The 239,313-nt window shown below is 41.6% G+C and overlaps 1 protein-coding gene across 9 annotated transcripts; it reads right to left on the reverse strand.

Moving 5' to 3' along the window:
- Positions 1-78,074: 78,074 nt before the first annotated feature.
- On the reverse strand, positions 78,075-214,234 carry HIVEP2 (HIVEP zinc finger 2). Of its 9 annotated transcripts, none has more exons than XM_059467968.1 (11): positions 213,824-214,234; positions 182,050-182,157; positions 153,036-153,097; positions 129,406-129,503; positions 103,540-103,584; positions 96,681-102,300; positions 95,782-95,936; positions 90,485-90,660; positions 87,779-87,880; positions 86,355-87,265; positions 78,075-79,750 (listed from the first exon to the last, which is right to left on the reverse strand). In XM_059467968.1, the coding sequence occupies exons 6-11, from the start codon at positions 102,090-102,092 to the stop codon at positions 78,932-78,934; spliced, it is 7,575 nt and encodes a 2,524-aa protein (XP_059323951.1). In that variant the 5' UTR covers positions 102,093-102,300; positions 103,540-103,584; positions 129,406-129,503; positions 153,036-153,097; positions 182,050-182,157; positions 213,824-214,234; the 3' UTR covers positions 78,075-78,931. The 9 variants fall into 9 exon arrangements, with proteins under 9 accessions (XP_059323951.1, XP_059323957.1, XP_059323952.1 ...); XM_059467974.1 differs by lacking the exon at positions 213,824-214,234 and adding an exon at positions 211,405-212,173; XM_059467969.1 differs by lacking the exon at positions 213,824-214,234 and adding an exon at positions 151,863-151,924.
- Between the last annotated feature and the right edge of the window lie 25,079 nt (positions 214,235-239,313).

Below are 239,313 nucleotides of genomic sequence, written 5' to 3' on the forward strand. Positions count from 1 at the left end.
ACTTCCTTTTTTTGGAGCATGGCTGCTGTGGCTGTGGGAAGAAGGAGCAGTGGGAAGGGAGTCCCACAAAGGGTCAGGACTTGGGGTACACAGCAGAACAGATTAGTGTGACAGATGTCATTACACCATCATATCTCCAAAGACTTGTGGTGTAGCACAAGTTCAGAGTTACAGCACAGCTCTGTTCCTGGTGCATCGTCTTTTGGTGTCCTTACAAGAGCACAGCTCTAAACAAGGCAGGAGCCAGCATGAGCTCCCCAAAATTTCTCTGTCCTCCCTACAACTAATGCTCACTTCCCAGGAATGCAGACATGTCACTATTCCTCTCAGTCTAGCTGCAAATATCTCATTGCTCAGATACAATAATTTTCTAGAATTAACCAAGGTGCAGGGTAATCTGGGAATTATGACCAAGATCTGCCTGGGTCACAGAACCACAATCAATTGTATAGGACAGTGAGGATGCTCCAAAAGGGAGAACAAGCATGGAAAAATAGCATTTGTAAAGCTTTACAGAGGCTGAGTTGCTGTGGTTTTCCATGCAGAGTGCAACTAAAAGAGCTCTCAGAAAAGTTCTCTGTTTGCACAGGCCCAGGCCAAGCTCTGTGGGAAGAACAGATCAAGGGGCTGGAGTTCCAGCAGCCTTGATGGACTTCAACCCATGAGTATTGTTTTCACCCTTTCTTTGGTGTAGCCTAGAGATGGTGGTAACTGTGGAGCAAGATTTGAAGCAGTGCAGCTAATACTTCTCACATGTTAGGACGACTGAGGCTTAAAATTGCTTCAGGCAGACTGGGGCTTAAAATTGCCATTCAAAGCAGCCCCTACTCCTTGCTACGGTTAGGTGGTAGTTTTCACCAGAGGTTAGAAACTTATGTTTATTTTAGCTAGATTAGATCCTCCAGATTTTTGCACCAGTTTCAGAGGGAGGTATGGTGATGTGAGTCTGTCATGGTACTCCTGATGTGGCTGGGCAGAACTGACAGAAAAGCAAAATGCACATTTCATTGCAGAAAAGATCAACCAGAAAAAGATCAGCACAGGCAGAAGCAGCCTGTCCCTGAGAGTGTGACTGTTGGATACTGCTGCTGGGTTACAGCCAGCTGATTTTAACACATCCTGCTCTTTTATTTTCATTGATTTTTCATTGATTTTTCAATGTCTTTCAAAGATGGGTCTTTTTCACTTTGTCTCTTGCTTTCCCTAAACTGAAGCAAGCTATAGTTCAAAGCAAATAAGCAATTCCCCAATCATATTTTATCCTACCACATGTAGTATATGAAGTTTCCTATATTCACCAAAGGAGATCCTCTCACCGCAATCAGACTGGACATCACTTGGGGACTAATCCAAAGACAGTCTAAGAATTGCCTCCTGAGCAAGGCACAGGTGAGGGATATGTCCTAGTGAAGCACTGGAAGACTTTCAGGAGAAGACTCTCTGTCACTGGAGATGGCTAAGAACAGGCTGAACCTGGGCTTCCTCAACCCACTCATGTGGATGCCATCATCAACACTGACAGCAGTATCAGGTGACACAGAGACAACCTCCTGCCCTGTGATGATCCTCTTTAATTACATGGAGCTATTTTTACTAACACAGCACACCATTTGAGGAGGAAGGTGCTCCCACAATAAATTCATCACTACCCTCTCTCCTGTCTTATTCACTCCCCTCAATTTTTTAGCTGCAAACCTTTTGCCCATAACAACATCCACCAAGTAGCTTCACCCCTCTGAACAAGGACCCCATCACACTGCCACACTGCCAATAACCTCTCCAGTCACCAGCCTGTCCCCACTGCAGCAACAGCCCTTCTCCCTTTACTTAGAGAAACACTCTCTGTAGGGTAAAGCAGAGATGGCCACACAGCAAAATCTCCCAGATCTCAAGCAGCCTGGCACTGGCATGGTGCTGTGGTGCAGCTGTGACTTGCACATGTGCTGGAGGAGCAGGTGCAGGCACCATTGCCACATCACCCCTGAGCCCTGGTCCCTTTTAGAGGTGGGTTGGTAAACCTCTGGGTTAGGTTTTTGGGCGTATGTATCTCAGGCTTGATTCTGACAGCGATTTTAAACAGGGAGGAATAATAGACACCCTCCTGAGAAGCTTTCTGGTTCCATTTTACTTTAAAATAATACCCAGTACAGACTTCTGTGGGCTGTTTTCACTAGAAACCAGGGCTTCTCACTGCCACCTTTATGGACCAGGTTAAATCTGTGCCAGGGCTTTAGGTATTGGTTTTACTTTTTAACCTTTGCAATGAATTCATGCAGTTGCCTCTGTGAGCATGGCAGCTGTTACCTCCTTTGACTCTGCCAGGAAAATCAACAGGCCTTTTTTTACCAGTCAAAAGAAATAAATCCATTACTGAAGATGCTGCAAAAGGCATTTCAGTGTTTTCCTTTCGTTAGGTTAAGAAAAGAAGGTGAGAAAGAAGCTTCAGGGATAATGTTCACACAAAGAAGTTTGACTTAAACTATTGAGTTGACTCAAAGGTTGACTTTGCCAGGGATGGCAAGAATTAACTTCTCCAACACTTGAGCATGTAGTCACAGAGTCTGCTGCAGTTTAAGCAACAGTTTTAAGCAGCCTGTTTAAGCAGCCATTTCGGCAGGTAGTCAGCAGGCAATGGGATAGGAAGGATATAAGGAACAACACAAACTGCACATACAGCACATGTACACATCCCAGACAGGTCTGAAAAATGGGCCGTGTGTTTGTTCTCTGCTTTTTTTTCTGAACCACTACATACACAATTCATCACAAGAGCAAAACACTAGCTTGAATTGTCTCAAAGTCAAGCCACAGAAACTAACAGATAATTTTCCAGGATATTTGCAAATAAATGTATCAACCCAGCCCCACACATTGAGGCATTTAATTAAGTTACTTGATTTTATTTTTTTTCATACCACAGGAAAAAAAATCCCCCTTTGGCAGAGAGTCCTTCCTCCTTAGATCTCAATCTCTGCCTAACAGGATTTTTATGCACACAAACCTTGAATTGTCTTGGCGCACACAAATCACGACAGATTTGGCTGCCTGATGATAGGAGCTGCAGTAGCTTATTCACATAAACCAGACATTTCAATGTGTGTAGAGCAACCCCTCAACTGTGATTGGCATGTGGTTATTTCAACCAGCTTGTTTCTCCCATGGCTGGCACAATGCCAAGAGAAGCATTTTAATATTAAGGTGGATGTGGAAAAGCAGCAGATGCAATAACTGAGAAACAAAAAAAAATATTGCTTTATGAAGTGTTTTGGCTCATTTAACTGCTGTAATTAATTATTGATGACTAAGTGCCTGAGTTCAGGAAACAAAGGTTGTTTGTCTTGTACAGTTTCATTTGTCCAGTTTGGGATGGATAGGATCCACTAAACCAACACCCACATGTGAGGTAGGAAACTCACAGAAGTAGTTTTCTTCATATCAGCTAAATCAGGACCAGTATGCTTTAACTCTTTTGCCCTACACTTGCGATTTATTTCTTAAGCCACACTATGTAAGAGGATGAGGAACATCAGCTTCACTCAGGTTGATCAGTGCCCTCTTACCTTCCCCAGATGTTGGTACAGCCAGAGCCAGTATTGTGCACAGCCTCACTATACAGTTTTGGGGTTTCTACCATGGGTGGGGCATTAGTGCTGTGGTTTCCCAGAGCTTGCCCATCTATTGCAACAAAAATGCACAAACAATTACTATGGATTATCCGCTTTACCATTTTATCAGGATCCCTTCAGCTGCACAGTGATAACTTTTAAGTTGGAGTCATACACGGCATATATTTTCACTGCAGAGGTAGCAGAAGCTTAAAGCCATGGGTGGATGCTTCACCACATGTATTCTCCTTGGCTGGCCTCTCATATCCACAAAATTGGACCTTTCCTCAAGCGCTCAGACTGACCTTTCCACAAATCTCGAGTCTCAGACTTAGGATGAAGTTATGATCTTTTAAGAAGTTTGCCCTATCCTCCTGAGTCATTAGGGCTGCCAAGGTGAAGGTTTTTCATCCACCTCTTTTTCTCCAAAATGTTTCCCCTTTCAGTTGTGACAAGTTAAGAATTGAGCTCCCTGCTGCCAACCCTCACTCAGCTGATGCACTCTGAATTGCTGTAGCAGAGCTTTGTACTCAGGACCTTAATGCACTGATTTATCAATTGTGACATGCTACTGATGGCTTCTTCTTGTGCCTGTGAATCTGGGTGTACTTGGGGTATAAAAAACAATAAAGGATTGCTTGTCTTTGTGAGGATTTTTGTCATAAGAATAAATTATTTCAGGGTAGTTGAATGAGGAAAGAGTATTTGCTATTTGTACCCTTTATAGCTAAATTATCTCTGAATTTAAATGAAATTATCATTTTTAAAAGGCAGAACATCAACTTACAAGACCATTGGATAATATATATGTAGTGTTTAAAAATACCTGAACATTTTGTGGGAGAAAAAATAAAGAAAGAACTCCTTTATCATATGGGATTTATCATACTTTTATCTACAGATGGAATGCTGCTTCCAAGTTTATGGCAGTGGAGTTTAAGATGAAAATCCTGAGTAAAGAAAAGGGAATTGCATCTGATCAGTTACAGCATGAGAGAGAATGAACAGCACATCTTGCACTTCTCTGTCTGAGAGATATGAAAACATCTGCAAGTACGCTTACTGAAATCAACCATCTCCACTTGCCCTGATTAATGCACCAATTGCAAGAAACTGTCAGATACCTTAAACCAATAGCAAATTTATAGTAAAGACTCAGGTATGAGCCAAAACTGAAAAATCAAGGCAAAAAGCAGCCTTAAGTTACGTCATTTATCTCTTGAAAACGTGAAACTCTGATGTAAAAGCCATCTCAAATCTGATCCCAAAGGCTATCCCAGGAGGGTGGCAGGTGGCTCCTGTGACACTTCACCAGGCAGACTGGGTCACTAATCAGACTTACAGTGAGATGTCCAGGCTGGAGCATGATCTTGCTGGGACAATTTGTATTGGTGAGGGACTTGGCACTCAGCCTCTGAGGAAGGGACCTGCCACTGCACTGCTCTGAGCCACCTTTCTCCTGAAAAATGGGAAGTGAGGGAGAAGAGAGCTATTTCATGTGTAGCTTGATTTGAGGATACTGTGTAAATCCTTACTGGAGATTTGGGAGAGCTGCTGCACTCTGCACTGGGACCAAATGGGGCTTGGCAAAGGACAGGTGTCACAGCATTAGCAGGGCAATAGAGCGCTAATAAATCCCAAGTCCCATGAGCCCAGCTCAACCTGCTCAGTGGGAGCGTTCCTAGAGCAGCACAGGATTTCGCCCACCAGGAAACTGCATTAAAGAGCAGGACACCATCTCCCCTTTCCCTCTCATTCCTCGCTCTTTTCATCTTGTGGTTGCTATGCCGCTGAAACAAAATGTTCCTCCTGACGGCAGCGCTAAGCAGAGCTCAGTTTCTGCAAGATCATTATTCCAACTCTCATCTTGCCCTCAAACTTGCTGTGGATCTCCCGGTGAGCGCACCGGCACCTGGAGGCAGACAGAAAGCAAAAAGGACACGCTGCTCTCCGAGCGCCCCACTGGCACCCTCAGATCCTCCTGCTCTTTATCCCGGCCCCAGGCTCCATCCGTGACCCTCGGCACATCCCTCGCTCCCCATGCTCCTTGGGGCTGACTCGGGAGCAGGGCTCTATTCTTAGCTGGCCCTGGTGGCAGCTGCAGCTGTGGGCACAAGGCCGCCCATGGGAAGGAGGCCGAGCGTGGCCATCGCGTCCCACCGAGCAGGCCCGGGCCTGAGGGGAGCTGGGCGTGCTCAGGCATGGGCAGATGATTAAAAATAAGTTACCTCGGGCCTGGGGGACTGAAACAGTTAGGAAAAAAATCCTGTCTAGAAGCGTAGAGGAATAGTCAGTGATAAGCAGCCACAGAGTAAGTAGTGATATGTGGGAAGCCTCTGCCACCAGAAGCCATGCTGCTGGTTGTCTGGCTGTACTCGCTTTCCTGCTGTAGCCACAGAAATGTCAGAAATGAAAAAATGGGAATTTTATCTTGCCTTGCTTTAGTTCATCTCTGTGAAAAGGGCTGCCACATGCTTGGCTCAATAAATCCAGTTCAACTTCTGCATGCAGCAGTTCATGAAAACACTCATTAGAGAGAAAGCAAGGCAGAAGTCACTAAGATTCACCCATGACCCTAAAGAGATCCCAACTCATGACCAAAGCTTTTCCTAGGAAATCTGTCACACAACAAGTGAGAAACACCTCTGGTATAATTGGCTTCAAATCCAGGTAAAATTGGTGCGTAAGCTATAGGGCAAAAAAGACACTAAAAAGAAGCCAGAGAAAATGCTGAAAAGGTCTCAAATTTTTTTACTGGAATATGTTAACAAATTATATACTTTTAATTCTTCAGCATCTCTTTTTAATTTCAAACAAAAACTGTATATACAAAAACCCACAGACACTGACAGATGTTTCTCTTTTACATATTTATGCTTCTGAAAAGAAAACTACAATGTGAAATAGTGATCAAAACAACTTTTTTTTTTTTTTTTTGTCAGAAATCCCTATTTATTCCACATTGATTTCAAGCCTGTGCTCTCCTGAGTTCAGAGAAGCCCTTCTGTGCGTGAGCAGTGCCACTGGACAGCAAACAGTGCTGAGGATAACACATTTTTCCTGTTCTGGAAATTTTTCCTGCTTAATAGAGGGAAAATCTATTTAAATAAGGCACTAGCAGAAGTTTTTTCTGAACTCAGTGCAGAGATCCAACAACTAAGGGCATTGCAGGCTGGAGTCTATGGCTGAATACAAAATAATAATTTTACTGTCCTTTGAGTGGACAAGTAAGGCTGCAGTAGTCAATCTCAGAGCTACCTTTGCCTCCTGCCATCACCTCAGGCAGCTTTTTGAGCAGTCTTATCTATTGATTAGGGTTTCATATGTCTTTGTGCTTGTATGAATTTTGTCTCACCTAGTATCTGCAGAGTTACTGGATTTAAGTGTTGTACATGCAAAACTCAATTCCCAACACATCTGTAAAACCACTGCCTGCATCTGATTTCCACGTAGCACTAGGACTGCCACCTAGCTCCTGTAGCAGTGTGACCTGCAAGTCACTCTTCAAACTTGTCACCCCAAAACATATTTTGACTTGTAGGGCATTCCTTGGGGCACTACTATTTGGTGTTGGGGGAAGGGGTGGGAGTCAACCCTCTAGCTGCTACCTCCTGTTGGATAACTGTTGGGCTCAGAAAAATTGGAACATCCTCAAGAAAAAGCAGGGGAAAAAGAAATTCATATGGAGGAACTGAATAATAAATAGCTGCAGCAGAAATGATCAGTTGCAACTGCAAGGTCCCCCAGTTCTTGAGCACCTGGCTGTGATTTGAAGGTTCCTAACTACCTCAGAGTCAGTTTTAGCCTTTTTCTTCTTTTTTTATTTTTCTTTAATTCTCTAAGAATATTAGACAAATAAGTTTTAGATGTCTTTGTGATGTTATTGATCATCTGTAACAATTTTTGCCACTTCACTGACTCTTCTTCTGCATTTGCATAGTGTCTGGGGGTTTTAGCATACCAGGTAGGCCGCTCTGTGCAGAAGATGGGCTTCCCATGACAGCGTGATGCACAGAGGTGCAGAGCAAAGCTGCTGTGCCCCCCACCTCACATCCAAGCTCTTCACTGAGTTCACCCTCTTTAGGTTTACATTCTTTGAGCAGGATGAGAAAATAATTGCTTCTCTTCCTTAATTGTGGTTATCAACACCCTTCTCATTCCAAACTCAAAACACAGCTTTTGTAACAGCTACTGAGAAGAAATTAACTCTACCCTAGCTGAAACCAGGACAAGAGCCCAGAAAAAACATCCATAGGAAACAGACATTTGCAATAGTCTGACTCAGCAGCAAGAGCAGTAACTCACTGAGCATTGGCACAATACCACTTAAGACAAGCCATAAAAGTAAGGAAAGGTTTGGTTGACTGTACATGCTTCTTTTTGCTCTGTATATGGCTGGTGAATGGAGAATTCAGTCTCTAGTATGGCCAAACCAGCACATTCTACAACTTTAAATTGCTTGGATAAACTTCCTCCTGAAAAGAATTGAAAGTTTGCAATAAATTTCAATGCGGTCATGCATTTCAGTTCTTTTCTTTCTGGTCATTAGGTCAAAAGAGGTTTCAAATATTTTGGTGTGAAATTCTGAGAAATATATTTGCAAATTCTAGGGTCAATTCCTAGGAACTTGTGCAGGGTGCAACCAATCAATTCCTCCAGATAAGCAGAGCATAATTTGCTTACTGCATTCACTAGATCTGATTCTGTCAAACTTGCCTAATTTTGAAGCTAAAGATTTCTTACCTTAAGTAATGTTTACTGCTTTTTGACACTGTTTGAGAGACTCACCACAAAAATGAGGGGAAATTACCATTATACAAAACTCCAATCAAATTCTCAAAATAGTCTCGTCAAAAATAGGAATAATTTTCTCTAAGTACCACAAGATTAAATAATAATACCACTAGGTTGTCTTCTAATTGCATTATGCTTCTTTGAACAATTAGATGAACTTACATTTTCAAGCACTTCTCTGCAAACATGAGGATTAGAAATGAATGCTTTACTTTTTAAATGCAATTAAGACAAGCAAACAAACAATCTCAGCTTCAGTTGGCATAAATCAGTATAGTCATACTGGGAGAATTAGTCTATGCTGGACTGTTTCAGTTAATAATCACAGGTTCTTCCCATACATCTCTTTCCCACTTCATTTATCTCACATGCTGCTTCCCAGTCCTGTAATAAAATCTAAAGAACTAAGGTATGACTTGTTGCAAAGAACAACAGATACATTTTTCCTCAGCCTGAACCCTTTGCCTTGAACAATAACTGATGCATCTGCAGGCTAAAATATTTGTCCCTGCAAGTGGTCTTTCCCAGTGTCTATAGCTACTTGTAGCAAATATTCTCAAAACCTTAAACCCTTAAGCAGTTAACTTAGGGTCTCACTGTGGTCTTGCAACACACCAAACTGATTGCAGTGTAACAGCAGTGCCATAAGATCTCAGGTTAGGTCAAAATTGGCCCCACAGGCTCCAGTGACCGGATAGGCACCTACACAGGGCAGCCAACACAGCTGTAGGAGTCCAAACACACCCATTTCTATCTCTACTAATTCTACCTTGATTTTGGTTGTCTCACTCTACTTGCTACTTTTATGGGTCACTTGGGAGGCCAAGGTTGGGGGGCACAATGCTGGATCCCAGCCTGGGAAAGCTGTGGCTCCTTTCATGTTTCCCTGTTTGGACCCAACGATTCTCAAAAGATTTTGAGGACTCCATGTGCTCTTTTCTTGTTGGAGTCCAGACCTGTTCCTTCTTCTCTCATCAAACAAACCAGCTTAGATGCAAGATTGGAAGAACTGAAGATAATTTGTGATCTTAGCACTGCTTTTCCCCCATTTTAGGGAGTTTGTTCTTGGTTTCATTTCTCTATCACATTTATTGGGGCAGGAGCCAGTCTAAGTCGTATAAGCAAACTCCTCACAAGGTTTGATTTCTCAGCTTGATGGTCCTATAACATGATTTTATTGCTCATAGCATTTTATAGTCACAAATAATGTAACTGTCTCTTGCTGCCTGGTTGCCAGAATAGCAAAGAAGTGCTAAGTGAAAGCCCTATTTTGCATTAGCCATAATACCTTTTAAACTGAGTGCTTCAATTTGTAATTTCCTGCCCTAAACTACTGGTGTTTCTTTTTGTTTAACTTCTATGTTGAAAATACTTCATTTCAGATATTTTAACACAGTAATGCTCCTACATAAGTTTAAAAATTCCAATTTTAATATAATTTTAGAGTCCAAAACTGCTTTATGGGCTGGCTCACTACATCTTTTCTTCTTCTTTTATTCTTTTATAAAAACCAAATCCCAGTTGTGAGTTCATGAGCTGTAATAGAAAGAACATGCATATCTGGGCTCAATAGAGTACAAGTAAAATTTGCAGTTTATGAAGGGGAATTCTTTCCATAGATTTTTTTCTTCTAATTCACCAGACAGAAGCAATTTTCTGGTTTATTCTTCATCCCTTTCCAGAGGTTCTGTTTCAGCAATAGACCAGGTTCCCCTCACTGCCACCCAAGGATCGCAAAATGTTGGCAGCACTTCAGCCCCTGATAATGCTTTTCAAACATGTGCAGCACATTCCAGTATAGAACTGATGTCATTTAGGGGAAGAGCATGGAGAAGAAATAAAAATCTCCTCTAAAAATAAAAGAAATGGGAGAGAAGATAACTGTCACTTCATGGTACTGCCAGCCAGAGTAAGCAATATCTCTTCTACTGTGGCTTTTCATGTGCGGGGTGTGGTCTAGGGAGAAGCTAGAAATTCCCTGTCTGAGGGTCTTTGATGTCACCTTTCCACAAAACACTGTGCAGGGGCTACAACAGAGGGGAAGGTAAAGCTGGGACTTTTCTAGTAGGCAGCCCTGAGGGAGGACTGGAGCCCTGGAGTGGCCAGTCCCTCCCACACTCCTCCTCCTTTCACCATCAGTGCTGATGCATAAAGGCCACAACCAGATGGGGTTTGGTGTATTACAAATTGACAGCATGACACTGAACCTGAACAAGGCACTGACGATTATGTTTTTCACTCTTTCCCTCCAGAGAACCTTGATCTTTCTCAAATAGCACAAAAAGGAACTTCTTAAAGCAGCAAGGGACTATAATAAATATAACTGCAATACAGCATCTCTAGAGAAACACAAAAGAGTACTGTGAGAAAAAAAAAACCTAAGAGAAAAGGTTAAAGCTTTATATTTACATAAATAAAATATAATATTTTATGCTAGATTTAGCCATGAGAGTATTAAAATTAATTTCTTGTCCAAAACACAATATTTTGCCTATGTTTCACAACCATTATTTTTTTTTGCCTTATGTAAAACAGAAGCATTAAAGTATTTATATATGCTTCTATTCCAAATCTTATTACCTTTGCAACATATCTGACTTTCCTCTGCTTTTTTGATTGCATGGTGAGAAAGATACAATTTATATGTATTGGCCTGTACTTATATGTATTGCCATTGTTACAGTAGCCAGAATTCAAACATTTTAAGATTAAATTCACCAGTGCAGAGGGATTAAGAAAGCAGAAAACATTTAAAGTAGCTTCATGAATTCTGCATCTCTTCCCAATTTAATCACAACAAAATGCCAGACTGACTATTCATCCATTTGTTGTCTGGCCAACAGAAGATACGTACAGGTACTTTGGGAAAAAGAATATAAAACAAGACATATCGGAAGTGAGTGCTGGTATCCCCCTCCTCCCCATACTCTCTGGGCAGTACTCTACATTATATTTAATCTAAATTTTATTCCTCTGTTGTCCCATACTGTGATATCACACTCCAGTTTCTTACTGTCATCTTTCCCCTGAGCATCTCAAATCACCTTCAGGCTTCACCATCTCTGTTGTGCTCACAAATCTTGTATGGGTGTATTTAACAGTAGAGCCTGCAGTAATGTGTCTGTCATGGGGCTGCATTAGTAACCTCGTTCCACTGCTAAAAGTTTTCATTCTCCATCTTTTAGCAGTTATCTCCCCCAAAGGGGCTTCTTTCCTAGTTGGAGGGAGTTTTAAGAGTTTTTAGGGTTTTTAACTTGGCTAATGATCTTGCTGAAAGTTTGTAGAAAGTCCATATATACTACATGAATCCACATATATAGCTTATTAAGGACTCTAATTGCTCTGTGAGGCATAACTGCCATGATAATATGCATATTGCCTGTTCCTTTTTGTAATGTATTATCAAAATCATGTATTTATTATCAAATATCTGTTTGGAGCTTATTTACTAATTTTCCAGAATGAAAAATTAGACCCACTTGTCTACACATTCCAAGATCACTCTTCAGTGACTGAAGTTATCTTTGTCAGTTTTCCTTTCTTTGGTATTGTGGAAAGTTTAAACTACACAATATTCCCATGTGCAATAGTTTAGTAATGTTATGTTTGACATCCTTCAGAATTCATGGCACCATCAGTATCTAGCCACGGTGATCTGTAAATTCTGTCCCTCTTCACTCAAAAGCCTGAAATGGAAATAACTCCAAGAAATTGTGTTATGATTTGCATAGTAGACTGACCTGAAAAATATGTGGGGTTTTCTGCTTTTACAGTCTTTCTTATTGTTTATGTCTAAGGCATTCTCCAGCCAATGAAAGGAAAAGGCATCATGTCTTTTTCTGGGATCCTCCCCTCCTTCAGGCTGTGCCTCGATGCACAGACAGCATCACCCAGCACGCAGTTGGCTGCAATGGATGCACAGCAGCAATCCATCCCTGGGCCCTTCACCATGTCTGGCCAGCCTTCTATCCATGGCTGTTACCTCATGACATCCATAGAAAAAAGGTTTAATGACCTTCTCTATTCTAATCTAATTGCTTTTTGTTTGTGGCTACAAGGCACCCCAGGCAGAGCCAGCTATTTAGCATTGCACTCCTAAAAATCTTTATATAATCTACGCATGCTGCCATTCCAGCCTCAGCATTATCTGTAACGTCAGTGAAGTCTGTGCACGTTGAGGTCTGCTACTGATGCTGCTCCATAGGTGTCTCACAGCCAACTGGGTACTGAAGGAGTCATGCAAAAGCCTATCCGAAAAACCATGATCTAGGCATATTTTATGGAGTATTGAAAAATGAAGACTTTTGAGTAGCAGGAGGAAAAAAACATTTCATTTTTAAATTACAAAGGAAAAGGGAGTATTTTTCTGGAGCTGAACTATGCACTCTGATGCAATAAATTTCCATTTCTTAAAAATTAAGCCTGGATTCCCACTTTCCATGATTAAGATTCCTGAAAAGCAAGAGGAAGTAATAGCCTCATAGATATGAATTTAAGTGAGGCTAGATGAGTCACTAGAAATATCATCAGAGAGCCCTCCTGGAGTAAAAAGTCTGAATTAGATGGATTAACAGGATCTTTCTAGCTCCAGCTTCCATGCTTTAACTAAGACTTTCCATAGTTAACTAAGAGTGCTTATTCACAACTTTCTCCCACATGCACACTCTTCTTTAGAAAATCTAATATTGGCTATGCTGGGAGAATGGATGCAGATTTTCCTGAGTCTTTGTCCTCATTCAGGTTCATCTGCTCCCTCTTCCTCAGAGGTGTGTGTAGAGCAGCCTGTAACTTTACTATAAATGACAAAAATGCATAATTTTGAACAACACAGGGGAGCTCATTCTGGACTTTGCTCAGCTCTTTTCAATATTTTCCTCAACTTCCTTATCATCTTCAGTCCACGATAATTTGGCTTTATTTTTTACTGCCCTGAAAACCCCTTTACTTGGGGAGGAGAAATAATTCACAGCTGGTATGTTCCTTAGTGCTGTTGCAAATCAAAACATAGAGCTTGCCTTTTACTGGCAACATGGTTATCATGATTCAAGCCACTTGGCTCTCCTGTTAGCTCTCTGGCGTGTAAAGGAAAATTCACACCAGTGAAGAAGAGAACCATCGAGTCATTAAATATATTTATTTGAATATTTAAGTCTTTGGCTGCAGAGAAGTGTCTAGGGAGAGCTCTACATTTTACAAGGGGGTTTACTGAAACCATGCCCACAGACAGGACTTTTGCAATTTTCTGACGCCTTTGCTGAATACCCTTCTGTAAAAGAAAGGGGCAATTCTGCATGGCAAAAGACACTTAAGTATAAAACCAATCTTTTCTAAGGTGGGACTGCAAGGTGTTACTGGCAGAACAGGAAATCCAATTCCCAATGATAGCACATGTGGTTATGAGGAAATTATTCTCCTGTTAGTCAAAGAGACTCCAGGCAATAAGCCGGAAGTCAAACACAATGATCCAGGGCTTGACTGGAAGTAGCATGTGACCTGTCATGTCTCACACATCAAGCACTCTCAGACTTAGACAATCCATCCACTTTGGGATCCTCAGGCTTTAGCTGAACCTTGCCTTTTCTCAAAGAAACTGTTTGGAGCACAGACTCAGCAGCTGAAAGATCACTTGCCCACAGTGTTCTAAGAGTTATAGCACAAATTAGGAGCTCTGCTCATCACAGGTGATCCTGGTAGCATGGTGCCTCCTCATTCCTTCTCCTTCCTGTAACTGCCATGAGCCAAGGCAGCATCCCTTATGTGCCCTTTTAGGACACTTTCCTGTCATGAAAAAGAAGAAACCTTACAGGCCTATAAGTGAGATAAAAATGAGAAAGATGAAAATCAAGATCATTCACTAGACATGCAGAGCAAAGAAAATATTTTTTATTCTTTTTCTTCTTCCCAATGAAATATACTGTACTATAAGAATTATTGCAACATTAAAAAGAGAACATAGATAAAATCAAAACCGAGACAGGAAATACAGTAGAGAAATAATTTTTAGATCCTTCCAAAATATTTCTGTTTGAATGAGGTTTTAAACACAAAAGGTTAGGCAAAACCCCAATAATTTTTCAGCTGTAATATTTTAGCAAATCAAATGGAAAAAATTCCTAAAAATAATATTTTCCTAAGGGATGATCAAATAAATAAGTCAAATACGTGGAAAAGGAGGTTGTTTATTAAGAATTGGGAAAGTCCTCTGAGAAAGACTTCAGAGGATTCTCTACATGAGAAAGACCAGTATTAGGATGACATAAAATCCTTTCCTTTTTCCTTCTGTCCAAATGTAAATTGTAAGGGAAAATGTGTATTTTCTATGACAAGGTTATAAATTCATCTATACAAATCTGAATTGACATGAGTGACAGCTGTCAAGGTTCAAATCCATTTTCTAATGAACCTTACTAATCACAAGGAAACAAGTCTAACAGGAGAGACCTATCCCCTAAAACCATCACTCATGATTGGTTAAAGTGCTCAGTTGTTCTTAGAAAATTATACCTGATTTTCTAAGAAAATACACAAGATGTTTGGTCACTGGCACCAGTGAGTTGTGGTGACCAACAGTCTCCGAGCTGTCATTGCCCACAGGAACTGTCAGTTTTGTGCTAGACTAACTAGTCAAAAAAACCCCAAAAGCACTATGTTCAAGGACTCCTTACCCAAACACTTTTTCATATTTATAAGGCCATCTCTATACTAATGCAAATAAGGCCTTTTGAAAACTAAGTTAAAAGTAAAATATCCCTAACTCAACAGAAGAAATATTTTTTTTAGTTTGCTTTATCCTTGGCCAAGGTCTAGTCTTTAGCAGGCCAGCAAATAAGTAAGTTTATGTAAGTTAAATAAGCTTTCAGGATCCACCTATTTTCTTCATCATTAAAGGGAAAAACATATTAAGTTTGGAAATATTCCCCCATGCCCTAAAACATCTCATCAATCACAGACTTGTGTTTGTGTTGACATCTTTTTCTTTTCCCTCCAAAGAAAGGAAGTTGGCTAAGCAGAGCATCTGCCTAGAGCCAGTCTTTTCCCTGAAGGAATTGGTGCTTATTTGAGTGAAATGAAACTACCAGTCTCCAGTAAATACTTTTGAGAGAGGCACAGGAATAAAGGCATTAAAAGTAATTGCTTGGTCAATTTAAACACTTGCACAAGCAGAGCTTCTCTTTCACCAAAATGGCAATAATAATAATAACTTTAGGCCCTTTGATAGTAAATCCTTCTTTTTGATGCCCCACAGTTCAATCTAGGGCTATAGATACGTTTGCTATGTGTTCAACATACATCATGAAAAATTGTACTCCTGAAAAAAATTTTCAAACACTGAGGGACCCAACTTGAAGAAAATGAGAAAAATAGACAGGAGGGAGATATATTTTTGCCATTTCTGTTACCCATTGCACATAAAAGAGAAGTAAACTCCATTGGAGAAGGGAAAGGAAGGGTTAGGATAGACTGCATAACAGCATTTAGCTGATTTGGAGGACCAAACCCTGCTTAGTGACTTAGAATCCTAAACGTTACTGTATTCTTCTATGGTGTGTTTTTAGAGTTAATAAAAAAATATAAAGTAAAAAATTTAGATAAGAGAAAATCAGGGATACCTCCATTTTTGTGCAGGAAAATGCTAAACAGTCCATTAAAAATCTTTTTCAGTTGCCTCTGGGAAAAGAAGTACTTGCAGGTAGCAGTGAGCACAGGTGAGATACATAGAGAAAAAGCAGAGGCTCAGTCTGTCATGTTACATTTTCTTAGCTTTTGCCTGTTACCACCACAGCCTCTAAATGTCTGCCTCTGGGCAATGCAATGCTCCCAAAGCCTTGGTCTATTGAGCTTGCCAGCACCCAACCCACCCCCAGGTCTCCTGGGACCCACAAAAAGCTAATTCTGGCAATGGGTATCCTGCAGGCAAATTCAGTTTGGCAGTTAAAGCACATGGGAAACATGGGGCTGTGCTTCAAGGTTCTCTTGGCTTGGACAAGGTGAAGACCATTTTTCTTCATCTGAATTCAGCTTCCATGTGAGCTATTTTCCTGTTGGTCAGGGCTGGGAAGTTTGAGGGTCCTGTATCTGATCCACAGCCGCTCCATCCAACCTATCAAAGTGGTTCATGTGTCACTGCCTCTGTCCTTTTTTCTTTTTCTCAAATCTGTTCCCTTGCTCCATTTGCCTTCTCTTGGTCTCTGGCTACTGTCATGAGTAGCAGCTCCACTCATGACCACCGGTTTATTTTCAGTGCAGAGAGTTGAGGATTGACAGGGAATGAGGAGGGACAGAGATGTTCTCTGCTGCTGCTGCTGTCAGCAGTCTTGTCCATGCTTTCTTCTCGCTCTGCCCTACCAACTGTCACTTCTATTCCTCTAGGCCTTGTCCTGAAAATCCACTCCAATGGAATGACTGCCAGGGAGCTGAGGTAATATTCAGGCTTTCACTTACAAACTAAGTGTCCTGTGAACATCTTTCACATTCCATGATGGCCATAGAGTCCCAGTGAAGGCTTTACCTCATGCTTGATGTTGGAGCTGAGGTCTCAGCTGCAGTTGGATGCAAGCAAAGGGGCAGGGAGGGAAGGCTGTGTGACAGCACTGTAAGGAAAGCATGAAAAGATGTGATGTAATGATTTTGAAGTCTACAGTGCATCAAAATGCAAAGCATATGTTGAAGAAGTTTTAAATTAAAAAAACTCAAGGATATTCAGTACTTTAAAAAAATGCTTATTTGCCTTTTCTAGACAAAGAAATGTTTTTACTACTGCCATCAGCGAAGAACATGTTCATGAAAACAAATTTTCCATGGACCTTTGATGTCATCTGAAAGCAAGATGAGAAATTGCTGTTCCTATTTAGACTTCAGTTTTTGTGATGCAAGATGTCACTAGCAATGATGTCATACCCCCACTTCCATGGTCTATATTTATTCAGCACTCATATCCTGACTGGGTTTTACATTTGATTAATTCCTTTTGCATCCCCCACAAAAATGTAAGCACCACTTGGGTCATGAGAACACAATGACGATTTCTTGCACATTGTTTGTACTTTTATAAATGAAATTAAATTCCCCGCCTCACTTCTTAAATTGTCCACCAAGGCATTGGAGAGTGAATTCATACACTTAATACAATATTTACAGTATTCCAGAATGTCTTACCTAAGGCTTATGTTTCAATGACTTACTTACAATATATGTTTAATCACAAGCAGCGATGATTACCATTGCAATGGACAGCAGCAAATGTAATGCCTTATAATGAGGAAAAAAATTGGTAAGCAATGTACTACTGAAGTTAACTTAGCTTTCAAAATGACATTTTTAAGTAATTCATATAACTTCATGATCATTGCAGTACCATGAAAGCTGAGAAAATCTGATAAAATATACTTTGTAAAAAATCACCTTATTTCCCCGCAGCTGTATTTTTTATTCTTACTTACTATTTTTAATGGCTCTGGAAAAATATTTCCTTTGTATTTATTTGCATCCTCAACCATAAACCAGAATTGCTGATGATATCAGGACAGACTTTGGAACAAAGCTCATTAAATAGTTAGCTTAATTCTGCAGTCCCTAAATGGCTAAAGTTTCTTTTAAAATTAATGTGAGGTTGATCTGTAAGAGAACTTAGCATTATTATTGTACTGCACTGTGCTTCATTGTTCCAGACATCACTAAGCATGGTGCACTAACATATGGCAAAACACTTGCATGAGGAGCAAGTTCCTGGAAAGCCACAAAAATACTTATTGCTATCAGTGCATAACTATGCAACCCTAATGATCATTATAATGATAGGTACTTGTTAGAAATTTTGGGTTATCGTTTTTATTGCTAGGCTTAGCACACATGTAATGAAGAGTAATTTCTTTCCTTCTTAAAGGAATTACAAAACAAAAATATTGCAAAAACAAAAGTATTAAATAAATGCTATGATTTTAGCTAAAGAGAGAAACAATCCTTCACTGCACCAAATGGATAGATGACACTGACCCTGCACAGTGCTGTTAGAGGTTGGAAATATGGAAGTATGAATTGCATGGATATCTCTTGACCTGGAGTGCTTACAGCCTGCAGCTTGCCTTCTCCAGTGAAGCAGAAACAGAACTTTTGGTAAGTTTCCAGAGATAAGATGCAGACATTCACTCAAACAGCCTATGCAATGTCTTAGATAGGATAAGCTTTAAAATCAGATAGTCCTGATGTGCCAAAGTTTAAACTGTTTGGATGCTATTTAGGCCTGGAGAATCTGGACCACTTTAGACAGCCATAAGTTATATGATAAATAGTGCATAATAAGAAACCAGAATTATTTATGAAAATAACAACTTGCAGTTTGTTTTATTTGATGATGCTTTTATAAAATGGCAGGTTTTCATGATTTAAATAATTAGAAGTATCTCAGATTAAAAAAGTACAAGACCTACTGATTCAATAAATAGTCCTGGAACTTCTGTTCTAAAATGAGCATGGGTTGAAGACATCTCTGACCTAGGGTGGGCTTGTCAGTTCCAGGCATTGCACATTGAAAACTAATTCTAAATCAAAGGAATTTGTACCTCCAGTCATAAACTAAATCTCCATTTATGATTGCACAACTCTGGAATTCCTGAATGCCAGACTTTGAGTTACACAGAAACATTCATTTCTGAGTCACAATCTTAGTTGACTGTGAAGTGTCACAGTGTCACAAAATGTCATATCATAATTAGACTTGGTTTGTCTCAACATACTCTTTTCTATGTAAATGTCTAAAGAATCAATAGACACAGGAATCCATACCAGTTTCTATAAGAAAATGTTCTATTTTAGAATATTGTCTTTTTAAATTATTAGTTGTCATATGTATCACCACTAAACAGAGAAATCTTCCAGTGACTTGTGTATTAAATTTTATCTAGCAAACAGTGTGGTTTTGTATGCATTGTCCTTCATAATCTACTGATTAATTAACATTAATTGGATAATAAAAGCAAGGGGCGGGGATGTTTCTAGAAATTATGTTTGCCATGGAATATGTCTGATTCAATGGGTCTAATATGCAGTAAAAAATCTCATAAATCTACACCAAAGTAATCCTTAAAAGTAACCTTCAAACAAGGATAATTTAAAGATAAAATCCTTAAAATTACATAATTCTTAAACTGAAGTCAAGGAAGATGAGTAATTTTCTGGTCAATGATTTGAGCTTCTACTTAGTTCAATATAACCATAGGTGCTACTTTATAGTATAGGCCATGATAGATTTCCAACCCTGTTGGAAAAATAATAAAGTTTTATTCTGAAATGTCCTACTGACATAAAGGGTCCAAGGTACAAGAGAGGAATTTAGCGTTCAGTATTTTTCCAAGTAAATGTTTTTGGAAACTGATCCAGAGTTGATGTTCCTCCACTGACTGCATAGGAGGTTGGTTCAGCTTTAAGTGTGTCATAGAGGTCCTCAGAGCTAAGACTTCATTCAACTGAAAAATAACAGACTGAGGATTTAAAAGGGTACAATAATTTGGTTCTGCTGGGATTTTTAAAATATTAAAATAGGAAAATGCTATTAATAAATATTTGCTTTTGCATCATATTTTCACATCATATTAGCTTCCTATAATTCTTTTCACTTGAAAATTTCAAACTACTAGAAATATATTAATCAATATTAAAAGAATAAACAATACAGAATCTCACTGTCTGAACTGGAGTCAAATATCTGATTGCAAAAATTGAGAGAAAGAGTTATAAGTAATTTTCTACTTCAAGAGCAAATGTCTATCACATTTTGAACATTGACATTACAATTTTGGATCGATTCGGAGTTATGGTTGCATAAGTATGTTAAAAGAAAGGGAAATGCCCACTCTGCTGAAAAGACTGTAGACAGATTGAAAAATTGGATGCAAAGTTGCCAAATAATAAAATCTTGGACCTTTTCTGGTTTGCAAGCTCACACATAATGTAAATTGATTTTTATCTGTTTGGAATAATTTTAGTTATTATCAGTTTGAATGGTCACTTTACTACACAGACCAATTTACCAGTACCAAAAGCCACTTGTGTGTTTGTGCACAGAACATTTATTTGACCTCACTTCCAAAGATCTCTTTCCAGAAAGACACTAATGATAGTCATCATATTATGCTGTCCCACAGCTGGACCTGATGGGAAAGCAAAGAGAATTTCCAGGGCCTGTGTCACTGGGATCACCAGCAGTGCCAGGGCCCTCAGGCATTCTGCCATGGAGATAGGTACTTGCAAGTCCACAGAGTTTCCCTAGCTGAAAAAAATCCACATTTGGAAAAAAAAACAACCCTCTCCTTTTGACCAACTACTTAAAATAATGATGAGCCACAAGAGAAAGTTTTCTAGAGGAAATTTCTTCCTAGAGAAATAAAGTTTTAGCAGAATGAGTGAAAAGGACCAGGCCTAAAGACCCATAAAAACAAATTTGATCCATCCCCTCAAACTTAGAAAGTATGATATTACATCTTTACCTGTCCATGAATTTGGTCCTCTATATCACAATCTGCCGTGTGATTCCTGATGTGTTTGAGGAAAATTGATTTGATAAATAACTAAGTGTGTGATTCAGTGGTTTTGGGGTGATCTTGGTTTCTTTGGGGTATTTTGAAGTGTTTGTATCAAGACATCAGTGTCTATTTGGAGGAGATGTTTTGAAAATTCTTTAGTAAATCTAAGACTCTCAAGACGATGGATCTGCGTATCTCTCTTTTCTTCTCAGAAATTAAGAGACTGGTAAGGAGTGATATGAAAATTATTTATTAGCCAGCAATAGCACTATCAAATGATGACACAGTCATAGAAGCCATATGGGACACATAAATGTGATAAAATAATATTTAACAACCATGTACTGCTGCAATTTCCCTCCAAACAACTTTCTGAGCGAGCTGGCTCAGTGGAAGAGAATGTAAAAAAACTGAGCACAGGTTTCCAGAAAAACACTTGCCACTGCCAATGAAAAACCTGGATGGTGGGAACTTCCCCTGGCTGAACCTCTCCGGGTGTACTGTACCAAAGAGTATCTCTGGATACCAGAGCTTCCTGTCTAATTTCACTGTGTAAAATCCTACTCACTGCAAAGTGCCTCTTCTGATTTCCCTGGAGTTACTGCAGATTTTAAAAAATGTAAATGCTAGGAGAAGCCATCTGAGCCTACTGGCATGGTGCTTCAGAGAGATAATTTTGTGGTTTAAGATGTTTGTTCCAGAAGGGGATTGTGTATGAAAAATTGTTTAGCATTTTAATCTCCTGAGCAATTTTCATGAGATTATTGATTGCTGTGTCTCACTGAGCACTGTAAAACAACAAAAAAAAAACACCAAAGAAAAAACAACACCAGAAGGAAGTGGAAATTGCCCTGAGATAACATAATGCAGACCAAGGGATGATTAGAAAATACAGCTGGGTTTTAATATCTGTCAAAAGCAAGTGAAATCTAAGTAACAGGTGATTCTTTGGTCTTCCAGCAGATGTAAATGTGGAATGTTAAGTCAGAGAAAAGAAAATAGAAATGCATTTTCCGCTGCCTCATCTGCAATAAGTTAGACTGGCAGCCTAAATCATTAAATTACTCAACATGATGAGAATTTCTGCAATGGGCAGTTGATGTGGGTCTTAAACAGCCACTGCACCAAGTAACATGTTTTGAGCTGGAAGAAAACAAACTGTTCTCAAGCAATTTCTTGTGTTCACCTGCCACACATTTCTGTTGTCTTTACTCCAGGCAAGCTTCCCAATAAATTCATTGCATAAATGTAGATACTAGTGGTAGAATTCTGTCTATCAAATGCAACCAAAGTTATAACCTTCACTTCAAAGTAACTGTGATTTTTTTCCTGAAAGTGATGTTTGGATTTCTGCTGAGTTTGCCTTTTTTTGGTTGATCTGAGTTGGTTGCTCCTTCTTTTTTTATGCCCAGGGAAAATATTTGCATTTAAAAATTCTTTCATTTTTATTGAAAGTGCATCCTACATTATTGCTTGCTAAAGTAAGTTTTTACCATCTTTGCATAGCCAGTTGAAAAAGTGCACTAGCAAACAGAACTGCATAAAACCAAGCTACTAATGCAGAATTTTGACCTGACCCACAGTAATACACACAGCAGGTCACTGTGCAGATGCTCTGATTTACAGTGTTGAACTGAAAGGGGCCAGAAAATGCCACACATTCACAAGGCAATTATTTGTGCCCAATGGATTCCAGCTGACTGCAAAGTGTCTCTGTAAAGCTCTCTGTCAAGGCTGAGCGCTGATGCTAAAAAGTAAAGGACAATATGTGAATAACAACAAGCTTGGTTAAGAAGAATAAACAGAAATAAGAGACGAAAACTCCTAATTCCCATTTGGCCTTGGATTTCTGTACAATTTTTGGCAGATTTCTTCATTCCAGGCCTTGACTTTTCTATTTGCAATGCAGAGGAAACAATTTTCACCTATTCTATTCCCCTGCTTGTCCCAAAGAATGCTTGATGTTTGTATCACACTTGGGAGGCATACTTGTTTTCTTTGTCCTTTTCTTTTTCTCATAAATCTTGTCCTCAGCCACACTGTGCAGTCTAGAAGTTTTGAGCTCCTTTTTGCTGTAACACAAAATACAATAGAGAAGATATGAAGTAGACCCCAGAATCTGGCCCAAATTTGGTCCTAACATCAGCCCTCAAGAAGCGACTTGGGAGGCAGCCTGAAGAGGACTGACCGTGTTGCACTGCAAAGCTGGACAAAGGGAAAGGACCACTTCTACCAGGGTGTCCCAATTTCTGTGGCTAGGAGAATGCCATGGGAACTGCACAAGGAGATTGGTGCCTCTGCCTTGCACAAGCCTTATAAAGATGTGATGATCACAGCACACATCTTACAAATCTTACAAACGCTCTTACCTGGCTGCATGTCTGACTAGGAGTGTGAATGGCAAGAGAGACGTCCATCAGTCTTTCTGAGACACTGATTTTCTTAAGCACGTGTAGCAGAAATCTACCAGGAAATGTACAGTCTGACATTAAGATTGTGTCTTCATGAGCTTTGCACACACTTTAGCAGAGGGAGAACAATCTTAGATACTTACTAGGATTCCATTGCAGAGCACATCAATGGGAAAATCCTGTATGAGCTTCTGACAACCTTCTAAAGCAACCATGGCATGTCAGATATTGGGGGCTTGAATTAAAGCTGCATGGTTCATCTTAGTTCTACCATTTCCTCATTTCCTAAATTTTGCATGCTTGGCATGGCAGTCTTACTGTTCCTAATGAAGTTTTCTCATTTGAAATAAATTATTTGCTTAGATAATGTTATCTAGATGATTCATAGCAGCAGAGCCATCACCCGTACTAGCACTCAACATGTTGCCGCAAGTGCTAGTAAGAGGCAACCCTCACTGCCTCAGACACTGAAAGGTCAGAACACAAGGAAGAGCATTTTAATGGCCTTGCTGGCTGAAGCCAGATTTTATACTTTGCAGCTTCATTAGGTGGAATTACATCACAGGATACAGACAAGCAAAGCCTGAATTGATCCTACTTGACCGAATTCTAAATGAATAGAAAATGACTGCATGGTTTTGCTAAGGAGCAGCAATAATGGCATGAAAAAGTTATGATTTCTATGAAGATTTATATCTTTATAGCTCTTCTTCTCAGTTTATGTGCTTCAGCTGTGGCCATGGGACATGAAAAATGAAGACCCTTTTGCAAGATGTTTTTTCAAGCAAAGCAAAACAATATATTGATTTTTCAGTGAGTAATTTTAGAGTTCTTTCATTTCACTTAAAGAATCTTGCCATATCCCCAGCACAGAAACCTCATTATATTTTGGAAGCCTATTTCATTGCACTGATAATTGCCAGTTATCAAAACATCCTCATCCATCCCCCTCCTGAAAGAGATTGGAGCAGAAAAGAAAAAAAAAATGGGCCTATATATTGTAGGAATGTATCTAGAGATTATGAACCCTTTAATGAGCTGATATTCAGTACAAAGGGTTGGTAATCTGTAATCTTGTTTTGTGGATTTTTCTAATTTTGAGGAATTCATCTCACCTCACTGATTTTACACTTCCCCAGAAATACTCATAAGAAGGATACACTTATAAAAAAATGTCTGCAGTAAACCAAAAAAAACCCCAGTTTATTCTAAGGATGTAGAGAAAATATATCTCAGTCTCTTCCATTTCCTGCCATGTTTCAGTAGGCAGATTCTGGTCACACAAAGTGAAAACAGTGGCCTGAAACCAGTTTTATTAAAGACAATAACTGGGACGTTCACTTGCAGAAAGTCATCTAAATACTCAGGTCTGGCCACAGAAGAGCAAAATAACCCTCTCTTTTGACAATACTCATTGTCAGATAAAATCCCACCTTTTTTCTCAAAGCAAAGAATAATTGGCTTTGGAATTCAGGAAGCAATACTTCTTAACCACCTGACACGGCAGAGGATGGTTTGGTAAGAACAAAGCATTAAGGAACCCCTCCACTGCCAAGGTGAATGTGCTTTCATGTGCTGGGATTTGGAATTCTACATTTTCTTTGCTGGTCTCTCTTAAAATATGTTTTGATTGGACAGGGTGAAAAGAAGGAACAAAATGCCATTTTGTCATGTCCTGTGGGTGTGTTATGAGTACTGTAGGTTCTGTTAATAGAAAGTTAATGTTATCTCCTGTATTAAACTTCCCTCCTTTTTCTATTTGATGTTTGTCCATCTCAAGAGCATTACTCAATTAGCAGACAAGTCTAAGTAGATCAAATAAGAATCTGAGTCCACAAATCTGACTCTGACTTACAAAGTTTGTGTCCAAGAATATGGAAGAGTAGGAGTAACATACTAGTAGGGGTTCACATGAGGATGAAGGAATAGGCTTTTCTTGTAGAGTAATTTTGATTAAAAAACAGATTACACATTTCAGACTGATTATATTATTTATTTGGCCCTCTTTTTCAGCACTCTTCTGGTATTATAATTCAATTACATGCATTACCAGAGCCTACTTCTGTGGCATTTGGCTGTCTGTTTGTCAATATGCATTTGCAGCAAAGAAGTCTTGAAAGGTTTAGGGACTGGATTTGCTTCAAGCAACCATCCAAACAGCTGAAAGATTATCCAATTTTCCTGCATATTTCATTTCTTGAAAAAGAGAAAAAGACATTAGAAATCTTACAAAGACAACCCTTTGCTGAGATTTCTACCACTTCTGATTCTACTCTCAAATGAAAAACTGGAGGAAGAAACATTCATGTCAAACACATCAGAAATATATAAAAGTTTGTTTCTTTATTATTTCTGTAATTAATTCAAGTGAGTGAACTCATTTTCAGTATTGAAGACATGAGCAGATGAAATAGAAAAAAATAACTGTAAGAATGAGGCTGGGCTTTTTGCTGTTTGTCCCCCACTGACAGCAAAGAAGCTCTGCCTCACAAAGACAGCTCTGCTAAACCATTTCCTGATAGGGAAGTCTCTGGCCAGCCCTTCCCCTCCTTCTCCCTCCATGAGTGATTCTTCTGTGTTCCCTATCCCAACTCAGAATCTCCTTTCTGCTTTCTGAATATACCTCAAAATCCTGATTACCAGACATCTCCTTTTACTCCACTGCATAGATACCAGATGGACCTTTGGACGTCATAATGCTGACATCCAGGTATCCTGCTGCTCTTCCTTTCTGTCCAGCCTCTCTATAACCTATCTAGAACAGCCATTTTTTTTTAATAAAAAAAATCTTTGTGCAATCTTTTTTGTGTCTGTGACTGGGATGAAAAAAATCCTTGGCTGTTTATCTATTAGAAACACTTCTCCTGAGCTGCCCTGTAATGTCCCACAGGGTATTAACCATGTATCCCTTCAGTGAGTTCCTGCAAAGCCCATGGAAACAAAGAATGGGGTGAACAAAGAGTCTGCCCCTCACCCTCTGTCACTCTGTACTCTGCATCTTCTTATGAAATCATGTGCCCTTTCCTTGTGCAGGATGCACTGCTCCTGTCTCTGAACACAAAGATGCAGTACAACTCAGCACGAGGCAAGAATCCTTATGGAGTACTAAAAATATCTGGCATTACAGTATGAGTCTGTAAGATACTAGTTTTTTAATTATTTTATTTCTGAATCTATGGTGATGTGAAAACTAAGTCAATCTTTTGAGAATTTTCATCTAAAACATCTTTTTTCTTTTGAAGATAGTGTTTCCTTGACAGTGACCAGGATTACTGCCAGAACAAACATGGACTTTCTTTTTCATTGAACCATCTGTGTGTGATTCAGGAAAATGGATGCTGTAGTCCAAAGAGATGTTTAATACTTCAGCTATTTTCTTTTGATATTTTACTCTTCTTTCAGAAGGACCTAACTGGGACTTAAGAGGCTATGGCCTAATTGCAAATTCTGGGCAACAAATAATGGAGAAATTTCTTGCTGATTTTTGAAAGAATTTTTTAATCTACAAGTCCTTCAATTCTACAGGACATAAGAAATATTAAATACAATCAAATGTCAGCTTCAAAGACAGATGGCTCAAGGTGCTTCCAGTTCCACCCAAATGAAAAATTTTCTGGTGGTTCTGATACACAGAGGATTCACAGAAGATTCACAGAACTCAGCTTGGTAAAAAACTGTCTATATAATGTGCAACAACAGCAAAGTCAATATGGTAATAACCAATATTGATTGAGTCAATGATTACTGCATCTTTCCTGTTCAGAAGAGGGAGAGAAAACCATGTGTGTATATATATATATATATATATATATACATACACTGCAAATTCAAAATGCAGTAAATACAGACCAAAAGAATTACTAAGGGAATGCATCTAGAAAATAAAACCAACAGGAGTGCAAGAGGGAGAACTAAGGAAACTCTTTATTGAAACATAACCTGATCCATATAGTTTAAAAAAGTGGTTTACCCTTCCCATGCTTTATGGTGCTTATTGATTTACTGATTCAGGTCAAAAAAGTTATTGTTAGCTAAAATTTTTCTTCTTCAGTTTGTATCACATTAAAGATCATGTATGTATTTCTTCTAGCTACCATATTTGTCTGATTAGAGATTTTTTCTGTGTCACATTATTTTATGAACAAAGCTCCCATTCAATTTAAAAATAAAGCACTTACATTAATTGGCTTAACTTAACCTTTATGTGACCTTTGAGCTTATAAAATATTTTTTAAAAAAAATTACCAGCCTCTTTTTGGATTTGTCAGAGATGATTTATGCATTTTGCACTTTCACACATCTGCTTTTAAAATTTTCCAGACAAATACTGATTACGAAGGTTTCTACATGTCCTGGTTTCAGCTGGGTTAGGTTTAATTCCTTCTTATAGTAGATAGTACAGTGCTGTGTTTTGGATTTAGAATGAGAATAATGTTGATAACACACTGAAGTTTTGGTTTTGTCTAAGTTGTGTTTTTTCCTAAGTCAAGGAATATTTTTTTATGTCTTATGCTCATGACAGTGAGGAGGTACAAAAAATCAAAAAACTGGGAGAGGCCGTAACCAGGACAGGTGACCAAAACTGGCCAAAGGGATATTGCACATCACAATATGTCATGCCCACTACACAAACTGATGTAATTTGTAAATATAAAACCCTGAAGAGGGTCTGATCTGGGTTTTGAATTGCGACATAGTGTCGGTCAGTGGATGGTGAGCAATTGTATGGTTTTGTCCTTTCCGATACTTTTTGATTTTTTACTTTGCTTTCACTTATTAAAGTTTTCATATTATTAATTAATAAATTTTCCCTATTGTTAATTGTTATTTCCTATTTAATTGTTAAACTTTTCCTAAAAGTAAAACCTACAAGTTTTACTTTTGATTCTACACGCCATTCCACTGGGGGGGAGGGGGCAGAGGGGAGCACTGAGGCTGTGTGGCTTTTATTTGACAGCTGGGCTTAAGCCATGACTGTGTGTCTGATATTTCAGTACATCTTCATATAAGATGAGCAAATGAGATTAGCTCCTGTTTATAATGTGCTATAGAAAAGTATGAATATAAACATACACATATAAATGCTAACCTTGCTCAGTTTTAGTTACTAACAATCTGTAAGTCCAGAGAAAGTCTTGCCAATATATACTTAATGGGTTATGGACTTCAGGGACAATCAATAATGCAATTGAATTGCACAAGGTAATTTCCTGGGATATTTCTCATACTAGAAATGACAGCCCATATTAAAGTGATCATCTGACTGTTGCCTACCCAGGTTGTAAGAGGTTGTCCAACTGCTGGACAGAGATATCTTTCTGAAAATAATTAGTTAAAAAACTTTAAAACCTATTTTAAATACTATTATAATAGAAGATGAATTTATCAATGGCCATGCCAAAGCATCCAATGGCTTAATCATCTCCACCGATGGGACACACATCTTATTTCAAGACCTAACATATTTTTGGATGATGATATTTGTATGTCACTAACAGTTTATTGTGACAGTGGTACCCAAGGGAAACTCATCCATCTCCCAAACTCAGAGCCGTTCTCTGTGAATAAAGTTCCAAAACTTCTTTTTCAGTTTCCGTACAAAGAAGTATGTCACCCATGGCTCCAACTCTGTGATGAAACTAAACCAAGAAGAGGATGGTGACATGCAAACAGAGATTCAGGGTCTGAAACTCAGTTACCCTCTTCAGTGTTTCATTTTTCTGCCTGTAAAATAGAGAAAAAAATTTACAATTGATAATGATCTGTTAGGTGAGATCCACTACAGAGCAGTAGTTGTTCAGTACCACAGTAGAAGCAGTAATTTAAATTCAGAGAGTAAAAGGAGAAAAGAAGTAGAATGATTATATTTACTGAGGGCGCATTTTTCTGGCACAGAGATATGTATAATCATGCAAACCAAGATACTGGGTGCAAACCAAACATGTTGGGCAGCTCGCAGTAAGGCAGACCTATATCATCCCTTAGCTAATGCAGCTATGACAGGTTTGCTGCTGGATACACAGTGCTAACTGCTCCCAGGTACTTATAGCTCAGAGCTCACTTGAATAGCCATAATTTGTTTGTAGCTTAATCTAGTGGAGACAACAAATGTTTTTTCATTTACCCAAGAAGCTACGTCTACTGAAATAAATCACTTTGTCCTGTTAAACCATTTCACCGTGAATATGCACAAAGGGGAGTAGCATCTATTCCAAAGGACTCAGCAGTCAGCCAAAGTGACGTCTCTGGCTGGTGACACATTCCTCCTTGCAGGTTTAGGAAATTTAACACACTGTGTAGAATGTTGTTTGATGGTTATGTAATGCTCACAGCTCCTAAGGGAAAAACTAGAATATCACAGAGAAGGAAAAGTTCTTCTACGCATAAAATAAGACAATATTCAGATTCTGTCAATATAAATGAGTTAATGTCTGTTTCTTATTCTGTTGTAGGAAAGAAACATTATGCACACAGCCTCTTCTCTAGCCCCCTCTTTTCAGCCAGTCGGCAAAACAGTACCATACCCAGTGACCTGGACTAATTATTTATTTATGGCAATTGTTCATATATTAAGCAGTCAGAAGGTTTAAATGGCAATGTTGCTTCTTTTCACAACATATTTACCATCTGAATTAAATGGATTGTAAAAGGAAAGGATAAGGAAAAAAAAAAGAAATAAGCTTACATAATTTCCCAATAAAGCTCTGATTCTGAAGGGCATTTAAGCATCTAAGTCCCAGTGAACTGTCTTCCTTAAACTGTCTATCTGTTTATCTACAGATACAGACCAAAGTTTTGGTGCCAGAATCCACACATACCTTTTTGTTTCCCCACAATAGCTTGCTTTTTAATGTTTAAGTCAAAGAGAGTAGAGGAATTCCGAAGAACAGTTTGGATGAATCAAAGAGGGATGTTGGTTAAAATAAGCTCAGCAGTTCCTGCTGGAGAAAAGCAAGTTAAGAATGAATAGATTGAAACATCATGTCCCCCAAAAAATGCTTTCCATATATGATCAAATGTTCTCCTTAAGCTTCAGTTTGGTTCCCATTTCTCACTTCAGCATGGACATTGGATCACTGACTGCTGTCAGGAGGAAGAACTAGAGCTCAGTTTGCTGTTATTGCAGCTATGGCTACAAGCATATGGTCAACATGAAATGGAGTAGAATTGCTCAGAAATGGTGGCTGACCTGCCAAGAATAAGTCACCAAGGTTCAGCTGGCCTCTGATAGCTAGGAAATCAAAGAAGTCACCCTGGAAAGGACAACAGCCCCTGTCTCCCTTTTCCTAGTTATGTTAGATATTTTCCATATATCCAGGCACCACCACAGATGCTAGATTTCTTAGCATCTCACTGAATGAATCATAGAATCATCAGGGTTGGAGGAGAACTTTGAGATCAAGTCCAAACATCCACCCAGCATTGCCACTGTAGCCCCTAAACCATATCACCCTGTGCCAGGTGCAAACACCTCTTAAACACTTCCAAGGATGGTGACTCCACGACCTCCCTGGGCAACCTATTCCAGTGGAAAAAAATTGTCTAATGTCTAATCTGAATCTCCCCTGCCTCAGTTTAAGGCCATTTCCTCCAGTCCTCTCACTGTAGGCACAGCAGGAGACACCAACCCCGATACGGCTTTCTGGGAGCCTTCTCTTCTAGAGATCAAACAAACCCACCTCCCTCACACATGTTTTCTAGTCCTTTCACAGGGACCCACAGCCAGTCCAGCCCAGCCTGAAGACCACTGACCTGGACAATAAGCCAGTTGGTGGGATCCCAGACCACTGGGATCATCCAGCACTCAAACTGCACAGATTTAAACTGTGACAAATACGCTGAATTTACAAGGAGAGGTTCTCCAGGTCAAAATAGTGGGTTCTTAGGCAGAAATAAAGACTGAGATTTTCAGTGATCAAATCAAGTGAATAAATAAGAGAATCAGAGAAAGTGGGTCCCTTAGCTCATCCTGTTGACAGCCCAGGACATCTGGGACAAGACTGTTGATGTCAATCTCACTGTACATTGGAATTAGCACAGTACAGGGCAGGCAGATAAGCAGGGAACTAGACTTTGAAGAGTTAAACCTCAGGAACAGCCAGGCACTCAGAAGATTTACTGTAGGTGGAATTTCATTACACAGAGAAGCTCATGGCTAGAATAAGCTGCCAAAGGAAACAATAGAAGCTACTACCTTACTTTAAAGACTTAAGAAAATATTTAAAAGAAATAAATATTTGGTAGTACATCTGCCATCTCAAAGGATACCTAGTTTCCTTTAATCCTTGCAGTGTTCTCTGTTCCAGCTGCTGTATATTTTCCTCATTGCACAACTGATTTCTTTTTTTTTTTTCTTTTTAAGGCTTAAAAGCAGCATCTGCTACATTTTAAGCTAGTTTTCTCTGCTCACCCAAGATACTGCCATCCCTGTCTCAGCAGAATGGACATAAAAGTAGCTTTATTCTGCCTTTTGGCCTCTCTTCATCTTGAGGATGAAAAAATGGCTGTGTCACTCCTCAGGTTATATCCCAGCCAGCTCACAGCTTGTCTACGGACTGCCTGGAAGCTATGGAATATAGGGCACCCCAGCATCACTCCAGGCTGGAGAATAACACAGCCATTTCTTTCTGCTTGCAATTTTGTCATGTAACACTGGAGTCTGGCTTATTTGTTCTGCTAGCAGGCAATACATACGGCACTTTATGGGACCTTGAAGGAAGACTCTCTAAATCTCTAAACTCAGCTGCAACAGCAAAAAAAAGTTAAAAAAAGTTCTGAATTTAGAAGTTATGATTAATTCTTAATGGGGAAGGAGAATTAGATATGTATTAGTTTCACCATGTGAGGAACATATTTTTGCCATTACCTAAGTAATGAAGTTCCAAGGACAAGGAAAAGGAACCTGGAAGCCCTATTTTTCCCATTTAAATCCAGCTGCAGCGGGGGTCGGTGCCTCTCATGTCAGTTTGTTATGATGATGAATTACTAAGACGTTTTTCTGCTTGTCAGCTTTCTGACAACTCTTGAATGTGGTAAAGGTGGGCTAAGAGATAGATGATTAGTCACCACCTGCCTCTAACAAACAAGTTCTCTTGAGTAATTCATGCGAAATGTTTAACTATGAATAAACTCATTTAAAGCACCAGGTCCTTCAAAGAGCATCTGATGGCCATCAGGCCACCTTCCTCTTCCCAGGAGGTGTCCTCAGCACTGCCCCACAATGCAGCTCCACAGCCACGTGCTCCAGTCCTGAGTTCCTCTGGGTGCCAGTGGGGAGAAAGCTGGGGAAGAGGCACTTAGACCAGTTTATACTTCATGCATGAAAAGCATTTTGCATTTTGGTCTGTGTCTCACTAGGCATATTTAGACAACACAAGAACATCAGGTGTGAGGTCCTGCACACCATCCCTTGACCCCCAGCTGCTTCCCCTGCAAGGACAGTGTGTGCACCCTGGAGTGATGTGGCAACCACAGCTGGGGCACTGCCTGTGTCTGTCTTTTGGTACATCTTGCCCCTTGAATGGTGCAAGGAGCTTCAAGTGCCCTTTCTGGGTGTTTTAGTGCAGATATGTTTCACATAGACATACTCTGTGTAGGAACAACAAACACAATAATATATATTGTTCTGTTACTTACTGATTCCATTTTATTCACCCTCACTTGCATCATTTTGAGTTCCCAGCCTCATGCTTTGAATCCACTGCACTTCTTACCTTCTTTCTCTCGTCTCCTTCATTTATGCTTTCCAGCCCCATTTTATGCAGCACATGTATTCTTCCCAATCCCTAACATGAAAGCCACAGAGCACCTGCTCATCTACCCTCTCTTTCCCTCACACACAAAAACATAATAAAAAGAAATCTTACATCAGAAGAAGTCAATGCTTGTCTTTAGACTTCACACTGTTCTGGCAGAAAATGGTTTCCTAATCTGTTACAATTCTTGTCTAACAGTAGCACACAGTCCAAAAGCCAACCCACACAAAACACCGCAGTCTGGGCTGTTGGTACTTGAACTAATCCTTTAGCATTTTGTGCCTTGGGCTGTATTCAAAACAAGTTTGGCATAATTCTTTTGTCATTTAATTTGGAGTGTCTCACTGCTTTTCTCTGCTAGACTTCTAAAACATTTCATAAATACTCTGGACACCAAGGGAAAGTTGGCAACATTCATTCAAAAGGGCTGCTTGAAAACAAAGTGGAAGATAATAATTGATATCTATGTAAGACAATGAAGAAAAGGCTTGAAGAAAAAACATGATGATAAGCGGAGGAGTAAATGGACCTAGGTGAGGAGGCTGAACAGAAAATTGTCTTTGAGGTGTTTACAGTTCTCAAGAATCACATGGTTTCATTTAGATAAAAAGGCTAGGTGATTTTAAAAGGACAAGTGAGTACAAAACATGATCATTGCACCAATGCCAATTCCTTTTGAAGCATAAAATCCCACAGCTGCTGTTCTAAGTTTTCACACCTGCTCCAGGCTGGGAGAGTGTTCTCAGATCATAATGGCAAGTGAAACAGCTAAAGAAGAGCAAGATACATCCTTTGGCAAAGACTACAGGTGCAGGGTGGGTGGAAGCGGGGGCAAGGAGCAGAAAGTGCCATACTAATTTCACTATCAAGCCTGGGGAGATGCCTTGTTTCTCTGCCAGACCAGTCCCTGGAACACTTGCTCATGAAACAGTTTGTCACCCATTTTTTGAGGAGGAAAATTCATTGATTCCCATCAAACTATATGTTAAAAACTTGATGATATAATTTTGCCTTTGTGTAAATTGTCATTGCTCCATATAAAAAATATTTTCAGTATTTTCTGTATTCTACAATGGAGTGAGGTTCTGGACTTTGCTGTCAGTGTTTTAATTCTTCAGGATGATTTATTTTTGAATAATCCGTGTTGTATCTGTTTTATAACATGTTGGAGCAGTTATTTATTTAAAAGTCTTCAGTTCCAGTTTTTCTCCCAGATAAGCAGATGCAGATGCCATTGAACTGTAAGAGCACATGAAAATCAAATGATCCTGACACCTACTCCTCTGTAATCCATCCCCATCATCAAATACAGGACAGGCAAATAAGTGTTGAGTCTGCTCTCAGATTATTCCATTCTTGTTCTAATAGGCAGAGTAGCCCAAGTAGCTTTTTCCTGAGACTGGATTTCATATTTTCAAATTTTAAAAAATCCATTCTGTTCATAGGAAATGGATCAAAGAGATGAAGAAATCTTCTTTGCATTGATTAGAGAAGAAAACTTCATTGCACAAATCAGATCCCTTTAATTTGCTGTTTATCTGAAAGATTCACAGATATACTGGATAACATCCAGGGTCCCAGTAAGGGCCCACAGAAACATCTCTAAAAAGATTCATTAAACAAAAACATTAGTACATTTCAGTGCAGATGAGGGGAAATTTAATTTTTGCTTCTGAAACCATGAATAACTTTCAGAGTGAATGGAAAGGGCAAACACAGGAAAGAAGAAGCAAATTAAGAAAATCTCAGCTATACTGAATCCAGAAATGCTGTGCAGTTTATGAACATGTGGTGATTGCTGCAGAATTTAAAATTATATTCACTTACCAATGATGCTTTCAACTGTAAAGCCTCATCTTAATCCTGGTGTCAGGGAACTCTTTATGACAGAAGGTGAAGAATTTGTTCAGCACAAATATAAACCATCACATTTTCCTTTCCTACCAAAACTTCTAAAGAAAAGATAACCCAACAATCAGGAAAATGTCTTTTCTCTCTTCTGTCACCAAAAGTGAAAACTTTATGGAAGACATAACAAGTCTCCAGGAAGACTTGAAATAAAATTTATAATTTGGGAAGAGAAATGCCATCAGTCAAAATTTCCTTCCCTTCTTCCTTCTTCCCCATACTTTATATACTGAACATGATGTCATATGGTATGGAATATTGGTCAGTTGGGGTCAGATGTCCCAGCTGTGCCTGCTTTCAACTTCCCTGCACCTCCAGCCTCCTCACCAGTGTGGCAGTACTAAAAAAAGAAAAGGCCTTGGCACTGTTTAAGCTCTGCTCAGCAGTAACAAAAACAACTCTATATTGTCAACCGTGCATTCAGCACAAATCCAAAACACAGCCCCATACCTGCCACCGGGAAGAAAATTAACTCTAACCCAGCCAAAATCAGCACAATATTCCATATACAAATTGAACTACCTGAAGAATAAGAAAATTGGTTTTATTGAAGATGAAGGAAGGAAAATATCTTGGTCTAAGGTAATTATACTGTATAGATCTGAAGTAATTTTTGGGTGACTTTAAGTAATTGTGGTGTTTCTGGCCTAAATTGATATATCTTTTCTGGCTAGCTAAAACCAGTACAACCTCAAAGAGAGCTAAAATCTATTATTATTGCTGTTGTTAATTGCCAACTGCTTGTTTTAAAAATATGTAAGGTATTTTCTCTCTTTCTTTACAGTTAGAATATCCAAGGGGATTTCTTGTTTCTGGTAGAAATTTAATTACCTTCAAATGCTTTTCATGTCTTAAAAAGAATTGCTGGAATGTAAGAGTATTCACTAGATGAGTCCAGGTGTCACAGCTGATATGTGTGAGCATAACTCAAAGCCACAGACTTCAGCAATATTCACATGGGGCCGTATAAAAGGATAGATGAGGATACAAGAACTCTGATCTAAACTAAAGACTGAAGTTCAATGGACATAACTGCATCTACAGTCTTACATGCAGACTTGTGTTGCCATACTGAAAAAAGAAATATAAATACTAGAATTCAAATGTCTCTTTTGTCTTCAGTACACCAAAATGCTGCATGCAGTACACAAAGGTAATGAATCCCTGGTCCTTGATGCTGAATGTTTTCCTAGCATATTCTTGTGGTTTAGGAATGGTACTCCCCAGTTTAGTGTTTCCACAGAGATACTCCAAACCATGTGCCACTCACTCACAGCCCTGTCTGCCCTCCCTGTGCCCCTGAAGCAGGAGAGAAAGGGGAATTGGAGTCACAAAAGGATGTGGAGGATCACAGGTTGAAATAAGAACAATTACTGGAAAGAGCAGTGAGATTAAAAAAACACTAAACAGAAACAGTAAAAATATTAATAAAAGAGTGTAAAAGAAAAAAATTACTCACACATGAGTTCTCATACCTGTCAACACCTGACGACTCCCTTCATCATCCTATGTGCCCAGGAAGGGACCCCTTCTCCCAGGAAGAGACTTCCTTTCCCCCATCCCCAAAAAACATTGTGAGAGGGTATAGAATAACCTCCAAGTGCTAGCCATGACCCTCCTGGCTAGTGCAAAAATTAACCATGTCCTGGATGGGGGACATGACTACATTATAAGTGTAGTACTTCTGAAAAGTGCCAGAAAAGTGCCTAAAGTTGGAAAACATGTAAATGAGTTAATTTTGTTTCTTTTCACAGGAAGTCACTGTGAAGATGATTCAAAGTTGGTGTTCTCCTCCACAAGGCCAGCTAGGACATGAAGTGATCCAAATTACATGTGGTGCAATTCCTAAAGTAGCCACATTCCAAAAGAAGTTACTTTTGGTCCTTTATGCTAGTTTGCGCGTATGTTCAGGATGGTGAGGGAAAGATTTTTTTTGCTAGGAGTAAGTAGATCTGAGATACAAGATAATGCATCTCTCCTATGATAAAACATGTCCATGCTGTTCCTTTCACTGAATAAAAAGGAAGATGGATGATTTTTCATTAAAAATCAAAAGAGTCCAATCCAAGCCAGGTAAGTGGTGATGGACCAAGTGACAAGTTTTTGGTGGATTTAAAATAAGTTCAATTTGTTATTGTGGACACAGCCTATGCAATTGCAGCATGAGGCAGTGTCAGATCAAAAGCCAGTTTAATAACCCACAAGAGAAACTCCTTTTAGAGGTGAGTTGCTGGCTGGAGGGAACTGGGGAAAGGGGATTAGCTGGGACCTCTGTTCTTCCTTCTTCCTTGCTATAACTGCTTTGTGGATCAATGGAAAACCTGTTTCCAGTTTTGTCAGTTTGTAATTTTTCAACCTAAGTAAACAGATCCTTGAAAGAAATGTCATTGCATCGCAGGAGCCCAGGACTCACCCTGCTCTGCTAGCTCTCTCCAATGCCAAGATTAACACCTGCGGTAGGAAAAGTAACATAACCACTAACACTGCCTGTTGGCATTCTCAACAGATCAGAACAGGCTTTCACTGGGTATAGCCAAGTGCTCTTTCTTTCCCCTCATCTCCTTCCCCCCAGGAAGGAGAGGTTTTTGAAGATTTAGAGATAGAAAAGGACCTTCAGCTAAGTGCAAACTGGTGCAGCTTCTCTGACTTTATGTAAAGAGGCTGATGGCAGAAGCAAAGAATAGTTTTATATAGGGAAGCAGGACAATATAAATGTAATCCTTACACTGTGTTCCACTGAAGCTGGCATGAGCAGCCACTGCTGAGTGACTGCTGTTTATATGTCCCACTTCCAGCTGGTTTTATGAGCATATGTTATACCTACAGGAGATATGTGTAGGGAGCAGAAACAAAGACACTATGAAGGAATCTGTCTTCATCAATGGGAGAAATGCTTAAAAAAAAGACATTTTACTCATGAAATCAGAACTGTGCCAGTGCTGAAGTACGAGTTTTACTGGCAAATTTGAAGACCAAGGGGGCACCACTGGCAGTGAAACTAGAGCAGTTCTGCTCAGGGTGATATAGCAGAGCAGGGATACGCCAGCTCTGGCCTGTCAGGAGCCTAGGTCCCTCCATGGAAATGTCCTCCCCATCGCTTCACTGAAGGCAGAAAGGACACTGAAGCATGCAGGAGACCTTGAAAGTGCAGGGTCTGCCAGGGTGGGGACCATTGTCACCCTGCAGTGTGCTGTGGGATTGTGCTGCCCCCAGAGCCCACGCAAGCACCAGAGCTCAGGCAGCGGCTCCAAGCAACCTCCCTGCAAAACTGCAGAGGAGCCTGGAACAAAAAGCAGTTTCACAGTCTCTGGGGTTGTGAGCAGCCAGCAAAGAGGAAGGTATTCTGCCTCTTTCCAAGGTCAAAGCTTGTCTGCAGAAAAATCTTAGTGAAACCAACTCTTGCAAATCATCATAATTTTTCTTTCCCAAGAATTTTGTTACCCTTGCTAGTAACAAGACCATTTAAGGTTTCAAAATGTTTCATGGAGAAACAAAACCTAAGATTTTTCATCTGGCAACCAGTTACTCCTTACAATGGGCATTTGATTTATATTGTGGCATCATGAAACACTCAATGGAAAATAAGTGAATCACTCAGGATAGTTAATTTTAGATACAAGAGTTCTAGCATACCTTGATAAACCCACATCAACAGTTTCCATATTTCTTTGGTTCTCACTCCCATAAATCAGCTTCACAGGGACACAGAGATAAAGCTTGAAGCAAAAAATTGTATTTATGTTACATTCAAACAATGGAAGACCACCACTGTGAAGCTTTACTAGAATAAGTTCTAAATCCTGCTATCTGATATCCAGCAGAATTTAGGAAGGAGCTTAACTGAACTTACTGACCCAATGAGCAGCTTTAACATTTTGAGCAGGCACATAAAGCACATTTTCACCTCTTCTTATCCTCCCTGCCCCCACCAGTGAAAATACTTTCAAATCTTTTCCCACACAGAGTTAATTCAAGATTTTGGGGAAAGCTAGTGAAATGATTCATTGGACAAAAACCCAAACATAAATGCCTTAGTTTAGGACAGATTTTTAAATGTAGCCAGACAACAGCATCCAAATTCCCAAATCAGTGCAGGAAAAGAGTACAAGACAAGGAAAAGAGGCAGTTTCTTCTTTCTGACCTTGTTTTCCACTTGGAGTAAAAAAAATCAATGCTTCTAAAAGACACAGAACTCCCACTCTCTAGTCAAACAATTAACATAAGAACAGATCTGACATATGTAGAGAAAACTTGCCAGATTTTTCTCCTGTACCTTTCTAGTAACTGCTTCCAGTTATGTAGCATGGCTGCTGTATCTGGTAAATTAAGTCAAAAGTAACTCTTAATTCAACAAAAATCTTCTCTATTTAAAATGGCTTGTTATGCAATCCTCTTGCAGGAAGATTCACATGTCATTTAGTATCAACTCAGATAACTGAAAACCCTGATCCAGGACTTGAAATCCTATAGTCAGGCCCCTTTCAGTCTGTAATACATTCCCATGTTCAGCATATTTTCCTTCTCCATAGGAACAACTCCAATGTTTCTGTCTACACCTACAATTAACTGAAATAAAGTTCAACATGGAAAACTCATCTAGAGGGGAAGTATATCTTTAAAATATTTAACTTAGATCATTGCCAAATTTATATTCTCTAATATAATTACACAGTCACAAGGGATGAGACTTTTAAACTACTTTTAGATATTTACAGATCAAAAGATCTTTTGGAAAACATCATTTGGCATTCAAATGCCTCTGAAACTGAATTTTGGAATCTACATTTCTGTGAGCATGCAGGTGATGCTTTTGCAGGAGGTGGAGTAAGCAGTGTCCAAGATCTTGATTTTCTAGTGCACATGACTGATTTTTTCCAATGAAATCCATCTGAGCCAGAGATTTGCAGTGGCAAAAACCAGTTATCAGCCTCTGATACATCAGCATTAGACTGTAGCTCAGAAGAGCTTAACTCTGAAAGACTATACATCTGTTAAACATATTGGCATTTCTGAAAAGCTGGCTGAGATTGCATTCCTTGAATCAGTTTCTAGGGACTTGTCTTGAGGCTCATTTAACCCAATCTGGGCAGTGCTCTGAATATAGCTAATCTTAATTAGGTATGCTCAGATATTCAGGAACCTGCTGGCAACATGTGGGCCAAAGGAAAATAACTTAACTTGCATTTCTCAGTAATTTCTAGGAGGGAAAATAAAATACATTGGAACTCTGTAGCATTCATGTACTTCCCTTTTGATTCTTTTTCACATACAACTTGCATGCAAAAGTGTCAGCTGACATTCTCTAGTGCTCCACGATATGAATCACCTGCTGACTGACTTGGAAAATTTCTCTAACAATTATATGTAAATGATCTCTGTCAGGTTTCTTGTGCTGGGATTCGAATGGTCTCATGAAAAACAGGTGGAGGGAAAAGTTCCTGCTGGCAGGACTGGTGCTGGTGCAAGAGTATATAAGGTATTGGCTGGTGATGCATTTTTGCAGACCCCTTTTAGATCCACTTATGGTGGTGGTAGGACTCTATTCAATGCATTGTTCATCAAATTTTTAAGCACAAACTTGTGGTTTCTTTTCCTCGAGGGAGAAAATACAAGTTCCCCAGTAGATGGACACACAACTTTTTCAGTTTAACATCTCACATCTTGCTGCTCAGCTGATAGCCCTCTGGCTCAGCAATGCCCTTCTTTGTACACCCTTCTACATTATGATGAAAAACTAGTTTTACTCAGTCTTGCAAAGCTATCAGTATTGAAACCTTAGTCCATTCCAAGTATTTTTTGTGGTGCTTAGTTAAAACACATAACTGGGTAAAAACATTCTGGATGAAAAATATGGCAAATTCGTTAGGTTATGACCATCAACCCATTTAGTTTTCCAGGTATAAAACACTCTGTTGTTCATTTCTCCAGACCAGAACTTGAGTTGAAAGCCCTTGAACAAGCAACTTGGAGAAAACAGATGAAATTGTGGTCCTGCAATCTAAGCAGGACCTTTCCTGTCCAGGCAGCCAGAAAATTACCTATTATCTCAGCTTCCATAAAGACAGTAGTCAACAAGTCCTTATTTTTGCTCTGTATTGGAGGTTTTTAGCCTGATTTTCAGTACTGTGCCTTTAAAATTCAGGGCAGAAAATTATATAGAGTGAATTTAGGAGAATTTACACCACAATAAAGACTCCACTTCTCAATGTCACCACTCTCAAACCTGGCCTAGGAAGAATTAGATGCCACCTAATCACAAATCTCCAGTCTGTTGAAAAAGCCAAGAACCCCAGAAAGATGTGTCAAAGAAAATGCACAGAGACCACAACGGGATTTACCTAGGTTCAGTCAGGAGGAAGCACCAGGCAAGCCTGCTGGTGGAATTTAGAATATCTGAATGTGGCCTAAGTCAAAAGTGGCGTACTTGACTTTCAAAGGGAGTAAACAAGAGACACTAGACTCTGACTCACAGATCATCTTGTTGATTTGAATTTTGTGACAGAAACAGGCCCTCAGGCTTCGAGAGCTGGGATTAGTGAAAGCTCTGTTACCCACACAGTCACTCTCAACTCCTATCTGCCACATCTCCTCTGGAACTGATGGTGGGTCTGTCCCAAGTGGGGCTATTGCTGGTGCATTACACATGCTTTTCAGAGGCTAAAAAAATGCAGATAGGTTGAGGAGGTGTTAAAGAGACTTTTAAATGCAAAGGTATAAATCAAAAATGGAAGAATCATAGCTGTTTCAAATTATCTCAAAACATTAGAAAAGGCCATCCGCTGAGCATCTCCTGTACACAACAGGAGATTTTATGGATTCAATTTTGGTTGAATCCTTCACACAGAACTAACATCTTAACTCCTGGTGTGCTGGATGACTCTGTTGCCAGAACCATAGCTCCTTTGCAGACCCAGGCACCTGCCTTTCTTCTGCCAGGTTGGAGGGAGAGCACGCTGTGCAGAACCACCTGTACTACCCAGTGGCTGCCCTGCCACGCATGGAGATTGGATTAGCAACTGGGGAGCTGAGCTAATAAACTGTAGCTAATGTTCCCCTGTGAGCCCACTAATTTGAGTTTAAAATGCCACTTTGTTAGCATTAAGGGCCTTGTGTGCAGAAGGGATTTGCAATGATATCAATGCAGAGGTTATAACAGCCAGAAACTCTCTGACAGGTACTATAACCTTCAAAGCTCTGAGATAAAAATTCTATAGATAAATTATATAAGCCTATAAAATTAGCTAAGGTAAAAGAGATGATGTGTACACGTCTGTGTGTCATGCAGAATCAAGGAGAACAAAGGAGAAAATGGCTTCATGCTCTCGTTAGACCTCTCCAGATAAGATGTCTGGTTGGGAAAGAAAGGGGACTTTATAACCTCTGTCAGTGAAGCAGCAGCCCACCTGTACCAGCCTTTCTGTCCCAAACACTGCAGAGCCATGGTGACAGAGACCACTTCCTTCCTGTGTGCCTCGGACATGAGAAGCCTGCAGATGAGATCCACAGCATTACCCTTCTGGTATTTTCCTGCCCTGGACATTCCACACTTGTACACAAGCACAAAGAGGCTTTTTCAAAAGCCTGTCTCAATGTCTAACTATCTTTGTATGCAGAAAAGCCAATTTTTAATACTGTTCTCTTTAACTGAGGCCAGAAACACTTCTGTCTTCCAGGACCAGAAGTGGATGCCAGAAGTCACTAAAAGTTGCACTTCTGAGATACATTCAAAATTCAAATTTTGCTTTAAAATAAACCAGCAGACATGGTCCTATAGGACTGTTCAAGTCAACACAATAATACACAGTGTATAAAGGCCTGCATTGCTGCCAGCTGAGTCCACAACAGAAGCAAGCAGGGTACCTGTGGAGACCAGCCCAGATCCCCTCTGGCAGCGCAGTGCTGCACTTGCCCTGCAGCTTCTGGACCCAGCCTGGCAGCAGCTCACCACTTTGGGCCAGCATCAGGATGCAAAGATGCAGAAGGTGCAAAGAACGCAGGATCAAACCCACTGTTCAGGCCACTTTTGGATCACTTATACCTGAAATGTTCCTAAACATTTCTGAACAGGTTGATACTATATTTTGCTACACCTGGGATTGATACTGCATCTGTTTGCGGTTAGACGATGTTGTGCAAAAACTACAGTTTTTATTGAATTAGGCCATGCAGGGAAGGTGTTTATGATCCTGGGTGAGGCCTATGCTGTTTCTAGGTTGTGATTAAAGCACAGAACTGTCAAAGAACAGGAAAAAGTCCAGCTATCTTGGTAGGTCTATCCTTCTTTTACTGAATTTCTCCTACTCTTTCTTGCTTTTCAGCATATTCCTCACCTCATATTTCATTCATAAATAAGCCAAGGTCACTCCTAAGATTATTTATGCTTCTTGCTTCAATTTCCTTTCTTGGCAATTTATTCCAAATGTCAGTCGAAATTTTTGAAGTTTCTTGGATTTTTGGGACAATTTGTTAGATTTTGGTGTTGCCACAGTAGTGGAAGTCTCACCTGAAAAGGGAAAGCAGGATTTGCCAAAACCCCAAATTATTATTTCCAATTTTACCTGCCTCCCTTTTGTTCTCCAAGATATGAAACTTTTTGCAGCAGCTTTTGTCTGTGATGGATCAATGGCTTTTTCTGAAGCCACATGACTGGTCAGACAGAAAAATACCAATTTGGTAGTGAGAGATGCTATGTGGAGACCAGGCTCACATTTTTCATTGCAGACAGTCTTGGGATACCGTTCCTGCTTCCTAGAGTAAAGTGTAACACTGCTAACACCTTCTCATGAAAGCATTTATTGTCCAGTCAATGTTATTTAGAGGCAGATTCCTCCAAAGGGAATGTAAGATTAGGATTTGAAGATCTTTTAACTTTCCATTCCTCCAGGTCTGATTTCTTAAAGTTGGCTCTTGGGCTCTCAATACAGCTAATCCAAGTACTTACAGTGATATTTTTATTTCCAGAATTGACATTCTGCCAAACACAGAATGTTTTGTGAATCAGAAAGATTTCCTAGAGGCTATCAGAGAAGAATGCAGAATAGCTGAAAGTGTAATTTATAAGGTCTTCACTTTAGCAGGAGATGGACCAGCTGTTGTTTTCCCATATGTCAGATTAATGCCAGATTCATCTTTTTGCTGCTTTCTCTCTCCTGATTCTTCTCCTAGCAATTTGTTATTCCCAAAAAAACTCTGAAATTACAATTTCTATTCCACCACTTATGGACCAAAATCAAATTTCAAAACCTTAGAAGTACTCACCCAAAGAAAATGCTGTTTTCTTGCTGGGGTAATCAACAGTCTTAACTACAAATACTCTTAGCACAATAACCCAGTAGGAAAGAAGGGGAAAGCTCACATGGAGTGTAAACAATCTGATGCTTGCAAAACAGTCCCAAATGTATTTTCAAATATATTCCTTCGTCATTGCTCAGGATGCTGCCTAATGAGTTGACAGTAAGCCAGTGACAGTCTCACACAGCAAAAGTTTAGTGCTTCCTTTTTTGTACATTCGAGTATTCCCTATTGTTTTGAAACTGTTAGTAATGCTGCTGCTTTGCCTTTGCCATCAAACAAGCCCTTCTCCAGCAGTGACTCATTCAAGTTCTGGCACTGCGTAGGATAAAGGAGAAGTGTTAATAGGAAACGCTTGGTGACATAGATAGGAGGAGAAGGGGAGGAAATATGCAAAGCAGAGTTCTGGCTCTGTCATGTTTTCTATAATTTGCAGAGTTTTCCACTCTTTTTGGAAACTAGATGCTGGGGGTCACCACACTGCATTCCCTGGATATGCAGAATGCTGAAATCCCAAGGAGCATAACTTAGTGAACACCACATGTTTCCATGCTGTTCCTATTAAAAAGATCATTTATTTCAATGCTCTGTGTTACTTTTGTTCTCCACAATGCATGTTGGGTTACTTCACTCTCTGCTGAAGCTTCACAGCCATGGAACACTATGGCTGCTAAGTAACACTGCTCTTCCAGGGATCTATTGGTACCCAGACTGTGATGGCTTCACCTGATGGGGATGGGCAAGAACAAGAACGTTGGTCTTGAAATGAAACATCTACACTTCACTTAAATCCTCTCACACAAGAAGCAGGAGATAACTCCCACTGCATTCATCTGTGCCAGTGCTTCACTCTAAAAATGTTATTTCTTTACAGCTTCATAGAGGCATCTGTCCCCTGCAACTTCAGAGCCTTCAGCAAGATAAAGGGGTGTGACTAGGAACACGAACTGGCCTCATGAGTTTACCTTCTTTTCTTCTCATATATTCTCCATGTAGTTTCAAAACTCAGCCCATCTTCCGTTCCCACTTCTATTTCTGCAGGACTAACACTTCTGTGTTAAAGAGATACATCTAACCTGCACATTGAAGGGGTTCCCAAAATACCAGTAGGACAGAATTCTTCAGGAAACATGGACAGGGTTCTCCTTCTTGATGTAGTGCCGACATTTTAATGGAGCTCTGTAGGTAATGGAGTACAATAACCCTGACATTGCCAATCTAAAATTGATGCAAGAGCAGAGTCAGGTTCTGTATTTTTTATTAGCTCTTAAAAGTAAAACAGTAAAAGTAGTTTTGAAAACAGACAGAGAGGTGAAGAGTCAATCTCCTCCTGAGAGGAAACTAAGTTCAGTTTATTTGCAACGTATTTCTTGACTGTATGTCACCTTGAACTCCTATGAAAAGCATACTTTTCTGTGCCATTGTAGTTTTTCTCATTTCTGCTTTACAGTCTCTTGGGACACCCACTAAAAGCATGCCAAAGGGGTGGTGGGAGGGTGGGGACTTAAATATTTTAAATCTATTAAATAAAATAACACTTTTGAAATACCCAAAAACATATGAAAATATGTTTCCCCTCATGTGGGAATTCAGCTGTTCCCAGGAACAGCCTGGGCGTCAGGAGACCAGAGTAGCATATGAGGAATGTATTAAACAAATGATGGAAGAAGGATTGAATAGCTCGGGGAGCTGGAAAAATAATACATAACTTTTCATCTTGAGTCTACCCTGGACTGACAGAGCAAATGAAAATCATTAGACTCTGAAGACAGTTTGGTGGTCCATGTGGAATCACTTGGTGGTTTCTCTGGAGTTACTAATAGACAGCTTTCTACATCACAGAAACTTCCATGCATTTATCACCCTTTTCAGCAGTCCTAGTGGAAGCCAAGAATAAGGGTTTAAGAGAGAAAAGCATTTAAGCATATGCTTAAAATTAAGCACCTGCTCAAGTACTTTTCTGGATGAGAACCTTAAAAACTGCACAGTTAATACATGTGGTAAAAATATGAAGAACAGAAAGGAAAGGCGGCTGCTCATATGGTACCTGTTCTGGAAAAGGTTTTATTTTCATTAAATAGCTTTTAGCAGCATCACATTTTATTAAAAAAAAAAAAAAGGAAAAAAATTACAAAGGCCATCTGTAATGGTCAATCAGAAAGTAGCAAGTGTATCAGTACCTTGTGCTCTCTCACCAGAGGATGAGAATGTTAAGTCCTCTCATATGCTTGCATTTCAATGTGGAATTAATTAACAGAAGCCATCAGATTTTCCATTTCTCTGCACTAGACAATGTTAGAAATACTGAAGCAGCTTCCAGGTAACTTACAGTAGAAGTACCCAGCAAAGTACAATACCAAAAATCTCCCTGGAGTCCTGCCAGCACACAGTTGTGTTAGTGCAGTGCAGGCACATCTGTGTGGCTTCCAGTTTGGAAGGCAGCTGAAGGATCCCAGATTAGTGTGGCATTGCATGGGACCAACAACCTTCCTTTGCTCCCAGTGCAGACCGGGAAGTGTAGGGGATGACAGAGCAAGGTGTTGCTGCAACTGATGGAAGCAGAGTCTCATGGTACAGAGATTCCTTTTTTCATTTATCATATAAATGTAAGGGAGGCTGAATCCATCCTCAGCAGGCTGATCATACTTGCCTCCAGTGCAGAACCCACACTAAGACCAAGCTGAGAGAAAAACCTGACAATAAATAAAAATGAAGTTTTGTCCTTATCTCGCCCAAAGACTGCACTTAATTACACTCCTTAAATAAAACTGAAGAAAAATAATTACTTGGCTCATTATTATTTTTGACTGCACTGAAGCTTCATCAGGAATTTGAAAAATGTTCTGTAGTAAAATGGTTTTCATTTGAAATTAGATGCAAACTTTTCACTAGCAATGTTAATTGTGGCAGGGTATTCCTCCACATGAACTCTTTCTGTCTACAATTAACTAGACACTGAGGAGGTATATTTGCTTCCACAGGACCACATTACTTATCACACTTGTGATAAGACAACTTTAGATCATGCTTCTTTTCATTACCTGACAAAAGGATTTAAAAATCACAGTGACTACCACATTTTATCATTGTGGAATGCATGGAAATATTGAAGCATGTCTCAATCAACAGTTTTTATCTGTGTTATCTCCTAGAAATTTCAATAAGGAAAAAATTCTGCTACAATTTTTAAATTATTTAAGAGTAGTAAAAATTGATAATATAAAACAAGACAACACATTTAAGTTTATTTAATAATGTGCTATTTCTATATTATATCTTTCTAAAATTAATCTACTCAAATATTTGCTGAAATGTATAGACTAATGGATTAATTACATGACAAATTAGGAATTGATGACAAATATTTTGGTCATAAAATGGGATTTTTACTTAAAAATGCATCATGACAAAGCAAGAAAAAACCCCACAAATTTGTTTGCATATATCGTGGCTCACCTTCCTGACTTCACTTTTCACCCTAGCTAGCAAAGTTATTTTACACCATTTCAGCCAAATTCTCAAAAAGTTCACAAAACTCCTGAATCTTGTCTCAAAGAATAGGTCTGAAAGGTATTTGCAGGCAGTGGTGGGTCTGCACACAGTCCTCTTGGGTCAATTCCAGCTCTGGAGGCTGGAGCACACTTGGGGGGGTGCAGTTTTCTGTCTCTGTTCCGTCCCAATACAACGCCCTTCAGCTTTTTCCTCCTACTCTGTTTCCTGACCCCTTTTCTGACCAGTGCCATGATCCATTTGCCAGATTTCTGGATCCTTGTCCTCTTCCCAAACCTGAGACAAGCCCAGCCCCAGAATAAGACTTTCTCTCTGGTCCCCATCTAATCTCAGCCTCTCCACACCCTCTCTTCCTGGCTTCCCCTCCCAGTTTCTTTGCCAAGTCCACATGTCCCCACCCCTCCGTCCCCAATGACATTCCTCAGTCCTTAGGTCAGCTTCCCACTTCCCCTGACTCCAGCTACTCATTTCATTACACGGTGTCCTTATCTGCTCCCTTCCTCTCAACTTAAATCACACGGCTCCCTCCTATCCTGCTGCCCAGGCTGACCGCAGCAGGGGAATACAGGGGCAAGGGGCCAATGCTCAGGGTTGCTCTGTGCAGCCTCCTTGGCAGGGAGCCGTGGGAAGCTGCCTTCCAGAGGAAAGCCCAGCTGCTCAGCTGCAGGCAAGGCCTTTCCCTGCTGCAGCCAGGATGTGAGCAGCCACAGGCACGGAGAGGCTCCCACCTGCTTCCTGCAGCTGCGGTTTTCAAAGCGCTCGCTGGGATTGTGGAGGTCTGTAATGATCAGGCGTACAGAACATTTCTTACCCCAAACCTGCATCTCCATTGGTTTCCACAGGGGTTTTACTTGGCATCAGGAAGGAGCACATGGTGACGGGTTACCCACCACAGACATGAGTCATGTCATCATGCAGGTGATGCTGCTGCTCACCCATGGCTGTTCCAGGCTGGCTGGTTGTACTTCCTGCTTGGGAAATATTTCCTGAGTCTAAGGGAACTCTGTCAACCTGTCTCCTGCTACATGGTTTCATGTGTCCAAGTGTTCACATAGGTAGGCAGCCCCCAGTCCTCGTCATTCTGCAGTTTGTCAAAGAGATTCCACAAACACTGCAACAGAGGCTTTACAGATTCAATTATAAAGCCTGGAACAAACCAAATAAAGCTAAGCCATTGCAGAACACTGTGGAGGGGCAAGCTAAAAATGGGAAGTTGCAAAATTAGGGGAGCATGAGAAAAGTGTAAGAAATCTAAAAAACTCCTTAGAATTATCAACCTTCAGTTCTCTTGCTTCACTGAAATTAGTCCCCATTTACTCATGGCAGGAATGGGAGCACACAACTGTGCTATTGACCTGGCAAGAGAACCAGGAATTTCCAGCACTGCTCTCTGTGTTACAGGTCCTCTATGCATGAGGCCAATACACCTTCCATCTCCAAGGGTTAATAGATACCACTCACCAGCTGACAATACACTAATTTCTGTTCGAATTTTGTTCAGTACAGGAGGGTATATATCCCTCTAAATATTCTCTATTTAATTTTTTTAATATTAATTATATCCTCTATTTAATATGAATCTTTGCTGACCTGAACCTGCAGTCCTCCCTCAAAGTGGACTACAATTCTCAGGAGGAAGGTGTTGAAAACAATAGGGAAAGGTATAGGTTTACAGCACTTTAGCTGACAATCATACCAGTTTGCCTACCCTTTCTTTCCTTGCTCCAGGTTTTGCCTAAGGGAACAAAGAGCAGGGCAAGCCTCAGGTGTATCAGGTATGAAATACCTTCCACCAATGCAGCATTTGCCTCAAGGACAGCAGACCTGGCAGGGATTAGCAGCTTCTGCAGGGAGCTAATGAGGATGCTGAGAACTTGGTCTCCAAGCCCTCTCCCCCTTCCCCACCTCCCCGAGCAAAGCCCTTGAAGATCCCAGAGCTTCAGCAGCAAAAAGACACACTCTGAGAAAGAGAGAAATGCAGCCCTGGCCTCAGACAAATACAGGATGGTAATTCCAGGCCATTCAGGAAAGAGTTAAGCACCAATACATGAGTGCCCCTGGACACTGTGATTTTATTACACTCTTCTCTGAAAGTTGGCAGGCTGCATGCCAAGCACTTTTTGATTTGATTTTATCTTTGTTTCACTTTCTCACACGCAGAAACTGTCCTCAAAACCTCTTACTTTTAAGCTAAGTGCCAAAAAATGCTCAAGTGCCAGCCAATGACTCATCTTTTAAAAGCCTGGCTTTTGGAAGGTGGTTTTCATTTCAGGAACTTAGGATTGCTTCCTGGATACTAAACATTGTGGGATCAATAATTAGACTAGAAAAATGTTGGAAAAGAAGGATTTTAAATATTTAAACATCACTCATGTTTGGGGGTTCTGTTAACTAGAGATGTATGGGAGTTCCAAGCAAAGGAAAAAACAGGAAGGCCAAGATTTTGGCTGATAACTCAAAATGGCCAACATCCACCTCCTTTTTTTAACCCTGAAACATATTCCAAATAATTTTGATATTTTTTTAATAATGGAAACAGACACATACATCACATTGTCTTGGAAAGAGTAGAAACACTATCCCTTTTTTTTTGTGTTGGTGCAAATGGAAAGCACATGATGACATTCCATCTCTTCCTCCCCTGTGCTTTGTTTCACCCATTTCTCAACACACAACAGACATGCAGCCCTTATCAGTGCTGTGGCTACATGTCATCATTTTGCCATTTTGCCATGCAAGCCCAACTTCTGAAGTGCTCTTTTGCTTCTAGGGATTTCCTTGTTTACACACCACATAAAACCTTACTTGCACCACAGTAAAGGCAAGTGGGAGCACAGAAGCCTGTACAGAGGTGAGGGTATCTAGCAGGAGTCAGGGTGGAAGAAGGGCACAGATCTCCTCCTACACCTGGATCATTCCTGTTTGGAGGCAGTAGTGTTTATCAACTCCAGCAAGGTACTGACTGGATGAGTCAAACAGCTATTTTTCTAGAAGGAATAAACAAAGTGATAAAATAAAAACTGGAAATCTGAGAAAAAAATTATATATTTATTAGGTCCAAAACTAAACATGAACTACCTCTTCCTATGTTTGATGCAGGCTCCAGCACAATTATTCAAGGTAACTGTCTTTTTTTAAATCCTGCTGAGATCATTCATTCTTTATATATCAAGGCTAGCAACCATGACTCTCAAAACTTGCTTATAAACACACTTCACATCTTACGTGGAGGACAATCTGCCAGCACGCAGGTGCCCTTGTCCATGGGTGTTGGGTGAAATATACATATTTATATATAGCTATCTGGTTATTCTGGGATTGGTACCATCCTGGACTGACACTGCAATCTGTTAAGAAGCAGTTTTGAACAAGTCTAATGAGATGGTATAGATTTTCTGGGAGCATCAAAGGCTATCAAAATTTTCTCCCACCTAATCTGCTCTCTGTGTCAAAGACAAACCAGCACTGAATGTTTCAAAGTAAGGTCAAGAGTCCTTGGTTTAGCCCTTAGTCTTTTAGTTACACCAGTAACTGGCACTAGAAAAATTATTCCTAACCACTCAGCTGAAGCATATCTATGTTTAGAAATTAGAGAGCTCACCACAGCTTTGGATCCTTTTTTATCCATTGGCATGTTTTGGAGCAACTCTTAATGTAAACAAAATGGCTTTTCTCCTTACACAAATCAGCCAAAACCCAGAAATTTCTCTATCCTGTTGAAAACAAACAAACAAACATAACAAAACAAATCAAAAAACAAAACCAAACATACAACTTTACCTAATATCAACTTACCCAATGCACAGTTTTAGTCACAGAAATGAAGAATCCAACCAGCTTACTAAGAGTCAAAATGAAAACATCCCATGCTATCTTCTTCTTCTTAGTGTGTCAAGAGCTTCAAGTTGGGTAACCTTACTCTTTTTCACTTAAAATATGTGAAAACACCAGCAAAGCCATTCTCTCTAAAACCTTTGAGTGTACCACAACACGAACACAGCCAGGCAGCCAGCGCCGCTCAGTGCCATGGTACGCAGGGAGCAAGTTTTTACCCCCATGGTTTATACAGAGGCAGACTTCTGATCCTCACTTAATTTCCTGCTAATCGCCGCGGCTTGCGGAGCCCAGCGTGGCTGGATGCGCGGGTCCTGCCTGGAGCTGCTGCCAGGAGCAGGGAGCTGCTCAGCTCGCTACACTAGGTGGCATGGAAGGACCAGGTTTGGCCACCCCCCGCGCTGCCCGATGGCGATTGGCGCTGTAATGTGCCTTGCAGTCCCTCTTCCCTGGGCTCTGCAGAAATAACTATTTATTTATTTAATCTCCTGGCAAAATTTTTTCCGGATAAATGCTGAAGTTGTTCCTGGAGGGGTTCGCTTTTGGCTTTTCCATTCCAACAGAAGGAGAGCTCTTTAATGTCCTTGGTGACCTTTCCCTCTCAACTTTCCCTTATTGACTTTCAGCAGTTTTATAGACCCTAACTCTGTACCTTACTCAGTTAAGTCTCGGGTTTCCCATTAGTTCTCCTCATTTCCCCATTACTCTAGAAGGAGAAAAAACAGCACTTTGAAATTTTGCAATTCACAGGCCAGGAACTTGGCGCCCTAAGTCTGAACACATTTTTAGCACGGCAGAATCAGACCACTTTTGATGTCTGAAATAATCAAGATTCTTGAAGAGGTCAGTTTGTTTCTTACCTTGCTCAACTACTGAGCTGATTACTGCAAATTACTGACCCTATAAAGCCGCCAAGCTGGATCCATCAGTGCTGTCACTGGGAAGGGCAGCATTGCTCAACACTGTGATTGCACTAACAGCACAGCATGAGCAGCTTCAGTCCTGCTGCAGCCCTCCTAATCCTTACTCCTATCCCACCACGGATACAGAGGTGCAGTGAAGAATGTTCCAGTCAGTTCAGGATGCCTACACGGCCCTAAATCATGTGGGTGAGAGCACTTAGAGCACAGTCATTAACCTGTATTATTGCCTCTCCGCTGTCACTACCAAGTGCCTCATTTCTCCCTGGCAGATTCCAATACCACCTGGACGCAACGCCATTCCCATTACCTCACCGTTCTCCCAGCATGTTTCTTCACAGCTTTCCAGCAAATAAGCCCTGCCCATGCACCCAGCTCCCCACGCCCCAGCCCATACATGTAATTTGCCTTCCATTGCCTGGGGCAACAACAGGGGGTAGATTATCTCTTGAGGTGTTTTCCATCTGTGTTTTCTATGATTCCCTGGGGACAGGCTTATCTCTAAAGTAACATCTTGCAGGATTCCAGGGTAACACCGGTGAACATGTTAAGGCCAGAAACGGGGACGGAGATGCCTGGTATTAATGGCAGAGGCATGGCTTTTCAAAGTGGAAGATTTTCCCATTATGTGAATGAGGCTGAGTAACTCAGGGTTTTTTTTCAGCTTGGGATTCAGAATGTAGGTCTCAAGACTATTTGCTGTATTTTTTAAATCTGATTCTGCAGTCCCAGCTATTTAACTCTGTCTTGCCCTGCTTTCTGCTTTCCTGTCCATACTGAGGTGATTTTTCTACCCTCTTCCTCCATGATGTACTGAGCTGCCACCCTCCTCCTTCTTCTCTGCCTGTCCTGACCTTCCATGACCCTTGCCAGGACACCAGAGAGGTATTGCCAGGAGAACCAGAGAGGCCATCTGTATCAGGAGCAGAAAAAGAAAATACAAAAACAAAACAAAAAAAAAACAACAACAAAAAAACAACCAAAAACACCCAACCAAACCAAACAAACAAAAACCCCAAAACAAACAAACAAAAAAAAAAAAAAAAAACCCAAAAATAACACCCCCAAAAATAACACCCCAAACCAGCCCTGGAAGCAGGTTGAAACCAAGGAAGGTTAGGGTCAGGCACAAAGCTCAAAAGTATGTTTAAACCTAGTTTTGGTTCAAGGAGATGTCCAACAAATGCACCCTCTGGCCATTACAAACATCTGTATTTTATCTCTTGTTATACAGTGTTAAGTACCATCGATATATTTCAGTTTCCATGGCATCTACAAAGTATATTTCCTGAAGGATAAGAGTTCCTATGAGGAGCTATAGACTGCAGCACTGTCAGTACTTGGCACAGAGCAGCTCACTGTGCAGCACAGAAGGAAGAAGGCAATACCACCACACAGTTTCTTCCCAGCTGCATACCTCCCTGTGTTTCAAAATAATACATAAAACATCCAAGTAGCTTCAAGGAAGACCCATGAACAAACTAAATGAAACCATGCCTTTTGGGTGACTGTACAGCAACATGTACTATCCTCAGTTTCACCAGTGCAGGTGTAAACAAGAGATAAAAATTATACACAGTGCACAGACACATGACAATGTGAAACACTATAAAGTTTTAATTGCCACTTATTTGGTTAAGCCTTTCATAGCTCTCTGCTGGTGAGTCTTGAGCAATGTGGTCATTCCATTCTCAGGCTCATAAAAATTTACAGCACGCCTTCACGTGTTCTCCCTATATAGCTCCACTTTATTTCACTGGCAAAATAAGGCCAGCTGGAGCTGCAGCTCTGATTAGCTGAATGCTTGGGATGCAGAATGCAGTCCCCAGAATACATCGTATTCATGGCAATATTCTGACTGTAAAAAAGGCTTGACTTTTTAAGCTTCTCCAGAGATGCAGATAAATGTAATGTGTCAGAAATAGGGACCACCCACACATCAGATCACACTTACAAGGATAATGTATGCAGGCATATAAAATTGCCAAGGAACACGAAGCCACACAGAAAGGGGTACTTCCCCAGGCTACTGACTGGTTTATTCCACATTTCACTGACTTTATTAGGCAGCTGAGTGACCTTTGGTATCATCAGAACCACCTGAAGGGATGAAATTGCACTGGTTTTGGACAGGCAGCACCAGGGACATTATGATTTTAAAATATGCCAGAAGACAAAGTCACAAGAAAACAGCATCGCACATTCATACCTGCTTATTTCCAAATCATAATCAAAACCAGTGAATATAATTTTCCTAGTAGAGACACTGAAACAGCTCCATTAATTGTTAAGATTCCAGTTATTATTATTGCCAAAGCACTTTTACAGGGAGGGATTTGAAACATTTTACTAAAGGGAAAGAAAAGAAGGAAGAAATGCAGCTTTGTGACTCAGAGGTGCAATTGAAATAAAAATCTAAACATTGTCACAAGTGGCACCACTGAAGCCCAAAGCAAAACACTACATCTTGGAAATTTCCAGAGGATCTTGGAAAAATTCTGTGCTTTTAAACAAAGAGCAAAAATGAAAAGAATGTCAAAAAAAGAACTTGAGAAAAAAATTGAATAATTAAAGGTAAATCATTACTATTTCTACAGCCCAGAGAGCAGCAAAAAATAATTGATACGCAGCTTGGTATTGCAACCTTGTATTTCATCCATACTGCAATTATTGTGCACAGCTAAAGAGCAGAATAAAGGAAGAGTGTGGGGCTTCCTGGCATCAGCGTTCCTGGCAATTTATCACTTTCCTCAATAAACCTGAACAAGATTCTTGTTTGGGTTCCTAGAGTTCATCTGAAGACCCCTCAAACAAAAGTAGCCATCTTTGCTTAGTGGTGCTATGATCAAGCCCTGGGAAGAAAGAGCCTCGGGAGTGGAATAGGCGCAGTTGGAGCCCAGCTCCACCTCAGACACATCTGCCCACAAGCACGGACTGTTCTGTTCAGATGCAAACCTTGGGCAGTGCAAGATGTGAAGCTTCAGCCCTGCATGCTCTGCAGTGTGGCTGCGCTTCCCAGGTGAGTGTTCCAGTCCCCTGGGCATGATTCCCACTCTTGTCTCAGCACCTGGAGGTGGTCCCAAGGTGCTGCCGGGGACACAGCATTTCCCAATGGCTTGGACACTGGGCTGGGGAGCACTCAAAGCTCTGGTGTGTCCTTTAGAGGTGGATCAGCCTTGCAGATGCATGTCCTACAAATCCCTATCCAGTTGCTGAATCTCCTTAGGTATTCCATTTAAAGCCATTCTGCTTGGAATAAAGTACTTTTAACAGGAGCTGAAGCAGAAAACAAATGCGAAAATGATTCATGCTTCTGGGAAGTGGCTGTCTGGCTTCTAGAGCATGTGGCAGTGAATGTAAAATGCTGCACACACACAGAGCGGCTGTCTCATCGGGAGAGACCAAGGAGCAATGCTTCAAGCCTTGCACATGCACAATCAGCTTGCAGGCTGCTAGTGAAAACACTGGCCTATTGCTCTCAGATTGCTTCAGAGATGGAAACTGAGCTAGCTCTCCTAAGCTTGATGCATGCTGGAGGCTACTGGGCAATATATCCTCCCATAGCAGCTTTTGAGAATCTAGCACTTCTTTTTTTTGGTCTGCAAGGACCTCAATCAAAATCTTTTGAACACTTTAGATGTTCTGAGATTTTGCTTCACCAAGAAACGAGGTTTTTATAATTTTTTAAAAGTTTTTTTTTTGTCTTAGAATGAGGGTGTGAGTTGGCATCTGAGCCAAAAAAATCAGTGAAATGCACAGCTCTTCTGGTGGCAGATTGTTCCCTGTAGGAGGTCTCTGGTTGTTCTTCACATCTCATGGGTGTTACAGAAGTAGTTCTCAGGGAGCTATAAAAAAGGAGAAAGGAAGGTTGTTTGGCATATTCAGAATAGCGTGCTAATGTAATCAGAAGAAAATATTGCATAGAGTTCTGTGAATGGTACACAGATACTATGGGCAATTGGAGCTTTATACATTTATGTAACTTGTAATTAATTAATTCAATTATTCAAAGAAAATTACTTCACACCCCCACAAAATACCCTGTATCTTACTAAGGAGACAGATATGCCTGGTTTTACACTCAAGTAATGTCACTTCCAGCAGAAGCTCATTTATTAGAATAGCAGAATACTGCTGTATGATGCCTATCGTAACACCCACCTCCCACACAGGCAGGGCAGCATGCGCCTTGTAACAAAGGAGGCATTCACAGCTATTATCTTGAAAGGTACTGGGGGGATGAATGCATTAAAGGGACGGGAGAAATCCTCACTTCACCAAAGAAAAGCTGAAATAGCTTAGGGGTGTTTGCACTGGAAGTTGTGGTGCCTCCACATTTGCTATCCCAGGACCAAGTTTCCCTCCCATTGCCAAGAACTTCATTGAGCTTTGAACTTCTTCAGATTTGCAGCTACCAAGAGCTCCAAAACTAAACATTTCACTCTGTGCTTTCAAAAGGTCCAGACCTGAATTTGGATCTCAGCTCTTTGGCTACGGTGTTGTGGCTAAATTTCTTTGCAGTTTCAGCTGGACTGGTTGCCCTTGGGGCATCTGCTGTGGATTTGAGCTCTGTTGCAGGCAGGAGCAGGAGAGGGCTCCTGAGAGCCCCTTTGGTTTGGTTGGACAGGTTTGGTGACTGGATTCACTGCTCCTCTGCAGCAGGGTACTAGCTGCACTGCATTTTTGTTTTATTATCACTATAGCAGCCTCGAATCTATTAATACTTATTTTGTGCAGAAAAGAGTCTGGCACTTTCAAAAAGGGAAAGGTGGTAATGAAGAGACTCTTAAGCTTCTAAACACACTCCAAACTATTACAAAAATTACACTAAGAGCTGCAAAGTCTTGAGACAGAATTAAATTCAAAAAAATAAAAAACCAAAACTCAACCTGAGTGCTGTCAGGTCACTCTAGGCAAAGTGAAATCTCCAATCTTAACCCCCTCTATTGCTGTTGTTGAATACTTTAAAAAGATTTTCAGTGAAGCAGCCTGACAAATGATGCTTTGGTGTGGGGGTCAGCCCTCCACAGCGGGCACCTGAAGTTGGCCCCAACCTGTTTGCCCAGCTGGCAGTTGAGGGTGCTCAGCAGGTTTGGCTGCCAAGTGGACAGCGCTGCTTTCTTAGCTCCGACAGCGTTACTCAGAGCAGCCAGCCCTGCCTCTGGCGTTGAAACTCACCAAGTCCCCTGGGACCCAGCCTGGGCACAAGTGCCTTCCAAGCCGGAACAGCCAGATTGGGGGTTTTTCCATTAGTCACAGGACAGGGATCAGCAGTCATGGGGTTTGTGTAGGTTACACCTTCACCTTTCCTTCGGTGAGTTTAACTCCTGAAGCACAGCCGACGCTTGCTTCATCGCATCGCCTCGTCCCGGACAGCGCCCGCAGGAAGCAGGAAAACTTAACGCAGGCTATATAAAGCAGCAGAAAGACACACATTGTGTAACAGATGTCTGTTGAAAGGAGATAAAGAGACAGCCTGATTTCTTTCCCTTTTTTTTTTTTTTTTTTTGTTTGCCTGTGTCCTCATTCCCCTCCGCCTGCCCGCCTCACTGTCTGGGGGAGGTTTCAGATTGCATTAGCGTTCCCTCCCGTGCCTCGGCAGTGCTGCAGGGCCAGCCCCCACGGGCACGACAGGGACAGACCCTCCCAGGGACAGACCCTGAGCCTGAGGGCTGCCACAGGCTCTGGAGGCAGATCTGCTGGGCAGCAGAGCAGCATCGCAGCTCTTCCCAGGTCTAGCTGCCACTTCCAGTAGCCATAGGTAGGGTAGCTTTAGTAGCTCCCAAAGCCCAGTGTTTTACCACTGATTACCCCCAGTTAGAGCTCAGCTCTCAGCAGGGAAAAGGTATCCTTCTATTTTTTTCCCTTCAGGGAACTTCACAGTACTGCGCAATGCCTCTGGTATCTAACCTCATTAAAGGAGCTCATCTAATTCCACCATACTGAGGAAACTCTCACCTCCCTCAAAGGCAATGACTCAAGATACTAATCAGTGCAACGAGGATGTCTGAGGGTTTTTCTATCTCCTGCTTCAGTCTGGGCTATATTTTTCCTTCCCCCTTTGCTGTAGCCACAAACACTGTGCTCGCCTTGCCGAGTGAGGCATCCAGTCTCTTCTTGCATACGATGCCTCGGGTACATTCAAATTTAAGCCAAGCGCCAAATAATTAAAAGAGGCCCTGAGCACACCCAGAAGAGACTATTTTCTGCTTTTCCATACTCTTCCCTCTTTACTGCTCTCTGTTATTGCTTTCTCTGTTTTCTGTTATCATTTTTCTTTGCAGCCTTTTGGGGTCTGAGCAGAGGAAGACACCTCTCCTGAAGAAGAACCTCAAAAGAGATACGTTTGGCCCTGAAACCTAGTTACAGCTGCTGACCATCACATCTTTCCCCCTGGCTGTTAAAGGGATGAGATAGGATCACCCTCAGGGTTCAGGGTATGCCGTAATAAGGTCTGACCTAACAATACGACACTGGCTAAAGACGCTTTGCTCACATCTCCGGAGATAAAGTTAGGAAGATCTGACCTTGAAATTATGAGTCATGAAAGGACTGGCAGCAACCACGCACAGAATATTCAAATTTTCTGAAAAACTGAGGACACACCCACTCCCGCTTACTGTCCCTGATGGTACCTGTTCCCATCCTTCAGGCTGGCACAGCAAACCCTTGTCAGGACCAGAGAAAGATCCAGAGAGTCAGTCCTATGAGAAGTGGCTGAGGGAGCTGGGGTTGTTTAGCCTGGGCAAAAGGAAGCTCAGGGGGGACCTTATCAAGTGGGGATTGGTCACTTCTCCCAGGCAACCAGAGAAAGGACAAGATGTAATGGCCTCAAGATGCTCTAGAGGAGGCTCAGGTCGGACATCAGGAAGATCCTTCACTGAAAGGGTGGTGAGGTATTGGAATGGGCTGCCCAGGAAGGTCGTGGAGTCACCGTCCCTGGGGGTTTCAAGAGGCAATTGGACATGGCACTGAGTGCTATGATTTAGTTGACACGGTGGTGTTTGGTCAAAGGTTGGACTTGATGATCTTGAAGGTCTTTTCCAACCTTATTGGCTATGTGATTCCATGAGTTATTGCTAACAACACTGAACCACCTCCAAAAGGTTATTATTAAAAGTCATTCATTACATTAATTTGCAACCCTCATTTAACGTCAGCAGACCTTTATCTTTCAGCCTAGGGGGTTATGCTAGCTCCTGCAAGCCAAAGCCCAATCACAACAAGTGTTTCAGGTTGTAATTACAGGGTGATTTCCAATGATACCAACTGCCTATTTTGACTCTATACATTTTCAAGTCCAAAGGTTACTTCACTGTTTCAATTCCTGTATGTCTGCACAGGGCGAAAAAATCTAATAAAAAGATAAATTAATGGAAAGAAAATAATAAATTTTGAATAATAAATAGACTGGATGGCCTGTATGTGTACTCAATGCAGAGGAAGAAATGGGGGCTGAGATGGGCCCAGAGAGTGCTCTTGACAGGCAAGGAGATCTCTTGAGCAGCACGATGCTCTCTCTTTCCTTAGGAGGGGAAAGGAGCAGCACAATTTCAGACTTCATTCCTCATTTCTTTGGGGCTGATAAGTTGAAATCAGTTCATATTCCTCCCACATTTCTCCTCCTCCACAGTGTGTTAAAATTTCTTGACTCAAAAAATTATGCCTGCTACTCCCCCAGCTCCATCCAGCACCCTTCAGAGGAGGGGGAAGATAGCTCAGTGAGCCACTTAGGCTGAGGCTTAAAGCTGCATAAGCAGCTAAGTGCTTGGCTTGGGTCAGGAAACTCTTCGTTTGGATAAATATGCTTTTGCAGGAGGTGTTTTAAGAGATTTAGGATTATGTCCTCACCAAGTTCCTTCACAATTCCTGAGCACAGAGCTAGAATCTCTGAAAATGAAATTACATTCTTTTTTTAATTACTATTTCTAAAAACAAATTGAGGTGAAAATATATTTCAAGAAGCAAGCACAGGAAATGAGATATTCTTATTTACACAACAGTTAATGAGAAGAAACATAATGAAATGCTAGGTTAATGGAGGAGAACACCATTATGAATATAAGCACTGCTGAAACATTTTTTATGTATGTTTTCGGATCAGTATGAGCAGCTATATTTAACCCAAGCCAAGTTTCAAGACTGCAATAATTTCCATTGAAAATAACATAGTGTTTCACATTACTTTTTTTTATGGTTACGCTATTTTTTGATAAACACACTGTCAAAGGACTACCAGAAAGAAATTTTTTTACCAAGAGAAGAAGTGTTGACCCTAAGCCACAAAAGAGAAAATGAATTATTACGTCAGAGAAAAATTACTTTCCTTGGTTGTAAATTAAGAATTATCATTTTTTCTAAAACCTGTTCCATATACCCCTGTACTTACATCAACTACAAGCTAAATAACTCTTTTTTTAACCCAAGCTCTAAGGAAAAAAATTAAATTGCCTAGAAAGTGGAAATAATTGCAAGAAATTTTTGTTAACTATAGGCATAAGGAATGTGGTCAGATGTAGGAAACACATCTGACAAGACGGTCCCAGCCTATTTAAAAGTTGTGGAATGCATCTCTCCCTAAGAGAAACTGTTGACAAGCAGCCAAAACTCTGAATTGCAAATCCTCCAGCCATGAATAAATCAAAGGAAATTCCAAGAAATAACTTAAGGCAGCTTAAGTGACTTATTTTGCTATAGTAACTGCAAATTCTCTATGAAGATATATGGGATCTGCCACAAGTCAAAGGCATTCAAGCCACCCTCAGTGAGTATTATGGCTCTGCTGGTAAAAACATGTTGTATTGAAACCAAGCATGTCTGCATGGGTCTGATGAGGTACCCGCTGGAGACTGAATTTTGCTGGAAACTCAATGAGCTAATTAGAGTGAAATGGCCAGTAGGCCGCACTGTTGGTCTGGGAACACCAGGTAATTGTGTTCCAGGGGTATTTATGTGGCTGGGGAAAATCTTTTCCTTCCAGGGAAGGGACCTTGGGAGTGCATTCAGGGAAATGCATTCCTTGGAGTAGCACACTTATTAAGCAGGCTTTAGCAAGCCAAGCTAACCACTACCACCCTGAAGGGTCTCTGCTTTGCCCTGAGCAGTTAGTGCCTGGAGCCATGCAGGGAGCTCCAGCTAGGATGACTGGCTGGCAAAAGCCAGGTGTTTCCTGAGCATTGACTGCTTTCTTCACAAAGAAGGTGCAAAGATCTGTTTCACTGAATGGGGAAGAAACAATCCAGAAAGCCTTGTCACTTATGAGAAATTACAAGGGGATGTGCCCAGTCCCAAAACCACAGTGGTTCACCCTGAAGAGAGATAAGCCTCAATGAACTCTTCCTCCATCTGGTGAGATGCTGCAGTGGGTAGGCTGCCAATTCCTTGTAAGCTCATGGAATAGCTGTAGGTTCAAAACCATCTCTGCAAATGCCTTTATCAGATCTGGTCAAAAATTTTATTACTCTCAGAGTCTCTTGTCTCCTTCGTGGAAAAACTTCCAACCACTTCGTAAGAAGTTGGCTGCTGACAGCAAATATTGATTGCCTACTTCTGCCTCAAGCAAAGGTTTACACACATCAAAACCAAAACAAAACAAAGCAAAACCATGATCCATTGATGATCCTATGAGATACAGCTGCACGAGGGCCACTCTTGTCTTGCATGTATCCTTTTCTGTAACACAAACATCACCTCTGCTGTACCAATGCTCTTTACCCTGCCTGCATTTTACACAGTTCTTTATGTGAAGGCAAATCATTAAGGGACTGCATCGAGGTCGTGGTCACTGGGGACTTTTTAACCAGAATGCTGGGAGGGAAGCTGAGGGACAGGGTGAAGTTAGGCCACTTCCTATTTCGAAGGGAGACATTTTTATCTCTTTGAACTTTGTGGCTGTCTTATAAATAGTGATCTATCAAATCTACTGACTCTCTTTTTCTTTTGGGTTTGTCATAGTTTTCTTTTATAAAGCACATAAAATGTTTGTGTGGGTCCCAGATATTGCAGAAAAAAGTAGGAATCCATAACCAGTGAAACCTTCTGATAGTTAAAATTTAAAACTCATCCTAACCTAGACTTCAAAATCAGATTCAGTTGACAACTGCTTTTTTTCTTGTTCCACTCTTTGCTAGAATCCTATTTCAATAAACAATTAATCATATCTTCTGCTTTCTGAGGCAACCCATTTTTCCACAGCAGACCATTTGCCTATAAACTATTTGCTTGATGTTTTCACATAGAAGTCCCCTTTTCTGGCATTTAGGGCATGAATCAACAGCAAAGGAATGTGCTGTCCAAGTTATTTAGACATTATTTTTCTAACTTCAAAACTTCACTTTCTGAATTTCCCCAGATCTGACCAGCTGCACAACTCCATGTGACATTCTGCACCTAAGACTAATATGAGGCCTATTCTGGATCTCTTATCTCCCAGTATTGCTCTGCATGACACTTGTCACTGTAGGTATGTCATAAGTGAGACAGTACTCATATTTCTATGCAATTCCCAGGTGTTACTACCGCATTTCAGTCCTCAAATTTTCATTCTCAGAGTATCTCACATCTTCCTTCTTTTCCCATTGCATTGGGGTACAATTCCCTCAAGTAGTCTTCACTAAACTTTTGGGATGTTCTGTTGCGAACATCCTCAACCCAATGGAAGTCCTTTTATTATCTTTTTTTACTCATTGCACCCAATTCATCCACTTGCTTTAAGCTTCTGAAGTATTGCAAATTTCCATGGGTTTACTGAGCAAATATAGATACAAAAATAAAGTCTTCACAATATGACATCCTAATTTTTGATCCTTCTTTCCCCCATGTTTATTTGATTGAAACTTGCCCTTGCCAAGTTTGCAGTGATGAGCTGCTGTCTTAGCAGGGGCTCCTTCCCCTTCCACTGGGCCGCTGCAGGGATCCACTGGTGCATTGCACATGTGCATGGCAACTCCACTCATCCCATTCTGTCTGCCTTTGCTCCAAAAGGCAAAATCTAGCTCCAAACCTAATAGCTGTCCAGAGTCTGTTTGTCCTGCAAATCCACACTAAAATGGGTAATATTCCACCCAACACTGTTTCATGAGAAGTGAGACCCACAGGAAAAGTACGTCTTCCTGGGGTCCAGAGAGACCTCACAGAGCTTCACTTTCACAGAGTTTTAGGGGAGAAACAAAACATTCTGGTTTATGTATTAACTCTTCATGAGCACAGATACAGTGTGTAACCAAACATGCAAAAACTAGCAGATACATACACATAATTTTCCTGGGCTTTTGTTTACCTTTTATTTTAGGCTTCAATTAAATTCCAAGGAAAAACATCTTCACTAAACAGCTTTTGTCTCTAGCCTGTTGTCTCATTCACTGTCTTGGGTGTCCTTGGTAATTCACGTGCATTTAACAGTGCTGGGATTTCCCTGTCTTAAGGATTTCCTCCTGCAGGCTGTTCCTCAGCTGTATGAGGTGATCGAGCTTTAACATGATCCAAGAGTGTAAATTCTCCCTCCTTTGTCAGATTGGTTTCTGATTCAGCTCATTTGATGACAACAGTCCCTTGCCAGGTGACAGCATTGCCAAACAGAGTTATGCAGCCATGAACCAGTCTGACTTGCCATTGCTCAGCATGTGTGCATTGCAAGACATCACTAATTATCAGTGCCAGCCCTATGCCAGCTCCTCCTAGGAACGCTGGCTAGTCCGAGTCACAGGGTGAGAGGGAGAAGCGACACAAGGATCTGATATCTCCTGAAGCAACAGTTTTCCATATCACACAAATTTGCAAAATCCATAACCTGTAAACTTTTCTTAAACAAATCCCCCAAACCATCACATCTGCCATGAGACACCAGCTGCCTCCAGCATAACAAAATATTACAGTACCTAATTTTTTGTATGTCCTGACTAATATATCTCACTTGGTTCATTAGAGTGTAGTGCATATTAATGTGCCACAAGCACAATGCAGAGAAGAATCCAACAAAATAAATATTCTGTGGAAGCAACCTATCCTCCTACAATATTAACAATTCCATGGGAGAGCAAAGACTTACACCTGTTACCCATGACATGGATACTTTAGGATATTCTTTTAAATTAATTAATCTTCTCACCCAGAATACATAAAACTAAAGGCTGAATTTTCTAGTTTGCTCCTGTTGCACATATCTCATTTTATCCTTGAAATTTTAATTCTTCCACTAGTGAGTAAGAGTCTTAAATTAAACATTCTAAACACAGGCTTGGATGTTTTCCTGCTTTTGAGCAGCTGAGTTCCTTCAGGAACATTCAGTATACCCAAAGATTCCAAAAAGCAATTCATTACAAGTTAGAAGTTGCTTTCAAATATTCTACCTGGCCTCATTCTCAGCAGCATCCAGGTGCTCACATACAGCTTTTTATTAAAATACCTCATTGAAAGTTTGGATATTTGAACTTGGTGTCCACATAGACCTCCTGTAATTTCATTGTTTCGGGGAGGGACAGATATCTGAATGCGAACATCACAAATTGATCCTGTAACAGGAAGTGTAACCTGCTATAAGAAAAGATACTTCTGGCCTTTTTAGGTCTGTTTGCTGTTTCCTTTACTATTGTCTCTCCCTCTTTTGGTTATTAATTTCCAATTTAAAAAAACAAGGGACCTACCTCTGAGTCTTGGGAAAATGTGAACTTCATCCTTTTTTCTAGCCTTCCTCTGGCCTGGGAGTTTTGTTGCCTGGGGCTTTGTCCCCCCAGGCCACCTGGAACAGCTTCCAGATTTCTGGAACAATCAGGCCAAAGCTGGTGGATTTTCCTTCCATGTTGTTGCCAGCTGTCAGTAAGCTGTCACTAGACCGGTGATGAGGGGCAACCATGAAAAATTGTACTGCTAAGACATAGGAAACTCTTCAAAAAGATTAAGCTTGCTGTGGCACTGTGAGCGTGCAGCACTGAGGGTTATGAGAGCAACTCATCATCACAAGTGTATATTCAGTGAGGTGGAACAAATAGATTTCTAAATACAACTGTCTATGGTTTATTGTAGCCACATATAGTCTAAGGACATATATATTTGGTCTGCAGAAGTACAGTCTGGTTTTGATTGCTGTTAATACATTTTGTACTCACCTGGAAACCTCAGAAAGTCAAAGCAAAACTCAGCTCCAGGCATTTCTTTTTCCATCCAGCTGCTCATGAAAATCATGCAAAATTAAAAGCCAAATTCTCTGTAGAATTAAATCAGGGTATCTCTGTTATTGGATCTACACCAGCAGAGATGAGGCACTCCAGGGAGCTGCCTGTGTACTGGGGACAGGCTCAGTCTCGCCAGGGGCAGGACACATGCTCCATGAGGAAATTTGGACTCCAGTGCATGCTAAAGGGTTATCTAACCCTCAAGCATGGAAAAACTGCTGGGTTTCCTGTGCTTAAGAAATAGGGTTACCCATTTCACTGCCACAAGTGTTGTGCTTGGAAGGATGCTCTGTCTGAAACAAAATCTTGGCCAAAGAGGCAGACAAAATCTGTGACTAAAAGAGCTTACAAGTTAAGGCAGAGACCATATGATGATTTTAAATATATTTAATCAATGGGGCCTCTCTGGGTGTGTTAAGCACATACTTGAATCTTGGTAGGACCAAACCCCTTGAAATACCTCTCTGTGGGAGTGTGCTATAGACACAGACTTTTTTCCATTCCCTTGGTCTTTTCTTCTTATGGAGCATCTGCACACAAAACCTCCCACAGTCCTTCCTGAGGTAGGAAGCCTTTGGAGGATATGATGGAGAGCTCAGTTTTTCCTTCACAATGAGCAGGACTAATACAATTAATGCACAGAAAGTAAAGCCTTTCCCCCCAGGAGCTGGAAGCTCCTTTGCTGGCACTCCCAACTCTTCTTAGCAAGCACCAAGAATTAGTCATGAACATGAACTCCCAAACCTCCAACAAACTGAGGTGCATTTAATGCTACATAGCACAGCTCTTGTTCATGTTTAATAAACACCCGTTCACTTAAGTAATCCCATTGATGTCATCAGCATGAGAAAGAGTTGCAAAATCTATCTGCTTTTAAGTAGTATTTTGTGTTATGAGGTTGGTTTTAGCACGGGTTTAAATTTTTGTCCATTCATCTTACACAGCCTGTTTCATTAGGTCCCCAGCCAAGGTGACAGGTTCTTGTTCTTCCCAGAAGCCAATGCAGTCTTCTGAAATTCCCTTAACTTCCCAGAGGATTTCTTTGAATACAAAGCAACAGGCTTACAAGTAATTTTCTCCTCAGTTCCACTCCCTGATATCACTCTAAAAATTATTGACACCCAATTCTTCTCTGTCATGATCTCAGACATCAGCAGAAACAAGGTACAAAAGAAGGAAATAATATTTCCAACTCAAATATGCAATATGAATTCCTGAAGTGCAAAGGGTTGCACATATGCTGAAATGCAAACTCTGGGAGGTAATGTTTGCCTGTAGTTTGACTTCTCACTAAGATAAGAGGGAACAAGCACACACCTGGTTATGAGTTGAGCCAGTTCCCCCTCTTTAGCTCAGCCAGCCTGCTCATATTTGAGGTTATGCTGTAGCTGGGCAGTAGCATGAGCTGCAGTGAGAGAGGCTGGAGCTGGCATGACTGTGACTGGACATTTTGGGCAGGCTATAGCCACTGACACCAAACACATTCCCACTCAGAGAAGCAGGTGACTCACCAACCTTGCGGATCAAATAAGGTGAGATGCTGGGGTATCAGACAGCCACTGAGTCAATACAACAGCCTTTTTCCTAAGAACGAGGAATGCCTGCCAAGAAAAGGGCAGTGGTTCAAGCTGTGGCTTAAGCGCTGACTTTCCAGGTGGGGAACATGAACAAGGCTCTGGGCAGCTCTTGTAAATCCTTCTGGAAGAGGTCACAGCACAAAGCAGGTGCCTAGCAAGCTCTTCAAGGGCCTTGTCCACTCTTGCACAGGACTACACCTCTGAAGAGATACCTCAGGGCTGAGCCACAGGACATCCCTGTGCTGCCCTGTTTTTGCAGGAGCTGTGCAAACAGGCCCACACTGGAGGAGCATTGGCAGTGGGATGCAGGAAGAGCCAGAGCTGGGAGAACACATGCAACAGGACAACATGTTCCAGTGGGTTGTTCACTGTTTAGTCATCATCTGGTGTCCACCACTGAGTGAAGGAGACTGATTTACAGCCTACCTTACACCCTGGTGTTTGTACCTGCAGTGCCTGCACCGTGTGAATTGTGTCACTGTTCAAGGGTGTGTGGCCATCTTCTTCTACAGGGCTTGAGCATGTAAGACATTACTTGCTTTTAGACCTGGGCTGGTTAGGCTGTGCCCAGCAGGGAGACACAGAGAATCTGTTCCACCTGTAGTATGAGAGGATTTTATGTGGGAAGGAAGGGGATCTTGATGAGTTAAATTTGGACAAAGTTCTTGACATACTTCAAGAGAAATGGGGAGTGAAGGGCTGGAGAAATTAGGAGAAAAACAACAGGAATACGTGCAATATGACTGGCAAAAAGAAAATAGTATTTAGGGCTCAAGAGTCAAACTCTTAGAAACTTATGGACCCCTGTGCTAGAGGCACACCTTCACTCTGGGTACTCAACACAGCAATGGGTGTACAGGCAGGTAGTTCTTTTTGTGGCTTCAGAAAGTCCTTGACAGCAGTTCTACAGCAGCAGCCACCAGGCAGAGGTGGGAGGCCAGCTATTGGTGCCAAAATGCGCCCAGGCTGCTCAGCCCCATCTCTGCTCTGGTTGTCCCCATGTTTACCTGCTGCCTCGCTGCTGGCAGCTGAAGCTCTTGGCAGAAGGCAGCCCCTGATGGCTCCCCTCCCCTGCTGGTTGTCATTTTCTTGGCACTTGGCTTGGCTGTGTGTGTACAGGCATATGCACACACGCCCTCCCCGCAGATATGCACAGGGTGTGGTTGCAAAGCATCCGTAGGGTTTCTTCCTAGGCAAGGACATACTTCTATTAGCCTATATGTACACAGGACTTGGAGAACAAACTAAAGGCCAACCCTGCATATGTTAAGAAACACCCTGAAACCAGGAGAAGAAACAAACAGTACTGGGAACTGTGTTTTAATAACTCGCAAGAGGAAAACAGCTTGTGTAAGGTATGAAGTCGCTGCACGAGCAGACTGAGTGGACTTGTGCCACTGAAGAGCTTTGAAACAGGCAGCAATCCATAGTGGAAAAAAAATTGCTCACCAATATGCATGTGAACATTTTTCACATTGAGGTGGAAACATCAGAAATAACAATAGTAGCATCTGTCTGAGGACAGTTCCTACCTTTTTATATTTTTTTTTTTTTGCATCTGGTTCCATTTATGAGTCATACTTCCCAAACAAGCCATATGTTGCTGCAGAAGGCCTTTAAATTTGCTTGATTCGTATTGAGCTGTATTCCTGGCTGCCAGCCAAGTAAATGTAACAAAACCACTTTTTCCATCAAAAAAATAAAAATGAAATCCTATTTGCAGTGAGATTTAATTAGCAGCCAGTAAGTCATTTTGGTGTTGAAAGCATGCACACTCATGTTTTGTTATAGCCTGATTTGCACCTTCAAACTCCATGGTAGCATTTTATTTGTTATAATGCAAAAAGATTTCCTCTTCCCCTGCCTCAGCCTTCATTCCAACTGCAGATGCTACAGCATTTGAATGATGGCAATTTTTTGGAAAATGTGGCACCCTCTGAGCTCTTCCCTTCAGATGTCGCATTGTGCATCATCTATTTAGAACACTGGGACAGGTATTGGATCTGCAAGGCAAGATTTTGGTAGCAGGAGGGGCAGCAGGGCTGCCTGCTGTAAGAAGCTGCCAGAAGCTTCCCCTGTGTCCAATGGAGCCAATGCCAGCAGGCTCCAAGACAGATGTGCTGCGGTCAAGGCTGAACCCACCAGCAACATTGGTAGTGCCTCTGGCATAACAGATTTAAGAAGAGGGAAGAAAACTGCCCAGCTGAAGCTGGAGAAGGGCAGAGTTAGAATATGTGAGAGAAAGAGCTCTGCAGGCACCAGGGCCAGTGAGGAAGGAGGGGCAGGAGGTGCTCCAGGTGCCTGAGCTCAGATTCCCCTGCAGCCCCTGGTGCAGACCATGGGGAAGCAGCTGTGCCCCTGCAGCCCATGGGGTCTGTGGTGGGGCAGAGATCCACCTGCAGCCCATGGAGATCCATGGTGGAGCAGAGACCCACCTGCAGCCCATGGAGATCCATGGTGGAGCAGAGACCCACCTGCAGCCCATGGGGTCTGTGGTGGAGCAGAGACCCACCTGCAGCCCATGGAGATCCATGGTGGAGCAGAGACCCACCTGCAGCCCATGGGGTCTGTGGTGGAGCAGAGACCCACCTGCAGCCCATGGAGATCCATGGTGGAGCAGAGACCCACCTGCAGCCCATGGGGGTCCATGGTGGGGCAGAGACCCACCTGCAGCCCATGGAGATCCATGGTGGAGCAGAGACCCACCTGCAGCCCATGGGGTCCATGGTGGAGCAGAGACCCACCTGCAGCCCATGGGGTCCATGGTGGGGCAGAGACCCACCTGCAGCCCATGGGGTCCATGGTGGGGCAGAGACCCACCTGCAGCCCATGGAGATCCATGGTGGAGCAGAGACCCACCTGCAGCCCATGGGGTCCATGGTGGAGCAGAGACCCACCTGCAGCCCATGCCAGAGCAGGGGGATGCCTGAAGGTGGCTGTGACCCTCTGGGAGGCACACTGTGGAGCAGGGTCCTGGAAGGGCCCATGCAGAGAGGAGCCCACACTGGAGCAGATTCGCTGGCCGGACCTGTGATCCCACAGGGAATGAGCACTGGAGCTGCCTATTCCTGAGGCACTGCATCCTGTGGACCCACACTGGAGCAGGGGAAGAGTGTGAGGATAGTCCCCATGAGGAACAAGGAGCAGCAGAGATAGTGTGTGATGAACTGATCACAGCCCGCCCCCATTTCCCATCCCCCCGCACCACTGGGGGAGAGTAAATGAGGAGTAGATGGGGAGTAAATTAAGCCTGGTGAAAAGGGAGGGGTGGGGACAAGTGGTTTTAGGATCCAATTTTATTTCTCAATATCTCACTCTGATTTTATTGGTAATAAAAACTTTTTCCCCAAGTTGAGTCTGTTTTGCCCATAACTGGTGAGTGACCTCTCCCTGTCCTCATCTCAACCCAGAACCTTCCATCATAACTTCTCTTCCCTGCCCAGCTAAGGAGGGGAGTGACAGAGTGGCATTGGTGGGCACATGGTGTCCAGCCAGGGCCAACCCACCTCAGACACTGACAATTTTAGCACCCTGAGCACCAAGCTGAAAACAGTAATTTCTGCTGAAATAGACAGTATATCACAAAACTTGTGTGTAAAATCAGGAGCTGGCATCCCATTAAACATGCAGAATACAGATGACTAAATTGTCGTAACAGCAGAAGTTTCTGGAGCAAACAGACTAAAGTTAGAGAAGGAAAGAGACTCTATCCTGACTATTTAAAACAGTCAGGGAATTTCTTATTCACTGCTCTTTTTCATTTGCTGAAATTCTCAGGTAGTGTGCATTGTGACAACATATTTTTGGTTCCTGTCTCATATTCCCCCAGGGAGGAGCAATGTTTGACACCATCAGCATTATTTTGAATACCTTAAATTTGGAAAAAACAGAAACCAAACCATCAGAGGGTTTAGCTTGTCCCCTTTCCTGGAAAATAAAGACTACAGGAGCCAGGAAACTTTGCAAGCTCCAGCTCCAGGACACAGAATTTCCATGCGCTTTTTGGGAGCTCCTGGGACACTGACCAGCCAGAGCAGCCTCAAGCAGAGCACTGGCCTCAAAGGCCAGCATCTCTGAGCTCCCCAGCCAGCACTGCTCCACCAGTGGCTTTCATAGCAGGGGCCAAGGCAGCCCACAGCTGAGCAGCTAGAGAGCAAACCAGCCAAAGTTGAGGCTGCCCAGCACAGCATTAACTCTCACTTGGATTTCTGCATGGAAATGCAGCAGGTTAGTGCAAGGCAGCGCTCTAGACAGTGGCTGATCCTTTGCTCCCGCGGTCTGGCAGGAATCCAGCTCTGCAGAGAGCCAGCAAAAGCGTTTCACAGGATCCTGCAGAGCAGGGGCAACACCACAGGGGCGTTATCCCCCTCAGCTTCTTCCTGCTGCCTGTGTTAATTGATGAACTAGGCAGCAGGACTTGGCTTATAAAATCACCCAGTTCCCCTCATCCCCCACCCTGACCGATCAGCTGGATCTGAATTCCTTTTGCTCACAGTAGGGCCAGAGGAAATGCAGATGGAAAAAACTATTAGACTATTTAGCTCATCTTCTGCCAGAGAAGGACTGCTCCCTGCAGTACTCCATCCCTCTGACTTTCTAATTTTTACCTTTTTTCCTCAGAGTTAAAAGACCCTCTCTCTTCTGTATGTCCAAGGAAAATTTCTGAAAGATTAAAAATCATTCCAAGATGTTGCACTGTGCCAGACCCATGTGTTAAAATGTCATCAAGAAATATGAAATGGAGGGGAAAAACTTTGTCACAAAACTGGTCTGCTTTATCATTTACATTTTTCTTGGCAGTAAAAAGGAACAGGGTATTTCAGCCATGAATATTGGCTCATTGTTTCATTAATTTGTTTTTTTCCTCCTTTTTTTTTCTGGCTAAATTAAGATGTTGTGGTGGAAAGAAAGATTGTGGAAAATAACAAATGGAGGTGAAGTGCCAGGCATCATTAAGTTAGTCATTAAGTTTTTAAGGGCCAGATTTTCACGTGTGGCCAGAAACCAGCAGTTTCTGCTGATAACAAATGCTCAGCACTTCTGAAAACTCTGACCACTTCATCTAAGTGCCTCAGCCAAAGTCCAGCTCTTCAGAAAAGCTGGCTTTTCTAAGAGTTGCTCTTTCGAAGTAACCCCTTAGAGATTGTAAGTGTATATCTTTTTAGGAAGAATAAGCACACAGGTTCTTCCCAAGCCTTCCTTTTCCTTGCAGACTACTGCTAATGGGCTTGTGTGCTCAGAGGATTCAGGGTGTTTATACCTGAAACAAAGACATTCAGGCAGCACCTCCTGCCATGGCCCAGAGCTGCCACCCGAAGCCCTGGCAGAGCACAGCTGAGCTAGGCAAAGACCTTTGCTTCTCTAGGAACAGATGGGAATGAAAGGGGTTGGAACGGCAAAATGCCAAGTACTCTGACATTCCTTTGCAACTTTAGCAGCAAGATTTCTCATCACCTCATGGAAACAAGCCTTCAGAGACTACACCTCCTGCTGTTAAAATGAATGTGGGAACTCCATTAGTTTCTATAGCAGGGTGTCAGCCTCTTCTTATATTCTGGCAGGAGATGGGGGAAAAAGAAATGTTGTTCTTCGGTACAGAGCTGGATCTGCCTCCGCTGGCTTTCTGCAGCTCACTGGGTGCTCATGGGGCCGTGTGCTGCCATGCATATTCATCCCGGCTGTTTCGCTTTGCAGCGCTCCTGTCAGTTCAGAGATGTCACTCATCAGGGAGGTATCTGAAAAGGCAGTTTATAAAGTAATATTGTTTGGCTTTTTTTTTTTTTTTTTACTAAGCCTCCTGCTGACCAAGCTCCCCTCAACATGTCAGCTTCAGAATGAATATTCATACAATGCAGAAAAGCAAGAAAACTCACTAGAGCAGAAAATTTTTAAGGTTTTCAGAAAGCTGCTGTTTTCTTCTACCACTGTTCCCACCAGCCTGCAAGCAGATCTTGTAGGCTATTTGCATTCTGGAACAGACCTTGGAGGTGTTGGGCTCCCAGAATCCCTTGGCTGCCCTGCAGCAGAGGTGCACTGGTGCCTGATGTGCCATGGGTGAGAGCCTTGCCTGTATAGGCAACATAGGATTTTGCAACATATACAGCAATGCTCAGTGCAATAGAAGACCATCCATATTTCTTAAAGCTCAGGGAAAATGACAGCAAGGCAGCTTGTGCAGACACTCGCCAACATGGACAGACAACAGTCCTGAATGCCAGTTTGTTCTTTATGGGGATTCTTGTGGTTCATGGTCTTTGCTCCCAAGGATGGGTTTTATTGAGTTCTGCCTCCACTTAAGATTATCTTGTATGAAAAGATGGACATATTTCCTTAACTTCTATCATATGCCTACTAAAGCCCTACACATATGTACAAGCCACCTCTATACCCACAAATCAAAGAAACTCTCAAAAGGAGTTTTTGTCACCAAACACAATCACTTGGAAAATACTTATGTACACACAACAAATCAGCTTATTATATCTCATGTAGGCATCATCACAGGGGCAAAAGCCAAACATTTCGCAATGAAAGCTGTCTACCCATGTTCCTGGTGCTATCAGGGGTTCCAAAGCCAGTTAAAAGCAGGCATGTTAAAGATAGTTGCAAACACATGTGACAGATGAAGCATATGTAAAGACCCCAAGAATAATTGCAGAACAAGTCAAGCTATCCAGCATTTTCATCTTAAATTGACCTTACAGCAAGCATATGTTCAGGGTCTGTGTTTAGTGTGTGTAGTCTGTGTTTGAGAAAAGGGCACAGGAACATTGTCACTGTAATAAACTCAATTAGTACACAGACTCCTGATTTTTTTCATGCAGGCATCTTAACTGAAAAAAGCCCCACCAAAATAGTGATTAGACTAAAAATATATGATGTGCTGTGCAGGTTTTGCATTGAATAGCCTGGATTTACTTTAGAGACATTCTTTAGAGAATATTGATTGGGATTTTCAGGGGGGGCTGCATGACTTAAAAGGATAACTTCCATTGACTTGTTCCACTGGACAATGAAATAAATCAATAATGCTTGTTGTTCCTGAGCTATTTAGGGCAAAACCCAATAAAGGATTCAGGCATTGTAACACCTAACTTTTGGGATTTGTTCCTCACTCTGAAGCTCAGAATTTTAAGTTTTGGCCCACCTCCACTGGACATAGGAGAGTCAGCCACCTCAGACAGGGGCTGGATGCTAAGTAGAAAGCACGTTTGGAAACTGTGCTCTCCAAGCTGTCTAGAAGACTTCAATCAGGGAGCTGCTTGAACTCAGCCCTTGTCCTTCTAAGTCTCTGTCACACCACTCCAGTCACCAGCTTTCCAGGCAGCTCTCTTCCACTGAGCAGGGCACATCCAACAGCTGTTTGTCTTGGGGACAGTAGCCTACAGTCATGATGATCCAGTGAATCCTGAATATTTTGTTTCACAGCAGGAGAACTTTGGCAGAAAACAAAAAACTTCTTGTGGGGCATTTTAGGGCACTCTCCTAGGAGACTGGAGGTGTTGATCTAGCTGGTTTTAGCACAGATTTGGGATGGTTTGGGCTTTTTTTAGATATCCATAAATGGGGACCAAATAATTAAACTAATCTGTGAGAGGTAATGACAGCACTTGCCAAAAGTATAATTCAAGAGGGAAGCATATTTCATCATATTTTCAAAGACCCACTCAGTAGGGCAGGTCCCTTGGAGGCTCTAGGCAATAAATACATACCTTCTGGTGCCCAGGTCAAAGTGGGAGGGGAAGAGGCATGAGGCAGTTCCAAGAAGAGAAGTTCACCTCATGCCCAAAAGCAGGAAACAGCTTTAAACAAGGTGGGGCACCTTGTAAATTGAGGTGCCTCTAGGGGTAAATGGGAGTTGACTGCAGCACTCTTGAATTGAAATTTTCGTACCTAAGTCCCTTGACTCCATTGGGGTCTGCTATAGTTAATGATGTCCTTTATTGGTGCTAATTATTATCCACTGCTGGCAGTGTGTCCTGCAGTGGGGAAGTCCACACAGAAGTATTTAACATGCAATAGAGTTACTGCCCTGAGTCAGAATCTAAAGCTTTGTGAGAGGATTGTGCAGGCAGTTATATGAGACTGATACACCCTCTGTCTTGCTGACGTGAGTAAGTCCTGAAGTGACTCTAGTGACAGTGTTCTGAGAGAAGAAAATAAAGAGAGCTTGCCAGAGCATCTGTATTTCCCTCGTGCTTTACAGAAAATACATATGGGTCTTCATAGAAAATTATAACCTCCTTGAACAATATAATAGGTAATTATATTCCTGACGTGGAATTTTTTTAGCGCACTGCATGTAAGGATCCTTGTTGGGCTCTGCAGTTTCTTCTAGAGTGCCCTGTTAAATCTTTTCACCCCTTTTAAAAACACAGAACGTTTACATCAGAGAGCTCAGGGTTACACTTTTTTTGGTCCAAAGAGCCCTCCCTGCATCTGCTGCACCGAGTGTTGTGGAGCAGCCCGCTCCCCATCACCCTCAGAGGGGCTGCCTCACATAGGAACTCCAGTCCTGCCCGGAGACCGGCATTCCCAGCAGGGAACCATGCAGCTGCAGTCTCCCAGCGCGGAGGCTGAATCCATAGGCTCATCACAGGGGGCACAAACAGCCCCACACCATCCTCTGTAGGCTTATCACAGGGGGCACAAACAGCCCCACACCATCCTCTGTAGGCTCATCACAGGGGGGCACAAACAGCCCCACACCATCATCTGTAGGATCATCACAAGGGGCACAAACAGCCCCACACCATCATCTGTAGGATCATCACAGGGGGCACAAACAGCCCCACACCATCATCATCTCTGCAGGCAGCGTGAGGGGGCTGCACTGGGAGGTGCAGGCAGAGAGCTCAGGGAATTATTTTTCCCCCCAGTCCCTGCTGCTGTGCTTGCACAGTTGATTCTGAAAATTGCTCATGCCTGGGAAAATTTTGTCAGATATGTTTGCCATTTGTCCTCCACACCCTTTACAAAGCATGAAAAGTCATCATTGATGCCTATGCCCTGCATGAGGATATGTTTTTTTTCAAAGCACTGTATACACATTATCTCATTAAGAAAATACAATTAAGATTGTAAGTACCTGAAACCTCTTCAGCATTGCTCCATTGTAACCCAAAAATATCACATGTAATTTCAGTGATACTTGCTCACCGATTATAAAAAAAAAAAAAATGCCCCAAGGCTGAGAAGGTAGATGGCAAATTGCAGCTGCAAATTAATTAAAATAATCAAACAAGTCAGAGGTAACTCCCACAGTAAGAGGGTTGCTTACAATGGCAATGTTAATAGAGCATTTACCATCAGGAGTTGCTTGGTTCCCTTTTAATAAAATATCTGTGATTACCTGATTAGCTGATCATTGTGCAGAGCATTTTGTTCTCAATACAGCCATGAAGCCCAGGAGGAGAGAGGCTTTTATCAGATGGAGCTTGTTTATTTAAAATGTATAATTGAGTTCTCCTTTTTTTTATGGAAGCATGATCCAACAGGCTGCTCATCTCCAACTATATATACTGTTTCTCCTCTCTCCAATCTGAGATGAGCCAGTTTTCTGGCACATGCTTTTCTTGGCAAGGTTACCACAATGATCTGGAATAAAGGCAGAACATTGCAGTGGGTATGAGAAGCTAAGCTTTAATGTTTAGAAATGGTCACTGTCCATTATGGTATTACACTAATCATATGCCATCATGCTAGAATTATGACAACATGCCACCTGTGGCTCTGCCCCCACACAGAGAAATAAACTGGTTTAGTTTGGTAATAGGTGAGAAAGCCAATATATGGTCCACATTTTTCACTGCCACTCACATTTTTAAGGGTGCTTCTTGTGCAGAATGCTGGAACACCAATAAACTTGGAAAATTCAAAGAACACATGAAAACTAGACACCTCATGCATGTAACTGTATATTTATTTCTTTTTAAAGAACACTCCTTAGATGTATTTTCAATATACAAACTTGTTTTCACAGATTTATAATCCACTAAATAGCACAAAATATAATCCAGGTCGTTGGTTTCTTTCATCTGTGCGTGTGCATGCGTGTGTTTGAGTGTGTGTGTGTGTGCGTGCGTGCAGGCACGCATGCTGCTGGTGGTAGTGGTAACCCACCACACATGTTCAAACACAAGCCCAGGCTCCTCCTCCCTTCCCTCTGGAGCAAACCTTGCCCAGGTGAAGACCCTACACTGGAAGACTGTGACTTTCTTGCCCATGAAACCCATCTCAGAAGAGGCCAGGGTGGTGGTGCTCTCCGCCTTGCCGGCAGGGCCACACACCTCCATCCACAGGACAGGACGGAACGGGACAGAACGGGAGCCTCCCCCGAAGCTGGCACAGGTATTGCAGTAGGGAGTGGCCAGCTGTGGAGTTCAAGAGCAAGGAAACACCTTTTTCTCCTCTCCAAACGCCTCTCTGACACTCCAGGGCACTTCTTCTCCATGACACCTACGGCCCTTGGTGAGCCCTCGGAGCAGGGGACTGCCAGGCTTGGCAGGGCGCCGTGTGTCCAGCCGGCAGGCCAGCTCCTGGCCCAGCCCCAAGCGGCCGTAGGGGCCTTGCCACCCTGCTGCTGGAGGCCAGGCAGTGGGTCAGGGCGCTGCTGGGCTCTGCCCTCGGGCAGGCAGCAGTGCCCCAGCCCGCTCCTGGAAGCACCAGCACAGCAAACCCTGCCCGTCCCGGTGAGCTACACAGATGGCACCAGTGATGCACATATTTACATGGGGTGGAATGTTTTCCCATAGCTTTTTAAGGAGTATATAGATCAACATGTTCACATAAGACCAAATACTTTTAATATATTTATAACTGTTTTATAAAGCTTTGAAAAAACTCACAATAGCACATTGTTTTACTTTAATGCTTTACGGTACTATCAGTTTAAAATCACAATCAGCACTTAAGTTATAGTCAATCCGGCAAACAAGAGACAAAAAAAATTACAAGAGTTAAGAACTGACTGATACATCTTTTATCTTTTTTTTTTAACTAATGCATAAGTGCAGAATAATATAAGATACTCTAGTTTAAATATCTTGTTTTACAATATACATTTTGTTCTAATTACGCAACAGTAAATCCCATGCTTCACATAGAAAAGCAATCCACAACATTAAGAAAAAAATTTACAATTTATGAAACAAAGTAAATAAATATTAGTATTACAGAATCAGAGCTGTACATAAAAGCTGTTCAGTTTTAATCATATAAAAATATGTTTTAGTGCAACCTCACATATATTGATGCTGTTCTGTTTTACATCATTTAGATCCAAGTGTCCAAAAAAGGAAAGAAATTACATTTATTACAAAGCAGATACACAAATTCTAAAATATGTACAAATTACTGCTAAAAAAATGCTTATAAGAATATAAGCAAAGTAAAGAAAAGGCACAAACATCTGTACAATTTAAAAGTACCAGACCCAATAAGAATTTCAAATTTAGTTTTGGTCAGGCTCATGATGACTTGTTACTTTATCTAATTCTTTTGATATAACAAAAGTATATATAATAGCAAACTACTGTAACTTAGAACAGGCATGCTGTAAATTTGAATACTTTTTCTATCTCTAGAAAAAAAAAAAGGTGGGGTAAATGTATGGGGTGAAAGTCTCCATGCATCTCAGATCAATGCGGCTTGCTCTTCTCAGATGACGGATCTTTCCTTTCCTGTGTGCTTGACGGGGGCTCGCTCCTGCTGTGAAAGCCCAGCTGCTGGACATCCACAAAGCTCTTGCTGTAAAAGGTGGGATGGGCTGGCGCAGTCTGTGATGTACCAAAACTGTCCTGTTCACCACCATGCGAGTCAGGATGGGTGGCTGAGGCACAGGGCTGGCCCGGCTCAGATCCACTAAAGTGTTTAATGCTAAAATGTGCACTTTCTAAGGGTTTCTGGTGAGGCTCAGAAGGCCTCTGCAGCTGCTCCGCCCCGTGCAGAACGGCTTCTTCTGTGGCGATTCGCAGAGAGGCTATGGCTTTTGTACAAGTCTGTATGTTCTCCTCCTGCTCCCTCTCGGTAGCCACCACACTGTCCTCGGATGTGCTCTGGGCCAGCAACAGCAGCGGCGAGGAGGGGGCGCTGGGGGGAGCGGCGGCGTGCAAGCTGTGCGGAGAGGTACGCTTCTCGTGGGGCTTCGAAATGCTGAACGGCTCTTTCGCCAGGGCTTCCGCAGCTCCTCTCTGCTTCTCCTCAGAGACCTGCCTCTGCAGGGACAGAGTGGACGGAGAATGTAAACCTGAAAGGGCCACGGGGACTGAATGGACCATCTGGATCCCCCCGATGGGCATCATGGGGATAGGTGCTCGGATCTGCTGCTGGGAGTGTAGTGGAAGATGACTGAAGACGTAGTCGCTCGGACCTTCAGGGAACAGGCTAGACCTGCGATGTTCCATGCCTCCTTTTTCTCCATAAATGTTGAAATAAGGTGCCTGAGACAACCCCCTCCTCTGTAACCAGAAGAAAAAAAAAGAGATGTCAGCACTGTAACTATCAGAATTCTTGTCTGGCTGCCAAACCACCTATCTGCTTTCCTGTCTAACACAACCTCCCATTCACGAAGCACCTTTCATCCAGACGGATCCCAAAGCATTTGGAAAACTCCGCTAATTGCATATCCAAACAACAGAGGAGGTTTTGCTTAGCTCAGCCCTACAGGGCTCATGACTCTGAGGTGAAAGCAGTGGCTAGTTAAGAGAATTCAGCAACACAATGCAGCAATTTAGGTCAGGAAGTGGAGGGTATTATATTCAATTGAAACTTTGAACAGAATTTGGGGTAGATAGATTTTCATTCCCCAAGAGAAATTTGGCCAGGAGATCCATCTTACCCTCTCTTTTGGAAAAATGTGCTGGTATTTAAACTTTATTGCAGAGAAGTACACGTCTGAACATCCCCTGCTCAGCACCACTGCTGGGCATAACAGGGAATATCTGACAGCATGTATGTATTTACTGCCTTCTGAAAAACCTGCTCTTGAGCCCCACAGAAGGCACTTGCTCCCTGGGAGCTTTATCCAATCCTTGGTGAAAGCAGATGGGTATTTCCATGCAAGTTCAAGTGTCTTTGTGTGATGAAGACACAAATTTTTTTAGTCATTGAGACAATGGAGTACCCCTCTGGCTTATCTGCAGTGTAAACAATAAATAATAAAAAAAGCAGAGGCATCAGCTGTGAGCAGAAGTGATGATTGTGTCCCAGGGAGACTCACCCAGTCATAATGGGGTTGAGAAGAATGGGGGATTTTGTGATGGGTAATAAAAGCCAATCTCGCAATATTGACATTTTCACTGCCTTCCCATTAGCTCCTGCCTTGAAAGAATGAATAGCTCCATCTCCACTCAGTATTAAATATGCCCTGGCCTTTTGGGTTCCTTTTTATTTTCATTCCTAAGTTTTAAAATTTGTTTGCTATCTGATGATCAAGTATCGTTTCTTGCTGACCAGACGAGTAATGATGACAGAAGTGCAGGATGACATTTTCATAATTATATGTGGGATTTGGCCACACATCTCTCAGGGACTCTCATGTGAAATTAAATGAATGAAAATGCTCATCTCTGCTCTGTAAATTGACCAAACATGGATCAATTGCCCCAGGGCTGCAATGCTACCACAGCCTTGGTGTGGCAGCCCGAGGACTGCGCTGCTAAATGCCAAAGCACTGAAGTGGCAGCACTTCACTGCTGGGAAATCCTAGCTCTCAAGGCATTAAGCAACCTCTTGATCCCATCCTAGGGAGCTGGTTTAGGGGGCAATTAAAGATTCAGTTTCTCTGCTACCCAAGGGCTCAATCTCACTGTGCTCAGATGCTTTGTCCTGTTTAATATAAATCAATGTCGAGACAGGAAAGGGTGACCCATAATCATCAGAGTCAAACTTCAGAGATATTATTCAGAGACTAATCTATGTTGGGAATTTTCCTATTCAGAAAGTGAGACACTTGAGTCTCATAAAAGAGAAACTGTCACAAGAAAGCACAGTGACAGCACATTATATTGCTGAATGGGGAAAACTATACAAAATAAACTGCAACTGCCAAGCCACAAGACAGTTCACCTACCCTGTCAGTCCTTCCTATCACTAACTTCACCTCTGCACAGCTGCTTGCCCCTTTTTTTTTATCCATCTTTGGTCTGTCAACCAGCTTCTCAGTCATATTGTCCTTTTGGACATTTCCAACACCATGACATTTATTACTATTACATCTGATGTGAACTTGGGCTAAGGGAAATTGAGCAAAAAAAAAGAGTAAAACCCATCAAAGAATAAACCTAGTCACACACAAATCTCTAATTGAGAAAGACATTGGCTTCATGTTTTACCTTGCCAGAGTTTCTTAAGGGAATAGAGCAAGAATCTGTCCTTGCTGGATAGAGGTGCCTAACATGACAGAAACTGCTCTGTGCTTCAAAATCCGCCGCATCATCCAATATATGTCTTGTATGCCCAACTTTAACACAGACAGTGACAGTGTGTGCATGTCACTGGATACCTTCCAAGCCTGGCTGGGCACATACTGGATTATTTTTCTCTAACCCAGCCAGGTAAGTTTGGAAACAACACAAATGGTTATAATCACTAGTAACTGTTCCTACCTCTTTCCCTGCTTTTATTTCCTTTACCAATATCTAGCATTTTCATTCCTACAAGCAGACACACAGAGAAAGACTGCCTCTTTTCAACAAGCATCCTGAAAATGTAAAGACTTTCTGCAGTTGACAGGGCAAGGATTAGATCACAGAGCACAGAGCACGAAGTCATGGCATCTTTTTGCAGTCAGAGTGGGCTGCTGCCAGTGCTGCGAGCTGAGCTCTTCTCTTTGTCAGGTAATGGGAATCCAGTTAGTTTTCTATTAATTCTCATTTGCTACAGTTTAGCATATTTCCCTTCAACTCCAGGTAACATATAATTTCCCAAGCAACAGTATTCTGTAGCAGCTCCTCGCTAAATGCTCTGACCTGGTCACAAAGCTAGACTGCCACATCACACCCCTGAGCAAAGCCAAACCCAGCTTCACAAGTCCCTCAGAATGCCTCAGGGATGAGATAGGGTTTACCCTGTATCTGGTACATCACCCAAATCAGGCTGTGCGAGATTAGGAGGAAGATCACATTTCAAAGCCAAGCACCCTTCACAGACATCCTCTGGGCAGCCTCAGACCACAGCTTGCAAAAACATGTTGGGTGGAAAACAGTCTCTTTGATTAGCATGTCATAATGTACTTGAGGTTTTTTAAAATTGAAAACCAGAAAACACTGAACTCTACAGTGAAAATCTGTAACAGAGCACATTACCAATGTGCCTCCTGAAAGACATGGTGCCCAATAAAATGACTGTAACTCTGTGTGGCCCTCACTTTCAGGATCAGCTCAATTTGCAGCCCAACACAGAATGCACCACAGTAGCCCAGATGCACCAGGGAACCTATTTACAGTTTACCTGGAATTCAGAATTTCTGGCTCTCTGTACAAGAATGCATTTCACTCAAGATGATAAAGTAGTGAGTGTTTGGGAAGTGATTTAATATCCATGTTTGGGATGATCAAAGGACCATAAGTCCTATAAACTTTCAAGTGGTCATAGAGGTGCCTAATTCCCTTCAGCCCTTCTGAATATATCAAGACAGGCTTCAGACTTCAAAATGAATGAGATGAGCAACAAGATGGAAGCAGAAGCAAAATCCACTACTGCCTAGAAGCTAAGATAGTTGTGAGAGACCAGTCTGTGCCACTCCCAGCAAGACACCTCCTTGATCTCTTTGTGTCTATCCTGGGACTGGAAGAAGAGGCAAAGGTTCTGGTCTGCACTAGGAAGTAGCAGGGTGTACTAAGGTTTGGGACAAGCTGGAATGGAGTGAAAACTGCTTGTGCTGGATCCCATATTCACAATACAAGTGTCGTGGGTTTGGAAGGAAAGGTTGCTTCAGTCTAGCCCGGTGTGGCCTCTTTGCAGTCACTTGGATGGCCACTCACAGTTCAAGGGCACCTGCTGCCCTCCTGGTGCACATTTTCAGTTTAATTCCATCTGACAACAATCCAGGTCACTTACTCCCAGACTGAAAATGTGAGTCAAAACACAAAAAATGTGACAACAGAGACATATGCTTCAGTCAAATGAAAATGATAAAAGAGATTCACTCAGGGCGAACAAATGAAGCCTTCCTATTACTTCTTGTTCTCTCAGGACTGGCAGAAGATGACTTGGAAGAAGAATCTGAGCCCTTTGATAATGGCATCAGCCTCCTCAGTAAGGAAAGAAACCTCTGCAACTGACAGAAGATCCTGAATGTATTTAGAGAACAGTAGAAATCTGGCATTAATTTTAAAGACACCAACTCAACTAGTCAAAGCCAAGTGCGACCTTGCATACACTAGAGACTTAAGCTACTTTAGAGAGAGTATTCTGTTGCAAGAGTCTATCCTGCTATTGCTTGCCAAAGAAGAAAATAAGTGTGTATTTTCCTGTATTTTTATACAATCTAAAAAAATATTTACTTTCACCATGCTCTTTTCCACTTCCTAAACAAATAATTTTAATTGCTTTCTATGTAGTGCTTTTCATGCCTGAGCACTTTACAAGTCTTTTGCAAGAGACCACCAAAGTGCATGGACATTCAACAGGAAGCAAGATGAAGGGCAACTAGACCAGCACTGGCCAAAGAGACTGAGCAAATACATCGATTTCAGCTGAGAAGAAAGAAAACTGGCCTCTTCTGAGAACTGCAGGCACTGGAAGCACAAAACTGCCCTTATTCCTGCAAGGACTGGGAACCCAATGCAGCTCTGAAAGTACTTTAAGGATTGTAAGCCAGCATGAGCATCACCAATGCAGCTGCTAATGATGTTCTGGTTTGCTGGATTTTACTACTCTAAAAAGTGAAAAACAACCTTTATTCCTTTTTTTTCTCTGACAGCTTTCACTTATTGCTAGCTCAGGTGCTATTTGTCTTCCCACATGCTGAGTATAATAACTTGTGTTTCACTTAAGCTTGTCTAATGTTTGGCTAAAGTCCATTTTCCAGAAAGGCATCAAGAGACAAGGAATGCATCTTTCCTTCCTTGCAGTCATTTGTTGCAACAGGCAATCATCCTCACTTGTCCTTTTTTTCATTTACATTTGCCTGGGCTCTGCTTCCAGTGATGCCTCCTCTATTCAGGTTGTAGTGACTCTACTGAGGTCTGGCCTTCTCTCCCAAACACCCAATATGCCATCAAGTTACTGATCCTTTCTGTAAGACAACTGAACTGATTTTTCATTGTGTTTTTCACTACCACATGCCTGACTCTCAAAAAACAAGGTAAGCACTAGAAGTCTATCTGGCATGGTGGACTCCTTAAAAGAAGGAATGAGAAGTGCTAAGAGAGTCCTTACAATGTGCTAAACGCCTTGCTGGAAGGTGTGCATAATGCATAAGAAAAATATTACAGCAAGAACTGTCAGATGGTCAAGGATTACCATTTTTGCTAGCATCATTAACATCTAAAATCCTTTACTACAGGATGCCAGTGTGCATCATGTGGGGCATGAGGGACTGGGGCACCCTGCACAGTGTCAGCTGTAGAATCCCATATGATCCCATTCATCTGATACTAAGACATCATGACTAGTTAAACTGGTGACTCTTCACCCACTTGTGCTTCCTCACACAGTCAGGAATGCAGAACTGCTGGTGGGATTTGTACCCTCTCTCAGCTGTGCAGCGATCACTCCTGTCAGAGAGCAGCAGGGTTTCAGCATGCCCTTTCTCAAGGACCATTTAGTCAATCAGTCACCGTCTAAGATGTGAGAGAAGCATCTCTGTTGCTCTCTCCTATAAATACAGCCACTCAAGTTGCAGCTTTCCCTTACACCCCTGAAATGCTGGGAAATCACTTATGGATCTGCCAAGCTGGCAGCATCTCAGCTCTTTTTGGTCCACCCCAGCTCCAAACATCCTTGCCCAGGTGCATCCTTCATCCCTTATCCTGGGAGCAGATAACACATCAGCCTGACTCTACAGAGAAAAATACACCAGAGCTGAGAAATGCGGACTGTATGAACTGAAGGTTCAATTCTTCTCCTCCACAGAGGAACACTGCAAAGACTACACGGAGAGCCAAGAAGATTGGGAATGGGGAAGCAGGAAGAAGAGGCCAGCCAGGAGAAGAGCAACGAGTTCTGAGGTAGCTTGCCCAGGTTGAACCCACATATAGGCAGGAAGTGAGAGGGCAGCCACAACAGCAACAGGGTGAGGAAAGCATAGTTAATAATTAAGTAAATTCACACCTAGGAAGGCCATTCCTTACCTCTAAAGGAATCCGCAATCTATTTGTGGAGGGAGTGCTTTGTGAATGCTAGAGCTGGCCAAAAGTGCCAATCAGGCAGTTTCTGGGAGCTGATTTACCAAAAGGGAAGAGCACAGACAGCAGCTGCGCAAATTTTGCATATTTCCACCCAAACGGTTGTGGCACTTCCTGCGGGGCATACAGCTGCCTGCTCCTCTCACACAATAATATCCTTTAAATTCCAGCCACAGATCATAATTTCAGTGTGCACTCTGCTTTTCTAAGAGGTTCCATTATCTTAGCATTTTTATTCCATTAAGGAATACTCAGTGGTGGGCACCGTACCACAAGAACTGGGCTTTAAGCCTTGATTTTGGCTGGATCTCACCTGAGAGTCCAGAAAGTACAATATTTCTTACAGTGCAGAAGAAGGCCTCACAAACCATGTAAGCTTTCTGGGCCATTTAAAAATTATACACACATATATATATGTAATGAATATGGAGGCAGAAAATGCAAACCAGGCTAATTTCATTGAAGTTCATGGAGCTACTCAGAGTTCTACCAAGTGAACACTTGCCCCTTAGGCTGATTCTAGTGCATCAAATTAGCATCCTGACTTGGTCTTTGTCTATTCCAAATTTCTTGCATTTGTTCCAAGACTGCCCACCAAGACTCGAAGTTTATGTCTTCTTCTTCTACAAAGCTGCAAAGATTTTTGAAATGCTCAAATTCAGTAAGAGCACAGTTTTCTACAGGAGGAATGAAAATATTCTTTCATACTTACTGAATGTCCCACTGGAATAGACTCAGACTGTAAATATTGACCCATGGACAATGCTGGGTTGTGGTACAAGCCCCTCCGGGGAGACGCAGCTCTAACGGAGGCCATGTATCGCCTCTCTCGCCTGGGAGACAAATCTCTTCGAACAGACACATCTTTCCCTGGTGACACTGGTCTCCTTGGCGACAGGTGACGTCTCGGGGACACGTCCCGTCTTGGTGATAACTCTCTCCTCAGCACAGCCTCCTTCCGCGGGGAAAGGTGCCTCATGGGTGAAATATCTCGTCGGGGTGACAGATGTCTTCTGGGTGACAAATCCCCTTTTGGCATCAAATACCTCTTTGGTGAGTTATCTCTGTAGGGTGAAGAATCGTAGCCAGGTGACGATTGTCGACTGGAAGGTGAGAGGTCCCTCGGAGAAGAACTGGGATCCAACGAAAGCGTGCAATCCTCATCCATGCTACTGGGTATGTCCAATCTGTCTTTATCAGGCTCTGAATCCGTACTCTTGCTCTGGAAAAACCTCTGATATTCTGTCATTTGTGTGTCGTCACAGGAGTCGCTTGGTGTTATAAGCTGAGTAACCTGAATGCTAGGTAAGGTGACCAAGTAACTGATGAGGGAAGAGTGTCCCACGGAAAGGGAGCCCTCTGGGGAAGCCCCCTGCGATGCCCCAGCTGAGTTCACTGACAGGGAGGAGAACCGAGGGGGCTGCGGGCTGGTGCTTCTTGATCTGGTTTTTGGTGTCGAGTCTCCCTGAGTATCATCAAAATCATCCTCATCTTCATCATCATCATCATTGTCATCGCCGTCCTCGCCATCCGATTCCTCTGCGTCAGAAAACTGGTGCTCTGCTGACAGCCCTGCCAGGCTGCTGCTCTTCTCTGCTTCCTGCTGCATGTCCTCCATATTTTCTGAAACAACCACAGCAAGTCCAAATGATTAGCACATATCCCACCTCTCACACCACAACCATTCCCCGCCCAGCACACTCAATGCCATCGCTGGATGCTCTTCACCTGGGATGGCTGCATAAAGCCATTCCTCATTGATTAAAACCACATTTTTTTTCAAAATAATGCCTAAAATTCTAAACTTGAAGTATGGAAGCAAATTCAACCTATAGTACTTTGCAAGTTCACTCTTGGGAACCTCAAATGAGACAGATGACAACAGGCCATATTTTTATTTCTAGCATCTCTTCATGTAAAAAAAGTATAACCCAGACAACTAGATAGGATTTTTTTTTTTTACTTCCTGTTTATTAAAACATTAACTCTCAATAAAAAAATACCCCAAATACTCATAATATATTTTCCCATGCCCATCACTGTGCTAAAGTGCAGTGAGTCATTTACAGACTCCATACTTTCCATACTTTTGTTGGAATGAGGCCGTTCCAACTAAATGAAATCATTTTGACATACCTGCTTCTTCAGTTTCAGCATCATCTACAGATGTCATTGATACTCCAAGCTCCAAGCATTTTTTCATGTGTGCTTTAGACTTCATATGTTTTGTCAGATTTCCTGTGGATCAGAGATTAATGTAATTAATGGACAACAACAAAGATCACTCTTCAAGTAAGGTTTTGGTGTATCTTAGCTCCATTATGCTGCAGGTAATGGGGTTTAGCTTTAGAAAACACCACAACAGACAGGGCTGACTCATCAAGATCACTGGCCTCAGAGCCTGTTTTAATGAGAGCTGGTTTTTATATAGAAAATAAAAAAATTAAATACACTCAGGGCCTGAGACGTACATAGGCATCTCTCCAATTTTCCGCATGATATTTAGGCACCCCTACAAAACCCACTTTTGGATGTTACCTGTTCCTGGACTCACTGTTCATAATATATACAGATTGCCACAGCACAGCAGCCATTCAGGTCTCATGCTCCCATTTACACAGTGGCACTTTCCAGGTAAGGGCTCTCACATTTAACTTCGCACATGGTTTCCAAATGCTCCATGTATTTGAAGCATTTGGAGGCAAAAGTACCCCACCAAAAAAAAAAAAAAAAACAAAACAAGACACTTACAGGAGACTTTTCTATGCAAATATACCATCTAGCTGCAGTGTCTGAACTGAGAGAAGCTGTGCTTACAGCACCCACCTGGGACGGGGGAAATTCAAGTTCAGCTCCCAGATTTAGAGTACGGATCTAAACCAGACACAGCAGAGATTTGAAAGCAAATCTCCCACTCCCCTGAGGGAGCAATCTAACACTAGACTATTGACTTTCTGGAGTGCCTGTCTTGGTCTGTTTTTTCATAGATTAAAAAACTGGGTTGAGATTGGCCCCAAGAGACAGTTCATGACAAAGAATCTTGAGCACAAAGCACAAGCTGGAGAATATTGCTCTAATCCATTTGCCACTTCAGCCTCATTTGCAACACCCAAACGGGAAAGCATGGCACAAGCAAACCCAACCCACTACCAAGTCATGGTGTTTCTTAGTTCAAGGAAAGCCCTCTGGAAATGCATTTATGCTGCTTCTAGGACCCCAACCAGCATCTCCAGATGGTGTTGTGGTACATGCCATCTGGGGTCAGGAACACTGCACTCTTCTGCTGAATAGCGCAGGTGTGCTTAGAAACTCACAATGCTCTTCTTCTCTGCCTTTCAGCTCCAGCTAGTTTGAATAATTCCCTTCTCACTAGGAGTTTCTTGAGTCTGTGCACTGCATGAAAAATTTAACTTGGCCATTGATGCTTCTGGATGGCTAAATGCTCGCAAAAACTAAAAACATAAGTACTTCTGAAAGTTTGTCCTCACTGCTCACAGCAAAGTAGCAGCAGTAGTTATGAGGCTGACAACTGCTTATAATCAGTAATGAACCAGTAAAACACTGCTTGTACTTCAAAGGCTAACCTAGTCTCTTGCTACTCATGCCCCTTCTGTGCAAGAGTAAACCACCTCATCCATGTTTCTCCTTCTTTGTCAGAAATGCCAGCCACAGCAAGCAATTTCTCTCTTTTTTTTTTTTTTCCATGCCACCTCTTCTTCCTGGAATGTCCTCTCTGAACACAGGTATAAAACCACAACCCTGTCATGTACTTCAAGTCCCTACTCAAGACCCATTCCTCCAGCAATGTCAAATGTAAGCAATGATATGAGAGCAGCTCACCAGATGGTCTACTGGGACTACAAACAAGCAGCTCCTTGTCTTTCTCTCTTCATGCCCATGAACATTCCCATCTTAAATTAGGCTGATGGGTCTACTACCATCCATCAGCTGTTCCCATCTTTGGCACAGAAAGAACTGCTGGAGTCATGGAAACTATTACAATTCTCAATCCTCAAAACAGCCATGAAACTGCACGGGGATCTTGGGAGAAATTTCCTTCAGCATTCTTTCTCCTCCTTTGAGTTAAGTTTCACTGCACTGGGACTAGAATCCATTCTTTTGTCTGCCAAAGGGAAGCTAAGAAACTGAGAATGTAAGGCTGATTTAGGCTGTGCTACAAAGAAATGATACCAAGGAAAGGATTTTTTTTTTTCAAGGAGATGGTTGCATCACGAATCTGAATTCCAAAGAATACCATTATCTGTGGCCACAGGGTGACAAATGGAAGCTTTTTTTTCTAAGCTGATAAATACATGTGAACAGAAGCTATCAGATCTCTATTCATAATTAATGCCACAGTGGATGGACTGGCCCATCTAGGAGACATATATTATTTATAAACTTGAAACTGACCCACTGTAAAGCCTGTGAAGGCATGTCTTCCTCAGCAGCTGATGCTCTGCTTCTACATTATGTCATAAGAAATATGGTCTCCTGGTAGCATTTAAGTGCTGCTGCAATTAAAATTTGCACCATGCAACAATATTGGCAAAGTATTATTTTTCAGGGTGGTTCTTATGCTACTACATTTTCCCTGCAGACAGAAGGACCATCCAAGAGTCTCTAGGTTCTCAATGAAGCTATCCAAGGAGTCTCAGAGTCTTACAAAATCCCTGGATTAATTGTACAGAAGAGAACAAGCTTTCTTATATAGTCCTGTATATAGAAACATAAAAAATTTATTCTGAAGAAAATATTCTTCTTGATTGCAATGGGTGATTGAATCCCAGAGGGTAAAATAGCTCCAGAAGTGGCAAGAGCTCAAATGAAAAGGTCAGGTACCTTTAGTTTTGAAGGCAAAATTGCATAGCTTGCATACATAAGGCCGGACATCAGTGTGAGTGCGGATATGTTTTTTGAGCATGCTGGGCTTTTTACAGCGAATGCCACATTCTTCACAAATGTACTTTCCTCGGCCACGACCTCTGACATAGACATAATCCTCATTTGATTTATACCTGTGGGAAGAGAGCAAGTACTTAAGTCATTCATATTTTAGGTCTGATACATGTACAAACATCACTTCTATGCATCTGATCCTCATAATCAATGCAAACTCACAGAAGTCCAAAGGAACTACTGAATTTTCAGTATGGAACTCATAAAGTATTTGGCTTTCAGAGAATGTGCTGGCCCCAATATATTTAAGCAATATGAAACCAACAAGTTGCAGTATGAGTACAGTATAAACACCTTGTCAGGAAACCAACAAAGAACCATTCCTATAGACACAACTCCAAATATAAGCCTATAGGTTGAATTTCAGCTCACTGTATTCTTGTACAGCACAGACATTTACCACCACTGAAAACAGCATTATTTTGCAGCACCGTTCATTTAACTATTTTAGTGTATTTATCCCTTGGGATCAGATAAATCACATCCTGGAAATGCCCGTTTCTTCCCATTAAGCATAAAGGGAACATGGATGACGAGCAAGGATATATTCATTCACATTACACATGCCTGACATCCCCAAAGATAAATTGCTCCCCAAAGAGACATGGAGTTGATTTCACTCAGGTATGTGATGCTTTAGAAATAAAATGGTCAAACACAGATACTTTGAAGAAAGCTATTACTGAAATTTTTCTTATGGCATAGAACTGACACACAGACATAAGGTTTCGATTTTTTTTTTTGCTGATCACATAGTGTGTAGTTAGAAAATAAATAAGATATTAAAATCTATGTAAAGCTGTACATTGCCTTTATTATCATGTAAATTCTTAATACTGAAATCTAAAGGAGTCCAGGGAATCTACTCCGGCTGTTCTGAGGTTTGAAGACTGCATTCCTTTGGGGAAGAATTCCATCCTCATTCACTCAAAGTAAAATCCAGGAAGTGTAAGAACTGAGAAATAATATTTTCTCTGCTCTCTATCCTCCATTGCCCTCATCTTAAGCAGCACAAAGTGCTTTCAGTCATTCTGTGGATGCACAACCCACAAAATATTGTTGATACTGACATTCAGTACTTCAAATAAAAAAGGGACTATGTGAAAGATTCTGTTAATGCGATGATAACTCTACAAGAAAAAAAGTGGCAATTTTTGGGTTACAGAGCTGGAACATTTTTCAAGTGTGCTGTTCTTAGATGAACACTTACCCATATGTTTAGCTATATCATAGGCAATATAAATTCTGAAGTTAATATTCTAGAAAAACAGTGTCCTGTTCTGAAGTCAATCTTCTTATCTTTTAAACTCATTAGCTCCTCTTTCAAATGCAGATGCCTAAATTCAGGTTTTTTTCATCTCATTTCCAACAAAGTTGTACTTCTCCCATATCCTTCATTGTCCCTGGCAGCATGGACAAAACTGGAATAGTCTAAAATAATGTAGTATTTAGTCATCTCTCTAGCAGGTTTTCTGTACAATATTTTTGGGATCTTGGTTGCCCCATTTCCCAGGTTTTCCTTCATATGCACATGTCAAGGACTGCTAGTCATCTCTCTATCCACTGCTTCATCAACTTCCTCCAAGCTTTCTCCCACAGACAAAAAAAAAGAAAAGTCCATTATTATTTGAAATACTGCTATTTTATCTTCTCTTCATCTCTCCTTACAGTCTTATTTTTCTGGGATGGAGTCTACTGTACCACCCCTGATTGACACTGGTAAGATAAATGCTGTGCTATTACATGTGCTTTTCTGTTGTTCCATCTCTGCTCTTCTTCTGCTTGACCTCATTCCACTGGCTTCTGTCACCTGTCAGATCCCATTGGACACAAAGAGAATGATAAAACATGTGTCTCTTCATCATTCATATAGATGATTTTTGGCCACAACTGACCTTGACTCTTTAAGTATGCTTCATCATAACAATGACTGTAAGAGAAATGACACACACAAACTTGACATTTAAAGAAGGGCTGGTGCAAAAACTAAAAGACCAGAAGTCAGAGTCATGGTGATTACCTTTTAGACCTCAGGAATATTGGATCTTACTGCTAGTTTGTGCCTCTCTCAAAGCTTTGAGTAATTTCCCCCTTCCTACTATGTAATCTCCATGTAAGGACTTTGGCCACTGCTGCTCAGAGTTTGACTAGGATGGGACTCTTGAGTTAAAAAGTATTAATAACTCTCAGAGTCCTGCAATTTCTATTCAAAACTGAATTATTATTTGAGTTATAATTGAGTTATTTTATTTGGGTTCTTCAATTAGAGTCTATTACTGGTAGATATGAAAGTACAAACATAAGCAAATGGTGAATTCTTGCTGTCAGCTAATGTCATTAAACTAGGTGTCAGATGAGCAGGCATGCTTGTCCTGTCCCTTCTTTCTTTGCACACCACTAGTAACTAACTGTACTGCAGCAAGGATTGAACCTGAAATTACCACTTTTCTTTGAGAAATACTGTTTCATATCCCATCAGTCACATCTGCAGTCAAATGATGGAAGGCAGATTTTGTGATTCAGGTAATTTCACTTGAATCAAGCCACCTGCCAGTGGTAACAATGCAGGGTTTAGTTTTTTCCTTCCAAACTCCCTCTGCTATGATGCTTACAAAAAGCTCTTCATGGGCTTTCTGCAGCGAGGTGGTGATGTGCTGTGACATCTGGTGGCACTGGCTGACATTTGGACTCGATCTCAGAGGTCTCTTCCAACTGCAACAACTCTATGATTCAATGATCTACTTTTTGCCTCGATTCTGATTCTGCTCCTTCAGCTTCTCACTCATCCCCAGCCCCAGCTGTCTTGCTCCAGTGGGGTGGAGCATTCATGTGGCCCAGCTGCCATATGAATGCTCCACCCCACTGGCACAAGGCAGCTACAGAGCTCCACTTGCCTGCTAATTTCACACAGACAAAAGCAGACAACCACAGATCTTTCCCAGCTAATTACCTTCTTCACACCTATGAAACAAAAGCAATCACAAAGCCTAAGGAAACCCATTGCCCATGAAAACTGAAAACCAAAATGAAAATATGCTGCTGAAACAAGGTACAACCATCCATACTTGTCTATCCAGGGGAGAAAATGTGACATGAAGACAACAGACATTTGCTATATAGTTCATTGCACTATGTGCTTAAAGGAGATGAAGGTGTGCTTGAAGAGAGAGCAAAATAGCTCAACAAACAGCCAAGAAGCAAGCATAGAAACCCACCCACATCAAAAACTAGCTTTAAGAAGTGATAGACAATAGATAGCTTTAAGTGCGATAGACAACAACTTGAAGAGAAGGAAAAATTCAATAACCCTGACAGAAAGCAGTGCTAGACATGACAATAATGTCTAAGGTATATTACACCGATTTAAAAAATAGCCAAATGAATGTCAAGAATGGAAAGAATTAATCTGTTCTTCCACAAATAATTGTTGTAAAATGTACCATGAAGTTATGATGCACGAGGAAAGAGTGCATCACTGCATCACCTCATTTGCTGCAGTTTTGCAGTTTTTATGTTTCTATTGAGGAAGTCCCAGTCTATTGCACAGACTATTTGTTCTCCCCACTCCAGAAACTGATGTGCACATCAAGGTTTCCTATGTTTTGTTTTACTCAAAGGGTATCTAAACATAGCTAAGTATTACTAGGAGACATTTCTAAGTGAAGTGTGAATTACATGATTTTACTCAAATAGTTTCATAAACCTTATTGATGTACAGGAAAACTTAAGGTAGTGCAATTAACACACAAAATTTATTGACGTAAGTATTAGATAGTAGAAGTTTTTTATAGAGTGATCTGCTGCAGCTCACACTCATCTGAATTCTCCTTTAAGTTGCTTTTCTTAACACACTTTCACTCTTCTGACCTCTCATCATGTAGCTTACATCAAGGCAGACTATCTTCACCTGGGTCATCCAAATTCAGAAATGGTACAAAGTGGGAAGCAACTTCATTCTTCAAAGTGGGAGTGAGTTGAAGCACCAGCTCTTTACATTTCTTGTAAACTTAGGTTTACAACTGAATTTGGCTCACTTTTGTAAAGCCAGTCTACTGGCTTAGGTACTAGGACAAGGTACAACTACAGAGAACAGGACAAGAGTGTCTGGGCCAGCACACCTATAAAAATCTCCAAAAGAACTTTTTCAGTCTTTCAAGCAAGATGTAGGCTATACTCCTTCAGTGTTGCAGACTACAGAGAAATGGCAATGGTAATTTCATGGAGATTATTCAATCATAGAAAAAAACACATCAATGAAGGACAATTGAGATTTTAAAGGGTACAAACTGACAGGAAAAGGAAATGGATTTATGAATTTCTCACATCTCCCTCCTGACCTATTTAGTCACCCCAATAAAACAGTGCTTTGGGACCATCTGAGTTTGGTAAGACTACAAATCACATCTTGTTTAGCCACCTGACTATGCACAACTAAAAACTAGCAAACTAACTGCATTGTGTCAGAATTCTGTAAATGAAATTCAACAATATCTTCCATTTTAGAGAATACTGCAGAGACAAACAAGTGTCTTTTTAATTTTCCTTTCTTAACAAGTTTCATAAGGCTCAAAACAATGTTAATTGGCTTTCCCCTCTTTGTTATTTGCTTCTGTTATCACTTGAGTGATAGATTGTCATAGTAAAATGAAACAGTATTTTATCAACCATACATGACAGATCTATGGATTAGCCTTAGATACCATAGATTTCATTGGCATTTTACATTTAATCTCCAAAAGCCAACCTCAGTAAATAGTACAATATTGCAAGAATAAGAACACCTTGTCAACCCGTTCAACTGAGTGGAAATACACAAGTGCCTAAAAATGGAAACACATCCTCATGAAAGTCATTAAATACAAAGAAATGGCACAGAAAATATCAACATGTTAGCAGTTCATCCACTTCCTTATGACTTAAGAAATTAAAGTAACAACTTCAAGCAAGTGCTCTCACACAGATGGAAAACAATTGTCTTAATAGCAAAGTAGCAAAGTGAGCATACAAGTACCCTGTGGTGCATTTTAAGACTGACAAATACACAAAAAAGAAGAGACTTAGGAGCTACAGGACATGGCAAGAATACAAAAGACTGTTCACATTCTAATTCATTCATATTCATTTTCAAATGTCTGTAAAATGACAGGCTGAGCTTTAAATTTCCAGTTATATTTTCTTACCCTCCTTCAAAGATTTTAATTCGTATCGGCTCAGTTTGTTTGGATGTAATGTCTTTATCTCCATGAATGTCTCCTTTTACTCTTTCTTTTATAATATTCCCCACTACTTTCTTTTCAAGCTTGCTGCCAAACAAGAAGAATGGCTCATGTTTCATCTGTAGAACAAAGTCAAGCAAGGGTGTTACTTCTGGAGCATACAATAAATGCACACTTCATTTCAAATACTTTTAACATACCAGGTCAAAGCCAAACTCTCATTCTGGTCCAACTCTATACGATGAATTAATCTGTCCCATTTAATTTGACAGAGAATAAAAGAGGAGGCAACACAGACAAATTTTTACAAGTCTTGACAGAAAATACAATACTGTATCTTTCCTCAGGAAAAAAAAATAATGGAAAATAGATATGAAAAAGCCTCAGAAGGTAATTTATTGCCATTACAGAATTTTCCCTGGCACTATTAGCAAACCCTTTATCCGTGAGGAAGAGTCAATATGTAAAAGACATTAAATGGATCTGAAGATCCTTACTCAATTTTATCTTAATCTTTTCTTACAAAAGCATGTGGATGTTTGTGTCTGACACACGGTTTATCAGGAAAAACAAAGGGCAAAATAAAAGGCGATAATGTGTCAGACTCTGGCACACATAAATGGAAGGCTTTAAAAGCCTCACTTTTTACATCTGATTTTGAAAATAGAAACAGAGACAGAGACAGTAGCAGTAGCAGAGCTTGCAGAAGGATAAATTGAGGCTCCAAAGTTGTCTTGGGAAGATGTCACTGGCTGATTTCCCAATAGGGAAATTAAAAAAAAATTAACTCACATTTTATAGTTTACTAGAAATTTTTCACATAAACATATATGCATTTAATTTTATTAAAATTTCTTATTTACCTGAGCAAACTGCTTCCATGCACTTGATGATGTCAGTTTACCAGCTCCAGGTCTGTGCATAGCAGCCAGGGTGTAGATTTCCGTGGTGTTTTTTTGCTTGGACCTTAAAAGTGCTAAAGTGGTCTTTGTACTTAACCCAGATGGGTTTGGGTTACATGAACTTATACACCATGAGGCATAAACAGAAGCTTTGAGGGTTGGTTGCTGAGTGTAATTGGGTTTTGTATAGTTTAAGAAACACCAGCTCACAGTAGTCGTCGTACGCAGACTTGGGAACTGAAGGATCTGTTGAAAATCTGCTACGTCTGTCAGGAGAATGGTTGAGGCTGTGACTTTCCCAACAGCATTAGACGACATCTGGACCAGCATGCCAAGAGGTAATTTTTGATGTTTCAGTTGGTCTTCTGCCTGAATTTCTCCTGGTGGCAATGAAGACCTCTGTGGACTCATGCTCATATCTGAGGCTGTTTCATCCACATCCAACTCTTCTGGTGAGTCTCTTCCTTCAGATGGGCCACTGGACTTCTGTCCCGGGGATGCGGAATCAAAACTGGAAAGTTTCTCTCTGCTCAGTGGGAATGCATCAGCTCCCGCCATGCTGACAGGTGGGAAATCTTGAGATGTTGAGGATGACAGCGATGAAGAGGATGACATGGATGGCAGACTTTCTTTTGGCTCAGTAGCACAGCTCTGCCTTACTAGTTGAGGCTTCTGCATTCTTGGATAATCTTTCTTTATATCTGAGTTAGTCAACTCAACTGCACTTAGCTCCTCAACTATCTGTCCATACATTTTTTCTTCTTTGACTCGTTTCTGCTGCTTGGTCTCCATGAAGAGGTCCAAGCTGCTGGCAGGGGAAAGCATTCGTTTGCTTCCTCCCAAGGTAGAAGCCATGTCAGAAGTGGAAGGCAGACACAAGGGAATTGGTGCCTCCAGTCCAAGTGGAAGTGTCTGCGGCACTTTCCACAAGGGATATTTTTCTAGTCCTCCATGATGACCCAACATTTGAGCTATGTTAAATCCAATTCCTTGCATGGTTGCATTAGTTGCCAATGTTCTTTGAGAAACTGTCTCATCAACTTTACATATTACAATTGCAGGACTGTTGCTCTGTCCAAGGATCTGGGAAATGCTTGTGTACATGACACTACCATAAGATGGCACGTGGGTTTGTATCCTGACGGGAACAACTGTTCCTGGCAAAGACTGTACAGATCCATCACTTGGGGAGTCAAAATCTGTCTGAAGAGGCTGCTCAGAGGATGTATCTGTTGGTTTAATGCTGTGGTCTGACTGGTACTTAGCAAGAGTATTTTTTGAATACGACCCAGATGTTCCTGAGTAATGCTGGTATGCTTGCTCTTTAGCGTGCACATAATCAGCTGCTTTCTTTCCAATAAGCTCAGGTGCATGTTCTAGGTGATAACTTGGAGGTACATCTATTTGGAAAGCCTGTTTGACATAAGATTTCTGCAGCTGTTGTACAAATGGATGCTGGAAGTGCAGAGGTTCTGTGCAGGACTGCCACAAGATAGGCTGCTGAGATGGTGGTAAGTGAACCATGCAGACAGCCGGATAGGGGAACTGAAACAAGGTGCTATGAATAGGGGGAAACGGGACTTTTTCCTGATGTGCAAATAGCTGCTGCTGCCCTGATGGATGTTTGCTAGGAATATAAGGTGCTTGCTGGATTAAGGGAGTCCTTAACATTTCTGGGCTGTCTGCAACAAGAGCCTGTTGCTGGGCAAGGTGGGATGAGCTATTACTAAGCTGAGCACAAGAGCCAATAGCCTGTTTTCCAGAGTCATCCACCTGAATGGGCTGGAGAACAGAGGAAGGGGAGTGATGCCAGACAAACTGGGAAGAGCGAAGACCAACCTGTGAATGTTCCATCTGCTCCTGCTTTATACTTTGTTCTGCGCTCTGATCAGTCTGAGAAATCTCTGGAAAACCACTGAAGGAAGCTTGGCGAACCAAGAAGCATTTCTTCCTTTCTCGGGATGGAGACAATGCCACAGTAGGTGTTCCAGCTGAAGAGGCATGAGACAGGTTCCCATAATCAAAGGATTTACTTCGGATCTCTGGGATTTCAGCAGCATGAGGACAGGGCATCTGTTCAGACGAACAGCGTCTCATTTCCCTCTGATGGTGATGCCCAGGGACGGAAAGTGAGTAAGCACCTGCTGGAACTGTTAAAAACTCGGACTGTTTTCCAAATTCATCTTGTTTGGAAGGTGTGATGAACTTCATATTCTCTTCTCTTTCAAAGGACATTGAAAAACTTGAACTGTGGGACAAATTACTTTCTTGGCTAGGGCTGCGAGAGAGACTTGTACCTGTCGACTCAAAGCTGGATTCCCCAGAGGAGTGCTCCATGTCAGCCAGTCTTAAACGCTTCTTTTTGGGTGGTAGCTTTTCAGCTGGAAGCTGAGAAAGGGTTTCACTTCTCTGGGGCCACTGAAATTCTTCAGTGGGTCTCTCCGGCTCTTTACTCTGCACTTCTTTATCTTTCTCAGGCTTATCTGGCTCCTCTGTGACACGAATTTCAGGTACCTGTATGTTGTGCTGGCGAACCAGCCTGGGCTGGATATGACAGGGCTGAGGCTGCTGGGACGGGGATGGCTTACAGCTGTCAGCATTTTCCATTTGTGGAGCTCGGTCTGGGCTCATTGGGGACTCACAAATCTCACTCTCACATGTTTCAGATGGTGAATACATCTTTTCCTGCTGGCAGGCAATATGTTCTGTAGATTCAGACCTTTCAAATGAGTTTGGCCGACTCAATGAATTTGTGTGCTGAATGACAGAGATGACATTTCCGGGGGGCTTTCTAACCAGTGATTCCGCAGCCTTTTCTTGCTCTGCAGTAAGGGATGAGTCTTCCAAAGAAGCTGCTGGACTTCCAGACTGCAAGTAAGGCCTGCACATTTCAAAACGTTCCGCATGGCAATGGGGAGCGTTTTCCAGGCCTTGAAGGGCAAATCCACTTCTTGGCACTTCCTGAATTTGGGATTTGGGATCAAAGTCCAAAGGTTGAATTCCCCCAGGGGTGCCAGTTGTACTGCTGCAAATCATAGGACTGTCTTCCTCATCTCCAACACTCTCCTCTTTCCTGCGCTTTCTGTTTTCAAAAGTTGTTCCAAGCATGGATGGCACCGACTGGGATTGTCCAAGTGCATCAACAAAAAACTCTCCCCCTTTGTTCATCCCACTTAAGGATGGTGAGTCCCTGTAGTTCTGCTTCTGAGCTTCAAATTCCTCCCACTTTCTGTAGTGCTTTCCACTGGCATCATAGTCATAAAAGGTCTTGTCTCCTTTCTTCTCCTTTAAGGATGGTCCTTTGTCACCTGCTGTCTGTCTGCTCGAAGCAATAATAATATTTTTCCCTTGTCTTCCATGATAATCTGAATCCGAGTGTCCCTCCTGTACAGATGGCAGTTCAAAGGCAGCCTGCCTTCTCAACATTCTTTGGTGGGATATTCCCACTGTCCCAGGATAAAATACATCATCAGAGCCAGTCATCTTCTCATCAAATGAATGGCTTCCTCTCAGAGATGGAGGAACACTTAGGCTGTTTGCAGAAGAGGTTGGCATGGAGTTACTTCTAATAAGAGGAGATGAATCTACTGGGGGCTCTAGAAGGACAGGCACATCACCCTGCTGACTCACTTGGTACAAGTTGGATTCACTTTTGATGGATGATGTGGTCTGGGATTGTCTACATTCTGTATTGCTGCCTGGATAAACTTGTGTAGATTTAATAGTGCTCAAATTATTGGAGTCAATGAGTTCCTCTTTATTTGGAGACAGGTGAGAAATATGTTCCTCAAGCATCTTGATATCTAATCTGTTATTTAAAAGAGGTGATGGGTCTGTTTTGCCCTTTCTACCCATTAAACTGTGTTCCTGATTTGTTGTGGCTACAGTTAGTGCTGTTCTTTGATTAATCCTATAGAACTTCCCAAAAATTATTTCTTCGTAAGACTTTGCATTAGTATTTGGTGGGCTAATTTGCTGCTCAGCGCTTTCTGAGCGGGAAAAATAGCCAGAGTCAGTGCTTCCCTTACTGTGTGGGCTCAGGAGGTTTAATGACTGCTCAGAATCTTGTCCTTTTTTCTCTGACAGTCTTAGTGCAAGTCGCTGTTTAACTGTATGAGAGTCATCAGACTTGGTACTTAAGGATGAGGTTTGCAACATATCAGAGCTAATATATGGTGAACTCTCACTGGGTAACTGAATCCCACTTTTAGGGATAATCAAAATGGGGACTTTCATCGGCCCCACCAAGGACTCCTCCATGGAGGAGTGAAAGCCACTCCTGCTGGCAATGTCCAGCGGGAGCTGTGAGACGGGGCTCAGTTTGTCAGAGCCTTCCACCAGGAGTGAGGTCTCCTCATCCGTGTCTGTGCTCTGCTCTCCATCTGAATGAATTTCAGCTTCCACATCGATGTAACTGGCATCAAGGTCCAATTTAGAGACTGCTGACTCTGTGAAAGGTACCAACCCTGCCTTAATTGCATGGGCATGTGACTTCCTGTGTTTGTAAAGGTTGCTTTTCGTCTTGAAGGAGAAACCACAAGGGACACAAGGGTACGGTCGCTCACCAGTATGAGACCTAATATGCTTTTTAAGTACACTAGGTTTGGCACAGGCCCGATTACAGTAAGGACAAATGTACTTGCCCGGCTTTTTGGGTTTGTGCTCTTTTTTGTGAGCATCTTCTGATTGTTCTAAAGATTTCTGTGAAAATTGGCTGTATGCAGGGTTCAAACTTGAAATCTTCTTCCTGGAGAAACCTCCACTATGGCTATGCATATGAAAAGGAAACAAGTCCTCTGAGGCAACTGATTGCAAGTGGCTAGGAAACTGCCATGGAGGGCCTTCCAAGCTCTGATGTGGCTTTATGTTGTGCAAGAAGCCTTGTGGCAACGAATGCTGTGGAAAGGAAAGTGAATGTTGACATGAATAAGGGCTTGGACGATGCTGCGGATATTGCTTCTCTGTGACTTGCTGTGCAGCTTCATTTGATGATACCAGTTTCCCAGAACTAAAAAGTTGTGCTGAGGCCGTGTTTCCTACTTGCTCGTGGTCTATTTGTGGTTGCCGCTGTACTTCTTGACTGCCGAAAGTGCTCATCTTAATAACAGCTGAATGTTCTTGCCTCCATCTACTTGGTACTTTAGCAGGTTCTCCAGACCTTGAGGTAGCTTTTTGCCCTATAGCTGTGTCCCCAGAGTCCATTTTGTTACACAAGGTCTTAAGTGCTAGTTCACTTGAAAGCTGTGCAGACACATGGAGTGTGCCCAAAGCTGTGCTTTTCAAAGTCTTGTTGCTCCCATTTTTCCAGGGCTGTTGCAAGTTCACAGACTTTTCTTTCTCTTTGGAACTTTCCACGCAGTAGTCTATAGGCATTAGATTTGTGTCTGTACACTAATGAGAGTATTACACAGTTCTGTTCATGGCATGAACTTTCCTAAACAGTTTATTGTACATTTGCAAAGATTTGTTATAGCATTTGGACATGTTTCATTATTATGAAATACTGAGATGAAGAATGATCCAGAGATTGTGATCTCCTAGAGCAAAGTCGTCTTCATCTCTTCCATGGTGACACAGCCATCTGTACAGAAATATAAAATAAAAAAGAAAACAAACCCGCACACACCAGTTAGTACAGCCATACTAAACAACATCGGTGCATTCTATTTATCCTTACATGGAAATTACTGAGGGACTTCAGCAAAAGTAACTACATTTCACTAAACTCCCTTTTGTGAGCAGACACAGTAAAGACTGGCTCCAGAGACTGCACACAAGCATAATCACTAGTCAATAGCAGCTCTAGGATTGGAAAATAAAGACCTACACTTTCCAAATTAAACAGTAGTTTTGGAAGGCTTTCAGGGGACAGTTTAAAGGCTTGATCTCAAAAAGTCCACCACATACTTTCAAAGCTCTTTCAGCAAATCACTGCTGAAAATAGAAGCCTAACACTGTGAGTGGGAATTACCTTATCCAGTATTACTCACTTAGGGTTCAGACATGCACTTTAGTCACCTGGCCTTCCTCTCAAGTCAAAGCAGGTTGATCAGAGAAGAAATATTCCCATATCATGACAGATGCTTCTGACACAGAGGCTGTCCATGCACAAGGCGCTCCACTATGGAGATGCTTGTGCCTAACTAGTCAGCTTGGGATATATACTTAATATTGCTAAAATACTGCTGAAGCGAGGCACTTCTTACCTTAGATAATATAACTGGTTTTATAAGAAGGTCTTGTTTGCCATTCTAAACTACTTTTAAACAGTCAAAAAAGAGACATCAAAGAAGCATTTCAAACCCAGCACTACTGGTACCTTTCCCCAACTCATCTTCAAATCACTAAGTTAAATTCTAGTGAGAATGTCTTGCCAGATGTAAAGGATGTATTAGAGATTTTTGTTTATGTGACTTTAGCATTTTAGATTTCACTGTTGAAACAATTCCATGCAGGCATACATGTATTTTTAATGCTTAAACACAAAAAGGTTTCCACAGTTTCATTAAAAAGACCAAAAGCTCAGAGGTATGATTTTCATAGAAAAGTATAGCATTTGAATTTGAAGTAGATCTTCCTCTCTGTTTTCATGTTATCCAAACACAAAATATTTTCTGGATAAAATAGTGAGAATTATACAGACAGCCATGATTTAACTACAGCAAGGAAAAGAGTTAAAAAGTCAGTATTACAGATACTGGAATACTTTTCATTCCTACAGTGGACAAAATGAATTTGCCTTAAAGAAACAACAGCAAAGTGCAGGAAAACACACAGGTAATAGGCACTTCAGATTTTTATTTCAGTATAAAGTAATTACCTGCATCTTCTAAACATCTAATAGGCATGACTATCTTCAAATTCCCTGTGGGGAAAAAAATACAATTATAAGAAATTTTTTATATTAGGTATAGATGATGATGAAAATCTTCTATTCTTTACAGTAGAGGTCTGAAAAGTTCATTTACCCATCCACTAGAAAATTTTATGTTGTGTCTTAGAGGTCTAAGTAAGTACATTTGAAGACTCTAAGCATGAATAGTAGTAAAGGACTTAGGTTTCTAATGTGTAGATGAATAACAGCAAGTCTAAACTAATAAAGTCTCACCTTCCTGAATCAGTGAAAAGAGAGCTGCCAATGTACCTCTTCATTCCTATGCCTTTGTTAAGCCTGGATTATCCCTGAATCCCCTTGGCAAATCCCCTTTCAATGCCTCTCTCCAGCTAATACTTTTAGACTACAGGCCTCTCATTAAATGTTTCAGGGACCAGCACAAACTCCTGGTCAGGGTGTCACCACTGAGGGACAAGAAAATGTAGTGAAACAGGAGTAGGTGTCCAAATTAACACCTGTGTGATAGTACTACAGAATGTATGGCTGCTTTCTCAGAGAAGAAATTCACAGAAGAAAATTACAGAATACATGGTTAAAAGGCCTCTGTGACTGCCATTATTTGCCACTTCTCTGACTGCCACCACACTGCAGGCTACTCTGTATTGTTGAAAAGACCAGCTCAGAGAAGAGGGAGCATGAGCATCATCTCATTGCCTTAAGACCGTTGCTCCCACAAAACGATGACTCTCAGTTTTTGACAAATCTTTCTTCAAAAAGATTTCTGCTTTTGTTTCAATAAAAAGGATATATGTTCAATTGTGACAACAAAAGCAACAATGACAGTGTTTATTGGTTTTATTCATGCCAAAAGTCAGAGCATCGCTAAAAAACAGATCTTTAGAAACAGCTGGAACATTAGCTTCAGAGTAGGGGATACAGACTATTGTAATGATCCTCAATTAGCAACTATCACAAAGAAGCTGGAGTACTCATGTTTATTTTTCATTGAATGACACCAAAAATTATCAAAAACTAACAACTATAAAGAAAAAAAGTCAGTAAAAAATTGAAAAATATTTTTTAGTTCTTTGTAATTATTATCACTTTCCAAGAACAAATGGACATTAGCAAAGCCTAATAACTTGACACAAATAGAATCAGTACCATGCCACCTGTTATGAATTAATCATTAGTAGTACAAATAATATATCAGTAGTTAGGCCAGCCATAACTGATGGAATGTTGGTGTAGTCAACTATTTTTTTAACTATAGAGAAATCCCCTGTAGTACAAAATAACAGCAAGTTATGAAATGCAAACCAGAATGTTTTAGACCATAATGTAATTTAGCTTTGATGTGCTAATGGCTTCTTTAAATAAGTCTGTTGTCTTATTCTCTAAATTAAAAAAGAAAAATACAATGCAAGTTTTTTATTTCCTTATCCACTTCCTCAAAGAAAAAGTGTCAGTCCAAATGGAAAAAGAAATCCTTGTGCACGAGTTACATTGTACCAGAAGCGGTTACTGCAGAGCAGCTCGGCAGGGGCTCATGAGGAAATGGCAGGGAAGTGGCCCAGCAGTTCCAGCAGCTGAGCTACGCTGAATCCCAGGCGGCTAATGATGCCAATATATAAGCACAGATGTAAAGGAAAATATGTGGCTTGAGAAAGCAGAAACAGGGACAGGAGTGAATGGTCCTCGCTGAGAGAGCAAAAGAGTATTTTCCATCTTCAAAGAAAAATATTCATTATTAGGCAATTTTGCAAATGATGAAGGAGAAATTTCTAGAAGATGGCAGTATTCTTTCTTTCCATATTCCTTTTACTGAGAGCACCTTTAAAGAAGAAATCTGCCAGTCACAGCAATGGCTTTATTTCAGCAAAAGATGATGCTAATATACATCCAAAAGTTTTCTGCTCTGCACTGAGAACACTGTTGCAGAGTGAAAGCCCTTCTTCAGTCCTGCAACTTCAGAACATTCTATACAATTTTTCAGCCTCCACTATGAAACAGGTAGAGACTAATTACAGGGATTATTGATGGCTTAAGTATGGCAAGAGCCACTCTCCTGGGAAAAATAAATCCCTTTCCAGAATGAACATAGTAATTTCTGGTTTGGTTTGAGCTGCCATCCCTCCTGTGTCAAAGATGGCTTTAATATTACTTCTCTTGTTCCTTTTCTCCTCCCTAATGGGAGACTGACCTAACTGGAGAAATGTAAGACACTGCAAAGCTAGTTGGCATTGTGTCTGTTTTATCCAGTCAAAACTCTGTCTCATCTGGCTGCATTCAAAGGCTAGCTTAAACCAACAAAATACTTCAATTTTTCCAAGTGATCAATGTTTCTCCTTTAGAAAAAATTGTAAATACACTTTTAAATATTGCTTTTCATCAAATACATACTACTCGATAGGCAGAAACCCATTATATTTCAAGTACTGCCTATTCAAGGAACTAAGGATGATAAAAGGGCACAATTTTTTTAATACCTTTGGCACGGCTCAGCTCTGCTGGAATGAGTGAGAGCAGCCCACCTACCCGGATCAGAAGCTGTATGGGAGTTGCACGGAGCACATTGTTTGACAGGAACTGCAAAGTCCTTCCTGGCTGGTGGCCAAGCCAGGTTTCCTGGCAGGAATGGGGCCCGAGAGCCAGCTCCCCTAGTCACATTAGCTGTGCTATCTGCCTGCTTCAAAACAGGACATTTCACTCCTATGAAAACTTTGAACATGAGAAGATTACTTGGAAACCAGGAGCTGTATTTATGTCAGATGCACCTACTAAATCAAGACTTTGAAAACTTTCTAGAAAGGAACATTATCCTTTTGCTCCTTTTTTAACGAGAGTGCCTTTGTGAGCTGTATGCAGGGGATGTATATCTGATTGACTGCAGAGCTCCAAGATTATTCCTTCTTTTCTTTTTTTTTTCTCTTTTTTTTTCAGACCATTAAAATGGTTACACTCAACAGCTTTAAAATAAAATTTGGCAAAATATTACTTTTACTGCTTCTCAATTTGTAGATCATATTACAGTTCTTGCAAGTGAACAAATTGGAAGCTTATGTCTTCCAGGCTAAATCCTGAGTACACCATACAGAATAAATATTGACTCTAGCATAAGGACTAAGGGTCAGATCTAGCCTTGTTTTAAATCTTTTCTGTCCAGTTCTGCCAGCACAAAGCTGGCCTAAAACCACAGTAACTGGCCCCTGAAGAATTTGTATTCTATAGGGCAAGTGTTAGCTCAGACAAGCTGCAGTGGCTCCTATGAAATCCTCACACTCATGCACAGACTTCTGCCAAGACCCTTATTAGGCAAGTCTAGTTTATGTCTGGGATAAGCACAGCAGCCTTACTAGAGAGGCCACCTCTGAACTCCTCCCCACCTGCAACTGAGAAGAAAATTGCCTTGGCTTTCAGGAAGAAAGGCAGCATACTTTCAGCTTGCTGTCCTACATGTTTCCATCTGTCTTACTAATGAGATTCCCCAAAGAACTGCTTGGTGTTGATATCCCAGTGAAAAATGTAAAAAGACTGAGATCACTAGTAAAACATGGATTTAAAGTTTCTCCTGCATAGGCAAAGTCATAGATGGGCTAAGTCTGAAGAAGACCTCTCAACCAGCACCCAGTGTGCACCTCTGAACTGAAGGATTAACTGGTATGAAGTTAAGATAAGCATTTGTTCCTCCTTCTTTCCAAGTTTATATATTCATTCATGGGCTGAGGATGTTATGTAGCAATATAACAAAAAGAATGCAGTCCTTGGGGGGTACAGTTATGGCATTTTACATAAATGAAAAAAAAGATGACTAACTGACACTTGGCAAGGTCTGAATTACTGGTAATGGGAGCATGCTTGTGCTTTTGCTCCAGTTTGGCAGGAATTGTAAGACATCATTTTGCATATGCGAATCAAAAAAGGCAGCTCTTTAAAAAGAGGTTAGATGTATTTATTTTAGTCTACCACTTTCTATGTTATAACTGCTGTTGTTAGCTCTTCAGATTTGAAGATACTACTCTAATTTGTTAATTTAATTTCACCCCAGATGTTCTAACTGCCCTCTGGATTTCAGTGCTTTACTGAATGTATTGTCACTCTCCAAAATCAGCCAGAGAACCACAGTTTTGGAAAAACTAAAATATTTAAATTAATACTTATGGGTTTGGTTGGATTTTCAGGGTTTTTTGGGTGGGTTTTTTTTGAGTAGTTTTTTGGTGGCTTTTTTTTTTTAATTTGGGCAGCTGAACTAATTATTATAATATACTTTTAAAAATGTCATTTAAAAGTACCAATCCACTACAAACCCAAACACTGCTCAGCAAATGCACCCAGTACACAATGATCTAACAAACTGTACTGAGTTTACCTGAGGTCAAGTTCCAGGGCAGGATCTGTTCTCCATTGCTACACTGTGCTCACACGGATTCCTCAAGAAGCCAGGAACTGAGGGGTCTCACTGAGAGGATCCACTTACAGATACATCAAGGGCAGACTGCAGCCTCACTGTGACCAAAACAACAACTTCAGGCTTTTGGGCACATTTGTGTCCCTGGTAGTTGCTGGTTTCAAGGGACAGATTCTGTGCATGTAAAACTAGAAGTGGTGTAAAACCTGGCATTTTGATTTGTGCAATTATTATTTCAGTGCTTGAGCTGTATTTGGATTATACTTTGAAAACTGTTCTAGAATCTTAGCCATTGAGAATTGGCATCTAACACATTTTAGACAATTGTAGTAGAATTGAATATTTAATTAGTTTTATGTTTTTACCAAATTCACCTCGATCATAATTATTTCATATTATTCAAAATATTACCTGAGACCATTATGAGAGTATGCTGAAGAACGTACTTTAAAAGCACAACCAAGATGACAATCAACACCTACTAAGAAAACAATCAAGTAATCAAATCTGTTGTACCCTAACACGTGATAACCTGAACTGTAGGATCTTAGACCTGTTAGACATTTCATATAAATGTCTGTATGTACTTGCTGTGATGAAGACCTAAACTCTGAATGTGACCCTACTGAGTAGGAGGTCAGGCACAGACTAAGATAAAAATCAGTTTTGAAACAAGAGCCACTCATTACAAGATTTGACTCAGAGAGACTGAAAGGACACAAATTATTCCAACAAGAAGGAGAGCCAAATTCTGCTCTACATTAACTTGGTACGAATCCGAAGCAATGAGCTGCAAATCCAAGGACATCATTCCAGATTTATTCCTCATAAAAACAAACAGAATCAGACCACTTAGGTTTAGGCTTTTACATCCGACATACAAAATACCTGAAGTTATTTGCCAGAAGGTGAAAATAAACTAATCCAATACCTCTAAGATGTCTAAGAGAGAATTGTAACATATATTGCAAGAAATGCTCAATTACACAGTAGTAAGAAAACATGGGTGATTTTCACTAAAAGATGTTGGTTTGTATTATAAATGCTTTAAGTACAGCTGCAGCAAAATACTCAGTTTTTGCTATGTTAGATATCTCAAATATAATTTTAAACTGCTACTCTCTGTAGAAAACAGCACCAACCAAAAACCTTAACTTCAAATTGGATGTATTTTAGGAAGCCATATAGGAAGTCTAGAGTAGAAATGCTTTAACACTGACCTTTTAACTATAATGACCAGGATTTCTCACTTAAAAGTATATCACTATTTCCTTTTTCAGCATCATACACATTACTATCAGATGGAAAAAATGTATAAAAAAAGCTTTAATGTTGCCAAAGACCAGTTGAACAGTTATTTCCACAGGATGAGTATAAAAGGAAAAAAAAAGAGAGAAAAAACTATGCAGGAGCCAAATTAATCTTAAATGCTTCCTTTATAGGTAGGAATTTGAAAACAAATCTCAATTCTTCTCCTTGAACTGAACAAAACCCTGCTATCAAAGAGATGCCAAAACAGCCAACAAGTCAAAGAATCTTGTAAACCAATTAGCAGTTAATTGATCCCTCTGATCCCACTGCTTTTAATGGATCAGGTAAATATTTTGTTTCTGGTTGCCTCATCTTGCTGTGAACCTCAAGAGTCTGACAGAGCATGTCAGATAACACAAAATCTACCTGTTCTGTCTGACTGCCTTCTGACATGGACATCCTGAATCTGTCTCTACACAAAAGCAAAGGATTGGGATTATTCAGATATGAAACTAAACAAGAGAACTATATAAATTGCTAATCATTTCACACTGGTACTTATTTCCTTGGAGGAGCAAGTTAAAAAATGAAAACAGTTTAATAAAATACCAATCATTTCCCATGTGGACCTTAAAATGTAATGGCAGAGCAACAGTAGATCTGACAGGCAGTACTTCCAGGATTATTAAAATTTCAGAAGGTAACGAAAATGCCACCATTGTTTTGCCCTGCCCATCACCCCACCCCCACTCCCCCCTTTCTTTTGAACTGTAGTACGCAGTGATTTACAAGAGTGAGAACAGCTCCCATGCAGAGAACAGTTAGAAACCAATGCCCACCAAGGTCCTCTTTAAACACCATTTTGATGGCTGAAACAAGGTTTATGTGATGCCTAATCCCATTGGTGCTATCTGCAGAACAATGAGTGTCTCTCAAGAGTGAATTAAGTAGTAAGCAACAGTATTTACTAAATACACATTAACAATGTACAGGGGTATCCAATACAGTGCTGAGATACAAATGAGCTCTTAAATTCTTGGACTATTCTCTGTCAGCAGAAACTCAACTTTATCTCGCTTTCTTCTGAGCCACAGCAGTCAAACATAAGGACACTGTGCCAAACCATAGAAGTGTCAAATAGTTTCTAATCTAAGAATTACTTTTCACCATGTAGAAAAGAAATGGAGCTTTGGCCCTGCCCAAAAAGGGCTAAAAACCTCTGCAAAGCAAAAGCTCGGACACTAAACAGTGATGCTATGTGATGCCACTGGGATTGCAATGGAAGTCTTGCATTTGGAAGAACTGGTGAAAATTACTGAGATTAAAGAATTTTTATTCTCAATTCAACACAAAGGAACGTGTTAATCAGAAAGGGAAATTTCACACCCAATGAAGGACAGATTAAGTCCTGACTATGAATTTAGCAGCACTTCATAAGGATAAAGTGTATGCAAAAAGCCAGATTCCCATGCAGATGTGGTTTGTAGCAATTTATAGACTTATAAAACATCATCTACAGTAGGAAGGGTAAGAGTTCAAACCATTAAAGTTGTCAGATATAAGAATTTTCCCAACTGAAAGACAGGCAAAGGCTGAAATGCCTCATCATTTTCACACAAGGACTGCAAAAGGGCAGCCACTGGGGAAAATGCAGCTGCACTGGTAAACCTCTGTTAAGATATCATACAGCTTTCCCCCAGGTTTTCCCAGGGGGAAAAAAAAAATCAAAATTTGAGTAAATATTGCAACATTTTTTGGTACAAAGTAATTATTCTTCTCATGCCAAAAGGAAATACTAGGCAAATATCAGGCCTTAGCCTAGCATTTGCACCTCAGAAGGAAAATATAACTGAATTTTCTGGGAAGTGAGGTTTTTTAAGTTAAAAAGTTACACAATCCTAATTATGCAACCGCAGCAGATTTTGTGAACAGTCATGCCTCCTTTCACACCATGTCAAAAGAAACCACTTTCATTTCACATGAAAATATCAGTGTCTTTCAAACACCTTTTTGAATGAGCAAATGCACTGCCTCAGACTGAAACTCTCGCCCTGGCAAGAATTACATATGAAGACATTTATAGTACCTGAGCTTGCATTTGTTTTTCACTCACACCAATTATTATACAAGCTTATTTTAAAACCTGTCTTTGTTTACTAAGCTCTGTGGTCATCACATGTCAAAACAAAAAGAGGCACATGCCAAACATCAACATTATGTTCTTACTAATTTTTTTCCACTTTTGCCCCCAAAGTAGAATGGGTCTTCATAGCAGTTTTATTTCAATCCATCCTGAATACTTTTTAAGAGTTCACCTGAGATCAGCTATTAAGCCTCAAATCCTAAATATTGCATAGATGTCACAACAGCCACTACTCAGCAGCCAAAATGTTTTATTTTGACAAATGACTCAATACAGGCATTTTGGTGCAGCAAATCCAGTCACTGAGCATTGCCTAAAGATTCTGATCACTAGAGAGGTAATGTAGGATACATTAATTAGACTGCATATTTAAGAATGCTGCTTTCTTTATAACTCTCAGGACGGCCAGCAGAGGAAAAGAATAATAAAAAAACTCTTTAAAATTATTTGGATCATATTTTACAGTACTTTGTTCTTTTTTACTGTATGAAGCATTGAAAGTCAGTATGTATAACATTCAATTTCATCAGAACACCTCTTAAAAATTCAGCAAAATATGTGTATGCTTTTTGCTGCATTTTGTAGTTATACATGAAATTTCACTCTTTGCATTTAAGTTTCTTTTTGCAAAACCCAAATCAACTGTGTTTATTAACATTACCATCACTCACAAGCAAACACTTCTAAAGAGATGAATGTCTACCAAAATGCCTGAAACTGCATTTAAAACCTCTGTTATTATAGAGCTGTTGCTACTTAAGGCACAGACCAAGCTGACAACTAAGTCAAGATTTCAACAAGAATAACATAATAAAACCCAAAACATTTTTGAGGAAAGACACTGGTCAGATTTCATGATGGCTTTTTACCAGACAAGGATAGTACGGAGGGCATCACCACAGCACCTTAAAGTTTTATCTACGCGTCCCACATACCACTAACTTTTGTAACTACTCCAAGGAAACCTGCAATATGAAACTATTGAACACCAAATTACTCCTGTCCATGAGAAGCTGAAGTAAGGGCAGCAAAGAATCCTAATTTCAGCCACCAGGCAAGAGCTCAACAGGCTCTAAGAGGACATTCTCTCTTGAAGATCCATCAAAAGGGAAAGCAACTGTAGCTCAGCTTTAAAAAACTCCAGACAACTTCATACTGGGTTCTCCTTCTCCTGCATCCTGCCTGGCTCATTCCATCAAGTTTAGCTTTTATTTCCATTGTCAGAAGTGGAAGAGAAATCACCTAACAGTCTGGCCCAAAAGTAACTTAGGTGCTTGTGATACACCAATGACACTTGCACACAACAAACAAAAGAAAGCATCACCAACACGCAACCCAATATTTTGAGTTGGAAGAGACCTTTAAAGATCAAGTTCAACTCCCAAACATCCCCATGTCTAGCCCTCAACATTCCCTTTATAAACAGGGAAATTATCACATAGAGTACCTGTACAGGCATGCACATTTGCAAAGCTAGACTTGAACTAATTATTACTGAATGCTCCTTAGCATAGCTCCTAACAATCTGAAATGTTGCACTGCCAGCCAAAAACATATAGGGCTATTTTCCTTTAGACCACATTGCAATGTTTTATCACTCAGACCACCTAAGATAAATAATCCACTTAATCGACTTGCTCATTCAATTGAACTCTTCCCCCTCCTTTTCCCTTCCTCCCCCACCGTCAGGGTTTGAGGACAGCCTGTTCGCCTGGAGATGGTGAATCACTACAAGCCAGCAGGCCCACTCGGTTCCTCAAAAGTCACAAAAGGTGTAAAAATAGCTCGTACTAATGAAGCAAGTACAGCGTCAGCAGCCAGATGAGCGTGGGTGATCTGATAAGGGTCTGCTGTTGCAAAGGGCAAATTATTAAGAGAATGCTTCTGCCTCTCTCTCTTTTTATTAAGCTTTGTTCTTCCTTTGCTGAAACCAGCCCTCTGCAACGCCTGATAAATGACATCTGACAAGGCTGGCTGTAATTGCCAGTTTCATACCAGTGCAGGAAGTGGTGCCTCTCTACGAGCCGAAGGTACAGTAGAGATGTCACTAAAAAAAAAACCCCAACAAATAAAGAGAGGCACAAATAAAGCCTAAAAATAGCCAAGACTACCCACTGAGTATGACTGTGTGGGTATATTTAGTCTGTCTAACACCAACTTTCCTTGTTAAAAACACAATTTTACCTTTATGCAAAACAGCTTCCTGTTTCTAACTTGAGAAACTTGAGAACACAAGGGGGGTAAAAGTCAGATTTTAAAATCATCCCCTTTTCATTGACATCATAACAAGAGTAAAGGTGAGAAGACCAGGCAAATCTTCCATGTGGCTTTTGCATCCTGACATGCCATAACAAATAATCGGAAGCTTTCCATTAAGACATCCCAATAGACAACCCATCGACCTATGGGAACAGATTCAGAGGCAAAACCAGAGCTGCACCAGCAAACTGGGGAGCAGCAGGAGGTGAAGGCAGGGGCAGGTCCCACGCCCTGGAGCGTGGCTGTGCCCAGCCAGCAGCAGTGGGACACGGTGGCTCTCTCACAGCCTGGTCCTGCATGCCACACCTGCCCTGGGCTGGTGCACAGCCCCTCCCTGGCACCAAGGACCTGCCAGGAAGGGAGACATCAGGTGCTGCCATTTCAGGTGCAGCCAAAGGGTCGCCCCTTGGCCGAGAACAGGAGGCTTGGCCTACTGCCACTGCCGGCCAGCCTTGCTTGGGCTGCCACAGGAACCATCCACTGCTCCTCCTGACAGCAGCCCCGAGCCTCCCGTGGGTTTGACTGCAACAGGACAAGCACAGCTACACTCAGCTGAGATGTTCAGACGTGTTCAGCCAAGTCTCCTGCCAGGGAAACTCCGTGCTCCTGCAGGCCATGCGCTTCGCTCCCCGCTTCCCTAAAGGAAGGCAGGGACGGTCCCCCCAGTCCCCCTCAGAACATCTGCAACTATTTAAAGCCTGTGACTGGAATACCACTACTGAAGCAACACTCATGCCAAATTCCTAGTGCTGACTAGTGCTCTGCATGAGCTGTGCAAAGAAATGGTCTCTCCCACAATTTTGCTTTTTCTACTTGATATCATGAGTCGTTTGGCTGACGCACACAAGAGGGGTTTGTTTCATTATTATGCAGCCTTCCTGTGTGCCTCCAAATACCGCCCATCACTTCTACTAGGCTAAACAAAAACACACACGTTTTTACCAGACTTTTTCTCTCATTTACAACAGGAAAAAAAAAGCCCACTGTAACATACTGCCAACTTCACATGCAAGATCCAATCCAAATGATTATTCTGAAATTAGAATTTTTATTTTCCTCTGATTTAAACATTAAACAAAATGTAATTGAAGCTAATAAGATTAAATTTTTAACATTAACTACAGTGGGAAATTGAGACTGTGTTCTTTTCTTGATATGCTGTGATTAATTCCCACTGATGCAAGAGCACTCTTTGTGCAGCATCATAGTTTTGTCTTTTAATTCTTTGCCTTAGCAGTAAATTTAATAATCACTGATTTTTTTCACTAGAATAGATAAACATGATGATGTAAGACAAATCAGTTCATGATACTATTCTTCAGACAATTTAATTTTCATCTGAAATGAAGAATAGATGTTATTATATTAGAGGAAATACGGATGTAAAAATAATTTTTAGTAGGCTTAAATACTGAAGACCATATTCTGGATGTATATTTCCATAAATTAATAGGAAACAGGACCACATATTCTCAATCACTTTGTATAAAGTACACAACCTTCAGTGTAGCTCCCCACTCAGATTTGGAACAGAAATTCTGTCTAAGCAACAGTAATATAGTACCTGTCTTTTTAAGATTGCACCTATTTAAAGAAACATACAAAGGAGAAGATTAAACTAGAAAAACTACAGAAAAGTGTATTAAGAAAACATAACATTTACTATTATATTGCATTTTCTAAAATTCTGTAGAATAGACTGAAATTCCAAAATCAGGGAAAGAAATCTTTTTTGATAAGTTCCTGCCATAGGCTTTCTCCTTTGGACAGTGTTTAAACTATGGGTGCTGGAACCTTCTTGTCCCAAATGCAGAATCATGGAATCATTCAGATTAGAAAAGACTGTTAATATTATTAAGCCCAACCATTAACTTAACACTATTAAGTCCACCATTAAATCATGTCTCTAAGTGCCACATCCACAAGACTTTAAATACTTCCAGGAATGTCGACGCCTCCACCACTGCCCTGTTAAAGCAGCCTGATCCAGTGCTATGAAGAAAGTTTTCCTAATACCCAAACCAAATCAAACCTCCCCTGGTGCAACTTAAGGCCATTTTACCTTGCCCTAAAGTAAGTCCCCAACTCACACCTTCAGAAACAGATGGCACAGGTGGGGTGGGAGACTGGATATAGTGGTGTCCTGCACTTCAGATGGGACAGTAGTTCCACAATGACATTTCCCACAAAATGAAAGCCTACAGGAGGTTAAAGCACACCATGGGCAAATGGAGGCAGTGGGCACCAGCACAGGACAGCAGGGGAGGCTGCAACAGGAGCTACGGGAGGCAGTAAGGAAATACAGCATTAAGTAGAGTCTGCACTATCTCACATCATCCTACATCCTGCTGCAGGTTGCTTTTCCTGCCACAGCCTTCTCCCTCCCGCCCCTGCACGGTGTCATTTTCCCCAGTGTGCACTCCCCTCCCACTCACCAACACATAAGGCACACCATGATTTATGTCACCTCTCAAATCTGGCCCAGCATCTCGGAGGTGCAAGCATAGATGCAGTCTACAAAGGCTTAGGATTAATTTGCTTTATTGCCAATTGCAGCAGGCAAGTGGCTCGGCTCATAATGCAATTTTGTCCTCAGGAGACCTGCAGGAGGTGGGAGCAGGTTGCCACGAGCCTGGTGCCTTCTGTGCACTGACATATGTCCTTGTTGCTGGGCAAAAGGGCACATCCAATTAGGTGTCTTTTATTATTAACGTTCTGCTGTTTCATCTCTTGATCATGTATCCTCCTCTTGGCCCCTCTGCACCCCAGCTTGTGTAACGCACCAACATCTGCAGACACACTGCTCTACCTGGGAAAGCTCAAGTGGAAATCTGGTGGTGGAGACCAGCTATCTTCCTCTTGTAGACCCAAGCAATATCACACTAACTAGGATCCTCAAGCTAAAAGGATGAGAAATATGAGGTATCTGCCTTGCTGGGAGTAATAATTACAATGTATTATTAACAAAACTCAAGTTTCATCATTAACTCGACTCAGGTTTCAAGAGCTGATCTCACCCTAATGATCCTCCAAATTACATCCAGTCTTTCCTTCTGAGTGGATCTAGTACCAGCAAGGAAGTCTGCTGGTAACTGTTACACTGAAAAGAAAGCAGGGGTAAAAATGAGCTATAAATACCACAATCAAACAGGTGCAAAGAATTACAGACATTTTAAGTTGCCTGAACTCAGGGCCATCTCACCACTTGGATCTGATCCTGCCAAAAAGATAGAGACTGTAACTTCAAAGCAGCTGAGAGGAAAGGGCTCACTGTCAGTGTGTGCTGCATACGGCACAGCTGACCTGACCATCCTTCTGCAAAGGATTGACTCCACTCCCCTCAAAGATGTCAGTTAAGTCAGAGCTCCTCTCTTGCATCTCAAAGCATGAGAAAGGCCACCTACGTGTTTGCTATAATGAAGTAGCCAACTGTCTCAACTCCTGCCACAAAAAAACCTTGTTTGATTTTGTTCCTCGCCCAAGCTCATCAGAGGAACAAAGACCTTCAAAAGCGTTTTCTCAACCCCTAAGTGAGAGATGAAAATGCAACTTTAATTGTGGATTGGTGAGGTCTCCTTGAGTAAAATAAACCAAATTGCTCAGATGCAACTGCGTAACAGGGAGCCTAATTGCTTGGCTAGCATCAACAAAGGGCTGCTGGTTCATTAGAGCAGCTGGAGGAGCTGCTCTTTGCATCTTCACAAGCTGGGAGTATTTGATTGCAAAATCGCTACGGCTGTTTGATCCAAAACTCAGCCTCTGAGTTCTGATCAGGAAAACTTAACAGCAAAAAGCCATCACTCTGATATTTTTCTTCACAACTTTCTTCAGGGTGACAATTTATTTTTCTCCTTGATCTGTTCAAGGATGTCAAATCTAATCATAAGATAGGATATGAACTTTTATATTCTGTATATGCTGCTTAGAGAAAGAACAGAACTTATGTGAACCAAATTGCAGTTTCACATGACAGCTGGAAGATGCTGGCACTTAAGCTGCTATCCTGAGGTCTAACTGCAACAGGACCTTGCCAGAAAGAGCAAAGGGCAGAGTAAGGCCAGGAAAAAGGCCAGTGGAGGTCAAAGGCACTCACATTTTCTGCTTACTGGTCAAAGCAGATTTGGACAGCAGGCAATCGGGCAGACGGCAAAGGAAGCTTACTTCCATCTTATCCAACAGGGAAATAATTTGCTAAATCACACTAAAGGGGAAGCAGTTAGTGGCAGCTAGTGCCATCAAAATGTTCGGAGCATTCTCTGCCTGGGGCAGTTCTACACCCCTTTTGGGAGACCACACTGCTCTGCTTAAATTTGCCTGTCTACCACTCACCATGAAGCTTAGATAAACCACAGCCTTGCTTTATGCTTTTTCCATCACAACCATCTTTAGACTTAAAACCTGCTTGATGAAAAACACAAATGTAATCTCAGGCAGATAACTGCCTCAGCAAGTCTTTTAAGAGCGCCTTATTTTCTCCAACTCAAACTCCACATGTGAATAGGTCCACATACAGGCTCAGACACATCTGCATAAAGAGGTCCATTTGCCTGAGTGCTTACTAATGAATGCTTGGCAGTCAGAGAGACACCAGAAGTGCATCCAATTGTTTTCATTTTTTAAAGAAAAGGTGGTTTACATCTCTAGGAACAAAGCATCGATGAACTTGCTTATAAAATGCACCATCCATGGCTTCAAATCTTTGGGTGTGCATTTTTCCCCCCCTTTTATGCAGTCTGAATCAGCTTGTGGGAAAGTTATTAGAAATATTCCACCAATGAATTGAGAAGTGGATCAAACCAGGACAACACAAACCTTCAATAAAGCAGAAGACTCCACATGGGGTGCTCTCAGGAAAATCGCTCAAATGCAGAACTACCCATTGTGCTGAGGGCTTAGGTAGGTCAGCTCTGCTTTGCATGCTCTGCTTTTCACTCAAGTTGCTCATCAGGAGTGGAAACTAAAATCTTCTTTTCTGACACGTTATGAATTAAATAGATACATCTGGTTTCCAGGATCTCTTACCTGCTGCTAGCAATTTCACATAGAAATAATAAAAAAGAGTCCTCATAGAGTAAATTATTTCTAGAGGTATCTTTTTAATCACAGACTGCTGTAAGATATTTCTTCTCCAGCAGCAGTGAGTCCAGGAAGCACAGAGCATCTGCCAGCATTTAAAGAAGAGCACATCTAAAACCATAGCTCCAAGTTGTCAAAATACTGCTTGTTGCAGGAATTTCCTCTATGCTAACACTCTGCTAGAGCAGTTCAGGTAATAACAGCAATAACAAACAAAGAAAAAGTTATAGGCCTGCTAATATAAATGGGGCAGCATTGCTCACAGATATTTTTAAGTCCCAGTGGTATTGATCCACCCATAAGCAGGTCTGGATTTATAGAAAAGGAAAGAGTAAGCGGATGACTACCCCACAGGAAGTTTCTATTTTAAAAAGTGTCTGCCTTGACTGAAAATCAAGATAACACCTCTGAAATTCCCACCTGTCAAATGCATTCTGTTTCCTCCTTGGTTTTCTTTTTCTTTCTACAGTGAACTGAACTACTCTAAAATTTTCTTTCTGTGATTTTCAGCTAAAGTAGATATGGAAGGAACTGCGGACAAGCACTGAGGGCATTAAGCCTACAAGACTTAGCCTTTGTCTCCCTTGAGAAATGGATACAATGCCAGCTTGAGTGGACTCTGAATCCAGGTTTTAATTAGACAGAAGGTGAAATCAGAGAACCTACCTCTTGCTCAAATATTATTCTTTCCTTAGTATCCCAGTGCTCTCCAGAAAAAATGCTCTTCTGACCTGTTGGTCGCCTGTTGGTCACCACTTGTGCAGGCACAGAATCCAAACTCTGTCCGCAGTGTGTCCTCACCATCTGCATATTGTCTACCTCTCCATCGAGAGCCTCCAATAAAAACTTCCTATAATAGAATTGTCCTGACTCACAGGTAGGGGGGGAGGGAAGCTGACCTCGCTGCAGCATCAAGAGTCTCTGACGCATTTTGGGAGGCTGTGGTTTCAGGTCTGAAAGAATTCAGCCTTGTTTTCAATGAGGTTTCATACAATTAACTTCCAAAATATCACCCTATAGCTCCATGTTCATTTGAAACTTGATATTGTTTAGTGGTTCAAGTGAGCACTATTCAGGGCTTTAGGCGTGCGCTTGGCGAATTAGCAGTACTCACCAGCAGAAGAGAGTTTCTCAGAAACGCAGCCACCCAGGCTCCCGACTGGCTCCACCTCTTGTCCGCCCACTCCCAGTTTCAGACATTTCACATTCCAAAACTGGAAGTGTCTATGCAACGTAAGGTCAGATTATTGCACAACATGCTCTTTTCCTTCTAAGAGCCACTGCATCTTCAAAAGTACATCTACTCTAACAGCAAGAGAGCTGTTTACAGCGAATTTCTATCTGAGTGGGAGTATTTTCTCCATGAATCTTATAACAAGGACATGACGTGTAAGACTCTTCCCTACATTCTGTAAAATTGTTACTGAGATGGCATTTATTCAATACTTCCACATCAGCATGCCTTCCCCTTTAAGCTGCCTTTTGAGAAATTGAGAATTCATTTTTACACTTCCTTAAAGTATTTCTGTGCTGGATAATTTTAGGACACACTAAACAGAACAATTTCTGCCTATCTTATATTTAGAACCAAGGCCTTTGCAATGCAACCATGAAATACAACTGATTGTCACAAATGTAGGTTTTGCCAATTGTTTTTTTCCTGCCAAACTGTGAAGTAATTGCTGTGATCATTCCTTCAGTTAGTCTTCCAATTCTAACAGGTGAATGAAAACTCCAGTTTCAATTATACTTGAAGAAAACCTTCCTTTTTAGTATAGGGGACTACAAGTGAGGTGGGGTTTATTGTTTTTCCCAAAGAACAACACACAGGTAGAAATTATGGTGATATATTGTATTCTTTGAAACTGTGTTCAGCTTTCAGTACAATTAAGTCTTTGCTGTTAGCACAGAAGGCCTATTTGGTGTTTCCTTGAACGCCAGCAACTTATGTTGGTATCACCTAAAGGCAACTGTTGACATATTTAAATAAAGAATTAATAACCAGTCCTTATGTGTCCCTTCTTCTTTCTATTCAGATCGGTCACCTTTGTCTTCAGCATCACTGGGGAAGCTAAGCAGTGGGGAAGCAGAAGGGTTTGGGGCTGGGAGGGTTCCCACCATCACCTGGTAAGAATGGGGATGCTGGCAGGATAAATGACTAAGGCAGCACTCAAAAACCCTTCCTGATTTCACAGTCAAACAAGATCTCCATAAGCTGTCGGTCCTATCCTCCCAGAAGGAAGAAGGTTCATATCCAACAGTCAGCATTCAGAAATCTAATTCAAGTTACCCAGCAAAATTATGAGAGTCTAAACAAACCAGTGACAGAGTAAGGAACTTGAGAGAATCCTATGAAAGGGGCAGAAAAAGGGACAGAGAAGGATGCTTTAGATGTGTGCTGGCACCATGCTTTCCTGCAGGTAAAGATAGCCCAGGATTTCACTCCAAGTCATTCATTTGGAAAATATGATTGAGAGTCAACTGCCCTTCATCCAGTGGAAGAGATACTTAAAATGGAGCTAATGGCTTCAAGTTACTTAGCTCCTGTTCAGTCTGTGAGCAAGTAAAAGGCTAGACTGTAATATTGAACCACAACTCCCTTGCCTTTGTGAGAAGCCCAGGGGAGGCTGCCTAAAGGAAAGTCAGGCATCAGCCATGCTGCTTCCTGTGTGCACCAGGTGAAAAAATCTGCACCTGCCTTCAGGCTCATGTAGATAGCGAGCTTCCTCTGGTGCAGTGGCTGTCACACACAGCACTTTCTGGTACAGCCCATTTCCTCCTGGGGGACATTTCCCTCGGGGACAACATGGGCTAGTGCTCTGTGCGTGCCACCAGTCACGATCACAAAACTGCCAGCCAGTCGCCATGCAATATAACCAAAGTTCTAGTGCTGTGACTAGAACTTGCTCCATGTGCCAATGAGAACAGAATGAAGAATGGATGAGAGACAGCAAGACAAAGATTCACAGAAATCTGGGGACACTGTACCATAAGAGAACCCAGCACCTACCAAAAATATTGGTACTATTCAAACCGTTAGTTTAAAAAGTAAAAGTGGTATTCATTCTTTTATAGCATTCATCCATAAGAGGTCACTGTGTGATACAATGAACACCTTGGTGTCAGCAGCATTCTTCTCCCTTCCCATATGCTCAGCACCAGGCGTCCAGTCACCTCCAGTAATGTCTCAGCTATTACCCAGCTGACCACAGTAGGGGCTACCAGGGAAGGAATTAAAACAAGACAAGTGGAAGACTTCATGTTGATTGTGTGATCTTAGTCAATTTTACAATCACTTAAACATATTTTTTATTTCCCATTAATCTCAAATGGAGTCCAAGAGTTTAACAACCCCCACAGACATGTTAAATAACCAGTATAATATACAGAAAATTTTGGGAAACTGAGTTTAAACAGAAAGACATAGGCTCACAAATGAACAAGGCTCCTCTGGTTTCCCAGGGTTTGGGGCCTCTATTTTAGAATTTGTTTCACTTTGACATTGTTTTTTCAGTAGTAAGTAGACTCTTTCACCCAAGTGATGACAACCCAGTGTGGGACACAAAGACTGTCAAGGTGATCTGCCCACACAAACTTCTTAAGCATAAAATTTTTGTACTGCCATTCATAATGAAATGAGAAACATAACAGGCAACTTAACAGCAACTGAAACCATTTTAGCCCAGATCAGCTAAACAAAGGTCTTCTTCATGGAGTAAAGTGACTTAAAGGGAAGTATTTAATTCAGAGATTTCCATGGGAAAACAAAAAAATAAAAATAGCAATATGGAAATTTTCCAGTGGAAAACTTGTTCTTGTGGAAATTCCGCTTTCAATTGACAAATTGTTTTTATGGGAAATTCCTCAGCAGCTGTAGGCACAGCCCTCATGCTGAGAAGTTTAAAAGCAGCTCATTTTTGACCCAGCACCCTCAGATTTCCCACATCAGATAAACTGCAAAAGCAAAGCCCTCATTTTTCCCTTTCTCCCGAGCACACCCTGCAGCACACAAGCAGTCTCACTGCGGGCATGAGAATATACTGACTGCAGTGGCAGCAGGCACATGGTTACTGATGGAGTGTTTGCAGGACTAACCTTTTAATGTCCCAAATCAAGACTAACTAAAGGCTCTTATAGGAGCTGTCTTCATATTCTGATAACTCTGATACTGGTAAAGCTGTCACTGACTCCAGCAACAGGTTTACCTGCACTAGGGATTGCAGGCTTGGGAGAATCTAAAATGAAGCTTCTCACAGTGGACTGCATCAAGGAGAGAGAACTTGGTGCTGACTTTTATGTGCTTATGTGAATGGTCACAAATCATGGATACAAGTCTGTCATTATTAACTGTCTTACACTGGCTTAAACCTGTCAATAAGAACTATTCACCCTACAGCTAACATTACAGAGAGCAAGACAAACATTTTTAGCAAGCTTGCTAAGGGTCTTCTAAATTTGCAGTGGAGCATTGAGTAAGTGTCACCTTTACAGAATGATATTAGGAAAGCATAAACCATTCATTATAACACATCTTCTATCCACCACTTTAGCATGAATCATCATACCGTGTAAACAAGCTGGAAATCATATTTATGGTAGGACTCAAAGTATCTCAGAAAGTCAGAGGAAGAAAAAAGCAATTACAGGAGGCAAGCATGTACAAAACCTCACAGTCCAGAAAGGTACTAGAAAGGTACTGAGCACCTCAATCATTCACCTGAACATTTGCAGTGATTTACATGTTTCTGTACCAGATCTGGACATTTCACACTAATGCATTTTTCACACAAAATAAAATTTAGAACCCCTTGAGTAAAAAAGTTAACTCTACTGGCTGTACGGGACCGGTCTTCGTAATTTATTCTCAAGAATGAAACTGTCTCTTTCCCAATCACCTTCTGCCCCATACAGCCTATTCAAGCACAGAGAGGATCCAGCATACCCCAAACTGAGTTGGGCTGGAGGAGCTCAAGCACAGTTGAGTTTTGGCAGGAGCAGGAACCCCAAGGTGCCATTGGAGGAGGATTTTGGCAGCTGGTTGCCTGCCAGAGGCTGCGGGCTACAAGGTGAAGGAGTGGACAAAGGCCACTGCTCAGCTGCTATAGTGACCTTCAGCTATGCTGATCTGCAACAGGAATGCACCCTCTGGCCATGCTCGTGTTTCCACATGCTTTCTTGGCTATCTGCAGCGCCACATACACACGCCTGACACCGAGCTGGCACGCACAGCCCATGTCTGTACTGCACGCAGGCCGGCAAGTTCCCCTCCAGCTGCACTGCTGCTCCTCACCCACGCAGCTCAGCACCCAGATGTGCCCACCAAGGCCTGCTGGTGAGCTGCAGGCATGGTCAGCATGCAAGGCCTGCTGCATGGCTATGACAACCAGACACCCTGAGGTCGAATGGCAAGTAACGTGAATTTCAAAGATGGGTAAAAAAAATCCTGTCTCTCCACCTGAAGGAATTAGTCTTTTCTGATGTCACAGTAATAAAATTGTAATGAAAGCCTTATTAATGCAAGCTTTGTTACTGAAGCGACAAGAAGGGCATTTATTTTCAGAGCCAGACACTCGAAGGAATACCCCACATGGTAGATAGTGTAAGTATCCTGCATTTCCAGTATGTAACAGAGCTACTTCTACTACACTGAAGCACATGTGATAAGCGAAGAGGGCCCAGGTCTTTCTCCATATTCTCTGCATACCTGTTACTATCACACAGCTGCTCTCAAGTCTACAGTTTCCTGTGCAGTACAAACTGCATACCACTTCCCCTACGGAAAAAAAAGGGCCTTGCTTGTTCTTAATTGACGATGGAAATACTGTCATATTTTCCACTAGCCAAGCTCGAAACCATTACTGAACAAACCTTCATTAATTTTTCCACAACATTTTGCAGAAATGTCAGGAAACAGCTGCACCAGAATGATTAACTGTCCTTATCACTAAGGCTTCATTGGCCAACTTCAAATTATATAGGTTTTCTTCTTTCAAAATCTACTTTTAGTGGTATTTTTTGCTATTCTTCAGTTGACTGTTTCAGTACAACACTTTCTCTTCAAAAGTATCTGATTGCACAGGTTCAGTGGCAGACAGACATTTTACGACCAGTGGAAGAATTTGTACAGTTTGGAGCGGCATACTTCTAGGAAAAGATTGCTTCCTGCAGATTGCTCAGCTGTGTCTTTCTTGGATCAAATTCAATGAAATTCACAACTTGCAGTCAGATTGTATTTGCCAGTCAGGCTGAATTCATTACACTGACATAAACTTCTCTTCCTGCATTTTCTTATTCCTTTCTTTTCCCGTCCTCCCCTTTTCCTTGCCCCTTCTCTCTCCCCACACTCTCTTTCTCACCTCTTCTTTGAGCTATCCCATGTGTCAAAACTTATCATACAATGCCCTGTACATTTTCTGGCAAAAACAAGTGGAACAGTACACATCACCATCCCAAACATGCAAACTCTGAGATGCTAGAAGGCTTAGTATCAAATGAAAGTGCAGCCATCTGGAGGTAACTGCTAGTGTGGATCTGAGCTTCCCAACTGTCTGAAACTTTGCAGTCTCAGAACTTTTTAGCAAAGTGTCAGTGAGCAAGAGACTCCACTCACATGGATTTGCACGGGGCATTGGACTTTTCAAAACTCTAAAATTCTTCAAATTTTGTTTAGAACACAGCCAGGTTCATGGGATTACTTTTAAAGACTGACACTGTAGTATAGAATCCTGCTTGTATTTTGAAATTATTTAGGGTTACTATAGCATGGTGTGTAACAATAATTCTGCGTATATGTCACTGGCAGATTTAAAACTGCAGTTGCTCACTCCATGTCTTAATTAAAGCTGCAAGCCTCGAATATATAACCTTAAGACATTTTTAGACAGAGGGAAATATAAATGCAAAAAGGTATATACACATCTTGGAAGCTAAATAAAATTAATGCCATCAAGTGGGGGGGTTTAGTGATTCAAGTGTTCATGCTGTTATGACCCCCTATCCCCGAGCAAAAAGTAGGGTACTTGCAGGATTATAAAGAAATGAAATATATCGAGGTTTATCTAGGTCTTATAAAGAATCCATTTGCATGTCTTGCTTTTTAAAAGTATCTCTCCCACAGCAGTGTGCATTGCAGCACACCATCCCCACACAGCTCTGCTCAGGCAGACCCAGCTGGGTCAACTCGTGAGCTCCTGCATTGCCTTCAGCAGGTATATGGACACCTGGGAGCCCCTGGGCCAGGATGCCTGCCTAACACAGAATGCTGGCCTTGCTATTTAATTGGTGCAGTGATGGCTACGAAAAAAAAAAAAAAACAAACAAAACAAAACAAAACAAAAAACAAACAAAAAAAAACACAACAAAAAAACCCCCACCAACAACAACAAAAAAAAAAACCAACAACAAAAAAAAACCAACCAAAAAAACCCCCAGCTATGTTTTTAAATTACTCTACCAAGATATCTGCTTAGATGGCAGAAATTGCAGTACACTATATTCTGCTTAAAATACGCATGAATATATATGGGTTCTATTTACGAGATACGAAATACTGCCAAAAGTACGCAGGTTCTTTAAGGATTCAGTTTCATAATGTGCAACGCCAAATTTCTCCTTCACAATATCCTTATCTGTCTGTGCTCTAGCTGGAAAGCAGCAGCTCTCGGTGCCAGAGCATTTCAGGGACCGTGTCCTTCCATCCCATGGGCGGGATGTCAGCGCACTGCCGGCTGCGGCTGCACCGGCCACATGTTGTTGGGCGGGGGGGAATGAAGTTGTTCGATTTCATTAAGCAAGCGCTGATTTTTATGGCTCTGGGGGTTGGTTCCGGTTTTTCGGGGGTGGGGACGCTGTGCAATGAAGGGAAGCCGAACGCGGCCCCGCCGGCGGCAGCAGGGTGATGAGCGGGGTGCCGCAGCTGCCCGAGGCCCGGGGCTGGCAGCGGCAGCTGCGCCGGGCGCGGCCTCTCCTCCCTCAGCCCGGCCGCCCCCGCCCGCCGGGCCGCTGCCTCGGCAGCGCGGCCTTCCGTGCCCCGCAGCTGCGAGCCTGCAGAGCGCCGTGCCCGTTCCCGCCTCCTCTGGGCCTGCCCGGGTCTCATCCCCCCAGCCCGGCACAGGCTGTCAGGGAACTGCCGCATGGATTTGCTGTCCAGCCGCGCTGCTCGGCCGCCTCCGGGACGGGAAAGGAGAAACGTGTTTTGCCCCTCTGTGGATACTAGCGGGACCAGAAGCAGGTGCTCCCACTTATCCGAGTTTGCACATCTCGAGCTCAAACCTACAGGAAGATTCAGCCTCGGTCTATTCATGCTGTCAGCAATGAGCAGCAGGATCTAGGGGCAATGTCACAACAAAGAGACCTTGAACTTGCTTCACCCTTTGCATAGTCATTTATATTTGGGCAAAGTGGATAACAGCTCCTTTAGCACCAGCGTAGTGGTATTTTATGCTCGCTCGGCATTCACTTTACCCAGGTATAAATAGCAAAAGGTTTCAGGCAGTAGAGAATCAGGACCAGTATCTTCAAAGGATTCCTAGCCAAAATAAAGCAGCTAGTCCTCCACACCACAGCTTGCAATCTTGCTCAGCTGCAGGAAACATTCCCTGAAGGATGCCTGAGACTGTTTGGCAGCCTTGCATGCTCTGGTCCCTGGAGCAAATGTGCCTTTCCTACCACCCCGTGCCTAGAGGTGGAATCAGACTGCAAGCTTTTACCTGTACAGTAGGCAGTAATAGGGTTCCATTTCTTCATGGGAGCCTTTTATTAGCTTACACAGTGTATTTACTACCCTACCAGTATTAAGTGCTTGCCTTAATATCCTTAGCACACGAGGTAGTGGTACATATCATCATAGCTACAATAACACTGGTTTGAACTACATGAATTGAGAGCATCTATTCTAAAATTTAACTGTTCCAAACAAAAAGTGAAGTGTGCTATTAATCGGCTGACACATTACTGGGGAGAGTTCTTCTGTACAAGAGCCACGGCAAAAAGGGCCCAATGCACACAAGTGCCTTTAAGTTACACGCTGACAAAACCTGAAAGCTGTATGCTAAAACCCCATTTCAGAGCATGGCAGCCATACTCTTGTGTGCCAAAGTTCTCCGTTTTCCACTTAAATCCTGCCTGGTGAGTCAGGACATGGCCAGGTTTCCATACTCCAGCAGTGTTCCATTACTCCTCCTTATAAATTTCACACGCTGTTAATGCTTTCCAAACTGGCAACACAGCTCAGGGGTGCATGAGGACAGTTTATTTTCCTGCTGAACTTTAAACAGAAATTCCACAGGACCTCTGGCGGGGGTAACAGCCCTGCTGACAGCCATCAGTTCACACCCTCTCGCCCACCCAACTCTGATCCCAGGCTGCACACAAACATCTCGGCTGCTCTCAGAGGCTGCAGGGGGGAGAGAGAACAATGCAGATACCCACGACCCCCATTGCAAGGACCCTGAGAGGGATCCATAAGAAGAGATATCCCATATAGCACCATTGTGGACTGCAGAATATTTGGGATCAGTTCCAGGGTTGAGCAAAGGTTCAAGGGATTGCCCTTCTCAATTTAACCCCTTCTTTCACTGAATTCATACATAGAACGAAACATAGGTCCAACACTATAACACTATTTACATAATCCTGAAAAATCTGGTGCGGTTATCTCAAATCTGTATTTGAGAAAAATCTGCGGTTATCTCTATGTTCTGTATTTTCTTTGAACACCTCATGTGCTCGTGATATCACATGAGAATCTTCAGGGTCTTCCTTATACACCTAGCTTCTAAGGTTGAAGATAAATATTGGATAATTAAAAAAAAAAAAGAAACTCAATGAGAGAGATCAAACTTTCCTTAACCTTTCACTCTTTCAAGCTTGCCTTAATAAATTCTAAGGGCTAACAATTCTTTGACCATCAAGGATGTGCGAGAAGATGAGAGCAGTTTCTCAGTGCTTCAGGTCTCCTACAGCAAGAAAAGTAACTTTGTATTACTGCATATAGGCACAGTTTTTGAGACTGTGAATAAGAAAACTGACCATCTTGGGACTACCAACCCTAATAAACATGGTGCTGCAATCAGTAGCTGAAAATTGACTTTTTCTTGACAAGATAAATTGTCTTCTGAACTGATGCCACAGTAAGACCTCTGTTGGGGATCCACTAACTTTAAGCTTGGGTGTTATTGCATACAACAACATTAGCACTTTTATAACTGCAGTTTCTAAATGCCCAAGTGTTCAAGACCCAGAGGAAAAATGAAACTTTGAACAGTACTGTCCATGGTGCACTTGAAATGGCAAGATTGTCAAGCATAAATCACCAACTTATATTTTAGGACAAAGTAAATAAACACCCCCAGACATTTCAGATATAAAAACCTCACCCACCATATCTTCCTGTATTTTTACAAGCACACTTTTCGGTTAAGTTCAAGAAGTGGAGTCCCTGGATATTTGATATAAGAATTGCATAGAAGAAGGGAAAGTGGAAAACCAAATATGTGGACAAAACAAAGACATCACTTCCAAATTAACAAAAACCTGCCCCAAAACAGAAATGTCTCTAATTTTGGCAAAAGCTGGCTTCAGTTGTAACAAAAGGACACATAATGAGGAGTTGAATGTGGGTGACTTCCACATGAAGCCTTTTCAGAATTACAAACTGTGCTCTCAGACCCACTCCCTCAGCTCATGCAAAACCACCCTTCCTTTGCTCTCCTACCTGGCTGCTGCCATCAAAGGTGCACATGAGTAATGGTTCCAGTCAAAGCAATTTGGTTCACTACTCCAGCAAATATGGCTGTTGACTCTCTCTTCCACCTGTTTGGAAAACAAATATTAAAGATTTTTAAAGTCTGTGATCAATTCAGCCTGCTGTTTGATTTTATAACCTGACTTTATGGTGTTGGCTACATCAATACATGTAAGAACTTCAGAGATTGTCACAGTCCTTCTTGCTGCCTTCAGAGCAATGTGGCATCAGCAATCAGTAGCTCTCCTGTGGTTTCCAACTTGCTGTGGGCTAGAATACACATCAACTAATGCATGTCAAAGTGAAAACAATAGACATACAAGGCCAATAGGTGCATACAATGACATATTTTCAAACATGATATATACAAAAAGCAGGGTAAGCACAAACCATGAATTGTCTTTTAGGCCTTGTCATTCCAAGTGTTCTGCCTAATTTCTGTCCCATTTTGAAAACATCATGCCCAAATCCTAACTTAAGAGCACATAATTTTTAATTAAATGCAAATACATTCCTGTTATTGAACCAGAGCAATGTGATTATCTTTCATCCTGCTTCTTTCCTATTTAGCACTTTAAAAGTGAGACCACCTATAGGAATTCCCTTTTCCATATGATGCTAGTTTGTTTTAGAAAGTAAGTTATTAGCATACAGTGTGAAAAACAGTCATAATCCTTACATTTCTCCTTACATGTGATGGCACTCTGGGAAAGACCACAAAGAAAGCACTTTCTGCACACAAAAGACCTGCTGTAGGCATGTGTGCAGGAGTGTATGTGCATCCAAGGCACAGAGCACCAGGAGATATGTTCATTAATGTGTCAGACACGTTAGACAGCCACAGGCTGCTTTGCTTACACCTTGCAGGGAGTGGGTTATTGAATACCCCTAACTGGGGCAGACACACAAGGCACCGGGAACTGGAGGCTCAGATCTCATTTGTACACAGCAGAGCTGACTGAAATGCCCACCTTGTTAATACTCAGGCAACAAACCTTCAGTGATCTTGTATTCAGTGAACTACATACTCCAACAGGCCTGGCTGTTCTGACTTTGCAAAGACTGGTGTGAAAGACAACTACAGCATGCATTTTGCTCAGGGCACTTTCTTTCAGGCTTCCCCACATCCCTGAATACCCACATGTGAGATCCCAAGCAATGTGACGGGTAGGAAACAAGTGTGAGCATCCCAGGAGAATGTGCTCCTGCACAGGTCAGCACTCCAGGGTCCCAGCAAGAAGTGCAGCTCATGTCACCCCTTCTCCTGCTCTTTTGCCCTGGCTGTGGCACTGGGCTCTGGCTGGCTACCATCTCAGGTGATCAGGCCACCACAGCAGAAGGTACATGCTCCTCAAGGCCTTACACGTCATGGTAGAGGAGCATGTCAGAGGACTTGGACAGGAAAATCTCAAACTTAGCCCACCTAACTTGCAGATTTGTGCCTGTGGCCTGACCACAACATACCCTGAAGCCAAAGCAAATTTCCCTCTGCTTCCAGCAGGGAACCTGTGCTCTGAGGTGTGGGCAATACATGGTGCTTCCACTGCTAGCAGAGCACAGATGTGAGCCAGTGCAAACAGGGTGCCAAAAGCTGAAAGGTAAAACAGGGCTGGAACTGGCTGGCAATAAATGGACATGCTTATGCTGGTTTTCCCTGCAATGTTTGCTACCAGCAACAAAAACAAATAGTAAATGATAATGTGTTATTGACCAGCAATATCAACAGCAGTCTATACAGGCATCTGAGTGCATAAAATAACACATGCTCTGGCTGCAGCCCCTGGCACTTTATCACACCAATCTACAGCTTTCTAGGAAATGATCTGGATGTGAAGCCAGGAACCACTTTTGAACCTTTGAACAGACAGGGCCTAATATGGTTTTAATCGGTTGGTGAAACCTTGGCACGTCTCTACTCAAGGGCAAAACTCTGTACTTAGCACGGCCAGCATTTCAATCACTACTTTTACAATTGACCTGAAAAATGTCCCAGGCAAAAAAGCAAAGTAAAGCAATAAAGAAGTCATGAGTCCTTATTCTCCCATCCTTCAGTAGGATCAAGGAGTGATCTGGATTGTAGCCTCTTCCCCCTGGTGTGGCATGGATACCTTCCAGCCCTAAAGCAGATCTCCTTGTACTTTCACAGGCTGCAGTGGTTTTAGTGCTGCTGGCTACACTTGCACAGTTATTTCTAATTAATATGCATCATGAACTTGTTTATCCTATCTGCAACCTAAAGACAAGGGTTTTTATACTCATTTATACTCAATCCTCTCTATGGCATCCTGGCAGAAGCAGAGGAGAATTTCAAGAAAAGAGAATAAAGCCATAAGTGAAAGATGTCATTTATAGAACAAATTCACACTTCTTCTTCTCCAGCTTCATGGAGAGGGTTTAAATTGAAATCCATGAGGAACACTATATTCCATTTTGCCCTAACTTATTTTAGCTCAAAACTGAGCTAAAATAAGTTAGGGCAAAATGGAATATGTCCAATGTCTTCCCTCTTGCTGTGGTAACCTCACTGTCTTCAACATGGTTCCTCAAATACTCCAGCATCTGATCTGTTAAATTCAGGCTGCATCAGTTTCTGGGTATTTAAGAAACTTAATCATTGCTTACAAGGACGCAAAATATTCTTCAAACCAAGACCTAGTTAAGGACAGTAGGTTTTCATCCTGGCAGTACTAGTGCATCTCCTTGCTACCTTAGCACCTCATAGCAGCACTGGTTCTAGCAAAGGGGAAGTAGTCTGAAGGAACAGCCAATCTGCAGAGTCTCTAACAAGCCCAGATAACTCATGTGTCCTCAAACAGGATTTTGCTGCCTAATTAAAGCTCAAGAGTTATTGTTTGGATAGCAAAACCAGGAACTTTTCTTTTTATCACCATATTAGTAAAAAATTGAGCGATCCTTTGTTCCTTTGCTGCAGAAGAAAACAAGCATGCCTCCAATGCCTACCCACCAAAGACAGACAGCAATGCAGCCACCACTGCTAAGCATTTTCTAGTGTTTATAAGTTGCTAGGTCTCTTCTTACAACTAACAAATTGTTGGGCAAAAGGAAATTATTTCTAGTTGCATCAGAGGAAGTTTGGATATTAGGAAAAAACTTCTTTGCAGAAAGAGTTGTCAAGCCTTGGAACAGACTGCCCAGGGCAGTGGTTGAGTCACCATCCCCAGAGGTATTTAAAAGACATGCAGATGTGGCATTTGGGGATGAAGCTTACTCATGGACTTGGCAGTGCTGGATTAACAGCTGGACTTCCAACCTAAATGATTCTGTGATTCTATTTGGTCACACCTGGTCATGACTCTCCTAATCTCTTCTGCAGTTGTTTGGCAGCTATTGGGACTATGAATAGACAAGCTCATCAAAAGGGAAATGAGAGTATGAAAATCACAGCATGTCTCACTGTTTGGAAGAGCTTTTTCAGTTTGAACTTTGCCTCTCAAACGCTCTGGGAATAGCCTTTTACACAGGACCTGGAAACACAGGCAGAGGTGCTCTGATAATGACTTACACCATCTGCTTTTGAAAGACTCCTAGCAGCCTTGACAACCCCTGTAACTATTTTCTAGTCATAAAACTACACCTTCAGTGGTGACACAAAAATGTAACAGAGACATCAGCATCATCTGATCATAATAATTAAGTAATGTCATGGATCAACAGCAAGATCTTTGCTTTATATCACTTTTTAAATATTTGTTAAACTGCCACTGTAGGGTCAGTTGAGGGTAGGGGGTTGACTGGGACATTCCTGTGCACCTTCCAAAGCAAAAAAAAGTCAGAAATCTCCTGTGTATTTTAATCAGAAACTAAAATTTTTGGAAAGCAACTGGATAATATTTTACTGCTAATTATTCAAAGATTCTGAATTAGTACAGTAAACAGGTGAAATTGCTTCAAGAGTACAAAGGGCTAATAAAGCCATGCCCATGTTACTCCTTAACTGGCTTGCAGCAGATAGCATTCCAGCATAGTCTGTAACTAACCATGGTTTGGGAATTTACCTAAAGCCTCATTTTGACTAGGTCTGTAAGGTACCATTAAGCTGCAGCCAGGTTCTAGGATTATACAGAATAATTTGTACTAAAGAAGAGTTAAGCAATATGGGTAGAAAAATGTGCACACTTCTGCAGTGCATTGACCATCAACTTGAATTCATGGCGGGTAACACAAAACAGGGGGGCTATATGCAAATCTCTCACTTGGAGCCATCTTGCATGAGCTCTCTCTTTACAGATGTTTTCTTACTTAATGCAATGAATTGACCACAAAAACTTCTCTAATATGTATAGAGTGTGAAGCCAGTCAGAGTGGATTTTCAAATATTTTAATTTTTTAATTTTCTCATTTTTCTCTTTTTGCTCCTTTTTCCTTTCCAAACTCAGAAGGTTCATAGAACTCTGTGAATTATCATCTGTTATAGGAGAAATAAGAAGTCTAAAATTTGTTTGATTGCAGCTATGATACATTAAGTTCCAGGCATCAATCTCAATCACAGCACTTTTTCTCCAAATGGGCAATATTTTACAGTTATCGCTCTCCTAACAAAACACAATTTATTATACACACAATTTGATAGCTATGGCAGCTAGAAGCAAAAAAGTATTCTGAAGAAGAGAAGGAAGGTAAAAGCAATGTCATACTTTAAATTGACTTCATATCATCAATGCCAGAAGACAATCATCTGTGAAATGATGTTCATGCCTTGATCAAATGCAATCATACCATATGCAATTGAATTTGGAAAAAGTGGAAGAAAATTATTCCCATTAGTTTACGGGTGTTCTTAATATGTTCACACAAATCATCTTTGAATAGATGAATTAAAATACTTAAAGCAACCCTACCCTTGCCCTCTTAATTCCAGGTCATTCTGGCAGCTCCCGATACTGCACAAATATGTTTGCCTACAACCAGTTAGATAAAATTAATGGATCAAATCTTGAACTACTTCCAAACTAAAAGGTATAGAATTCTTTTTTTGAATCAAATGTTGCTATGCTGTAAACATTTTTGTCTTCATTATTAAAACAGCAAGGGATTTGAAGCCTGCTTTATCTTTCGATATATATATGCTTCTTTTGTTTTCCACAATTTTCTCAATAGGACTATGATAGCCCATTTAAATCTTTTTTATAGACAGCTTTTCTTCATTTTGGTATCCTGCTAATACCATGTTGCAGATCTCAATGCAAAGAGCACAAAGAAATCTTTGAAATATTTCAGTTTGTTCAAATTTGTACATGCATAAATTTATGTGCATATATAAGTGTTTATCTACATAAATATATGTATATATCCATATGTACATATATGTACATATTATATAAATAAAAATAGACATATTTACTAATGCATGTGTGTCAGTGGAGCTGGTTCTATTGTTGCTTGGGTTCTGCAATCCAAACAAAATTTAACTAAAAGGAACATCTATGAACTTTGTTTACTTTACACATAGGTAATTCACTTTATTAAAACCAAGAACCTAATTACTTCTTGGGAGCCTCCCTATGTTACCTCCTTTATCTTCAGACCCCAATCTGCACAGGAGCTTATTTAGCTGCTGCCACTGAAACTATGATTTTGGGTTACTTTTTTTCACTTCAGCCAGGAGCTAAATTAGCAAGAGCACATCCCCCTAAGTACAGGTCCATAACCTCACTGCGAATAACGGTTTGGATGCTGCCAGCTGAGACCTGCACCCTCACTAACCAGGTCTGATGCTTTTAGACAATGGTCAAGCTGACAATTGACACAGTGTCCTCAAACACACATTGCTCAACCCATTTGCCTAGCCTGCTGCTGCCAAGAGGGCTGTTTGTGCGGGCAGCTGGCAGGAAGATGGGAGTACATCTGGAGATCCTCCGAGAGTAGGCAGGGAAAACGAAAACATCAGATCTCAGCCAAGCCCAAGATAGGATTCTAGGTAAAGCTCATGCTCTATGGGATCCAAACATGCTCTTTGGCACAACAGACTTTGGCAAAATCATCATGAGGAACCTCCCACACTGAGTGGCCTTGGCTTCCATTCTCTCTTTGAATGACTACCCTGCTACGACACCCATGCATTGGGGAAAACCAATGCAGCAAGGTGCACGGTGAAGAAACTGAGGCAGAGGTAGTAAGCAGACATTAAGGCCACTAAGCAGGTAGGCTACAATATGGCAAGTATCCCATTAGACCATGCCAATCACCTAGCTGTCAAAACTATCTCCATCTCCATGGAAAGGCCATGGCAGCATCGAGCCCATGGCAGAGTAACAGCCATAGGGCTGAACAATCTCAGCAGCAGGTGAAAGCTAACTCATTCCCAAGAAACTGACAACAGGGTCAGCTGTGCAGGATAACAGTGGGATTTCTGTAAGCAACAGAATTTTGTAAGCAGGGAAAATAATCTAAGGACTTAGGGTCTGTTTACAGAGTTTTGGTTGTTATCTGCAAAATCTAAGCTAAGGCTCCCTCTAAAATAAAACTAGAAGCTCAATGAGTCTGGTGTTAGTTAAAAGTATAGACTTCACTCAAGGCACTCTGAATTTAGCCCAGATAAGCTGAGATCAGTCTCAGACAGTTGCAGAGACAGCTTGTAAAGCACAGGATTACACAATTGTTGTTTCAGGTTGGCAGCCCCAGTGTAACACCATCACTGGCAACTGACTATTTTTCTTGAAAATCTGATGGTTTGGGCCACCAAACCATCTCTGAGCACACACTTTCATAGCACTTCTGCTGGACATCATGTGACCTCTCGACAAGGAAACGACCTCACTATCCCTTGTAATTGCCACATCTAGAGAGGGACTGTTTCAAGTGTCCTCTCTCCCAGCCCCTCCACTCTGGTCCTCCAGGTCTTAAGACTACCAAGAGAGACAGCAGTGAAGACTCTGGTGCTCCTCAGTGAGGCAAGATCCCTCTGCACTGATGTCACTCTGCTCAGTAATTTGTCATGAGCGTGGGCTCTCTCCATACATGGCAGGCTGGAGGAGGAATGACCTCAAACTCCGCTTCTAATCCAGGGGGCGTTGCCAAAGCACAGTGTTTGAGTTTGATGCATGAAGCGCAGAGATATTTTCAGCTACTGAATCACACTTTTGGCTCCACAGCTAACTTGAACTTCTCCTCAGTTTTGTTTGCAATTTTTCACATTTTGCGATCTCAGAAAAAGAAAAATAGGTGGTGCTTTAAAGAAAAAAAAAACCTGCATAATCATAAAGGTGAGGATTTTTAAAAAATATCCATTTTATTTGAGTAACTTCTATTTTTCTCTTACATGTGTGGAGGAGTGGAGTTAAACAGATTACTAATAGATTATGGTGCATCACTAATGTCTGGCTTCTTTATTTCACGTTCTAAATATATGCTATTAAAGGCTGCCAGTGAATGTTTTCTAATGATTTTTGTGTCAACAAAAGAATGAAAGAGTCTGAAAAACAAGGCAGTGCAACAGCAGTTAGCTTGGACACAGCTACACAAGAGCTTTTAGCTGAATTCCTATAGCTGCTCAAAAATATTTTGCTATACTTGCCCCATGAAACCATATTCACTTGATTACAATTCACAACCACAATTTGAAACTCCAGTAATGAAAAAACAAAATATCATTTTACAATACAAAGGGCATAATTCTTAATTGACTTATCCTGCCCGTTACAACTGCATCCCTCTCTGTCCCTGTGGCCTGAGCCTACTACTCTCACTAATTTGGGAGAAGAGCTCCAGCAGAGAAATTATGCAACCTCATTCACAGCTAAACAAGTCATTTAAGCAAGTCACTTAATTCCATCTCTAATCAGTAAAGTCAATTCAGCAAAGCAAAGCATGTGCTCAAGTCAAAAGTGAATAGGTAGTGTGCATCTTTTTGAATGTTGGTTTTTCACAGAGTGAGGATTTTCCACAAAACTTCCCTTGATTTACCTTTGGAGCTCATTAGGCTGGAAGAAGGTAGAATTCAGCTGTTAATCAACTGTCACTCATGCATGTAAATACTAATCTTTTTAACTCATCCATAAATCAGTTAAGCAAAAACAAATTTTAAAAAGGCCATGGGACATATCCTTGGAGTGGACATAGATATATATACGTATACATATGGATTACAGGGACCAGAGAGGCAGGAGTCAACACAAAAAAAGTGAGGTAAGAAGCTACCATAGGAAATTGTGTACATACATTGCTGATGAGCCTCACTGAGCCTTTATACAGAGTGAACTGGGAAATTATCTGCTGGAAAAAGAGTGAAAAATAATGGGCATTTCTACTCTTCATTTCAATTTCCTCACGTGGCAACAAGGAAAGAGCGGGGATAATAAGCACACTACTTTGATAGTAGTGTGAGGAATGTGGATCATTTGATAAGGAATGTGGGTCTTCCCTTGATGGACTGAAGTAACAGGGCAGCCTCTAACACCATCTGAAATCTATTATTTTCCTTCAAATTTCTTTCAGTCTTAGCAAGCATCATTAATCTAACAGAGATGACTTCCAGTCAAGCACAGATCCCCAGGAGCATTCCTTGACTGCAGACAAGTGGGAAAGGAAAAGCCTGTTGCAAAGAGCAGGGCTGGAACCAGTCATGGGGAATTTATGCCCAGCAGCAGGCTGCACCATTTGCCTGCTTCTGCCCTTCTCCCCAGATGAAGGAGCCTTATCTGCCTTTGCAGATACCAAAATCAATTACAAATACCACGGGCCTGCCCTAAACTATGCTCTGCTGCCTGAGGCTGCTTTCTGCCAAGCTCCCAAGCAAGTCCCCATAGAAAAAGGCTGTGGGGAATGTGGGGAAGGGAGCACTGAGGGCCAGGCTCTACCTGTTCTTCCACTCCTCCAGCTGCTGTCAACGCACTGACTTGTTCTGTGTTTGAGATTGCAATCTGTCCCTGCCCCAAAGGTGCTGCCAACTGTACAAATGTTTTCAGAAATTAACTCCAGAAAAATACACATTATGCAAACATCATCTCTCTTCCCAGATGACACAACATGGAGCACCAAACACGAACAAAAATGGACCAAAGAAAGCACAGAGGCATTGTGGAAAAAAGCTCATTTAGTGAAGGGCTTCTCTGCCCTCTTTACAGCCATTGGGACAGTAATGCTGAACTGGCTGGTTGGCCACAAAAACTGGATAAATTGAGAAAACAGAAGAGACAATTGAAAGCAAGGGGACAAACAGCAAAAATAAGTGAGACAAGAGATGGAAAGCAGAAATGCAAAGTTTAAACTGCAGCTGTAATTCTGAAGGTAACAGTCACATTTAAGAGTAGTTCAGTTTGCTTTCCAGTTTTGGAGAGGAAAAGAGTTTTCTTATAAAAAACCCCAGCTTGTCAGCTGAACTGCTGTGGGTTTTCCCCGGGTATTTTGTGGGACAGGAAAATTATTTTTCTCCAAGCCTAGGAATGCAGAAACGTCTAAGAAAGGGCAAAATTCTGACAACCTCTGGTGTTGTGCTAGGACTGTTGGGATGGGAGAGGAAGGTCACATCAATAAAATCTATAGCCGCAAGTGAAAGAGCTGTGTTTTAGTTGCTGCTGGCCAGGGGTCAGTCCCTGGCACTGTTCAGAGCTCTCCCATGGTAGCACTACTTCCTCAGTCTTTCTCCTTTACTAGCATGACTCTTACAATTAGGCAGGAAAAGGGTAGTTATTGTTGTAGCAATGTTTTTGTAGGCTTATTTGGCAGCTTTTCTAGCAGGATTTTAGTACAGTTTTGATAACATGCAAGTATGGGAAAGAAGGATTTCCACATTGGCCAAAGAAACACTTGTGGCAAGACTACCTATTTTTAACATGGTTTATTCCTAGCACTATTTCAGACACAGTATTTTCTCTCCCATCTGTTGACACAGTTGTTTTGTTCTTCTGAAGACATAGTTGTCTGTCTCTTAGAGAAAAAAACGAACACCAACACCATGAATAGTTGCAGAAAAAAACATGAGACCAAAATCCAATCAAGCAGTGATCTGGTCAAAAGGTAACACTGGCAAAGCTTTATGACTGCAATGTACAGCAATTTTTCAGATGCCTCTTAAAATTTACATCAGGTATTTCAAGTGTGACTGCTAATCTTTAAAATTCAGGTCTGGTATACTCAACAACAAAGATGGTTTATTGATCTAAGGGGTCTGACTGCAGAGCTGCTGTTGGAGCAATGTACCAGTCTGTTCATGAGGAGTGCAGACACAGAGTAAGGTGCAAACACTTTCTTTAATAAGGGAAGGAAAATGTAATGAGAACACCAAGGGGAAAAACATAAACCCCAAAGGCTGATAAAAATTAAACTGGCAAAACAGGATGAAACATTAAGCAATCCTTCTAACACTTGGGTTCCCAGGCTGTTCTCTCTGATTTTTAATGATAATTTTTTTGCCTCACTGGAGTTCATGGTCATGATCTAGTAGGCAATCTGAAAACCTTATCTCCTCTCAAAGGCATTTCAGGCAGCTTGAGAGCTGGTAGATGGGAGCAAATAAAACTGAAGCATGGCTAAGGTAGGACCTCTGCAGATCACTAAAGCACCTCTGTTCTTGTAGAACAGCCTATTTGCTGGAAAAGCTGCAATATGAAAACCTGATATATTAAAGGTCAAGACTCCAATACAGAGGAGACTCATCTGTATTGTGTTTTAATTTCTTTTTATGCTGAGAGGTGCCTAGGGTTCTGAAGAGGTGACAGAAAGATAAATCATGCATGACAAACTGGAACAGAAGACAAGGCTGTATCCAGAATAGGATAGCTCTGCTGGTGCAGCTGTCCGAGCACACTGTACTGACAGTGTTCCCAGCACAGCCTTCCTTCGTACCAGCAAAGTTATGTTATTTGCTGGCACAGCTTTTTCCTGAGGTCCATCTTCCCTCATCCAACACACTAAAAGTGTTTCAGTAAAAGTAAAGGTTTGTTCTAAGTGTATCCACAGTGAGAAGAGTTTTTGTGTGTGTTAGAGATGAAGTCAAGGATCATGCCTCTTTATACCTTTGGCCAAGACAGCAGAGACAGCAAAAATCTGTAAAACAGGCATGTTCTTCATTTGACTGGAGTAAGAAGTCCTTTGTAAAGGTTTCAATACTGGCTTCTGCCCCCATTGGAAATCTTACCTTCTCATGCACTTCTGCAGAAATGCAGAGATAAAATGTCTCACCACATGTGCCCTTATCAGAAAGGTTATGGTATTTCCACAAGCAAAAGAAGTTTCCAGCACTCCCATGACTGACTCCAGCTCCTGCTCCACCCCCATTCTGCAGAAGGCTCACCCACCTGGCCCTGTCCCCATCAGTGAGGCTGAACCTGGGCTAAGTACTCTTCTCCCCAGAGCCACAGGAAGGGGGAAGCAGACAGTGGGCCTGGTGCTGCTGCCTGCTGCAGGCACAGCCTTCTCCCAGGATGGAGAAGAGAGGACCATGATGTGCAGAGACATGGGGGAAAATTATGCCAAACTAAGTGCCTGGTACTATATGGGCAGTTTAAGAAAACAACTGATTTAAGATGTATTTTAAAAATAATTTTATTAGTAAGCTTCCAGGAGCCATGTGAAAAGTTGCTTTCCAGGTGTGCTATATGGTATGACCTACTGGTCACAATCATTTAAGTGATTTGAGATTTTAAGACTGTTGTCTGTGATTTTCATAAGTGACTTTAACAGAAAGCAGAAATGAGGACCAGCAAAGGATCAGGCAGCATACTCATACACGGTTTTCAGCCTGTTAAAAGAGCTTACCTGCCTTTGGTTTGACGATGTCTACAGCTGCAGCCATTGGCCACCCAGTATGATCTATTTTTTTTCTAAAACATACAAAACTTCCTATTTCTGGAAGGCTGGACTTACTCCAGGCTACTATGGTTTCCATAGACAGGAAGCTTGAAGGTCTGGGATTAAAACAGCAGGAGATTGAAAAGAAAATTGAGGACCTGGAAATAACAGCTGATAGTTCTGACGCAATCATCACTGAGAACACTGCAGCTCTGAAAAATGTAATCAACAGCCTGGAGAATAATCTCAGATAAAAGGCTAGGTTTCGGAGGCCAGTGGAAAGCTCCTGCAAGGACAGTTACAAGGCAGGTTCTGGTATCCTTTTCCATAAGGGTTTCAAGACTTTTTCCTCAGCATCATGTAGGAAAATGTGATACAAAAGCTCATAGCTATCCAAGCTATCCTGGCATATCTCATTTAAAGGAAAATGTTGCTGGCTAAGAGCTATGACAGCATGTCTTGCTCTAGCTATGGAAGCCGAAGGTCCTTCTGTCCCTACTTGTTCCATGCTGGCTGAAGGCTCACATTTCTACCTCATTCACTGCAAGCCCTCACTGACCTTCAACCAAAGCCAACCCAGATGGCTTTGCCTGGAGTAAGAAGCAGAGCACTTCCACAGCTCTTCTGACAAGTAATCTCCAGCCTGTAAGCAATGATGATCCATGGGCAGAGGGTCATCTTTAAGCTGTGCAGTCCCTTGCAATTCCTGTCCACTGTCTGAGATCTGAAGCATAGATGAAGAGTTATGGAAAAGGCAAGATGGAAAGTTTAACTTGCTGCATCACTAAAGTAACAGCTGAAGAAATAAGCTTACCAGACACGCTACTGAACTTAAAGCCCCAAATAAAAATTATCTATGATGTGGTACTTGACAGAAGACTCATTTCTTCAGGGCAGACACACAGGTTTTAGCCTGAATTTTCAAAGCTCATAAATGTTGTTGTAGACAAAGTACCCCTCTTGAATATCATTTTGTGATAGTCAAGACAAGAAAGAATAAAATGCAGACTCCAAATAGTGTACTAAACTCATCCCTCTCTAAATTGCCTATTTTACTATGCCCAGAAAACTCATTAAAAAGCAATATATTTTAAGAAAAAGTTACTGACCTTTGGAACATAAATGATAATGCAGGTGAGCAGAGCCTCCACTAAATTTGATGCCTGTGTTCCCAAAGCTAGGTGCCAGCTCAAACAGATACTATTGCACTAAATGGCAGAAAGAGACTGGCTGACTTAAAGGGACTGGCAGGGATTAGCTAAACCTGGTTTCTGAGGATGTTTCATATTAACATATGGTATCTTCAAGACCTGGTTGCCCCAGGAAACAGAAATGGAAAAACAGGTTTTTAGGCTACCTTTGCTTTCATTGCTGCATTCAGCTGAGCTTTGGGGCAGCTGCAAGCAAAGACTAAGGAGTATAGGGTGGCAATTTCACCAAGACTCATACCCTTAAACCCTCAAGGTTTGATTTTATGTAAGGGCTCCAGCTCAAAAATTAGTAAAACCAGAAAAATGGTGAGAGGCCACTCTGACTGTAGAAGCTCCAACCAAGGAAAAACTGGCCCAGGAAAGGAGACAAGAAAAATCCACAGGACTCAAAAAATGCTTTTGGATAACAGAATCAACACATAAGGCCCAAAAAATTGTTTCTACCAGGAAAATATAATGCTACTACTAAGAAACATAAGAAATCAAGCTAAAGGCTTCTCACAAAGAATAAAAGACACAACAAACCATAGTGGTCACTCAGAAATTCAGATACAGTGAATGGTTAAGAGAAGTGATAAGGTAGGGAAAAAGGACAAAACAGATCCCTACTGAATTTTACATCTCCAAAGAATTATTCAAATTCCTACTCGAGCATTTCTGAAAATTAATAACATCATTTTTGATTCAAGCAGTTATAACAGATATATAAAAATTTAGTCAATTATGTCTCAAACCATTATTGCCCTGTTCTAAAGCATTTGTGACCACCATAAATTCCTTACACTCCTTACTGCTTCTTGATAGAAAAGCAAGCACTCAAAGAAAAGAAGCTATTTTTTTCTGTCATGACTACTTCATGGGAGACAAGGAGAATAACAAGATCCCAGGAAGAGGCTCCAGGCAGAGCCTGATGAACTTTGCAATGACCTTAGGACACTGCTCACCTCTTCTCTAAGGATGGCTAACTAATACACCAATCCCACAGCAGTTTCAAATGTGATTAAAAGAGGATAAGTAAATGGAGTCAGAATTAACTGTGCTGGGGCTACTTCATTTCTTTCATTCTGACAAGTCAAAGAAATTCTTAACTTGAATGGCAGATGTAGGTTTTGGCACCTATGTTCCAATGCTTTTCATACCATTTCATAACAGCTAGTCCTGGCAATGAGCAATGAAGTCCTCAGTGGGTTTGCAGATCATCACAGCAACATGATTGGAAAACTTGATCCAAATATCGTAAAAGTCAATGGAATCTGGATTGAGACCAAAGAGAAATGCTCTTCCGTGCCAGGTGTGATTAACTATACATCATGTTGCTCCTGTGGGTGAAAGTCAATCTTTACCCATGCACCAATTTTAATTAACACCAGAGCCTGCTTTTGAACAATGAAGTGTCATGAAAGAAAACATAACCTGGCATAGAGGAACTGTGTCTTCAATTAAAAATTCCACTGACTACAGTAACTGCTGGGTAAGACTATCACACCATTACTTAAGGGTGTGCACATACATATGAACACACAGAGCTTACTGATCTCTTAAGTCCTCTAAACCCTTCCCTGGAAACTTGCACCACGACAGACATTTGTAGCAGGACAGATGTAGCTCATGTGGTCATGGGGACACAGATTGCATCTCACCTCCTGTGTGAGATTATTCTCTAAAATGCTAGACATTTCCTATCTTTAAAATATGGAAAAAATCCTGTGAAAAAAAAGTATAATTCTAAGGAAAAAACACAAATGTTTTAAGTGTAGCCTAAATATTGATAAGATTTTATTTTTAATACCAATTTCCAGAGATTATTCATAAACACAAACACACTGTATTATGTATTGTAATATATAATTTATGCAATAATTATTTGGCATTTTACATCTGCAATAAATGCAAAGTAATATTGGTCATATTTTTATCTTACATGCAGAGGGCTTTTTTGCCAATAGGGCTGTAACAATTCACAAACCAACCAGAAGAACAAGTCAGTCTGACAAGAGTTGAATCAGAAGAGAACAAAAATCACAGAAACATTTAGGATGGAAGCCGCCTCTAAAGCCACCTAGGGTCATCCTAGGCCACCTATAATAGTCACTTACCTAGTCTAGCTGTCACTGACCCCACACCTTCCCATGGCAGTTTGCTCCACTGACCTAAATGTTGTACAGTAGTAACTCCTTTCCAGTATTGAACAGTCTGGAGCAAAGTACTCCCTGCTGTAGTTTAACCACAGTATTTCACCCCAATTTCTCTTCAGCAACATATGAAAAGATCTTGCCTTTTCATTCCAGCCCTTGCAGATACATGTGTGCACCCAAAGCTCTCACTTAGGCTCTCTCCAGGCCCAATGTACCTAGATTTGTTCTCTCAAGCACACTTTCAGCTTGACTTTGGGTTTTCCATCTTCCTGAAGAGTCCTGTGAACTCAAGTTGCCCTTTGGCTCTTTGATTTTGTGGACTGAAGAGGATTTTAAATATTTGCACCAAGTCTACCTAGGAATTTAATTTATGAGGCTTGAAGTTAAAAATATGTCATTGCACAACTCCCTGCTTTCTAGTGGCATTTGTTCTTTCAAATTTAATATTGTTCTCCCAAGAGATACCTCAAGAAAATCCCACATACAAGATCAATACCGATATTAATTAAATAGCTGGAATTTAATACTGCTCTTCTTCAGCATGTGCCCTGTAATTCCAGAGAACTTCCACCCAAACACCAACCAAGAGTGTTACCTCCCACCATAAACTTATGCCACCCCCATTAGGGATTGCTCAGAATGAAGCCACATCAGCACCAAGATTACCTAAACATTTGCACAGAACATCTGGAGGCTGCTGAGGCCATACTAAATTCCAGCAGCAGGAACTTAAAAGCTACTTCTGCTATTCCTGGTCTGCAATCGTGGCCCATATACTTTGATTTTTAAGTAACACCCCTCACCTCTTACATGTGACACACCTGTGCTCCCAACACAGAGGAGGTCCAGGAGCACAGGAGAAGCTGGTGACCTCCTCGTGCTCACAGAGGGTCTTTGGCTGAGCTGCCTGGAGTCACACACTGTGTGTGCAAGGCACATGCCACCAGACATCCACTGTCCCATCTCTGCCAGTGCCCAGCACAGATCCCTCTGAGTGATGTCTGAGCATCCCAAAAACACAGACTGGGGTGGTCAAGCTCTCCATCTGTGATAGAACACCTGTGCTGCTTTTGATACCTGAGAAAATGCAATTTCCACAACTGTGGATTTAAATTCATTTTGCATATCATTTTATCATATATCTGGGACTTTAAATCAATTATCTGCCTGTAGCATAAAACAAGTCCATTTTCCCAATGAAAATACATGCCTGAAGTGCTGAAGACACATGAAGAGGGGACATATTTTCCTCTGTTTAGAGGAAATTGGCAGAGTGCATCTGAATGGCTCTGCTCCACTGTTACTTCAAAGGGCTGCAATATAAGACTCATCCAGCTTGTTTTCAGAATCAACATGTGGAAGGTTTGGGTTTCCTAGTTTTTCACTGTTTCAACAAAGAGAGGACACCAGTGCTGGGACTGCCTTTGCCTAGTGCCAGCATGAGAAGCTGAAAACAGGTTACAATAGCATGGCACGAGCAATTTCTATATTAAAGAGAGAGATATAAACTCTGATACAAACAGACAAGCATTATGTTTTCTAACATGCAGCTCAGAAGACAGGCTTATTGGCCATAAAATGAATTATATAACCCAACTTGTATTATGTCATCTGAGACCTTGGTTAGGCCACTATCTTTGATATATATATATATATATGTGTGTGTGTGTGTGATATATATCATATATATAATTATTTCCCCCAGAAAACTGTCAAGTTACATTCCTTATGTAACACTGCTGCAGTGCTAACCTGAAGCATAATGACTGTGCTCATTATAGGGTTATTATGAGTTCTGAGATGAAGAGGTGTCAATAATTTAATTTTCTCCATATAAGGTAAAACACTGCCTGTTGAAAAGGGAATCCCAATTATATCTGTTTGAAACATTAATTTCAGTAATAAACAGGTTAAGAGCAGTAACCACAGGTCCCCTCTGGCAAGACATGCACGCCTGTAACTCAGGGGGTGTGCAGGACAAGGAGAAGGGATGCTGCAACCTCAGCTGCTGGACCTGGCCTCAGTGTACAATCCTCTTCATCCTTGTACTGAAGAAGATGGTTCACAATCCTGCAGTGCTTATGGCCAAACAGACTCAATGTTTTTTGTATAAAATATATAATACCTATACAAAGTATATCTTCTGATAATTCAGTCTGGCCCTTTTTTTGGTCATTTTTGCTGTCAGTTCAGTTCAGCCTATTAAAGACTGTGAAAAAAAATGGTCTTCAGTGGGGATTTATATTCCAATCACATAATCTCAAATTTCTTTCAGAAAAAGAGCTATTGACCTGGTTCTTCAGTTTTCAGGTAAGTGTGGTCCAACTTTCAGATGCTGCCCTTATGTTGTGATTAGGTTTGGCCAACGACTTCCTATTTAATATACTGCAAGATAAACTGATACTGTGCACTTGGGTTCCAAATGTGTTAAATCAATTTGATAATGACAGACCAAGTAGGTAAGTCTCTACCTGTCCATTTGTACAGTAGAGGGGGGTTTTGGTCATCTTTTCTTTTAAAGACCTGTGATTTAAAGATCTTTTAAAGGCCCCATCTCTAGTGAACCACCTTTTGTTGCTACAAGTTCTTGCAGTAAAAAAGCATAGGTGTTCCTTTTCAAGGATTCCACTGTATCCCTTACCATCAATATCCAATTAAGTTGCAAAGCATACTCTGGATTCTGTCAGACCCCTTACTGGGGCTTGCCCTGGTTTGTTCCTGATGTTTGCCTGCACTGGTATTCCCAAGAACCAGCTGGGCTGTGTTCAGTGCAGGCCGATGGATCAGCAGGAGGTCATGGACCGCTGCAGTGCTCACAGCAGCTGCCTCTGCCTGCTCAGCCTCTCTCTGCCCTAAAGCCTGCAGTCTGCCTCAGTGCAGCCAGGGCTCAGGGCTGATGGATTATACCCCCCTGCTATCTAAAAGAGGTTTCAATGACTGATGTTCAGGTGTAAAGGTCACTGAGGATGAAATTAAAATCTTGGGAACAACTCGGAATGCAGGCAAGTTTATTTCGGTGTATGTGTGTTACCAGAGTTTTAAAATTGTTAACAACCTAGCAAAAGAGAAGAAATCCTGACTTTAGGGCTTCTGCTGCATCTAGTTCATCTGCCTGCTCCAGGCAGTTCACCTAATGCAGCAAAGTACAAGCCAGCCATAGTGAGACAGCCCTGTTTCACAAGCTCACTGATAAAATGCACTTCCATTTCTAGGGCTTAGCCCACAGTCTGCCACCTTACAGAGCCTCCTCCTGACCCCAGCCCTGCAGGGTGAGCCAGCATTCCATCCTCTCCACTGTCAGACAAGTGACATAGATTTGCAGCTGGAGGTGAGAGAACAGCTGCAAAGAAAGTGCAAACCTTGTCACGACCACGCTGTCCCTACATATCCCCTCCCTACATATCCCTGCCCTCTCCTAGCGGCACTCACAGCCTGCCTGCCCTTTTGGGCTCAGCTCCTTCTTCCAGTGCCCCCCAAGCCACTGGGACCAGCACAGGCTCCACTCCCTGCCTGAGATGCTGAGGAGTGACGACCAAGAGTCTGCTCCTGCACAATCCACCCCAAACCATAACTCTAAATGTATCTTCAATTCTACTCATGTATTTATAGGCCCTTGCATGGGGACAAATTATGCTTTCAAAAATATTACAGGAAAACGCTGCAAGTGGTTGTCATAAAAAAAACCCATCATAATTTCATTAAAAATTAACAAAAAGAAAGCATTAGTGTTGTCCTGCCAGCTGGGGGTTGGGGGGTATCTCACATTATTAAATTGAGAAGGCCAGCAATGGAAAGCCTTTTTAGATTGGTGTTTCCATTCCTTCCTCTTTTGCTTGGTTCAAAAGTCCTGCATAATTAATACTGTAGTACTTAATAAATGCTTATGAACCTACTACCTCTCTGCTTTTTCCATTTAATTAGGTGATTGACTTCAGGCATACTATAAATTATAATGACAATTTAATTACTTTTTTAATGTGCACACTTAAAAGATTTATAAACAGAAATAGGGTAATACAGTGCACTCAAAATTAGAAATACCATGAACTGGAGAACAGCACAAAGTAATGACATCTAAAGTATCTCCTCAGTGGCTGAGCAGCTGCAGTGACTGGGAGGTAGGATATTTAAAGTGTCTGGTACTAGCACAGAAAACTGTATATTTCTGTCCAAATGCCCACGTACACAGCTTCTAACTTTTCCTTCCAGCATTTGCGCATCCCACTTGACTTCATGGCAGAAACATAAAGGAGTTCCAAGGACAAGTCTGGCTGTGTACTGCAGTGACTCTTAGGTCAAGCATGCACAAGAAGTGGAAGACCCTTTCTCTTCTTTTAAACAAATCATAAAACTTCTGCATCACTTCATCATAACACAGTCATTGTTAAAATTTGCAGGGGGCCAAAATCTCTTACAATATTCCAGCTGACACAGGCAAACTGCCAAAGAGCATGGATTCCATCCTCTCATGAACGGACCCTTCCTAGTCAGGAGGCAGAAATGTCTAAGAATATTTCAGAGAATATTTCACACCACATCCTACAACAATCCAAGTTAACTCTTCTGATATTGTTGTTATGCCATCTAGGGCTCATTCTCCTGTCACTTACAGGAATTAAAAGCTAAGAGGATTGCATATATAACAAATCAAGTAAGAATCACATCCTTCAAACTAGTGCTTTAAAAAAATTGCTAAACTAAAAATTAACTTTTAAAATTTGAATAGTTTAAGATAATAAAAGATCAGTTAACCTACTTAGTTAGCCTACCTAAATGTCCAGACATTCCCAAGCCCTGGTTGGTTGTCACAAAGAAAGCTATATTTTCTACAAGTTACCTATCACCAACAGAGAGAGATGATAGCATTTGTTTTAAATCATGCAGTCTGCTACACTGGTGAAAATTTTTCATGTAAAAAAGTCATTAAAATTTGGTCTAGAGGAGACGCTTTCCCATCTGGGAGCTGAATCTGGTTTGGTGTGACTATTCCTGTCTGTTAATTTAGCAGTACAAAGTATAACTCTACATTCTTAGCATACTTACTGGGAATGCTGGCATCTCTGTAACCAGAAATGCTTACAGAGAGGAAAAAAAAAAGACTGGGCAATTCACAGTGTGCTAGAAAAATTATGGGCAATTCCACGTTTTAAGCATCATCTATCAACAGTGTTGAATAGTTAAAAGGGGAATAAATTTGAATGCATTGCCAAGGCAAATGCTGTGATAATTGTATCTGCTTCTCCTTTTCAATACAGAAAAAAAAATCCCAGACGCTCATCTCATTTGCGCCCAGTAGAAGCTGAGTGGAAAGCGGATCAATCCCACAGCTTCATCGTGGCTGCCTGTCCACCTTGGCCAGCACAGAGCAGGAGAAGTACCAGAAAAGGTACAGGTAAAAGAAAAACCACCAGGAGGCTGAGCAGCGTGGTGAATCACAGGGAGCCGCTTTGTCTGCAGCTTCCGCTCTCTGAGGAACTGTGCAGGGCTGAAACAATGGCTCTCCTACGGAGCTGCATCTCATCTACCTCATCTGCAGCCAGTGATGAATGATGGGTCAAGAGGGCAGCAGACTTTGGGTGCACAACCCTAAATACTTTATCAAAGATGGCAAAAGGCCATGTGCTTCAATAACACAGCAAATACTTCCTTTTGCTGTGTAGCAGACAAATTCCTTCCTCTCTGCTGGCTCAAACTGAAGCGTTTTGGTTCACAGCTCAGAGTGTGTGCAAGTTTTACATTCATAAAACATACACGTAAAAAAGCTTCAGTTTTATTCCTGAGACCATTCAACTGTAAACATTCTCACAGAAATGGAAAGTCAGTCCTATCTGTGCTGAAATCCTATGCTTTCAAAAATACGTAATTCTAGGGATTGTGAGGCTTATAGACAATAAAAGAGGGCACGTTTTACTTATTTTTAAAACAGAAACTGAACAATAGGAATTGAAAAAAATTTAAAACTGTAACTCATTCAAACTTTTCCTACTGGGGTTTCCTGAAAGAAAAACATACTGATTTGATAGAAATTAAAAGTTCAATAAAATATAAAAATTTTGTCCCTGGTGTAAATGAAGAGAAATGAAAATAATAGGCCTTGTGATATAACAAGATACTTCAATACTAAAGTTTGACAGTATTTTGCTAGTTGATGAGTTGGAATACCGTCATGACATAAAAAATATGCAAAATAAAACTGTAGCAACATTTTAAATGTTCTGAAGTAAGATATCTTACTGCTTAAGAGTTGTCAAGGTTTTGTCCCCATTAGAAGAGAGGTAAAGTATTTCAGAACCTTCTGCCATCTAAATTTTCTTTCAACCACTTTTGTCTTCTGCTCCTCCTTAGCTGTTTCTTTGTATTTTTATTCCTCTAGATATCTTTAAAATTTCATCTAACTGCTCTGAATTTGACAACAAAACTCAATGTTCCAACAGGACAGAAAGCCGTGGGCTCTTGTTTGGTTTCTAAAGGAAGCGGCAAAAAGCAATCTTGGAAAAAAAACTCCAAATCAGCTGTGATCATTTCAGCTCCCTTACGAAAAACATCAACAACAGAAGAAGCCCACTTGTGTTCCTGCCCACCCAGCACCAGAAGCCGAGGTAACTTTGGGATCATTGTTTAATGGCAACAACACTTAGTCCTGGATCATAACTTTCCCATTTTGGAGGCTTTGAGGAGTTGGTTGGCACCAAAACACCGATGTGAGCAGTGGCACGTGGGCAGTGAGTTGTGCCATCCCACCACCCATCCTGCAGCGGCACAGGAAACCTGAGCCTTTCACCTCCAGACACGTCAGGGCAGAAGAAATGGGTGCTTTCCCTCCCAAAGATCTTACATAATTTTACACTACTGCAATGGATTTGCATAATTTCAATCAAACGATGTATTAAAAATCTTACCAAAGGTTTTGAATTTGAACACTTCAGAACTGAGCAAAGTAAATGGTGCTTATGCTCAGAAAATGGAAGGTCTTGGAGGTATCTCAACTTCCCTGTAGCCCTGCTGAACCGATTACAAGCAGGCCTGACATCTCTACTTCAGTCAAGTGAAAATTTCAGATTAAAAAATGAATTATTTTAATTGATAGCCATACTGAAAATTTTCTAAAACAATAATAGCTTTTACACAACCACTGCTGCCCAAAAAGGAAATCAGCACAGAAGTAACTCACCCTCTGAGTATTTTCATTCCTTTTTCAGAGTGTGAAACTAAGATTGGCACCAAACTGCATCACCTTTTTAATGCATTTTCCATCCAAACTGAGAGGCACTTGAGGAACCACAGTGATGTCCCAGAGAAAACACATTCAGTACAGCTTTTCTGCTACACCCACCTTCAGTTCATGGCCCAGCACTCTGCTCCCATTTAGTCATCCAGGTGAGGAGAAGCTGACAGCTGGGGGAGGGAAGAGATTGGGAGCCATATGGAGCTACAGTCAATTTTTGGTATGTATTTGTGAATAGATACAAAAGAGATAAATGCTGGCATGCATAAATTCATATTTTATCAATACATATTTTGGTACTTATTGTCAGAGCAATTTATTCCAAAATCAGTTTTTAAAAACGTACAGCAGTTTAAAGAAAATTCCAATCCTGACTTATTTCTTGCCACAAATCCAGGATCCCAATGGCATGAATCTGCATGAAAGGAGGCAGAATCCCACTCAACAGGGTTTACCTCATGATGCCAAAAGGGAAAGTGGTGCAAATAACCAAGAACCCAAGAGAGAGATTCTCCATGTCCCTGCTCCCCAGGAATGGGGATGCTCAAGCAGGGGTGGGCAGCCAGCTTTGGCACAAGGAAGCATTGAGTGTCCACATCTGAGCTGCTCACACAGAGGGCAAGGAGAGCTGATGGTTTTGCATGCAGCATCTTGTGATAACAAAGGTTATCAAAATTACAAGATTCACTAGATTGGCTGCCTGTAATTGCTTGCTGCACCTACAAATGTTCAGTTTCACTTCTCAGACTTATTCAAATAATCCAGCCCCCATGGGCCTGCAAACCTGAGCTGCAAGTCTGAATACAGAAGGGGATTTATTAAAAGACTGCTGGTTCATCTGACCATGACAGAATGCTAAAATATGAAAAAGTAATGAAACACACAGAACATTTCTGAGCCCCTGATTATGTTTGGCCTGGATCCAGTGGACACGTTTGATATCCACTGGCTCCCCTATTACAGAGTGTTATCTCCCCAAACTTTGATCTAAGGCCACCGCAAGAGCAGAGGAGAGAAAGTATCTGTGAGAGTCACTTATTCCATTAGTCAGAAATCAAAAATCAAAAGAGCCACTTGAAACACTAACAGAATGAAAAAATTCATCACTTCCTTCAGAGAAGGGCAAAAGACCTTATTTGTAATTGTTGATTGGAACATGTGCCATAGCAGAAAATTTCTGGACTCTATTACCAGCTCTTAAATAGTTCTGTGGCTGGACTCCAGCAAATGGTTTGAATTTTTTATACTTTTTCAAAATCATAATAAAAAACACATACCCACCTCACAGAATAGAGGCTTCATCAATGTTCCTAACTCACTCTCAGCTTCTTAAGTAGACAGTCCTGCAAAAGTGCAGAGCACCATTATTTAGATTTGATTTTTTTTTTTTTTTTAATAATCCTGTCTATTACTTTGTTGGGTTTTTTAATAAGTATTTTTCAGGTAGGAACAATTTTGGATGCAAAATCAGCATCTCTGCCTGAAGACTAGCCTCAGGCTCCTGCCTCATGCATATGTGTACATCATATTCCTACATCTTCCACAAAACAGAAAGTGAGTCTGTGAACAGGTCAGTAGGATAAGCCAAGCAATGTACATCTAAATCTGAATGCAGAACAAACAAAAAAAGGGGGTATTTTTAAGAACAAAACTCTTTCCTAAGAACTTCATTTCTTCATGGTCACACAGTCTGGGTGCAATGTGTAAAAAATGGCTTTCTGAGGTACTGTGGTGTCTTCTGAATCACTGCCATTACCCGAGAAAACCCCAGGAAGTGGTTTGGATGAGAAGCTGGACCCAGCTTGCGTAGGTATCAGCTGATGTCAGAATACACACAGCACAAAGCCCTAACAATATGGACATTGTGAAACCGGGAATAACCTTCTCTTATCTCCTGCAGTTGGGGAAATCATTTCTAACCCAGTGACTGTAGAGCTTAGCAATAAGTCAAACAGTTAATTATTCACTACGCTTCCTAATTAATCTTCATTTCAGGCCAAATCTTTGTATGCCCATAAAAACATGAAGATCTCCAGTGAGGGAAACAACAGCATGAGCTTTTGGACCTCCTTCTGCAAAGCAATTCGTTTTTCCATAAACAGTTACTATTAAGCAAGGACAAAGCAACAAACCAGACAGCCATCTGTGTAAACCAATTTTAAAGGATGGTGACCTCATAACATTTTTCAAACTAACGCTCTCCATTTAACTTCTGCCACCCCGTCCTGCCCCAGCAGATGCTGGGTTCAAGCAGGTCCTCGGGTGAGCACGGTGCTCTCGCTTCAGGGAAAGCTGGTGCTTTAAAGCCACAGTGATTTCAAACCCGTGAAAAGAGCATGTCAATGAAAATACCTCGGCATATATGGAAGCAGGGTAACCTTAGTGGCTGCCCACGCTCCCAGAGGGTGTTGCCACAAAGGTCTGTGCTATGTTTGCCAGCTGAGCTTCCTAGAGCTATGAGGTCAAGCGAGCACAAAGGTTCAGGCCACCGATGGTAACACAATCCCTGCTGAACTGTGTTCTTTCTTACAACCCAGAGACAAGCCAGAACAAGCACAGATGGCAACCACATTAGAAAAGAAGGCAAACTTGATAGCCTTAGATCCACACTTATGAATCCACATACAGCACGACTATGCTGTGTGTGCCCAGGATGGCCACAGCATCCCCGGCTCATTCTGCCTATTTAGATTTGAACCCAATGAAGCTTCAGGCAAAATATGCAAAATAAAATCCCAAGTAGAACACCTACAAAGAAGTGCAAGTAATAAACACCCAAGGACATGTCTTGCACAAGGTCACTTGCAGAACTGTCCTTTATTCCATTTACTAAAGTCAGTCACAGCCACACAAGAGCTGAGAGCAGAGTGCATCAGATGATGGTGACATCAGACCATTGGTAGCACAACAGAAGTGCTCAAACTCATTTACAAGGGCATGTGGACTACAAACATTTCAGTATCAAAGAAGGTAACTGAAAAATGTATATTCTGTATAGTCTCTTTATATTTCCAAACATCAGAACAACATAACAGCATATAAACTGTATTTCAAGTGGTGGAAGAAGTGTGTGCTTCATTATATAAAGATGGTGTTTCTAATCTACATAATGCAGACACAGTAAAAATTACCTTCCACAATGCCAAGGCTTGTTACATGGACTCTTTTTTCTTTAACCTGCATTTTCAGAGTCATTACTTTACTGCCACAGCGCCTGATGTTTGTGTGCCTGGTATTTGTGTTTGCTTTAAAATAATGGCTGTGAGGTGAAGGTAACTTGCCCTTCTGACCCAGTGCATAATTGTACAACTGTTTGTGCAGTAATAACCCATGGTACACATAAAGTGACAGTTCTCTAATTGGCATTTGCTGAACACAAGGGCACCCTCTGCAAACACAGTGGCTTTTTTATTGGCAACCTCTTTAATTATTTCACTCTTCTAACACAGAATCTCCTTTCTGTCATTAGAGAAGAACAAAATGTTCCTCACCACAGCCACAGTAATACTATATATTTCTTAATACGTATCGCTGAATACTATTAAAGATTAGCCTTAAAAGACAGAGTAGTATTAACAGCTGTCCTGGGAATTTGTTCCAGAAAACGGAACACTTCTGACCTTTGAGTCTATGTTTCAGTGCCTTTTTGAGATGCTTCAGAACAAAAGTTCAAGTGGCATCTCCTTTCAGTTTGTCTCATCTTGTTGCATGTTAAAAGTGAGGATAGAAATCCAAGAGAAGCCTGGCTGGTGCTGCTTTCCCTTGCCTTCAGTTCTGCCGTGTCAGCTGATGCTGGCACATGCAGCATATTTCTCTGCTTCCTTTGGTTTTGTCTTTCCTTGGTCGCTGCTTCGAGTCCCCACCCAGCCATCTCCACAGCTCTCCCGTCACTGCCATGTTATGTAAAAACTCAGAAATGGCTTAGGAAACATTTAAATCTGTGCTATCTTGGCAAGCAGCTAATCCTTGAAGCAAATGCTACTTACACAACGGAGTGCCTGCATTTCCTACCCTGGCGTGGAGATGTCATGCCTCATCTCCTAAGGCTGGAAGAAATGCACAGTGCTTCATAAAATAGCTCTGACTTTCCATTTCTACTATATAAGCATCTTGTTATCTGTTTTCATAGGGAGGGAAAATGGGAAAGGGAATTCCTGGAAGAGATTACAATTGTCAAACTGGCTTTTGATATCTGTTAAACAGCTGAAGCATTAATTTTTTGGCGGCACTGTTAAAAGCCTATGAGAGCTTCCTGACTGAAGTGGAGGAAATAGTACATTTAGTTCAACTACAAGCTGTACTTTTTAAAAAATCCATATGAAAACAGACTCATTATTCATTTTTCTGTTAATATGTGGTTTTGCCCTGCAGTTTCAGTAATATTTTTTGTAAGACCTGGCAGTCTCAAAAAAGAACTGTAACTTAGAGCTAATGTTTTAATAAACTCTTGTTTATACTATAGTCAAACCAGAACAAACAAAATACAGCTACAAATGACATTTTTATAGGAAGTCAAGAAAAAGATTCATGTGTCTGAATATTTTAGTTACAGTGTGGCAGGCATGACTATTATTTCCTGTAAAGCCAAATTGTATCTTTAAGGAACTGGAAGAAGGCTACCCTGGGAATAGGACATGGATATGACTTGGGCCTCTAAAGAGCAGCTGGATAAAAATACCTTGCAATTTAATGCAAAACTCCCATCAAATATTCTGAGAATTTTACAATGGGGCAATGGCAAGATATGGCCATGAGAAATGTTTGGAGTCTTCAAAATACCATCATGCTGGATTACTGCAAATTTCAGTGGTAATTTACTGTGGTAAAACTGATGAAAAATTTCACAAAGATGGTTTGCAGTGAGACAGGCAAGAAAATGACCTTTTTTAAAAGGTGATCTTAGAATCCCAGAAATTAGATCAAAAAGGAAATTACATAAGTCTATTAGATCATATTGTATCTAAGTAAGAAAAATCTATGTAGTATATTTTTCAGCATTTTGTCCAGTTCACTTTTTAGTTGCTCCAACTAATCAGGTCCTCTAGTTTCCATCAAGAGAATAGACTTCCACCATAATTTTTTTTTCCTAGTAGTTAAAATAATGCTCCTTTTGCTCATTTGCATCATTTTACTACTTCATACCTCTTTGAGACATTCCCTTCCAGGTGATCTTGTCTCTGATACCACTCTGATATCTAATTTAATAGAAATCAAGGTATAAAATGCTAAACTAAAAAGAGCATCTGACCTTCTGATATTCAGCCTTGCTCCCTCTGTAACCAGCAGCAAGCTCCTGCTTGCATGAGACTGAGCTCCTGGTCAAGAGTCAAGAGGGTGGAAAATCACTACCCTGCTTCTAAAGACAGGCTGTATTTCATCAGTGCATGCTCTGAGCTTTATGGAGAATGGAGAGCTAACAGCAAAGTAGCCTCAAAAGGCTCCTATTTTCTTTAGTCAATGTGATGCTCCATGATTTGGTTAGACTGAGAAAATTTGGTTACTATCACTTTTCCCTTCATGTTAGTGAAAGGGGGTTTAATAAGTTTTCTGTTTCTTAGTTGTAATAACCCCTTTTTATTCCCAAATTGCAAACTTCCAGATTAGGATGTCTGGCTGGCCTATGTCTAAAGAAACAGAATTCCTTGAAGGAGAGAAAGGAGTTGCACACTGCAGATTGTTGTCCTACCTCCCAAGCAAGGGACAGAAGATGTCATGACCTCATGGACTGACTTTGTATGTCCTCTGTCCCTGAACAAAGATGGTCCCAAGCAGCACCCAGAGCAATCCCCAAACATTCGTTCACTTCACAACCCAAAAGGATAAATAAGTGTGCAAGAAGAAAAGAGAGTCCATCCTTGAGGATGCTGGAATAAGTTTGTGAAAACAAAATGAATAACTGGTAAGGAACTTAATTTTTTAACTTAGTTGTTATTAATTTTAACTAGCAGGGCAGCAACTGGTAATTATACTAGAGAAAGACTGGTTGAGTTTTTGGAAAACTCCTCAATGCTAAAGGCCTGTCGGCAGAGGGCCAAAGTCATGTCATGAAACTACAGACACTTGGCAAACTCCTCAGCAATTTTGAATAAGTACCTTGTACTGCCCTTGTGTTATTAGCTATTGCAGTATCATGTAAATCCTTCATGACAGTGCCATTTTTGAAGTGCCGCTGTACCATCAGGTGTCCTGACATTATCAAGGCTCCTGGGGATGTCAGTATGAGGTATCTCTTTCTTGCCTCCTTTACAGCAAGTTTCCAAGCCAGGATGTGCAAAAGGCCAGCATGTGACTCAGAAAAAATGTAACTTGGATTAGAAAGAAGCTTCTTCCCTCACTGTCTCCTTGGAGTCCAGGATCCCTTTATCCAGGATAACCCTGTCCATTAGCCACTCCTGCCTCAGGATGCACGTCTGGCTTTTCATCTGAGAACAGTGGCTGATAGGGAGTGCTGGTGGCTGCAAGCAGATGGACAGGGACACTGGGCTGAGTCTCTGGAAGCTCACCACTTGTTGAGCTGTTTGAGGTCCTGCAGGAAAAATGCTCACTTTGTGACACTAAAGAGAAATACTTCCAAGAGCAAAAATTGCTAGAAGAACTACTGCTCCGTGTAGATACAGGGAACGAGAACAAGAAAAGAATTTGCCACAGTTTACAGGAGTTGGTGCCAAACTACTGACATAAAGGAGGCACCTTCCTGTCTGCCACAGTACACAGCCTTCACCTGCAGTATATTCCTTCTCTCTTCTGCCCACGTGCCAACAAACAGGTGGATTTCATGGATTTAATTTAAATTAACTGTTTGGTGCCAGGGTAACATTTATAAATCTATGAAATTTCTGACAACCTAGTCCTGGATCTCCAACAATCTATTAAAGACACTAGCCACTTGCAAGGAGGATTGAGCTGATGACTAGAGGTCTCAGGACCAAGGTTATCAGGCACAGAACACACAGGAAGAGCTGAAGTGTATCTCACTCCATTCACTCACATTACTGTATACACTAACATCAAAAAGATGGAAGACTTTCATTCACTAGACCAAGTGGATTTAAAAAATTATATTCACAAAAATGAAACAACTTTTTCCACTGTTCCAACTTTTCTTTATACTGTATTTTTCTTGTATTTTTTCTTCCTCTTCACTTTTGTTAGTCTATCACTACAAATATGAGCAATGTTTATGAGTAACTCCTTATTTTTCCCTACAGAAAACTAATGTCTAAATGAAGTGATGGCTAACCTTTATTTCTTCCACGGTACCCAAAGGAGCAAAACCCAAAACAAACCAATGAAACTATATAAGCTATTGCTCACACAAACTGACCAAAACTGCAGTTTCCAAGCATCTGGGAATTGCTTCACTCATTTCAACTGGACTTTAAGGAAACACAAACATCACCTTGAGAGATAAAGTATTTATGACTATAATAGATGATTTTGAATGAAAACAAACAAAATACACCATGTCCGCTGAAAATGTCAAATCACACTTTGCCTCATATTTCAGAGTATTTTTACAACCTATAGCCAGCTCACACTAATAATGTATATTTACTTGTGTTTGAGATTTCACTAACAAATGAGCAGCACTGCCTGCTCTGTACAGTCACTCTTCAAACAAAATAGTGCCGTCAAAACAGTGGGCCATGGCAAGGTGAGCTTTCTAATTTTTTTCTCTTCTTTCTATTCCAGAGCACCTCTTTACACTCAAGAGTATTTAAGCTCTGAGAGTACTTTGTGTAAAAATGATCCAAGACTATTAAATACCAACTCATGACCCTCAACAAATACCCAACATACATCAGCTGTACAGGGCAGTCATAGATTTAACAGGTGGGAGAGGTGGAAGAGAAAAGAATAGCATTTAATCATAAAACAGATTTCAGAATGAAGCCCCAGTATTCCTGTGTCAGATTCAGTCTCCGTTTTTGCCTCCCAGCTATGGTAATTACAGTGCTGTGCCCACTGGGAACTAGCTGCACATTGAAACACCAACACACTTTGCTGGGGGAGGGAGAACTTTGCCGATGGAGATATTACAAGATGCAGCAGTGAATACTCTGACTTTCGGTCAATGTGCAGTATCCCTTGCTCACAACACCCAATTATTTTAACTAAGCAGATGAATATCTGGTTAGCCACTGTGCAGGGAAAGTTTCAAGATTTTAAAGGCGGACACTGAATAAATGAGCGTTCTTCTGGAAAAACAAGGCTTTAGTTACTGTGATCATCATTCCTCAATTCAAGCTGTGCCAGCAGAACTTGGTGCCTGCTCTTAGTTGCTGAAGGCAACAGGGTGTAGGCATGCAGACCCAGGCATCCATGGGGCGTGACTTCACTGCAGGCTCAGCACCTAAATTAAGTTTGTCCCCAGTGCGACATCTCTGTCACAGCACACAGGGAGGTACCTACACAGCCTGCCACATGCCAGTTTGGAATTCATCCCTCTGCCTTGGCCTCAGTGCCAAGCATCAGGAAACGGCAGGCAACTTGCCAACACTTTTTCTTAGAAAACGGCAACCCTTTCTGGAAATGTTCTGAAGGTTTGGAGAGTCTTTCTGGAAAGGTGGTACTGCTGAGCTTTTGCACAAATACTGTAAATGAAAGCTACCCCAAAATGCTATCACTATCCTAAAACATGATACCCCTAAAAATGGGGGCAAATGAGGTCAATATTAGCCAAAAGATATTACTGTGGAGCCAGGCATTTTGATTCCTAGAGAGCTGAGGTAAATGACACATATAGTAGCATCAACCAGTTAGGGAGCTTTACATTTGCAAAGCACACCCTAGGAAAATCCACTGATTTTTAATGCAAATGACTCAAGATTCATCAAAACATTTTGTGCTCAACCTTCTACAGATTTTGCATTATATAACCAGTTTGTCATGAATCCCAAAATGTTACTGAAGCAACTGAAAAAAACAAACCCAAAAATAAAATAAGAGTATACTTGTAAATCACAGTTCAATGAAGACCTTTCCATTCCCTCCTCTCCCCGTCTTGATTTTCCAAGCTTCTTTTTAATTGCTGCTTCTCTTCCTACTGTTTCTGCCAAATGCAATTCTTGACCAGCACTCAACCAGCCAGAGCAGATGAGGAAATTTACTTCAGCCCCAGTGCATGGTTGGACCAGGCACCTGTCTGAAAGGGGCAGAGAGGTGCACACAGCCCGTATGGCCCAGGGCACACCTGTACGCACTGTGCCAGCAAAGGCACAGACAGGGGTTAACCGCCTCCTGCAGGAAGCCTGGTTCCATTCATTAACTGCGACCTCTGGGCTAGTACATGCGGAGGAGGGAGCACACAGGCGAGTTCAAACAAAGCTGCTGTTTTCCCTCCGAAACTTTTCAAGTCTTAGAATCTTGCACAAAACCCGCTCTGCTGTCACCTGAATGGAAAACAATAGCAGGCGCTCAAACAAGCGAGACCCGCGTGAGAGTTTGCAAGCCCAGCCTGTGCGGAAGGCCACCTGCCAACAGGAAGAAGTGGTGAGAAGGAATTTGGATCCAGCTGCTAGCCTCCCTCAGCCAAACAATGCCACACGATAAACAGCATTAAGGATTTTTTTTTAATCCTCAATCACACTGGGAACATCTATATCTGTCATTTTTACTCCCTGGTTACCAGGAGAAGGGCTTGAGAGATTTCTGTGCACAAGTTTGCAGACAGCCAATCTCTTGTTTCCTATCATAGCTTTATCAAAGGGATAGAGACAAGAGGAACAGGAGGGAAAGAAGAAGAAATGACAAAGTGCCTCGCCGTAGGGCTGACTCAAGCTGCTAAATTCATCACAGGTAACACAGAAAATCTTGTAGCTGTCTTGCAGCCCCATTTCGCATGTCAGACAGAAAGGCAGAGTGGACACAGAAAGAGAAGATAACTCAGTGTCTGCAGTCCCGATTTCCTTAAAATGAAGTACTGAACACCAGGAAATGAACTACGGCTGTGTGCTCAGTGGGTCACTGTGGCAGGTGCAACTTAACCTTAAGACCACGTAGCCTACTGCATCTCCAGATTTAGCCCAGGCAGCACCTGGGTGAAGCATGCCAATAAATCCACTCGCCGCCGATGGCAATAAAAAGGGTTAAAAACCAACCAGACTGCAGCTGAAAATTCCACAGCGTTTCCCTCCACAGCGCTGCGAACTGCGCGTCTCCCTGGTTTCAAACGCACGGGAACGCTGCCCCTAAGATCGGCCAGGCGAACACATGGCAAGGCCGGTGCCACCGGCGGGCGGGGATGGCCGGGGAGCCGGGAGAGCGGGAGCATCACGGGCGGGACGCGGCGATCCTGCTTCCCGGCGTGCGGGGACGCGCCGCTGGCGGCGGCGCCGCGTTCAGCGCCGAGGAACCCCCCTCTCCTTCCTCCCGCCCCAGCCCCCGGTGAACACCCAGGATCTGGGCACTACCTGCGGTTATCAGCAGAGCCATGCCGTGTCTTCAGTCATTCAAGGAATTTAACAGCCTGGAAATTCCCGTTGTCCATTATTTGAGGTCACAGATAAAAGCTAAACAGCAGCCGTGACTCCCATCAATCATAAGTCACTCACTGATAGAGCGTATGGTAGGAGACCTACTGATGTAAGCTAGTCACCAGAGAAAATACCCACTGATGACGCATATCCAGGCACAAAAATAGTTACAGGGCCCCCAAAGGGATTATTCAACAGCCTACATTTAGATATTCCTTCAAGAGACCCGCAGTCAATTTGCTGCTATTAGATGGCTGGGGAACATTGAAGTTTAAGTTTCCTCAGCAGACATAACCACAAATAGCTGGTTTAAATAAGCTACTGCAATTACAAGCTGTTTTGTAAATTTTAACACTGCATTATAGCGATTAAGTCTAAACAGAACTGGGTAAAAAATGCTGTACAGCCTTTGCTCTCAATATTTACCAATCCCTCCTGCATATTAGCCAGCAATGAAAAGAACAATTTAAAATTCATTCACAAATGTTTAAACTAAGCCCCTCATGCTAGCCTAGAGCAATGTTTCTTTATCATAAAAAACCAAAACAATATATGCAAAATGGTACGGGATATTTCAGTGCTGCTTAAATGCTATCTTGACCAACTTTTGCCTTAATTTTTATCCTTCTTTGGTATTTGGCTCTGTACTACACAAAAATACCCAAATAGTTAATTTTCTTGCACAAATCAAAACCATGCAAAGGTAAGTGATTGCAACATGCAAAACCACGTACCGTGCACCCGCTTTGAGCAGGGGCTAGAAAGAGGATCCCCAGAAATCCCTTTGAGCCTAAATTATTCTGCAATTCTGTGCAGCTGGATTTTTTGGCATTAAAAACATAATCCTCTAAATTAACCAATCAACTGATAATCCTACAATACTCCTGCCCCCTTCAACAGTTTCAGGATCCTTCTCATGCCCAGACAGCAACAAAACTTACGAGGCTGCAGCTGAGCCTACTAACACTGCTGAGCATGAAACACTGACTGTGCATTTTTGGCAATATTAAAATATTTATTTTTTTTAATATTTGATTTTAACATCCAACCCCCCTTTTTGAAAGCAATTTTGGTGCTTAGGAGTCTAAAGTTTACTGACTTTTTATTGCACATTTAGACTCTAAATATAGGAAAATATTTTATGGCTCTGATGCCTATTTTATTGACATACTTTTGGAAAGCATTACCTAGCCAAACAAACACTCAAGGATTTATAGTGTTTATGCTGTAAAGCAGGAGAAGGAATTGTCTCAGGCTATGAACTTCTACCTCACTTTCTTCATCTGTGATAACATTATTAAAAATAACACCAAAAATTATTTTTAGCACAACTGTTTCGTAAAGCCCTCATGTTTCTCTCATGCATCCATATGCTGCCAGTCCACATGGCCTAATTTAAGGGCCCTAAGAAGAAATATTGGTGCCCTCTAGCTGATTTTCCTCTCCAATTTCCTGCAGACACTGAGCAGCAGTCTCTCTTTTCTCCTGACATTCCTGGGTCTTTCACTGGTGCCTCCAAAATGCAGTGCCCCGGAATAAAATAAGGCACTTCCTACAGAAGGAACAGGAATCAAAACACTCAAATCCCTCAGTGCCCTTAACTGCAGGAGCTCTTTAAATAGCATAAATGCTGTGAAAAACAAAGGACGTATAACTGTGTTCCATACCACCTTACCAAGAACAGGTGAAGCACCTAAATACACTTTGTAGCAAGTCTGCACATTCCATGGGGAAATACAACCTGCAATTTTGCATGGAACACAGGAAGCCCCTCACCCATTCATCAGTAATTCTGCAATTCCCCTCTGTCAGGAGCCTTCAAAAAGCTTGTAAGTCTTTCACTGTGTTCTGCCACACATTCTGAGGTTACTTGCTGATGGATCAGACAATTTCACAGCTCAGAGCCCAGGGCCTCCCTTTTGCCATCACACAAGCCGTGGCAAGCAGGGAGAGCTTTCCTCTCCTCTCACTGATGTCAGTCAAAAGGATGCACTGCCTGTTCCACCCTCCCTGTTCCCAACCCCTCTGCCTCCAGCCCCTCTCCTGGAGGCTGCATCGGGTCCCACTGAGGTGCAGGGCCTCATCACCTCATAGCTGCATGTCCCTGTCCAGCAGGGACCCGGCTGGAGCACAGCTCCAAAGCTGGGAAAGCCACGAGGCAGGGATGCTAACACATACTTTGAACACCATCTCCAGTGTGACAGGTGACGTCAACAAAACAGTGTCCAAATCCCAAAGAGGAGATCTCTCCTGGCTGGAGGAAAACCCCTGCTGAGGAAGAGCTGTCTCAGGACACGCTGAGCCTGTGGGGGCAGGCAGCTGCCTGGCAGCTGCTGGAACAGCTCTTTGGCACCTCTGAGGGACTGCATCTGCTCTAAGCCACACCAGCGGCTGCCCAAAGGATGCAAGAGAACAGGAGTCTGTGTGGAAAGCAGGGTTAAAGCTCTGTTCTCTTCCTCCTTGTCCAGCTGAAAGAGGCAGAGGTTGGCCGGAGCTGGCTGTCTCTGTGTTTAATTAAAGCCATAAACCTCTGTGGAGAACTCTGGATGGCCCTATTAAACATTAATCAAATTAAACATAGAAGGGAGATCAGGATCTGAAGCTCAAAATAAATACTGTGAGACAGACTAACTTTTAGGGTTGCATTCATAATCCTCAGAAAGTCTCTTTAAACCTTGATTGGGAAAAAGGAAGCTGCAGCATATACTGTTCACTTCTGTGTTTGAACAGCAGTTTTAAAGCAGAAACTGCTCAAATGAGTGGGAAGCATCAGGCTAATCCTGCAACTTCCAGCTGTCTTTGGAAACTTAACTTCCCATGTGCTATCTTCCTTTGGATGACAGAATGGGTTAATCACAGTGGCCAGGCATTTTGGAAGGGTCCTAGGGCTCCACTTCTCTAGCACCTTACTACAACATTCCAGCTAATGTTTCTTTCACATACACCTCTAGGAAAAGGATGCTATGGACTCAGTCAATACTCATTAGGTGGTTTTAATCCAAATCTCTACATCAATTAAAAGATGGGCTTATTTGAACTGGAACAAACCCTTCGTTCACATAAAAGAGGCATTTTATGCCATTTGGAAAGTGAAAATTTTGGCACAGTTAATTTTTCGGCTTGCTTGGGGTTTTTTAGTTGGTGTGTTGTTTGGGGGTTTTTTGGGTTTTTTTTGGGTTGTTCTTTTTTTTCAACCAGCTGTGACATGACAGACCTAGAACAAGGCTGGTTTGTGCTATTTCTTTTCTGGAAGGCAACAGACTTTTCAAAAGCTTGATGTCTTGAAACATAAAAGAACACATCAAACCCTTGAAGAGAATAGGTACAGATGTGGTAATGTGACAGATGGGCAGTGAAAGTGGTATCTCTGGGATAGAAGGAGATACGGTGGAAAAATTAAGATCTGGCAGGAGCAGCTTTTGCTTTTTCCAGTAGTAAAAATGTGTCACCTTCCAATACAGAGAAAATATAATGACAACAGGTGAAGGACAGAACAGGAATCATGGTTACAGTGGTAACTAAGTATTCCCATTTAATTAAGTCTTAAAGAGTTTAGAGATGTCCTATTACCTCAAAACTTCATGATAGCTGTGTTTGAAGTGGGAAGCTGATGAATTATCCCTTACTGGCATCCAGTTCTGAATATACATTAATGTAGTGTAGGAATACTGTTTATGAAAAGTAAAGAGATTATGATTTTTCCAAAGACAGTAAGAGAACATCTTACATTAGCAATTTTTTATTTGAGATTTCTATGATTTTTGAAACAAGGGGCAGTATTAGAAAATATTGGCTCATTGAGGATGGGACAGTATGGTGCATTTCATCACTATATCATACAACATTAGATAAAGCAGGGCACTGATGTCAGAAACATAAATATAGTTCATGCTATTCTCAGTCTGGCTGCCCATCAATGTCTTAGGGCCTTTCTCTCACTGCTAGCATTGGTAAAACAGGTAATATTGGTTATAATTGGAAAAAAAATTAAAATATTATAGAAGCACAGGTTTCTGAGACTACAAATTGATTTTTATTTATTTGGAAGCTCTCCTTGCATTCAAGCACCCCTGAAGAAATCTAAGATGAATTAAAAAACCCCAATATTTTTATCTGTGGAAATAAGTACACTTGAAGTTAAATTTCAAATTAACACTACCTTTGATATAATCTAAGCTAGATACATTGGTAGCATATTTAACAGTAAATTACAGAGTTTATACCAAAGCTCTAAAATAAATCAAACCACAAAACTAAAGAAAGCTATTGCCTGAGCACCCGAAACCGTGTTTTCTTGAAATAAGAAACTAGCATTTGATAGCAATAGCCTTGTCTGTGTACAACCCTATTCCAAGATAATAACTAAAGATATTTTAACATCTATTCTTTACCAAAATTCCTTTAAAGTATTTCTAGAATATGGTGATGAAAAACAACTAGTCTCTGGTTTGTTCACATGGTATGTAAGCCACTTGAGTTGAAGGGACCAAATAACATCAATCATCAAAACATGACAGATTTATTCTATATATTATTCTACAGTGCCTGCACTGGTGGATAAGGAAAGAGAAACTTGTTGGATAACTGGTGGATAAGGAAAGAGAAACATTGTCTTGCCTTCTTTAAGGTCTCTGATACAGTCTCACTCAACGTCTCTGTCTCTCTGCATTGGGGAGATAAGGATTTGATGGCTGGACCATTCAATAGGAAGGGAACTGGCTGGATGGCCATACCCAGAGAGTTGCAGTCAACCTTTCAATGTCCAAATGGATCTGCATCAAGCAGTGCTCCTCGTGGAACCTTATTGGGACTAATTCTGTGCAATGTCTTAATTAATGGCATAGTGGAATTGAGTACAGCCTTAGCAAGCTGGCAGTGGACACCAAGCTCAGCGGTGCAATTGGTACACTTGGTGGAAGGGATGCCATCTCCAGGGACCTTGACAGGCTTGAGAAGTGTCCCGGTGTGAACCTCATCAAACTCAACACGGCCAAGGACCTGCACATGGGTTGGGGCAACCCCCAGTATCGGAACTGGGAATGAATGGTTTGAGAGCGGAGGCACTGTGTGGTGCGTTGACTTGACAGGACACCAGGAGCCCACCACAGCTGCTCTGTCACTCCCTTCCTCAAATGGACAGAGGAGAAAAACCACAACAAAAGAGATAAGGATGGAGGACATCACTCACCACTTACCATTACAGACAAAACAGACTCGATGTGGGCAAAGAAGTCTAATTTCTTGCCAAAAAAAAAATACCAGAGTAGAATATTGAGAAATAAAACAAACCTTAAAAAAAATTTCCCCTCACCCTTCCCTTCTTGCCAAGCTTAAATTCACTCCAGACTTCCTCTACCTCCTCTCTGCCAGTAGTACAGGGAAATGGGGAATGAGGCTGTGTTCACTTCTCCTTCCTCCTCAGGGGGAGGACTCCTCACACTCATTTCCCTGCTCCAATGTGGGGTCACCCCCATGAGAGGGAGCACAAGCTTCCCATGGGGTCGCAGCCTCTTTCAGGCATCCCCACGCTCCAGTGTGGGCTCCTCCATGGGCCGTAGGTAGGTATCTGATCCACAGTGGAACCTCATGGGATGGAGGGACACAGCTGGCTCACCATGGTCTGCACCCCAAGAATCTGAGCTCAGGCACCTGGAGCACCTCCTGCCCCTCCTTCCTCACAGGCCTTGGTGTCTGCAGGGCTGTTGCTCTCACATGTTCTCACCCTGCTCTTCTCTGGATGTAATTGTTGTTGTGCAGCAACTTTTTTTTTTTCCTTCTTATATCTATTATTCCAGAGGTGTCACCTCTGTTGCTGATGGGCCCAGCCTTGGCCAGAGGCACATCCATCTAGGAGCCAGCTGACATTGGCTCCATTAAACCCAGGGGAAGCTTCTGGCAGCTTCTCACAGAAGCCACAGCTGTAGTTCCCTGCTACGAAAACCTTGCTACACAAACCCAATACATGGTTAGATGAAAAATAAGATAGGACCCAGCAATGTACACTTGCAGCACAAAAAGGCAACTGCACCCTGAGCTGCATCAAAAGCAGTGTGGCCAGCAGGTCAAAGAACATAATTCTGTCCCTTTACTGGGCTCCTGTGAGACCCCACCTGGACAGCATATGCAGCTCTGGTGACAATGACAAGTCAAACACAGACCTGTAGGAGTGGATCCAGAAAGGGCCCCAAAGATGATTAGAGAGCTGGAGCACCTCTCCTGTGAAGCCAGGCTTTGAGACTTGGGGTTATTCAGCCTGATGAACAAGCTCTGGGGAGACCTTGCAGCAGCCTTCCAGTACCTACAGAGGACCTAAAAGAGAGGACTTCTTACCAGGGCCTGAGATGATAGGACAAGGGACAACACTTTTGAACTGAAAGAGGGTAGGTTTAGATTAGATATAAAGAAGAAATCTTTGTTGTGAGGATGGTGAAGCACAGGAATAGGTTTCCCAGAGGAGATGTGGATGCCCCATCCCTGGAAGGGTTCAAGCCCATGGCAGGGGGGTTGGGACTAGGCAATCTTTAAAGGTCCCTTTCAACCCAAACCATTCTGTGACTCTGTAATTCCAGTGCACAGAATTAGGAGTACCTCAGAGATACTGGAAAGCAAAAATAAAGACAGTGACTGCAAAGAGACTATTCTGAAATTACATTTATTTCAGTTTGATGTTTAATTGTTAATCAGTAAAACAATCTTCATCCACAGGTACTGCCAATAAAAAATTAATTCAGAATGTATATCCATTTCTAACCCCATCTGGAAAGGGAAACACAGAGAGAGTGACTAGGGATATCCCCAAAACTGGGGAGTGGGAAAGGGCAGCATACAGACACTCCACTGTCTTCACTTTCTCCATCCCTGAGCACTGTGATAACCAAAGATCGTATTTAAGTGTTAATGACCTCGCATGCACAGGATCTGACCTGCCCTTGAGGATGAAGTTTCATGCTTCAGTGAGGTCAGTGCAGTGGTAAGCTGCCATCCAAGAGGGGAGGACGCCACTTGGCTTCTTCCTCTCAATGCCAGATGTGTGTTCCTGCCAGCTCTAGAGCTTGCCTGTGCCCATGGGGACCCAATCCAAGGCTCACCCATCAGAAATCCCTGGCTATCCAACATCTCACTGCCTGCCCAGCTGCCCAAACCAGCCCAGTGTGGGCTGCAGAGGGCAGGTAGCAGGAGCAGCCCCTCTGGCACATGAAACCACAGCCAGGACAGTGGGAAACCTTTCCTCAATCTCCAGCCACCTGCCCACTCACTTCCAGCTTTGGCAGCACTGGAGAATCCAAGCCAAGAGAAAGGAAAAGCTGACCTCTCAAAGTTAGGAGGCACTTCAGACACTGATGCAGACAATCCAGCAGGGACCACCAGAGAGCCAGCAGGGCCCTGAAGGAACTGCAGGGGGAAGAAAGGGGAATGTCCAAACCACTCTATGCAAAGGAGAGAGACCCAGCCTGGCTGCAGCCCCCTGGCTGGTCCCTGCCACCAGTGCCTGCCAAAAGGGGAGCTCACCCCAGAGGTGCACTGAGCTCTGCATTGATTTGCTTACTGGGCCCGTTGAAACCCAAGTATGCATGCTGTTTCAGAAATGCCCATTTGTGATACTTTTCCAAACCTTTGTCCATTTTTTTCCCTTTGTGGCAAACTGTACAGATTAAATCTGTGAGTAGTTTCCTCTAAAAGAGATGGTTTCTTTTCTTCTTGCAAGGTTTTTTCATATTGCTCATCAATGAAAAGAACGCAAGGATCAAACTCATAAAGCATTCTTAAAAATCTGATTTATTAAAAAAAGTACAATTACCAAATTACATTGCTTCATCTTTTATATTTCTTAAACAACACAGAAAAAAAGTATGACATCTCATAGAGACTCTTCAGGGATTTCTCCTCAAAAGACAGTTTCGCTTGTTAGTTATACCCAAATTTCTCTCTTCCTGGACTCCCTCAAGCCACCAGCTCTTATCTCTCATCTCTGGAATATGTTAAACTATGAAAAAAACATTATCTTGCCAACTTGGCATAAGAAGAGGGGAGGTATCTCTCCTTGCTCTTATGGGAATGCCTACTGAAATGAAAGTTTTTGGATTACTCCAGCTTACGCACTGATTAATATAACTCTTCTGTCACTGACATCTCCTTTTCCTGTGAAAAGTTCAAAAGTTCAGCTAAGCAACAATCTGATATCTTAGCTTGCTACACAAGCCTCTGGGTTATTTAATAAAGAAATTAGATTTCTACAACACATAGAAGTCACTCACCACAGTCAGACTAGGAACTGTTGCTAATTAACAAAAATGCCAACATGCAATTATTTATTATATTAATTAATGAAAGCATATATAAGCAGCCTATCTGTAAGAAGTTAGATGCAATCTCTAACAGACTTCCTGCTGCTGTGCTGCCAGTTTCTCAGTGCAACTGTGGCCATTCCCAATTAAATAAATAATTTACCCTGGAAGATTTCATTGAGTGCCAGACACAAGCACCAGGGCTGGGTGAAAATAAATCACTGTTGGCAGCATGCCAGTACTTGTTCCTAGAATCTATGGAAAATGGCTACTTCCCTACAGCAAACATTTTGCATAACCATTCTGCACAGCTTAATTGATCTCTGCAATAGCATGATAGTAAAACCTCCTCCATTTCCATGTATTTTAAGACAGTTTTTCATTTTCTTTTTATTTTATTCTCTTCACATTTACTGGCTTTTTGCATCAGTTGTGCAGCTTCTGGTACAGAATCATATTTTTTAAAATTTTTTTATTTAGGGTGAAAGTCTTCCTCAATACCAACTTTTAGTATGATGCTGACCCAAATCCATCCCTTTAAGTCAACCTGCTAATGCTCTGAGTCTATCACCATCCCCTGCTTTGATTTCTACCATGCTCCTATCAAACTGAAGTTACTGCCTTCTCTACCAATGTCCTCTAATCATAAACTCATAAACCCTGCTTTTAATGTTTAACATTTACTGTGCTACACTGCTATTTAGGCATTTTCATAACCACAGAAAAAGTTAGGAAAATTCTCACTTTGTGCTGTGATGTCAATCTATTTTAAAACCTATTTCAAGATACCACAACAAATATTATGGTGTGACTTCAATACCTGACAGCAGCGTAAACATCAGCAAGTTTTCCTGGGTAATCGCAGGCATCTCAATTATCCTGATACTGTCTCAGCAAAAGGGCAGCCTGACTTACCGCATGGTCAATGACTTTCTATGCATTAGTAATTTTAGAAAACCTAGACAGGAAAAAGAGTCCTTGGTTGCTCCTTCACAGAAAATTTCTCCATACATTTTTGTGGTGAATTTATTGTTCCTGTTCAGAAGAGTTCAGGCATTCTGGGGGGAAAGGGTCTGTGCTCACCACTGCCTGCCCCACGCACCAGATCCAAAAGATGAGCTCCTGGTCTCTCTGCCCGGTCAGGTTTCAGTTGCTATTCCCCAAGTCTTTCAGAGAAATTGGGTTTTTTCTTGCAAATTTTGGCAACCAGCATGTGACAATTCTAATATAAAAAAACCCACTGGCATTTCAAGGAAAAGCCAACCACCTTGATGGGGCTGCTCCCCTGAGGAAACAATGAAGGGAACACATTCCTCTCTGCATACACTTTACCCCAAGGCACATACCTTCCCAAGTGCCTGCAGTGTTTCACAGCTCCCAAAACTCTGCTCGACCACCTACCCACTTTTTGGCCAGCTGGCTGACCCAGAAAAGCAGCAGAGGAGCAGCAGCCAATGCAGGGAGGAAGCAGCAAGCACAGCTTGCAGAGCAGCACCGCGTGGGAAGGAGCTGCTGGCTGGGCACAAAGAGGGTCAGCTACGGCTTGCCCTGGAATGAGCAATCCAACGGGAGCCGGACACAGAGGTCATGAGAAGAAAGGACAGGGAAGAAAGAGCACACCAAGGGAAAGAGCTTTCTTCTTCTACTGCAGTTAACTCCCCTAAATTTCCTCCCTCCTCCTGGTTCCCCAGTTTCCAAAAATAACCTATACAAAAGCAAAAACTGCAGAGGCAGGGAGCCTTAAAAGAGCTGCAGTTGGAAAACACAAAAAGGTGGCAAGGGAATTTATTTAAAAGAAAAAATCCCAAGAAAAAAGAGACACGCTCTTTTTGGAAAAGAACAGTGACATCTTTTAGCGTGAAGCCATTTCAGCAGGGATGTAGGTCAGTAGCTGAAACCAGCCCCTGTGGGGTCTCAGGTCCTGGGGCTGATGTGGGCAGCCAGAGGGGCCCAGGGGTTGTTTGGCCTCTCCCCAGGAAGATGGAGAAGTCTTGGGCTGGTCTTGGTCCCTCCTTCCCTCATATAATGCAGCTCAACAAATTGTTCCTCTTTAGGCAGCCACACATTTCATGTTTCTGGTATCCGAAGATGCTTGACATTTGCCCTTAAAAGTAAAGGCACCTTAATGTGGAAAACATCTTTTAATGACTGAGAGAGCCAAGAGCAAATATTTGCACCCAAAGAATTCAGTTCCTCCCACATCAAAGCAACCTCCTGGAAAACTGATTATAAACAAATTAAAAAACAACTAGCGTGCCTATCAAAAATAATTGTTTTGCTGCTGGCAAAGAATTACAGACTCAGAGGGCCTGAAACAAACACTGGGGGTTAAATTTAATTCCTAATTTGCTAGACTGGACAACAAGGTGAGAGAAGGGGAAAAAAACTCCTCCTGTTGTGCAGAAATGGTTGTCCTGTTCACATGGCATCTGTGGGATGGATGGTGTTCCTCAAACAATTTAGAAGTTAATTCAGGCACAGGTTGAGAGATTTGGGGTTACACAAACATCAGCCATCATAATTTCCACATCACACCGGCTTTGATTTCAGGTGTATTACAGCACTCCAAAGCCACATGCAATTCTTTTGTCTCTGCTTTTCAGCCCTGATCAAAATAAGCAAGTATCAGCACATCTCTGCATCACTACAGTGAGATACAGGAACATCCCCACTCACGCCACCAGAAGCAGCAAGACAGCACTCACTGTCAAAAGGTCTGTTTTCACCAACATCTCCTTCTTGTGCCTTTCACCACTTGATTTCTCTATAATAGGAAAAATTATTAGGGTCTCCAGGTCTCCCCATGCTTTTAACATGAAATACTACCACATACTGCAGAGTATCTCAGAAATGAGTGCCCAGAGAACCATTCCACTTCCTGTACAACAAACCCACTGTTTTGAATGAACATTTCCCCACCTCTGCAGACATCTGTTATCTTCTTGCATTTCACTAGGGACATTCCAAAAAGTCTGGAGAAAATTGGTAGCTGGCTCTGAGGAGGAGTTCCAGACTGATGTCCCAAGCTCAGTCCTCGGGTGCTGCCTGGCCACTGTGGTGCTCAGCCAGGGTTTGAGCCTCAGCCTGGCACACACTGCTACCACTGCCCACAAAACAACCTGTTTCAGAGAGAGGATGTTTCTCACCTTGGTGGTTCTCAAGAAAAGTGTAAAAATACAAAGCAAATATCACCTAAGTCCTTAGAAAAGAAGAAGCCTAAATGGCAGAAATGGTTTGGAGCTTTGGATAGGGTTTAAACCTCCTAATTTCTGATCTCTTTCTTCCCCTTTGTGCTTAAGTAACCATTTTCAAATGACACAGCTAGCGGTGCCAATGAGTTTTTCCACAGCAATCTTCTTCAGCCTCCTATCAAGATGGAAGTCACCACAATCCCAGAAAACATCCCCTGGCAAGCGATGGCACTAAGTGGGCCAAGCCACTCAGAGAAGCAGCAAAGCTGTTGAGAGAGCAGCATTTTTAGGAGCAAAGTTTAGGAGAGTGGGAAGAAGACAGCTTCACACAGCCTTAGCTGTTTTTCCCAGCAGAGCAGAGCTTGAGAAGGAAAAACACCACAAGCCTCTTATCTTCCCTGGCTTGCCACAAACCAGGGGTGTATTTTTCAGCAGGATCCTCTGAGTCTGACACCAAACTTAGCTCAACTGACATGAAACGTTAATGTTTAGGAACAAGGTAGGTGGAGAGGAGGAGGAGGAAAGAAGACATTCATTATTTGATGCAGAATTCATTCACAAGCTTCTTTGGAACAGCCAGAACTAAAATTTCCATTCAGCTCTTTATTTCTGGTAGCCTAGATAGCTTGAACAACTGGAAGAGGGATCTAGAGGGAGCCCTTACCCTTGCCTGCATAGCAACAGCCCATCCTCAGATACCTTCAGAGAAAAGCAGGCACATTTTTATGACTGTGAGTCTTCAGATGCAGAATGAGAAATTTTCCTTGGGGATATTCATACTGGCTTTAGGCTTCCAGACATGGTGCACAGAAAAGATCTGTCTCCAACCACTCATTCTGTTGCCTGCAGCAGCCACCCAGTATGGCCCTACTGCTCCACACCAGCCCCCAAAACCTTCACAAGAAGAAGGTCACAAGCTCTTGGTGCACAAACTTAGCAACTACTATTTAAAATAGGCTGGACCATGCTATGAAATTCATCTCTGTATTTTATGTATTTTCTCCTCTTCATGTCAATCTGAATTCTCCTCCCTCTGGTACCTTCTTCCACTTTGTGTATTTTAATTTTTTGCTCTGTTTTTTATTTGGTTTGGTTTTGTCTACAAATCACCTGAAAAACAGCTTTTCCCTCATAGGCACCAGAGGAGCATCTCTTTCCTTTGCTGCTCTCTTCCCAGCCCCATTTCTTCTCTGATCACCCTTCTGCCTTTGCTCTGTTTCCTTTCTCTTCCCATCCTTGATTTCTCTCCTCCTTTTTTCCTTCCTTTGATGATCCCCTTGGTGCTTTCTCCTCATCCTTCCTGTAAAGCTGACTGAGGCACTCCCCTGGGAAGGCGCTGACAAACAGCAGCTGGGCTGTTTGCAGGGCTGGATCAGGTAGGGACACCCACAAAGGAATCCTTGGGCTCTCTTGCTACATTGTTGACTGGAGTGATTCCTCCTCGTCATTGCTTACACAGTGCCTTTGTCAAAACTCAGGAAAATGAAGGTGCAACACAATTTGGGAGGCATATGCCAGTATTTAATGAGCTACATCTGCTTCCTTGTTTTGGGGGGCTGTGCAGAAATCAGAAGCCACAACAACAACAGTAAAATTGTGAGGATGTCAAATGCAGCACTAGCAAGGGACCTGGTCTTACCAGCGCTGCTCTCCCTAAGAAAGAGAACATTTTAAAATGACACCTTCTTACTTTGCAGCTCTACTGCCTGGAGGGTGAAATCCACCCCTTTGTAGAATGCTGAGACAGGATCACTTCAGTGCTATTTATTCCCTTAGAAAAGATTCACCCAATTGCACTGGTCTCCTGAAGTGGGTGAAATTTCCTCCAAGCAGAATCTCAAACTCAAGGTTCCCACTGCAATGGAAGCAAGACTTGTTTTTAAGAAAAAATATATTCCTGCTGCTATTTAACAACAAAAACTCCAAACGAAATTTTAAAAAGGGAAGAAAAGAATACAGATTAAAAGAGAGATTCATTTTATCCCTCCTCTCCTCTTGCACAGTATAACCACAGTTGGAAGTCGGTCAACTGCTTCCTTCTTGCACAGCAACTTCCAGCTGCAGAGCTATATTCATCCCCCAGTCAGACACAGAAACCTTGCTGAAATCTCTAGGCTACAAGCACTGGTATGTTCAGGCTGCTTTGCCTGTTTTAGCAATACAGAGCAGCTGTAAATCCAGTTTAACTTGCCACTTCTGTCAGCTTTACCATGCCAGATTAGCATTGCTGTTAGCCTCACAAATATCAACATCTGGAGGTTCTCCTACTGCCCAGTCTGACTTTAAACCTTGCAAATCTGCAATTCATCCACCCTTCAGCACAGCTGGCAGGATCAGCCTGAGGTAGTTCTTCACTCTGAGAAAAATCAATTTATCACAATCTCCCATCCCACATTCCTGCAGTCAACCAAGCAGATCAAACAAAATTCACGTAATGATCAGCTCTCAGTTATTCCCTGGACAATTGCCCAGTTGTTCTGGAGGGTGACTCCTGACCCTCTCTGGAATCAGGTGCCTTTCTAGTGCAGGTCTGTGAATCCAAGTCAGCTGGGAAAACAAAATGCACCATTTCTTTGTACTTTTATATTTCTTTGGATGTCAGGAAACAGAGCTAAGTCTTGTTTCCTGCTCCTCAGCCAGGGGAGGTAGGGGAAACTGGAAGTAGATTCAGAGAAAGGCAGAAAGAGGGCAGATCAAAAGGATCAAGGAAAATAATAATAATAAAAAAAAATCCACCAACAAACAAAAACCAACCAACCACCCACTGCTTCACTCTGCTCTGTAAAGCAGTACGTCTTGGAAACAATATGTCCCTCCACCCCCATTCCAAGTCTTTTTCTCTAGGGATATACAACCATCTCTGGGATTAATATCACTTTCTTTCAACATTCAAGTGCTGCTGCACTTACAGTCTTAAAAAAAACCCTCAGAAAACCCGGCTTCTTCATTTGCTTTATGCCTGAGAAAAATGTATGCAAAGAAGAATCAGAGAGAACTGGGGGGAGTGGGGGGAGCAGGTGTATTCATGTAACTTTGATTTTCTAAGGACAAAGGCTCTACTTTATATAAAAATAAGTTAAGGGGAAAAATTTAGGTGCATTTTATTTTTGCCCAGCTCAATCCCAGCCCCTCACTCAGAATGCATTAATGCATCCACCTTCAGCACAGTCGGGCCCTCCGTGTTGCCATGGAACTGAAACCTTTGCAGTTTGGATGGAGATGTACTTATGCTGTATTTATGCTTTGGAAGCATACTGTTCTTACACTTCCTATAACAGAAGCAAAATCACTGCATAGCATTAACTCCCTTCGTATTTAAGGCATTCAATGTCTCTCTTGCCTGCTCATCTTCACACAGAGTTTGCTTTTCCTATCTTGCCACATGCAAATGAAACACATTTGACACAGCTATTCTCGTCTTCATGAACTCAACAGCTTGCACGCTGAGCACATTAGAGAAGGGCCACAAGACTGTGGTCTTTCCCTCTTTAATAGGAGGCTGCTGTCAGGCCTGCAGCAGCCGAGGCAGGGGCTGCAGAAAGCATAAATATATGAAATATACGTGGATACAGAAAAGTATTACCTTTCAAGGTGGCATTTAAGTAGACTTTTTAAACCTAATAAACCTATGTGTTGCTAATGCTCTTGATGCTCTCAAATATTCTTTTGTCTGAATAAACAAATTAGATTATAAAGATCCTGCAGTAGGGATGAATTTTTTCAATACCTTTCTTTAACAACCTAGGCTGGTGGGATATCAGTGGTGAGCAAAGCTTTGGGCACTTCAGTTAGAAAAAAAACAAAGTCAGTTTTAAAGATTTAGCCTACATTGATTATCTTCAGCAGATCTGAGCCTTTTGCCAATGCTTCTGAAAATGCCTGTACACGAATTGCAAATACATAGATTTTTATGCTGAAAGCAAAAGCAGAGTATAAAAATATCCAAGTTCATTATAAAATGATTACCATAGTAAATAAATAAACAAACAAACAAATAGCCATTCATGTATGTAAACATTGGATCTGTACCTGCAGAAACAACTGGAAGCCAGTCCCTGGTCTGAAGCCAGCTTGAGGCTTTTTTTGTCCCAAGTTAAATATTTGCATAGTATTAAGCTTAAAATTAAAGCATTTGCTGAAGAAACTTGCTGACTTGTGTATATGGAAAAACAAGAGGGAATTTACTGTCCCTGCACACTGGGGCAGATTCTTGGGATGCCTTCTCCTTCCCATGAATTCCTGGACAGCAGAGAGACAGACAGACTACCGACCGGGGAATTCCCCTCTTGCTTTCCGCAGGATTTTGTGCCCAGGCTGGACAGAGAGGCAATAACCCAGGTAGTGACTTTATGAAGGCACCATTTGTTGCTTTGGTGCCTGCCCCTCGACCACCTGGTAACACTCCTTCCTTTTAGCATTGTCCCCAGCTCAGAAAAGCCCCATTCACGCAGCACCTCCACCCGTGCAGGTTTGCCCGGTCCTTGTGCCGCTCCCTGCTCCCCCATTCCTGGTGGCTGGGCCAGCGTGCCGGGCTGCTGGCCACTCACTGCCCCAGGGACACGGGCTGGGGGCTGCTCACAGAGGGGCCTTCTGAGGCAGGCTTGGCTCCTGGCGCCCACTTGCCAAAACAAGGCACAAAAGCACTGCTGTGCCTGTGTGTCTGTCTGTCAAGGCAGCTGATTCCCCATGCCCAGGTGCTAGCGGTGCACACAAGACCCTGTGAGTGCCTGTGTTTTTGGGTACCCCCTTCTGCCCCCCTCAGAGGCAGAGCTGTGCTGGCAGCATGAGCTCCCTCTCCTCCTTCCATCCTCAGCACAGTCTGACAGTCACACGTCCCCATCGCTGCGCCCATTACCGCGAGCCTACGTAAGGCTCTCGCCATCACTTTCCTAGCTACAGGAAAATGTATATTGAGCTGTGATGAAAGGCCAGCGCAATGTCAAGAGAATTAAAAGGGCTCCAGAGACTGATTAGAGTCAAAAAGGAAAGGATTTATGATGGTTAATAAAGTTAAACCTGCCAGAGTTCTGCTTATTCTTTCCAACTGAAGGTAATCAGATCTTAAAGGAAAAAATATTAAGGTGTAAAATTATTAAGTGTATTACCATCCCCTCTGAAAGAAAACCTATGTGTTGCTGTAAAGCACCTGGCCAGGAGAAAGTCAGGCTCACTGTGGCACCTACACTGACCCCAAGGAAGAGAGGAAAAGGAGATAACATCATCTGCCCTGTGCCTTGGGTTAGCAGCAAGGACCTCAGTACCCATCATGAATGTCACCTGAACAGCCCCAGTGGCACCTGCCACTCCACAGGTGGTAGCTGGGACAGAGCTAGGACTTCCACAGACCATGGAGCACCATGGCACAATTCAGCAACAAGCATGGGCAGACAGGGAAGAAAAGCTTCCCCCTCTGCTGGCACTTCACATCCACAAGGGAAAAGGACAAAGCAAAGAAGGAAGCTCTTGCTTCTCCCTGTCTGGTGTCACATATGCACCTTCTGCTGAAGAATGCAATCTACCTGGATGCCATGGGATTGCTCTGAAACTTGATTTAAATGTTTTATAATCTAATGCGCCTAAAAGTTTACACTGGAGCTAGTTGCCCAAAGCAGCTGTGAGTGTCCCAACCCTGGAAGTGTTCCAGGCCAGACTGGATGGTGCTCTGAGCAACCTGGTCTAGTGGAAAGTGTCCCTGCCCATTGCAGGGGTGCTGGAACTAGATGGTCTTTAAAAGTCCTTTCCAACTGAAGTTGTTCTATGATTCTAAGAAGTTAATGATTTTCCACATTGAATAACAAAGCTGAGAGAAGGCAAATCAAAGTGAAGGGCCAAAGTTTAAAAAAACTATTGGGAATTTTCTATCCATATCTAAATTACATACACTTTATTGGATCTCAAGTTTTCATTTTTCTACTGCTTAATAATCACAAATATGTTATATATACCCTTTCCATTTTGTCATTCTTTCGCTATATTACATCAAATTTAATTTCCTGTGGAAGTGTGTAATCTTTTCAGCTGTCACTGTCTCAGAAGCTTTTCTGTAATAAGCAGAGCCTCGTCCTCTGGCAGGTCAATCTTTTATGAGCTGTGCTCCTGCAGATTAGCTTCCTGAAATGTTTGCAATGCTATATGAGAACTGGCAAAAGAGGAGAACCAAAATAACAGCCAAAAGGAAAAATAAACATGAAAACCTTCACTTCCTTCTGACTCCTGTGTTCACCAGTCAAAGGAAATTTCATTTTGATGTGTGTAGATGGCAAATCCGCGAAGGTTATTGCCGTGTACACGCAGCTTCATGAGGTGTGAGACACAGTCTCCCTTGCCCTACAGCTCATTAAAAGCACAGCTGTGAGATGGCTGCTCGCCCTTTGTGCTGGGGAACATGGAGATCCACGAGCAGCCACCACTCCAACAGCCGCCTCTCCCCACCGCCGGCCCTTGGCGCTCCGAGAGGGGCCCAAAAAAGCCACATTCCACCAGAAAAGTGAAAATGTCAACTGAGACGCCTTCATGCTTTTCATGATGAGATACCTGTGATGGCAGGAAAGCAACCAGCTGGCCTGCTGGGTCCTTTCCAGACCTCTGCCCCTGCAGGACATGAAAATCATTTTCTTCAAACCAAATCTCCTTTACTAATTCTTATACACACACCAAAACAACTTCTTTACAAAAACACATACCAATAAATTCTTTTGAATGTTTGAAAATGAATCAACTCACAAGAAACATAAGCAATAGAAATTCTTATTTCTGTGTCCCTCCTGAAAAGGTGCTTAGGTATGGACAACAGAAGAGACATCTGAACAAATACAGTGTCTGCAAAGGGTCATGTTAATGGTGTTTGGCCAGCAGAGACTACTGAGAATGGCTAAAGAGCCATGCTAGAAGCCCTGCCAGCAGAAGAGGTGCAATGCTTTCCTGCTTCTGTGCTAGATGTCACCTCTGAGAGCTTCTCTTTGAACAGTCCAGCCAGATGTGGAAACCTTCACCAACCAACACACAGGCTGCCAAAGGTGTGAACTGCTTTCCCAAAACACACTGCATTGATCAATGAAGAATGATCTTTCTCTTCCTGCTCCCTGTAAGACTTCTGTCTTGCTTTCCCGCTCTCGCATCACTGCTGTAGCAGTGGATCATCCATATTTCTGACAGTCTTCAAAATTGCACATAAGAACACAGTGCATTAAACCCAGATATATACTTTTAGAGCAGTCATCTCTCCTTATCACATGTAACAAACATTTCGCTAACTGAGTTCTCATTATTTTGTCTATCCATTTCCTTGTAATTCTGTTTTACGTTTGTATCTTTAATACTTAATCTCTATGAAATGGCTAAGAAGTAAAAAAAAAATCCAAGCAGGGAACATTACTTTAACAGAACGTGTTAAATGCAGTGCTATTCCACTCCCATCAGCATGAAGAAATTTTTTCATCCAGCTTCGATGGAAGTTGCATTGGGGCCATAAGTCAGATGCTCCATGCTAGCTATGTGGTGTGCTCTGAATTGCTTTAGAACCTAAAACAACAATGTAATCACTCTCGTAAAACCATTTTGCCATAGTCTTACAGGATCTGAGTGTGTGTTAAAAATATCAAGTCAGAATAGAAAAACATGCCAGCTATCAGTGACCTTAAAATTTTTGCCTTGTAGGCCATAAATTGAATGGCCTCCCTTCACCAGATGTGGATCTCAGCCTCCATTTCCTTATACATGCTGAGGAAAACAGGCTCAAATATGAATTTACTTCCTATTGAAATCTTGGTCAAAGATAGTGGGTGATGTAAAGACGAACATCAAGGGAATAACTGCCATCATCTGGTTGAGTTTGGTAAAATGGAGTTAATTTACACTTCTTTAGGGACTCACTGGTGTGTGAAATTAATCTAATTTAGACTAACCAGAAACTGAAAGTGGAATGAAGAAAGAAAGCAATTAAAGACCTTTCCTAAATGCAAACAAAAAGTACTGCTGTAAGTGCAGCATACAGTTAAAGTACAGAACCCTTCATGCTACTGCTACCACTGCCTCCTTCTTGAGAGAGAGAATAATCATCTGTATATCTACATATCCTCACTGTACCAGTATAATCTCGTCCAAAGGAAACATTGGTAGAATGCTTCTACCAATATCTGTGAATAAATACATGTTCAAGTTGAAACTGTTCATTATTCTGCATACAGGCCAGGCCTAGCAGATAAACATCTGCTGGAACAGCTCCATGTAACTGGTTGTACATGTGGCTTAACATTCACTTCAATGACTTTTAGCACCTTCTTGTTATTGTTCCTGTGCTGTTCCAACAAGCAATGGTTAATGTAAGATGCAGACGCTCACATACCGTGTACTTGTGAATAACTGGTTCCCAGAGATGTGGCAGTGATAACATTGTCATCATCGTAGGAGTCAAAGTAGCTCAGGGTAGATCACATGTCAGAAGAGGTCCCACCTGAAAGTATAACAAATCCAGATACTAAGTTCATCATATTCACGGGTTTACAGCAAGCTCTGCCAATGCATTTGTGCATTTCACACATTCATCCTGTGCATTAACAGGGTCTGTGCTTTTTCCAGGCTCACAGAAAACATTTTGCCATTCACAGGGGCAAGCAAAAGTGCCCTGCTGTAGCCAAACTGTTTTGGCCCACTGCTCCAGACCATATTTTAGGCATACTATCAAAGCATAGAAAACTAGTTTTCAACATTAAAGCAGAAGCTGTTACTGTCTGGTGGACAGATACAGAACTTCAAATTTCCCATTTGTCAGGTCCTTGAAAAGCATGTAACTCCTTTCAGCAGTACACCAGTGCATTGCCAGTTTGGCTTTATCTTCCCTTTTTTTTTCCTCCCTAACATTGTAAACTGATGGTTTGGAAGTAGACACAACCCTGGAGCTCTCTTGTAACCCATTTTCTTGAGATCAAGGGATCTTAAGAAAGCATTTACTTTCCACAGGTCACTACAATGACCTTATTTATAATAAATAAGGTCACCTGATGGGTGAGTCTGTTTTTAAATATTTTGGAAGGTAACCAATGCAGAGATGGAAAATGAGCTTGCATTAGCAGTGCTATCTGCAATGACGAGAACACTGAAACAAACAAACAAACTACCCAATTTCTTAATCAAGCCTCCCCAAAGAGAAGTTGATCTTTCTCCTACTCTACAAGCTGCATCTAATCCTAGAGTAAGTGGTTTTCAGGAAGAAAGCCTGGCAAATAACAAAGAATTTTCAAGAATTTAGATTTTAGGCATAGTTTATATTTTACAAATTACTCTAATGCTTCTTTGAGTTTTCATGCCCCCAAAGTGGCTTGGCTCTTGCCTTTATTACATTTCAGTGAGCAGCCTCAACACCTCACAGTTCACTAGAATCATGTACACCTTCATTTGCTGCCACTTAAGCAAGTCAGTGTCTCGTATATTCTGCATTTGGTTTTCAATAACAAGTGTAAAACCATGTAAAGACTAAGTTGCAAAGAACATAATCCATGGGTCCAAAACATCAACAAAAAATTACAGGTGAAGGGCGGTATACTGCCCGTGGGTATGATGCTACAATGCAATATCTAAAGTTTGCCTGCTCTGAAACAGTATTAACAAAAACAGAGTCGTGCACCTATTTGTGGGCACAGGCACACTCAAATGCCAGCCACTGAGGTGAGCTGCAGAGCCACAGCCTGGACCCAGCAGCAGTGAGGAAAATAGGGCAGCAGTGACTGCCCTGAGGCAGCGCTGGCTGGCAGACAGTGCAGAGATCTATCTGAGTCTCAGATAGATCTGTTCTATGGAACTGCTGAAATTTTCTTTCCCAATAACTCTCCTTCAGTGACAAAAGCAAAATTTCTCAACCTGTTGAAGCCTTAAAAACAATCTTCCTTCCCAGAGGAATTATTCGTGACATACCCCCCACAAAAGGATAAACACAGCCAACTGCCTTCAACAGAAAAACACAGTAAGACATGCAACACATTCTTCTTCTGCTTGCAGATTTATTTGGAGTAATTTAATAATCTGTGCCTAATGATTGCATTTAATCATTTACCTACCAGGACTTTTCAGGCGAATAATTTAAACATTTTTCTTTCTTTTTCTTTATGTCTGTTAAGAGCAGTGTTAGAAAATGAAAACTCTTACAAATACTTTCATTTTAAAGTTCTAAATTACCACAAGAATTGAAAAGAACGATCACCAGATAGCTACATCATGAACAGAAATATACAGCACACATGGAACCAAGTGAAACACAGTCTATCATCTTTAGGGAATCAATTCAAACCTAACTCAAGTTGGTAGCTGTCACCAGCTCCCCTTGGCTTCCTGCTCTTCAGTGTCCTGTAGGAAATCAGTTTGTAATTCTCCATTTGATTCCCATTTGCCCTTTTGATTTCTTCACTGAGTCTTTATCTTGGCCAGGTCTAGATTTTCAAGGCCACCAGTTATGCCTCCTTTCAGAGCCTGCTGTCTCTCTGCTCATAGTTGAGATGGGAGGGATCTCAGAGATCGTGTAGAAGAAAGCCAAAACTGCTCAAAACAAACCACTTTTAGTGGAGCCAGAGGCACCAATGAGCAACAGCTAAGAACTGATGTAGTTACTCATGATCCTGACAACTTTCAAGATCTTTTACAAAAATCTTTCTGTCAGAGGCCTCCTAATTCCAACCTGTGGTGAGAAACAAACACCTAAGTCCCAAAAATTTACCTAAAAATTGCAAGTCCTAGAAGAGCTTCTTTAAGGCAAAAGGAAAGTCTTTCTAGGTGAAGCAGAAGCATGGAACCCATTGTGAAATGAAATGGAAATTATATGGGAGGTATTTAAGTACGTGGTTCTAGCAATTATGGAAATAGTGTTGACAGAAATCCACTGGGGACTCAGTGCTTAAAATCTCAGTGGGAGGAAGACTGGGAACTAAACATACAAATCAATATAGTCTCTACAGAAAGAGACACTGCTAAGAAAATGAATACAGTTCTTGTCCAAACTGTTTATTTTCTATATCTAGACAGTGATAATCTCTAGTGCTATCAATTAAAACCTTCATTTTCACAAGCAATGTTTTAAGGAAATGCAATATAAGGTACCAGTTAGAAAAACTAATGGAAGCTGTAATTAAATTTTTGCTTCCAATTTAATTCCAGATGTGTGCCATCACTTCTTAAAGTTGAGGCTACATGTCTTAGGACTATCCTAAAATTGCATTTATACATACTAAACTACAGATAAGTAGTTAACCCAAAGTTACTCCTTTCTTACAACAAAGTACATCACCAAAGAAGCAAATATGCAATCTTTTGTATTATAAATATTTATATCAATACACATAGCAAAGTCACACCAACAGAGCTACAGAGGCCTAACCACCACAGGTATTTGAAAGGCCCTATAAAACAACTGTTGTGCTCTAGGACTTACCAGGTTTTTACCCCATGCTAATTTGAAGAATGAATGATGACTTAAGAAATAAACAAAGCAGCTAAACCAAATGCTTAGATTGATTATATACAAGCATCAAGCTCTTTACTAAACCCAGGTCAGGAGGTATCAAGCCTCAAAAACTTTCCAGACACATACAATAAAATATATTTTATTATTAATTTGACTAAAAACTAAAGCTTCTAATTTCAAAAAAATATACCTCTTAACAGCCTTCCAGAAAAATAGAGTTTAAAGTTAAATGAAAATATGCAATTAATGATCAGAAAACAAAATTTCTGTCCTTTCCTCTCAGTAAATCTAAGACTCAAGTATTACTTTCCTGGCACCTGTTTTCTGTTTTACAACTTCAGCATGATTTCAGTAAAGGTGAGAAAGTTGATATTTTGTTCTCTCTGCCATCAGAAGCCACATTACAGACACAACAGCACTTGTATGCTTTAGTATGAAATGCAAAAAATGGATGGATGGATGGATGGATGGATGGATGGATGGATGGATGGATGGATGGATGGATGGATGGATGGATGGATGGATGGAGTGAAAGTGAAATATATCAAACTGACATCCATGCAGACTGAAGCCTTCTTCTCCATACAGAAGAGTGCTTGACAATGACACAGGCTTTTCCCCAGTCCACATCTCCACACACACTGCAGCTGCGCTCTGGGAGGAAAACGGGAGCAGTGGTTTCTCCACAGCCGGGAATTACACTGCTGATACTCAGCTCTGCCTGTGTAACGTCTGTCTGAACACAAACAGGTCACACCAACAAGTGGCAGGGCAAGCAGGAAGAGAGTGAGAGAGAGGAGATGCAGCTGCAGACAGGGGGTAAACTGCATAAGGGGGTTCCACAGTGATGCACAGCAAGCTGCTGCCCAACAGCACTGGGGAATTCAGAAAGCGGAAATTGGAAGCAGTCCCTGGCACAAAGCTGCACAAAAGGAGTGAGGGGCATGCCAGAGCTGTACAGAAAATAAAGCATGAAAATCTCCAAATAAATTACTTTTTCTTTGCCTTTTTTGATAACCTGCAGAGAAAGCCTCTAAAATTAAAAAATACTTGTTAGACTGACATGATATATTCCATAGCACTACTTAATTAATCAAGTACATTATTCTTTGTCACTTTGTCACTCTATGACTTGCTTTGACCTTTCTCTCTTTTAGACTAATCTTCTTTTTATTTTTTTAAATTCTGTCCCTTATTTTCATGAATGTTTGTGATCACAAAATATATTGAGAGTGACAGACAGTAAACATTACTGGAGGCTGTTGCACTTGGACTGTGACTTGGACTGTGATGTGAATGATCATCCAGAGGCGGGTATATGAGCTCAGAGTTAGAAGGTCACTCCAATGCCCATCCCTCCAAAGATCAACGCTTTTGAAAAACAACCTCTAAAATCAAGATCTGACACCAGGAGAATTTCACAGTAATTCCTATTTCTCTTCCAGCCACAGTAATGAAACGCATTTCAGAGATCAAAAGTCATTAAACAGAGAATGTTGACAAATGAGACAGAAGATGCTGGGGATATGAAAACACCCTATTCCACCCCATATCCCACTGAGATATAACATCCCAAGCACTGGTGAGAGACACGCAGAAAAAGACAGACAGAGTCAGTCTAGAAAGGCACAAAGAGATTTGATCACTAATCAGAGACAGAAACCCGTCTGAAAGTCACAACTGTCTCTGCAGGCTCTGAAAGACAGAATTAAATTGGCTTAGTACTATATTCAAAAACGAATTTAATTAGCTGACATTAAGCAGGATAAGTTTGCAGTACCATGTTGTTCTGACAAGCTGTCTCCAGAAGGGTAAGTGGAAGGTAAAATCTTATTTTTCAGGATGAGATTACGGCCGTGCACTGAGACAGAAGGTAATGGCATGTCTGCTGAGGGCAGCTGAAACTTGGTGCTGGACATTTCATCTCACACTATAAAAGGATGGTATGTGATAGACGAGCCAGAAGTGCAAGTTTCAGATTCTGCACGTTTATTCATATGGCTGTGCAGCTTCATCCTCCTTCTGCTGTTGCCACTTACATAAAAGAGAACCCGGGTGTATAACCTCTGCCAGGAGCTTTTTCTCCAGTTTCTCTCAGTCAGAGCTGCTCCCTGGAAAGACTACGATACCCTAGGTGCAATTTATTTATTTTTGTTTATAAGAGAGCAGGTTGGTCCCTGCTTGGAAGAACGAGGTCTGTGCAGGGGGCAGTGTCTGTGCTCACCAGGCAGGCTGACACATCTGTCAGCTGCTGGTGTGTGTTTTATGTGTTTTTCACCCACAGCAGCCCTGCTCTGCTCTACCAGGACTCCTCCACATGTACTGGAACCTGCACATCACAGTGCAGCCTGCAAACAGGGCGGTGGTGTTTGACAGCAAATAAAAGCAAACACAAACTATGGCAAAAATGTAGCTGCACGTAATGACAAATTAAGAATCAATGGTAAAATGCATACTAAATCCAAATTGTTTCCCCAAGGAACACCTGGAGGAAATAGAACAACACATTTCAAAGGAAAAGTCCCATGAATACAGGACGCAACAAGCCTTGCCTTCTCATGCCTCGTTGTATTGATAAATTTAGTTCTGGAGATAGGCATCTCACTGTCAGTGCTAGAAATTCTGCTTATTGTCAAAGCAGGCACATGCATCCCAGGGTGTGACCAGGAAAGCTATTGCTCACATCACTTATACTAATATCTCAGCTCTGTCACACCAGAACCAAGCCAGACTTACCAAGCAAGCTTCATCCATCCCATTAGCAAGTCATCAAGGAGGTGTTCTGCCATCCCCTGACAAAAGTGCACAGCAATATGAGATCTTAATTTAGGCTGGCAGTGCCCTTCTTCCTCCCGTGACTCCTCTCACCAGGAGTGTATTTAGGCTGTGTGACCTTGTGTGGCAGCTCACAGATTTTGAGTGCAAGCACAACACACTGCATGCCCTTCTGGCACCACATTAATCACCCTACTTTAATGACTGCAGCTGATAAACCACCCTGTGTGCCCAGCCATCCTCCCTAGTGCCTGCATCCACAGCAATAAGCTAAACACGCCCTTTCCCATACCCTGCCACCGTGTCATCCCGCAGTAGAGAAAAAGTCACTGAGACTCTCAGCTGGCAGACACGGGTGAAAACTCAGTTTTACTATCTATTTGACAGCTGGCCCTGAATTTCTCTGGTTTTTTCACATGGAAGAATCCTATTTCTTTTCAGCTACAATGAGAACCACAGATACAAGATACCACTTATTACTGGGAAGTATCTACACGACCTATTGCTCTGCATAGCTACACATCAGAACTCCCTTCAACTAAACAAACACAGCTACAGAGAACATATGATTTTGTAGTAATATTTCTTAATTATTTCACTCTCTTCCAGGAAACTCAAGTCCACAGCTGAGCACAAATAAAGACACAAGATCTTTATGATAAGAAAAGCAAAACAATGGCCTGACATGACCTAACGAAAGCACAGGATACTACTCCCCCAGGGTAGAAATCTCCTTATTCCAAAACTTCCTTTCAAGTGTTTTGAATATGTTACTAAACAAAGAAAACATGACATTCACTTTTGCAAGGCAGTAACATTTTTTTTAAATAGTGGCATCTGACATTATTCCATAACTCATCCACAAAATCAATGTACTTTATGTCAGACAGGACCTTTAAACTTAAGAATAAAACAAGTTTAGGACTGAACTGCAATGCAAAGATACATGTAATAAACTAGATATGTCAAAAGCTTCAGGGGAAAAAGGGTTGCTGAAGGTTTAGCATGGTTTAACACAGTGCACAAAGGCACACAGATTTACCTCTGTGATGCTAAGTGATGTATGGTGCCAGGAGTGCCACCAAATCATAGGACTTGAGAAACAGACTGAGTTCTTAGCCACCAGTGATTTCTTATCTGACCATGAAGGGCATCTCACAATCTGTCTCCATCTTTGATCCCTGTGATAACATTTCTTTCCTCTCCTCATCTGTCAGGTACTTATACTGTAAATTCAGTGAGTTTGAAGATGTAAAGACAAGGAAGGCTACATCTTCATGGAAGACTTTAGATATTACCACACAGACAATAAGAGTCATGGTAATAAAAACATCACTTACATGACACAATTCCAACATTTTACCATTTTCACACAGCTTCCTATCCAGAAAGTATTCTCAAAGGAATTAAGTCAACCTTCCTCCCAACATCTCTTTTGTAACCTTGTTTCCTATGTAAAAAAACCCCGCAATCACAAACTGTGTGTGATGTCACGCCTGTGTCTATCTGCTTCCTCTTAATAATTTCTCTAAAGGCATGCAACAAAGAGGTAGCAGTCTCAAAATTACTCAGTTGCCAGGAGGTCCTTCCAATTACAACTTAAGCTTAGACAGGAGAAAGATGGGCAGCATTCATGTAAAGAGAAAAATCTTCCATGCTGAGTCAGAGTGCAGAACTTGCAGATAAAACAGATGTACTGAGACACAAAATGGTGTCAAAAGCTGAAGCTCACAACTACAGGTGCACCCATATGGCTAAAATCAAAGTGGGAAAGGAAACAAATTCACCCACATGAGCACACTGGCCCAGCTACCCAACCATGGTGAGATGGACAGTTTGTATCTGTGCTCTGTACCCCACTAGGAAAAGCCTACAAAGCTCCCACCACCCAAGTGTCTCCCATGGAGTTTTCTATGGAGGACACAGTGCCAGCATTTGAAAATTCCTGAAGCCCTCAGTGAGAAGATACTGCTTTAAAATGGTGAGAGAAAAGCCTGGTAGTTGTTACAGAAGAAAATATGCATACACACACCCCTGAGTACTCATTACAGTTGCAAAGACAAACTTCCAAACCTGCAATAATACAATATTGTCTCTCTTGTTCTATCACAATTGGCTGTTTCAGCAAAATGTAACAACAAAATCAAAATAAACACCACTGATGAACTTCATGCTGTCCTCTCAAAAAAGCAGTGCCTGCCAATAGTTACATTCATGATACTGCCACTGCAACACAGGAAAGAAGGATCAGCAGCAGGTAAATCATAAAATTATAACCAGCAGCACTGAAATGATAATCTTATTTTGCTGTAAAAACTAAAAAAAAAAATAATTTAAAAGGCTATATTCTGTTATACATATGTGTGTCAATTATATCAAAACACATCTAGATGTTGATGATACTTCAAATATACTGTGTAATGAAAAATATCATGAAACAACTTTTGAAGTAATTTATTACTCATTCCCACACTTGATAAGAAAACAAATATTTTATTTATTTATTTATTTATTTTAGGCTATCAAAAGTATCATATTCTGAAAGCGGTCATTTCCTTCCACTACCAGTTTGTAGCATCCTGCTTCCATCTCTGCAGTTTAGTAATTCAGAGTTTCATCTGCTGGTGTGAGGGAAAAGATTTAAATGCAACTACAAGAAATGGCTTGTAGTTGAAAGACAAATGACAGCAGGATGGAACACATAACAGAATATTTTAGAAGTCTAAAATTTTTCTTCATATTGATAGAATATGGACAACAGATGGATTTTTAAATGCAGCTCTCAATACAACTTTGCATGTGAGAAGGAAAATAATTTGGAGTTCACGGGAACGGGAGCAGATTGTTCTGTGAATCCAGTTGGTGTCATTCTGCACCCTTAAATTCTCCTGCAAAATACTGTAAGCAGAACAGCAGGAGTCCCAAAATTCCCCATGCTGGCTCCAGCTCAATAAGCCATTCCTATTCACAAAGTATATAACCATATACTTAACTTCAGGAGAATGTGTAGGACCCAGTGATTTCACTACAGCTTAGGAATCTGTCTGAAATTGAAGTTTCTCTTAGAGGCTTTGCTAATGAAACACCAGATTCATCTGGCAGATATTTGTGCTGCATTTCTCTCATGCTTTGGCTGCTGACTGCACCTTGGTTAGGCTATTTTTCCTCTTAAGTAAAGGAGATGGAACTGGACTCCAAAGCCACATGTAGCCTGACTTTTGCAATGACTTCTATGTTTAATACCATAAATAGTATGAGCAGACGTGCCCATAGTAAATGGCACAAGTATTGGTCACTCTGAGAATGGTTACTTAAACACAGACACAAACAAAAATAAAAATTAAGGAACAAACTCCACAGTCAGTTTTAGCACAAAACCCCTTACTGGCTCCCTATGGATCAATGGCATCTGTCTACAGGACATCTCTGTAAGATAAGGAATGGAACTGACATGAAGAGAACACTGCACAACAGTGACACTGCTGTGTCTCACTCATATTGATGAATATAACTCACATGAAAATCAGTGCAAGGTGGTGTGAATCTTGCCCCAAACTCATGAGCTGTGTAGCAGAACCAGCTGTGGGTGCTGAGTCCCCACCCAGTGCTAGTCACTAGACCATACTTCCTTGGGTAGAGGTACACTTCCTTGACAAGTCAGCTGTGTACTGCTGAGCTCCTGTGGTCACACGTCACAGACAGTAACACATGCCACCACCATAAACTCAAAGGTCTACTCCATGCATATGATTCTGTCATTTCTAGTTTTGATGCAAAGCATTCAAATTCCAAGTGCAAACACATGCATTTAAAGCAGTTTTTCAGATGGGATAAAGTATACATTGAAGCTGTGAGTGTTATTCTAGTTTTCAGAGTTTCTTTGCAAAATGGTTATAAAAAACCTGTCATTACCATTTTGAATCTGCAAGAATGACACGTCAGTAGAAACAAAAAGATTTCTTTCTCACTATTGCAGTCAGGCACCTTACTGCATGCAGTATGCCAGGAAAGCAGACTTGCTGCAGGAGGAATTGAACTGGCACAAGCACAACAGAAAGGATTTTAATCTACAAGCACTGCACTGTGGAAAGCAACTGCACAAGGAAGCATGCTCCATGCAGATAAACCAAATCTTGCTTGATGCACTCAAAAAAACAATTCCACTCTTGAAGTAAACTTTGAGACAGACATCTCCAAAGTTTGGGAAGGTTCAAAACCAGGGCCTGCCAAGGTAAAGAAAGACAGCACATACTTATGCAGGGTGAAACCTGTTCTCTACAGTAGAGAAGGGTGTTATATTGGTGCTTCCAAAGAAACATGCACCATGGCAACACCACTAGGGTGTTGAACTCGCTTTGGTGAGACTAATGGTGTAATCAACACCATCCCACAGCCAGCCTTGGCTACAACTGAACAAGAGCTTTTGCTTCTCATCCCCACAAACAGGGTAACCATCCTGACTTGTGATCTGCCTCTCCCAAAGCAGTGGCAGGTTCATGAGGGACTGGCTGAGGGGCAGCAGGACTGCAACAAGCACAAGAACCAGGCTAATGCCCTCAAATCCATTCCTGTGACAAGGAGCTAAGACCACACACCCATTTAGGCTACATACTATACAAATTTTAATACAATATTACCTAGGCTCCAATTTTACACACACGGCAGCTCTGCAGAGGTTGTTTTGCAGCAACACAATGTGGAAAAAGGGTGGCCTTTGCATGGCTCCAGACACAGTACAAGGTACACAGTACAGCCAGAGTTAAAAGAAAATAAGTCTGCAATAATGAGAAGATTTGTTTAAAACTCTCCCATCTTAATCTATTCTTTATTTGTATCAGACTTACTGTAAATTTGTTCGAGTTTTTTTTTAAACGCTTCAATCTGCTAAGAAAAGTCTTCCTGCAGATGGACTGGTAATGAAATACAAATAGAATGCTTAATATGAAAAATGTAATGCACAGAATATTTTTTTCCTTTACTTATTTCATCTTAATTTGCACCTGGTCATTTTCATGCTGAGCATCTCATTTGGGTAAATAATTAGTGTAAATTAAATTTCACCTTTTTTAACAGGCAAAAATGGCGAAACTGGGTTGGTAATTGTTTCAAGTTTTGCCACAACATGGAAACAACTTGATAACCTGACAACACTTAAGCGTTTGAAAGAACAAGATACACAAAAGCAAGGGAAGTGAAACTGTGTACAGCAACTTGAAGGGCAAGAAATCCCTCTGTGCAGAGCCTTAAGACCTGGAGGGTCTCTGAATAGATCTGAGGATCTATTCAAAGACTCCAGGATGTGAGAGTTCACTGCCTGCCCATGCACAGAGATACACCCCCTCCTTGTCCGTGCATCAGTGCCACTCGTGGCAATTTACTTTCTTCCATCAGCAGCCCCATGCTTACCCTACTCTGCTCACTCACAGATTTCAACAGAAATTGCACCAGAATCAAGGCCAGCCCACACCTCCCACAGCACATGGTGAACAACCCTCACACCTCACAGGCACCGATCCCAGCTATGCAGGACAGTGCCACAGCACCGTCCTGTGCCTGCACAGCCCAGCTCACCCCCCAGCTCACCTCCCCATCAGCCCTCAGCCCACCCTGGCTGCCCCCCAGCAAAATCCAGCAGGCACAGGCAAGGTATCACCTGACAAGATAAGGCAGCAGAGAACCACAACAACCCCCTCTGCAGCCATGCTCATCTCATGGATCCTACCAAAACGCAGGGTGGAAACTCCCATGGGTCCCGTGATGCTCCCTCTGACTCTCCTGTCTTTACAAGTCATGGCTCTTAACAAAGCCACAAGGACTTCTCATCCAAAAGAGTAAGGGAAACTCAAGCAAAGTACACCCAAGTAAAGGACACTCAAACCCTCCTAAGTGGCCATAACAGCAAAGTGTGCCAAAAAAATTTCAACAATTTTATGTGATGTCCCCGCACAATATTCAACTGTATCAAGTAAATGATGGAGTTGCAGAAAGGACATGACCATTAGTCAGACAAAACTCACTAGAGTCAAAAGTAATAAATATTGGAGTTGATAGAAACAGAAAGCATTTAATAAACTCTAATTTTGGTTTTCACCATGCAGGTTCAGGAAAATGTCTTTCTCCACCTACAAAGCCGCGGTGCCCTCATGTGCTACTGTTTAGATTCCCAGCTCTAAGCTTCTGCTGCTCTAACAGTAACATGACTATTCAAAACTAAGTCAATTCAGTATAATAAACAAAAATTCTCCAGAAAACTGATTTTTTTTTTTTAAGCAAGTTTCTTCTGAAGGATGTACTGGCAGTCCAAGAGAAATCCTTCATTTGTCTGGGAAAAGAGGACATACCAAGAGCAACATGGTTCACTTCCTTATAGCGCCCTTTTGACATCCCTTGGCCATGACCTGGATGGCCTCCAGTGTGAGAAAATACTCATTTCCGTCTGTGTTTGTTCATCCCCTGTCTCTGGGCTGAGGTTATCAGCACTGGTGCTGGCTACAGCAGCGGTTTACAGAGGCTGCTTGTCACTGCAACATCTCAGCTGCCACCTGTGCCAAGGCGCCACCAGCCACTGTGCTCATGCACACATGGCAGTGCAGGAGAACATCCATATCAGCACTCATTTTTGGCCATCTGTTGTTAATAACAATAAAGTTTAAAAGTACAGGAGTTTATACCCCTATGCCACACTTTAGAGCTCTTTCATTTATAGATAAGACAAAGGAAAAATACATCATTATTTGGTCAAAATGAGAGGGAGAAGGACAGGTTGAAAGGGGATTCAGGAGCACTAAACCATTCCTTTCCAAAATATCATTATTCCTAATCCTTACCTAAATACCTGATATTCTTGCACCTTTATCTCCTGACATTATTATTTAACATCTGTATACATGCCACTGAAGCAAGAAGTCATCCCAGGCTTAACAACTCAGCATGACTTTGAAGATCAAGCCTAAGTTACAGCAGAGAAAATTGTCAAGGAAATATTATTAAAGGAAAAATTAGCTTAAAATCAATTGATTTTATTCTAATGCATTCATATAATCCCTTGCCTCTCCCTTCTATAAACTGGTTGTAAAATCTCTTGAGACAGAGGACTGTTGTGTTGCACACATGCCTAATGATACTATAAGGGCATATTAAAAAAAGGAAGGAGAAAGATTCATATAACACTTTACAGGGGCAACCACAGCTCATCAAGATATTTTCTTTTACGTGTGAAATCAGGCCCACTTAAGGGAATTTTCCCATTTTTTATCCCAGAGGAAAAAGACGGTGGGGGGTGGGGAGAATTTGGTGTGCACATATACAAAACCTTTCAAGAACTGCACGTGCTTGAGTAAATTCACTCTTCTGTCTGTTAAACATTCCCATCCCAAGACTTTGTTTCAAGACACATCCTCCTAATGAATAGCTGGACCTTGTCTGTACAGCTGGGAGTACCAACACACAGCATGTCATCTCAAAACCCAGTCATATCCTATTCTGCAAAAGGCTGAGTGCCATTATTCTTTGCCTATCTTGGTTTTTCCTGCTAGCACCAGGCATGATCCATGTTACATAACTCCAGCTTGTTAAAAACAACAGTTATGCAGCTAGGTAGTACGGAAGGTTAATGAGGTAAATCCTGAAGTCGCTTATTACAGAACCCAGACAAAAGCTGCTCTCTAAATAATATGCCTATGCAACTTTAAACAAATGAATAAGCCACTGCACCAGCACTGTTTACATTCAAAGTTAATTAAATCTTTCCAATTCAGCATCCTGTACACTAGACTAGTCAGTGCCACTTCTCACACCATGATATGCAAACTCCCTAGGGCATGTGAGTTTTAGTTTTCAAAAGTGACCCACTCCCCTCCCCAATCATTAGAGAATAACAGCTGAATACTGACTCAGTCAATTTCACTCACAAAAACACTGTATTGCTTTAATTAATGTTCTGGATGACTATGCTGAGATAAAATCTTCCTCCCTGAGTTAGCAGCAAAATGCTTGTGTTTTGCAAATAACCATTTTCACTCATACCCCACTTTTGGTTATGATGTGTAAAAGCAGCAGCCAGAGAGGGTTAAACAGGCTTCCTGTCAATGCTCTGCAAGAAGCCAGCCTCTGTACTGCAGCAAGGCAAAGAAATCTGTTCAGGCCCAGTATATTCAGCATCATTCAGCACTATTGGGACCATATTCCAGGATCCCTCGATGCCCACCTGACAGTGTCCTCTGCATTCAGGCAGTGCTATGGTCTCCCCAAGGCAAATCATCACCTGACCATCCTGGTTTTGCAGCTCAGCTGTGTCCAGTGACACGCTCCGTGGAGCAAGCCATTGCCACATAACTGTATTCTCTTCTCAGTCACTTCTCCAGGAGGTAAAAAAAACCGAAAACTAAAAAGAAAATTACAAAGCTCATATTTCTGGCATCACCACCCCAGCAGAGCAATAGGGAGGTGAGTGGCTGCCCTGGGGAGGAGGCAGCAGCAGTGGGGGCCTGTGCGAGCACCAGCTGGCTGCCAAGCCCAGACCTGAAACTAGGTCTCAGCCTATTCGACTGCAGGGGAAGGGAGGGGGGAAAAAAAAAAAAAAGAAGAATCAAAAAAAAAGGCAGCAGCACTTTCTCAGAGCAGGAAGAAGGGGAGGCCACGAGCGTTTCCTGTTGTGCAGCTGAAACAAGCAAAGACGTCATTACACTTACGCTCCCTCAGGGTGTCAGCAGATTGAGGGCCAAAGTTCAGTCATTTCCAATGCACCGCAAGGAGGGAGGTTTGGGAGGAGAAACCAGCAGTGGCTTTATTGCTAACAGTGTTCTCTGCACTTGCATAGCAAAACAGCTAAGCAGTCAGCTGCAAAGTATCGTATGTGACTAGAAACAATATTTGCTCAGGAGCCGTGCTGCTCTTGTTTTTCTTGTACAGCTTGTTAGATTGAATATTACTGCAATATAGAAGTAGAATGAAATATTACTACAGTATCAAATTGTACTAAGCTTTTTTCTGCAGCCCATACTTTTACAAGCATCTGGAAATCAAGCTTTACGTTGCTTTGGACCCCATTAAGTAAAACATGTTTTGTAAATGCATCAGAGGCACAACTAGCGGGTAAAATTCCAGGATTCCCTTGTCAGATATGGCCAACATCCTGGCAGAGTGAATACAGAGGCTTCTTTTCAAATATGCCTCCGTCTTTCTGAAGCAGGTAAGGTCCCACCTTAAGGCAAACAGTGAAGATGCAGGAGTTGGATAGTGGCATGTGGATGTCCAACATTTGGTAACTGATTGTCAGCCAGGCTGTCCATCTAAATGTAAGAGAATCGGTATAGCTGGCAAGCACAGGGGAAATCTGGATTGCAGTCCTACCCAGCATTACTACCTTCTTAAGCTAAATATTAAAAAGACTTTTTAAATGGAAAGCATTGACAAGAATCCAAACGAGATTCCTGTCAGAATTTCAGGAGGTTTCAGAGTCTCCACCAATCACTGGTAGCTTTAAAGTGCAGTCTGAACAACTACCTGCAGGAAATGCTTTGATTATGCTGATCCTCTCTTGGGGCTGAGGGATGCTCAGGCTTACAGTACACTCTCACTCATGAGATACATTATTGATCCATTTTTGATAGTCTCTGAACAATGACTTAAAACACAGTGATAAATGCAGTCATTCCACAATAAGCATGTCCCAGCATACATGGAATGTGACAGATTGGGCAGCACTGCTCCACTTGATAGAAGTTGTTTTTCAAATGAGGTACTTAACAAACATCAGTGAAAAAGCTTACAAGGAGTTTGGAAAATGCTCTTCTAAATTCTCATACCATCATCACTAGCAGAAGAGAGTATTTTTGCCTTATTTCTGCAATAACCACCCTGTGGTCACACTGGAAACTGAAGCCAGTTTTCAATCCTAGTAATTCAGCTGAAACTAGAGAATCACCAGTATATCTTGGATATACTGTATCTTTCATGGGACATAAGCAGTAAGCAGTGTCACTAGCTAACCAAAACTGATCATCTAAAATAAGGTCAGATATAGTATTTTAATTATTTATAAATGAAACATTTGGGATATATTTTCAAACACATTATTCTACAAGGATACGATCTGGCTTGGTTGCTTTCTACCCTATCCTTTAAAGGTAAATTTTTCAAAGGTAACTTATCTCTAGAATTCATTGTGGCATGAAAAAACCTCCATTGCTTCTTTTTCTGACATTAGCTTGAAAACCTAATCCTGAAGGTTGTCAATCTGGCACTAAAAATCAGGACTCTTTTCAATATAAAAAAAAAAAAGCAGGGAAATTAGACTTTGGTGTTGACAATGATTTGTCGTACACAGGCATCCACTGCAGCGAAGACAGTTTGGATTAGCCCCGTCAAAGTGATCAAAATCTCACCCTTAAAACTGTGGTTGCTGGAACAGAATCCTGTCCATATTATACACAGCAGTGGCTGTGAGTAGTGAATAATCTCCTGATAGAAGGAAAAAGGGGGTGAATCTTCAAAAGTACTGTAAGGAAGTTTCCACTGGGCGCAGCACCCTAAACAACACACACAAAAGCCATTCGACTTTCTGAAATCCAACCACTTGGTACTGCGCTCACTCAGAACAAACTTGGCCAACTGTTTTGAGACCCGTGTCCAAGAATGAAGGAAATGCACCAACAATTTGTACTTCTGACCATAATGAGACAGCTGGCACATGGCAGAGCAGCAGCACAGGGCCAGGCACCGCCATGCCATATCACAACAGGCTTTTGCCACACACCTATGGCTGCCTGTTGCAACAGAGTGTCTGCTAAAGAACACAGAATATAACAAGGAATAGCAGTGGATTCACACACCCATCCATGTCCTGAGAGTTAATTTTCATGTAATTACATCTTACTGTCCCATTAGTTGACAAGAGAATTAAGCCATCTCTGCCATGGTCGGAGGTCAGAAAGTGGAATATGCTCTCTGCAATATTCAAATATGACCCTAATATTTTTTAAAGAGCTGTATGTATTACATTGGGTTTTATTCACGAAATGGTTGAAACTTACAGCAAAGAGACAGGTGCAAACTGTGACCTGAACTCACCAGCAGTGCCCTGGCTACCCTGATGAAAACACTTGCCTTTTCACTCCAGAACCGGTAAGGGTTGTGGTAGGTACAAATACATGTGGAAAACAACTCTTAAAGTTGGCTACTTACAAAGTATCTAACACCTTTAGTGATCCCCACAAACTCAGTTACACTTTTACCCTTACAACCCATATGCACAATGACTTTTAACAAAGCCACTATAGTGTATCACTTGGAAATTCAAATTATGTACAAGGTTTTTATAATTCTTTCACTTCCATTTGAAGAGAAGTGCAAGTGGAAAAGCCATTATCTTGAAATTTTTTGTAGTTGAATTGTCACATCACTAAGTGAATTCTCTCAAACGATCCTACAAGCAGAAAATTCAAATATCCTGCACCAATTTTATAAGAAAAATGAGGCAAACAAAGATGACTAAATCCAAGCTGCCAAAACACCTGATAGCAGGTCATTATTTATCTTCAAAATATGTGTGGCAAAAACCAGAAGTGGGAGCAGGGAGGGCTTTTTTTTCGCTGTGAACCTGGTGTTCAGCCTAAGTAAGTAGTACAGAATGCAGGAGAGTCTTACCATTGCTGAAGGGCACCATCCAACCACCAACGAAATTCCCAAAGTATTCCCCAGCATTTTATCTCCTCGTTTACTGCACTGAGCTGCCCCATGCCAACCTCTCCTGCCCCAGCAGGACACTGCCACCAGCACTGGTCTCTCAGGCCAGGTACCTGAGGGGATCTTCAGGCATAGGGACGAGCAGCCTCCCTCCCATTCAGAAGCTACTGGGAAAATGCTACATTGCCAAGAGGAACATTTTAATTCTATGGTGAGGATTCGGTTGAGGATGAAAACATTAAACTTGAAATGGGATGATCTCATATAGTGCAGATGTGTGTGAGCGTCCATAGAGACAAAGTGTCTATACACACTTACATACACACTTGTGCACATGGGAGGGTATAGATACAAAACAACATGTAGACATTTAAATATATAATTATGTCTATATTCACATTAGAAGTTTATATATAAAGTGCTTTGGCTAAGTGGTACCAAAACCCTGTGATTGTAACTATCTTTTATAAGGAATGGCTTATGGAGATTCTTTGGGCAAAACACATTAAGTCCTGGAAGCTAAGCGGGGGAAAAGCCAAGCCCTTATTTTGCTGCACCAGGTGTTTATATTTTATTTCATATGTCTAATCAAGACAAAGCAGATCTGAAATGCATATTTAGAAACCTGAAGTTTTCAACAATAAGTAACCTAATTTCCAGAAAAAAGCAATTAAATTAAATACTTATTTAAACTGCCTTCATGGAAACAAAGAGAAAACACTTTAAAAATCTTAAAAATATCAAATCAACTTGACTGCTTCTGTATCCCATTAATTCAACAAGATCCTAGGCAACAATAATATTTAGAATAAATATTTTTCTTATGGGAATAGCATTTTCAGTCAAATTGACCAGATGATATCAATTAAAAAAACAAAGATTAGATAGAGAAAATACATCTACTGACTTACTTAAAAACTAAACTGTACTTCAGTCAGTACAAAGCTTGTTTAAGAAGATATTGACTTTTTCTTTTAAAAGTCTTCTTACTTCTAAGGGGAAAATGCCTTTTTCCCTTTGCAGTATTTTGAACTAATTTCCATCCAAATGATTAAAATCTGTCCCCTAAAACTTCAGAGAGCACACCCTACTCAGTGTAAAACACTACACTCCTACACAAATCTAAAGCTGAATGTGCCCAAGGCAAACCTAGTACAGATTCCAAGTTCTGCACTTGGCCTATATGCACACCTTTAAAAAAAGAGAGGAAGATGAAGAGCAATATAAATAAATACAATCCAGTGATACAAAAATACAGTAACTTTCTACGCAATATACCATCTGTTCTTCCAGAAAAGCATGCTGCATCAAGCCACAGGGGCTACAGCTAAGAAAAGCCCTTGTAGAAGAGCCAAGTTCTGTAATGAGCAGTTTCAGAAGCTGTGGAAAACTGCAGCAGCCACCACAGAAAGGAGGCAGCCTGCGATACGCTCCGTGGGAATCGCCATCCCCCCGTGCTGGGGGCCGGGGTTACCCGAGCTGCCACAAGGCCCTCAGAGCGCTCCCCAAATGCTGCAAAGCCAGGGTCAGAGGTTCACAGCGTACCAGGAAAGCTGGGCTGGGCCGCGCTGCGGAGCAAGCGCTAGCTGTTTGAGGATGTGGTGTTTTGCTATGGGGTTTTACGGGCAAGTTTTGTCTCCAGAGTTACAGACACAGTAAACTGGATTTCCCCATCTACTCCACAGACCACACCTCCACTGCTGCTGTTCCCTTCTCTTGTACCGTGGATCTAGGATCAGCAAACAGAAATAGCTTCCAGAACATGGGAACAGGCTCCCTGGTACGCCTGCCGCCCTTGAGGCACATGAAAAGCAGGAGCTGCTGCTGCATGCCAGGTGCTTGCTCACTGTTGTGTGCCTTACAGCAAACAAAGCGAGCGCCTTCCAGCCACTTGGGCACAGAGGCAGGCAGGAGAGACCCAGATCAAAGAAGTGCTAAGGGGTGCTCTGTTATGGTTTAGAAGGCCAAGTAAGGTGTGCAGGCCTCTCCTTCCAGCTGGCAAAGTCTCAGGTACTCAGGATTATGTAGTAAGAATTTCCTTCTGCCGCTTCTATTGTTATTCATAATGTGTGTGTTAAAAAATGCATCCGGCCTTTCCAGACTTTGGTTGCATTATCACACCAAACACAGGCTTTAGGGCGAGGTCTGAGTTTTGTAAACCATGCTTATAGAGAATCTGCTTGTGTTCCCTGTCACCAACCCCAGAACAAACGACAGAATCACAGAACCTTGGGCAATTAGGAGACCGTACCCAGACTGGAGGGGATTTGTGAGCCAACACATTATCACAGCTCTCATTAATAAAATAATAAACGGTGCAATTACAGTGGGTTGTACACATACCTTAGGGTACGCAATAAGGCACAAATTTAGAAATGGAATATTTCCAACAATCAACAACAATTTAAACAGGCAAGGATCCTTATCAAACAATTAGGTTACTCAAGAACTACTCCAATAACTGGCCCTTTTTGCCCAGGGTCATGCATTCTAGAACCATGTCATAAGCTTTTGTTGAAATAGGCGTTTTCCTCTTCCTTTTTTCTTTTGTTTGTACTGTTAAAAAAAAAAAAAAAAGCTCATCTCCCCTCTTATCCACCCATCAGACGAGGTGCAAAATTTTATTTTAAACTATATCTAAAAATGGTGAACTGCAATGAAAAACTCCATTATCAAAGATAACCTAATTCAGTTTGGTGCTACTGGGCTACAGATGGAGAAGCAGACACATAGGGCAGGTAAAACACACCAAAAGGAAACATGACACTAGAACCATGCAAACCTTTTGTATAGATTGCTTTATCTTTCTTTTTATGCTGAACCATAACAGAAACAGACAAAAAAAAAAAAAAAAACCAACAAAAAACCTTTCAAATTATGCCACTTGAAATAAGCAGGCATCAGACCTCATTAAAAAATAAAAATAAAACAGATCATTCTACACAAATTGAAATTAAATGCAAGTTTCTCACACCTTAATCATTCCAAAACCAAATAATGGCATTTCACTGAGGAGAGAAGCACACAGGACAAGATACAGCCCTGGCTCCAAGCAAGTTTCTTTTTCAGCTGGATTATAACTACAAATAATAACCAAAAAAAGCTAAAACCACAGCTCTAAGCCAGTCAGTTGCAACACTTTCACCTCCAACTCCATGTACTTTATATTCAAATCACAATGAAAGCACTTTGGGGTACATAATGTATAAATTTTTTTCTAAAAATACCTTATACTATATGGCAATGTAAAGATCATTTCTGTGGAGAGTGCCTTTCCTTGTAGGTCTTCTCTGCCTGAAGTATCCAGAGGCTGATTCCATGTAGACAGTTTTTCCAACAGTCTCACCTTGTGTTACTATATTCAATGAAAAGCAAACCTTGCATGCCGAAGGTTTCCATTTATAGGCTGGGACAGTCACGAGAAGCACTATTTCAGCAGTACAAGTCCTACCTACAGCTGATGGCAAAATCCTGGCCTCATGAAAACAAGAAGTCAAAATCAATAACTTCTCCCATTCTGCACTTTTATTAGTCAGGACACAATCCCAAATGACAGAATTTTCATTACATTCACAAGAGACAAGGCAGTTCACATGGTGTCACAAGCTGTGCCAGGCACAGTTTGGTGTCATCTTCTCAGATACGGGGCACTGATTAGAAAACTGTGAGATGAGGGCAAGACAGTTTTGTGTTGGCTCCAGAGAAAGCGAAGCTCCAGCAACAAGATCCGTGTTGGCACGATGCTTTTTAGGATTTCCACCGCCTATTTGCGTGGTTAGTCTGCTCATGGATTGACTTTCTGGTCACTTTCCTACAACCAAGAGAGCTGGCAGCACCAGCTCAGCCACAGCGGGGAGGTGGGTGTCCCACCAGAGCAGCAAGGCTCACAGAGCATCCTGCTCAAGGGGACACTAAAAGTGCCAGGCACCACACATGACAGGGCCTGGGGAATGGCCCTTCCACCTTCTGAGCAGACAGAGTGATGTGACTGCGTCCTTCAGAAATCTGAGGATGTAAAAGGAATTCAAAGTGCTTCAGCTTAAAGGCAAACATCCTTATGGGGTCCAACGAGACATGACCTTGGCTGAGCCAGTCAAAGGCAGCTAAATGGGGCCATGCTCACTTACTGATCCTGCTGCACCCTCCTGGCAGCACAGCACCAGGAGCAGTGGATAACAGTTTAGAAATGCATCTGCATAGACACTTGTGAAATAAATGCTAACAGTCGTACATAAATAATTCAAATAAATTTATTTATTTAAAATATTTCCTTTGATAGTTAACCAACAGCAGAAATTGAACCTACATGGAATCCAGGACAAATCTTCCTCCCAGTGACAAACAAGCCAGACCTCCAAGCATGAGCTCTCAGGAAATTATTCCAGGTATATTGTTCTATGAAGGAGACAGGACATGACTAGAGGTAAAAGCAATGATCACATATACATACATGAGTCTAGATGTATACAATTAGACATGCATTCTTAAATATTTCTTCACACAATGTGGCAAACTCTCTCCATTTTCTGCTGTAATATGTTCATTTTTATGGAAAAGCTTTAAAGCAGGAATCAAAAAAATGCATTTTTGGTTGAGATAAAAAGACAAGTATAATCCCATCACCTGCATGTGACACCGAATTAGGCAAGGAGACAGAAACACGGCTGTTTTCTAGCATGTGAATCTCTAAACAGCCATCAAATGTATTTATTACACTTTTGGCTCACCAGACAACCCACTTGACTGAGAAAAAGAAAATCAAAATTAGTTTCATTTACTCCCCTGCTTGCTAGTTAAGTGGGTTGAACTATGGAGATTAAATGATACTGCAAAGAAATTAAATCAAAACCATGCATAAGCAAATTTAAAAATAAATACCTTCACGCACTGAGCAAGGTAAGAAGCATCATATTCTGTGTGCAAGCTACCTGTGGAGATGTCAAAGTTGGAAGTTAGAGGATGTTACCACTGTAACCCTGAATGGGCCTTCCATAGGATCTTAGTTACTCAGTGATGCATGCTTGTATGACTTGAGAAGGGACAGGGATTCTAAAGACTGTGTTACTAAAATTCTGTAGGTTAGAGGGACACTTGATCTGATAAAAATAACTTCCAGTAGGCAATTATAATCCACTGCCAATCACATTCAAACCTCCCATCCCCATTGTACTGATCTTCCCCTCAAAGCCTCATCCTCAACCAGCATACATCCAAAACTGTGTATTTAACATCCCTGTTTTCTTCTATATTAATAAGGTTGTGAGTGAGAAAGAAAATTAAAAGGTTTCTCTCATACTCACTCAATTTGTGGAAAAAAAGCCACACTGAAGTTTTGAAGATGTGTGCATAAAGGAACTCCATGATCCCATGTGTCTTTCTCTTTCCTGCCATGCACAGGGTGATCTGGGGAGCAGGGGAAGGGAAGTCAGGGTACACCTACTGCAAGCTACTTCACTGCTCCTACAGGAGAATGAGTCAAGACCCCAGACCACTATAAAGCATCACACAGAGGACATACACCAAAACTAAAGCAAAGGTTCTTCCTGTACACTCATCTTTCACAAGTGAATGTGTCCAGTCCAGCCTCCCACATGGAGCGTTTGGGTCTATCAGCCTTGCATGAGGAAATCTGTACAACCCAGAAGCAAAACAAGCATTTCCAAGGTGACATGTAAACACATGCTGGCCTTGCTCCAAAAGAAAAATTTGGAAGACCTGGTATGTTTCTACTCTCTTCTGTATTACTTTCTCACCTCTCCTTCAAGCCTGTCATAGGTAATAAACAGAGTGGTTGAATTTTTTCCATGAAGAGATCACTAATTTAATAGAATCACTGAACAACTATATGAGCTGAGCTAAAAAACAAAGCAGAGCAAATGAACATAATGTATGTCATCCTTTTGCCTCCCCACATTTCACAGACCAAAGTCCTGTCAGACCAAATAAAGGTGCTGTCATACTACTGCATATCAGCTCCAATTTACAGCCTTACTTGTTTAGAAAAAAAATAGCTGACTCAAAATTGCCCTACTAATTACTCCAAATCATGCAGTCGTTTTACTAATGCGTGGCTGACTATAAAGTTCTTCACCAATAATTAACATTACTCACTACAATAAATTAGGTCAAAGATGAGCACAATTTGTGCATTTAATTCGTAATCAGGTAAATCAGAGACTAAAAATATATTACATATCAAACATGACAGGACAAACTTCACTGTCCTCTTGATCGCAACATTTTCCACCATAAAAACCAACTGCAGAGGCAGCAACACTGCATTTGGTATCACTCTAAAACAAATACCTTTCTGTCAGTTTGTATTTCACTAACATAATTTCCTCCTAAGTATATTATATAAACTACTCCTACCCTACACTTACCGCAAATTTCTTCAGATGTATCAGTAACATCTTGCTAAGCCTGTATCAAAATTCAACTGTACCTCACAAATTAAATACATGTAGCTTATCCATTATTTAAACCTTAAGAAATCAAATATTCTAGCCAAGCAGCTCTGTGAAAATATTCACTAACTTTTAAAGGGATTTTGCTTCTACTGCAGGACCAAGCATAAAATAATGGAACAGACTGCAAGTTTTGTTTGACACGAATTTACTAAGAATGTTGGAAGAAATTAAATTCACATAGCTTTGAAGAGATTTTAAAGCAAAATCTCTTTACTCAAGGAGCCTAGTATTACAGCCTCACCTGGTGATCAAGACAGCAGGAAGATGTCCAACTTTATAGTCTCATAGTTGATATTTAATCCTACAGTTTCTACCAAACTGTAGGAACTTTCTTGACTTATACAGGATGGGGAATTTGGCTGTAGGAGTCTATGAATGTCCTGCCAAAGATAAATGCCTTTTTCACTAAAGAACTATTTTACTTCAGACAAATGCACTTAAAAGGCTTTTCATAAACAGTTTCAGAAATTTCATTCATAAACATAACTGATTTTAAATGGAAATAAGTCAAAAATTGCCCATTTCTATTGTTTCAGAAGACCATGAAGTGTACTTGATTTTCTTTTCTAAAACATTAACAAAACAGTTTTAGAAATTCAACTCTCAAGATGAATCAGAGTTTCACAGGTGTCAGACAGGACTCAGTTGAACACTGTCAGCGTGCAGAGGTGTCAGCGAACCACGGGCCTGCACGATGCTCTAGGGCGTCTCTTTCATTGCTAAGGCTTGTGCAGAAAGAAGGAAAATCACATCCAATCCTCAAAAAATTGACAACAGTTAAGAGCAAATAAGGATATTATTTTTCAGCTAACTGAACTATTTATTTTAGCTGTCTTTGAGAGAAGAACAACATAAAACTCCACATACTTCTAGAACTTTTGTAAGCACACTACACACAAAATGAACTACACTGATCTGTGAGACTGGTAATAGATGCCAGCAGCTTAGGTCTCTGTTGAATACTGACTTTGGTCTAAACTGAATAGTTTTTGCTCTAACTAAATAGTGTCATGTCTTGTTGTCAAGGAAGGGTAACCTTGGTTATAATTTTATACTATTCTTTCTTGACGCACTACACATGTTTTGTTTTAATGCAAGCCACAAACACAAATACATAAATACAGAGAACTGGGACTTTTATCTTACTAAAATAAACAAAAACAACAACAAAAAAAAAAACCCACACCAACATGTAACAAAACCCCACTGTCTAATAAGACTAATTTTGATAGGCCTGATCCTGTGCCATTAGATTTTTTAAACTTAGAGCTCCTTTCTGCCTAAGCACAGATGTTGGTCTATGGAAAACCTGCTCAATAAATAATATTACTTCAACAACATTCTCTGATGATTTATATCTTACACTGTGCAGTTAGAACTTTCTTTCAGCTTTTTACATTTCTTTAGCAATACTACTCTCTGTACCCACAAAAGTCTGAACTCCACCATAAATTATAGAAAACAACTTGGAACTTTTCTGCCTTTTTTTTTTTTGAGTATTTTCTTATGAAGAGGGTCAAACTCTACTTTATTGCATTACTTTTAAAATGTCACCTGACACTGTAATTTCAATTCCCGTTCCCTCCTCTAGTTTTTACTGTTCTATTAAACTGAACTATACATGCAAATTACCTAACTGCTTTTCTTTGTATGAAATTTCTAATAAACTACTACCTGAAAGAGAAACTTTCTGTAGCAGTCAAACCTTGAGCTTCTCCTGTATGACACAACAGCAATTAAGCTAAGACTTTCAAAAAATACTGTACATTCTTTTCCCCACCTTTTTTGCAACTTACATAAATCTAAGATTTTAGTCAGAGTTGCAGCAGTTCATTACGAGTTACTTTAGTTGCAATTAAGTGAACTTCCACATTTAAGAACAGATGTATGCTTTACTATTCTTTTTTGGGGTGTGCAGGATCAAATTTCTTGTACATGAATTGCATTTTTCAGGCTCGGTAAGTGTATTAGGGCAGAACTATCAACTAACAGGAAAAAAAAAAAAAACCAAAACAAAACAAAAAACCAGAAAAACAAGAAAATAATTTTATGTAAAACACAAATTGAGGTGCAACAAAACAAAGTCATGTGTACATCAAGTGGCCATAAAGTCATTACCTACTACATTATTACATCACTTGTGGTTACCATGTCATACTTAGAAGGAACTTTTTTGCTGAGACCAAGTTTACACTGACAGCGATAGAATGTGCATAAACAAGCTCAGAGAAAGGGGATATTATCACTATACAAACTGATCATATCAGTATCACCATGTACCAGGGGAATTTACATCAGATAATTAAATCCATATTTATGCACTGTATCACTTTCAGAAAAGCACTCAAGTGGTACACTACTGGGTAGGCTTGCCCTGAGACTCCCATCCAGAGAAAGTGAAGGGGAGAAAAAGCAGGCACAGGCTTTTTCTTATTCAAGTAAAAGGCAATATCCAGGTTCAAAAAACAGTAAAAGAGACACATCCAGGGCAGAACAAGGAAATACAGAAACATAAGCAATACTGTAACCAAAACCAGAGTGGTCCACACCCCACTGCTGTTACCCTGACGTACAGAGAACAGTGACCATTTTGCAGATGTACAGAATGTGCCTGAAAGACAAATGAAAACAAGCACCCAAAACCCACAACACTTTCTCAGAGCAAGAAGAAGCTTTTATGTTTAGACCATATCAATGATGGCAAGAATTTAATCACAAGACAATAGAAAAAGGCAAGCGATTCCTGACAGACAAAATTGCATATGGCACTTTAATGTCTTACTCTACGCTGGGGTTTTTGAAACACTGTATAAGATTGTTCCCCCCACCTATATCCTCCTGCACCTTTTCCAGGCTCATAGCTTTGGGAAAGAGAGTTCTCAGGGACAAAGCTTACTGGGGACAACCCAGTGTAGAATAAGACATTAAACTGGCTTTACTATCCTTACTCACTACGAGTAAGGAGGGCAAAGCCAATCGTTTAATCTATGAACAAAGCAGAATGGTGAAATAAGATGTCCATGGTACCTCCCACTTGCTATTTTAGTAAAAACAAAACAAATTTAAAAACCCCAGATGTTTCCAGACCTTAATATAGTCTTTAATTTCACTAATGATTTCTTGAAGTCTAAACAGGGGCTTGCTACTTGGTTGTCATGGAAAAATTTGTAATATTTCTATTTACAGTGGATTTTTTCTCTCAGGCTGTCGGACCAGCATTTTCACAAGTCCTAATTTCACTTGAGAATTAAAATTATGACTGCAATGAACTGCTTTTTAATATTTCCTGCTGAAATAGGGGAATCGTTGCAAAGTCTTACAAAAAATTTTAAGCCCCCAGAAGAGAAACAAGGCTGTGCAAAGCTGCTATTTCACATCAGAATGGCACAACCAGCTTGAAACTTTCATTGTTCTATCATAATTCTGTGCTGCTTTATTTAAATGTAGCATCCCAAATTACTGACCGAATGTGAGAAAAATAGAATTCTGTATTTTCCATCTAGCTTATACTTCCCCTTGCTGCTTCTTCACTTTTTCAGCAACTGCTAGATATTATATTGAAGGGGAAAAAAAAGAAAAGAAAAAACAAAAACCAAAACACCCAACCAAACAAAAAAATCTCCAAACAGTTAAATACAGAAGAAAGCCAAATAACTTAAAAAATATTTAATCTGTAGCTTGCTACTTCAGAGATGCTGTTTAAGAAATCTTAAGAAAATTAACCTGCCTCTTAAAAAAAAAGAATTTTTAAAGCAGTTTCCTTGTAACTTATCGGACCTTTTTCAAATAACAAAGGTATGCAGCCTCTGCACTCAACGCTGCTGTTCAACTCCCAAAAGTATTAACAATTAACTCTTCCTGAAGCCTTTAACCCGCAAGAATAATAATAGTTATGCATTCCTCCTGCTTGAAGGACCAATAATTTAAAGCCACATACTGACAGTCTGAGGTAAAACAGATAAAACATTTTCTCTTTACTCTGTGTGAAGACCATTGACATGAAGAACCAACTTTTCATGGGCCTGAATAATGATGGGACAGAGGAAGCCAATACTCAGCCCTGGCAATTTACCTGCAGTCCTTAGGCAGAATCAACTATAAGCAGGTAGTACTTGCTGAGTTGTACAGATAACTATCAATATAACCAACCACAGCTTATTATAAACCCCACCACACTCAAATTTAAAGGATGGCAAGCCATATTTCATAACCCGAGTCATATTACTGTGAGTTATACATTACTATGACTTGCATACAGGAATACTGTTAAATAGCAAGCATTTTTCTCTTCGATGGGCAAGTAATGCAGTGTTTCACTCAGTAAACCACTTCTGCCAGGCACACAGCTCCTATATTCCCACTACCTTACCCAATATGGTTAAACTACAAAAGCAGTAACAGTAACTACCCCAGCTGTTGACCAAAAATGATGAGCAGAGGGACATACAAAATGGTACTCATTTCTTTCACTTCTGTTTAAATCCAATTCACCTTTATTCTTTTTTTAAAAGCACCTAAGTAAATGAATAAGCAAAGAAGTTTGGCAAAATGCTCAACAATAAATGTCCTGCTTTAAAAATGTCCAGCTTGGGTACAAACATGCAGACCGGGGTCATAAATTTGCTCACACAACTAAGTACAACCAATGGTATTAGAAATAGTTAAAAGTCAAAAAAGAATAGCCTTGTAGGGTGCCACCACATAAACTAAACATGATATACTGCCAAACACTCAAGTAGACACATGTACCATTATTCAGCAAGGACCACATGAATGCATATGGCTCTCTGTTTTGTCCTCATAGTAACAAGAAGGTTTGTAAACAGATCTCGCATATGAGGCAATCTAGTCACTTGAGAATCTAATAATCTGCCTTTATAAAGAAGCATTCTGCACTGTTGCCACACAATTGGACTTAGATACACAATTAAAAGTCCTCTGCATTTGTGCTTTGGGACAAGTGCTGCTTGATTCTATCCTAATCCATAGCAGTGAGGTTTTAAGAAGTCACCTCAGTCAGGACATACAGAACTGCCATGCCCAACAGCCATTGGAAAATAACATCAACACAACAGATACAAAACATTGAAAATGCGGATTGTTCGATCAACAAAAGTAATGACACACTGATTTTGTACTGTATTACTGCTGCCTTTGCATAGCTGAAAACCACAGCAATCTTCAATACGTTTGCAGAAGACAGTAATACTTCTTAAAAGTCACATGAAAAAACCCTCTCAGTCTACTCTACAACACTTGACTTTTCGAGAAATGAGACAAAGCAAAACAAATATTGAAGAAAGTTTCAGATAATCCACACCTGAAGTTTCAGAAATATCTCCTGAGTGGAAGGATCAGGAAAGATTTAACATCTAAGTGTAAATAAATATAAACTACAGGATATACTGCATCTATCTAAATATATTCACGTGCTGCAAATCCAACAGGCAGAGACTCTCCTATCTTTGAAAAACAGATACACTTTTTTAGCATGCCTGTATATCATCCTCACTATCAAAAATATTGAGGATTCCACACCGTGTCCTGATAACTCGGGGATCAAATTCCTCTGGTAGTCAGTGGTAATCCACAACAACAACAGAACTTAAAACTGGGCCCACTGAATTTGTACCTCGTTAGACCATAAATTCCTTTAATCTATTAATGACTCCAATTACCCGGTGTCCCCAGAACTGCTGACGATGATGACCGGAGCCCCCTTGCGCTGGGAGCTGCACGAACACTCGCCCGCACACGCAGCTCCGGGAAGCAGAGGAATACAGACCCAGCCAGCAATGCTTCTCCTCTCCCACCCTGACCACTTTGTTTACTTCTTTCGTAATAGCTCTCAGTATAAATTCATTAGCAGAAAAAAAATAAAGAAAAAGCGACACCCTTGACTAAGTCAGCATAAAACGTTTAGTGCCCCCTCTATTATTTAATAATGTACAAACCCAGACAGATTTAATACTAAAGTAGGCTTCACTTTAAAATGAGACAAGAGAAACTATTTAGCTAAATGTTTCTACTGAAACTCATTAGTACTTCGATTACTTTAGTTTAAAAAGGTATTTAAGAACTATTGCCCAAAAAACTCCAACTCTTTAGTATCTCAGCAGAAGTTTCATTTCTGCAACTATCACATTAAAAAAAAAAAAAAAAAAAAAAAAAAAAAAAGTTTGACCATTAGTGCCAACTAATAAGAAAAACAGAACCCTTTTCCGGGAAATTAAGCTCTGAGGAGGTTTATCGTTGTCCCGGGGCGAGCCCCGGCCGCCTGCCCACGGAGACAAGATGTGCTGGCCGGCGGCCGGCCGGGACCCCGGGCCAGGCGCGCTGGGGCGGCGGGGCCTCCCCCGGCTTCCCCACCCGCGGGCCGGGGCTCTTGGGGACACCCAGCACCGGGAGCCCGGACACCACCACCCAGCCTCCCTCCGTCCGTCCGTCCGTGCCCTCGGCCTCGGGCTCCCTCTCACGAGGGGAAGGCCGTGCGCCGCGCCAGCCCCCGGCAGGAAGGTCGGGGCGGGCTGCGGGGCATGACCCGGGATAACCCGGGGCTTTCCCCCGCCTCCCCCCCCCGCCGCTTGACCCCGACGGCGGGGACACGGCGGGGACGCGGCGGGGCAACTCGCCGCCCCTGCCCGCCTCCCGGCGCGGAGCCGGCGTGCGGTGGTGTGTCCTATGCGATATCCTATGCGACAGGCGCGGATGTGCCGCTTACATAATCCCCGCCGGCCGCACACGTACCCCGCATTACATAAGGGATCGTGCCCCCGCCGGCCCCCGCGGCAGCCCCGCCGGCGGGCGGGGGGACAGAGGGAGGGAGAAAGGGAGGGACCCGGCGGCGGCCCCGGCCGAGCCCCTCGTTAACCCCCTTCCTGTGGCGTTTACACGTCATGGAACATTCCCGGAACGGGCCAACGTCCCACCCACTTCAGGGAACAGTCACCGCGGCGCAGCGCGCACACGCACTCTCGCACACGCACCCCGGCGCGGTGCCGGGTGTCCCCGCACACACACGCACTTCCCCCGTGTCCGGCACCCCCGCGGGGACGCGCTGGCAGCCGGGGCACGTCCCCTCGCTCCGCTCCCTCCGGCGCCCTGCCCTCTGCCGCGCCGGGCGGCCCCGGGCGCCCCCCCTGCCTCGGTGCCCCCCCATCCGCTCCCGGGGCGCCGGAGGCCGCGCTGAGTGCCCCGTCGGGTCGGCCCCCCCGCGGGCGCCTCTCCCCGGCGGTGACCATGCCCATTCCCCGCCGCAGGAGGGGATTACGCAAGGCTGCCTTCTCCTCATCTGCATACACTTACAAGCCGGGTATTCCCCACATTTCCTAACGGCGTGTCACCGACAAAGGCCTGTCCCCGCCGTGTCCCCCTCCTGCGCCGGCTCAGCGGGAAGGGCCGCCGGCCGTGGTGCCCCGGGGACGGTGCCGGTGCCTGCCAGCGCCCGGAGCCGCCGCCACAGAGGTGACTTACCGGTCCGGCGGTTTTACAGCCCCGCCGGCTTCCCCCGCAGGCGCCCTCCCGCCGCCTTGCCCTCCATTTACCCCCGCAGCCCCGGGCAGCACTCGGAGCGCCGGCCACGGACATCCCGCTCCTGCCTGCCGCGGCCCGACCCCGGCCCCGCGGCGCCCCGCAGCCGAGCCCCGCCGCCCCGGCGCGGCTGTCAGCTGGTGCCGCTGACAGGGAATGAGCGGCGGGCAGGGAGGAGGGGGCTGCCCACAGCAGCCGGTGCTGCTCACCTGGGAAATCACCGAGGAGGAAGGAGGGAAGCCCTCCCGGTGCCCTTGTTGTTGTTGTTGCTGCTGCTGCTGATCCCGCCGGGCGCTCGTGTTGCTCCTTTGCTAAGGGCTCGCCCGGAGTGAGGCGGCTCGCGGTGCTTCTTTATATATAAAGACAGACAGAGATATTCCAGCGGCCAAGGGGCGCCCGCTTCACGCGTTTATCTTAAGGCAGGTCATTCCTCTCCCTCTTTTTGGAAAGGCTCATCACCATCTCCCTGACAGTGGCGGAGGGGCTGGTGTTGCACGGGGGAGAGGCGGAGGCCCGGGAGCCGCAGCCCGCCCTGGCCGCGGCGGGAGGGAGCGCTCCGCGCTGCAGGCGGCTCCGCCGGGCTATTCCTGGCACCACTTCCCAGAACAGAAGTTACAGGGCGGCGAGCGCGGAGCGAGCGCGGGGAGCGCGCCGCCCGTGACGTCACCGGGTCCCCCCGCGCGGCGGCGGGAGCGCTCCCGGGCGCGGTGCTGGGCGCTGCCCGCCCTGGGAGCTGCGCGGGGCGGGAGCCGCGGGAGCTCCGCGCCGGGGAGGGCGCGCACCGAGGGGGCAGGGCCTCGCAGGGCGAAGCCGCGGCCTCTCCCCGCCGGCGGAGATCGCCGCTCCCCTCCCCCTCCTCGCCGAGGGAACTCCCAGGAGAGCCAGTCCCGACTTGCCGTGCGCAAGCCGCGCGTCCTCCCGGCCTGAGAATTTCCTCCGAGGACGCGGGATCCTCCTGCCCCCTCCCCTTCCTCCGCTTCCTTTCTCTCTCTCCCCCGGCCCCTCCACCCCCTCGCTCTCGCCCGGCCGAGATCGCGTTATCTGTCAAGGAGAACAATGCACCGCCGGGGCTCCCCGTGCCGGCCGCCGGCCCGGCTGCGCAGCCGAGCCCGGGTCTCCCCCGGGCAGGGACCACCGCGGCCCTCGCTCACCCTCAGCACGTGGGCCCGCAGGAGGGGCGCGCATGGGGCCGGCCCGGCGGGGCTCACCGCCGCCCCGGAGGGCAGGCAGCCCGCCGCGCCGCCCCGGGCTGTGCCGCAGCCATACGCATTTATTGCAACACCCGCTCGCCGCCAGCGCCGCGGCCGAGCGGAGCGGAGCGCCGGCCCCGGGAGCGACCCGCGCCGCCGGGAGGGAGGGGGGACGCGGGACGCGGGCCGCCGCGGGTAACGGGGCTCGCAGCCCCCGCCGCCGCTCACGGGGCTGCCCGCGGCCAATGGGGGCCCGCAGTGCCCGGGGCGGCGGGAGGGGCTCGGCCGGGCCGGGGCCGGCGGCGGGTCGCTCTCCCGCAGCAGCCCCCGGCCTCGGGGCAGAAAGGCGCTGCAGGGGAAATTCCCTCCCGGCCGTGCTTCCTTGAGATATCCCACCGCCCTTCCGCGGTGGTCGGGAACCCAGCACGGGTTTTCGGAGCCTTCGCCGAAGCAGGACCCGGCCCTGGTCCCGCACCGACACACGCCCCGGGTCCTGCCGCTCACACTATCTCTGAATTAGTTAAACCTGAGCGGGATGCGGGGAACAGCGTTTGTATTCCTGAGATTTGCCACGGCTGCTCGGAGAGCGAAGCCTAACCGGCTGGTTCCCTCTCCCGGCCGCTCCGGCAGTGCGGGGGTCCCTTGCCTGGCCTCGTCTGCTTTGGCTTTGCCGTGGCACCGGCGCCCGCTGGGTTTTTGACAGCAGGTCTTCACTTATTGTTCAGAGTAAATTTTCTTTTGGGGAATCCATTCAGCCGCGTTTACAGATTACTGGAAGTCGATTTGAAGTGTAGCCAACTCGCAGCACCATCACAGTGACATCGAAAGTCATACTTGGCATCTGAGATTATTCTTTTGACTGAAATCAAGAAAAAAATCTGTCTCGTGGATGAAAAGGAAAAAGTTTATACATAAATCCTGAAAACAATGGTTCTTATGGTAGATGCCAGAGTAAATAAAACCATTATTTCATAATTTTAGTAGCTAAGAATTTTAAGTTGTTCATGCGTCTTTTAGGGACTAATAACAACTCAGTGCTCAGAGCTGGCAATACAGGGACATAAAAGGGCATAGAATCCATTAATAAAAATCTCATGCTATTGTGGTCTTTGGCCCCTGTTAATTTTGGTGACCTCTGAGTCAGGTTCACAGTGCTTCATTTTGCTCAATCCAGGAGGTGCAGGAGACTCTTGGGATTTCTTGGGGTTTCCCTCAAGTTATATAGGCACAGGATCGTGTGACCATAATTTCATGATAAATTATGACTTCTTTTACAAATAAGGCTTGCTCCTACAAACATGTTCAGTACTGAGAGGGCTGAACAAAGAGGGTTTGGCTCCTTGTTATGTCCGTGAGCATGTCTGTCTTTGTTTCCTGATTTTGGTGTAAGTGATACTGTCATTTCTGACACTGAGTATTGTTTGACTGGAATTATTCTGTCTGAGCAAACATATTGACTTTGGGCTTGTGATGTTTATTTGATGTCATGTTAGAATAAGTCAATGGGAAATGGGAGTGCTTAGGATTTGTTTCAAATTGAGGTTTTCCCATCCTGCTGTTTTCTACAACAGCAGCATTTATAATTTATCTCTGACCCCAAATGATGGTTGCCATTATCTTCCCCTCTGGGAGGCTGCAGACTCCTGACCAGCACTTTTGACTTCTTTGCGTATGCCCAGCGTTGTCATCCCTTCTCCTCCTCTTGCAAGACTTCAGAAGTTCATTTTTATTGTCACAGAGACCAGGCCACAGAATGTTCAGTGTTCAGAATAGGAGTTTATTTACAATCAGTCTCAAAGCAAAGTAAAAAAATGCTTCTCCATAATGCCTTTCAAAATAAGGGTCTTTTTCCAATTACATTGGTTACCTCAAGAAGCTGTACTGTGTGTGCATTCCCACATTTCCCACATGTGCCATCTGAGCCAAAGCCATTTCCTTCACTGTGGCTCTACAAGGTATGTGCTGGAGCTACAACTCTTTGGCACTTCGGTGCTTCCAGGGGAGAGAGTGAAGCTATACCTGTGCTCAGAGAGAGACCCTCACTGTTCCACAAAATTTGTTTGGCTCAAGCCCCAGAGCAGGTTTTGACAAGCTGCACAACTTGTAGCGGCAAGGGTCCTCAGCTTGGAGGAGACCTCCCCAGGCAAAGAGGCACGGAGTCCTCCCAGGGTTCCTCCAGCCCTCTCCCTCTTTGTGCACACTTGCAGGGGAGTGGGTGTAAGTGAGCACAGACTGACCTTCATCCCGACCGCTGCCCCTTTCCCGTCCCCCAGGGAGCAGGAGGCAGGAGCACTGTCCCTCAGGGGCCTGCAGCTGGGATGCTGGGATAGTTTTCCTCCCAGACTCCTGCCACTGACTCCGCAGAGAGGCATCAGACATCTGAATCACTTTCTCTCGCCTACTCATGGTAACAACATAACTTAATGATGATGTCCTTGCTTCATACCATCCTGTCATTTCCCTCTGGATTTTTTTTTCTATGTTTACACCCAGCATTTAATAAAACTATCACTGTAACAAAGAAGATAACTAAGGGAGGTCTCAGATGTAAGATTTACAGCTAATATTTAAATATAGATTTTGCAGATTCATCAAAAAATAAGTCAGTCTTGATGCCTGGAAAGCACCTTGGCCATCACAGCTTCAGCTCACAGCAAACACAACATACAATGACAATATTCGGCAATGATGTTCACAGATTATTAAATGCTATAAATTATTCTGAAAATTTGGTTTGATCTCAGAGCACACAGAATCCATCAGTTTTGTAAACCGTGCTGCTCTCAAAGTAGGTAATAGACAGCATTACATAATTCTTCTATAATAGTGCAGTTGAGTTGAAATGTTAAACAACCATTCATTCCTAAAATAGCTAATGATTTTAAAAGAATTAATCCTTTCTTAAGAAAAAAATTACTTTGTCTCCAAACCTGTACCCACAAGCTCAATACTATTCTTCACAAACTTGCTGCAGATAGAACTGCAGCAAAAGGGACAATTCCTTTATATAAGGCATTGATACCTCTTAACTGATTTCACTGTGAACAGTGTAAAGCAAAATTGACCAAATGTATCCAATTTTCTGAAAGTCTCTGAGGGTAGGAGTGCAAAACAAAATTAGTGGTGTTATTTTGCTGTTTAGATCCTCTTTCTTAAAGTTTGATTAAAAGTTAGAAAATCTATAGGAAATCTATGGGAATCTATGTGAATGGCTTTCCTCATCAATAAATACGAGTTTTCTACCAGTAATGTTTAAAACACATTGTCCTTGTTTATACAGGAGTTTCCTCCCATATTCCTTCTCCCATTTTTCTGACCTGCTGTTTCTCTGCTCGTCAGAGAGAGAAGGGCCCTGAGCTGGGTGCTGGGCGATGAACAGCCTGCAGGAGTGAGGGTCCCAGCCACCAGTCCCTCCTAGGGACACATGGAGATCCCAAGAGGGCACACCCAGCGGCTCTGGGGCCAGCAAGGAGGGTGCCAAGGGAGACCCAGATGGATCAGAAGAGTTGGCAAGAGTACTAAAAGGGCTGCATTTGCTTCTGACTTTACTTAGGGTGTCAAATACATCACAAAATCCATTTTAAGAGCAGTACTAATTCAGGTAACTGATTTTTTACTTTAAGAGATACCTACCTTCTACTGACCATCTCAAGCTCTTCTCAGAGATAACTAGAAGCTATAAGTTTCACATATCATTTAATACGATAAAAATGCATTTCCTGCCACAGCATTCCACCTTCTCATTTGTACATATTGTTTTCCTTTTGCTCAAGTGCCATCTTATCATATGAGAAAAGAGGAAAAGACACTGCCATTTCACCCTCTCAACACCTCTTCCTATGTGTTCCTTGAATCCAGGCTGCTGTATCTTGTTTGTCTACTCTCCTACATAAACAAGGGTAATCTTTCCTCACAGGGGAGTGTGCCCATGACTCCTCCACAGAACACAAAGGAGTCACAGTGAAGCACTCCTTTATGCACAACAGCTCCAATCTCATACAGTATCAAATGGTGTGAAGGAGCACGAAGCCAAGGTGGTGAGCTTGAACAAGCCTGTGTGTAAATAACTTTGGCAGAGGGCCCAAAGGAAGGGGAGTCCTGTTTGCCTGCTAATGAACAAATGGCTGTATTTCCTGAAGGAAAAATATTTTTCTGCTATCTTGAGATTTCCTTAAAAAAAAAAAAAAAGTGATTTTCTTCACATAAAGTATTTCCAGATGCAGAACTAACATGCTGTGTGCATCAACAACTTGATAATAACATGTCATCACTTGACCTTGGAAGAGGGTGAAAAAATGAAAAAGGCAGAATTTTCTGAAATTATGACCTTTCATGGGAACATTTTTTTAAGCCCGTGAATCCTGGGAAACTGTTTTTTAAATAAAATTTGATTACTTTTACTCATTTTAATTTTTTTTTCATAGCTAATTGACTAGCTGAATAGGAAAATCTACACTGCTGACTCGAAACTCAGGCAAGGGATTATGTGCACTTCTCATGTGAGATAAATAAAGCTTGTAAGTTCTATAGCCAGGTTTTATTTGCTTGTCCTTTTTAACATCACAATCCAATTAAGTTTTTGAAAGACTTTTAGGCATTTGAAAAAAAATATTTTGCCTTGCTGACAAGTGGAACATGTTACCAAGCACTGGTTATTTATCTTTAAATATAAAGTACTAGCTCCTGCAATTTTCTATACTGGACAGTTCTCCCCCTCACCCTGCCCCATTTTTTATAGGAACAATTGAAGTAAGAGCCTGCCAAAAGCATGACATGATTTAGCAACTTCTGAGTTATATATAACCTGAACTATTAAGTGACTTAATTTTCTAAAAGCTTACCTATTTTTATTCCCATTAGCCCTGATAGCCTTTCATTTAGCATTCTTCTCAAACAGGCAACTCTTTTGCATCATCTTCCAATTCAAAGAAACCTCCAGTGCTTCATGCATAGAGAATTTAATGTATGGGCTGAGAGAGCAGAGGGGCAGGCCACTCTTAACAGTGAGTAGTGACAACTTGAAAACAGAGTAAAGAAGAGATCTCAAAATGGCAGGGGGCACTTTGGATAAGAAAAATTGCATTAACTAAGTTGCAGCTATCTAGAATTTCACCACATTATCCTATCTCCATAACTCCTCTGGCACATGTCATGGGAACCTTCCTAACCACATTGGTTACCTTCCTGGTTTTGCATCCCTGGTATCTTCCCACAGGCAAGAGCCCCAAGCATCCTGCAAATATTTTCCTTCTCAACTGATTGAGAGGGAAGTGTGCCACCTACTGAAGGACCTCAGCCACTTTCTATATGTCTTGGACTTTCTTAAGTTCTTTCCCATTTCTGAACTTTCCAGGCCTTCACACTACTGTTTTGAATTAGAAATTAGTCTTTGGTTTATGAAAGTTTGTAAACTCAGCAACTGGAAGGTCATGAATATGGACATGAGCAAATGTAATCCAGGCCGATTCCATCTAATTCATGTGTAAGCAGCATAATTTGATAAATCATCTGAAAGCAGTTACTCCTACATTGCCACTTTTTGCCAGAAATGAGATAAATATCAAGAATTATCTCTACAAAAGTAAGAAAATACTCGATTTGTAGATAATTAGTAAAACACACAGATGAGGTGGCAGTACTGACATACATGGTATTTGCAGTTTAGGTGTTAGTTAGGCATCTTTAACAAATGAGTGAACAGCTTCACTGCCAGGCAGTAGCTGCCTCTGATGGTGGGTGCACTTTCTTCAAGTAATCATTTGGTTGAACAAGCTCAAAGCAAACTTTACACAGCTGCTGTCATAACTTGCTGTTTGACACACCTAGAGAGTGTCCTTTGGTTACCTGAGCCTAACACCACTGAGTTATTCATGCACAGCATGTATTATTTTGGCTACCAAAAATGTTGGAACAGATGTCAGTGTTGTTTCAAGTGTTGTAATAGTGGATCATCATAAAAAAATAATTTAAGACCAATTGATTTTATTAATATCTGTGAAACCGCTCAACTGAAAAATTTTCAGTGTTGAGGTTCATCAGAGCCTTTCATTTTTGAGTCAGCAATATAAATTCTGTTATATGCACTACAATAGATGATCAAAACTTCTAAAATTGTGATTCACTGAAATTTACAGATAATATGTGCTTTTTAAGTTTCTCACACTTCTGTATTGAACTGACTTATTCCTCAGAAGTATTGTTCTCAATAATTCTCAGCAAGAATGTCATCAAAACTTCTGCTGGAATGTAAGAAATAAAATAATGCAGTTTAGAGTAAATATCTTAATGGATTAACAGTTTGAGGATGTGCAAAATAAAATTTGAAGTGTTTCTACCAGTTTTGTTAGTCTAAACCAACTTGTCATACAGTACACCAAAATCTCTGTAATACTTGAAACTGGACCATTCAAGGTTTCACATGTGTAAGACATAGAAGAAAAATAAAATTCATTGTCAGCAAGAACAAAACAGGGAGAAATTTAACTCTAGACTCACCATCATGTCTATACCTACTATCAGTTAAAAAAGTTCTATAAGTCACTGCAGACAGTCCAGCAAAACTATCAGCCCAGTGGCCAATGCAAGCACTGTTATCAGAGTAATTCAGAAACAGAAGGGATAAAAAAGTATTACACCTGTATAGATGCAGGTGGCACACGCTAAACACTCTTCTGCTCAGGCACAATCTGAAAAATAACATGGTGCCATCTTTCCCATCTTTCTTCTTTCCCATCAAGAAAATGATGAGGTTCAGCAGACTTAACGGGCAAAGAAAACCCCCACCCCACTTACTTAACACAACACATGGCAGAAGTGTAGGCCTGAGGCAGAAGAATGCTGTGGGGTGCCTGACTATGAATGTCTGAAAACAAGATTGGCCTCATTAGCTGTGAGACAATCCCTTACTGGCTATTAAAAAAGCTCATATATGTGCAGATGCTTAGGGGTCAGTCCCTAAACCACTCACTGACTGGCAGAAGTGGGTGTATCATGGAAAAACTATAGGAGATTAAAAGAGGAAATTCTTTCCCTAAGTAGTGTAACTGGCCCCACTTTGAGGACAACAATTTACATGGAGTTCTCATCTGGCTGAAATAATGGCAGCTCTTATCTTCCTACTAACTTATGGTGGGTTGTTTCACGGGGCTTTTTCCAGTCACAACTGGCCTTTCTTTCTGCAAATGTCTGACAACTTTTGGGCTTTTGAAATTATTTTCAGTTTCAAAGACTGTATGGAGGAGCATTCAATGAAAATTTCAGTTCATCCTTGAATTATTTTTCTTCTTCATAATGGAAGAGACATTGCAGAGCATGTTGTATTTTCTGGTTTAAAATCCAAAATGCATTAAAGATCTCCAACAAATTACTGATTTGTCATAATGCAACCAATTCTAATAGCTAAAATATCAATATTAACTCTATTTCTTGAATACCACAGATTTGTAAATGAGAAATACCCAGGCAGCAAACTTTGTATTACCTGAGTTTTTAAACTTATAATATTTTTGAGCCATTGGCAGCCCAATTAGGTGTTCAGCATATGTCTTGCATTTCAGAATCCATACACCATTCATCTGGAGTAAAGAAATATGAAGGGGATGTGAGTCATTAATCATATTCAGGAAACAGGTTTCTGAAAATTAATACATGACCAGTTGCCAGTAAGTAACCATCTGCTACATATATGAAAAAAAGTATGTTATAAAGCTACATATTTTAATGATAGTTTTAAAATGTTCAAATTGTAAATGGTAATGGAAACAATGTTTCTCTAATGGAATGTCTAAGATCACTTTAGACCCACCAAGGGCTGCACAATAATTCTGATCAATGGGAGCTGGGTAAAATTGCACAGTCAGTACAGTACAGACAAGTCTGAAGTCAAGCTGGTGTGTAAAGGCATAATTACTGTTAAGTGCAGGAATAACCTTAGTGATTTCAGTGATGTTCTCCTGGGCTTAAAGTTAAACAAATGCTTAAGTGTCCTAGATTTCACAGTTCTATGCCCTCCATCCTTACTCACAGACATTGACATTTCTTGCACACCTCTAGGAGAAGACCCTAGACAGTTTGGCCCCATCTCTAGTTGACTATGAGTATGCAAGTACATGGTTTTCCTACTTTTTGAAAATTTTTGGATTTTTCAAGCAGGTGGACACCATTAATTCAAAGAGGCTACATTCATTGGAGGTTTTCTGTTAACAATTTCAGTTGTAATCTCAGTATGTGTCACCACCGCATCACTGCTGGAGGCAGGGGAGGGAGGGGGGGCAAAGAGTCGAATTGTGTTCTTGGTCAATAAGGACATTGTCAGACTATTTAAGAAGCATATTTACCCAAAAACTAAGAATGGAAATTGCCAGCACAATTACAATGTTTTGGCAAGGAACTAGCACGAAGCCTGGGAAAAGTATGTTCATGGATACCAACATGTATAAAAAGAGATTCACTTCTGGCCTTACTGCAGTGCTCCTGGCTCAAGGTCTGTGGACTGTAGAAATTAATAAAACAGCAAATTCAAAGTTCTGTTCTAATCTTCACTTAAACTGTAATTATATTTCAACAATCCAGAAACTTTTAAAACTGCAGAAAAGTTGGCAGCAGATAACCCTGTGTGCTATGAGCAATAGGCACTCACAGCCATATAATAAATTAAAAACAAACCTCTCTGCTGCAGGTAGGTGTAAAGGTCTGTTAAATATTTTAGGTGAAATTCTTTTCTTTCAAAAGATCAAAATTGCATCTTCAGCTTCTGTGCACAAACCAAAATATGACTAGTCGATGACTGTAGGCAACAGATATTCTAAAGGGTAATTTAACTCTGATTTTGGTCAAAAGATACAATGTAAAAAATATTCTAGCAGCCAGATACAACAAGTAGGATATCTCATGGCGGGGGAAAAAAAATTTCTGAAACCAACAGAACAGATTGGCCAGTCCTCTTCAGTACCAGTCATCTATTATCATCCCAGCAGAACTTCAGAGATTGGTAGGTATTAGCCATTTACATTAATATAACAAGATATTGCCTGCATATTCTGTACTGTTCAAGAGCCCACAACTGAAGAAGAAGGTTTGTGGAATGCCTGACAAACTTGCAAGTACTGAGAAAACAAAGAGTTTCAAGTTTTGCTTCAGTGAAATGCTGTTAGTGAAATTATGAATAAAATCTTCTGGTTAAAGAAATATTTGGAGCCAACAAATCAGGTATCTGGTGAACTCAATTTGTCTACAGTTTGGGATCTTCACTTACACTGTCTCAGACCTACTAGCTGACTTACAGTGCAGTACTCACAAGCTTTTTTATATCCCTTATCTACCTCTCCAAGGCCACAGGAGACAGGACAGCAATGAGAAATGGTGCAGAACTAGATTTTTCCTCCATACCCTAGGTTCTGCTAACAGAAGAGGTTGGTATGGAAATCTGAATCCAAACTTATTTAAAGATATTTAAGCTTTTTAATTAGGTTCTCTTTAATTTTCTACAGGACTCGTACAACACAGAAGACAACAAAGTTATTGTTATAGTAGTCAATGAGCCAGGGCCCATCCCTGAGGATTTGTATCTTTATTGCCCTGTATCTTTAATGCCTTCCCAAAATAGTGTGGCACCACACACACACTCCACCTAAGAGAATGAAAAGATGCCAACCAGCAAGTTGAGGGCTGGCTGGCAATGTGCAGAGGGAAATGAAGTACATATTGGCAGGAAGTGAAAAAATAAAGTTATGCTGGATGGGAAGAGAAATACTGAGAAGGAAATTATCTCAATTCAGGAAGCTCTTAATAATATGTTTAAAAATAAAGCATATGCTTCACTATCTTCTTATCAATAGCCTGTGTGCCTCAAGTTTGGCACATATTTGAGCATCTTGCTGAGCTGGGGCTCTGCAGTGAAGTTTCATGAGCTGCTTAAAGGGACATAAGTCTGTGGTGTCACTGAGAGATGTGAACCTCCCCTTCCTGATGTCCCTAGCCCTGTTGTTCCACCACCTCTCCTCTCCTGGCACGAGAACTTGTGGGAGCTGCACTGCCAGCAGCATCAGCAATGCACTTGCAATGGGGGTTGTGGAAAGTAAGTAGGGAGAGGGCAAGGCTGGCTTCTTCTGCACATGCAGGTGAACTGGACACAAGCTGAAGACACTTGTCAAACCATACCCTGTGTGTCCTCAGCCTCTCTATTCCTCTTTTAGCAAAGCTAACAGAGAATTCAAACTCATCTTGGATGGCCTGCCTGGGCCTTCACAACCTTTTTCTCAAGTGGTTAAACAGCCACCATATCTCCATGCAGACATGTTTTAAGATACATAAACCTCTACATGAATTGAAAGAAATTTAAAAGTATTAATTTGCATTTGCAGAACAAACATTTCTAAAAATTGTGTTTGTTTTTCTTTTTTTTTACTGGAGAAGTGCCTGACAGATGGTTTGAGTGAGGAGTGGCGAGGCACTTAAACCAATTTCCCAATGTTCTGTCAGCTATTTACAGTTTCTGTTGCACACATTCATCGTTCATAATCTTTCAAAAAATTCAACTTTACCTTTCAATGTATAAGGAAAAAAATGTTCTGATGTCCCATACTGATACCACTGTATGATACTGTTCAAGTTATTGGTCTCCATCATTCAATGTACAGTGCAGATATAGACTAGCTCATTAGTCAGGATGAGACAATAAAACAGCTCTAACTATTTAAAACCTATTAATCTGGATAGCACCATTAGCATAAGCAATAATTTATTATTACCAAATTAAATCCATTATAAGTATCTTGAGTGTCCAGTCAGGTTAGTAATAAACTGACTAAAGCTATCTCCCCAAATGACTGTACTCCTTGATGGAATGCTTTTGGGATTGCTATGCATTAATCTGACTTTTAGTGGGCTGTTCTGTTATTTATAACTCTGATAAACTGACTTTCGTAACATGTAGAACAGCTGAACATTTTAAAATAGTTAGAATGGTTTCATAGGCTCTGTGATCAATATTTTTTTCTCTCTTTAGAGGGTAAAAGGCATTTTCTACCATATCACAGTTCCATCAGTTAGATAATCCCCGATCAATATGAAACCTGACTATGTATTTTTTCCTTCAGATTTTACAGGACTTATGTTAAAGGAAACTGCAATGAAGACAAAACTTAAAATACTTGAAAAAAACCCAGGATGCTAAATGGATATTCCAGATGACAAGACTAACGTGTTCTCATTGTTCCCACGGAGCTGGAGCCCTGCTAGCACTGGCTGAGCACAGCATACTGGGTGTGCTAGTTTGTTGGGACAGACTGGGATTGAGACTGCCCCTCAAAAAATACTTTAGCTATTTAGAAGTGACAGAATAAAGTCACAGATTTACTAAGAAGAATTTTAAGAAGAGAGGTAGTGAGTTTTAACTATTTTTTAACTCTTTAATAGAAACATGTAACTTTTTTTGCTAAGGACATGGGTATAGGATTTTTCTATTAATTTTAAATTATTTGTCCAGATATTTTAAAAACCTGCTATTTCTTGTAAATGCTGAATATTGTATATTCTATTTATCAGAAGTCAGATTCTATTTATCAGAAGTCAGATGTTAAGCAATTGCTGTCATTGTCAGCGATTGCATCCCATATATATTTTGAGATATACAGATTTAAAAAAATTATTTCCCAGTGCTCTCCCTCATGCAGTAGAGCTATGCTTTCACAGGGACAAATGTGGGATAAGCTGTTTGAATCCCACTGACGGGAGATTTTTATCACTGCTTTGAACTTTTTTAATGCCATTGGAAATGAATGTGGTAGGATCAGCATCAAGTTTAACTGGTCCCCAGTCTCAGTCCAGTAATTTACTCCATTGGTGGGATTGTGGGCAAGGAACCAGAACAAATACCCAAGTTCACAGGATATCAGGAGTCAACTGGGGTAAACTAAGTTGCAGCACTGATGGGCTGGCATGGAAAGAAGGGGACTGTGTTGCCTTTGTTTTCCTGTTGCTTCCATTTTTCTATGATCTGACACATCTTGGTACTCAGCACAAGATTTTTCTTGAGGCTGTTGTGATTTTCCCCTGAAGTAAGAAAATATATACTAGGTCTCTTCTGACAAACTGACAGGGCAATAACTTATGTACACGAATCAGATTAGTTGACAGTAAAGATACATGGGATGTGTTATTTGAAGGACATGAATAGTTGTTATTTTCAGCCTGAAACAACTTTGCTCTCCTGAATGCAAAAACCTGCCAAGAAAAGTAGAGTGAACGCAGCTCAGTGTCATAAAGCTGACAATAAGATACGCCTAGTATTTTAAACTGGCCTCTTACTCCTTTTTCCAAGGTTCAGCCATAATAATAATTCTTCTGAAAGTCAGATTGTTTTGTGGGATTTTCCAGTGTAGCATAATTCAGTTGCTTAAAAGTCTTTGAAATTCAAGAAGGAAATAACCTAATGGAATCAGAAACAAAATCTACTGAATTTTAAATCACAGGGCATCTCTCAGGCTCACTGTTTCTCCCTTATGCATGGGTAAATAAATTTAATTTGAGGGTAAGAGATGTAGCTTTCTCCCACAAAATTAATAGATTACACAGAAATGAAACCTTTTCTGACAGTCCTTCGAAGAAAGTTTTTGTTGGTAAAACTGAACGGGCTTGCACTCTGATCTTTTTTGGCTGTTTTCACTACAGTCAAAGCAATTTATGCATCTATAAATACAGAGATGTGCCTACTTCATTTACTGTTCCTCTTTTAGTCTTCTTTTAAAGCAAAAGCATATTCAGTGAGCAACTGAATTACATTATTTAAATATGCTTCATGATCTATGCAGCAAAGCTAACTATGCTCGCTGGTTTCCTTCAGTGAGGTTTCTGTGAGGCTAAGCAGGAATCCTGTAAGCTGTGGCTCACAGTGTGGTCCTGCATCTCCTCCCTCCTGAAAGGGAGAAAGCTGAGGGGACAGTGGGACCACTGGCTTTCCCCTGATTTACTGCAGGCAGGATCTTGGCCGCTGTGACTCACTCTGAGGCTCACTTCAAGCCCAGACTCCCATGGAAGAGGAGCTGCTCTGGGGGAAGCCAGGCTTTCAGCCAGGCATGCAGGACCACAGCGGAGGAGAAGCACTCCAGGCTGGGGCAGACAGTGATGGAGCAAATCTCATTCTGGACAGCTGGACACAGGCATGACCTGATGGTGAGGAAACATCTTTTGCAGAACTTTGCTGCAACCAGACCAGGGACCTTCTGGCTCATCTGAATAGACAGAAATTTTGCTTTTGGTGCTGTCAACAGCCTTGATGTGGCATATTTTCCAGTTTATCCAGTCTATATTTTCATGAGAAGATAAACTTTCTCTGGACAAGGAGGTTTTTGTTACTGAGGGAGGAAATAGTGTCACCTGTCAATTTCCCTGGCCATGCCTGGGGATTCCTCTTAACCAAGGAAGAAAATTATTATTAATGGGAACCCAAATCTTTGCTCCCTGGCTTAATGCAAGTGATGAGCATGACTAGCATGACATGTGGCAGAGAGCAGAGTCAGACTTGCTCCCTCACTATCATCACATGAGCACCCTAAAGGCTAAGCTATAGAACAGTCAAATTTTCTACAGATGACACTTTTTCCCTTGCATAAAACAAGCTGTCAGCAGCTAAGGTCACAATAAATCCTCAGTCCTGCTTCAGAGATGAAACCTGAACATTAAACTTCAAAATAAAGTATTTTATTGTTTATGCAAAATATATAGTCATCAAAAATAATTAGAATCCTTCCCCATCCAAGCATATCCTGTAAAAAGTAAGACAGAACAAGAAGTGGAAGTTGCAGATTATAGTTTGTTCTGCTACGTGGCAGAACTAAAACAAACTTTCTCACATACTTCATGATTTCTTTAACTCCTGGATTATTTGGGGAAAAATGTTACCCTTTCAGTTTCTTGTATCTGTTCCTTCTCTGCTCTCTCTCACCCATCTTTCATTTCAGGTCACATAAAAAAGGTTTTCCACGTTTAAGTTATTTGCATATGCCCTTACAGACTAACAGCTTGATGGCAATTTGCTACCCACTTGCTGCCACAGACCTCTCACTTTGAACACCAGGAACTGAGGGAACCATGCAAAACAGGATAGCAGCACTTGAATATTGTATTACCCATATAATGATTAAATGCAATGGGCTATCAAAAGTAAGAAGGCTCTTAGGAACATCAAAGTAAAAACAAAGGCATTATGTAAGGACAAATAAATTATTAATTAGATTGATAGAACCTGCAACAGAAGAATTTTATTTCACTGAACTATAGACTTATATTTGTAACAAATCTAAATGTAAACTATAGACACATATTTGAAAACAAGTCTATATGTAAACTCTTGATCAGTACATAATCTTCCTTATGTACTGATGAAATACAATCACAAATTTCTACCTGTAAGTGGAAGTTTCACTGGCAGTCTGGCATAATGGCTTTTTCTATAGATTTGTGAGACAACCTGGCCAGCAGTTCTGCAATTTCACATTTGAGTTCCTTCAAAATCTTGGTTGAATGCCAACCTGCCCTGGTGACTTACGGATATCTGTCTATTTAATTTAACTCCATTTGGATCCATGCTTCTATAGCTGAAGGAGATGGGAGCAGGGACTTGAAGCAAACTGTCTTTGTCTCAGCCACACTGCCAAAGCAGTAGTGATATGTTAAAATGGAAATCTGTGGAAAGAAAACAGGTCTAGTGATTCTATCCAGTCACCCTCATGCAATCTGCATTGTGCTGAAAACACTGGGCAGGGTAATGACAACGATCACAAAGGCAGCAGTGAGGCACCTTGTGATTTGCACATCTGTCAGAGCAATGCCAGCCTACTTACGAGATGATAAAATGAGCTAAATTAAGAACGATCAGGGAACCCCATTCACATTATTGAAGCATCATACAGTAAGTGCAAGAGACAGGTGGCATAAGTGCTAAAACAAGGATGGAGAGTGTGTGCTGCAGGGAATCAATCTACTGCATTAAGGGCTAATGGCACACTCAGTATTTATCCATTATTTATCACATAAATGAGTATGTACTGTCTAGACTGCAGAGGTGCTTTCATAACTAGAATGACACTGATTACTGAAAATTAAAAAATGAGAGATGATCTTAATAAGTGAATTGAAAATTAGCAAATGGTAACAAACTCCACATGGTATATCTGCTCAAACGAATAACAGTAGGTTTTGTTTTGGTTTTATGAAAATTATTTGATCCATTGCTATAATTTTAGAGTTTGAAGAATAATGCAAAATCTGGAAAAAAGGTAGAGGACTTAGGATGCAATCACTTCCTGCCACTATCACATACTTTCATTTCACGCATACTTTTCATTCTGAGATGCTTTTTGTTTTGCTTTAATATTATGCTCATTTATTTTCCCTTTAAACTTAGTGGTTCATTAGTGAAAACTAAGAATATCTGCTCACACTGAGAAAAGAATTCTGTTACTCACCATGTACTGTGTTCCAGTTGTGGCATGGAAACCACACTCTCTGCATTATTTTTAATGTTTTAATGATACCAGAACACTGGCCTTGAGTAAGTCAGTTACATGAGCTCAGGCTTGATCATGTATCATTATCAGTGCAACCTGCATTATTACATTCAGAAGAAGAAGCGTCAAATTTTCACCTGAGACCCACTGAGGGTGTTAAAATTGGACAAAAATTTTAGATGGTTGGTTGAATCAGGAACCTTTAGAGATTAATTCTAATAAAAGTAGCACAAGGTTTTTTAGGCATGCTAATTTGTTAACAATGATATCAAATAAGTGAAAAAGAAGCCCTTAAGTGTTCCCACTATATTAAATATCTTAAAAAGATGACTTCTACATTAAGAGAATTTTGTTCCTAGAGACATAGGTAACCATTTAAAATTTATACTAATGCTAAATGTTAGCTATTTGCATTCATCCACATTACACTCCGTCCTCACCACAGACCAGGAATTCCCAAGAGACAAATCATTATATCTTGCAGTTGATCAGGTTTTTATCTAGGTATGCTGGCCCTGAAAGAAACCTGTGTACTTCTTCCATGTGAATCCATCATAGCTGGTTGGTATTTTCATAAGCACCAAACTGTTGTCCTGCAGTGAATCCATTACGAGGAAAATGGATATGTTTTCCATGACAAAGTGAAAAACATAAAATTTCCTCAGCTGCCATTGGGAATGTCTGAAAATTTTAAAATCCCTATCTCCAATCATTTCTGGAACTATCCATGATATAATTTGCTCTGATAAGAAGGATATATGTTATATTAAGATGCCAACAAACAAACAAACAAAACCAAAATAAAAAAATCTCTCAAACCTTGAATTGCCTAGGTTAAGAAAACATAAAGGAGAGTTTTGTGATTAATCTAAATCAGCCAAAATTAAATGGAGTCTTACAAAGATTTAGATTGTGTTCTGAATCACAGTGTGCCATCTGGGCTGCTCATAAATTATAAAGCTGCTAGGTCAGTGGCTGCATAAGTTCATGCAAGGCTTGAAGATGCTTGAGAATAGATAATATTTTTTGCAAAATGTTCATAAACAGGATTTCTTCCACCCTCATGCTCACGAATATTTTGGTAAAAAATTTGCAGTCTTGTGCATTTTCAATTATCTCTGGCAGTTGTATATTACTAGCATAACTAGTCAGATTTACCAGTTAATATACTCCAAAAAGGCACCTAAAGGCTTTCAAAGGGACCTTAATTATCATATTTACAGTCTCCAGGGTTACTTCCAGCAAAGACATCCTAATTCAACCTCTCCTGGTTCATTCAATTGCATTTTATTAGCTAGTAACTATTCTGCTAAAACTTATAGTAATGCTGCTCCACATCTGCTTAAACTGCTGTCTCTTCATGATGCATATGTGAAATGGACACAACTGTGTTCCTTCTGTGAACAGAAAAAAAAGGCCAAGTGACTTGTGGCTAGTCCGTTCAGTTAGTAAATCTGAGATTCACGGGTGGAAACTCTGGCAGCCAAACATTCCCCATGGATATTCAGTACTAGGTTTTCTTTGCAAACACCCATTTTTCCAGTGTGTCCTCTGCAGTGGTTATGAACATTGTGCAACACTGTTGTCATCCAGGAAAACAAGGATTATGATTATCTCATTCACTTATAGAGAAATTCCCATGATTTAGCTGGAATAGTTTCAAACTGTTCTAATTTTTATTTTTGTTTTAGCAAGTGAGTAGCAATAATCATAACATGAAAAAAAGGTATTTGTAAGAAAGTCTGAAGTAATTTCAGTGTGTTCATTTATTCCCATTTTCATTTGTGGTGATTTACCTAAGAGCTCAAATATGCAATTACTGGTTTCTTTATGCAGGTTGGTCTCAACCTCCTGCTTCTCCCTTCATTTTCTCCTTTAACACACATTATCTTTCCATCCTCTGCAATTAATCTCAAATGACCATCAGACTATAAAAACATACAAAGCTGAACAAACAGTGGAGAAAGTTATTCATGGTTGTTCCCTTAACCCAGTTTGCAATTTACTTTTTGTGTCACATCAATATGTGTGTTTCCTTCCCTTTTTCCTTCAATTTTGAGGTTTCTATTGTGGATTTTTTTTCAAGCTCATTTTAAGAGAGGCTTTTAGTTATGGAGATGCAGACACATGGCAGATTAATAAGTGAGGAAATTACAGGAATAGTTTTCTGTCTACCATTTCCACACTGGTTTTGTGCATCTAAGAGCAAGATTTGAAAGAAGGCTGGAAGAGTGTAAATCAGTGAATGGGGAAGGAGTTTAATCCATCAACATAGCCATGGACTGAACTAAAAAGGCAGGGGAAAAAAGGATGCTCCAGAGGCATGAAGATACCTTATCCAAAGATTTCTTGATCATGTTCTTATTTTCCAGAATCTGAATAATTTTTGATACACAGACAAGAAAAACAAAACAAAACAAAACAAAACAAAAAAAGCATCAGTATCTAGGAAAACCATCCTATGGAACCATCTGTGGTGCAATATCATCTCAGTGAGATGGAGACCCCCTGCCATTGTCAGCCCAGAGAAATGTGAGCCTTCAGCAGCAGATTGTATCAATGGGAAGGACACACACGGAAAAATGACAGAGTTTCCACAAGGTGTGTGAAAGACATTTTGAGGATGAGCACTAGAATAAAAAATTAGATAGAAAAAGAGCTTCCAGCTGGTGACAGAAAGAGCTTGGTTGCTGCTGTATTGTCTGGCAGATAGCAAAAAGCCAGAAGTGTGGCATTCTGCTGAGAGTCATTCCTACCAAGAGAGGAGGAATTGGCAAGGATCAGCATTCCCTGCAGGGGGGCTAGCAGATGATGGGAGGCACCTACAGGTTTGCTTGGCAGCCCAAACACAATACAAGCTTCTGCAAAAGCATCAAAGCAAAACTAGTTGAAAAAACTGGCCATGCAAATCTTTGAGATGGGTATTAAGTCACTCCTGTCCTTGCTAGCCACTGCTGTCTCTCTGCTACTGAATGAAACGTGCTCTCTCTGTCCTGGCTGTTGTGTTAGATGTGTATTACTGCTCTCCCTTGATCAGCTAAATCTTACTGCAGCTGAACCAGACAATTTTGTCATTCATAATAGAAAATATTTTATATTTACTCTATTTCCCAGTACTGCCTATGTGTTGGTTATCACAGAAAAAATAACATTGTTTGTTTAAGAAAATTCTGTATTTTTTAGTACTTAATGTTTCCTCATAGGTCCAGGATGTAACTGAGTGAAGTACAGTTACATATTTATGATTTCAAAATAAATTAAGAAATAGCTCTTGCTGAGATGAACTTTCAGTCAAAACAAAGACATAAAGTTTTACTAGTCCAGAATTATGAACAAGAATTTGGGGTACAGACACAGTGCAAACAAATAAGTCTACAACTTCTGATGGGCAATTTCAGGGTAGACATTTGTTGCAATTCAATTAATAAAATACACATGTGAAGTCTCCAGCACAACTTAACAATTATATAACTTTTTTTATGCAAGCACTGCTACAAAAGTGGTGTGGAGCACCACTCCCATTCCTTCTTATCCTACTAACTCCTTTGAGGAGGTGCTCAGAGGAGGTAGCATGGTGATGAACTTAGGGGATTTAAGCCATCAGAGAAATTATTTTAACAATCAACAATTTAATCTATTGTTAATTGTTAAATCTAAGAATTTAAATTAATAATTAAAGTTAGCAATTTAAATTAGTTGTTAAAATTACAAATTAACAACTTTTAATCTAGAAAGTTCAGGCAGACTCAGTGAGTCATGCATTAGTCACTAAGTATAAATGCAAATGTATCTCCATTTACACTAACACATCACATCAACCTGTTGAGGTTGGAAGGGAAATATTGTTGAATCCCCCTTCTCAGGTAGGGTCAAGTACACCAGTTTACCCAGGACTATGTCTGGATGGGTTTTGAATACTGCCACAGATGTAGAGAGTCCACAGTCTTTCCACACAACCTGTTCCCATGTGCAACCAATCTGAGAGTAAAGAGCATTTTCTTACATCCAGATGGGATTTCATGTGTCTCAATAGAAAAATTCTTTTGCCAGGATTGTCTTTTACCATAAGAAGAGAAGGTTGATCCTTAGCGTGCAGTTCCACACAGGGTTAATTTTTCTGGCTTTACAATTATTTGTGGAAAATTGGTGTGTCTTCATTTGTACATGTTTAATGAATAAGAAGCTGACTCATATTTCCCCATGGCAAACAGTTTTGCTTTTTTACTGTTCACTGATATTCCTAAACAACAATGCATATCCACCAAAGTTAATTAACACCAAGGTTGTGGGTTCAACCCCTGTATGGGCCATTTACTTAAGAGCTGGACTTGATGATCCTTGTGGGTCCCCTCCAACTCAGAATATTCTGTGAATCTTTTGACTTCAAGATCAGCTCAGTTGGTTAGAGCATGGTGCTAATATCCAGCTCATTCCAAGAACTTGACAATAGCTAGATGCAGTGTAAGGGATAAGCTCTCAAACCATGACAGCAGATAATTTATAACTGTGCACTGTGCATGTTCCTAAGCTGTTTCCCAAAAGCCACATCCTTCTGTGAGACTGCAGCTCAAGCAGAGGAATATTTGCTCTGGTTTACAGAGGGCCATATGATCTGTGGGCAGGTGGAATACTCCCAGTCAGCAGCACACTTTGTGCCTCAGGGCCTGGTACCTGCCTTCCCTTTCTGCCCTAACACTGTCTCATGTACTCAACAGAAAGTATATGAAACTGAAATATTAAATCCTGACCAAGAAACAGCTTTGTTACACACAAACTATCTGATCCAAATGTGAAGAGAAGCTAATCTGCTTACAGAGTCCCTGAATCACTTACACATTCAAAATTCCTGATCTGTACAATAAGGTTTTTTCTTTATAAAAATCATCCCTTTGGGGCTTTATAATTTAAGAGGGAAGATGAACATAGTGAGTTTTTTCACTGATTTCATCTTTATAGCAAGAAAGTTCATGTTTTTTTAGGATAAAGCCAAGTTTAACTTGCAGAGAGGATAACTCAATTTCCATCTTCCCCAAACTTTGTTCCACTAATCTCCTGGTCATCTCTGCTCCAGCTTATTTCCTCATTTTTAAATACATATAGATAGATATACAGTAAAATATGCAGTACAAAATATGTCAAATTAGTAACTTCACTGTAATTCTTAAACCTAAATGTGAAGGTAAATTGGCAATAAGCAGTCATTGGAAAATGAAGTAGTTCCATAAATCTAGACATTTTGCTCTTTATACTAGGTATGAATGCAGTTTTATAATTTTTATTACCTTTTTTCCTCCATCCTTCAATCTTATTATATAGGAAATACATACTTATTCAAAGTAAATGAAGAAATAAAAAATTGCCTAAACTTTATTAGTACTTTTAATAACAGGCCTAGTTACAGCATCTGTCTTTACCAAACATTTTGAGTTGAATCCTCCCCTGATACTAGAGGCCATTTCCGAGTGGTACTTTATTCAACTGAAGAGCTACATATTAAACACATACATATTAACTGAGAACATTTCTAAAAACTCTTCTCTTAGACACTGAGAAGGTTTTTCAACAACTTCCTGTTGATTTTTAACTTGCATTGTTCCAGGAATTTCACTTATGTTCCTCACAAGAAATTTAATTTTTTGCATGTCTCCTTATGTGAGAGTCACACTGCCACACATCCAAGTACTTACCTACTTACCTTGGCACAGTTTGTACTCTATGCCTCAGATATTAGAAATTGCAGTATCAGGTGCATCATCATGACCACATTGTGTTCAATTATTATTATTATTATTATTATTATTATTATTATTATTATTATTATTATTATTATTATTACTACTACTGTGGAGGGAAGTGCTTGTGGCATAATTCCTTGCAGATGAATAATCTGTATTTAAAGCAAATAAAGAAAGGCCGATTGTGGGTCTCAAAATCTCTCACACAGATAATTCACCAATATCTTTTGGTATTCACAAAATAAAATAAAATGCTGTTCAGAAATTCAAATGTCATTTGTTTAAAAAAATAGAAAACAAACAAAACCCAAAGACATTAAAAAAAATCCAAGCAAAACAAAAAACAGAACAAACCCCCCCCCCCAAAAAAAGAAAATAAAAAATCCACCAAATATTCCTTCAACATTCTTATTTGCTAGCCTGCCCAGAAAAGATCAAAACTTGGACTCCAAGATGTTATGCTTTATTCTGTCAAGGTGCCAAGTAGAAAGAACACCATGCTACTCATTTTATATAATTGGATGGGAATCCCCTGCCCCCACCCTTTTTTTCCCCACTCAGTTCTCTGACAGATTTTTAGGCATCTTGCTTCCTCCCCTGTAGTAGACAGCCCTTACTAACATCTCCCATCCCAGACACACCAGAGCTTTGAACTCTTTCTCCTTTCTAATGCCATCTCTCATCTCAACTGAATGACAACTATGACCTGTGTCAAAATCCCACTTTCAAGTAAATTTACGGTATGTGGCTTATGAAAATTGAGTCTTTTCACAATTTACATACAAACAAGTATTTAATCATTGGAATCTGAAAAATGACAGGGTAGCCCTGGATATCTGACTTCATATGGTTAAAATCTACCTTACCATGATTAAGCATTTAATCCAAAACCTGAAATGTAAACATTTTACCAAAGTACAAAAAAGTTTCGTTCATACAGCAATGTAAAGGTCAAAGCAGTAAACTTCTAAATTTTACTTTGCTGGGAAATATTTAAGACCAAATCCAAAGGAAAATAAAATCCTTTGCAGACCAACTTCAACAACAGTCACAAAAGACTTTTGTGCTTGTCTCTCAATAAAAAGAGTATGAAATCCACAGCAGCACATACAGACTAATGGCAGCCTCCAGTCTAATCTATTCCTTATAAGAATACTGTACAGAGAGCCAACAGATACTCCTCTAGAAAGGACACAGGCTCAAAGAACCCACCCACTTATGCTTCCTTTCAAAGGTAGAAACTAAAAATGCATAATAAAGAAGAGTTTTTGACTAAAGACTAATAAAGAAGAGTTTTTGGCTGAGCCTGGCATGATAGTTAGCCTGCCTTGAGATTTTCTTCACTTAAAGAAAAAAAATGGGGAACAAGAGTGTTATAATGTACAACATTCTGCTTCATTTAGACTTTCACCTTGACTTAGGTTTAGTGAAAGTTTTTCTAATGAGGCTAAGATTTTCTGTGAGCCTTGCTGAGATGTCTATTGAAGAGTGGAGAGTAAAACTGAAGAATGTTCAAACGGGGCTCCAAAATGCCTGGGTGGTTTTTCAGTTTTAAAAAAGTTTTGAGGGTGCTGTAATCTTGGAGACTGTTTAACCCAAACACAACTAAACATGTAAAGTTCAGTGAGTGTTAGTGCCTTCTTATTGACAGAGATGACCAAAGGAGTGAGTTCCTGTATATTGTAGGAGGTGGTGGAGAAGAAAACTAGGGGATAGGCTGCCTAAGGCTCATACAGTCCCAAACTCTTGCTGTCAAGAGGCTGATCACAACACTGTAGAGTTCTGCACAGAGTAACTTTCCTTTGAGAGCTTTTGCAACTTGACACAGTTTCAGAAAGCAAGCTGGACTCCTTTTGAATAAAACCAAAACAGAAGATGTGCTCCAGGATTTCACTTACTGCACCTGAGCCACTCATGAATATTCACAGGTCCAGAGAAGTGAAACCTCCTGCATGCATACAGAACAGACATCAGGTCCCCACCAGCAACTATGCTGCTTCACAGACTCCCTTCTGTTGGGTCACACTGAAATTGTCACTAGTCTGGTCTCCTCTTGTACTCCAGACCACTACATTACACTCAGGTGGCTCTTACACTGCACCTTGAGGCTTCAGGGAGACTGCAAGACTTTCAGCCTGCAAGACTAAAACACATGCCATAAACAAGGGTATGATTGCCCAATGTCCTTGCTGGGTCTGTGAACTGATGGATATGATTATCTAAAGCATCTGGTGCTATGTTCATGCTTTGTGCTCTTAGAGGATTCTTTATACATTCATGCATATGACATACAACTCCTCTGCATAAGCAGAGACCTTGAACAGTGCTAAATTCATTGAGGATAGCTGCTAGCATGCGTTCTCCTAAAAACCCTTCATTTTTGCAGAACTTGAGCACAGTTGGTATCAGATGAAAGGGCTTTGACTTAGTGGAATAAAAGCAGGGAATGCATTGCACAATCACTGATTCTTTTTGCCTTCCTGCAGCAGCTTAACTATGATAAAGCACCTTATTGTTCAAATATTTATTTCATAAGACAGATGTATGGAGATGGTACTTTATAGAAGTGATTTGTCTATCCAAGCCCAGACATCACTGCTCATGGGTTTTTCCCCCTTTAAAATAACTTTTCCAGATAGTGAAGCAATTTAATACTTACTCTGCAATCAAGCATCTTAAGAGCTTTCTTTCTTAAGGTGTAGGAGTCCAAAACATGAGCCCCCCTTGATTTCTCCTTGTATCAAGGATCCCTGTGGTGATCAAACCTCTGCTGACAGGACAGAATCACAGAATGCGTCAGGTTAGAAGGGACCACAGTGGATCATCTGGTCCAACCTCCCTGCTCAAGCAGGATCATCCTAGAGCACATGGCACAAAGCATTGTGTTCAGATGGTTCTCAAACATCTCCGGTGAGGCAGACTCCACAGCCTCTCTGGGCAATGTGTTCCAGTGCACAGTCACGCACAAGTAAAGAAATCCTTCCTCATATTTAGGTGGAACTTCCTGTGCGTCAGTTTCTGTTGCCTCTTTTCTTACTGCTGGGCACCACTGAGCAGAGCCTGAATACATCCCCTTGACACACTCCCTTAAGATACTCCCAGAAATTGATGAGGGTCCCTCTCAGTCATCACTTCTCGAGGCTGAACAGCCCAGCTCCCCGAGCCTTTCCTTGTAAGACACGCTCAACATTGGTATGATGTCCCAGGGCATCATGCCTTACAATGCTGGTACTTCATTTCAACCCAGGGACCAGGAGGCTCCCATCTC

This window comes from Ammospiza nelsoni, chromosome 3, assembly GCF_027579445.1.
Source record: "Ammospiza nelsoni isolate bAmmNel1 chromosome 3, bAmmNel1.pri, whole genome shotgun sequence".
Lineage (NCBI taxonomy): Eukaryota > Metazoa > Chordata > Aves > Passeriformes > Passerellidae > Ammospiza > Ammospiza nelsoni.

Excerpts from the sequence above, each read along its gene's own strand:
- HIVEP2 (XM_059467972.1), bottom strand. The coding sequence starts at position 102,092 with ATGCCTATAGACTACTGCGTGGAAAGTTCCAAAGAGAAAGAAAAGTCT. Across the intron at positions 90,661-95,781 it reads ATTAAAATCTTTGAAGGAGG|GTATAAATCAAATGAGGATT; the intron begins GTAAGAAAATAT and ends CTCTTCCCACAG. Across the intron at positions 87,881-90,484 it reads TTTTGCCTTCAAAACTAAAG|GAAATCTGACAAAACATATG; the intron begins GTACCTGACCTT and ends TCTGATCCACAG.